We start from the raw sequence: 281,602 nt of genomic DNA, 5'->3' as shown, positions 1-281,602 counted from the left end.
AATGCATTTACAAGATTTCCCTCCCCATCTCAAATGAAGTTGATCTGCCAAAGCATGTCTGGTGTCCGAAGCTTGTTTCTTTAGTTCTGCCCTGGAGCTGCGAGGCTAATGTTGCTAACAAATGACTGAAGCTACCATTTAGCACTGTGGAATTTTATTGTTTGTGAATCCATAAATTGGTCCACAGGGCTGTAAAATAATAGACATAAAAATAACTTTGTGGACTACATGGAATAAAAAAACAGGAAGGAAGATTACATTTTTGGTTGTTGTTCCAAGTAAAATACCGTCCGGGCTTTGGAGTCAAAAGCCTTGTAGCCTGATTTTTGTCTATGTTTTTGTCCATATTAATATCAGCGCTAATTTAGAGGCTTGAAACCACTTGTGCTAGATGCACTTTTATCAGGCATATTCATTACATTTCTTGCAACCTATCAAGTGAATACATGTCCACTTGTTACTTTAGCAATTATGATCCTACAAGTCTAAATGATTGCTTGCTTTAGGCCTGAAGAAAGAATCAGATACTCTGATGACTTGCTGAGAAGCCTTTTTGCTTGTTATCACACTGGAGATCAAGATTTCATCTTGAAAAAAAACGATCCCCTTCGTTTAAAGGCCAACCTTTACTTAACTCTTCACAAATCACCCTCATTTACCTCTTAGCAGGTAATAAAAGAAGTTCCATTCTGGTAGCAGGCTGGCAGCCAGGAACTGCTCAGGAAGCACCTTCTCAGCAATTGGGGGGGTTGTGGAGTGTGTGTGCGTGTGTGTATGTATGTGTGTTTGGAGGGGGATAGTAGAATCATGCTGTAATTGCTGTGCTCCCAGCTGGGGAATTGTCGTTTGCGTAGATACCCGCAGGCTGTTGTGTGCAAAGCCGCTGTTGTTTGAAGGTTGAGAAAAGCAGAGAGTAGACACATGGCAATTCGCAACGCAAACGCACTCTACTCCAGGTTTGGGCCTACGGCAAGCCGAGGAAGCCAAAAAAACAGAGTGTTGGGCAAATAGGGATTAGGAATAACGTGCTGTAACTGCAGTTCATTTGGGGGCCTTTATGTCCCCAGCAAACCTTGTATTTCATAATAGAGTTTTATAAACCAGTTCTGTAGTTTCAGTTCTACAATCTGATTATCTAAGCCACTTTCAAACCCACTGTAAAATACTTACCTCCATCTCACCTGCTGGGAGGGTGAGGGCTAGTGTGTGCTTTCACCAAGTGCCACTGCACCACCACATCTTTTTGAACTACCACTTACTAGCTCAACACGCTTGGAGGAGAATACTAACTGCCAATTTGGTTATGTCCGCAGAAACCTGCATTGACTTGCGTCATGCTGAGTGATTTAGGGAAGAGGGATGATCACCATACTCACCCAGAGAATGATATTCTCTTGGCTGTGCCAGCGCAGAAGATCAATCTCCCAATGATAGGGCCAACATTTGGACAGTTCAGCAGAAGAATTTATTTTTCTGATTATCACTTATAATAAATTATTTGTTATTAATAAAACATTATTTATTGAACCATTTAAAAATGTTTTGTACAATTTGTAAAAATGTAAAATTACAGTATTTTACTGGCATTAATGTCTCCTAGAATTTACTGCTTATTTACAGTACTGTATTATACAATTACAATACTGTATCTCTAAATGCATTTGATTACTTGAAAATACTCCTGTATTTCTGATCTACAGCTCATATGTGCTCTAGTGTGCAAACACAGCTGTCTGAGGACCCTCGGCTTGGCTATATTATGTACTACACCATGTAAAGATACAGGCCAAACACAATAAATATGTAGCTAGCTTCTGGTAGCAATTGCGAGAGCGTTCATGCACACTGTTAAGTAGTTAACAGAGCAATCATGTTATTTTTCATAGCAGTTTAGTACTGTTTTTCTATCACATCATGAACTGAACATCACATTACATCAGTTACACACACTTATGCCACTCATCAAGAGTACAAAGGCAGCAGTAAACAAACATGTTTTTGGTATATATCTGAATGAAATAGTAAACTAAAACACAAAATACCATCATGATTGCAATAGCAAAATGTAAAATCCATTCAAACATGTAATTAGGATAAGAATAACATCATGTTAAAACATAAAACTCCTTTGAAACAAACTAGCAAATGAACAAAAACTTTCTAGCTTTGATATTCTGAGACAAGCTGCTCAAGACTGCACAAAGAACCAATCACTTTGTAAATATGATCATCTTCAGGGTATTACATCCTTTTATAAATTGTCAATTTATTAAAGCACAAAAGCTGTTTATGATCATGCATAACAGTGATTTTACACTACTTTGTGTTGTGCCCAACAAATACCCTTTAATTGTGGTAAAATCAATAATGCATTGTCCCTTGTGGCTTTCTGCTTTATTGGATTGTGCTGTTCCTTTTGCTATGAAGCCACAGTCCCATGTTGTTCTTAGCAAAGGCAGACTGGCTATTCTGAAGGCTGGTAATGGAGTTAGTGACTTAGAGACGTGCACACTCCTCTAAGCCACTTTAGTGCAGCAATCTCTAATAGGCCAAGTGCACTGATCTGCAGAGATTATAGGCCAGCTGGTCAGGTGGAAGGATCCAGAACAGGTAGCACTCGAGCTGAGCACATTCAAAGTCAGTTTAAATAGGTAAAGACAGAAGGCAGTGTGGAACAGGTAAGGAGATAAGCATGTAAAGACTGTTTAAAGAATTTACGGAAAGCCGTCTTGATGAAATTTGGATGAGTCCAAATGTCCCAAATAATCCTGTCATTAAAAAAAAACCTTGAATGCTTTACACATTAAGGGACATATAGAACACATCTTTAGCCTGAGGGCTGGAGTATTTCATGTTTGCGAGAGACCAACCTATTGCTAGTTTTTAGAGGAATGTATTTGTCATGCTTGTCTATGGACTGTCGCAGTCATAATATTTACACAAACCCTACTGTGAACAAACTGGATTGCACATTTAGCCAATTCCACAATTAGTTCCTTTTTTAAGACAACGTGTCAAGTGTAATCCCTTTGTGTTTCCACTGGGATTGGCCCTTTGCTAATCTTAATCCAAGAGGAAGAGTATTTGTTAATCTGAGTGGTGCTAGGGTTCTAGGCTGTGTAAGGGGGGCTGTGAGAGTGACAGATAACCTGAGTGATAGTGTGTGTGCCGGCAGGCCTGGTTAGGCATGTGGGCAGGCTGCTGGACAGGTCAGTCAGGAAGTGTCTGGGAGTCCAACAGCATGGGGAAATCAAAAGTAGGTCTCCATGTCTCATCACTGCATTACACTGCATCTCAGCCATGCATGGAGAAAATAGTTTTATAACCCAAAGGGGTCTGAGGCAACACAAAAGCTTCTGGAGGCAAGACTTGATTCTTCAGAAAGGACTAGCATACAAGGACATGATAAAGTAGAAAGAATTGTTGCATTTTTAATAGCATCTGAATCCTCAAGAGCTTTAAGATTCTGGCTGACCCTAACTAGAGGCTGACAAAATTATGTCCAAACCCAACTGTAGACCTATGAAGTTTTCCCTCAACCCGACTATCACCCAACAAAATGTTGTCTGAACATCTCACATGTGAATTCAACTGAACTTGCCTGACATAAATCTGGCTGAACCCGAACCAAACCTGACTTCCAATACCCAACAACCCAGTAAAACTTTCCTTGTAGTGTCAATGACACATCATCAGATCATTATCAGATATCCAAAACCAAGTTTAAAATTGTATTCAGTTGTACTTTTTTTTAACAATCAATACCTTCTAACAACACCTCAAACAATTTTTAACATATATGTTTGAAATTATGTTATAATGTGAACCATTGGGTCCCACTGGGTTTGAACTAATATTTCAAGCTGTATCACTCTTTTAGGTTTGCAGATCATTTTCTTTGCTTATGCAATACCTATGCTTATTCATCCTGATTAATGTACACTTTGCAGGAGTGTATTAAGTCTTGCTTGAGTAAGAGTGTTTTAAGTGTTGCCCACTGCAGGCACTTCAAACTGACCATCATTCCATGAATAAAAATGCCTTGTCTTCAAGTTGAATTTATGATGGATTCCTTTTCATAACTCTTTTCCCCTTCAAACCTCAATAGGGATCTGATATGAGTGAGGCTTGGACTGGCTCTCTGATATTGTTTCTTAAGATAAATACATTAAATTATTCTTCAAGCAGTGTAGGTTTAGTCAGACTACTTTCTCTAAAATAGATAGTGAATAGGTTAAATATGATAACATTTTAATAAAAAAAAAGAATTTGTAAATGAACTGTCTTAACAAAAATTCTTAATACATGAAAAAGTTTAGTAATTTTGCTCTAAACTTACTAATCATATATTAAGTGCTGAAAAAGTCTTTAGTTCTATCGCTAGTATATATCATTATTTGATACTACAGGCCAAGGGCATGTCTTGTGGATACTCTGTGTAACTCAATTAGGGCTAAGACATTGTCCAGAGAGCAAATCCCTTGTTCTCTACTCGTAAATGCTTAAGTCCCTGTACACAGGGTAAAGCAACAGATTTTCTTAACACTAAGAGGGTAGCCAGCCAAAGACTTTGCTAAATAAGATTAGCGGACTTTACACATGGTAGTCGCCACAGCCCTTAAGCTGAGTTTGAGAAGGGCTGAGATTTCCCTATTTCAGAACATTTGAAGGCCTTGTTGATTGAATAAGCCATTTATACATCCTGTGTTGTTCACACATATAAAACAGATTTTCATGATTCAGCGCTAATCCAGAGCAGAAGAGAGGCTGCTCAGATTAGTGTGTGAAGCATTCTGTCTGAATTGTACCATGATACGAAGAGCTTGGAGAAGTCTATATGTATTGATTCTAGTGACTCCAGAGCCTGTAGGTTTTCTGCAGACACAAAGCACTGAAGGAACTTTACATTTCTTAAACTCTAGACGTGCTTATAATCTCTAATAAACTGCTCAGTGGATGTTAAATTGTGATTTTTTCAATATGTCATTGGCTGTTGTCTTTATTAACACCGCTTCAAGATTGCTTGATAATACATTTGTCTATTCTCTATATGCTAAAGAAACTTCATATGGTTCAATTTAAATCTTAGAGGTCAAGTTATTAATTTTGTTTTGCTATGCTATCCAATCCTGCCTTCCGCCCAATGACAGCTGGAATAGGCTCCAGTACCCCACCGCGACCCAGAAGGATAAACGGTTTAGATGATGTGTGTGTGTGTGAGTGTGTGTGTGTATGTGTGTGTGTATACTATCCAAACATAATGACATAATTACATATTTAATAGATGGTGAGTTATGCAATGCATTTCATGTCCCTCAAACCCCATAATTCAGCACTGTGTTGGCCAACAGGGGAGGCTGTTAGCTGACATAACAAAATTAGCAGTTAGCATTCTCCTCTGAGCGTGTTAAGCTGCCTATTGATGTTGCGTTAGCAGACTCACGTCACACTGAGCGGCCATAGTTGTAATTTAGCTAGAATTAACTTATTTCTTATACTAATTTAAATCTGTTAAAGTTAAATCTGCCTTTGTATATTCTTTTATAAAGCAGTAGAGACAGCCTATCAGAATTAAGGAATGAATGTAATTATCAAACCGATCCATTAAGAGTTTATTTATGTATATATGTCTTAAAGTTACAGTAAAGCCTGGATTTGCTTGATTTAATATGTACTAAAATATTTATTAAACAACATGCATTTATACTGCTGCTACTACTACTACTACTACTACTGCTAATAATAATAATAATAATAATAATAATAATAATAAAAATAATAATAATAGATTAAGATGTACTTAAATGATTGTTTATGCTCTGTAGTTAAATGCATAATTTGAGTTTGAGAGTTGGAGACCGCTGGTCTATGATGAGTTTGAAAACCTCTCTTTCTATCCAGTTTATTAACCTGAAGGGGTCTGAGGCAGCAAAAGAGCTTTTGAAGAAAAGAAGACTTGATACATGAGAAAGGTCTAGTGTATAAGGACTTGTTAGAGCAGAAAGAACTATTGTATTTCATTTTCAGAGGCATCTTAGAGCTGTTTTGACCCAAACCCAAATATAGCCTGAGAACGTTCTCACCCTCCTTACCCTATGACTGAGAGACAGCCCCCCATTCTATGTGGACCAAAATCACCCTCGTAACAGATTAGAAAGACCTGTCTACCGTCTGTCCTTGCATATGTCCTCGTGTCTACACCCTGAGCATAGTGTGACCTTTCATCTTCAGGGAGTCTCTGAGTAAGGAAACCAGACAGGACTCTCCAATCACCTGAGGTGCCGTCCTCAGCCTCTCTTGTCTCTCAGAAGTATAAAATGATCTCCATATGTTCCTCCATTCCTCCGTCCTTCTATCTTTCTCTACAGCCTAACTCTACCTCCTGCTCATCCTTGACCCAAGGGAATCTGCCCTGATATATGAGTACTATACGTTATCATTTATGATTTCCATTTCCTCTCCAGATTTCATTTGTGGCCAAAGCCAAAAATATTTAAGGCCAGTGTGGTTCAAGGAGTTTCATATTAGGGGTTCTCAATAAAGAGAAGCGAGCAGGACTGATAATGTTATAATGTTTATGTCCGCCTTGAGCTGCGGCAACACTTTACACATAGATAATTTTGGGGCTTTGAGGGATTGAATTTGATTTTGCAATTAATTGGATCATTAAATGCACGCTCTTGGGATTAAACGGAAATTAAAGCCTTGCCAGAGCAGCATATTTCCCCAGACAGCTCTTCCACAAGCCTCTGTTTATCCCATATCCATTCTCTCACGCTGTTTCCGCTTCCAGACAGTCCCTGCCTGACGACTCCACTCTTCATTTTCTTTTTGTTGACAGTGTGAGTCCCTAGCCTCAGCTGTGAAGAGGAAGTCAGTGTTTAGAGAGTTCTGATGCTCTTATCGGTTAGCGTTAGGAGTCCATGTGGAAGACTGTACACTGAAATAATGTGTTCAGCCTGCTTGAAATAAAATCAAGGCAACAGTTGGTTCTTTTTTGCACTAGTTTAACTTGCAGTGTTAAAAGTAAAAAAAAATCACCTTTGTAAACCGCTTCAAAATCCAATTAGTGACCCCATTTACAACTGGTCACTTCATGTGTCTTGAGTATCAAGATCAGGACTTCATGGCAACTGTTTGGCGAAGGCCCTCTCCAGCATGACTGTGCCCCTGTGCACAAAGCAAGGTGCAAAAAGACATGGTTTGATGAGTTTGATGTGGAGGAATTCCGATGGCCTGCAGAGTTCTGACCTCAACCCCAATGAACACCTTTGATATGAATTAGAACACTAATTATGAGCCAGGCCATTATGTCAAACATCAGTTCCTGACAAATGCTCTTTTGACTGAACATATTAACGCCCATGTTTTTGGAATACAAGCTTATGATGGTCAGGTGTCACATACTTTTGGCCATATAATGTATATGCTGAAATCAGTGTTGAGAAGATACAGGAGAAGTTAGATAAAGGAGATGAATAATGATTAAATGATTAAAATGGATTACAGCAAACGTTGCAGCAGAGCTAAGTTTTTTTTATCTTATTAGGAATTTCAAATTTTTTTAAATGTCAATGCAAACAAGAAGTGAATTTCATTTGCTAGCAGCCAAACAGATTGCGGAACTGTAACGTGTGTTTCAGCATGTGTCACAACCACAGTCAAGCCACACCTACATTAAGAATGTGAAATCATTAAGTTCTTTTAAAATAATACTACGTTGCTGCATTTTTTACAGTGCAAAGGACTGGTGCTATTTCTGAAGGCAAAGCTGAGTGTGGTCCGAAATGGTGCAAATTAGCTTGGAGTAGTTGCCACCATCTGCCTTTAAAACACCTCAGGACAGCGAGGGTTAAAATACTTCTCTATGTGTGAAGGCGCTGAGACCTCCCCCGTGGAGCGTGTACGATACTGTTCTTCCCATTGAGATCTTCATACTTATTTTGGATATCTTGTCACTAACAACATCCCCTGAGAGTTCTAGGCCAGCGAAGAGTTTCCAAAATTTCTCTACTTCTGGTGACCAAAAGCACATTCCTAATTTCAGTCGTCACTAAAGTTTCTTTTCTTCCTGCCCAAACTCCCATGATCCTCTAATCCATTGCAGTGAAGATGGTGGTCCTGATTCGTCACAGGGCCTGCCCCACCAGATTCTGAGTGTTTCCATGGTTTTCTGCTCCTGCTTGTCAATCACTGTCACCAGGGCAACACACTTCTCCCCTCATGGCTCTGTTTCTCTCACTCTGCTCTTTCATGGGGAACTCTTCTGACAGACTTATGCACTCAAGCCACCAGGAGACTACAAAGTAGCAAAAGCTGTGCTGGCAGCTATCAAAAACTGCAAACGTGAAAAGGTGGTAAGGTGTATTTCAGGTGCTAAGCATCTCCACCTCGTGTTTACCCATTTATCACCTCCTTTTTTATGATAGCAACCAAAATAAATCCTTATGGTGGAGAAAAAATGGCTTTCATACAGCTCTCAGGAAATGGAGAGTGATTTTTCAGTATTGGATCTTTAGGGTGCCAAAAAGGGTGCTTTGTAGTTAGAGCTGGGCAATATCACATTTTTTATCATTATTGTGATAAATTGCATCACAATATGTGACAGTGTGTGTTTCAGAGTATGTCATGTATGTTACCAATACTTAAAAGCACTTTACAACTGCTTATCTGGTCAAAAAGAGAGCATAGTAAGTCATGTTTAGTTGGATGTAGTGTAGCATAGCATGTAAAATATTGAATACAAATAAATGGACTCTTTATTTTAAGTGTTGCACTACTTTGTATGTTCCAACTTATCTGATGTCAGAGAAAATGAATATCGTAACATTGTGTATTGCGAATACTTCTTGAAGTATCGTGATATTACCTTTCTGCTGTACTGCCCAGCTGTATTTGTAGTGGAGTGATAGAAAAACTTTTGCTTCCTTAAAGAACCTTCAGTGGATGGTGCTTCACAGAAATGTTTAGTAAATGAGATGTGTGAGTGTGAGATAATGTAAATATTCTAAACAAATTAAAGGTTTTTTATAGAATCATGAATCCAAGCCAAGCCAAAAGAAGCATGCCTAAGTACAATTTACTACTTAGTAGTAAATTGTGACTAGTAAAAGTATTTTTTTTTTCATCTTGAGTATTTTCTGGAAATATACCTAAAATATACTTTTCTGTATTTTTTCTGTATTCTTTAGAAAGTACATTTTTAAATTTTAGTTTATACTTTAAAACGCAATTTAAGAAATTGACTTCACATATTGAAGCATATTTAAGCAAAAGTGTATTTAATTGTAATTAACTTTATTGTTTATTATTACTTTATTTATTATTATCATTTATTACTTTTTTATTTAGAATTTATTAGGTATTATTTAGAAGTATATAGACCTAGAAAGTATGTTTTTTTTTTAATGTAAAGTTAATGTAATTTAACTGAAAATAACTAGCAATCAAATATGGGTATTGGTACACTCAAGAGTTGACATTTAAGATGTATTTCGAGTGTAGTGGAATTTGTTCCATTTCATTGGAACATGGTTATTCCAAGTTAGAAGAGCAAAGCACTTTTAAGCTTAGAAGATGTATTTCAACATTACTTATATGATTTATACAATATATACTTATATAATATAAAAGTTGTGTTTAGTTATTACTAATACTATATTTAAGTATATACTTATTATGTGCTTACAAATTACATACTTAAATCTGCTTAAGTGCAACTTAAGTTGTCAAAAAAACACTCAAAAGCTTAACTAAATCCATTTCATTTATCTTAAGCATAGCTTAATTACAATTTAAATACACTTAAGTTGTCATAAGTTGTTCCAAAATAATATTTACTATAGATTTAAAGTGTAAACAATGTACTTTTCATTTTAAATACACTTTTGTAAAATACACTTAAATACACTTTTTTTCACACAGGAAGAACCACACGGGAAAGGAGGAGAAACAGGAAATTATTGGTTATTTTTTCCCCTGCCAGTTGGTAACTGGTCACATCATAAGAATAATCATAAGACATTTTAGAGGCAGGCATTTTGATAGTAGCTAACAACGAATTTTGTCTTTTAAATAATACGATATAATGAATTGAGCTTAACACGACCATTGACATAAACTAACATGGTAAAAAAAGTCTATTTAGATTCTACGTTGACTTTCAGAGTCCATAGTTACACTAAAAGTGAAGCACTGAGAGTGCTTTAAAGATGGCATGCACAGCACACTATATTCTAGAGTCTCTCACACAAACACAATGAATCATACTCTTATAGCCAATTTAAATTCCACAGCCTGATTCAAATTCCACTGTCTGTCCTGAAGAAACCCCTCTCAGGCTCAGCGGTGAGCTGTAACGAGAAAGAGTCTGTTTCTGCATCCCACCACCCCAAGCCAAGCCTGCCCAGCATCAGGCCACATCTAAGGCCTTTAGAATGATCCTGTAATTATTTCAGAACTTGCCCCTCCACTATGGTCCCTTTGAAGTCTCATATCCACTTGCACTGTCAGATTGGCCAATGAGCCCTCCAGCACAGTTTCCATTCAGTGGCTAAGCCACCTGGCTTCAACACGCCACACTGTTCTCTGGTCCTGTTATCTGTTATCCGGCCATTGACTGACTGCACATGGACTTTACATGCACACACAATCCAGTCATTCTGTCTGTCATTGTCTTTTCCATTTTCTTTACTTTCTCAACAACAGCGCTGCAGACTAGAAATAAGGATTATATGTCGGCTTTATACATCTCACATATGAGGATTCTGACGCAGACAGGATTTGCTTTTCTAATACTTTTGTCCCCTGATAATCTCCTTACTGGTGGTAGATTTCTGAAATGTGTTTTGGTAGTCCTGACCTGTCAGCAGCTAATAAAATAAAATGGGTTTAATTGACATATCCAGGCTGTGACTACACATGCGTTCATTTCTAGCAACTGATATGAGCTTAGACAAGCTTTTTCCTAGAGTGGCATACCAGTCTAAGCGGAGGCTCTTGTGGTTGGGAGATTGCGAATTAGATCCCTGGCGATGCAAAAGCCAATGCTGGAGTGGGTAACCAGGATAGTCAATGGAATTCCCAATGCATTTGGGGCCGGTTACATTCAAGTGTATATCTGTAGTAATCCATGACCAGGCATGCAAAAGAGCATGGTGCTAGCCAACGTGCCCGTCTGTTAACTGACAAACAGAATTCCCAGTTGTCATTCTCCTCCAAACTCGTTTTGCTAAGCAATGATGTTGCATTAGCAACAGTTCGAAAAGAAGCATCCCATCTCAGAGGAAGCATGAGCTGGCCTTCAGTTTCTGGGTAAAAAAAAAAACTCATTCAACCTAATGACACTACAATTTTTTTGTAGTGTTGCAGCATAGTGTTTACAGTGAGTTTCCAATTTTAAAGCTGCACTTCTGAGCTGGTCTGTGTTGTTGTAGCCAATTGAAATTAGGCAGGTTGGAAATGATATTGACATAGCCATATGTTTACCCATATAAAATATGTTTTTCAACAGTTTTGGAGGTGTACAGCCATATAAGGCTTATAAGATTTTTTCTAGTATGGTTCTGCCCATGCTCTATGGACAACGAATACCCATAATTCTGTCGTGCTTAGGTTTGTTTTTCTATTTTTTCACTGCAATTACTAAGTGATGTGCTGAGACTGTGGGTGGTGGTGTACTGATTTAAGTAAAATGTTGTTGTCACACATAAGCTGCACACAAACAAAACAAAACAGATATTGCCGAAGGTGAAAAACAAGCCATTAACAAGTTATCATCACTCACCAGGATTTAAAAAAAAGTGCTGTGGTGTAATAATCTAATCGTTGTTAAAGAGACCAGCATTGGGTTGCTGTGTACCTCATGCATGAAGACACATTAGCAAAGACACATTTACTCCTCGAGAAACTCCTTGTTCTATCAGCTCATAGCAGAACACAACCTCTCTCTATCATCCTCTCCTTTTATCTCTCTCTCTCTGACTGCCTATAATTATATAAGTATATTTATGTGTGGGAGAGACTGTTTAATCAAAAAAGAGACATTTTATTTGATTCTGTGATAAGTGATCAGTATAATTACTAGAGGAATCTATCACAGTTAAGAAAATCAAAACATGTTGAAACACCGCTGTTAATGATTTCAATGATAGAAATTGACTATGTGCTTATCAATGAATTTATACAATTTACAGGCTGTGGATATAAGGGTTACTGTCTCTAGAGGCTGAAAAATATGCAAAGGAATTGTCACTATGCTAATGTTAGCTACACCTGATCTGTCCTAACAGTGTGACCTTTTATACGCAAAATTATGAATGTGTTTAAAATGTAGGTATTTTCACAAAAACTAAGCTGTCCACTACAACTTCTCATTAGATTCACTAGGATGTGTGTCCAGTGTTTGCCTTTGTTCTATACAGCTTGTCCAATCTGACAGAAATTGCTTCAAAATTATGCAGAGAATTTCATGTCCTACAACAGGTTTGGTCTTACGCCAGGTGATATACATTTTACAAGCTTGCTAGTGAGTGTTTCCGATGACATATCCATCCATCCATCATCTAAACCGCTTATCCTTCTGGGTCGCGGTGGGGTGCTGGAGCCTATCCCAGCTGTCATTGGGCGGAAGGCAGGATACACCCTGGACAGGTCGCCAGTCCATCGCAGGGCAGACAGACAGACATACACAATCACACACACACTCACACCTAGGGGCAATTTTAGCACGTCCAATTAGCCTGACTGCATGTTTTTGGACCGTGGGAGGAAACCGGAGTACCCGGAGGAAACCCACGCAGACACGGGGAGAACAGGCAAACTCCACACAGAAATGACCCTGGTCACCCAGCTGGGAATCGAACCCAGGCCATTCTTGCTGTGAGGCGACAGCGCTACCCACTGCACCGTGCCGCCCCCGATGACATATATTCATGTCAATTACATGAAGGTGATAAAACTATTTTAATCTGAACAGCAGGTCCAGAAAGGAAAAGTGCCCTGGGACCAGTCAGGTTAAGGAGGCAGTAGCCCATATGAAGAATACTCTGGTATGTCATGACTAGTTTAAGACTTACTAAATCATTCAGTGGGCCATTAAAAAGCATCCCTTACTAACAGAGCAACACTCTCAATAGAGCTACAGGTATGAATGATTTCTGTACCAGCACAGGGGGAGGGGAGTAAATCCATCAAGCCCAGTGTTATCTTCTCGCTGACCTTCTACTCCATTCCTGCATGTCTCATTAGCTGATGTCGATGTAATTTTCACTTTGGGAGCCCTGAAAAACAATACAACACTGTTTCAACCATACATTTAAACATGAAAATAAAACATATAAATATAATGAAAATTGAAAGATCTAAGTATAAAAAAAAACATTTAAAGTGGAAATTATTGAATCTGTTGAAAATTGCAGATGACTAAAAACAATTAAAAAAAATGGAAAAATTACATATATAATGAGATTAAATCATGGAAAAAAACTCTGAAATGTCTGTAAAAAGTGTCTTAAAAAGAAACAAAATGGAATTATTTATGTGTGACATGTAGTGACAAGTATTTTTCAAAATCTTTCAACATTTCTGCATATCATTATGATGTAAACAAAGTCACAATAAAAGTTTGATGTGAAATGTTCAATTGTGACGAAACTATAAATAGTCACAAATATTCACTTCAGTGGAGATGGTAACCAGATGTCTGAAGAGTTTCATGCCTCTAAAAGCTCCCTCACAGAACGCTACTACATGAAATAGTCATGAATATTATGCCTGATGTCGGAGACATTGTTTTATGATAGCTTTGGTTTAAAATTTCTGATTGAAAACTCTTTCATGCATGGCAGAGAGGTACATGCAGTGTGCTGTAAGGCAAAAGTATAGTCCCCAAGGACAATTAAAATAACTCCATTTTGCCATTATTCACATTGTACACAGAAACTTAGACACATGTATTTTCATTGGTTGTTTTGGATAGCAAATAAAATCTCTATATATGTGCTGACGTTGCAACCCCTGGACTCCATCACCACCACTGTAAAGAAATCTGTGTCTATAAGTTTCTCCATTTTCAACCATTTCGCATATAACCAATCTGACTTGAATTACTCTTCAACATCAGATTTCTAAATATTGTCGAAGACTGTTATAATTTATATTTTCATCATTTATAATGCATTTAAGCTTTTTAACTCCTTGGCACCACCGGTGGTTCCAAAACGCACTTCGTCATATTCTTCATAACTTTCATATTTCACAAGCTACATTCAAAAGGTTGGTGTCATATGAGTGCTGTAACTGTCTTCTTTACATTAATTTCATGCAGTTACTAAATAATTTGCCTTATGATTTGGGCATGTAAATTCAGATGGAAAAACCAAAATATATCCTGGAAAATAAGAGATTGATTTTACTGATGTAATCCTGATGAAGATATTTATAATAAACCATAGTCCAGTTTGAATGTGCTGCTAAAAATAGAGTTACTGAAACATTCAAAGCTCTTGAAGAAGACAGCAGACTGCTGTTTCAATGGAGCATCTCATATACTCCACCCCTCTCACTCACAGCAGGCCTGGCTTCTATAGAGTCCGCCACAAGCTATTCACAATGCTCCCTCTCAGAGTCAAGCCTGTATTGATGCTGCGTACAATGGCTCGTGGGTGGCTGCTGTAGTCCTACTAACAAATTTCTCTCAGCACACACGCACTGTTTATTTCACACTGCTTTAAAACTGTATACCCCCTGCCCCACATGTGTCATCCTCCTAACCATTTAAAACAGTCTGATCACACTGATGGGCAGTGGGCATGGGCAGTTGGTGCTATGCCTTGCTAGTGACCCACTGATGACCTCTGGCCCGGAAGACTTGAGCTGAACACACTGGGTGCATTAAAGCATACACGGCAGGCTAATTTGAGCATGCTCTGTTTAATGCTGTGCTCATTACTGTACCAGCTACATTAATCTTTGCGCCCATAGCCTGTGGGCAAAGAGACATCCGCCAAGGGACTGGACCTTGAAGAGCCTCAGATCCGCCCAGTTCTTTGGTTTCATGCACACCAGACTTGTGCTGTCTCTGAACTGCTTACTATCAAATATCAAAGGTCCACAGGAACATTCAGTGCATCTTGGAAGGCAGTAGAACAGAGAACATGTGCAAAGACAATGAATTTCTGGGCATGTCTATCCTTTTCTTTGTTAACCAAAGAAGTATGAATGAGCCAATTTTTGGAAACTGTTTTCTCTCACTGTCTGTTAAATAGTATCCTAACAGACATACAGAAAAGTATAGAATACAAAGCAGATATCGTCTTTCTATGAGAACCACTTGTGGCTTTACCAGCAGGGTCTAGCAAGTGAATTAAAATAAATTGTGTTCAGTGTAAAAAAATTCCATAAATCCCTAATCACAAAATTCCCAGTCATTTACAGTAATTTTATTTACAGTAATTATATAATACAGTAGTATTATGTAAATATTACTACTGTAAAAACTTGCATTTACAGTACAATACTGGCAGCAGAGCTTCCAGTTACATATTGTAAATGCCATTCCAAAAATCATGGGCATTAGTATGGATTTGCTCCCCTTTGCAGCTATAACAGCCTTCACTCTTCTGAGAAGACTTTTCACAGGATTTTAGAATGTGTTGTGCCCATTCAGTCAAAAAACATTTGTGAAACACTACTGTTGGACAATGAGGCATGGCTTTACCATCAACATTACAGTACATCCCAGAGGTGTTCAGTGGGGTCGTGGTCAGGGTTCTGTGTAGGCCCTAGAGTTCCTCCACACTAAAGTCATTAAAACCATGTCTTTTTGGACCTTGCTGTTTGCACAGGGGTACAGTCATGCTGGAATAAGTAAGGGCCTTCCCCAAACTGCCACAAAGTTAAAAGCATATAATTGTCTAAAATGTCTTGGTATGCTGAAGCATTAACATTACCCTTCACTGGAACTAAAGGGCTAACCTTGAAAAACAGCCCTGGACCATTATCCCTCCTCTACCAAACATTACAGTTGGCACTATGCATTGCAGTAGGCAGCATTCGTCTGGCACCAGATTAACCATCAGACTGTGTGATAGGGTAGTGTTATTCCTCTGTCTAGAGAACACATTTTCCAGCAGTGGCGTCCACCAGTCCATTAATTTCATACATCTGTTAGCAATGGGACCTGTCCAGTATTATCATGCTAGTGATTACAACATAATTAAACTGTTTATCGATGACACAGGATGTCAAGGATGGAGGAAAGCGTTTTAAGTTGAAGGGGCTGGAATTTTTAGCAGCATATACGTGACATGAACAGCGATGTCATGCAAACTGATTTGCTTTTTTGTTGGCAATTTACATCAGACAGAACATATCATACTGTGCTATAATTAGAAGAGAAATGACAATACATGCATATTCTCCAATAAAAATAGTTAAAAGATTTTCGAAATCTGAGCGGAATGCCATTGTGTCTTGACTTTTACTTCCAAAACAGAGTTCCAGTGAATTACAGCCCATTTCACTCTGGCCAAGAGCAAACTGTGTAACCATACTTCAGCTAAGTTGTAATAAAACCAGTTAGCTGTAACTGCATGCAAACATTAACGTGTTTCAAAAATAAGAATATTTTATATTTTTTTACTATTTTCTTTTTACTCTTATTTTCTTCTATTTTATATGACTTATAGAGTCCAGGTCACATCAGACTGTTTTCTTACAACAATGATAAGCTTTTGACTGATACCATATCATCACACTGTTTGAGGGATGCTTCTGTAATGCTCCTTCTCCCTAAATATGTGTGGTTGGTTAATTGTTCATTTAAGATATATGACACTTTTTGGTGAAAAACAGACATTCACTGTAGTTCCCAACTTTGTTTTTCTCTTCAATTGTCCTCTTCAAGGTTCAGACATGTTCTTTAATCTGATTTCTGTAACAGCCCTACACATTCACACATCTCCTATAGGCACTGGAGAACTTATTTGATGAACTGATGTTCCTGGTACATCACTATAGTAAAATCTCTTTGCTCTTAAAGTTGACTTCCAGTTCAAACACATTTTGCAGCACATTTTCTCTACTATGAATAGGATCTTGTCTGTTGTATTACATCTCAGGAACTCATTAAGCATCTGTTCTTAGAGTGGAGTGGCCCTGAAGCTTGTCTAACTGCTTTATAGAAACCAGCATCTGTGCCTTGAGAAATGTACTGCTTTTGTTTACAGCATCTCCACCAGATGCAACAAATGCCTGATAACCAGAGCCAAAATGTAAGGATTAAAACGTGACTTCGATTTTCATTGTTGACAGACTAATTCAGTGATTCAGCCCAGACAAGACTGAGAGGCACAAAGAGAGAAGCCTGAAATTGGCCTGAGGAGCTGAGGTATGCAGGTTTGTAGGCTGAAATCTGTTTTTTATTCTTTTCCTTTGCAGCTAATGAACACTAGCAGTATGGTGGACAGGCTTAGAGGAGCACTGCAACAAAGTCAACAAAGAACAGTAAAACCAAACTGAGAAAAAGTACTTCAATCAAGTAACATTATCTGCCAATTTGGTGAGAAAATATATTTTAGAATAAGAAAAAAATATCTTGTGCTGTAAATTACTGAGAATAATGTTATAATCAGCAAATATGTCATTGGTTTAAAGCATCATGGCTAGATTTAAGTAATATTGATTTCTTGTGATGTCATAATAGTAATATTAAATAAGGTGAAACTTGCATATTAACTTATTTTAAGCATTTTCTTAAAAACCTCATTTGGTACAAAATGTATTGAAATGATGCTTGAACAGCATCAAGTTCAACACTAGAGAAACTTTGCTTTAAAAAAAAAAAACAGTAATGTTTGAAATAAGATCCATTCCTGAAACTACGTCTCAAAACGAGGCATGGAAGGCATAAAAAAGCCACATATGTGATAATACACTGCTGTATGAACTCCAAAGAGATGGAACACACTTGTTCAAAAAAAAAAAACAAAGAAACAAATAAAACTGCTCATTTGGTGACACTGCAAAAAAGAGACTAAGATTGTATGTGTAAGATTAATCTACTACCTTGAAAACTTTTGCAGCTCTTCACAGAAGCAGATTTTTTCATTACTATTTCCTTACTTGTAAATAAGCAAAGCAAAGTGTTTTTTTGCAGTTAAGGCAAAAATTTGCATGAATGCTGCAGCCAAAACTGCATGTTAACAAGTAACAAATTCCAACAGCTCCAGATCGAAGCCACATTGCACCCAGCTGAAAATTTTTACTAACTTGCCTTGTAATTCACTCATATTTAGCAGGTTGTAGATTCTCCACATGAGGGAGCTATTAGCACTCAAATAACTTGTGTTTTCATCAATGAAAAAGAGGAAGCTGACATTAAGTAAGACACCAGCAGGATCTATATTTAACCGAGATTACAAACGTGAGGTACAGGGCCTAAACCTGATGTAAGTATGCAAACACAGGATACATTCAGTGATGTTGCTATTGCACTTTCACAACCACTGTTTACTGATATCAAAAATGTTCACTCAATCTCTGTAACCATACTTGTGGAGATGACCACAGACAAAAAAGGCAGAAAAAGTGTGTAAAAAGATGTCCTTCTTTTCAAGATGACTATTCCCAGACAGAGATACCAGCTGAAGTGAGTGAGAAGTCATTTGCTTCATTTAATGCACTGTCTCTCAGCTCAGCCCCTACTGTTAATCAACGACCTAAAATAAACCAACGAGCTGACCTACATTATAAGAATCTGGTTGACTGTGATTAGTCTTTCAAAAAGCTTCTTAAGATCCCGAAGCACATGTGCATAAGAGGTTCAGCCATTTTTTTATAAAAGTTATATTATGTATGATGCTCATTGAAAATACCACACAGATCATCTCTTTCTGTATCACTTACATTTAGTCCTGATAATGCTAACTGTTAAAGATACAGTCACAGTGAAAATACAGGTTTAAAGCAATGGTTTGAATATAAAGTAACACAACTTTCCCCTTACGACAAGCTTTTTTTACTTTTTTTTTTCCTATCATATCCAATTCTAGCGCTGTTAGGACTCCCCAGTCACACGACACTACCAGCGCTAGAAGGCCGAAAGCTAACGCATGCGCTGACTAGCATCAACAGGGATCGAACTCGTGCTCTCCTGATGATAGGGCCGTTTGGCGTCCAGTGTTACTTTAGTTTTAGGACTGGAGCTAAGAGGCTAATGTAACATGCAGGGGAGCTTTATAGTCACCACTTAGCATTACTCATTACACCATGTCAAGTCATAAAGTAATCTTGTTTATGCAGTTTCTGTTTTTGCATGGCATCTACAAAATGGACAAAAGCAGATCACATGGCTAAAAATAGTAGTAGCAGTAGTGAGCGAGATATTGTGTACACTGATTTTTCATCAAACTGTTGCTTCAACTCAGGGTTTACTGAGCAACCAGAACCTTCCACAAATTGTAAAATATCTTACGCAACTCAAGTGATTCGAGCTGCAGAACGTCAATATCAAGACTGACGACATGTTTTGGTGCAGCATTTTGAAAGAGTAGGCATTTTGTAAGTGGCTAGTTTATGGAGTCGACCCCGTGACAACCATCCATTTGTCACGCTTAAATAACATACGAGATGCTTAAGGCTTGGAACACGTTCATAACTCTTCTCTGTGAGTTCACATCTCTTGCTGAGCTTGGAACATGTGGGCTCCCTGGGATCTTGACACATACTAGAAATACAAGCATGGCCCTGGAGTGCACTGCAAAGGCTATGTGGGGTCTGAGCTTAGAGCTGGATGAAGGGGACAGGGTCAAGTTTCTCCAGCCACAAAATGAGAACTTGTGAGATTGGAAGCCAAGTGGTACAGAGAGAAGTCTGTAGACTGTGTAGCATCAGTAAGTGATCAGTAAGCCTTTTCCAGGCTGAACAGGATGTGCTAAACCACAGCAGGAGCGTCTGCAATGCAGCAAAAAAATCAGGATAGGAGCTGCCATTCCTCTCTGTACTCAGAGTACTGAAACTCCTTATCTAAGTAAGAGCAGGCTACCACTACTGTATCACTAGGTCACTTTAAGATTTCATCTGAAAAAGAAAAGATAATGAAGGCAATTACCCAGACTGCTCGAAAAACTCCTTGAAAAAGTGGAAACCTACTTGAGTAGTTAACTTGGGATGTGTGTGGGTATTTAAGCACTTAGTTAACCGTCTGAGGTAACAATGTTTGAATACTGAAAACGCTATTCAGGTACTTGTTACATTTAACACAGGAAGACCAAGAAAATTTAACAGCCTAACAATTCTGTGAAGCATGACTGTTTTCCTCATGTTTGTAAGTACTTTGCCACTCTGGAACACGATTTTCTGAACATGAGCGCTATGCCAAGGACGTGACTGAGAAGCCAAAGATAGCATGCCTGTATTGCTAATTAGGCTAGCCACTGTAGCTGATGTTAGCTAGGTACAGAAATAATAAAAATGTCTTTTTTCAGAGAAATACATGTTAGCACATTCTCCCCTAGGAGAAAATACCTTGTGTAGAAGACAGTGAGTACTTACCAGCATTCAATGTGATGCTTGATAGTTCTTTTAGCTTATTAGCTTGTCTGATGATGAAGAGGCAGCCATCTTATCAACTTATGGATACTCAAGTATCAAAATTAGTCTAAATGCACATTCATAGTGGTAACTTTGAGTTACTTTATGTTAATATTCACCTTACAGACAGAAGGTCCATGGCTAAGATGGGTTCACTGGGTATTTTAGCTACCTAAGCTAACACACTACCTTATCATGAATGCTACCTAATGTTATGTTGATTAGCTAGCTAACAGGTACTTGCAGTTGAACATATAACCTACACTTTTAGATTTAATAAAGAGCTGTTGTTCTTGTTATTCAAAAATGACAAAATAAAAAGAAAGTAGAAAAAGAATGCAGGTATTTAGAAGCTAAATTCTAAAAATCAGAATTTTTTTATTACTCTCTAAGGCTTACCAAAATTCAAAATAACTACATAACTGAGTAAAAGTAACATTACTATGATTTAATCATACTGAAAAGAAAAATGTTACTGGGAAACTTTTATTGAAATATTGCAATGACAGTACTTGTAGTATTTTCCATTTCTAGCAACCTCAGACCACAGCACAGGCTGTGGGCAGCAGTTGCTGGGGGTCTGGACCATTAGCACTGTCTTACATGAAGCACATACTAATCATACCAGCCTCTTGCAAAAGTAAGAGCAAGACTTCTTAAGCATTTTAACAGATCTTTTGTCAGTGGTTGAGAGCATGCCTGGGTATGCTTGTTTGTGCTTTCAGCACAAAGCTACAGTTTTATAGGAAGATGTGTGGTGTTACTTCATGATTCTCTTGTATGTGTGTTTGTGAAAAAGGTGCATTTGTGCTGCTTAAGGGGTAAGCTCAGATTTTTATAGGGTCATCAGCTTACATATGTTCTGAGTGTATTGCAGGTGTGTATTTGTGAGAATCAAGGCCGCCATTTTACGATCTGATATGATTTATGGGACCACTCATGCCCAAGGGAAATGAGGGACTGTGGGTAACATTGAGACATGCCCTTGAGTAGCATTCTTTTAGTACTGCTGATACTGAAGAGCTTGTGATGTGATGCCGTTCAGGGCCAAAGAGGTATTCAAATGAGTTCATTAAAAGATTTCACCGCTATTTTGGAACCCCACTGCTGATGCTAATTTCTTCAATTAGCTGCTTCCAAGACAGGAACCTTTCGCAAGTAGTCACTGGAGCTGACAAAGTTGTCAGTCCATCTGCTCACCGGAAAACAGTTAAACTGTCAAAATGGAGCACAAGTGCTTGAAATATTCTCTGGGATCCATAAACTAGCAGCTGAGAAAAGAGTTTCTGTGTGTGAGTGTGAGAGTGAGAGATACATTGTTGACTATGATATTAATGGAATGGTTCAGCAAAAAATCAAATTTGTGCAATTTTCCATTTACACCAGATGTAGTTGACAGGTTTGGTGTCCAAATTTTGCTGTGTTAGTTTAGTGCTGGAGCAACAAGGCTAACATTGCTAACAAACACTAGAAGTCAATAGTCACCAAATTTGTTTGTCCCAATAACACCTGCCTTAAACTTCGCTAACCCCAAATCACTCAAATCACATCCAGGTCTTTATTTATGTTGTGCACACTTGTTGATGTTGTTAAAGGCACAGTGCGACTTACAGTGAACTATAAAAATGAACATAACTTCACCAGGTAGCTGAATATGGACAGCCATCTTAAACTGTTGTGCCAAATTGTGACAGAATCTGACTCCCCTTCACATGTCACACAGACATGTGGATGCTAGACTATACTTGGGATGTACATTTCTGTTGTTTCTATTTATGAACATATATATTTGGTCCAAATATTCAAGATTAACAGTTAACAGTTTAACAAAATTAAGACATGCATGCACACAAAGGGGAATCAGAATTTGGCACAACATGTACAATCTAAAACGCCTGCCTCTAGTGTTGAGCTACACAACGAAGTTTTGTTCCTTTTCATAGTTCACAGTAAGTTAGTGCTCTAAACCACACTAACAAGTCTGCTTGACCTTAATGTAGATGTGGATGGGGTTTGAGCAGGCTGAGAAAAGTTTTGAGGATGTATTTTCATAAAATATTTGGGTGACTATTGACAGCATTAGCCTCATACCCCTAGTGCTAAATTAAGCAAAATTTGTACATCAAACATGTCTTGACTGACTATATTCGGGGTAAAAGAAAAATTGTGTGAATTTGATTTGGTTTAACATTTTCTGCCAAACTATTCCATTGTCTTTGGTGCATTTGGTGTTCACTTGAGATGACATTATGTGCAAAACAAGACTCCTTCCAAGTGCTGTAACAAGAAAACTACTGCAGCAGTGCAGACAAGGAGTTGGTCTGTCACAATTAGTCCCACCAACCCATAAATCAGTAGCTATGATAAATTAATAATACACTTTAATCATTAGAGCACCAACTCCGCTACGACACAGCAACAGTGAGTAAACAAACAAATTAATTTTTTTTAATTATTCATTCACATTTTTGCACTGGAGCCTGTATGATTGTATTTACATCATTGCCTCCTGCCCTGAGTGCATGGAAGAGCACTGTGTATGCAGCAGGAGCAAATTGTTACAGAGAAAGTAATTAGGCAGGACAGATTAGGTAAGACCACCCACAGCTCCACCCACATCATCAAATGCATAGCCATGGTCCATACTCCAAAGAGATGGAGGTGAGCTTTTTCATTCAGTGCAGCCTATACCAAGACTTAGGGGTTTGTTTGTCTGCTTTAAGACTCTTATCTCCAAAAAACAGTCAGCACACATAAACTGTGAACCTGGGATGGGAGGAAACTGACTTTGACCCTGCAGGTGAATCATGCAGGCTGACAGGGAACAGAAAAGTGACGGAGTGTGAACACAGCACCTTGATCTCTCAGGAGGGCAGTCTGATTTATTCCACAAAGCAAACAAATCCAGACTAATGATGCTGGAAGATGACCCCAACACAGTGGTTAGTTTCTGTGGGCTTTTCCTTTAAAGATAACTCCATATTATTGCATGTTTGGTGTTGGATAGTAGGTCTACAGCTGGGGGAAAGGGAGGCAGTAGTGAATCACTGTCTTCATTCTTGCGAGCGAGTAGCGGTTTGGTCAAGCTGAGGATGGCCTGAAGAGGAGGCACTGGAAGCTTCTTTTTGAGCACCCGCCAAAGCAAAGGTCAAGGCTGCTGACATCCATCAGTTATGGCTGCAAACTTGAAGGGGGCCATGACTGTAAATTGTGAGTAAAGCCAAGTTCACAAGGAGGATAAAGCTTGTCTTTGGGGGAGGAGTGATGGTGAAGGATTCCAGTCAGCCATTTTCTCATGGTACCAAAGAGCCACTTCTGCTTCACCTCTTGGTTTTGTCTGGCTGTGTCCAGAAGGTCACTTTCACTAAGACACTTTCCTGTCCTTTCCTATCATATCTTTAAAAAACATAATTGATATATATTTTCATCGTGAATAAATAAAACTCATTCAAACATTTATGTTCATAAGCAAAGACTGCTGCAGTTGCTGTTGTTTTGCACACAAGAAAGTGATAAAGACAAGGTGCACCATGTTGCGCATTTATAGATCTTTAGTGGATGGCAGAGCTCTAGATGTGCGATGACTTACTTCCATCTTACTTGACATCATCTCTTATTAGCTGATGTATGGTTATGTCAGAGCACATTCCATCAAACAGTTTTTGATTGATACCAAAATACATTTGTGAATGCAGGCTGAAGGTAACATCACTGTAATGTTTTCCTGACTGTGGTGGTGATAGGATTTTACTTACTATTCAGAATATCCAGTGAACTTACACGTCTTCTCACGTCTACTTGCATGTTTTCATTTGTATGTTGTTAATAGTAAAATAGTGATAAATTAGAAAAACTAGAAAATTAGAAAAAGAGCTTTTAGAGGCATTAGGCTCTTCAGCTGTCTGGTTCCTATTACCACTGACTTGGAGAATTTCTCTGGAATTGAGCATTCAAACCACTCTGAATGATTATCAACATCTGAGCCATTTAACTATATTACCTTATATATATATATATATATATATATATATATATATATATATATATATATATATATATATGAAATTTTAGTTTACTTTTTTCCTCAATACATAGGTTGCCCTCTTTCCACACTGACACATACCACAGCGAATTCAGTATATGTCAGTACAAGAGAAATACTGTGCGTGACACCACCACATAGTAGCAAGGGTATCCAGGCAAGAAGGTTAAACTGTTGTCAAAAGTGTCAAATATCTCTCTGACATCAGGAGGAATACATTACTCAGTGCTGCTCTGTTTTCAGCCTCATGCTCAGCTATGCCAGCCACTCAGAGGCCACAGGGTGACAGGGTCAAAGGTCAAATGGCTCATTAGCACATAGTCTGATGGTGACACTGATGGCAGCTTCTTCATAGAAGATATGGCCTTTGAACTGCTTCTAGGACTCTTTCTTTCTCAAAAATGGGAAAGAAACAGTTACTGAACAGCATGAACTTAATGCAGCTGGTTGAAGTACTGCAAAAGTCCATATAAAGTAATTATAAAACATTGGCAGTTTTTTAACTGTTATTTGAACTCAACATACTTAATTTTCCATATGAATTTTTCATTTGCAAAAAATGACAAATGCCATCCTTAAAAAAAACTAGCTGACTGTTGTGAGTTATTCTTACCACGTAGCACATTCTGAACCCTAAACATGTTTTGTCACAAAAGCCGTTAGCAGTATTCAGGTCAGGTGACGCAACACTGCCGCAAACTGTTTCAGGCAGAATCTCAAATGGCTCCCTTCTCCCTACAAAGTGCATAGTGTGTCTAACAAAGAAACACTTTGGATTCAGCCATGTGTGCACAATTCCATACTGGACATAAAGTGCAATATTTGGGTGTAGAAGTCAAAATTAGTTTGAAGTGTATATAGGGAGCAGTGATCCATTTGAGATTCAGCCTTAGGATTTTTGGAGGTAAGACCTTGTAGATATTTGTTTTTGTTGCAATTTTTCAGCACTTTACCTAGTTGTTTAATGTTAAAGAATAATAAATAGTGCACTTAAAATGAACCTGTATCCATCACATGACTCTATTTAACTCTGAAACATAAATGACCATTGGAGTTATCTGCTTTTGCCAAAAAACTAAATTCAAATTTTGTTGAGTTATTTTTACTTGATCAACACAGCCCAACTGCAGTTTGATTGATATTACCTGGAATGCATACTAAAAAACATGACTTATGATGTTCATTAAAACAGAGGTTTTGCGAGTGTTTTTGCAAATGAACTCTTCATATGCAGTTGATATTTTAATTTAACTGTACATGCTATTTCACCTTTATTACAGCTCTTATTCTTTTCAGAGGACTTCCTTTCAGTTTTTCAAAAAAATCTGCAGGGATATTTTTCCACACCTCCAAAGTACAGTCTTAGAAGTTTTTTACATTTTCTTCTTCTCATGATCCAACTAATCCCAAACACACTTAATGATTTTGACATCTTGGATGGTCAGTCTGGGATGGCCAGTCAATTGTTCTGAGAACACCTTTCTTTAATTCGCAAATTTTCTTCTTTTCTTAGTAACGGCTTTTTGGCAGCTACACATCCTTTCAGACTCATAACATTGAGTTATCTTCAAAGGAAGGATGGACAGAAATACATGTGGGTTTTCAGATCTGAAGCAGGACAGAGTAAGGGTTGATAGATGAAAGTATGGTGACTGTTTTGGTGGTCTACCAGATCTTACCAGGCACAGTTGTAACTTTACAATTTTTTAACTCCTTTTTTTCACTTAGTTTCCTTTGACCTTCTCCTTCCTTATGCATGTGGATTATCTTATATCTAATCTCCTGAAACTGAATAACTTCTATTTAATGGCTGTTTTGGCTGGAAATCAAACAAATGAAGGATGGTCTCTGACTTTTGCATGGTACTGTATACCTCCTGTTTAACTGTACATTCTATTCACTGTACATCTATTCATTTTTAGATTTAGATTCTGATTGAGAAAGACCTACTTTTACACATAAATCTTCAAATTATCACTTCCGTGGGAACATTAGCACATTGTTTTATGCCATGAACAAAAAACATTTTGCAACAGCGAGAAAGCTCTTGTCTGCGTCTAAACGGCTGACAATGTTTGGATTACGCTGCTGAGAAACCTCGTGAATTGCTGTTGTGCAACACTGTGGGCAAACAAACATAAAAAGTGGAGCTTATCAGAATCTCACTGCTGTCATGATTCCCGGGCTAGCCGTGGGCAACACAAGCAAGTCCTGTGCTGCGTGACAGCGTTGTAGCTTCTTCAGTGAGGGGGCGAGGCTCTTTTTTACCTTTCCTCTTTCTGCGTAGCTAGGCGAGGCCTATTTTGTTGTAAAAATTATGATTAAGTGTCAGAAAGTTTTTTTTTCCTGTGGTAAACCGCAACTCAGGTGGCAACTTTGGCCTGGCAAAACACAATAGCGCAAAAGTCTTGTTCAGACCTGGGGCCATTGCACTGATCTTACGAATGATGAAAGCTAGTTTGAACAAGCTGAAGAAAGTTAGCAGCTCTGGAGTTAAATGAGCATATTAGCGATTGCTTTATCGTGCATGCAGTGTAAGAAGTGATGGGCTCAGTAATGAAAGAGGCTTTGAACTGTTCTTCATTATTCATAGCTGGAGCCCATCCCTGAAAGTAGCACTCAGTGTTCAAGGCTTTCCAAGAAAAATAAGCAGGCTTTTCTCTGTGATTCAAAGACCATCTTCTCCTCCCAAGATACTAAATGCAGAACGTGTTTCATTTACGCCACAGGACGCAAACTCTTTTTAAACCCCTTCGTCTTTCATTTCAAGAAGCAACTCAAAGAAAGCTGCGAAAGGGAGCACAGCCCACAGCCTAATGCAGGGTAAAATGAAACACAGGGTTTTTTATGGCCTAGCCCTGGTCCTGGAGTAGCCCTGTCCTGCACATTTCAGTGTTCTGTGCTCTGAAACAGCCACTTCAGAAGTGTGAAAAAAACAAATACCACCATTCATTTATCTAATTTTGACTCTGTTAAGTACATGTTATTCATTTTTCAGTGTCAGGTGAAAAAGCAGAAAACCACCCTTTGCCTTTATTACAGCTTTCATTTTTTTTTTTTGGATACTTTTCCAAAGAGACCTGCAGAGATATTTTTCCATACCTCAAAAGTCTTAAAGTTGGCTGTATTTTCTGCTTCTCACAATCCAAATAATTCCAAATACATTCACAGGTCTGGACTCTGGTGGCCAATCCATTTTTCTAAAAACACCAGGCAGCTTCTTTGTTTCCTTCATTTTTTTATCATTTACTCCATGACATCTACACATCCTTTCAGACTCATATGGTTGTCTTCTCAAAGTTGGACAGAAATGCCTGTGGATTTTTCCAGATCTAAAGCAAGAGTGGACCTTGATTTACTTTTATCTCTCAGAGATGAAAGCTTTATGCACTGCTTATCTGATCGTGACAGGTTTAGTGGTCTGCCAGGTTTTGCACGGTTGTTAGGAGTCCAATTTTTTTTGATATCTTTTAATTGTTTTTTTCACTTATATACCTTTGACTTCCCTTATGCAAGTCAATTTTTTATATCTAATCTCCTCAGAAATATCTCCTGACAAATGAATAACTTGTGCATTTTGACATTTTGACTGGACATTAGATAACTACAGGGTGGTGTCTGACTTTTGTACAGTACTGTAGTTAATGAGTTGAATTAGGTGGACTGGAGCAAGAAAAACACAAAAAGATGCAGGACAGGGTATTACAGGACCAAGGCTGGGAACAGCTGCTTTTGGTCACTTTTTATATTTCCACAGCAGTGCCATCTGTGAGTTGTGAGAGAAACTCAGACACCTTTTTTAATAATGATATTCACCATGAATATCATCAAAATGGTTGTATTTTTATACTGAAAAAAGAGGGATCTCCACCTCACGCTCTTTTTACATGCTTAACGGTGCGTTTGATCTCCAAAAAATACAACATTTTCAATGAACATGGAGACCTGCACTCAGCAATAAGCAAGAAATTATAGCTGCTTAAATCTTATTATTTACGGCGGATATGTTTCGGCTCATGCCATCCTCAACGCCATTCAAAAACAGTGCACACAACCTAAAATACTCAGGATGTCATATGACTTTCACAAGATCATCAAACCACCATTGTGTAGCTGTTTCTATACGAATACATCTAAAATCTTGAACATTGAGATTTGGCTCTATAAAGTGTCTAGCCACATGCAAATTAAGGTCCTTCCTCCTGATACAGCTGTTGTGTTCTGATAAACTGGTTTCAAGTGATCTTGATATCTATCCAACATATCTCATTGAGCATGGACACAATAAAGTAAATATCATTCTTAGAATTGCATGAAATACAACTATTAAATATCTTTTTGCCAGTTACTGGATGTGTAAAAGAACTGCTTTTCACTAGATTATCACATGCAGCACACTGAAGGCAAGGAAAACAACCTGGAGCAGCTGGAAATTTTGGCTTTTTCTTAAGATGACAGTCAGCATATGCCAATCTGTCTTTTAGATTACATGCTCCCCTAAAAGAAAAAAGAGGAGGCTTAATAAAATCTTGTGAAAGTTTAGGATCAGTTTTTAAAATATGCCAGTGCAGCTGAGTAACTGATTTAATCTGTTTACTTTCAAGACCATGTGTAAAGGAACAAGTAACAAAAAAGTCTTTTTTAGTCTTTATTAAATCTTAATGAATCTAATCTGCATTTAGCACAATCCAACCATGACTGTGGATAATCTCATGACTTAAAACAATCATTTCATGCACATGCTTTTTATACTCTACATCACAATCACAAATTCTGTTAACATGACACAACTCACTAAAAGGAAAGCCTTTTTTAAGATAGTGTAGGAGAGTATGACATTGGGAGAGACTAAGGGGCAGGATGCATGTGCAAGTCCTTTGATTTATTGAAAACACTAAAGGAAATTAATCTACAAAAATGACTAAACAAATAAGGAACACTAATGACATATTATGTCACTAATATTTAGGCGGAAAAAAGGACAAAGGGACATGAAGTAAACTGGTAAACAAACAAGACATAACAAAAAACAGGGCCTGCAAGAACAAACAGCAATAAAACAGAAAGCATACAACCAAGGTTTAAATACACATGGAACAAACCAGAAACACTTGGGACTGATAAAAGGACGAGGCTACAGACTTCAGACAGGTGGGACAAATGACAAGGAGGTGGGACCACGGAGGAAACACAGACCAAAACAACAAGACACACGAGGACAGATAAACGAAGGCGGACACAGAGAGAAACAGGTAAAGACAAGGAGGGGCATGAAAGGATGTACTGACAGAGAGTATTTCTATTTGTTGACTTCCATAAAGAGTAGTAGAGTAGTAGTTTGTATCCATTCTTAAAGAACATAACATACAAAAAATGAATTTGTTCCTTAGTGAAATCACATGAAAATTTGATTGTCTCAATGCGAGTATTCACATAGCCCACAAACTCCTGTAATCAATGTATCATCAATGTATCTTCCCCAAAATTGTATTCATACTGGAAAGGATGATCTTTATAAACATACTTTTCTTCAAGATGCCTCATAAAAAGATTTGCACAGTTAATTGCCATTTCTGAGCCCATGGCTCTACCCTGTATTTGAAGATAATAATCAGATTCAAAAAGAAAATAGTTTTTAGTCAACACCAAATTTACCAGGGACAGGAGCAGACCAGTAGAAGCAGAAGTATCTCTTAATTTTTAAACCCTTATTTCCCCAGATTCATCAAAAACATCACATATATGTCATGTAAATATACAATATTAAATTTTATCAACCTTAACTAACACGACTGTTACAACTTACCCCACTGATGGGTAAATTGTGACATTTCTACTTACACCTCTTTCAGCTGAATTATTATGTAATGGTGGGTGCTTGAAACAAAGTTTACACTTTCATTTGTAGCAGAGTTGTGTAGGTTAAAATGATTTATCATGTTTAAATATTTCCAAAAAAATATTTAGGGAAAAACAAAACATGTTAGGTTGTGCCTGGGTCTCCCCACAAACTGACTGAACACAAGAGTATCTGAAACAATGTCACACTTTAAAGACAAAAGAAATCATTCTAATTTTAAGTCAATTAGAGTTGTTCCCTCGTGGATCCTTTTTTCCAAAGTCTCCTTCATGGATGAACCCCACTTCAGCTGCAGGGCTCTGGTCTAGACGCCCGAGAATTCTCCATAATGAGATTCAGCCTGAGCCAGTTGACAGAGAAGAATGGGAGACATGACTAAATGTGTACATTCGTCTAAATATGTGTCTGTAAATCCATCAAACTATGGCCAGAGCTTACAGAACAGGCCACTCATACAAACATAAAACAGTAGGACAGTGTCATCATTAACAACAGGGGAGTTGCATCATACTGGCTCCTTATATAACGACGCTGAGGGATTTGCACTGCATGTCTGTCTCAGAGTCCACGTGAGGGAATTCAGGTATAGATAGGCAATTAAACTGAGAAATGATGCAAAGCAAAAAACATTTCTGCTACAATGTTTGGGGGGTTATTGTGTTATCTAGTGTGCTTGAACTTTTGTGTTGTTTACATTCTAACCCCTGTTTAATCCCTGTCTCTTCTCTTTCCTCTCCACTTCATCATTTGTTTGCATTTTGCAGGCTTTTAGGAGTTTTACTGAGGTAACTGTGGCTTAATCCAAATGGAAAATACAGCCTAAATCCATCTGTAGTCTTTAACAACATGCCCTTGTTTTTCCATGTTGACCATACTGAAGGCTTTTTAGGTATCTCTGTCTGCATATGAAGAGTTTATTTACAAAAATAGGTATCTCCATTTTCAACTAATATCAATCAAACTGCAGTTGGGTTGTTTTGATTAAGTAAAAATAACTCAACAAAATGCAGTTAACTTACAAATTTAAGCCTTGCATTGAATAAAGTCTTATTTTACGTGCAATATTTAACAATATTTAACAAGCAGTTTAAGTGCTGGTTAAGTGCTGAAAGCTGCAAAAAAAACATTAATATGCAATCATGGCTTTTGTGACTAAATGTATTTTGGGTTCAGAATGTGCTGTGTGTTAAGAATAACTCACCACAGACAGCTTGTTTTTTTAAAGGAGTTTTTCATTTATTGTTTTTACGAATGAACTTCTCAATTCAATAATCCCGTTAAAGGGAATTCCACAGATTTTCCAAAATTCTCGAATGACCCTGTTTTCATCTCAACCACTAAAGTATGCAGACATTTTTGGTGGAATTCCCCTTTAATGTATAGTTGTGGTGGGCAGTATGGTGACATTATCTTCATTATGATTAAACTGCATTATAATACACTTCTCAGGGTATATTGTGGGTCTCATGAGTACCTCTACAATATGGAACAACTGTCTCATCATAGAAAGACTTTAAAATAGAGTTTTAAATAGTAACTGCAGAAACTGCACAGTAACGAGTAGCTGACTGGATGTCAGCTCATTATGTCATTATCTTAATTCTTTGTTAATTTATCATTACCAATTGTTGATTTTTCCTCTTTTGCCCTCTTAAATAGCTTGTTTGCTACCTTTGGATTAAAAAAATTGCCTTTTTAAAATGCAGCACTGCTGTTTTGGTGGTGCAACTTATTTGTTTCAACTTCATCACAAACCTCAAAAAACATATTGCGTATCAGTGTACAAATACATTAAAGGTGTCAAACAACCTCTGTAATCACAGTTAATTACAACTTTAATGTAGTTAATTACTATCAATCACATTTGTCTGATTTGCTCAAGTTTTACTCTAAAGATAAAAAACATTTTTTGTTATAGCTAAATGAGTGCACTAAATAAGCTTCGTTGGAAGACGATAACATTAGTTTAACCTGAACCTGAAAATCATGTGAACAGTTTCTGATTTTCATCAACAACGTGTCCATCCAGTGAAACCAACAATGGTGAGAGAAAAAGAGAGCGAGAGCTTTTCCATTTGATTTCTTTAAATATTGAAGTATTGTGAGTAAACCTGCAGACAGTCTTTTATAGAAAGAAGAGCCAATATTGCTTCACTCAGAACTGATGCTTTAAACAGTTGAAAAACATTGCCAAGCTAGTTTGTGTTTAACATGAGACCAAATATTCTCTGATATGTTTGTGTGTGCGTATGTCATTTTTTTCTAGAAGCCAAACAACCTTCTTTCGATGGAAGGGCACATGGACAAAGGAGCGGGAAAACCAACTGTGGTGCATGCCCTCACCTTCACCACATACAGCTTATATTTAATCTATTTTGAATTGACTTTTAAAACACTATTCTGTTTATGTTACATTCATAAATAGTAGAAGTTGTCTGCCAAAGCTAATGTTAAAGCATGTTGTTGGCTATTTAGTCAATAACAGTGAAAATGTCTTTGCAGCAACATGTCCTTACTGCAATATCTGTGTGGTTTAATATTAGTTTCTAAGCACAAAGAAACAGGACAAAATTACTGTCAGTGATAATCAACTATGTGCTACAGACATGGCAGATGGAGTGTATTCATTTAATGGATAGTGAAACAAACTGTAAAAAATTACATCAAAAGATCCTGCTCAGTTGACAAAAACAGGTTTCAGCTACAGGCCTCCTACTCCCAGCCATGAGTGATTAGAAGCTGACTGCAAGGCAATTAACCTGCAGGCTGGCAGGATGGGGGGATGTCTGTGGGAAATAAAAGCATGGCTAGATCAGATCTAATCAGACTCTGGTGGCTGTGTGCTTTTTCTTGTGTTTATAGCTGAGGAAACAGCTCATCCAAGGGGAAACACACCCAGACGATGGCAAGATAAGACTGATACAGGCTCCCAATCTGTCTAAAAAGAGATGACACTAATAGCCAAGGGGACATAGTGCTGGTGGGGGATGACCCTATTATTTCATGACATTCCACTAACAGAGTATTATTTTTAGTCTGACATAATTTTTTGATTTTACATGTAAAATTAAAGGTAAGATATTATTATTATTGTAACTAACAATAAAGATGCAATTGTTGTGTTCCATTGTGTTCAGTCCTATTACCAAAAACTACTGGTCCTGCTAAAAGAAAATGAAGTACAATAAGTCACATAATAAACAGGAAACTGCATCGTCAAGAGAGTAACAGCATGAGAGAGTGAGACGTAAGTGTATAATTATCATTTAAAACAAGCTAGTAATACAATATAATGTAATAGGTCCAAACAAAAGCAAAGAAAGATTAAATGCAAAGTACATTTCATTTGTTCCATGAGATTCAAACTCCTTTTATGCCTCTTCCTCTTTCTTTCAGAGGTGCCTCTCACACAAAGCAGACACACGGCAATTTAGTGAACGCCAGAATATCTGAAACAATGTCACACTATAAAATAAAAGAAACTGTTCTCATTTCAGGTCATTATGAGTTGTCCCTCATGGATTGTTTTTCCAAAGTCTGCCTTTGGAAATCTCCCTCATGGATGAACCCCACTTCATGAGTAGATCAGGTCTAATGAGACTCTGGTGATTATGTGCTCTCATAAATATTACAGCATAATTATAATCACTTAAAATAAGCAATAACAATGGCAAGTCCTTTTTTCATCATTAAAATTACACTATTAAAAGACATTTATTTACTTTCCAGTCAAAACGAACACTGAGGACAAGTTATTCATTCTTCAAGAGATATTTCTGAGGAGATTAGATAGAAGACGATCCCCTTGTATAAGGAAAATAAGAGGAAAAAATCTCCAAAACAGGAGTTTTGAGAACAAATTAATAAAGGATAAAGAAAATGTAGCTCCTAACAACCTGCAAGACCTGGTAGACCACCAAAATGGTTACCATCATATACACGGTACTTAAAACTTTCACCTTTTGGAAGCTAAAGTCCACAGGTTTTCTGTCCGTCCATCCACACAAATCTAGCAAAGAATCTGCTGGTGTTCTCAGAACAATGGACTGTGCCCCCAGAGCCCAGACCTCAACACCACTAAATGTGTTTGGGACTACTTGGATCATGAAAATCAGAAAGTGCAACCAACTTCTAGGACTGAACTTTGGAGCTGTGCAAAAAACCTTGCATATTTCTTAAAAAAAAAAAGAACTGAAAGTCTCTTGAAAAGAATGAAAGCTGTAATAAAAGACAATTTTTTCTTGATAGTGGAAAATGAATAATTTGTATTTAATTGCTTAACTCAAAATTAAATAAATAAAGGGTGGTCTCTTATTTTGTACAAACTGCATACATCAACCAAATCAAATAAAAGAAAAGAGACGTAATACTGCAACTGAACCAATGATCATGCATTTTTGCTTAAAATTCTGTGCATGTATACTTGAAAATACATGGTGGGGCAAAAAAGGGCTCTCTCCTGATGGAATGTCTCTCATGCTGACACTAGAGCCTAATACCAGAAGACTTCTTCAGAGGAAGTATCCCTCCATTCATATCTATGTGCTTTACCTGAAACCTCTGGTCTGTGAGCTGATATGTCTGAGCTGCTCTCTTCAAAGCACCCATCAGTCTTGGAGCTAAAATGTTTGCCCAGGGTGTAATGCTAGTCTTCATTTGTCTCAGGTTCAGTCAGATCTATCGGACTCCTGATCGTTCATTACTCACTAAAACAGAGGGTCCAGAGGGACTAAACAAACAAACCTACTTAACCACAGCTCTGCACACACACACACACATAAACACACACACACACACACACACACACGCACAAACACACCTAAGCCATCTCCGCACTAACACTGAAAAGTCCAACTGAGGTCAGCAGGGTTAAACTAGCAGAAAGCACTGGCTGAACCTGAGCTGGCCTTTCTTAGCTTGCTTTTATTTAATCAGGCGTCTGTCCGAGTGGGAGTAAATTGAACTGGTTTAACCTTGTGAAGGATGGTCATAATAACATTCTGCTCCACTCCCTGAGCATAAAGCAGAGAAGCCATCACCCTGACCATTACCTTCCTTCCTTCTGACATTCTAATTACTGCACATTCTGCAGCGCTTGTCCAAACAGTACCAGGACACATATAATTATGCATATACGTAACCATGCCTGGGAGTGTGCTAAAGTAAGTATATATCCTGTAAAAGAATGAGGCAGAGAGCAACTTAGGGCTTATACTGCTAAACTCTTTATGGCATCCTCAACTGAATCCTTACTTGTGCATCCAAATATGTGGTAAACAGCATCGCTAATACGTTTCTTCTGCGCCACTGGGGTTGAAATGTGGGCTCATTCTAACAGCAGAGTAAAGGAAAATGAAAGAGGACCAGAGATCTGTAATTAGGCACAATCATGCAGGCTTATGACACAGTACCGAAGTCTCCGCTGGCCACAGCTTGAAGATTAGAGGCATCCATGGAGTTCATCACAGAGCTCACACCTTGGGTGGTGTGTAGGGTTGTAACAATTTTCAATTTTGATTTCAGGGTCATGACTTGGTTTGATTATTTAGTCTGGGTTAATACAATCACTCACACTTACCAAAGAAGAACCTTTATGTCACAAAACATTAAAATGCAGCTCATGCATTTAATCACATGGGCTAGATGTGATCTTGTGTCGAAAAAGTCTGGAAACAACCATAAGAAATTTTGGGCTACATGTGAGTGAGACCGTAGGCTTATTAGGATACGTTCAAACTGACTGTGAGTTTCTAAACCAGTTCAATTCTTTGTGAAGGCAGAGCTCAAACTGGGGGTAGGGGAGTGCGATGGTACGCATTATCCAATGAAGAACAAGCCAGTCATTACCACATAAATGTAACGTTACTTTAAATCAGCATGCACGTGTGTTGTGTGCAGAGAATACACTGCATGTGGTAAAAAGAAACATGGTCTACTGCAAGGCAGAAACTGTTTCATTAGCTTACGATAGTGTTTCGCTTGCTAGCTTGTTTTGCTTGTGTTGTACTCTGGACAGACTAGAGGAATTTTTGTGCAGGTTTTAGAGGGAGCATATCCTTGTTTGTGGCACAGTCCAGCAGGTAAGTTGTCCCCAGATGTTTATGTTGTTTTTGTTTTGTTTTGTTTTTTCCTTGTTAGGAAAACATGTCTGGCCCTGTGATTATGCTATATTGCGAAAAAAAACTGGATAAACTTAATAGCTCCAGACCAGGGGTGCCAAACCGGGCTCCTTTCAGGCCTCAGTCTTATTAAATGTGAATTCCAGCAATTTTTCAAACTTTCTACATATTTTAATTGTTGACATTTTAATAAACTCATTCAGAGAGGTTTGATGTAAAATGCTTCATTTACATAAAACTCAGCTCAGCTTTCTTTACAGAGGCGGTGATAGGCACAATGCAAATATAGCCATTTACTCACTATCCAAATGACCATTTAACCTACACCTCTTCTGACTTTTTGTATGTATTGTAGATAATGGTAAAATAGTGGTGAATCTGAAAGAATAAATTTTTTTTAGTAGTGTTTTGTGTTTCATTGCAATGCACATAGCTCTCCACCATGAATGAACAAAAAAATTGATAAAATTAGTAGCAGGGATCAGGAATCTTATTCATAACTATTTCACATGATAATTTTCTGTGAAATAATTTTTCACATGTAATTTTCTGACTCATTAAGCTTCTCTAGAATGGAGCATTGCAGACCAACCACTCTCAATGACTTTGTTTAAATCTTAACTATTTTATTATGCATCAAGCGTCAGAAGAAGGAAAACACTAATTTCTGCAGAGCTGTGGCCCGTAAGAAACCCTGTTTGACACCCCCGCTCTAAACCAGTTTGCAAAAAACGGAACCTGAGACAAGCTACAATCTGCTACTAACTCCTCAAAGGAACAGATGAAGTGCACACAGAACTCCCGCATTTGACAACAGGCAGACAAAAAAAAAAGTCAAAATCATGGCTCCTCTTTTCATCTGCAAAAGTCTAACTCGAACATTTGTTTCAATCAATTTCTGATTTGCATTAAAAATTTTACACTCCTAGATGTGTCACATAAAATGTCAAAACTTTGTCTGTTTTTCCCCTTTAGGAAGAAGTACAGAAGAATCACCTGACAGAGAGACAGAGAAACAGACAGAGAGAGGTGTGATGGTTTAAGTGTTGACAGGGAAGAAAACATGCGCGAGATTCACACAAACCTGCTTGTAACCCTGTGATGACAACCACAGCGCTAAAAAGTTTAAAATTAGTTTGAGAACAAGTGCATTTCTAGAGATTTAGACTAATCCCCGAAGATGCCAAAACAGTTCTCTTCACTCCGTCAAACAGAATGACTTGTTGCAGCTGATGCTAAACTTCCAGACTGTTCTGGAACACCAGGCTTAGGCCAGCTTTGAAAAAGTCATAAAGTTAAAGCATGCCAGAACATCAACTTCACAATGATCACTCACTTTAGCTGAGTGTAGAGGACGCCTTTGTGCTCCTCCAGCTTGGCTGACTTGAGAGCTGAACCAAGAGGGGAAGAGGTCGTGGAGAAGAAAAGGGAACCGAGCGTGTTAGATGGGTTATTTAGAGGTCTTGAAAAAGCCTCTTCTCCACGCTTCAAAAGTAGCTCATACGCATGCATATCCTAGCAGGGAGCAGTGTGTTACTGGGTCACCATTTGTGCTCGAACATGTGCTTCTGAGGAGGGAAAAACTCCAGGATCAGGACATTCCTGACACGTCTTCTGCTCTCTGTCTGTCGCTAAGGCTACAGTCACACCACAGTTGCTCGATTCCGATTTTTTTGGCCCAGTTCTGATCTTTCTGACTTGATAGTTCAAACTCATTTTTAAGTGACCCAAGTCTGTCTTTAGTGTAAACACACTCATCACTTTAGCCAATGCCAACATGCTACCGGTACAGGATAATGACAATAGACAAATGAGCAGTGAAGTGAACTGTAGCTTATGGCAATGTAGCCTTACTCTTAGAACGTAGCCTACATAAACACAGTCGTATTCATAAAGTACAGCCTACGTGAACAGCGTTAGTTATAGAACGTAGCCAGAGGAACGCAGCCTTAGACGTAGAACACAGCGTACATGAACACAGCCTTCATTTAAGAATGAAGCCTATATAAAAACATCCTCAGTTGTAACCATAGCCTACATGAACACAATCTTAGTCTTAAAATGTGGCCAATGTGAACATAGCTTTAGTGGTAGCATGCAGCCTATGTGAACACAGTCTTAGTCAAACAACGTAATTATGTGAACAGAGTCTTAGTTGGAGAATGTAACACAAACACAGCCTTAGTTATAGGACACAGACTATGTGCACACAGCCTTAGTGGTAGAACATAGCCTACATGAGCATAGCCTTAGTGTTAACATACAGCCTATGTGAACACAGACTTAGTTGTAGGATGTAGACTATGTGCACACAGCCTTAGTTATAGAACATAGCCTACATCAACATAGCCATAGGGTTAACACACAGCCTACGTGAACCCAGCCTGTAAGACACAGCCTTAGTTGTAAAACACAGCCTGCATGAACACAGTTGTAGTTTTAGAATGTAGTCTACATGAACACAGACTTAGCTGTAGACAAGAGCCTATGTGACCACAGCCTAATTATAGATTACAGCCTACGTAAACACAGCCTAGTTGTAGAATACAGTCTATGTGACCACAGCCTAGTTGTAGAATACAACCTATGTGACCACAGCCTAGTTGTAGAACACAGTCTATGTGACCACAGCTTAGTTGTAGAATACAACCTACGTGACCACAGCCTAGTTGTAGAATACAGCATAAGTGAACAAAGCCTTAGTCAAAACGTAGCCTGTGTGAACACAACTTTAGTTTACTTTTCTGCACTAATATATCTGTGTCTAGAAGCTCCCTTAAAGCAGGAGGTTGAGCAGGGGGATTCCTGTGTGCTCAAGAGGTCTACACACTCAAGCTAGCAGTAGTTTAAGCTGCCGGGGTCAAAGGTCAAAAGCGTCTCCGGGTTGTGCATCTGCAGCCTGGGCCAGGTCTCCTTGCTGAAGCAGTCAAAGTGAGCAGCCAGCCGCACCCTAATGCGTATTAGCAACACAAAGAGGCTGGGGAGGGGCCTGGGCAGGGGCTAAGCTTTGATTTCGGGGAGATTTATGGCCGTGATGAAATCGGGCCTGAATATCCCCAGCTTCCCCATTTTCTCCATCATTTACTCCCATCTAAAGGCCCTGCCTTTGTTCCTTGGAAACGAACACCCGGGATGAAAAAGACAGCCCATCTAAAGGGAGAAAGGCGAGGGGAGGGTCCCCTGGCCAGCTGGAGACGTTCGTTTCTGGGGTCTTCATCAGCTGAAGCATGGTACAAGGTGGGCAGGAACAGCAGAGCCACACTTGGTGCTCTGAACCTTAAACATCTTCTCCTTACAAATGCTGCCTAAATAATCACATAGATGAATGGAGCCAAAGTAGCTCATATGGTGGATGTTCCACTAAGTAGAGGTGGAGGGCTGAGTACACAAGAGCAGGACAATATCCTCTGCACCCCTGCCCCGTTCCATCCCCAGACGAGGGGCTCTATGTCCTGTAGTAAATACTGGCTGTCCCCTCATGACCCCAGCAGTGATAAATAACCCTTAAGGTTAACCACGTTTGAAATGGAGCTGTGAGGCCATTATGGGCCCCCTGAGTTTTCTTGACATTTCCAATATGTTAGCAGTACAGGCTTGGAGCTGTAATTATACACATTCTGGGTTAGGAAGTGTTGAAGTGTAGAGAGGAAGTTGGAATTCCTTTAGTTGAGGTAAGTAAGTAAGTAATGCTATTTTTATTTGTTTATTGACTTGTGCCTTTGTGGCAGAGCTGTTAATGGTGGCAAATGTACAATATGTTGGGTATTCTAGTCAAACACCTGCAGGAGCCGGCTTTATTTGTAAATAGGTGTAAAACTTTCTCTTAACTCTGTATGAGTGTGTTGTAAACTAATTTAATCCTTTAATGTCTACAAAAAACAGCTATTTCTGCCTTTTAGTCTACTTCACTTCTTTAACAACTTGGTGTCTCATTGTAATTTTGCATTTGTTTGGATATAAAAAGAATAAGATATAATATCATACAGAAAGCTCCAATTCCACACGCTGATTCATTTTACTACAGCCAGCATCTATGCACTCCTCATAACTGCTGGGGGTAAATTTCATTGAGGTAAAAGTGACAGTACCCACTGCCAAGCATTAGGCAGCTGCACTCTCATGTGTGTTAGGGTGCGGCTTGTTTGGTCAGCTCCTGGACCAGGATTGAGCCTGGTTTTGGTCTATATTTTACTTTAAACAAATATTCTCCATTCACAATACTGTGTAGACCAAAACTAGGCTCAATAGTAGGCTGGGGAACCAACCCCTATGAGAACATTTCATTCTGAATTTCATGCTTCATTGTTTAGGTCAGTGCATCGAACAATAGAAGCAGTGCCAAGCTACTTATATATAGTAATTGAAAACACTGTAGCACACAGAAAGCTCCAATTACACATGCTGATACACTCCTAACTATGGGGGGCCGATTTTATAGAGTTAAAAGGGACAGTGCTGAAGTTCCTAAAAGGATTGCTGGTGAGAGGTTAGGTTTGAAAGAGTTAAACGCTGATAACTTTATTCAGTTGATTACATTTACAGCATGACAGCACTTAAGTACTCACCAAGTGGTTATATCTTTGTCTAATGCCACTTTTCTCAGAGCCTGACTGCCTGTAACAGCCTTACTTGTGAGAAGACAGCACAGAAACTCGATTTACAATGTCAAAGACAATACAACATATGTCTAAAAGTATCCAGACGCCTTCTAATTAGGGAGTTCATACAGCATTTTTATTCTCCTTAGGAAACCCAATAAAAAAATGCTCTGGGGCAGCTGCACATGAGCCTAAGGTCATCATGCCCAAAGCTAAGCGTCTGATAGATTAGCATTTTCAGAGGCATACTCCAAACAGAGTGGATGGCTGCACAAGCGACCAATGAAACCCACAAATGTGAGTATTTTCTCTGTTAAAAATTACAATAACCATGGTTTTATCTTTGTTAAATGTCATTACAATGTATTATGGTCCTTTTCTTCATAACAAGCATAACAAAATCACTAGTAGCATGCTGGTGTTTCAGTAGCTAGCTAGCTAAATTTCTTGTTCCACCTTAAATGGTGCAAAAGTTATATTCTGGCACCTCAGGCATCAGAACTGCTACACTATTTAAGGTGGAACAGGAAAATTCAAACAAGAAGCTGTCGAATATCTGACTTCAGCTTCATATTACTGAAGAATTAGGTGTGGGCGATAATAAATAATTGTCATATCCCCCTCTTTGAAGGCATACAATGCCCTAAATTTAACTAAAGACCAGCAGTGAAGTTGCTAAACTTTACCCTCCACTTCCATCACTGCACACTGCCTGTTACTAAAGTAATGTTCTTCTTTATTTGAGGTTCCCATTTCGTAGGGGAGGATTTCAACCACTACCCCTTGTAACTCAGTTCCAAGGGGCAAGATGACACTCGAAAACAAGGTGTAGGGGTAAAATAAGAAATAGGATTGGGCCTAAACGTGTGATTTCCAAAGCCATGCCCACATGCTTTATCTAAAAAACGAGGTGTTTTCTGTTGTTCTTGCTGAATCACTCTGGACTTCAGCTAAAGGCACCAGTGGAAAACCATGTAGCATTATTTTTTTATATAGTTTTCATAATTTAACTCACCCACCAGGACACTTCAGCTGTACAGAAAATGCTGCAAATGTTTCTTAGACAGTAAATTACATTCTGGGAAACCCACAGCAGAGACAGTGGTGAATTTACTCTACTGTTGCATAACGGCCATGTAATAACCAAATGCTTCAACAGTAAAAATGAATAAATGCCATTTTTTTAACATTGTTCCCTGCAGAAGATTTGTTAACTTATTTTCACAACAAAACAGGTAATTTAACAGTGGATGTTCAAACAACTGTATAGCTGTACTCTATAACAGTACACTTCAAATCTTAATGTAACAATACATGACACCCACTACATATCTTTTGTGTTACTCATAGATTTTTTGGGGTATTGTGTTTTCTCATTTTTTAATATATTTTTCCTATAGTTTGACAACTGTATCAAGAGAAATTTCTTGTACATCTTGTACTTGGTAAATTAAAAAAGATTCTGCTCCTGATTCTGAATATTACAACCTATTCCCATCAGTTTGCTGGTATCTTGAGGGATAGTTCAGCACAGTGGACTGAACACACAACAGTCAGCTGCTTTATTTCAAATATATTAAATAAACATGTGACAACATATGACAATGCAAAAGTTCTTTGTTTTTAGTATCACTGACTTAATGTAAACCTTTGCGAACCACAGGGTTGAATCTTTTGCTTCACAGATCCATATGGCGGATTTCAGAGTTGGCCTTATCCAAACCAAATAGATCAAAGCCGCAGGCTGCAGTCATTCTCCACTAATCCATTCACTTTGTCACATTCACTTGGTACTTTTTGTACACTTTTTATGTAACAATTCAGAGAGAGGCTTACCGTCATCAATATTCACCATATTCAGAAAATCTTCTCTGCAATAAAATGAGGCCTATTTACTGTGTCTTGCAGTGAATAAGCAGAAATGAGCCAATTTGTGTTTTTATTATTTTTACCACCTCTCCTACTACAAATATGCAGAATATGTAATGTCCAGATGAGACAGAATAAGGAGATGGTATTAGCAGGCCTACCCACAACATGCAATGTTAAGAGTCTGCTGCCATCTTGTGGTCATTTATGGAGTGTACACTGAATACGTAACCCTTTCCCTCCATCCCTTATACCATAATTTATCTTCATAATAGTGGTGTAAAATACGTCTGTACATTGTGATGCAATCCGAAAGTGGCAATTCAACATTATAATGTATTATTTAATTATATTCAGTTATAATACTCCCCTTTACTCCCTTGGAGTTACTCCCGTTTAAGGTCAAAATGTGGCTTTTTATGCTGTTTAATCTGCACTTTTTGTTTAGTTTGTCTAATAAATTATACTTCTGAACAATTAAACACTTGAATAGGAATATTTAATACATTTGACACGCTTTACTGCTCTTAAACAATTTGTTTTGCTTTGGCACCTTTTATACTGTGAAAGGAAACAGCACACTGAAAGCTCTGATTTTATGCACTGATATTCTGAAAATCTAATATTTTGAATTATTTGTGAACAATATTTTGTCTGTCTGGGATTTTGATACAGAACAATCTGGCCCTCCTTTTGAAAATCGGAACAATGTCCAGTTACAATTTTGATGACATTTTCTGCACAAATGAGTGTCAAGCCTATATGTTTGAGCTAAGGATGCATCAATACAGATACTGGTATCGGGCTGATCCTGCGCTCATTTACTCGCAGTTGACTCATAAAAATCCACAGATTTTAACACTCTGATATCCTGGAATAATGTATAAACCAAATATACAGTGCCACGCTAATGAATAAACGCAGTGAAGGAGGCTCTGCTCACATAGGGAAGTGTTACCAACTCTGTAACAGTCGGACGCAAAGCTGCTAGTCACTTTAAACTATTTGCCTTGGCAGATTCCCCCAAACCTACATGGTGTGATTTAAACCCATTCTTAAACACTCAAGCACAACCGTGTCCCAATACGGGTGGAGACATGTAAGTTAGATCAACCGAACAGAGGCAAGTAGTCCATATTTGCTACCAAAGTCTATATATGCCAACTTTACTCTTTTGACTGAATAGAATAGTGAGGTATAAACGCTAATACGGTGATTTTTTATAAAACAGGCTGCAGAGAAATTGAACATCACCACCTGGCTTTTAGCTTTAGTGCTCAGATCAACAGTGCTGCTCAGTTTCTCTTTGCTCAGTACTCGGTGCGCAGCGTGTTATTTTGAATAAAAAAGCTTTATTTGAAATTGTTCATGTGAGGGACGTTTTTGTACAGTGCGAGTATATAAATCGTAGGCTTGTCCGTACATGGTCTATTCAAATGTACGGCGTGAGACACCAAACACCAAGATTTCTAAAATCACATAGTGTATGTCTGGATTTAGAGGACATTTAACTACAGTCATTCTGTCAGCAGTTAAACTCTCAAGATTTAAGATGTGATTTAGAACCTAGTGGAATAAATTAAAAAAACTAAACCAGCTAAATCTAAATAGCTTTGAAATTTTGCTTGATTTCAGGAAATAAATCAAAGCTTTTGTTTGACTTTTCTCAGCTCTACATAAGTTGGTGTTAAATAGTAATAAATGTAGTTTTCATTTAATATTGACATTCATTAAATATTCAGTAAATAATGAACATTTTCAACAATTTTGTTTAATTGGATAAATATCTGCATTTATTGATCTACAGTTGTAAGCAGTGTGAACACTAACACATCTTCTACAGGGAACAAACTGAAATATCGCAATTTCTGCTAATTTTAAAGCACAATTTCTATTTAGTTGCTTAATTTAACATATTGGAAAAAATAAAACATAACATTGTAAATGTAACCTTTGTTCATGCTGCATTTTAGAGAAGTGTGTTTTCTGTAGAGGATGTGTTCACTTACCTCCACTTAGAAAATCAGCAGAATAGTTCTGCAGTTTGACCTAGTGTGGCCAAAGTTGTGCATAAAATTGCATAAAGAACATTTATTATTAAGATTACCTACTTCATGTCATATTTAAATATTTCAAGTTAGTGTTAAAGATTTTTTAAATGAAATGTTGTGTTTACAACAATGGTTGAGCAGCGCTACACTTAATAGAGCTCCTGGAATGTGTGAATGTTGCACAAGAGAAAAGTGCAAAGCCTTAATGGAGGATAACTGAAACGAGCCTTTGTTTTGCACAAACGCTGCCTCGCTTGCGTGACTGACTGCACGGTGTGTAACTGGAATCAGTCTGAAGTCTGAATGATGATGTGTGGAATTTCGGTATCAACTCTTCACTAAGCATGCTTAACTCAACTCTGAATATGACTCTTCGTGGTTAAATGGGGTGATTAAAGTGGAATCCAACTTTTTGGTGACATTTTCAATGTCACCATCTGTGAAACAGAAGGAGAAGAAGAAAAAGTACAGGATGTTACTTGATTCGGAACAGCTGCATGCCAACACATATCAAATATACAAAGTTATATTTCGTTTTATAGAAACAGCTCACCTCGTCTCTAGTGTTGACAGTAGAAAAAGACCCTCTTTTTTGCTGACCATGGGAATATTCCTTTGCTTCTGAGGCTGAGAAAAGAGCAATGTAAAGAAAATGAATTCAGAACACACCACAGAAGTGTGCAGCCTTCTTACAACCATATAAACAACAAACATGCAGAGGTGTAGGCAATTACCGCAAATCAAAAAGAAGACATGTTGTTAGGTTGTTACCTCATCACTCAGCGGCTGTTGTCAAGGTTTCCTGTTACCTGGCTCAGCGTGAACAGCAGGATTGAGGCTCCACCACACAAGAAACAAAGGGAAGAAAGAGAAATTGTGGGATCAGATGGGTTGTATGTATCCTTCTATTCTACACCTGCAGTAGTACAAAGTAGCCACACATGAACAGTCTAATTTTCCTGGATTACTTATGGTAGGTTGTGGAGGAGGCCATTCAGTCCACCACGGTCAATGTACTACTGGACTGGCATCTGCTAATAAAATAGTGCCATGTGAACAACATCACTGGAAAGAGTTTTCTAATGCAAAAAACACAACAGTCAACAAACTACATGTACAAACATGTATTGTAACATTAAAGTTCTTGAGGCAGATGGCCATAGGTGTGAGTTATGTTAAAGGGGAATTTCACTGATGTTTCAAAATTTCTACATAATTCGATCACTGTGAATGTCAAGATGTAAAGTCATTCAGAGCGGTTAATGTGAAATGGTGCATTGTACAGAAACTTGCTGAGATTTCTGTACAGTGCTGGTGATAGGAAACAGGAGTCATGATGTGTACTGCTCAAATACATTATTTGCAATAAAAAAAAAAAACCCATGAATCTACATGTATCTCCTGGGTTTTTACATGTAATGTTGACAATACAATGGTAAATACAATAGTGGTAAATCATTGGGTACTATTTTGCCTCTCAACACCCTGCATAGCATTGTCAGAACTTTCAGGAATCATACAGCATGTTTGACATCTGGTTCATTTCACCACCACTGTGAACAATTTTGTCTTGGTAAGCTTCTCTAGAACATTTCACATCAAACCACTATCAATGACTTTATTTGCATCTTGACAATCATATTTTGAAGAAATTCTTCAGAAAGGGCCTATATAAACAGGTGACACAGATAAAAATAAGGACCGAGCAGGGCTACAGATGGCAACAACAAAAAAAGACAGGAGATGGGGCAACTTTTTATCCCCCCACTCTTCAGAATATCATCCTGCCTGACTGTCTGAGGTAGCTGTGTTTGAGTTGAAAAATGTTTGAAGAATGAAACAGAATCTGATGGTTAAAGAAGACCTAACAGTGTTTTCAACAAAGGATTTTTAAACTGTTGTATTGCACTTACAGCATGTCTAACACCATGCAAGGGGACTGGAGATCCAACAGAAACCCTGAAAAGAACAGCAGAAAGAGTGGAGAGACACTGCAAACAGAGATATATTTAAATTACACACAGTATCCACAGCCTGTAATTATTAAATATGACCCAGTCACTTGAAATTAACCTCATCTTTACTTACTTGTATCAGAAATAGGGATACACAATGACATTGGAATCATATTGGTATCGACAACTATTTGCCATAAACAAATTATCAGCTTCAGGCAGATGTTTAGATTTGACTGATATTTGAAACAGATATTTGCTGATGCACTTACTGCACCCTAGAAGAGCGGAATATCTAGGTGATGCTCGACTACTGAGCTAAAATGTCTGTATTTTATTTATTTTACTGCATTTCTAATTCTACAGAAATAAATGTTACATTTCTGCTAATTCAAATGTATTTAGTCCCAATTTCTACACTTGTATGTATTGGCAAATATGTAAATGAAAAACATCGGACATCAGTATCAGCAATTCCCATATCAGTGCAGCCCTAATCACAAATTAAAGCAGATTAAAATATAGAACATGAAAGCAACACTATCTTTAACCCTAACACTTAACTTACCGCTTTACAACTAACTTTACAATACATATAATTAATTATATACACAAAGGATATGAAGGAGTCCTGGCTGGTTAGATGGCCACATACAAAGTGAATGTGTCCTGCAGGAGGAGCATCAGCCCTTTCTAAGAGGAAGAGGAAGAGACTGTTATCACAATAACAAAACAAAAACCCTTTAAAAACAAAACTCCCTCAAAATAAAGGTGCATAATTTCTGCTCTGAATGATCAGATGTTCACTTGTGACGGAAACTGACTGTTGTGGTACCTTGAGAATGAGTAGGTATGCTTCAGCCCTGGGTGATCTCTGCTCAGTGGTAGCAGAGCAAGAGGAAATCTTCCTGGCGTCTGGAACAATGTGAGAAATGAGCAACACTATTTAGCAGCTCTGAGCTCTTATGTATCCATGCTAATCTAGAATCTATTTGACTGTTGGTCGTTTTCATTTGTTAGAATAGCTGGTCCTAAATCACTTTGCAGTGCAAAAACTGAAAGATCTCTTACCTCAGGCCTCACACCTTATCTCAGGCCTCACTCCAGTCAGAACTCCTAGCAGCACCGTCTCACAGACAATGCCTATGAAGTGTTGAATCTAAGATTAAGAAGAAGAGATATCATGACAACACAGTCCATTTTTATAAGTGATTCCAAAGTTTTGATTAAAGCCTACTTAGTGATATTCACCCTGATCTGTGCCAGCTCCTCTAGAATTTCTTCATGAGAAGAAGGATCCACCAGCAGCAGGTCATAGGCATTCTGGAAGACAGTTTGATTCTGCAGGAAGAGGAGACTATTATTAAATCCATTATATTTAATTAGATAATGTTGATTAGATTAGATCATATTGATTAATGAGATGCATGTATTCCAGTTCATAATCATATTGTTACCATGGCAGAGTGACCAGTTTGCCAAAGGTCATCCTGCCAGCCACAGAGAGATGATTGCTCAGATGTTGCTCAAAATGATCTGCAAAAACGTAGAAAGGGGTAATCCTCATGATGATGAGTAGGCACGATGGAAGAGGAGTATATTGCACATGTATACATTTATCAAACAGCCTTTAGAATCAAAATGAACACATCTAGTTTCCACTTGTAATGTAAAGGATTAAGGTTGCCACAGTACTTACCGTAAAGCAGGCACTTCCTGCATGGAGCATGAGCACTCTGTCCCCACTCTGGGCCTAGGCTGGGCTGAGGTGAGGATGGTGAGTTGGAACCAAACTTTGATTCTGACTCAGAGTCAGGGGGAAAGGCATCTGATGCTGAGCATACTGAGGTAATCCACTCATCATCATTGATGACAAGGGCCTGATAGGTCACCTGTAGAACCCATACATTCAGTACATAACATCTTCTGCCTAAATCTTGTGTAGTGAAACAGGTTTTCATGATATGTTCTACAAGAACAAACTCGTTCATATACTGAGGCTACCTGAACACCACAGGTGAAAAAATATGTGCCCACATGACTCAGGTAACCTTCAGTGCTATTAAATAAATAAAATAAAATAGTATAAAGCTCTTTACACTGGCTTTAACAAAGTGAGTCATGACCAGTTTTACAGAATGTATGATTTATATTAAATAATTTTTAGTTTTTGCATTTTTCAAAAACTTATTTATAAGCAAAGTATAAAACTAGACATATTACATTTTTAAATGAAATGTGAAGTCTATCAATTTATTTTTTAATGATTCCATTTCATTTTAACAGACTCTGACAGAAGAAAAATGACAGTAACATAGAAACATTTGAAATGTCAGTTTTGTTGATCAATTAAATTATTTATGTCATTGTGATCATATTTATACAGGCGGTTGTCACTTAGTTTTGGCTTATGATTATGAAAATGCTTTGAAGATCAGATGGAAAGTTATGGAACAAATACAAAACAGCATCCTTTACATTAATCAGGAAGCCTTTCAGACACACATTCTGCCTCTACACCTTTAATAAAAGCAGATTAAATGTTTAAAGTATGCAGAAGTTGCTTCCATCACTTTGTCCAGCTTGTCTGTGCAAGCTGGTCCAGGTGGAGGGGTTATGTTGGTGATGCTGCTCCCACCTAAATCACAGAGTTTACTTAGCTGCCATTACCTGCCTTGGAATCATACAATTCCATTATTCCACAATTCCACATTATTACATAAACCAACAGTTTGGCAAAAAATTTAATTTACGCAATTGTCACCTCAATACAAATGTAGTCAATCAGCCAAGACTTGTTTGCTCTCTGAAGTTTCCTTCTTAGTTTTGCACTGTAGCTTTAAGGCTTATAGCTAACAAGTAATGGAAGCTTAACCACTACTTAGCATCCTGCAAAATGTATGGCTACATTATCACACACTTTCCTCTAACTGCATCAAGTTGTTAAGTAATCTCAAATATATTTGTTAATTTGGGTTTTATCCATTTATACAGCTGGAGCTACGAGGCTAATGTAGCAAACAAATAATGGTAGCTTACCAATTAGCATCATCCAAACTGCCTAAATCTTCACACATTTGTCTCAAACCTCAAATTAAAGATGGCTGTTAGTGCTGTTTTTAGCTAGGTAGTGTAGTTTATCACAAAAAAGCTCAGTAAAACTTTCATTATTTCTTTATTTTAGATGAAGCAGTGTGGATGAAGAACTATCACTAAAAGATTAGCTTGTTCCTGATTGTACACAAATACTGTGAGTGCAAAAATGAGAAATACTTGCTGAGGTCAAAGTATGCCCTCCGTTCATTTACAGTACAGACACATCTGTTTATTGTTCAAAGGTATGGAATAATTGATGAAATTTTTGCGTGCAGGTGCAGCTCAATTGGCATGAATATATGAGCTACTTTAGCAGTGCTTATAGGGAGGATGGAAACATCTGTTTTTCCTCCCATGAAGAAAATACTTTAAAAGTATTTCATTCTCTTTAGTATCCCATGGGAGGGCTTTGCTCCATTTTCCAGTAAATTCTGTACCAAAGCAACTAGCTAGCCAAGATGAGCTATAGCGCATTGTAGCAGGTCAGCGTTGCTTTATTTGAATCCCAATTAGCTCTTGCCTTTGCAGAAGTTTTCTTCCTGAGGTCCACATAAGTGTATTATTAGGAGTTTATTAGTATTATTAACCAGTTATGTACAATTGCAAACTAATTTTATTAGGTTTATTAAGTATTGCTAACACATGAAATTAATTTTAGCTCTCGGCCCAATAACCACTTATTGTCTGCTTTATATTGTCTTAACATGTGCCAATTAGTTAAGTGAATTTTTTATATATCATATCAGTATTTGATATATACATGCAGCAAAGAGCAAGCTGAGCTGTATTATTTTGAACTAGGTTTAGTTAAGTATTCTTCATTCTTCTTAAGTACTTCATAATATCACTAGACAGTGATCCAAATGAGGTAAGACTACATTGCTGAATAGGGTATAAAAACATTTTTATAACCCACAGGCCTCTTTTCATTTCTACAATATTTTCTATGTGCTTCGACTTTGCCTGTCCAGTGTTATTCTTCAGTTCCCTCTGGTGACGAAATCAAGTACTGCAGGTGGAGATGAAGGAAAATTAGATATTATTTATTTTGTCTTATTAAAAAAGGAATACAGAAAGAAAATATTGGCTTTTAAAGGGATATTTGGGCACAGGTACAATACACAATGTAAAATAATTCTGCTCAATTTGACAGACATTGAGCCTATAGTTATGTCTAGCGATTAAATCTAGTGAAGGCAAAAACATAGCACCATTTCATCATTTAAAGAATGAAAAAAAACTATATAGCAAAATTCTTTTTGGTTTATCACATAGAAATAAGTACAATTTCAAGTCATCAACAAACAAATTCCCTTTGAGAGCATACTTCTATTATATACGAGATATTGGATACTGGGTAAAACACAACACAAACATAAAAGATGATGGATACTCATCCTCCATTACTCTCCCTTGTGGTCAGCATCGAAATGTGGGGCCTTCATTGACAACATTTCAACATTCATATTTACAAAAGCTATGTAAAAGTGACATAAATAGAATCACAAGCCACAGATGGCATGGTGTATCGTCCTCTATGAGTCATCATCACGGTGGAGCTTCATGACTTGTTACTTTCCTTGATCACATTTGACATTAATACGCAGGCCGGGAGGAGAAGGCCATTTGAGTCTGTGGACTGAGCATGATTCTCAGTGATGACATGGGAGGAACCTCTGCCCAGCCCTCATTCCTTCTTCCTCAGAATGATGTAGATGAGACCACTAATCAGAGTGAGAGGGAACGCCAGCCAGGCCAGCACAAAGGCGTAGCCGTACGAGTGTTCAGCCTTTTGCTCATCTGGACTCATCACTGTGTAGATTATTGCTCCACTCATTACAAATAGACCTGAGAGAGGGAGAGTAAGACACACACAGACAGAGAAAATGAGAATGAGAAGGGACACACCTACTCACTTTTTTTGCACAATAATAACATATATCTATAAACTGGCTGGAATGAGGGGTTATACTCACTGGAGAGGACCTGGAAGATGGCAGTGAAGAGAAATCGACCACCCTTGGCCAGGGTGAAGAGCTGGCACAGGAAGAAGATGAAGGAGAGCATGCAGAAAAGGGTGGCCAGTACCATCAGAGCCTGCACTGCCTGCAGCCAGTCTAAATTATAAACCGGGAGACAAAACACTAGACCTGAAATTCTGCACATTAAATGTAGGTGGTAAAAAGACTTAATAAATAAGACGTTTGTTTTGATAAGATAGTCTTGTAAATGACCCTGAAGACTCTTTCATATACTTTCCACTACAATACTATGCAAAATCATAGACCTTCCAAAACATACAAACTTTGCAAAGACAGGGCCTACCTGCATCATTGGCACCTTGGCATCTATAGCCTCCATTGTCTGTCTGGCAGTCGAACCACAGATCATAACTTCTGGTCCCAGATGTTGTCCAGGCCTGGATTACATGACAAATTTCCAAGGATACACCAGTTAGTTGAGCAAATATGCAAGTCTTATCCATACATATCACAACTAATATTCAACAAGGTCAGGCTGGGAGGAGCAACACTGAACACCAGGAAAAAGTTCAGACTCACATTTACGGATGTAGAAATTATAAGAATAATAATTTCTGTGAGATGCAAGATGACAATTCCAACCAGAACGACCAGCATGGTTGTGTCGACCTGAGGAAGGCAAAAAAGTGCATAACCAGAGATGAATTGTGAGCCACCTCCCACTATCTGCTCAATTCAAGTTAGTATCCCATAGCACATGCAGTTCACCATCTGAACACCAGGGCGCGCTGACTTCAAATGATTGTGACGGATGACTTTAGTAAACAATCATTTTCTGTGAGAAAAACTGCATTATTTCCATTTTAAACTTAGTACTGTAGGACCTCAGCGAGTCTACATTACACTAAAGACAGCAAAACTTGTGCTATCACCCAAAAAAAAACCCATTTAGCACACGTCCATTTGGAGGAAAAACAGGCGGGTGAATCGTTTCCCCCCAAAAATACAAGAATAAGTTCTGAGTTTGAATTTCGTCTCAGCGTCAAGAAAGAACCAGCAGACGATAGAAATTCGCTTCTCTCTAAAAATAACTCAAAAAGACAGATATCTGGCGTTAACGGTAGCATAAAGTTTGCAAAAAGTTGCTCTGCGTGTGAAAAAGAAGCTCCTCGGCTAGCTGCTTTCATCCTCAGCCGCCACAGCAGAACCGTTACTGAACTGAAGCACGCGCTGTTTTGGGGGGAAAGTTTGGGGCGTAGGCTGCAGACAGCCCATCCGCCTCTAACTTAGGCAGGCAACCGCTGAAACGAGTTCAAATCAAGCGAATAAGTTATTTTGTCGTAAACCACCGTGAACGAGCGAGGAACACGCACAGAAAACTTAGAAACTCTTCCAGGTGGAGGAAAAAAAACTGTGAAAATCCAAACGTAACTCCACAGATGCTGCTTTACGGCTAATCCTTAAAATAGCACCGAATGTGTTTTGGTAGGTGTGAAAAACAAAATATCCATGCAGGTCCAACTTACAGAGCAACAAGTGGTAGAAACGGAATCCTCGAAAAAGAAGAGAAAGCGGGAGGAAAACGCCAAGCAGCTTTTACTATGGGATCCTACTATGGATTCCTCTAACCGCGACTTCTGTATTCCAGATGTAGCGCCACAGCAGTATTTTCTTTTCCTTTTTTTTTTGCAGGAACGTGAGAACACCGCCCTGTAAAGGGGCGCGACGTCACCACGCGCTGCTCTCAGCCTCTCTTCTCACACAGACGTGAGTACTACAATGTTTTGGTACACTGTATGCTGTCTGTAGAGGGGATTATTGAGCCATATGGTTTGCAAGGTTTTCACTATATACACACTTTAAAAATGGTTCTTCAAAGCTTCTTTAGTAAAGACTCCTGTGGTTAAATGGATATTTGCGTGGAGAAGTGGTTCTTCAGATTAATGAAGAATGTGTTGTATGTTGGTTCTATATAACACCAAAAGGGGTTCTGCTGATGTTAAGATGTCAAGCTTGTACCAGTAGAAGAACCCTTTTGGTGTTATATAGAACCATTTTCAAAAAGGTTGTATTTAGAACCATACACAACACATTCTCCATCAATCTGAAGAACCATTTCACCATGCAAAGAACCTTTTAGCATGCAAATGGTTCTATATAGAACCATTGCCTTTACTAAAGAACCCTTCAAGAACCATCGTTTTTGAGTGTGTATGACTCCATCCGGTCCAAAAGGCCATGACAAATACCGTTTCGCATCGTTTTTAAAAAGTAACACAAAGCTGTGCTCAATCCATATTCATTATTCAAGGATAATCATTTCTTTCTTCTGAAATGTCTTTCCTAAGAAAACATTTACCGGATGTGAACTCTACTGAACATCTGTAAGAACATTTGACAAGGGGAAATAGCTACTGGTTCACCTCAGTACACTCTGTGAGATATAATGTGCATTCACTAATTCTGCAGTAATGTCCAGAATCAATGGCAGACATAGTTCAAACTGTGATTGAGGCAACACTGGACTCATTAAATACCAAGATTTCCTTTAACAGAGGCTGAGATAATATAATGAGAAACATTTTACTCATATTGAGCTTTCAGCTGAATGGAAATACAGCGCTTTTTTATCCTCAGCACTCACAGCCTTGGTTGTGTTTCCCTCCATTTTTGCCCACAGTTATTTAGTGGAATAGAAAGCCCGTGCAAGAGTCTGTGTGTTTGTGTGAGAGAGAGTGTGTGTGTGTTTGTGTGAGAGAGTGTGTGTGTGGGTGTGGGTGTGTGTAGTCCTAGCCCCTCCCAGTGGCCCCGTGGAATGCCCAGAATGCCGGCGTGTGTAACAACACCCCTATTTACTCAAGCAGCTGGAGAGGATAGCTGACTTTAAACTCTGCCAGACCCCCTTACACACACAGGGCTGATGAACGAGTGACTCAAACTGACCGTGCTTACCATTCCATGTGGTTTCCCCCACACCCGCGATCAGAGTGAAGCTTAATTAAAGGACAGTTCCACCTATTTTTCAAAATTTCTGCATAGCTCAGTTGTGAAGATGTAAACAGTCATTCAGTGTAGTTTGATGTGAAATGTTCCATTCTAGAGACACTTTCTGAGCTGGAATTGTTCACTGTGGTGGTGATGGGATCCAGACATATGAAGCATTTAATGCCTCTAAAAGCAACAAAAAGTTATTACACTAAATGGTTATGAATAAGCTGCCTGATGCCTGAGACACTGTATTATAATTTTTGGCTTTTTGGCCTTTAAAATTAGGGCATTGTAAGGCAAAACAGTACCCGGGGAAAACACATTTTTCAGGTTTACCACTATTTTACCATGTTTAAAATTAAATTTGAAAACTTAGAAGACACATGTAGGTTCACTGGTCATTTTAAATACTAAATAAAATGGCTATATTTGTATTATACACATTGTGACCCCTGATTTCTATCAAAACCATTATAAAGAAATTTAAATGGATAAGTTTCTTTTCAATTAAACACTTCACATCAAACCACTCTGCATTGCATTTCAAGAATTGAATTATGCAGAAACTTTTTGAAAAACTGATAGATTTTCTCTTTAAGACACAGGCGCGTATGTCCCCTACCACTCATTTCAGAGTCAAAATGCTAATATGCCTATCTCATATTCAAATTCATCAAGCTAAGTGCTGAAGTGCTGCTGTAGATTAGCATTTGAAGTTTCCATATATATCCCCTAAAGTAGCCCTTATGAAAAAGAGCTTTAGTAATACTAGAGAAATTTCTTTAGGTTTCCTATTGGACTCTTATAGTAAATTTGGACAATTACTATAGTTTACAATAAAGTACTACAAAGAGCTATAAACCTTATCATTTCTTGATATTCCTAAGGGTGAATACGCTGCTGTATTGTACAGTACAATGCCAAGTTGCTCCAACAGTACTATTGTAGGCGTTGTTCATGGCCACGCCTTCATTGCCAGAGCAGTGTTTGTAAATACTAGGGTGGAGGCGTGTTCTGAACTTGGGCACTGGAAGGCAGCAGCACTACTCTGTGGGTTGGCTTGCTGGCCTGACTCTGCCTTAAAGTCTGGCTCCACAGCCTAGAAGATTGATGGAGGTCTGTGGGTGAGCAGAGCTGGCCAGCAGCAGCAGCAGCGGGGTGATAAGTTTACTCTGCACTGGCTCAGTGCTGCAGGTGATAGGAAGGGCTATAAATACACCTCCATGGGTGGTGTTTGCTCAGTCTGTGGTACATCATAAGTGCTGCCCATGGAAAATTAAAGCAGTAGTTTGGCAAAAAAAAAATATCTACAATTTTTCCTATACCCCAAATGTAAATGATCAGCCAAAGCATGATTTATGTCTGAAGTTTGCTTATTTCATTTTACACTGGGGCACTGAGGTTAAAGTAGCTAACAAGTAATATGCTTCTGAAGTCATATCATGCTGTATTTGGCATCTTGTCCATATTAGAAACTCAGGATCTAAGAATGTTTTCTCTATGAGAAAAATGAATGGTGTTTTCAAAAATCACCAGGCCCTGTGGCAAACAAAAATGTTTCAAAGCCAATATGTTTTGTCCCGTATACATTTTCCCCTGAACTTCAACACTGTTATATACCAACACCAGCTACTCAAACTGTGGACTACTACCGGCAAAGCAACTTAACAACCACATTTTCCAAAGATTGCTGGTTTGTGTGGGGCATTTGTTGAGGTCTTATTATGTCTATTCAGTGCATACCAGTGTTAGCACACATGTAGCAATAGTTGTATTTTAGCTTCTTAACAACCTTGCAATTCAAAGGATCCAGCGACGTTCAGACAGTAAAAATGTATCGGCTTTGGAATATTTTTGTTTACCAGAGTGTATGATAGCGATGATTTTCAAAAACGCTACTTATTTTTTTCATAAAGGAAACCAGCTCCTAATATGGGCATGCTCCACTTCTTCAGAAATCTATTGAAGTTAATATCTACTACTGAGCATCTTGCAAACCATGTTGAGTTGATAAGTAAACTCAAACTGAATTGCTTATGTGGTTTCTTTCCATTTCTGCAGCAAGTCTTACTTTGCCAGAAACATAAGCAAGTTTATTTGAGATTTCATCAGGTGGTTTCTCAGACTGAATGACATACCATTATTAAAATGCAAAAATATAGCTAAAACAATTATATTAGCACCTCAGCTCTTGATTTTTTTTTTTTACTAATTTTAGTGGATGAGTAGCTGTGATCACGATGCGCTTTAAGGTAAATAGAGGTTAGTTCAGCTACAGAATCTAATCTTCTCAGCTATCACATTGCATTGCTGCCTAATGCCTAAATAAGGCACTGACTGAACTTTACTGAACTTTAATCTGAACCAGATCAATTCAGATCAGATACATTTTTTGTATTTAAATGGCTTAATTAGATAAAATGAAGCAGTACCCATTTCATAAGAACTGGTAACATGTGACAGTGTTTGGATTCCAGAGCATTTTGTGTCCAGCCGAAATCCAAGACGATCCAGCAAAATCCTGGATAGGTGGTATGCTTAGGTACAGTACTAGCCATCTTGAAACTTGAATTTTATTCACACTTCTGTCTTGCTCCAGTGAAAAACTAAAGAAGCAGACTGTGGACATCTGGCTGACTGACTACATTAGGTATAATGGGAGGAAATTGTGTTTGATTTTTCACCTGACTGTTGCATTAGGAGTTTATTGTCACAGCATAGCTACACTGCTACAAAAGTTGGGCCCCACTGAATCAATCTTGTTAACAGCTTATTGAATAGTGTCTGGGGGACTTGGATGCTAGAGTGGGGTTGAAAAGTTCATTAGTTAGGTTGTTTAGTGCTGTTTGTTGGTCTCTTTGGAGACAGACTGCAGCAACTCTTAATGAACTTCCATGAGTCCTTCATGTGAGTTCACTTCAGCACCAGCACACACTAAATAGTCGTTCAGACGTCTTGAAGCTACTGTTTACTGAGTCTGCATGTTTTGTTTAGGGAAACTGAAAACCTGGTGCTGATTTTCTGATCATCTCTAGACCCCAGTAATGCTCTTAAGGGGATCCACAGGGGTGTATAATTTATTATTTATAGGACTCTTAAAATGTGCTTTTCAAGAAGTATTCTCAGTGTAGCAACGAACAACTTCATGAATAAGTCCTTGTTACTACTACTTGTTCTGTTCACTAGTTTTCTTGTCCTAAACCAAGAGTTCATCCAAAATTCACTCATCCTATTTTGTTGTATGAAACAGGGTGTGTTCTCATTCTCTCTGTCAAATCAAAGCATTCTTGGAAGGCTGAGTTTTTTTTTTTCGATGTGTCACTCTGTAACACAAAACAGACAAGAGCTCAGACATAGCAACTTTCTTGCACAAATATAAGGCTGATGCTCTTGCAAAGACTCCAGATTCATCTTAAACAGGTTTCTGTGTGAGCATACTGTACCACAGTACACTTGTAAGCATCTGAAAGGAGGTGCCTTTCTGCTTACAGTGAGGCCTTACTTTTATTATAACTGCATCCATGTGTTCAAACACCACGTGTGAGGCTGACACCGAACAATACGCAACGGCAATTTAATTTGCCTGTTTATTACAGCCAGACCCTGTGGCTCCATCTTAATAAATACTACATCTATTTATTGTCATAAAAATTCAATACGCTGACTTAAACATTTCCTCGTGTTAAAATGTACTGTATTGCCAAAGCATCTCATGATGAGAGCGAGATGGGGATGGTTTAAATCAGCATGAGTAAGCCTGTTTTGGCCTGGCTTTGATTAGGGCCCTGACCACTAAAGCAGTGAAAAGCATGCAGGGATCCTCCCTGTGTCATGACCTGCCCAATAACAATTAACAGACTGGAAACATATCTCAGCAAACTATCTCTGGTTCCCTCCTCCAGATGCTGGAACCAAGCACAAAGTTGATTTACACAGTGAGGAAGAAGTTGTCATTATCTACAACAGCAAATGATGTGTAAAATGGCTGAAACTGCTGTGTTAAAGTTGTGCTAACCAGAAACCGCCCAAACCTAATTGTAGAAAGGTCTGTTTTTAGTTGTTGATCCATTAGGTTGAGATATCATTGGTTCTCGTTTCATGTCTGTATGTGGTATGTGTTTTCGTTTGCTTATGCTATAGCGTAGTTTTTAACACATTGTCGGTGAACTTCATGTGCAGAAGAGTTTCTGTCTATGCCAGATGTTAAAGGGCACATATTGTACTTTTTTCTTGTGTTTTATTTTTAGTTCTCCTCTCTTTCCCTGCACAAACCCAGGTGATCCAACTAAACAGTTCATTACAAGGGCTTCCTGGGTTGAGGCAGGACCAGGGTAAGGTTCAACTACTTTTCCCTGCTACACCCTTAAAGGGCCACAATCCTATATTTTGTTCAATTTTTTTTTTCATCTGAGGTCTACAGTCTTTAAAATAGTCCTGCAAGCGTTCTTTAATAAAGGCAATAGTTCTACATAGAACCATGAACACAAAAAAAAAAAAACATTTCAATGCATGACAATTTTGTGCAAAATAGTTCTCTATGGTGAAAAAACAGTTGTATATGGTTCTTTAAAGAACACTGTTTGCTATGAGTCCACTTTTTGTGTACCAGAAACAAAAGTAATTTATTTTCCAAACTCTCTTAATTCCTTGGACTTAAATAGGCTGTTGTTACTTTGTCTTTTAAGACTTAAATATGTAAATGATCCTAGTTCTGATTTGCTGAACTCTTTGTAAGTGAAACAAAGCACACTATGTTCAAAAGGCAGTCCAAGCTAAATTGTATGAAACATTTAATGCAGACTGAAATCCTCACGTCATACGTTTTTACCTATTAATGTCACATGTACAGGCTCTGAAAGAAAGTTCGGATGGTTAGGTCTCAAATGCAATATCAACATACTATACTGATGAAGATATGATTATTTGCAGTAGTAGATAATTTCCGTACATCCTTGGAAAACATGTCAGTCTCCAAGTTGTGACTGAATTCAATTCAAATACTCATTCAGCACACTCATAATCATCAGATTCATCCACCCAGGGAAGGGGTCTGAAGCATAACCAACAGTACAAAATGTTCTTCATAATACGTCAAACTCTTTTATTAAAAAATGTGTTTTCCAGTGATAAGGTTCCCATTAACAGCATGCTGTGCCAGTAAGTCACCCGGCAGGGAGTGACTGGTCCGGCATGTGAGAGCAGAGAGAGGGGTAGTGCTAGCCCTTGCGTGCCAGTCCAGCAGCGCACAGGGAAAGCATGACGGGTTGGCGGCAGGGTGGGGGTTGGAAAGTGTTTTGTGATTAGTTCTGGATACAGGCACATCTGGCTGGGACAGCTGCAGCGGGAACCTCACTTGTGCCAGGGTAAGGGAGGAGTGGCAACGCCCACTGCAGTGTGATCACCGGGAAATGTGGACCATTAGGAGAAACAAAAAGGAGGGCCTCTTTAGGCATAGGCAGAAAGGGGCATTATGACATGTCACTGTACATCCACGAGCCCCCTGCTTTCTGAGGAAGCAACGGTGTGACACGAGAAGCAGATGAGGATAAAGTCATAAAATCCACAGGGTGGAGAAGATGAAGACCAACTCAAATGTGTCACCCATCCGAAATGGGTTAGATCAACAAATCCTGGCACATTTTTGCTGAGAATCCTGGAAGATGGTGAGAATATGTGTCATGGAAACCATGCCTAGGCATTTTTCTCCCATAGGATGTAAACATTAGTAATGATGACGGTCTCCCTCCACGTTTGCACAGGACGTCCCTCTGGGTTACTTGTAGCTGGGGATAGAAGTTTACAGCAGCTGTTTGGCATGATGAATGATAAGGGCTTTGTCTGCAGTATGAAGGCTGTAATTTTCGCGGCTATTTGCCTCTCTTCATTTGAACCTTACTGTTACTGTTTTCCAGGCTTTTCCTGTAGTGAATTGGAGGTACTCGGCTCTCTGAGATGTTCGAGATCTTTGAGCTTTCTCTCTCTCTTTCTTTTTCTCTCTGTTTGTGTTTCGCCACTTAGTGACTATCAGATAACAGGCCACAGATCTTGAAGGCAGGGCTAGAGAGGCCCCAAGCTAGCCTCAATGAAACAGTGGGCAGTCACAGCACACTTAACATGGAGATGTACAAACTCTCTCCTTGTCAGACACACAGTGCTGTCTGTTTGAGTCTGCATATAGACAGCACTGTGAATTCCTCACTGTTGTTCCTCCGGAAGCTGCATGTTATCTTCAGACTTCACAAGCCTGAGGCAAGTCTGCCACTCAAATGATCACCAGAGTGAAGCTGACTGCATTTTCAGCACTTGTTCTGGCCTTTTAAAGCTAAATTTGAGACCTTTATTCCACTATGACCGAACAAAAGATAGCACCTGTGCAGCTTTAACCTGATAAGTCAGATTTTGGATTTTCAGAGGGAAAAACATGTTCTTCCTTGCCTCACCATCAGACTCTTGACTCACCCCTTCTCCCTCGCCCTCCCTAAACAGCAACAATACCTAAAGAAATCGCAAACGCACACCACGACGAAAGCCAGATCCAGGCACCCCAACTACCTTCACCATCTGCTAGTCATTAGCCTTGGCTTCCTGTTTGAGACTGTGTCATCAGCACACACACACCCCTATCGCAGGTTTAGGCAGACACTCAGCTCAGAGGGATCGACCCAATGCTTTTCTTGGGGGATGGCCACTGCAGATTTGTGAAAGGCTTTGGCAGAATCTGCTTTGCCCAAGGCTGACCTCTAACTGGCCGCTGAAACCGTGTCCTCTGGGATTGTCATCTCTCTGCTGAAGTTCATAAAGATTACTGCGGTTTCTCTCCTAACAAACACCAACGACGCATTCTTGTCTACATTGCAAACACTGATAATCTCACCCTGAACTTTCACCTTAGTGAGTTTGGCTGTTTTACAGTAACAGAAAATCCAAGAACAGGTCACATTTTCTGTACTACAGTGGTCACCATGCCTATTCCTGACAAATTATGGCCCCACAGAGTCTAGCTCTAACCTGATCCAGCTCATGATTGTCTTCAGTAGTCCCTAATTCGTCCTCGATGTAGCACAATTAAAGTTTGAGAGTTAAGCTTAAGCTTTTATCCTCTACACCTGATCCAACTCATGACCCGGATTTACCTCAATTGCTAATCCATCTGATTTAATACACTTCTTTCTAAACCTTGTTTCTTCATTCATAATTCTTAGAACTTCTCATATTACTGCTGTAATTATTTTGCTATTTAGTGTCGGTTCCCCTTTTAAATCTTGGTTCCTCTTAAGGTTTCTTCCACTTGTTTTCCTATTCTTGGCCTGCTTGCTAGGGGCTTGGATCTGGATTTCTGCTCTGTATTTATCCAAATGTGAAATTTGAATTAACTGGATCTGTTGTGTGAGACTTGGCTTGGAGGTGAAACACTCAAGAAATGATACCTTCCAATGTGATTAGCTAAGAGGCATTCTGTGCTCATTTCAGGTTGCTAGGTCACAGCTGATGTGATACTTAAAAAGACATCACCTGCGTTTGAAATTGCTCCAGAATGAGTTACTTCAGTTCACTATATAACAAACACTCTGTGGTGAATGAATGAGTTAAGGAGTAAACCATTCAAATTGCAGCGATTGGCACACCGTTAGCATCGTTTTAAATATGAAATGCAGTGGCTGAACTGGAACTATTAGAGCTAGGCCTTCAATTCGAGCCATATATGTCAAAGCTCAGCCAAAGCATGAGGAAAGCAAATAACTCTATGACAGTGCTAATTTCTGTTAGCACTCCTGTAGGATACTGGTTGTTTGTTGGCACTAAGGTAATGGCAATCCGTAAGAATTTTCTGGCCATTCTTAATTAAATACAGACATTGGAAGCTTCTAAAAACATTCCATGTTTCACTTGAAGCTTGTGACAAACAGCACATATTTTACCTTCTAGCAGTTTCACCGTAATATTTTCTGTAGAGGGTCCTGACACAGACCTGTCACTGCTGTTTTCCATTTATAACGATCTACTGACTGCATTTACAACTGTAATCACAGACAGTGATGTATTTTGGACTCCCAGAAGGCCTAGAGTGATTTTTTTCTCACAAAATTTGTAATAGTACTGGTAGTTAATCTAATGCATTGGTCCTTCTCTTTAGCTCTTACCAACAGGAGAATTTGCTTAGCTTTATGTATCCTGAATGACCAAATTTCCTCTCAGTATTTGAACAACTCAGTTTTTTGTTTCCATCCAGACCTTAACTATAAAACAAGAGTAGTACTGTAATACTTGCAGAGTTTAATTTCCATTATTCTATTGAATATAAAAGAACCAAAAATTACATGTCAGCCAAGCAGGAGCACACCTGATCAATTGTTTGAAAACTGAGACCACTTTATTAAACAAGTAGAGTCAGGTGTGCTCTTGCTTGTTAGAATGAAAACATGCAGCCACGCACGGATAACATTGTTGCACCCTGATGTAGGTCATATTTTTGGAACTATTTTTCTGAATGTAAATAAACCTTTTTGTTAATCCATTTTTGGGTCATCTTTGTCTTAAAAGCTGAAAACAAATATCACTATCAAAACTGTAGTATCATCGCTTAAGTAGACATCGAGAGCTTTACTGCTCATTTACACTTCTTTCGCAGCAGATCCTTTCACCAGCCCTATAGTCGTGGAATATTTACCTCCCTCATAATCACTCGAGTGCTGCTCTGCGTGGGGAGAAAAGCCTGCTTACTACCGGTCATTACTGTCAGGCATGGCACCCATTACGGCTAACAGCCCTTTGGCGCAGCTCTGTGATTGTGTAGGTTGAGGGAGCAGCAGAGGTTATATATGAGAGACCTGAGGGAGTGGTGGGAGGCTTTTCCTCTGCTCCACTGAGATCTTTTTCTGAATGTTGCGTAGTTACCTCATCCCGGGTGTTGACTTGCTATGTTAAAAACTCTGACCTCTGCTGGTTCTTATAGTTGGCCTTGGCTTTCTTTCTCTCTTTTTATCTTTCCCTCCATCTCTGACGCATACAAAGCCCTTGATAATCCATACAGACAAGCAGATGTGAATCTCCTCAGCTGAGAGTTTCCAAATAACGGCAGACACACTTGGACGATGTCGGCGTCTGTGTACACATTGGTCCCACAGCTAGAGCAATCTGTCTGAGTCCCCTCAGCTGTTGAAATAGAGGAAAGAGTTTTTTTTTTTTTTTTAAACCAAAGAACTACAGATTTTTCTCATTGCACAAACACATCTCCCGCCCATTTCAGTCTCTTCCTTAATCCCTCCAAGTGGAATGTGTGAGCAGGGACTGATATTCCACACCATAGTGGATATCCTTTTTTAAAATCATGCAGATATTTTCCATTTTGTTACCGTAAGCGCCCTGCTCAGTTCTTGTGTCGAAAATTGGTTTCAAATGCTCAAAGCACAATAGAATTTAGAAGAAAAGGCCTGGCAGAGCGTCCGGGCCATGTTGCGTGCGTGTGCATGCCTTGCTCATCTGTTGGCTTGCAGACTTGGCAGAAAGTCTGAAACACATTGTTGCTGTTTTCCTGATGTGCGACCAACAAAAGGACAGGAATCAGGACTGAAGAGAGAAATCAGACTGTGGAGAGCTTTTGTTGTTTTCATTCAAAAGCGTTCTCTTTTGGCACTCGTTTGGCCCACACTCCTCTACAGATGCACATATACGCAAAACACACACTCCAGTTAAGCCCCTATTCTTGGTTAGCAGCCAAGTATCATGTTGAAATGGAGAGTGTTATGCATTCCAGATGGGACCCTAGCCTTGCTGCCTGCTCTAAATACTCCAATCTTGTGAAAGTCTTCAAGCAGGCGTTCCTCAAGTTAATGGATATTGACTTCTAGTGAGAAGTTGGGCTGACCTACCACAACCAATTGAGAATGAACATACAGCAGCACGTGGCTAACTTGTAACTCGCCATCTTTCACAATATGCTCTGAATGGATAAAAAACTTCAGAAGGTTAGACTTAAGAGCGAAAAGACTTTAACTCCTTCATAGCTAACATAGTCTAAGCTTCACAAACTATACAGAGCTTTCAGAGCTTTCTTTTCCCCCTCACTCTTCCTCCTCCATAGGATGGGGGCTGGAATCTTTAATTGAAACCAGGGCCTGTTTTTGTTTGAATTTTTCCATTATAAAGTTACCCTCTCACAACAATTACATGGGCTCTCATTACAGTGAGCCAGGCTGATATACTAGCCTTATTACAAGGCCACTGAAAGCAGGGCCAGCCGCCTTTTTGTATGAATCTGCTGAGCTTAATAACCACGTGAGCCCGATTACAATCCAGGTTATGGCCCCTGCGTCCACTGTAAAAACACACATTTTCGTTTTAGTCAAACACTGGAGATAAATAAGGTGAGCAATAGCCAAACACAAAACTTCAGCTTCGTTCCTGCCATCCCTGAAAGGTTTGGAAAAGATGTTAGATACTGGCACACATCATTTTGAAAAGATGAGAGAGAGGATACTATAAGTGAGAAACAGACCCGCCATTTCTTTCTCTGTGCAGGCGGTTCATAGGCTGCATTCAAGGCCAAGTTAGAGTTTCATGCATTGCCCACTCAGTTAAAATCTTATGATAGTGTGATCTAAAAGCAACAAGCCATTAAGCCAAACATAATGGATGAGTTTTATTTTGCACTGTTACTTTTTTTCTTGGTTAGATGAGGTAAAAATTGTTAAAGATGTATGTTTATAACCATAAAATGCTATGTTCAGAACAGCAAGTATGTTTACACCATTACAACCACTACAAACAATCCAAATGTGCTGTTAGATAAATAAACTATAGGCTTTAAAGGTTATCATTTAATGATAAAAAGCCCTTTGCCCACCAGAAGAATAAGACTGAAGTTGTGCCTATTGTTAAAAAAGCATGTGGACTGCTTGTCTAGCCCGCTGGACTACCCACTATTATTGGGATGATTATACAAGTCTAGCTAGCAGGATTACCATCACGAATATACAAAAATTGATATGTATCCACATTTATTCCAGGAATCTAAAGCATGCAAGGTCAGGTACATGTAGTACTTTGTAAATCTGGCCGATATCATGTGTACACACTGTGTATGCAGAGTGTGTGTTGACATTTGTGTAAAGATGTGCCATCAGACAAGCCATCTGCAAAGAAACAGTGGTTATTAGTCTAGTCTTACATACATTTTTTTGGGGCTTGATCTCTTGACTTGTAGGGATAAGAATCCCCAGTACCAAAACTGACTGTCCTATTCTTTTTTAACAGCTGTCTTCAACAAGACTCGGAGCAAATCATGCAATATTGGGGTGTACCATTCTGCTCTGGGCCTCCCATCTGTCCCAGAGGCTACCAAGAGTGTGTGCTCAGTGTGTCTCCACAGTGTCCTCTCCTCACACACACGCTGTTGATCCATGCAGAAGAGCCTCTCCCATTCAGCCACTGCTGCACAGATGGAGGGTTCATAGACTCCCACAAATAAAGGTTCCTCATTGTTCTAGGCAAATTATTTAATTGGTATGGAACATTTACGCTGTGTAGAGGCAGAGATGTTTAGAAGTCGAGTCTCGAGTCTCCGGGGTGTAAGAATGAGTCGGCTCTCAAGTCTTTTTAAATATTTTTAGTTATTGAGCTGTACAGGAGTGAACCACTACTGAAAACCCATCAGGTTTAACACGGCTTCAAATAATGATCCTTAGAAAACTCTTCAGGACAGAACTGAAGCTCTACATGCAGTAAATGTGGTGCATAAAGACAAGAGGCAAATTGACTTGAAACAGTTGGCTGGTCTTTTGTTTATACTGCTCGTAAGTTAGCTAAACTTTAGTACCTATTAAGAGAATGTGATTTGTAACTTACTAAAACTTAAGCAAGATTATCTGGCAACTTCAGCTATAATAATTAGTGCATGATCTAGCATACTTGCTATGCAAACTGCATGCTAACCACCACACTTTGTTATTTGGTTGTAATTTGAAGCCTTATCAAACCTGACATTGCTGTGAGCTTCAGGAGAACAGCATTGCCCTAATGACTGCAGCAAAACTGACAGGGAAAGTCACACAAATACAGTTGGAAATGGAAAGTTTTATTCATTTATCACATTAAGGTTGGCAGTCCTAATTGAATCAGCTTTATTTGTGTTTTTTCCCAGGCTGAAATTTCACGAGTTGAGTCCAAGGCGAACCACAAGTCATTTAAGGACGAGTTCGAGTCAAGACGCGAGTCAGTCAACATGCAGCTTGAGTGCAAAGTCTGACTCGCTGACCCGAGTACCCATCTCTGTTTAGAGATCCTTTAATTTTTTAAAAAGGTTCTTAATCCTCACAGCTTATTTAGAAAAATATATTTATTAAAAATGTTTTTTAAGGAAAGAAAAAGTAGTTCTTCTGTGGCATACAAAGAATTCTTTCTAAAATCTTTGTATTTGTATATGAATGTAGAAAAAGACAACATACTCTTGTGGTTGTTATGATGGTATGCAGATCTTCAATTTAGATACAGATACAGCTTCAAAGAGAGAGAAAGAGATGGATCAGTACAGATTCCTTTTTTCACCGGGACTGTGGCGCGTACAGCAGTGATTGATGTTTTAAGCGGCTTTTCCAGAATATGTTCTGATTACTTTAAACCATATCCGCCTTGCGCCAAGAAAACAAACACAGGTGAGGGGAATGGAGAAAGTTTTATCACCAATGATCTTTGGCCAAAAAGGAGTGAGCTCAGATTCAGCTGTTTAAAGCCTAATCCTACAAATCATCCGCCCTCCGATTCCAGCAGCCGTTTGAAATCATGCTGGCCTTCCCATTCGATTATTATGTTGAATTCGAAAACAGTGTACGTGCATCCCTTCAGGGCGCACTTGGCCGAACTGGGCCGCAAGGGGCTGAAGTGCCAGTTGTTTTGAATCACATGAGAGCTAATGAGGAGTCAGGAGATTACAGCGTGTTATTGTATTTGCAAACTTGCAGGGTCATCTCTGTAACAGTAATGAGGATGAGGATGAAAACTCATACATACACACACGTATGCACTTGGTCTTCTTTTTTCTTTCTGTCCAGCTGGGTGCAGCTTGCCAGCTCATATTTGCTCTGTGCACTTTACAGGTCCCTTGGTCCTAGAGCGAGGGCTGAACTGGGCCTGGCATGGCCAGAGGATTTTTCCCCTCTCTCATCCAGCACTCAGATGGGAGTTGGCCAGCCCCTGCGAGAAGACGAGGCAAGTCAGGAGCTCAGCAACAGCTGGAGCCATCCGTAAGAACCACAAGAGGCCTCAGCCAGTAGGCTGCCCTCTGCACGGATACAGTCTTATGCACGTTTGAACACCTTCTGTCAAGTTACATGTTTTGTTGAGTTTGTAAAAATGAGTAAACTCACCCTCTACAGGGACAATTTTTTCTCCTTCAAAGTTTTGCTGAGTTTAACACATTGGAAAAAATAACATATAAAATGTGCCATAACTTTTGCATAGGCCACATTTTTTTCCAATATGCTAAATTCAGAAAATAAACAGTAATTGTGCATTAAACCATGCAGAAATATGTAGATGAGGATGTGTATAAAACATATAATTTTATCAGGGGCCTTAAACTTTTGCATGAGACTGTACATTTTCATTTAATCCTCTATTGAAAGGGAATGGGGATGGACTGCCTTAAAGCAATGGGTCGGCCAAAAGTCAAGTTTACATAATTTTCATCTGTTCCAAAATGTAGGTGATCCACCAAGTCATGTTTATTGTCCGGAGTTTCATTCTTAGGTTTTGCAGTGGAGCTGCAAGGCTTCTTCTTTAGTAAAAAACATGGTTCTATAGAGAACCATGAACAATCAAAGAGCCATTTGCATGCTTAAATTGTTCTTTGCATCATGAAATAGTTCTTCAGATTGATAGAGAACATATTGTTTTTATGTAAAACTTATATTGTTGCAACCTTGATATTGTAAGAATAGCAGAACCCTTTTCAAGAAGGTTCTGTATTCATCACTAAAAAGCTTGTAACCTGTAGAGTCTAATTAACTAGAACATCAAGGTATATCTATTTCCTTTGTCCTAATGACAACATTCACACAAATGATGCGTTTCTGAGCTCTCATTGGGAGTAATGCAGTTCTGAGATCCCCGTTCTCGAAGTCAGCTGTTTGTTACATACAAAGCCAAAACTCTCAGTGTCTAGATTATCTGCATTCATTAAATTTGTCTTATTCTTTCCTTGCCATATTCTGAAGGACAAAAAAGGAGGATTTCCTGTTTTTTTGCTCAGAGCTGGACATACGCTAGATTAGATACTGGAAAATGACCTGAAAAGCGTCTCGTATAACAGCTCATATTGTTTTTCTTGGTTAAATAGCAAAAGCATGAGGTTCGAGCAATCTGTTCTGTAAAATCGGGTCTGCGGAGTGTATCTTTACCATGCAATAAACATTTTAGTTCTAGCATCATCCAAAGGCTAGATTTGTAGTGTGCAAGTGAATGCATATTTAAGTAGGTAATGTCTCATTTGCATATCTAAATGATGTTTTTTTCTTAGCTTCCAACGCAACAAAATACTTGTAAGAATAGCAGTAATCAACTGGCAAAGAGTCATTGCAATACCTGTTGTTGTTGTTGTTTGTTTTAAAACACCCTATTCACCTCCAAATGTAGTGTCTATCTCAGATAGTCTAATTGAGGTATCAACACAATGTGGTTGGAGTCAAGTGTGTGAATACATTTTGCACAGTGCTAATAGGTGAGCTGTCATTTCTTTACTTAATTAGCCTTGCAGTTCTAGTGCAAAACTAAAGAAGCACATTTTCGACACAAAACTGTCCTAGCTGCTCGGCTACATATGGGTTTAGGGAGAATTTGTGGAAATCAGATTTTTAACCTAACCATCGCTTTGAAGACAAGCCTCCATGCTGTGAGATCGGAGGGAACGTGAGAAAGAGGGAAAGGGAAAACAGGAAGTCAAGAGTAGTAATGGAAAAGTTTGTGTTTCTCTGCGCTGCTCTGCCAGGCCTGGTAATAATGGTACACTGTAAGATCAGCTCAGCTCACTCTGAGTAAGAACACTAGCCGCTGTGGAGCTTTAAAAACCAGGAATGTGCTTGCAGGCCTCGCTTCACTCTCCATTAGGAGGCGTTGCCCATATTAAAACAACTACTTCTGATTTACCCTATGGGAGGGAACCTGGGAAATAAGTAAATAAGAGCGAACTGTTCAGCACACACACAGCCTTCCACAGCTTGGGGAGATGGGTGGAGGGGACTTGAATGCAGAAGATCCACATGCTTTTTTAATGTCTGGAGAAGTTTTGCTGACCAAGCATAACCCCTTAAACTCCAAGGTCCAGAATGTGGGTCCACATTTCAGTTTCTTACTCTCAGAACTATATTATTTACATATCATTTTTATAGTAGTAGTTTAGAGTAGAACTGTCTGCAGCTTCTTTTTTTGTCTGTTTCCAGTAACAGCCCCTTGACAGCTACACATCCTTCCAGATTCATAGTGTTGAGTTTTCTTCTCACAGTAGACAAATAGACAGAAATACCAGTGGATTTTTTTTTCAGATCTGAAGCAAGAGTGGAGCTTGATTTTCCTTTGTCTCTCAAGGATGAAAGCTTTAAGTACTGTTTATGTGATGGTGACAGTTGTGGTGGTCTACCAGGCGTTGCACGGTTGTCAAGTCTTTTAATCATTTTTTTGAACTCCAGTTTTGGAAACTCCTGTTTTTTTCACTTATTTTACTCTCTCCTTCCTTATACAAGTATCTTATACCTAATCTTCTGAGATATATCTCCTTGAAAAAGGAGTAAATTTTACTTAATGGCCATTTTACTGGACATTAGAAGTATGAAGTGTGATCTCTGACTTTTGTCAGATTTATTTTCTGAATTTCAGAGACTGAATGTCCTTTCCAAGTTCTGAGTGTTCTCAAACTGCATGCTGTGAATATTCAGTCAGCTGAAGAATACCTCAGAGCAAGAGCGGGTGATGGAGTGAATCAGTTTAGAAGTACGCCGAGGAAGAGCTGACAGGGTTCCAGGGGTTAAAGTTTAATACATGCCAAAAGCAAGTGACCCCTAGTGATCCCCCAACTTCCTGGCCAGATTTGACCTTGTCACCCCACTGCCTGCTCCCTCTGAGGCAGGCTGCATACCACAGCATGCCTACCACACAAGAACAGCATTATGAGTTTCACAGATAGTGCTTCACTCCTCGCATGTTTCTTCAGAGGAAGCTGTAGGACCAAAATAGAGCTCCGTGCATATCCAGGGTAGGAAATGGCACTGTTATATAAGGCCCATATCCTACCATTTCGTTGAAGTGCCTTTATGACTGGGTTAGTACAGTATTGTGCTTCGTTGGGCTGAAACACTCCTTGTAGCATTAACATGAAGGAGTGGGGTTAAACTGCTGTAGGCAGATTGGGTAGATACAGTGGGATCCAAAATTCTGAGACCACTTTGAAAATCTAGGATTGTTTTCATTTAACCCTGCAAATAAACATAAAATTTTAGAATTTTGAAAAATTGAAAAATTATGAAGCAGAAATATTCAAGATTCTGCAGTATATTTTAGCTCTCTGTTTAAATTTAAGTACATTTGTGACATTGGCCATGTTAAGGTCTTTGTACAAAAAGATCAGATTTTTTAGTCTTTTTCCTTCCATTGAAGCTTGTGTTCAGATGACTTTAGTTAATTTTGTAGTTTTAATGCACTCATCAGAGGTTTTGGTCACTATTGGTGATCTGAGTGTGTGTCACCTTGAGTGCGTGTTGTCATTAAATCAAAAGGGGGTCAAACACTAAAAAATTATGAAATTATGTTAAAATTTCAAAGATTGTATTGTTCACTCAGATTGTTACGCTAGTTATAAAATCTGTAATGGGAAACTTTGAAAATTTTAGAAAATGAATGCAAAATAGAAGCAATTAACTAGTGGTTCCTACTGTACATGTAAATGGACTCGTTTTCATGACATCATGAAAACAATGAATTCAAAACATATTTGTAGCTTTCCACACAAGGACCATATGAACTGGGGCGTGAATATAACATTTTGAAAATTGAACATGGTATTGAATTGAACATAATTCAAGCAAAGTGGGGAAAATTAAACTGTTCATGATGCAGGCTGATATTTTAATCAGAAGTATTTGTATATATGTAGTTTATCATACTACATAAGCTTGTTTGCATATTAGCTACCATAGCAACAAACACAATGCAACAGGCTCCATTTTCTCTCACCAGTTCCCTCACAAATTTTCCTACACAGTTTCAAGAAGGGGGACCTTTCTGGTGATGTCACCTCATTAGGACTGGTCCATTTTTGTGTCCAGTAGGCTACTAAGGAGGAGTCTTCATGGGACCCACCCTACCTCGGCTGCAGCCTAGGCTCTGGAATGTAGCTACCATTTGGACTTGTTAAAGTACCATCCACTGGAAGTTTTTTTAAGAAACCAAAACTGGCTCTTTTGCAGCATCGCTTCTGGCACCTTTTCATTTTAAGAGTGAACTTGTGTTTTAAAAGGCAAATATATGTTAAATATGGGGGGAGTTTTTTGCTTTTGATTATTTCTGACACTGATGCCTTCACACATCAGATTTAGCATAAGCGTGCACAACTTTTCTTCCTTTTTCAAGACATGCAGTAGATCTCATGAAATCCCCTCCACAGAATCTTGATTAGGGTGATGCTAGAGAAGGAGAGCAAAAGGAGCGTGGGGTCTGGCAGCAGTTCAGGTGAAATCGCTCAGGAGGCTCCATGGTGGGGCCAGCATGTGCTTTGACTCCCAGCTCAGTGCAACCCATGTCTGGCCTCTGGCTGGATGAAGAGACTATGTGGGGGTGGGGAGATTGCAGGGGGGTGGGTTAAAAGTCCTATCAGTAAAATCCATAGGGGGGAACATCACACTCCAGAATTTGAAACACACATGCCTAGTTTGATGATTATTTCAAAGCACGTTTTGATTGAGGAGTGATTTGAAAATAGCGTTTATGGGGTGAATGAATTCAGGGATTGAAAGGAATGAGCCCTTAATAAGCCATAATGCTGGTCAGCGGCTAAATAATGATGTTTACTGCCTGCAAGAAAAGGCCGAAGGCTGTTAAAATATATTGGATGTCGTTTCGTTCCGTGCTCACTCTTTAGAGTCCCGCTGAAGTGGCAAATGCAGTGGAGAGTGAGCAGAGGAGGGAGATTTAAGGCTGTGTGTTTGAGCCTCGTCCAGCGGGGCTATGATTTATGCAGGAAACTGCTTATTGCAACAGACACTCTGGAGAACAGAGAGAGAGAGAGAGAATTTGTGCAAACTTTTTTGAAGGCAGGCTTTTCTACACAAATCTGACCACAATCATCTGTTCAAATTTAAAGCAAAGTTACACTGTCAGTAAAGCGATCCAGCCCTTACATCCTGTGTTTCCTTCATTAGTCCTTCTGATCCAGTTCTCCAGTGGAATGCAGTCTTAAAAATAAAGGTTCCTCAATGGTTCTTGGCTTGGATTTACAGTTCTAGGAAAACCTTTAATTTGTGTATATGGGAAGGCTCTGTATACAAAAAAACATCAATTGAAAGATTATTCAGGGAACATAGTAGTTCTTCTGTCATCACTCTGAGGAACCCTTTTTTGGCACCTTTCTGTACATTGTGTATGTTCATAAACGTTAACAGCAGGCAATAGCAGGCATCTTGCTCTACCAACACCAACCCGTGCATGTGGTCCCCTGGGCCTGAGGGCAGAGGTGAGAGCCCAACTGCAGAGTGTTTATGTTTATCGGTCCACTCACATGACTAGTTAGAGGCCGGCCTTCTCTCGCTCTACTGAAAGAATGGCTAGTCACTTTGCTGAAACGCTCTGTGGAAATGGCTGAATGGAAAAAGCAGCGCTACTGTTAAGAAGGTTCCAGGCATAACCAGAGCAGGAGCTGTATGTTTTTTTTTTCAATTTGGGTTTTATTGTCATTTTTTTGTTGTACTTTCCAAAAAACTGTAAAATTCAACCTCCATTTGCTCAAGCAGAGCTTTGCAAATAGAAGTAGAACCAAAACAAATGAAGGTACAGGGTTTGAACAGCAGTGCTTGTCAGCACTGTCCAAACATCCACCCGTAAGTGCTTTACACTCTTAAAAATAAAGTGTTCTTTGGAGGGATGCCTTAGAACAACCACTTCTGGTTCCTTGAAAAACTTTTCCATGGACGTTTTTACAAAGAACCATCTGTAAATGAGATGTATGGATGTGAAAAACCTTTTAAAAATTGATGAATTCCATGTAATTTAAAGGATTACTAGTCAAAGTTTTTTTTCCAAGAACGGCCAAGAACCGTTCAGGAACCTTTATTTTTGTAGTCTTCTATCCAAGTTGTAGTCTTCCATCCAAGTTGAAAGAACTTCCATGTGACGGAAAGGTTATATACAAGCTGAGGTTTTTATTCTTAGTACCGTACTTCCAAGACAAGAACCATTTGGGAGCCTTTATTTTTAAGAGTGTAGTCTTCTTCTTCTCAAGGACTGACCACACATCCCTTTCAAGTTCAAAGAACTTCCATGTAATGTAAAGGTTATATACCAGCTGTGGTTTTATTCCTAGAACCGTACTACCAAGACAAGAACCATTTAGGAACCTTTATTTTTATTGTAGGCCTCTTCAATAGGACTGACCACCCAACTTTTCCCCTCCACTCTCTCTAAATAAAAGTGCTAGAAAGTATTCTTTGCATGATGACATAGAACAACCATTTTGGTTCTTTAAAGAACATTTCAATGGATGGTTCTTTAAATAAGAATTTTTTTGTAAATGAGGTCTGTGAATGTGAAGAACCTTTTTAAAGTTTCAAGAACCTCCACATAATCTAAGGGTTCTTGGAAAAATCCTTATGTTGGTTAAAAAAGAAAAGAATTTACATTAGGTTTTAAACCTTTAGAAGACTTCTCATACTCACATCTCATTTACAAATGGGGTTTTTTTAAGGAAACTAAAATGGTTCTGCTGCATCACTCAAAGAAACCTTGCTGCACCTTTTTTAAAAGTGCACATAATGTGAAAGTTTCCAATTGAAGGTTTTTCTTGAACCATATATCTGAGATAAGAACCATTTAGGAGCGATTCAGGAGGGCACACAAGTGAATGTATTGGATTCTTTGGTGGCAGCAGTGAAGGAATTCCATCTTATCTCTGCAGTATGTTCTATCTGCACATCATAGTATTTTATCTGCTGTCATAACATGCTTTGGTATGGAAGGAGAACAGGAAAAAAGAGTGCAGAGTTCTACCATTTCATTCCTTCTAATTTACGCTGAAGTGTGGTGATGGTAGACTAAACACGCCTTTGAACCTACATCAGCAAACAGGCATTGCTCCACTGCTGATCGGATTCCATTGTTTTTGTAAACCGGTTTGGATGGGGGATGGAAAATAAGTTGCGGCTGTCCACTGCTTCCTCTTCTGACCCTTCTTTCATTCCAGAGGGGCTCCTTTGCTTAGATGGGTCCAGATCTGTGATTGTGTGCGATTCTATGGTTGGGACCCTGCAGAGATACTGGGAAGGGGATGGACTATCTGGTTAATGTCCATCTTTGCTGTGTGTGCTCTTCAAACTGAGTGTGACCATTTATCGGCAGTCTTCGCTCAGACCACAGCTCGAGCTCAGGATAAACAAACTATGGGGAAGACAAAGGGAAAGTTCTGCTGAAAGAAGGGGTGGGGGACAGTATGGGAGGAGGGGTCATACTGAATCCAGAGAGGTTTGGGTCGTGCGTATGTGCGTGTGTGTGCGAGAGAGACACAGAGAGAGAAGGGAGTGGAAAAAAAGCAAAGAGGGAAAAGAGGTTGATGAACAATCATGCATTCTGTCCCAGCTTTAACCCTCCCCCTCTTTTTCTCCAGTTCTCTCTCTCTCTCTCTAAAAGCTCCAGCCTAGCAGGTTGTTAATCTGTTCCAGATTTCTTCATGCTCACTGCCTGCTGAAGGCTCTGCAGCAACTCCCGCCATGGAATTCAGGAGGAAGGGCAGCAGACGATCGGTTCCATATGTTGACAACTGAGGTCCCCTTCTGGACAAACAGCATAATAACAGGGGACATTTGGAGAGGTAATGGATTTATGGAGAGGAATTCCACATTTTTTTCAAAATTTCTGCATAATTACATTTTTGAGATGTAAACAAGGTCGTTCACAGTTCATTGTAGAGAAACTTACTGGCTCAGGGTTCACATCATACTGTTACTGTCACAAAAAAGGAAAGGAAATTTTATTCCAAGCAATTTACACAACGTTAAAGGGAGCTGCTGCGCTCAAATGATGTAGAAAAAAAATTGTATACAAGACAAAGACTTGTGCATTGATTTTGGAATGACCAATTGAAATTATTGTAATGTTAAACACATTCAGGTTTCGTGTAGCTGTACTTCGGATGAGCATCTAACTACTCATTTGAATTGTTTTGATCACATATAATTTTCCTACTTTTATTCAGAATTAAATTATATTTTTGATAAAAATCTGAAGTCACATGTGGCCATGATAATTTAATGGTAAAACCTCACTTTCAGCCAAATGGCTTGATCATATTGAAAAGAAGTCTGCAGACTGGTGCTCAGATAAGGTAAAATAACATATGGACCAAAGGAAATTAAAAATGTTATGTTTTTGACCCTAATAGTTAAAGCATGTGCAAAATAACATCCTCAGGCTATTTTAAACCTAAACAAAAGTTATGTGAAAAGTTCCTCCCATCACATTTGCATATTCAGTGTATGGTTAAAAATAATTCGCACTAAAATATCTTACTCAAATTGTAGTGATCCACTGAATCATTTACCAAAGAATAATAATTAAATTGAGTCATTTGATCTTTGATCTAGACAGGGCTAAACTAAAGCTAAGGACATGCACTTAGGACAAGGTCTGTGCCACAATGACTGTTCATTTCTTTAACCAAAAAGAGAGGGAAAGCAGAGAATGATTAAAGCAGGGAATCAATTAACAAGTGTAAACATTTGGATAGTTGAAGAAAATGTAGAAAATAGCAATAAAGATTGGCTGAATTACTAATTCAGAAGTGTAGTTAATGTAGTTCATGTGCCTGCCACTAGGTGGCAGAAGACAACAGCAATTTGAGATATCATCACACTCGCACTAAAAAATAATGCAAGAATGGAACACTCAGTGCCACAACTCTGCTTATGTCAAAGCCCTGAATCAATACGCATTCGCTTTTCGAATAGAATGGGGAATAAGGGCCTTGAACTCGCTCTTCTGTGTGAGCTAGAGATGGATTAGATATTCACAGCAAAGCAGAATGAGGGGAGCTGAGAGACAGACAGAGAGAAAGACAATGGTGGGCTGTAGGAATGAACAGGTAAGAGGAGGTGCAGCCACATGCATTTTTAATAAGGAGCCCCTGACAGACTCAGCATGCAGCAGACGGGCGAGATTAATATGGAAGGAAATGGGGGATTGGGTGGTCTAACATAAGGAAGAGGTCAACACTCCTAAAAACAAAGGTTCTTAACAGTTCTCGGATTTGTTTGGTTTTAGTAAATAAATTCCAGTTGGTATAGAATCTTTAAATGTGTGAACGTCAGAAAGGTTCTTCATGCTTGCACATCTCATTTACAGTAGTCCACTGAAAGGTTCTTTAGAGAACCAGAAAGTGGTTCTAAGGTGTGCACAAGAACCCTTATGGCACATTATTTTTTAAAGGTAGAGCTGTAGTTCCTAGTCTTGGTCCAAACTAAGGAAAGGCTTTCTAATCCAGATGTTTAGTTGAATCAGATGTGTTAGTGCAGAGAGAACACCAAAATATGCAGAGCAGGGGTATTCCAGAACCACTGTCCTACATGACTCCCCGCTTCAACAACAGCAGAGGTACTTCTGCCCGCTGACAAATGTCCAGCTCCCTCGGGTCCATCACCAGCTGCTCTGCTCCAATCCTGGCCTAATGAGGTAGCATCACATTGGATTTGCACTCTGCAGTTCACCCAAGACAAAGAGCTCCCCATCAGGCCCTGCTTCAGGCCTCTTATCCTCCTCACCCCTCCCAGCCATGCCCCTGCTCCACAGAGGAACTAGGCGCAGCTGTGAAAGGAGGTGAGCCTGCGGTTAGGGCCACCGCCACACACATACTGATATATCACCAGCAGAGAGATAATGCTCACATTAGTGTCACAAAACACTGGGGGGAAACATTCTGAATAAGTGCAACTACAGTCCAAAAAAAAGTGAAGTATTAGTTTAATGTCAGCTAAAAGCTGCCTTTGAACAAATAGTTCAGCCAAAAATCTAATTTATACAATGTGTAGTCAGTCAGCTAAGAGATGATCTTTAGTTTGCAGCTTTAGTTTTGGCACTCAAGCTACAATGCTGAAGTCACTAATTGGTAAAGGTCGCTCATGTACACTGATTAGTAGTGTCCAAACTGCCTGAATCACCTTATACCTGCCTATTACTGTATTCAAGGTAAAGGGGAACTCATGCACAAGTCACTCGTTGAGATGTGAACAAAGTCATGCAGAATGGTTTGATGTGAAACTTACTGACTCCATGTTCTTTACAGTGGTGGTGATAGGAACCAAGAGTCATGAGGTCTGTAATACAAATATAGCCATTTTATTTACTATCCAAACAGACCAATGAACTTAGACGTGTTCTGAGTTTTATAGATAATGTTGGAAGTGGTAAAATAGTGGTAAACCATTTTGCTTCAAAACACTAGCCATGTATTTCTAAACCATGAATAGATTTATAAAAATACACCACGGGCTAAAATTTTCTCTTAAAACTATCCTAAAACAATCTCTCAGACATCCAGCAAAATACTCAGAACCATTCTGTACAATAATTTTCTGTGGAGTTCAGAGGCATTCAATTCTTGGGATATCTGGTTCCTATCACCATCGCTCTGAACAATTCTTACTTAAACTTCTACAGAGCAGAGCATTTCACATCAAACATCTCACTTGGACCTTAGCTTATCTAACTTAGTTAAGCAGAAAAAAAAAAAATAAATAAATAAAATAAATCGGTGAAATTCCCCATTTATGTAAACTTAAATAGGTTTTCTTATGTGGCACAATGGAAATTTGTATACATAAGCTTGCATTTAATTAAAGATAAAGAATTAAAGACTATTAAAGATAGCGGCCTCCTCCAAAGACAAACTGTTCATCTAACCAACTTAACAAATGTACTGTATAATACCATGGACTAACAGTAAGACACATAGGCCTGCTGGGTGATGACAAATTCCTTTTATTGAAAAATATAGCTGTTATATTGCATTTTCAAAATTAGGGTCGCCAAGCAAGAAAAATATACATAAAAAGGGACATAGAAAAGTAAGAAAGACTAGCAAGTTTTGTTATTATACACATGTAAAATAGCAGGCCAGAATCTAATAGACCTCTGATCTTATAAGTCAGCTGCTGACAAGAGTAAATCTGGTACTTCTTTGTTATAGGAATTCAAAATAGACTTCCAGAAAAATCCTACGCAAATATCTTGGAACTGCTGTGTTTCTTTCCCCTCTAAAGTGGTTTAAGCAAATATACTCTAGCTAAGCATTTCAGTTAATTAAGTCTGAGGTTTAGCCTCTTATTTGAATAATCAAGTCAGCAAGGGAGACCCCCTAAAAATCCCATGTTAAATGATGTCCAAATTGCCAGTTTTACTTTGGAGTATGTGGTAGATTAAATTTGGCACTTTTGTCATATCTACTTAAGGCTGAAGGGATTCCTGCTGCTAAATGCTCCATCAGGATTTCTTACAACTCCAGTTCTTCAGAACTATTAGTCTGCTGTAGCCAACAGCGTACAAAAGACCCAAATGAGAAGGCTGTAGCATTAGGCAAGCACAACAGCACAGCTGTGAGGCCTCACTCACATTCATTTATGTTGTCCAATTCATGGCTGTCCATGAGAATAACTGCCTATAACGTATGATTTCTGTGTCACTCAGTTCAAACAGAAGCAGGCTATCTGAGTAGAAGTTAGTGTCGCTGTTGCTTAAAGATGTTCCACACTAAATTTCCATGAAGTCCATTCAGTGGTGCTGACTGACTGCATGGAGACAACCCCAAAAATAACTTAATTAATGCAAATCTTTTTTTTTTGCCGTGACTATGCTAGATGAAACAAATATTCTCAAACTGAACAGCACAGATGCTGTTTCTGGCAGTTTCAGTGACATGGACCACGTGATACTGAGATAACATAACTTCAGCGTGTTAACTAGCCAGCTGCAGAGCTTACTTCCCATCACATGATAAGGAAGGAAGTGGTGAGATAAAGACGCAGCATAGGCCAGTATACAAAACTCTGTACACACTGAAGAAAGAGCCCTGCCACCTGTCATCACTCCTAATACTGAAGTATTGCTTGTCAGCAGGGGAAACACGAAACATGAAACATCTGCTACTGCACCTCCTTTGGTTTCCACCACATTCTGGTTCTTAATCTTTATTTCAGGGATATCTCCTATGCTACTGAGTGCAACAGCCTTAATGACAGCATTCAACAGGATGTGGGAAAAAAAACCTTTATGTGAAGAACAAAGTCGTAACTGCCTACAAACTCCTGTCCTAATCACAGAGAGGAGTGAAAAACAGACTCAGGCATGCTTACATTAGCAGCATGTCCCTTCAAACACGTAACAAAAAAGGGTGCTGATAGTGTAGTGAAAATAACCCAGTTCCCATAAACAACCAGAACTCACCATCCACATGACTTCACAAATGTTACACACCAATGCTCATTTAAGACATAAGATGAGGAGGGAAATGGTGCAAGCAAAGCAATGAAACATCTCTGTTCTTTTTATTTGCGGCTCCCTTCATCACCAACCATGTCTTCTTAGTTTCCTCCTAATGCAAACAGCAGTGGCTGATATGCCCAGGTTGGTTAAGGGCTCAGTGTGGCAGGCTGTAGCAACAGCCACGCAAGGCAGCCACCCTGATTCCCTCTTTGCTCAGACAGAGGAATGGAGCCATCAGCGTGCTTTTGACCTGTTCACAGATTCCTCGCAGGACCCAGCAGCAGTTCTGGACTTTCCGTTTATATACAACATCAATAGGACTGTCAGATTTGTTTTGCATGTCTCTCCAGCCTCACAGAGCTCTTGCAAGACTTCTGGTTTCTCATACACGAATCTCGTCATCCTCGTCCTCTAAGAAGGAAGAAAAGGCTCCTTCCTCTCCTGGGTTGTAGCTGTAGTTGGTGCTGTCCATGTCAGCCTCGTATGGCTGGCTGGTTGGTTTGTCCTCCAGGGCATGGGAACCAGAGCTGGAGACGGAGCAGCTGTCAGGCTGCTGCAGATGTTTGGGCTGAACCTCGGGGGTGCTGGTGGCCTCGCTCTGGATCTCCAGGTCTACTGAGCTGGGTGCCCGGTGAGGAGCTTCATGTTCCTCTTCCAGATCCATTTCCTGCTCCTCCTTTACCACCACTTCTTCCCTCGATTCCTGCTTTGCTTCATGCTCCTCCTCTTCCCCTCCTTGGATGCTGAGAAGTGGAGATGCCCGTCCTTCGCTGCTTTTGCCCTCTTCAAAGCCCTGGTCATCATCTTCCTTCTGCATGACCCCTAGGATTTCTCCCAGCATGGAAGGCCCCAGGTCAACATGGAAGGACATCACTGACTCAGCATGTTTCATCCCTCCTCGTCCATTATAAATCGGAGAGGGGCGCAAGTCAGTCAGCTCCCCGAAGCACCGCTCATGGAGCTCCAGGTCCAGGCCATGGGCAGCTGCCCCATTGGACGGCAGCTGCTTTATGGGGCTGGAGGCTAGGCTCATAGGCACCCTGCTGCCTCCAGTGTCCTTATCCTGATCATTCAGGAAAGGCAAAGACATAGCGTTCTTCACAAACGTAGGTGAGCCACTAGGGGGCAGAAGCGTGTTCTCTCGCTGGTCCACACGGGTGACTGACTGAGAGCGCTTGCTGCTTCTGAAGGTTCTTGACAGCAGGCCTGGCCTGGGTGAGCGGGGATAGGTGCCATCCCGCGGCGGTTCTCCAGAGTGGCTGCTGAGGAAGGATGTGTCCCCGAAAGCATCACCACTCCGGCCCACGTGCATGGTGTGACGGAAGTCACCAAGAGGAGCGCTGATCATCTCTGTAGTGAGGTCCATGCGAGAGCGCCGCTTGGTCTGTGACGAGCTTGCTACTAGCTGCTTCAAAATAGGCATCTTTGCAAATCTGTACCAGTCCACAAAAAAATAAATCCAGTCCACAAAGGCCTAGTCCAGAGGAGTCAATATGTGCCTCTGTTTTTCTAAAGAGGTTAAATGTTGCATACACATCCAATTTCTAATAAAGCATACTCTTCATTTGATGATGACCGTGATCCTCAGTCTTCAGACCGGCTCTAACCAACCTGTGGAAAGAAACAAAAAACACCACCATAAGTCTCGAAACAAAATTGGAGATGGCATCTCGAATCTCAGCAGAGCTGTAGATAGCAAACTAACTCAATTACTGAATTCCAGTACTGCTGTGTCATTCGGCTCCCTCAGCGCAAGATCAATACACTGTGAGTGGAATGTAGAGTCAGTCAATGGTGGAGCAGTTCCAGGATGTTTTATCTGTGAGACAGCCCTGAATACCAACAGAAGCTTTCAAATGCCCTGTCCCAGTCAGACAGGGGAGTCTAGATGCAACCTTCACCCGAGTTCACAGGCTGTCTCTTAGAGTTGAGCAGACTGAAATTTTAGTCAATACTGAGATAAGATAAGACTACTGGACAAAGAGTCCTGGTGGGGAACGCAGCAGGCCTGGTCGTTGTCAGCATGGCACTTGCATACTACTAAATGTCTGTAGAATGTGCAAAAAACATCTGTCAGATGAAAAATGTATGAGGCTGATAATCATCTGACACTACACTGTACACTACATGAACAATAACGACAGGCAGGACTCTTGCATTGAATGTAAATGTGACTGTAACTAGTGAAAGGTATCCTCTGAGAGCCTCTACAATGTGGATGAACAACCAGTGAAATAGTACAGTGTTGGTCTATTCACCTACTTATGGGTTGACGGTTACAGGCAGCTGTCACCACATTTTCATGTTGATATAAGGACAACTTTCTTCCCACTAACCTCTCCAAGAGAGGCAACTGAGGTCTAACTTTGATGGAAAACATCCAAAGAGATAGGCCAGTCAAGTCCAAGGAGAAAGGTCATGTAAATTTTCTTAAATCAGAAAGCCTTCACGATGCATAAATGGGCCAGCACAAATGTAAAACCTCAGCAACACACACACACACACACACACACACAAAACCTCCCCTATGCTGATGAAACTGCTCACCATCACGAAGGACTCTTTTATTCCATGGCATTCATCCCAGCTCATTAAGTTCAGCCTTTCAGAATGAGAGACAGGCAGAGCGCTCAGCAGTCACAACAGGTTTCTCCTGTCCCAACCCTGATGAAATATTCAGCAGTTCCCATTTGCTGGAGGAACAATAGCTGAGTGAAATCATCTGTAGTGGTGCTCTAGCAGACATTGACCTCTTTCTGTTTGTGCCTTTCTCCGCCAGCAATGCATTCACTTCCTGACGATGGGCTTACCTGCACAAGTTGCCGTGGTAACACCCCGCAACATAAAGACAAAAACGTTTCCTGTCAGCAAACTGCTCTGTTTCTTTTTTTTTTCTGGCCAAAGAAACGCTTACTCTCTCAGTGCTTATGTCTAGCCCTATCAATCAATGTACCATGTTATATAGATTGCCAAGCAACTAAATCATGCTTAATTCAGCGATGTACTATAAACATTTACCGTGGCATTACAGATGAATAGCTTTCATTGACCTTGCACCCATCTCAAGCCACACCTAAAAAGGTTATGAAAACAGCAACAGAACACTGTTTTATAACATTAGTCTGTGACTGAATGAATCCATGCAGTCATTAACATCCTCTGTTAAGGCTAGAGTGTTGAAAGGGTGCAGCCAATGAGTGCTAAAGCCCCGGGGTCTACTGAATACTTATAGGCCCACTTGTTTCCATGACAGCACTCAGCGAATGCTCTGAACAGAAATGGAATCTTACAATAACACACAAACAATATACAAAAGAAACAAGGCCTCTGACAGCTCCAAAATGACTGAACTGGTTTGAATATGGTCAGTTGAATAAAGTGAAGCAAAGCACTTTCCATAAAAAAGGAGCAAAACATCTGTGTGATAACAGGAAGAACAAAAACAGAAAGAGGAAAATAAATATACAAAACATTTTTATAAAAAAAAGCAAAATGATGTAATGAAAACCCCAAGCTCTAATTTGAAGCATCACCACAGACAAAGAATTCAGTGTTTGTGCAGGGGTGTCGCTCCTGGGTGGCAGAAGCTGAAAGAAAAACAGGCAGCCCATGAAAGATGCCAAGTCTTAAGCCCCCCACTCCCCAGTGCTTCCCTGACACCTCCAGAGGAGTTAACACGTCTGACTCACTCTCACAACCCAGTGACTTAGGTATATCAACATACTCTCAAATATCACTCTAGCATTCTTTAGCATGTATTTAGGGCAGCACAGGACGTGCAAAATACCATATTGTGATTACACTGCTCCATATTGCCATTAAAAGCTGCACTATGTAAGATTCTTTTGTTAAAATTGAAAGAGTCAGGAGGGGGAAAATGGCATAATGTGGGGGTTATTCAGACCTTTATGTCTGAGTAATGTATTAGCATCACACACAAGTCAAAAGGAAGGTCTGGCTAGATGTTGAGGTCTCAAAAGCAAAATCGAGATGATATTGATGAAGATATGATGACAATAGTGGATAATTCACTTGCTTCCTCAGAAGACACATCCTCAACCTCAATCAGCATATAAAACAATCAAACAATAAAACAAAATGAAAAATTGTATCGAAAAAAAAAAGTCATATTGTTTCACCTCTAACATGTATTACTGTAAAGGCTAATAACCAGAGCTTGTTACAGAGGCCATTCCAGAGCATTCTCTTAAAGCTGCTCTATCAGACGTGACTGGGTCAGTGCGGCTTATTTATAGCTGTATGTGAATATGAAGGGAGTAGGGGAGCATGAGAAGGTGGCGTGGGAAACAAAAGGCCCTGGAGGGGGCCAGTGACTTTCCAAACAGCCTCTTGCAATATCTATGTCAGCAGCAGCCCAGCACAGGGGGAGCAGCTGGTCTTCCTCTGCTTTGGCTCTGTTTAGACTAAACATACCTCCCTCACTATGTCTCTCTCTCCATCCATCCATCCATCCATCCATCCATCCAGCTCACTGTCCTCACAGCCTGAATGGTTCTATACATAATGACCTTTGACCCCTGTGTGGATTTTAGGAGCTTAGTGAGTCACAATCAAACATGCTCATTACAAACATACACTCACAGAAAATACACAACTGGGAATGGTTCCAAACTCAACAAACATTTCTAGAATAATTGCTCGTCTTCCTCTGACCGCATCTGGCTTTTAAAATTGCAGCTGTGGCACAGTGCAACCCCAGAGAGAGATCAGAGCCATTTCTTGCTATAAGCAGCATAAGAGGTCAGTTAGGGCCCCCAAACCACAAGGGGGCCCCAGAAGTATGTCATTTTTCATTTTGTTGTTGTTTAACAATAGCTATGTTTTATCAATGTTTTGCACAAACTGCAAGCAATAAAATGAAAATGTTTTAAAAATGTCCATGAATTCCATCAAACTGACATTTTTGTAATAAAAATGCTTTACAGCAAGTTTTTCCTGCCAAAAAAAAATAAACTAAAAGTTAAAAAAAAAGTGTTTGACAGGTTTCCATATTTACTTTCCTGTCTCAAAAAGCAAAATCGAGATGATATTGATGAAGATATGATGACAATAGTGGATAATTCACTTGCTCACTTCACATCTTGTGTACCTTCGGCTCCTCTAAGTTCGCCATAATATACTGATAATGATTTTTTAATTTTTTTTATTATTATTACCACCTTTCTCCATTGGAACCGTTATGGGCGAGATCACGTTTCTGTGCAATCTGGACACCTCTCTCTGTAAGCACTAAAAAAGGTGTCATTCTTTGTAAAACCAAACTCTAATCTACTCCTCAGTCCAACTATCACTTAATTAAAAAAATCCAATGTATGTTTTCACTCTGTTGTTGTATTACCAATTCCTGATTCCAAGTGAAATATTAATTCTTTTCATTTTATCATACAGAATAACAAGACTGATGTCTCTCATGGTCCCAAAATGTTCAGAATCAGGTTTCACTGTACTGGGTGAGTTGATCTCTGACTGCTGTGACCATGACAGTAGCCTTGGATCGCAACCATACTGTATAAGGCACAAACGTGTGTAGTGTACTATAGTACAAGTCATTTCAATATGCAGGAATGGACCCCGTTGTCTGTCTGTCTGTCTCCTTTTTCTTCTTTTTTTTCCCTCTGACTGTGAGTGAGAGACAGAACAAGCATCTGTCTGTGAACCAGACAAAGGAGTTGAGAGCATCCTAGCACTCAGTCAGACAGTGATCCACTGCTGTTCTGTCCAAATTTCTGTTTTCTTCCTGAAAAGACCTGTTAGAATCATCCAGAGCAGTGCTCTTACTGTAATCTTTAGCCATAACTAATGAACAGTGTGCATTTTGTTTCACAGTGGAGCTCCAAAAACACAAGCAGAAAAAAAGGAATGCTGCCTTTAATTTTATCAGCATATTATTTTATTCAAGAGGTGTGTAACACGTGTAAGATTTCACACTTCCATTCAAATGTACTTGCAGCCACTTAGTCACACTTACAGTCATGAGAACAATTAGACTTACAGCAGGCAGCAGACACCCACACAAACACACTATTCATAAACATGACTGTCTGTATCCATTTCCCCAGCTGATCATTGACCATTTCCTCTTTAAAATCAAATTGAGGTCATTTTGAGCCACTGATCTGGATAGAAGGCTAGCTGACCTGAGGGCAGCTGAATGAAAGCCACATATGGCATAATTCTAAAACATTACTACAGATTACTGTAGTGTCCAGACGAAGATGACTTTCTGGGACACTAAAAGCCTTAATGGATTGGTATCTGAAATCAAAACTAAATATGGATGAGCAGTGCACAATGATGCACTATATGAAAAAAGTATTGGGACACCTACACATTACGTTTATAAGAGCTTTTAGGACATTCTATTCTAAATCCATAGGCATTATTATGGAATTGGTCCCCCCTTTGCAGCTGTAACAGCTTCCACTCTTCTAGGAAGCTTTCTGCAAGATTTTGGAGTGTGTCTGCAGGAATTTTTGCCCATTCCTCCAGAAAAGCATTTGTGAGGTCAGATACTGATGTTGGACGAGAGGGCCTGGCTCACAATCTCTGATCTAGTTCATCCCAAAGGTGTCTGATGGGGTTGAGGTCAGGACTCAACCCCATCGGGCCAGTCAAGTTCTTCCACACCAAAGTCACCCAACCATGTCTTTATGGACCTTGCTTTGTGCACTGGGACACAGTCATGCTGGAACAGAAAAGGGCCTTCCCCAAACTGTTCCCACAAGATTGGAAGCATACAATTGTCCAAAATGTCTTGGTCTGCTGAAGCATTAAGATTTCACTTCACTGGAACTAAGGCTCCTAGGTCAACCCCTGAAAGACAACCCCATAGCATTATCCCTCATCCAACAATCTTTACAGTTCGCACAATGCAATCTGTAGTTGCTGAGTCAGCAGAGCATCGGCAACTTTTATGCACTATGTGCCTTAGCGCTCAGTGACCCCACCCTGGTCTGCCATTTGAGTTGCTGTGGTTCCTAAATGCTTCCACCTCTCAATAATGCCACTCGCAGCTGAATGTGGTAAATCTAGGAGGGAAGAAATTTCGCAAACTGACTTGTTGCAACAGTGGCACCCTAGTACCATTCAGTAAGCTCTTCAAAATGACCCATTCTTTCAAAAATGTTTGTAAAGGCAGACTGCATGACTAGGTACTTGATTTTATACACCTGTGTCAATGTGACTGAACGAAACACATGAATTCGATAGAGGTGTGTCTCAATACTTTTGTCCACATAGTGTGTATATATTATCCAAAAAAGTCAATGTTTTGAACTTTAGATGATGTTTGGATTAGGCCAATATTTCAAACTGGTTTTTGATGACATTTATTGTAATCCAGAAGAACAGAACATTTAAGCAACAACTGGCTACTGCATCTCATAAATTTTACTGCATTTATAGCCATAATTAAACAAATGCTATATTTTTTCTCTTTAAAGCTAACCCAGGTAGATTTAAAGTCAGTTTCTACATTTTGTAAATCTTTATGTATCAGCATCAGCAGTGCATAAAAAATAAGATATCAGCATCAGCCCAGAATTCCCATATCAGTGCATCTGTACTAAATAAGAATCAAAATGTTTTGATGTCAAAAGGTGCCTTATGTTGTTATTTTTGAAAATTGACCAACAACAAAGCAATACATGGTGAATTTCAATTATAAATTAATAGCTATTGTGGCCGAGTCCGTGACCACACCCACGGACACATCCAACCAAACCTTTAAATTGAAAAAAATTCTATGGGATTAACAATACTGACTGCAGTTAATGTTAAATAGGACACTGTTTGCTGAGACCTTGAGCTGTTTATGGAACTTCTAAGGGGCTTGAAAAGATAAAGATCAGCTCATAGGGCTTTGAGGCTATTCATTAGAGATAAGGTATCAGATAGGAACCCCCATGGTGCATTATGGGTTTGTTAACTTGGCTTCTTTACCTTACTCTTAGATTGAAGACAGACATCCCCCATTGTGAGGCCAGCATAATCACCCAAATAACACAGGAAGAACCATGTGATTGGTTTGTCTCACACCTTCTATAAAGACAGCACCATTCACGTACTCAGATTGGCAGCATGACCAAGGAGACAATCACTAGTAAATTAGGCTTTTCTAATGAGAAACCATAAGATGTAAGAAAGTTTAGACAGTGTTGTTTACCAGATATAAAGTTAACATCATGTTCTGGTGAAGGAACAGCTTGACCTACTTAAATTCTATTTACAACCAAAACAAATTAAGTGGCATATGTGGTCTCAAATCTACATGAAATGATAACACGTACATAAAAAGAATTTAATTTAACTATGTAGGAATAGAATTTAAATCACAATAATGGTTATCCACCATCTGGGATAAACACAGGTTATTAACTATAAATCCATTTTAGGCTTATACACATGACTGAATGACCTTCGCTCACGCACACAACCCATTGTTACTAGAACAGTGCAATCATGCGAGTACATCAGACTGTATTCTGCTCCAAACAAAAATATTTTCCGGATATTTCCAGAGCAGCGTGTTTACGGAGAGGTCTTTTGACATCTCTTCAAAAACACTAGTGATGCTGAAAAACAGAAAAGCATACAAACTGTCCATACAACAGCCCAGAGGCTAAACAAAGGCAAAAGTATAATGAGGACAGGGTGGTATGGAGAAGCAGAACATACAACCACCAATCAAGTAAAAAGGTATGGGGGAGGGCAACCTTTTGGGCAGGATGATGAACATTTTCACTACTGGTATGCTCTAGTAGCGGATTATATCATACACTAACTGTGGTTCGGTAGAGTACAACACAAAAGCTATAAACCATCCCTTGCCTAAGACAGCTGGCCAGGGGTTCAAAAAAAATTCCAAATATGTTGAGAAATGCACAAAAGGTATATACTGAATGCAGCAACTGGACAAACCTGTCAGCTTCACCTCATGGCTGAGAACAGATCGGACAAGGCCAAATATGTGGGGAGGAAGCTGCCTAGACCCCATGCACTAAGCAGCTTATGTGAGCTTTAAACGTCTGTAGGTGGCATTTTCAGTCTGAAATATGCTACACTTTGACCACATTGGCCATGCCTAGACATTTGAGACAGTGAGGTGAACCCTGCTGTAACTAAAAAGGGCAGGCCTATGGGCTTAGTTTTTGCAACAGACTTCAAGAGAGCAGGTCAAGGTCGTAAAACCCTGCTGAGGGTGCCACCCCTTAGAATTTCCCCTGGGAACAGAAGGAGGAGCAAAATAGTCAACAAAACCCAGACCCCTGCCCCAGGCCACTGAAGAGATCTATAGAGATAAGAAACAGGAAACATAATCCAATCTAGAGTACGCGTCTTCCTCACTGAGCTCAGACGGGTCAGCATTATTGATGCTGCATAAAATCATGCTTAGAATTTCAAAGAATTGGGCCAGGGAGAGAATGATCTGATATAAGCCCACACAGAGCAAAGCCTAGAGGGAAAGAGAGCAAGTGAGATAAACCAGGGGCAATATAGCATATGAGGGACCATGTTATGGTTTGGAGAGGGGGGCTACAGACAGGAAGGGCAGGGAATATATGTGGCCCCAGCCCTCCCATCCCAGCGGAAATCCATTCTCCCTGCCCTTCCTGAATAAAACACTCCCATAAACATATCACTTACTGTATTACTGGTCATGCGCTAGACAAACAAACAACTCTACGGCCTAAGCAAACATGGACTGTCAGTGGACGTGACCCATGTTCAAAGAAGTCACTGATCTACTCAGCTTCCACTGATGCTTATTACACAGGGATGACACAGCCTCAAATTTATTATTTTATGGTGAAGCTGCACTATTTTCTTTGTTAATCACTATCACAATATTTGTGCATTTATTCCGTCTAAAACCTTCATAAAATAGTGTATCTAAATCTAACTTGTGGACTTTTTTGCATCATTAAACACACTGTTCAATGAAACACCAAAGTTGCAACCTCAAAGCAAAAATAACCCTGACTGTGATGATATTACCAAGCCTGCTGCAATTCATCCAGAATTCAGTGTACGTAGAAAGAGCTCGGATACAAGTTCACACCAGATTGGAACATCGTCACACCGACAACTTTTCCTGCCAGGTGTGAGATCTTTTACTGCAGAACCATAGCCACAAGGTCAGACTGCTCTTGTTTTTTTTTTTTTATAAGAAAAAAAAAAGGCCTCAAACTTTAACACCTGGAATCGTAGAAAATATCAAAGAAAGGTGGCATTCAGAAGTGTTGAGGTGCTGAGTTCACACTTTTTGGGACAGTCTGACAGTTGTAAGCTCCTCCATGCCACAGGTTGAATGTGATGGAACAGCTAAGATGTACCTGCGATAAAGCAACCAGAGAGGACAAGGAAAGAACTGACTCAAGATACAGACTTACAAATCATAGACCTGCACATAGTGTTCAATGGGGCTTCAGTCAGTGTCTTACTGCACAACAGCAATAAGACAAATCTTTTTACTCAAATGTGCTTTGAAATGTACTTTTGAAAAACTGCTTTGTCATTCTGTCCCTCCCCTCATTCAATAGACTCCGGTTTCTCAAGTTTAAAACAATAACTGCAAACAAAAAAGGTGAGAAAACATCACTGCACCAATCAGCAGCTGACATATTATCCACTCATGGAATTCAACAAACCTGGCTGTTCACCCTCTCAGGTTAGCAGGGTTATATAATGTTTGACATTTTTTAGCCAACAGGCTGGATCAAAGGGACTGGCAGTGATTGGACAAGCTTGAATACACACTCAGAACGTTGCTTTGCCCAATCTTAGCGGCAACTACGCACATTTGAAGGCGCCATGCCTGACTCATACAGTTCCTGTTTACGATGAAATCTTAGGTCAAAAAGCTGTATGCTGCATGCAGTACATAGGCCTACTTACTGTCTGCACGTACAGAGAATGATCATAGCAAATTCACTGCACAGAAATCTTTCCTGAAGTTGACGGATGCATTCTCTGCACTGCAAAAGCTGCTTAAGAATTTCCTGTGATGAAAAACGGTCGTCGCCACGCACGCATTTTGCCACACACAACCGCACATAACAGCTGAGGTTGAGGCCGCTAGAATGTTCAAACACAGGGGGACTTGTGTAAGAGTGACCTCATACTACACAGAGCAAGTGAAAAACCACACTGAGCATTACAAAAGATGAAGAAAAGCCTATCTTCATCTGTGTGACAATTTCGTAAACAGAGCTCAACTTAAAAAAAAAAAAGCACTGACTAAAATTTACGTTCTTGAATCAGCAATGATTGTCGCATGATAAGGCATATTTTATAGGTCTTTCTTGCAGAGCCAGAGAGACATACTCATTTTGCCACATATTGGTGAAACCATGACCATTAGAACTAGGCCTTTAGCTTTATACCAAAATCTGTGTCAAAAAGTAAGAAAACCACATCTGTGATATCGCTAGCTTCTGCTAGCGCCCCTATGGGATGCTAGTATGTTAGCAGTAGGATAACAGCTACTCACATGAACATTGTGTCCATTCTTGATCAAACATGGACATGTACAAGCCCTTCCACGTTTTATTGGAAGCTTGTAACAGACATATGAACATAACTTATACCTTGTAGCAGTTTTAGAGTGAGTTCTTTAATAAAGAGTTCAGTAAAGAGTTGCCACCATTTTTTTCCATTTCTAACATCTAACTGAAATGCGTTGGCAAGGCTACCACTCATACTCATAGTCAGTGATGTATCTAGAACTTCCTGAAGGCCCAGAGTCATGCTTTTTCCTACTAAAATTGGTCTCACTCACTGTAAATCAAAATATGACTGGCTGATTCCACAGTCAGTTTCTAATTATGTTAGTGGTTAATCTGGCGCATTAGGCCTTGAACTCCTGAAGTCCTAACCAATGTAAGAGTTTGCTTGGCTATATCTACCACAAAGGAAAAAATTCAGATTGAATTAAAATTTACAATGAGCATTTCAAGAATTTAACTCATTTCCAACCAAATCCCACTTCCAAAAAAACTGGGACTGTGCAAATTATTTAAACCCTATATTTAATTCAAAATAGCGCAAGTGCAAAAACTAAGTAATTTTATTGTTTCTCAAAAAATATATGCCCATTTTGAATTTGATGCCAGCAACACATTTCATAGAAATTGTGACAGGGGCATGTTATCCACTGCATCACCTCTTTTTATTAACAGCACTCTGTAAGCATTTGGGAACCGAAGAGAGCAACTGCTGTAGTTTTCCCATCCTTGCTTGATACAGGATTTCAGGTACTGAACCGTTCGGGGTCTTCTTTGTCGTGTTTTTCATTTCATGATGCAGCAAATGTTTTCAACGGGTGATGGGTCTGGACTGCAGGCAGGCCAGTTTAGCACCCAGACTCTTTTACTACAGAGCCATGCTGTTGTAAAGTGTAGAATGTAGTTCGGCATTGCCTTGCTAAAGTAAGCAAGGCCTTTCCAGAAAGATACTGCCTGGATGGCAGTTTTTTGCTCCAAAATCTGTATACATCATTCAGCTTAAATGGTACCTTCACAGATGTGCATGTCACCCATGCCATGTGCACTAATGCACCCCTATACCATCATGAATACTGGCTTTTGAACTGTGCACTGATAACAAGCTAGAGGGTCCCTCTCGTCTTTAGCCCAGAAAACGCAGCGTCTATTATTTCCAAAAAGAAATAAGTAAGCTCAGGCTCAGAAAGGCAGCAGCATTTCTGGATCCTGTTTATATATGCTTTCTTTTTTGCATGGTAGACTTTTAACTTTCATTTGTGGATGCAGCGACTAACTGTTGCCAATTAACCTAATTAGTTGTGAGATGCTTGTTTAGTTTCTTTGTACTATTATCACTTAAATATAGGGTTTAAATGATTTGCACATCATTGCCTTTCTGTTGTTATTTACATTTTGCACATGTCCCAATTTTTTTTTTGAAACAAGGTTGTATTAGAAATTGATCTGAGGGTCTATTTATACTGTGTGAGTGAGTGTGTGTGTGTGTGTGTGTGTGTGTGTGTGTGTGTTAGTTATAGGAATTCCAAAACAATGGAAAGTACACCATCTTCTAGTAAATTTGCACTCACTCACCGCAGACTAGGCAAATAACTTTAATGCAAGCCATTTTGGTAGAAGGCCAGAAGAGTGTGTGTTAGAGAAACTGAAGACAGTAATGAGGCTGTTGGCACAGCCTCCAGTAGAGCACAGCAAGGAATAATAGCATGCATTAACCTCTAAGGCTGGAATGGAAGGTTTCCAAACTAATACAGGCAAAGACGGCTTGCTGATCAGCTTGCCAGGGGCTTGAAACACATTAAAACAGTGGAGGTGAGACTGCTGATGGGGAGGAAAATATCCTCAATCAAATTTATAACTTCAAGGCAGCTTTGTAGGATATGGACCTTATGTCAAGGTTTCCCTGATCCACTTCACAATGTGAAGTCTATTCTAAAGGAAAAATCAATGCAAGTGTAGTCAACCGAACGCTGACATGTGGCTTGTTTGAAAGCTTGATAAAGCAAAGGACATTCACAATAAAATCACCAGTGTTAAATTCATTGGGACACAAATTAATTGTACAAGCGTTAGAACTGGCACTGATCCAACACCTAGTATCAACGTTGGCCCAAACCAAGCAGTAAATGTTGAATCGCCTATACGAGCAGCAACTTCTCAGATATCAGAGGGTAACAAATCTAGCCTGAAAGATCACAGAATTGCCAGTAGTCCAACATAACATAATGCCATCACGCGATAACCACAGTAGTCACATACACCCCAACATTAACATTTACAATATAAAAATAACTTGTGGATTTGCATAAGACCTTTTTGGTAATGAATTTCTTTAGGGATGCATGAAGTATTGGGAGATACTTGTGATTTATTTTTATCTGCATCAAACAAATGATTTGATTGCATCGATATCTCAAACTGATATTTGATGACATGTTTATTGCATAAGCAGTATGTTTAAGTGATGCTGTTCTACTAGCTAAAATGTCTCTTTTATTCATTTTACTGCTATCCTCTAAATGTTACATTTCTCTATAATATTAGTGTGGATTAAATCCCAGTCTCTCCATTTTCTAATTGCATATATATTAGCACTAATTTATACAGTGAGGTCCAAAAGTCTATGACCACTAGTGAAAATGCTTCTGTTTTGTATTGCCCCTAAACATAATACACATCCCTTTCATTACAAAACACATTATCAGCTATACAATTTGAATGAAAAGTAGAATCTTTAACATACTTACATGAAATTCAGAAATAGTATGTGATCCTTTTGCTTTAAAGACAGTTCTGTCAAGCTGAGCTTCACAAGTTTGTGCAGAAACCCCTGAAGAGTAGATCAAATCCACCCAAGCGTTGTCCAAACATATGCTTCACAGTAAGTGATATGACTAAAAAAAAATGACCTCAACAAGGTCAATGTTACAAATTTGCTTACATTTGAATAGTGATCTAGAAATAGTGCAGAATCTTCAGTATGTCTTTTACATTTCACTTTTTCCAGATGTTCAATATGACCTCACTGTATACTGGCATTGGCCTAGAATTCTCACATTGGTGCATTGTTCCATGTAGGGTATGACAGTGCTTGTTTGAGCAATCAGATAATGTTACTTTTAGATGGGCATCTTAAGGGAAGTGCTTTTACTTTAAAAACTAGTAGGTTTTAAAGAAAAATGTTCATATCACATCAGTATCAGTCAACAGTAAATATTTCAGGATTGATATCATATCAAAACAGAAAAAAGTGGTGCCACCTCTAATAAGAGTTCTGCTTACAGCACACTAAGGCCTGCAAAACAAACTTGGTTGATGTGTTTGCGAAGCAGTCTGTTAAAGCTGGCTAATGAAATAGAAAATTGGTCTTTTTTACAAGCCAAACGATAAAAATTAATAACAGAATATGCATAGCCTTCCAATACTTTAAACTAGAAAGCCTTTAACAGATTTCACTAATATGTAAATAAACACTATGTGGTAAAAAATTCTATCTAAATGGGTGTGTCCATCAGACTCTGTTTCTTAGTATAAGAGAGGCCATTAGGAGAACTTACAATATGCATTATCATCATGCAAATTGCCTAACCATCTTATGGAAAACAACTAATCATTGCTGATTCACTGAGAACATAAACTGCATACCCATAACTTTTTCATATCAAGACTTGAGTTAAATCAAGTAATAACGACAGTCCTCAAAACAACACACAAGTATCATGTCCCTATTCATTAAACGTTGGTAATTAAGTGCTGGTATAAAGTACCAGCTGCTTCAGGGCTGCTCTCTCCCACAGTGGAAGTTTACCCATGACATCGCACCACCCTATCAATGATTAAACTCCACTGTTGGGCAAGCTTTGTGGTCTATAAGACAACTGAATTGACGGAAATTGGCAAAATAAAGGCATACAGTCTTCAAACTCTGCAGCTTTATGCACATTCAGGTTCATTTGACTGCTTCACTTCTAACACCATTGGGCTACTGTTAAGTCATACCGACTAATAAGCCAAGGCTGTGCCGGCCCTGCCTCCAGCACTCATGCTTTTAAGAGGCTGTAGACAAAGAAACGACATGGCTGTGAGACATTTACTAGCCTGACACGTTCAAGTTCTACCTCAACTGCGAGAGAGACAATGGCAATCAGTAGACTGAAGGACAGGAGCCACTCTATAAATCAACGATTAGGGGATCATAGGGAAATAGAGGGATGTATATAAAACAAGCATGCTACAATAGCCAGGCAGTATGTGCGGTGGGTAGTAGTGGGGTGTAGACTGGTGGGGACATAGAATTGAATTAATTCAAAATCAGGGCGAGAGAAGAAGGAAAAACACGTTTTTGATTATTAAAGGCAAACAGAGAACTATGACCATGGCCTAGCTAAGGGGACAAAGAGAGCAAAGGGAGGGATGGAGAACAATAATGAACACTAGAGGCCATCTACCATCTGCAGTGGTGGACAAATAATAAATGAATAGGCCTGGTGAATGAATGAATAAAGTGGAACAGATCCATTGAGCTCTATAGAAGAGCGGACTCGTACAAAATTCAAAAGAGATGGCTAACGGTGCGAGTGCTTACTTTAACGAATTCAAGTTGAAGGACACCAACGTTAACGGTTAGGGAAGCACCACTACTTCATACATGCAGGTAAGCCAACAACATATGACGGTATCTTTGCCATTTTATAAATAAAACGAGGTTGTAACGGTGGCGCCTTTATCAAAAACTGAGCTAAATTTGAACTTACTGTTGTAAACAGTGTCGAGTTCAGCCAACGGTTTGTTTCTCTCCTCCTCAGGTGACTAGCTTAACCAGCAGCTCGGTCCTCCATTGAGTTATCACTACAAAACTTCGAAGACTTTCTCGCGTATTTTCGTGAATTTAGTGCCAATACTGATAAATATGCAGGAGTACAAGAGAGTTATATCTCCCTCAAATTCGACAGTCTACACAGAAATCGACTCCACAAGCTGAGAACCGCATCCTTCCTGTAGTCGAGCGTGTAACGAACGCAGCGCTCGTGCTGCAGCTCATTCAGCTCAGCTCGGCCCTTTCTTCCCCCGGACACGCCCCCAATACGGGTGGGTTTAAAGGGGCAGCACATAAAATGGGCGGACTGAGCCTCAAACCGAATTCCAGTGAAGGGTTGTTCACTTCAGGGCATATATAATGTGGTTTGAACTTTGTTTTATCTTATCTTACAGCTTATTCAGTGGGCGAGGGCTTATTTCAGTTGAAGACGGATTAAGTCAAACTGAGCCAATTTAGTGTATTATGAAAGACCTATGTCATGGAAAATCAATTTGTCATCACTTTTTTTAAATGTAGTATGTGAATTGTTAAAGTTTTAAAACATACCGTTCACCCTTCAGACCATAAATGCAAATTAGTGTGCAAAAATAAATAAATAAATAAATAAAAATGTAATTCTGTTTTTATGACGTCACCAGACCCAACCAGTTTACCTATATCCGCCTTTTTTAGCCTTCAGCAGTTTAGCCCCGCCCATCTACCCTGAAGTTTAAAGAAGTGTTTCAGCCCAGAATGGCAGCCAATATCATGTACATATGTCAGTCTTAATGGCACAGCTAAAAAAATAGCCCAAGAGGTTGGAAAATGGTCCTGTAAAATGAATTACAACTGTTTGCGGTAAACCACACAAGCATAAGATCATGGGCCCTTTCAACATTATTTAACACTTACTTAACCAAGGTTTTGTCTGTAAGCAAAGGTCAAAGAACAAATCAGTTGTAAAATTCAGCTGTAAAATGTTATTATATTCCACTTCTTCCTAGCTTTGATCAACAACATAGTAACATTTTACAATCAGTTTGCTTTATTTAAGCAAGGCTTAACCATTTCATTTTAACCTGATTCTTACTGACAGTTGTAACCTGGGAAATATGTGCGAGACAAAAGAAATGTGTTGTAATGCATTCTTAGTTGATGACCTATCTGACCAGCCTTTGAAAGCATTCTCTTAATTGAAATGCAATACACTGACAGGGCGCTTACAGTTGAACGATTGCTGGCCATCTTGCTGTTTGAAGACTTGGTCAGCACCCTCAGGTTTGAGATCATTTGTGTATTCACATGATGAATGGTTATTTTTCAAAAGCCCACTGTGGGTGTAATTTGCACCTCTGCCGTGGGCCTCTCGGGAGATGTATCCTCTTGCAAGACAAAGCCTTAGGCAGTGGCACTTAAGAGGAATGGAATTTCTAAACAGTTAGATCATTACCCGTGGTTAGGAGTAATGCTGTTATCAAGATCAGGTATCAGTTTTCCAAAGAGAAAGTTTTGTGTACAGATGGTTTAATGGATGACTTAATAGTCCACTAAAAATAAAGACGTACAGTTACCCCATTTATCACTTGATGGCCAGAGATCTGTAGATGTGTAGCTAAAAGAGCAAGATGGGCAAAGTTCCTAAGTTAGACATATGTCATCATTTCATTAAGAATTTCATTCATATACAGAGGATGTGAAAGTATTTTTGTTCATATTTAAAAGTAATTTCCTCTATTTGGCCGTGTTCCCAGCTTTCAGAACCGAATTCAGCACAGTGGTGGAGGCTAATGAGTATCTGTCAGTTCAGAGAGAGTTACTTCATGTGAAAATGATGGCATGATTTGATAATTGCATTAAATTTTGATCAAAAAATACTCGCACAACAGAGTGGACCAAGAGGTAATACAGTGGACAGGCTGTGACATCAGAACCATTTGGCTATGTTCTCTAATGCTGCATTCAAGTGGTGTTGAAAACTGGTAAACACCAATTTTCTGACTTGTAAATTGCACTCAAAGTCACATTTGCAAGTGGGAAATTCAGGATTTTACACGGTTCAAGACATTACAAAATGTGACGTATGATGCAACTTTTTTGATGGTGAATATGGTAAACTTGGTGGTGAATGTGAAAAAAATATACCGGATGCCCTTCTTTGCCTTCTTTTCTATGTGATGGGCATATTTTAACGAACACTTGAATAGAGTCAGGTCATATTTACTAGTTATCTCTCTGGTAGACTATGTACAACCTTCTGATGTACACCCCAACTCAGCATAATAATCTCAGCCAGCACAGCAGTGGAAGTGGAATATCAGTATGAGGAGAGTTATCTCGGATATCGAGAGGTCTTGTGTTTTGCAGAAGACAGATGAGCTTTACCCATAATCCCTTTACCTCACAATTGAGTTTTCATTCCTCTCCCTCCGGACACCTCTTCAGTAGCCCAAATGTCCAGATCAATGCTTTTCGGTCCGGAATAAAGAGATTATCTCCAGACGAGCTCTCCCACCCTCCCACTGCGTCCCGGCACGGTTTCTCTGGATCTTTATGAATTTTACACTCACTTAACATTCTCATTCAGCCCCACTCTACAGGCCATGGCCGGAGGAAGAAAAGGAGGCCAATGCTGCTCATATGGATCAAGTGTCATTTCTCTTCATGGATCTGACATTGATGGTGACAGAGGGAGAGGCTTTCTCATGATAGAAAAATCTGAAAGACAAAAAGTTTGAGGAAGAAAGACAATGTGACCCAATGTGTTGAAACTGCTGCACAGAAACAATTTACAATTATATTTAAAAATACACTGAATATGTATGTACAGATTTAAGAATAGCTTGAGAATGTTATGTTGGCCAAAAGTGTTCAACATTTTATTGAGTTGATTGCAAAGGGCAAAATACAAGGGGTCCTGAGTGACCCAGGACCCCTTAATTAACCTCTTGGACCCTGTGAATGTCTCAAAATAAAAATTGTAGGGGGTCCCTGAAAATGAACTTCTTATAACATTATGCTCTCCATTAGGGAAAAACAGAAGCTCGAATACACATTCAGGAAAAGGTCATTATTTAGCTTCTTTACCCACAATCAACGAGCTTCTGTCTTTGGTATTCTAAACTAACTAGATCTGCAGCACTGGTCTGCCTCAGGGTGGCACTATAACAAATTGGTTCACCCAGTTGGTCCTTCAAAGCCTAGCAACTGTAACTAAGTACTTTACAGAACACCAAAGCATACTTATAAATATGAAAACCTGCCTCCCAAGAGACTGCTGGAAAGAATGAATCTTTACTCTTGTTTCTCAAACCAAAGACCCCCTGAATATCAGCAGGTATTTCACAAACTGGTTGATTGTAATGTTCCAGAATGCGGTTGAATGGCCAGCTTCAGATCAATGCATCACAATGCATTTTTACAGCCCGATTCCTTTTATGACTGTAAACTTTTACAGCCACCAACTGACTGACTTATCAATTTATTTACAAGAAAAAAGAGACCAGCAGAGGCACTGAAAAATAAAATAATTTATTTTGGAAAAGAACCATGAGCTGGCCCATTATAATTCCTTAAAGGATTTGTACAGTGATGGTCACCTCACAGAGAACAAGACAGGAGATAGTGTGGGTCGTGATTTATCGTTAATTTCAGTTCTTCAGTTCTTCCAAAGGAATTCCACGTAGAATCGCCGCCTCGCTTTGTAAGTTCGAATATAAAAGCGAATGATCAAATGATCATAAATAAATTAAGCATATCTGTCATATATGTAGGCATATGTGCACACGGTGTCACACTGTGAACTGTAAAAACACATTCTACAATATATTCAGAGAAATACATACAACGCAAAAAGAAATAACAGACATTATTTTTCAGTATTTCAGTCATTTTCTTGGTGAGATGATATCTTCTGTTCTCTGAATCTGGGCGATGTAATCCGAACACATGCGGACAGATGACTGTATGTTTGTCATTATTAGCGTTATCTGTACAAATCATTTGAATAGAAGGGCAGTGGGTTCCCTCCTGGTCTCCTCCTATACATGCAGCTCCGAGGTTCAGCTCTTCTTGACGAGCAATTGCCATATGCGCTTAATCGCCCACACAATAACAAAAATCAAGTGCTGCTTCGTGGAGTTACTAGTTGTTCGTGTTGTAACCTGGTTTGGTGTCATGTTCTCTTTTCATTTCACAGAAATAATAAAACTCTACTGCTTTTCAATTTTGCTCTGGAGAACTGAACCAGTTCTCACAGTACTATGTAGTCGCCTGCCCATTGTCCGGGGTAAAGTGATATCACAGTCTGACAACGGTCCAAGTCTCACCTGAACAGCCTTTCCTGGGAAATCACCTTTTTAGATCCATGACTATGAACACAACCATACCTTTTGCATGACAGAACACAGCGACACAACAAAAAAACGACTAGCAACGACTTTTGCAGTATCCACAACTTCTAGCGTAGCAATAGCTCAGGTAATAGCTCAAGGTTGATTTATTACTGAAAATAGCATCGTGGCTAAGAATAAAGGGTTTTAAACCATCACTGAAAACTGAAACATATTCAACCCAAGAAGATCATATCCTCTTGTCCAACCAGTACATTTAGCTGCGGTACTATGCTTTGAGCAAAGTGCTGTCATAAATGGAAATGAATAAATGCATTAAAATGAATGTTGCACAAACTCCCCGGATTTATGTATTTATGTACACCTGTGATGATTATCACTTTGGGAAATTTGTAGCATTACATGCAAAGCCTATGTCGCAGTTTTCCTACTCCTGTTTAAATATTTGTTGTTTCTAGTCTCTTTCATTCACATAAGTCCTACCTTTCATTTTAAAAATAGCTTTTTTATCACTCTTTCTGCAGTTTAGAAATATCTCTGCTTAATCTTTGTTTAGAAGTGACTGGATAAATGACTATGTTGATCTCAAACAACAACACATTCCCACTGAATGATTGTCTGTTTTCGAATGTTCTTACACACATGCGCACACACACATACACTCACGGAGGGGTGAAATAAAACAAAAAAGCAGCCAAGGATGTATGTCCAACACTTAGTAACACCTCTATAAATAAAACTGTCAAAAAAAAAGAAAAAAAAACAACCACAACAGCGATGTAGGAGGAGGAGTCCCAGCCAGGCGCATTGTGATTGGGTCATTGGAACGAGAGTCTTGTATCAAACGAAAGAGGAGAAGCCCGTGGCGGGCGTCTGGGTGGAGGCCCCCAGGCTGCTGGGGGGCCGGTAGAGGGCGTGCTGGCTGTGGGCCTCGGAGGACAGCAGAGAAGGGGTGGGAGTCCGGCTGCCTTTGGGCCTGAAGAGAGTGCCCTGGCCTTGGGGCTGCGGGGAAGGCGTGCTGTGGGGCAGCAGAGGGGGCAGCGGTGGCAGAGGAGGGGGGTGGGGGCGGGACTCCTGCTCCGCCACACCGTCGGGCTGCCCATAACCGTACGCCGGGGGGCGGGATACGCCTTTCTGCTGCCGACGCCATGAGTTGTAATAGGTGGGATCGCTGATGTAGTGGTTAACGAAGGAGTGGGTCTTCTGCCGGTTCGGATCCATCTCATATTCGCTGTCGCTGCCCTGCGATTGGATGGAGGGAAGACAAAAAGGAAAAAAGTTACTTTATTAGTAGGCAAAAGCTTCATATACTTGGTAAAGAGGGAAGACAAGAAGAGGAAATGGTACTTTTCATCAGAGGAGGAAATTACTACAAACTACTTTTGTTACAGTTCATAATGTATGAATATATTTAATTAATAGTAATTTTACTATTTTAAGTTTATTTTAAGAAAGCATTCATTCAATTTGTAGCAACTGCTATAAAAATCTCTATAAAATATGTGGTTTTCACAATTCAACTTTCAAACTGAAGAAGCAATTAGCTGCCTGGCTAAAAACCCCAGCATGACCATGTTGTTTGACCTGCTAAACCAACACCAGCTCAGTATAAACCAGCTTAGACCAACATGGAATTCACGCTGGTCTAAGCTGCAGGGTAATCTTTAGCGAAATATCTAAATCTGTGGGTATTTTTCTTCAGTATTTTTACTTTCATTTTGTCATTTCAGAATAACAAGCATGACAACTCTTTATTAAACCTGAAGTTGTTGCCTGCTAGCTAGCTAATTTAGCTAGCATCCATGGCAAGCTGGCGGATTAGCTTAGGTTGCTAATAAATCTAATGAAAGTTTTAGCATTGGACCTTCTTTCTTCAAGGTGAATATGAACCTAAAGTAACTGGTAAATATTTGAGTAGTGTTTCAATACATAAATCATTTACATGTACCTAAATAGATGTACTTGTATTCAGTACTCTTACTAAGGTAGGAATTTTCAGTACTTTTGTCACTGCTGCTTTTAGTGCATAGACTTCATGGGCTTCTTTAATGATAAATCGAAACTTTAGGGCAGGGGACCCAATACTGGGTCTGGATTACCCCCAGCCCTACATATTTTGTGTGTTTTGCCAATGTTAACATCTAATAACAAGCCCTTTTCTTGATGTTGAAGTGAGTGTGCAGGATAAACACAACACTGGGCAGGGCATGGATATACCAGGAACCACTCCAGCTGGGAACCACTGGTTTAGGGCACCATTAGGAGGAAAAATTATACAGAGATATTTGATAAAATTATAAGAAATGTGCTACATGTTTGATAAAAGATATCAGTTTTTAGGGACTGCAAAGAATTACATCAAACACCTACTTAAAATTCACTGTAGCTAACACACTACCCAGTGTCTATTCTCTCTAAAACACTAACTTAATCAATGGATATTAGAGGGAACTGACAGCAGCTACACAGTTCTATTACTATGGTCTCTAGAAATGCTAAGGAGAAGTCACCACTAGACTAGCACACAGATGGGACAGCATGGCCTCACCCAAAACTCTGTGGAGCTGAGATCTTGTATGAAAACACAAGATCCTCCTAAATAGGAAAAAAATCACGTTATGATGTTTGGTGATAGGAGCAAGACTAATCGATAAGAACATGAGATGGAATTTGATATGCTTTTAGCCTCTTAAATGGCCAGAGCCAAGTTTTATTACACACTTCTATAATCTAAGAAGAGTTCAACCAGTTTGCATTGTAGTTATTAAATAATAAGCCTTAGTATGTAATAAGCCTGGGATTAAGGGGTTAATGACCTTTGAAGAATAAAGTATCTAAATTTTTTTGGAGCAATGCTGTGTGAGAGTAGTCCAGTGATAGTCAGAGAGTCTGGTGGGCTTCATCACTCAACATCTGACAGGAAAGTGACATTTAAGTGACATGCAGAAAACACATCTGCATGAAACAAAGCATACTTATTGGTTAACATAAAAAATATCTTTATATATTGCTGAAAAAGACTCTTGGTTGTCACTTGCTACTGGTGACAAGCTAGCATGTAGCATACAGTGACAAAATGTGTACACATCGCAGAGCAGACATCCAAACGGATTATATCTGAGAAAATTCAGATAGCTGTGGCCATCTTAGCGTCCAATATAAATTGGATGGTTTGCGTACCTCTGTGGGTGAGATTAGTGTGAGAGTCATTACAGCCCTGTAACCCAGTACGTGAATTATGCACATCATCGCTACTTGAAGGGCATGCAGAGGCTCAGCAGGGGTCCTGCTGGGAGCATTTATTTGCACAAGTGCAAAGTAAACAATGTAAATGAATGCAACGTGGAGGAAAAAAAAGTGGTGTTGCCTCAGAGAGCAAGTGTTTTTGTGAGCCAAAAGAAACATTGTTTTTACAGTGTTGATGCCTGGCAAACAGAAAAATAAAAAGACTGTGGGAATTTGTTGAGAGGACAGAAAACAGAGAGGGGACAAACAAGAAAAGTGTCCCCCAGCTGCCATTTACAAACAGCTCTCAAGATTCTATACTCCCCAACATTGTATCTGTAGACTTAATTTCCAATGGGACTGTCACGATTACTTGATTACACTTGATGACTTGAATTTTAAAAAGAATAGATAATAATGTATTCCTAGTGATTAACTTGCAATTTTAAAATTTAAACAATAAAAACACTCAAATGTTGATGTGCTTCATCTATGAAAATGCTTTGTAAATCTACATTTTCCATCAAATTATAATCCATCCATGTCATTGAAGAAAAAAACTGCACAGTGCAAAAACCGAGGGACCTACAAAACAGATGGAGATTGCATTTTACAGCTACTTTGAAAAGGGGTTAGACTATCTAGTTTGAAATACCATAAAAGGTTTGTTATTGTTCATTAAAATCATTTTTAAGTGAAAGTGCTTGTTTCAAAGCTGCTTAGTTATGCAGCCAATGTTTGAGCTCACTATATCCCATCTTAGACCAACAGCACATTTCCTGCTGGATTAAATCTAACTCCCACTGAAAGAAGTGAGACAAAATCTTTGGACATCAGAATCAACTTATCCCATTCTTTCCATTTGACTCCCATGAGGGAGGTCGCCACGCACGGATGACTAAAACAGCAAGCACCGTCTGCTCGGATCGATACGGAGCATCATTTGTCAGGCAAAGGTCAGGCTCGCTCATCTTTATCGAACAGAATGCCAACCCTTTATTTTCCTGGGTTAGCAGAAAAGGTTCAGCCTGAAGCCGTTGTGCACATGCAATTTTCTACACTGGGGGAGGGGTGTCCTTTTCCATGGGGAACGCTGCAATGCATAATGGGGAAAAAGGAATTCCTCTTTATCTATAATGTCAGAGGACAGCAAAACAAGCAGGCCTATTCAGAGGAACATCAATAGCTTTGTGAGTTGAGAAGTGGAAATGGAACTTGATATAGATAAAGAGAAAGAATGATACAGATAAAGAACGCTTTGGCCTGCATTGGCTGCCAAGTTCACTTGTTCACTTAGTACAATTGTTAAAAAAAAAACAAAAAAAACTCTGTGGCTTTTTCAGAGCCTGATTAGGCGTCAGTCTGGACTAAAAGGGATTTTTAATGGTGAAACACCACCGACACTACAGTGCATGCATGTGATTAATTCCAATCCCAGCAGTTTGAGGTACCTGTGAGTCAGACACCTCGGAAGGTTTCTCAGTCAGGCTGCTGCTCTCAGCTGGGATCAGGTCATTACATTTAGCACTGACGTCCTCATCAGAATAGTGCAGACTGCCCGGACTGGGCCGTGGTGGAGAACTGGAGTGGGGAGAAAAGGAAAAGAGAGAGATTAGAGTATGGAGCAAAACCATTAGAGTAGAAGCACTGACCTAGAATCATCCCTTCTATACTAATCAAACCATGAAAGGAAAAAACTACTCTACTCTAAGAAGTTTTAAGGGCGCATATCATAAAAAACTGCATTTAAATCTTTTTTTTTTAATAACATTTGATTTTGAACATTTGAAGTATGTTGCAGCATGTAAACATTTCTACAGTTATCATTCACTCCCCAGTCCATACAGTCCACATACTGAAATTAAGCCCTAAAACAGCCTGTGTTGAATTCATTATTTTTGTTATGTCACAAAAACCAATGCATTTACATTCTTTACACTTCATATAAATAATCTTTATTGTATTCATGCTAATTATTAGTACAGTAGCAGGGCTCCAACTAAGGTAGGGATTTTCAGTACATTTACCACCACTGCTGTTCATTCACAGTCTATTTGTTTAACCTACAGTTGTATGAAAATGTTTGGCTGCCCCAGTGAAATGATATTTGTTGTTAATATTGATTTTCTAAGTAAAATTACATTAACACATCCAAACTTAAATATGGAATTTCTCCCGAATGTTAGTGCGCAATTTTCTATTTATTTTCAGAGTTTAACATATTAAGAAAAATACAACATAAATTGTGCCACGGCCCTTTTATTTGTGCATTAAAACGTACAGAAGTGTGTTTTCTATAGAGGATGTGTACTTATTTTCACATAGAAAATCAGCAAAACATGTCTTGACGATGGGTGCCCAAACTTTTGCATACAACTGTACAGCAGTTTAACCCACCTATTCACCTTGAAGTTATAAGGAGTGTTTCAGCCCAAACTGTTTTTGAAATGAGGCAAAATACAGGCGAAGCAATCAGAACAGAGGTCATTTACATATACTAATCTATTGCTTTTTCATTCTAAGGAGTAAAAAGAATCATGAACATGGTCATGAAAAAATGAACCATGACTTTTAATTATAAAATACAAGAAAAATCTGGGATATGAGCCTCTTAACATTGAAGCAAGCGTTAATGTGTTGTTGGTTAAATAGAGGTTGAAAAACAAATCAATCAATATGAACCACTGCTGTATCCCCACTGCTATAAGGAAATTTTTGAACACTGCTTGAACACTGATTCTCTTCCAAGTCTAGCAGATGATTAGACTGAACCTGATCTGAAAAAAGACAAAAGAAACACCTTGCGCTTTTTGAAGCATTTCTTCCCATTCCATTCCAAGTGCCATGATCAGACAGAAGTGTAATGCCATTACGCCCTGAAGGTCTGCAGATGAAAGCATTTGCTAATCGCTGTCAGGGGGATTCACTAGAAGCAGACTGTAAGCCAGACGGACAGACTGAGGGCAGGAAAAGTGCAGGCTAGTTCAGAGGAACACAGGGAAGAAGCAGTGCTACCACAGAACAACCATTCATAATTGGCCCCTAATCTCCTGAGCTGCTCTGATCTTTGAGCAGATAGTGAGGCGTCTGTTCGGCATGTGGAAAGGGCCAGGCCCACCGGTGCTCTTGAAAAGCATCACGCTACACAAATTAGACCCTCAGGCAAGCAAACGCTTCTCACAGAAGAGATCTCTCAGTTGATTGATTATATCTGAATGAGGACCCTCATGCAGGTTGGGGGCTCACCCCATGCCAGAGAGCAACAGATGTTTCAGTGAGCTTTGCTCAAAGCCAAAGGACAGCAAAACATTTGTCCGTCCCAGAAACACAGTGCTCAAACTGCAGCTCTGTGACTATGCTGGCCCAAATCAAAGTAGAGGGCTTTTTGAGCTCCAGTTTACTTGATTTGCTCTAATGAGCACTGATGTGCTCGGAGCCAAGGTCACTGGAGATGTTAGCTTTTGAACTGAGCAGAAGGAGGAGGACTCCAAAGCTGGCCTGCTTCAGTTAGCTTAACATAAGAATCAAAGCACAGAACAAAGGCTCTCAAGCATAAGCATGGACAGAGGGTAATGAGATCAGGAACATCAGGTATGTGGATAGAAGCTTCAACAACGAGGGGAGATTTTCATAAATAGGGCAACCAGAGACTAGAGATGAGTGTGTTGACTTAGCTCCTTTTAATGGTTAGCTTCAGAGAGAATAAAATATAAAAGCGTAGTGATGTTTTTTATTCCTGACGAGTGCTCTGGAGCAGTCCACTCGGCACTTGCATTCTTGGCAAAGTGTATAGACAGTTATTTCTAGTTGTATAAGACCAGGCTCCAATTTATCTGAATGGGTAGGTACCTGCTGGCCTAAGCCAAGCACAATTTTGTATTTTTCCTGCTTAAACACACTTAATTCAACAGTCCCAACTGTGAGGGACTGCAGCTCTCCTGGACCAGAGCTGGACAAACCTCTTCTTGAGTGAAGCAATTGGGTTAGATGCAGAAAGAAAGCTCTGGTTATGGAAGGGTTAACTCAGAGACAGGGCCCCTGAGATGAGCTCATAGAGGCAGGGGGAGGGGAGTGTTATGATAAAGCATCTGCTTAAAATTCAGAAGAGGCTGAGCCTCAAAACAGTCCTGAGGAGGAGCCACATCAAGCAGCCCAACACCCATCACCATCCATGCTGGAGCATCAGTTATTCAACCCTGAATCCCCTGCTCTCCTTTGCTGTCCCTTAGCACTAATCTCTCGCCTGCTCTATTCATCCATCTATCCCAGTGATTCCCAGCTATGGCACTGCAGTACCCCAGTTCTACATATTGTGTTGTTTCCCTGCTCTAACAACACTAAAATGTATGCAAGGTATTCCAGGACCAGGATTGGGATCCATCGGTTTAGATTATCATTACAGGGAAGATGTAATTTTTTAATTTATTTAATCCAGAATGGTGTATGTGAATTGCTGTATTGAATTGTATGTGAAAGGCTGCATTTCTATATAAGGACATCCTTATTACATGCATGCTTTTCCCTGATCATAACTTATTAGTCTGATATGTGCTCCCAATATATATATAAGGAAACTTGGTATGTCACAATTACAACAGGGTAGAGGTCTGCTACCCAACTTGAGCCCATTGTGGCCTGACAAAAAACTGGATGATAACCATGGATAACTGTTCTCCATGGATGAAATAAAAAGAAAGCTAAAGGTAGCTGTTTAAAATTCCAGGAGAATTCTTTATCATGGAAACACTATGAAGTGACTGTTACATCAGATATAAAGCACACTGGTCAAGTACAGTGTAGAACTTGCAATAGTATTTTGAGCTCTGATAGCAGCAGGACTGGCATGTCTTCTCTTCCATGATACATCGACTGTGGCTGCAGCCGCTCCATAAGAGTGCGAGCAGGATCAGGTCAGGTTTCAAATTTAGTCATACCAGTGGGGCCTTGTCAGGTTGAGTCAGGTCTCTAAGTCACAGGTACAGGACAGTTGCAGACCTCTACATCAATGTATAGCACATTAATCCACAGGGGATGATGGCAGGGGAGATGATTCTTTGCCCCTTCAAACTGCCTAAGACTACAGCCAACACACTGTCCAAAGTTATACTAGAACTCTACCGTCTCCAGTGGTTCTTTATCCCTATGAAGCACTGATCTATCCAATCTCAGTTTGTCCCTGTGCCCTGTGCCCTGAGGCCTCTGTCCTTCAAAAAAACCTCTTGCTTTCTCTCTCACTGTCTCCTCCCTCCCTCCCTCCCTCCCTGGAGGGGGCAGCTCCATAGAAGCGCTGTAGCCCAGGCGCAACTCTTCAAAGAAACCAGGGAGCTGCTCTGGCTCTTTGATCCCACGTAGCCCTCCTCAGTTGGGTAGTGGACCAGCACGCCACACACACCCCCACACCCCTACCCACACATTCCGCTCTAATGGGCCCACAGTGTCCTCTTCAGTTACTGCTCACAGGAAGTCGAATACGAACCCGACCCTCCACCCATTCGGGCTACGCGGCTCTCTGACTCGCTCACAAGGGACTTGGCTGCAGATCGCTGACCTCAGCACAGATAGGAGCTCACGCTATCTATGTTTGCACAAACGCTGCGTAAACTCAAAAAGCAAAGTGCCCTTGTGCTAAGAGCGCATGCTGTCTCAGTCCACATGTGACAGAACAGCAGAGAAAGCGACCATGTCCAGAAGGACCACAGTGAATATGCTCCAGGCTCACCAAGAGCCGCTCTTTGTCTGGAGGAAACAAACAAGATCCACAAGCATGGAAAAAGGGGCGCTTTGTTTTGGAGCCCTTACATAAAAAGCAACTTTCTACAGTGTGCACTTTGAATGTCAATAAGAATCAGGAAAGGGGAGGGGGGCTGTTCTGCGTTCTGCACAGTCTGTTCATGTTCTTTTTGGTTGACAGATTGCTGTTGGAGAGTGAAAAGTGGTAACTGCCATTAGAATCTTGGCCAATTCTCTACTCAATACATTTAATGGATGCCAGGGAGTTGAATTTAAATTAGCTGTGGACCCAAGCACTGGGCAAAGAGGACACAATGCGTGGTCTGGCTTTTATTATGCAGTCTGCTTTCGTAAAGTCAGAAAATCAATTCTATTGCGATTTCCCAAATTTTGAGGTGGAAAAATACCACTCGCCCTGCTGAAAAATACAATACTGAAAGAAAGCACATTTGCTGCAAACAGATGCACTCTTATAAGCTGCAGAGCATCTATTATTTGTTCAGTTCTGTTCAAAGTCCTGTATTATACATTAAGTTTACTAGCTACACTGCAGAAAATGATATTTTGACAAAGAAAACATCTTACATCTACTAAATATATCTAAAATGTACCAAGTTAAGATTAAAGATGTGTTCACGTTATCATTTTTTACAGTGTACACTTACCTTGTACCTACATTTATTGGCCACTTTATTAGAAACACCTACCATATAGGCACACTATTTGATTTTATAATCACTGACCATAGTCCATCTGTTGTTTCACACTTTTTAAGACTCCCTCTACTCTGTCCATCAATAGAAGCAATCTGCCACATTTAAACATATGGTGGTCATACTGATTGGGGGGATGCAGACCGGCTGATAAACCGTGCATCAACAGATGAGCCACAGTCAGCAAATGTAAATCTACAAGGTGCACCTGTGCTGTAGGTTTTAGGTGTTTCTAATAAAATGGCCAATTCATTATATATATCACTGCATATCATTGCTGTCCAAGAAACATGTATCTCCACAATGGTAACTTTACAGGAGAACACAAAAATGTTCTTAATTTTTAATGCAAAGTAATGTAAAGTGATTTTTTTCCAAGTAATTCTGAAGCATTATGGGTCCACTGATCATCAAACAATGTTAATGACAACTGCTGTTAAATCAGGTTTCAAACAATACATTTTCAAGGAGATGGCCATTTAAATTCAAGGATAAGAATACACACCGAGTGTAGATGCCATTCTTGCGGCAGAAGGAGTTTTTGACAGAGAGGCGTCTGTTGTTGAGCTCCAGCGCTGGGAAACGGCCCTCGTCCAGCCTCATCATCTCTCCATGGGAGAGTGGCAGAGACGTGCAGTTTGAATGGCCACCTGTATGCATGTACAAGAGACAGCGTGTATAGATGTGAACTCATAAGTGTTCATGAGTGCATTTAAAGTTACAGTGCATTTGCATTTTCCTACAATTGTGCACAGGAACCTTTTCTATTTGGTCAGTATGTCTGGGGCAACTTAAACAAACAGCAAAGATATTTTGAGGAGCTGCAGCAGTGTGTGACCAGTGTGGGATTCCTGCTGTAGACAGGAGCTGGGGTGTCAAATGTTCTTCAATACTTAAAAGAAGGCTGTGTCACAACTGGGTTTTTGTGTTTTGTATAACTATAGCAGTAAACTTTAAAGACTCCCCTAGCACTGTTAAGCTCTTCTCTGACACACTGACACATAGAGGCACAGCGGGGCTGCACAATATATTGAGTGCGTTTTCATGCACTTAATAATATGATAACTGCAGAAAATCAGATTGTGTCAGTAATCTGATCAACACGTTTACATGCTCTTGAGTAATCAGATAATGGGAAACTCGGGGTTTACATGAGTCAGGCAGTAATCAGATTTCTGCTTTGCAACCAGCCAATAAACTCACAGAGGACGATGTGACATAAATGCAACGTAAAACTCGAACGTCATGCCACATTTTTGTTAAAACATCGCACCACTTTACCTGAAAATATGAACATACATCATGTAGAAGATGAAGAATATTTAAATCCTTTATTTTGTGTTTGGTTTCAGGGCCTCTCCAAAAGTGTTTTGCTGCCATCTCGGAGTATGAGTTTACATGCACTGAAAAAATCTGATTACTGAGCTAAAATCCAGCTCTCTTTATCGGATTTCTTAATCAACTTTCTAGATCGGAGTATGGTGTTCACATGACTATTCAAATAATCGGACGACTGCAAAAATCCGATTATGATCGGATTATTGTGTGCATTTATACACACTCAGTGTTGAAACATTAGAAAGCTACCCAGTTACCCTTGAGAGCCTCGACTGTTGGTGAACTTGGCAAACCACCAAAACTGTCATCATCAGATAAACAGCACTTAAAGCGTTCATCTTTGAGCGATAAGAGAAAATCGAGCTCCTTTCTTACTTCAGATCTAAAAAATCTATAGGTGTTTTTGTCCATCCTTCCACTGTGAGAAGACAGCTCAACACTATGAGTCTGAAAGGATGTGTAGCTGTCAAGAAAATGGGGAAAAAGAATGTTTGCAAATCAAACAAAAAAAAAGCTGCTGGTGGTCTAGGTACAACAGTCCAGAGTCCAGACCTTAGCATCACTGAATGTGTTTGAGATTATTTGGTTTGTGAGAAGCAGAACATGCAACCAACTTCTAAGAGTGAACTTATGGAAAAATATCCCTGAAGATTTCTTTCAAAAACTGAAAGCAAGTCACCCTAAAGAGAATGGAAGGTGTAATACAGGAAAAGGGTGGACACACTAAGTACTGAAAAATAATCATGTTCCATTTAGTTATTGAGGTTTCTAGAATATTTTCTGTTAAATATTTTCTGCTTTTGTCATGATACTGAAAAATGAATAACTTGTACTTATTGGCCATTTTGACTGGAAAATTCAATAAACAAAGGTAGTACCTGACTTATGCCGGTATTGTAATTATGACAAAATGCATTGATTTTAAAATGGAAAAAATCTTTAGGGTCAAACTTAAGCAAATAAAATAAATGAGATTAATCGAGACTACCTACATGAAACAGTAACCAAAACAGTAATTAAATACTTTATTATTTATCAGCTCAACTAGCATCACAATGTTGAATTTGGTAACACTCTATAAATAACAATGACATAACAATGCCATAAACATGTCAGAGCAAATGTCACATGCTGTCATAAGCTGCAATGACAGATTTTGTACAGTTATATGCTATCATGCTTGATGTCATTACAGCTTATGTTACAAGCTAATTTATTCTAGTTAGCCATCATGACATCAAACATGACAATTAACAGTAATGATAACATGACACTGTTACATTACATGAAGAGTCAAGACAGCATCTGACATCTTCCATGACATGTTTATAGCATGGTTATGTCAATGTTATACAGCAAGGTTCAAGGTTCAAAGTGTTACCATGAATTTCATACGTGTCATGCTGGTCTAAGACAGATACACTTACTGTCATGACTGAACCTGAAGTGTGACTTGAGAGGTATGCATGTGTGGCTAGTGACCACTCCACACACTTCTGCTTGTCAGTGTGATCTCACCCCCAGCAGGCCTCTAGAGCAGACTAGACTAGGCTAAAACAAACAGGGCAGTTAGAAGCGGATGAACGGCCTAGGGCTGGATGGCCAGAGCGAGGTGAAAGGGGGGGCGTTCGAGGCCTTGAGAGTGGTCTTTTGTGTCTCGCACAAGCACTTCCCTTGTGCTCCTACACCAATCCATAGCCCTGTTTACTGACCTCGGCCCTGGCACCGTACACTGAAACGCTGACCAAGCTCAGAAGCAGCCATGTGCGACCCACGCACTCACACAGACTCCTGACCTCTCCACCATCACTCTCACTCTCCGAGCTGGAGTGCATGTGTACAGTCCCAAAGTGATTTCTCTCAGGAAGTCTATGTGTGCTTAAATCACTCCACGGTCGGTTAAATACTTGTAGTCAGTTTTGTCAGCTGCTGGGTCATTGGTTCACAGGTCGTTGGTATGTGTGCTGTTAACCATGAGAAAATCTCCCTAGTCCGCACATGGACAGACATGAGACTGAACTGCTGTTCAGATGGCCATGAACTGCTGTCACGTCTGATGATGTGATACTACAACAATCAACATGAGTCACTCAGTCCAAGTTCATTCAGCACATTTAATGATAGTGAATGAACTTCTAGTGAGTAATCCCTATCGCTGGTGAGAGCAAAAGCATGGTCTAATTCCGACTTAAAGTACTTCTCACTTGTAGCTCATTGAAACGAATGGAGAAATTCTGTTGAAAGTGTGGATTCTAAACTTTCAATCAATACCATGTTTCTGTTCATAGATAGACGAGGCGATATCTTATTATGATTGAATTTGCTGAAAAGTTTTTGTTTGCATCTTTGCTATGTTTATATCACTGAAACAAATAGAAAGTGCAGACTTGTTAATAAAGAATATAATGAGAATTTACTGAAAGTCTTTTGAAAGTAATAAAGCTATAATAATTTTGCAATTATATTACATTTAGCTTTTGAGGCATCTGTTAAATACACGTTTTCTGTTTTTTTTTTTCTGAAGCTGAAGAATTAAAACAATGGACATTTTGACTGAAAATAAATGAAGTACTTCTGTACAGTACTGAACATAATTACAATTTAATAGTACAACAAATTAAAAGTAAATTTGAATAATAAATTAATCTATTACACTTTATTCCGTTCCTCTCTCTTCATCACCACCTGCCATCATTTAAAGTTCCATCTGTGCAAACAATTTTTTCTTTAATGGTGCAATGAAACAAATCAGCAATACAAATTCAGGACGATAGATTACCCTGAGTAGTTAAGTTCTGTTAAAACTCTAAGACTAGAAGGCTGAGTACTGAATGCAGATCTGGTGTCATGGCATACCTGAATCAGTCTTCTTGGTGTACTTTTTACTCTGCCCACGAATGATCAGGATGAAGATCAGCAGGAGGATGAAGATCAAGCCCACGAGTGCTATCACCACCAGAAACCACCACTCCTCGTAAAAGGGAGAGACTTTCTGGGCTGGAAACACAAAAAATGACAACATTTTGACAATGTCAGCAAACACATACATACACATTTTCTAAACCGCTTATCCTTCTGGGTCACAGTAGGTGTTGGAGCCTATCCCAGCGGCCATTGAGTGGAAGGCATAAAAACACCCTGGACAGGTTGCCAGTCCATCACAGGGCAGACACACAGGCATATACATTCGCACACACTCACAGCTAGGGACAATTTAGCATGTCCAAATCGACTAACTGCATGTTTTTGGACTGTAGGAGGAAACTGGAGCACCCGGAGGAAACCCACTCAGACGGGGGGGGGCATGCAGAACTCCACACAGAAAGGACCCTGATCATCTGGCTGGGGAATCAAACCCAGTCAAAATTTCATGATGAATAGTCAGTTAGACACAAGAACGTCTTTCCTTGTCTTTTTTAATTTAGTTTAATTAAAGTACTTCAGCATTTCTTACCAGATATAGAAGGAGAGGGAGCACTGGGCGAGCCATAGCCGTAATCATTGACCGCAATGACTCGGAAATCATAGGTGACCCCCTCTCGCAGCATGTCCAGATTCAGAGTGTATGATGTCACCTCTTTGGGGATGTCTTTGATAAGGATATCCCACAGTCCTTCATCTGAGGAGTAATTGAAACAGGTATATTTATTGATCATCCTCCAAAAAAATACAGTTCCAGAGGATTCTGAGTTATATCTGAATTAGAAGCCATGTATTTGTGCACGCTGCAACTCACCAGATGGTCTGGCTTCTATGACGTAGCGTGTGATGGGGGCTCGGCCAGGATCACCACTGGTCCAATGGAGGGTGAGAGCTGTACCGTATCGTGAAATAAACGGCTCCCCTGGAGGCCCAGGAGCACCTGCACATAATAACCAATGAATACAAAACATGGGAGAGTGAAATACAAGCCTGAGGATAACACTCATAAAAACGTCTGTTATACTTAACACAAGAAATGATGACATGCTAATACAAGGCTAAACTAGAATTACAGTGTGAAGGTTGAACGGCTGGTTTCTTGGACCTGGTCATGAGCTACATTGTAATTTTAAAGGTTTTTTAGAATTAGAAATTCTTTTCGGTCTACAGTGGGTCCAGGAAACCAGCCATACGTGTAACAGAACAGAACAAAAGCTCAGATAGCCAGACCTTCTCCTGGCCCAGTGGTAATGTTGGCCTCCACCTCTGGCCCGTAGGTCAGGGTTTTGGCACGGATGCGGAAGTTGTAGGTCACCCCGTCCGCCAGGTCTTTGATTTTCATCCAAAGGGGAGCGCTGCCTTTCACATCCACTGTAACAACCTTACTGACACCTGGAGTGTGAGGAGAGGAGTCTGTAAAGGAGACACTACAACTCTAGATACATGCTGAAAGCGAGAGAGAGCTCACAAACATAGACTGCCCTTCTTTTGAAAATTTCAGAGTAATATTATATTTTCACTGTTAATTTATTGTTATTCTATAAATAAGTATGCACTAAGTATTAGTAAATAGCTGTTCACATCAACATTCACATATTTTGCAACACTCAGCTTCATATTCATCAAAGTATCTTCTTTGGTATGAAGTTTAGGTTTTGCCTAAATAATGATTTGATGTTTTTCTTTTCCTTTTAACTATTGTTAAAAAGGCATATTGAATATCTTTTGGTTTGACTGTACTACCTGCAATCCATTCTGAGAATCTGGAGATGCTCTGCTCCTCTGCTGCCAGAGGAGTTACAGCATGTGCATATTCACGTTGGCCACAGTGAAACACGTCCATGTGTATAATCAGAGCTTTCTGTGTGATACCATGTTTTCTATCACTCTATAAAAGATGCACAAGTTTTCCTTTATTGCTGTTTTTATAATGGTGAGCGAACTTATTCAGATCATAATCTGGAATGGTAAGTGCTGATTCTTGATAGGGTTTATCAGAGTAACAATAAAATGTAACTGATGCTTGATTTATATTCTTGTGATTGTGTGTCTGAAATTACAGTTTGTGAGATAAAACGAATATTTGGCTTTGTTAGATCACATTCTTTACATATCAAATAAACGCATCAACAATGGAGAAATGGAGGAGATCAAATTAAATGGGAGGAATAAGAACCTTTTTTTGCATCAGCCTTAAAGGATTAAACATCTGAAAGGTGCTGACATCACAGCAAAAAGGGCAATATGTATGGGGTATGGCTTTATTCCTAAGGCAGTACTTTTGGTTTTGCTTCTACACTGCTTTCTATTTTATACGTTAAGTTACTCGTAAATAAAAAAAGGTCATTTATTAAAAACATTTTGAAAAGCTAGGTGTCCCCAACTTTTGACTTGGCAGTGTACATTCAGTATGCTAAGCTATAAGACTATGACCAATGAACAGAATAAGGCCACAGCATTTGAGCATGTCCTTCGGGTTCAGATCGAGAGAGGCCCGCTATGAACACCAATCTTCACATCTGGCTCCCCTCCAGATGTGACCACTCCAGAGCCATTATTGAGCCAGGGTACCCTCTTTCTCTCTCATTCGTCCTCTGCTCCCAATTACCAAAGAATCCAGCGAATAAGCCACACTTAGACGTGTTTAAACCATGCCTCACTCAATGACAGGGTGTGAAACTCAGCAGAGGTATGCCAACTATTACATGCTCTGCCTTCATAGGAGAGGCCCACAGCTTGAACCAATTTAAAGAGCAAATTTCAGAGATTTGGGAGCTTAAAGGGCGGTGGTGGCGGGTGAGAGTGGGTATAAATTAAACAGTCTTCTAAAGCCTATCTTAGTAATTTGTTGGAAGTTTCTCACCGTCAACAGGCGTGCAGGGTTCGTAGACTAGGCGGTAGCCCTCGATGATGCCATTAGGCTGCTTGGGCTCTCCCCAGGACACGTTGACAGAGGTGGTGGTGAGTTCACTGAAGTGGATGAAGCTGGGAGCGCTGGGAGCTGTGAAGGATCACAAACACACACAGCCATGGATGGAGACCTCTTTACAGTAGTGGAGTACAGGACACAAACTATAGCATAGAAATTTTATGCAGTTACATTTTTTGATTACTGAGTTGAGTGCATAAGTCACAGAATTCACTTCTATATTATTTGAATCACCCTCTTGATGGCTGTAATATGGCACCAGTTTGAAGCATGTAAGTAGCTCACAGTGAGAGGTAGCCTGGCTAAAGCACAATGTCCATATGGCAGGGTTAGTTGTAATGCAGTGTTACAACCAAGCCTCCTGGAGTAAACATTGAGAAACGTCCATTTCCTCCCATATAAATTCACAACAGTTTTTTTGGAAGTTTTTTATTTTTTATGCACAGATTGAAAGTCATGGAAATATATACTTCAGATTTATCATGCTGACTTTTGCTCTTCTACTTTAATAAAACTGCCAAATTAGATTTTTTCTTTATTGATAATATTTACTTTGTTGAATTTGTTTTATGTTTTTAGGTTTAAAAGCTCATCTGGTTCAAACAACATACAGCATACAACTTTTTAATTAGTTACTGTTACATCTGGCCCCCCCATCTGTTATAATTATCTCCACATTTGCTATTAGTTGTAACATTTGCACTCCTGTCACTTTCAGCTCAATTGCTCAGAGACAGAAAGTTTATGTTTTCACTTATTGCAGAGATGTGTAGGTTGCTTGTATACTTTGAAACTTATAAAACAAAACAAAAATGTGCCCCACCCCCCCTGCTGACTTTGGACAAAGAAATATGGACCAGACTTAACAAGCTACACCAGCCAAAATGTACATCACGGTGATGAAGTCATACTCATAAAGTCACAGAGGCAATTAACATGTCTCTCCTTACCCCTGAGGTATTTTTACACATGAACTAGGTAAAAACCAATCAAAACTGACATATTAATAAGCTAATGCATATTAATGACCATCTCTCAGCACCTGTTTGGGTGCCAAAATGGACATGTCACATCAAAGAAAACCAAATATCAGTGCTGTGGATTCTAAGTAATAAAGTAGAGTCACTGTTTGACAAAACTGTACTAATGCTGACTGTATTTATTTCAGATTTTTATTTTTTGCGTTCTGTTCTGTTAAGTTCTGTTACTTTGCACTAATGGAAATAGCTAATGGAAAAGGGCTCTAGTGCCAGACATCATGCAAAAGGCAAAAAGTATGCTAATCCATGTTTATTAATGAAAAAAATGCGTTACTGCAACACTAATTCCTCATAACATTATGGTAAATCTGGCGTGTTTTATGAATCTGGCCCACTGACTTTTGCTGACAGCCTAACGTAATTCCAAGTCATGTACATTCAGGGTCAAATTTATTAGACCTGGTACAGCTCACTCAAAATTCAATTAACATTGTAACACCTGTGAGCTCAAAGTTTCCCATACCTGTCAAGTTGTTAAGTAATCTCATGTAGACTCACTTGTGTGGTTTCTGTCCATTTTTAGATAACAGCAAGCAGCGTAATAAAACACATAAAAAGTCTGTTTGAGATTACTTAACTTTACATGGCTTGTGATGATTTAGGCATGTAGTTTAAATGATGCTGATTGGTATAAGCTTCCATTAGTTATCGGCTACTTCAGTCACTTTGCTCCAGCGCAAAACTAAAGAAGCAAACTTCGAACATGTCTTGGCTGGTATATTTGGGGTAAGCAAAAAATTATGTAAATTTGATTTTTAGCCAAATAAATTTTTTAACGCGTATCTCTATTTGACTTCAATTACTAAACCAATGGTTTGATCATGAGCTCCTTTCATTTAGTGTTTCTTAGTTCATACTTTGCTTGGACTGCATAAGCTAGCACGTTCACTAAGCCAGCCTCAAAGTTATAAAACTACTTTTTAATTTGTTTTATAAATGCATCACGACCATCTGGAATCAGGCTGATCTTGCAGTAATGCTAGCTTCTTTTACAGCAGGAGCAGAGGAGCTTGCATTGGCTGATGTCCGAATATTTCAGCACTCGTGTCTGCCTTTTCTGTTCTCCCCATCACCACCCCACTATACTCTCTGAGGTTTCAAGGGAGAGGAAACAACCAGAGGAATTTATTTTAGAAAAAGCATTTTTTTTCTCTGCCAAGACCACAGTGGAGAGCATGGGACAGCAAGAACACAGCGGCCTTTGTTTAAATCCTGCCAAAACTCACACCACATGCCACCCATACCATCCACTTCCCCCCAGCACACTGACATAGGCTTCCGTCCCTGGGGCCTTCCCATCGAAAAACTGCCAAATGAGTCCCTGAAACTGTCAAAGCCCATTTAAACCACCCAGGACACAAGCTTAAACACAACCCATCTCCTTCATCTCTAATAATCATAGCGGTTATGCATTCAGCAAGTTGTTTGACCTTGTACTAAAATCTCATAACCTATTCAGCGGGGAGCTGTGGGAACAGAGCGGGCACAAAGATCTTGAACATTCTCCCAGGCTTTTTACATCTGAATCATAATTGTGAGATGTTCTACCACTTAGAGCTGCAATGGCCATTTTGTGCATATGAATTTAGGTCAATTCCTGGCTGGTTTGGGGTTTTACAGGTTTCTGATCAAAAAAAGTGACATCGACTAGTCACTGATCATGTGATTTTCACACTAATGTAGATGCCTCAGAGAAGACAACAGGTGAGCGGCTTAGTAATATCAGCCTCCACATGTCCAGATCCCTAAAGGCTAGCAATGCGATCCAGGGCACATTGGAAAGGGCACATCATGCTCTACTGACCTGTGGAGTTTGCTTTTGACATGGATATTTTAAGTTGGATTTTTAAACTGTGGTTTTATTCATGACATCATCAGCAATTAGTCGACGTCAACTCAACACTCATCAAGTAACTATAGACTTTAAAAAATCTGACGTCATGCAACCCCTACTTTGTTGTGAGATCAAAACCTTGTATCTCCATTTCGTCACTATTTATAAATGTATTTGTTTATTTATTTATTTTTCTCTTCAGAATTTAACAAATGCCAGCTGCCCTTTACGCAGTGTTAAAACGTCATAATGAATGGACCAAAAGAAATGGCCCAAAGTTATTTTCCTTTAACTTCCATTCAAACTTAAGAACGCTTTTTCCTTCTCCTGTAAAAGTTACAATTTTGGAAGTACAAAGTTTATGAAGTATTACGAAGTAGTGTGTGGCATAAGCTGTCATTGTGGTAGTTTTAAATGTCTTGTACTTGAGGTACAACATAATATTAATATTAATAATATATTGCCAGTTAGTGTATAGCTATAAATGTCATGATATATTGCATCAGACTATTCCTTGCAATTTATTATGCTCATGTGTCTGCCCTATAAGACGAAGTCTGTTAAACAAACACTTAATGAATAAATATTGATATCACCAGAAATATGGGACTGTCTTCTTTCAGCAAGATCTATAAATCCCAATGTCTAAAGTGACCATAAATGATGGAGCAGGCTGACTAAGTGCTGCAGACATGTACCTGCTTGCTGAGTGCGCCCTCTGGTGGGCGGAGAGCGCGGGCCATCCCCAGCAGCATTGAAGGCAGCCACACTAATCATGTAGGTGGTGTAGCCTGTCAAGTTCTTTAGCTTGACCCCCAGCTCGGGCAGGAAGAGTGTGCGCAGCCTTTCCGTCTCATTCTGCAGCTGGAACTCCCAGTAATATATCTGCAGAGCAAAAGAGGCCAGAAGGGGTCATTAGGATTCACAGCACAGATTAACTTGTTAAAATGGAGAGAAGGTTTCATCTGAAGCTGTACGGTTAATAGGGTCGGGTTGACCTTTAGATGGAGCGCGATTCACACTTAATTTAGCGATTAAAGTCACTTTGTAAGATCTTATCTCAGGATTTTTTGATAATGTAGGGAGTCCTTTGAAACAAGAAGAACTTGTTTAAATATTAATTATGTTATTCATTCCTATTATTTATTAATATTGCCTAACTATTGATGCATAAAGCAACAGAATAGCTATATAATAGAGGAACACTGGGAATAAACAATGCTATAAATTACTTAAATTAGCATAGACACTAAAAGGTGAATAATAAAGTGTGTATATGTCAGTATAGTTTGGTTTTCTCCGGAAATCACACAGATATAAGGTGTCTCGAATGGCTCTAAATTAAAAAGACAGCAGCTCTGACCCATCATAGCACCTGACATGAATGTACACTACTGTTCAAAAGTTTGGAGTCGCTGTTCAAAAGATTGGAATTAATGTTTTCAACAATATAAAAGCAAGTGCATGAAATTATTCTAAAAATGCCAGTCCTGTGCAACTTTCAAATAAATATTAGGACACTAAAAAGCTGTAAAAGATATTTGAGATGTACAGTATCATGGACAAAATTATGAATGAAAATGGTGATGAAATCTGAGGGCAGATAACTTGACAACAGAGTATATTATTTTATTCACCTTATTTTTGAATTCTTACATTCAGAAAATACCTACTGTCAAATTGATTCTAAAATTATTCACACATTTTTGTTGTTTTTTACCTTTTTGCATCATTTGGATGTACCAGCGGCTTTTTACACTGTGTTAAAATTTCATGATGAGCTGACCAATAGAACGGTTCAAAATTACTTGAAAAAAAATCTGGTTATTTCATTTCCACTATAAGTTAATAATGTTTCTTCCTTCTCCTGTAAAGTTAGCAAACTGGTAACCAAATACCCACCATGCACTTCATTAGGAACACTATACTAATATACTTATATACTAACACTGGCTAAAGCCTCGCTTTGCTCTCCAAACAACCTCAATCCTTAGCAGCAGAGATTACACAAGATATTGGAAACATTTCTTTGAGATTCTGGTCACATCCTTAAGGTGTTGTATTAGATTCAGATTCAGTGACTTGGAAGGCCACTGAAGAACAATAAACTCACTGTCATGTTAATGAAACCAGTTTGAGATGACTTTTGCTTTGTGATCATGCTGGAAAAAGCCATTAGAAGATGGGTAAAATTCTGGCAGTGAAGAGATACACGTGGTCAGCAATAATACTTAAATAGGTTGTGGCATGCAAGCGATGACTGATTGATATTAATTGTCCCCAAAGTGTACTAAGAAAACATTCTCCACATCATTACACCACCTCCACCAGCCTGGACTGTTAACACAAGGCAGGTTGGGTCCACGGATTCATGCTGTTGGCATCAAGTTCTGACCCTACCATCTGTTCTTTGTTTCTGTTCTTGGAACCTGACATAGTCTTCTACCCTTGTAGCCCATCTGCCTCAAGGTTTGATGTGTTGTGCATTCTGAGATGCTTTTCTGCTCACCAAAATTGTACAGAGCGGTTATCTGACTTACTGTGGCTTTTCTGTCAACTTGAACCAGTCTGGCCATTCTCCATTGACCTCTCTCATCATCAAGCCGTTTCTGTCCACAGAATTGCCGCTTACTGAATGTTTTTTTCTTTATTTGCCCTATTCTGAGTAAACTCTAGACACTGTTGTGTGTGAAAATCCCAGGAGATCAGCAATTATAGAAATACTCAAACCAGTCCATCTTCACCAAAAATCATGCAACCGTCAAAATGACTGAGATCTCATTTTTCCCTATTCTGATGGTTGATGTGAAAGCCACCTGAAGCTGCCGTCTCGTATCTGCATGATTTTATGCACTGCTGCCACACGATTGGCTGATTAGATAATGGCATGAATGAGTAGGTGTACAGGTGTTCCTAATAAAGTGCTCAGTGAGTATACTTGGCAGGTAATTCCATAACTTTTGCACAGTAACTTTTGTAAAAGCTCTGCGCAGTAAAGTACTAAGAAATCTAATCTGAAAAAAGGTCATGTTTTCAACAGATGGCATTATAAATATGTATCACGTTTAACATTGCATGACTAAATTGTAAGAAAAGAACGGAAAAAAACAACAACCAAACAGAAAAGAGACATAGACTCCCCTATGAAAATTAAAAATATAGTTAGTGTTGTCAGTATATTGCTAGTCTGTCAACATGTTCTAAAGTATAAGCAGAATGTTGCAGTATATTTTCAAAATGTTATTATTCTGTATGGGTAAGTGTGACTGTAAGGTCGAATAACAAAATATGCAGTTAAACGTTAAAGCTACCTTGTAGCCCTGAATGTCTCCATTCTGGGCCTCCAGAGGAGGAGGGTCCCAGGTAACATCGAGCTGGGTTGCGGTCGAAGACTGGACAGCAACGTTCTGAGGTGGCGCAGTGGGCACTAACAAAAACACAGGAGATCAAACTCAATAAAGACTGGAGGATACTGTCAAGTCAAGAACAGTGACTCCCTCAAAATCAGGAGCAATATGGATGAAGTTGCTGTTTGCTTTGGCTGTGTGCTAATAAGAGGTTTCTGATTTTGTACTGAATTGATCCTCACCTGCTTCTCCTACAAACACTTCCTGTGGTGAGCTGATAGGCCCCTCCCCCACAGCGTTGTACACACTGAGTCTGATCTCATAGCGCTTGTGTTTACTCAAGTCTGCAGAAGACAAAACACATACATTATACATCATTTATTATTACACAATACAGAATAATATATTTCACAATATATAGTCTTATAAAGTATTACAATAGATACCCTTGGGTGATGATACAAAGCAATAAGTTGAGATGCAAAACCACAGTTAGCTTAAAGGAATATTTTAGTGGAAATCTTTACACTTTTTCCCTTATCCCGAAGCAATTCATCAGCCAAGATATGTTCCTCTCAACTATACTGGGTTTGGTGGACAAAGTATGTCGCATAGCTAGCAATTGACCCATTTGAATCTATTGTTTTGTGACAAGGGAGTGGGGAGAAGTGAGTGAATCGAACAGCCGGACAACACACAAACAGATGGACTAGCTGGATAGCACAGTTGTGCATGCTAGGTTAGCTTTTATTAGGTTGGTTTCTCCAACTCAAACTGAGGGAAATATGGGGGAACACAGTTTGTTAAAGCTGTGCAGATGGACAGACTACATCAGCCTTGTGATCAGGGAAAGTATTGCTTGCTTAAGTGCGCTTAAGTGCTACGATTAGGAGTGTCCACTTCACATTTAAAGGGTTCTGGTGAAATACATTGGCCCTTTAGTGGGCATTGTAAAGTTATTCACAGGACATACTTTCTATATCATTACTGTCCAAAGATTTTTCCCAGTAATGCATCATGCAACTTTGACCCAATGCCAAGGATAGTTGCTTTGACAAAATATGTATAAAAATTGGAACCTCTTTTTTTGGACAGCAATGATATACTGTGTGCCCACAAGACCAAGACTAACCTATTTATAAAATACATCGATTTTATTGAGGCTTTAAAAAAATTCCTGAGTCAACAGCAACCTTTAATTACCTTTGTTACAACCACACAAACAAACCACTGATAAACAGAAACCAACAAAACCATTAAGAACCCTGGGAAACTTCATAACCACATAAGTAAGTCTGTTTAAGATTACTGAACAAGTGCATTTTGCACGTGGCTAACTGACACAAGCTTGTATTGCTTAGCTAAATTAGCCTCAAAGCTCCAGAGCAAAACTAAAGAGGCAAACCCTAAATACAAAACACTCTTGGCTGACCAACTATAATAGTGATTCTTCTCCAAAATATTGCTTTAATTAAAAGAGACAGCTTGAGGAAGACAGAGAGGAAGAGAGAGAGAGAGAGAGAGAGAGAGAGAGAGTGAGAGCAAGAGAGAGAGCAAGAGAGAGAGCAGGAGAGAGCAAGAAATAGAGAGACAATGTCAGTCATTTTTAAATTCAAACGGCTAGTTGTATGAAGAAACAGAAAAAAAGAAATAGTGAGTCTGTAGACTTACTGTCCAGCTCGTACTGGGTGAGTGAGGATTCACTCAGGTTTCTGACACTGTAGGGAGCTGTGAAAAGCAGCAGCAAAGAATAGGGAGCCAAAGCAGGAGGAGCAGGCCAAGAGAATAGAAGAGGAGAGAAGAGAAGAGAAGCGAAGAGAAGAGAAGATGAAAAAAGAGGAGGGGAGGTGAGAGAAGAGATGAGAATGAAAGAGAAGAGCAGAACAGAAGAAAGCAAAAAAAAAAGAAAAAGAAAAAGAGAGAAATTGGATTAGTGCATTAGTGAAGAGCAGCCTGTTTGCTCAAGCTCGCTGCAGTGGCCACAGTCCAGCCTCTGAAACAAACACAAAAGCTTTCAGCCGTGCTGCAGCTTTGATTACATGCCTATTAATGAGACAAGCCAGAGCCGAGCCTGGGCCTACGCACAAAAACCCTGCAGAGCTGTGCGAGCATCTGGGCAAACAGGTGTGTGTAACAGAAAGTCCATTTATTTATTCATTGCCCCGCTCTGCGTTAGAACTGTTTACGAATTTGTGTCCTTGAGTACGAGAGGCATTTGGGTCTTTAACAATCAGGCTGTAGCAGGCACACCACGGAGCTGCCCTCAGGTGCAGCGGGCGGGTTAAATTTAGACTCACCCGTGAGCTCTGCCCAGTTGGCTGAGGGGTTGTTGACGGTGCGGACGGTGAAGCTGCGCAAGCGGTCATAGTGTAGCTCTCGATATCGAACTCGAAAGCCCAGCAGGATGCCATTGATCTGCTCCTCAGAGGGGGGCTGTAAGTGGTCAGATTAGTCATTCGTGTAATAGCTGTTTGATCTGTGTGTTCTGTAGTGACAGAGTTAGTGTTTAAATGATCCGTTTTGTCCTGGATCTCGATCCAAGTCATTAAATATTGAACATCTGCTGATGATGAATTCTGATCTGATCTTTGTATTTTCATAGAAAATACAGTTAGCAGAACCAAGCCCAGGTAAGACAGAGCTAGGCTGCCGATTACTTTAAAATGGTACAGTAAAATCCCTTCATTTTTCTGATCTTATTTTTTATACTACCTTTTTGTTACAATTTGATGGTGTGTAGAATAGCCTACATTTATATTTCAAGTACTCAAATGTCATATATGCCTACAGCACTGTGCAAAAGTAGAGACCAACCTATTTTTGAGAAGATTAGATATAATCCACTTCTACATAGACAGGGGAGAGTGGGAAAATAATTTTCTAAAACTGGAGCTTGATTAAAATAAAAGGAGAAATGGGACTCCCAACAACTATGCAAAACCAAGTAGACCACCGAAACATTCACCATCAGATAAACAGTACTTTCATCTTTAAAAGATAGGAGAAAATCAACCTCCACTCTTGCTTCAGATGTTAAAACAAGTGTTTCTGTCCATTCGTCCACTGTGAAAAGACAACTCAATGCTATGGGTCTGGAAGGATGTACAACTACAAAAAGAAAACAGCTGATGTTCCCAGAAATATGGATTCACCAGCCCAGAGACTAGACCTCAACACCACTGAATGTGTTTTGGATTACTTGGATCATGAGAAGCAGAAAATGCAACCAACTTCTGACAGCAACTGACAGATTTTTTTAATAACTGAAAGCCAGTTTCCTGAAAAGAATGGAAGCTGTGATAAAGGCAAAGAGTGACACAAACATTTTATAAGACTTGTACTATACTTAGTTGTTGAGGTTTAGTGCCATTTTCTGTTAAATATATGTTTGCTGCTGTTTGACTAATGCTGAAAAATGAAAAATGAAAAAGTTGTATTTAATAGCTGCTTCAGACTCTGAAATTAAGTAAATGAAGGGTGGTCATACTTTTGCACAATACTGTATGTTTACCATATTTTGACAAAGCCAGGCTTAATGCTCACTGATGCAAAAACAGCAACATTTCTCTTTTATTGTTATTCTGATTCAACCAATCAATAATAAGCACTTACCAATCACAATTCTATTTGAAATACATTTGTCAGAAACTATCAGTGCAACCAACAATAAAGGCACCATTGTACTTCTCTTTTATAGTTATAGATAACATAGTAACTCCACATGTTGATCAATTTTGCTAAGACCACTGTGAACATGCGTTGTAATTGGGGGCAGATTTGAACAAGTTAAAGGAGACAATCGGCTAGGATGTTTGATAGCGTTTGTATAGCTATGCTTCATTAAAACATGCCTTGATTAGCTACGGTCCCAACATTTCAGATCATACCTAGTTAATACTAGCAGTGTCATTTCTTTAACAACAGCAAAAGATAGGAGCTTTACCTTCCAGCGGACCAGCACGGAGGTGGTGGTGTGTGGCGTGACAGAGAGGATTGTGGGGGCTTTGTCTGGGGCTGAATGGAAGACAAACAAATGGTCTGTTCAGTCAACAGTTTCTGAACTGTACAAATCCTCATGAAGCATGAAACACTAGCCAAAGATTAAGCTCTCTCACATTGGCTCCAGCAGACACAGCATTATTGCAACAATTATAGCAAGTGCACTGCCATAATTAAGTTTTGTTGTAGATTTAAATGAGGATTTTCAGTGCACAATCTCTATTATCAATGCCGTTTATTTTTTGCATGAAGCCAGGGGTCAGCCAGCCTTACCGTCCTGTAGAGTGGTGATAGCCTCGCTCTCCTCGCTGTACTCACTGTCCCCTATGTCATTAGTAGCTTTGACACGGAACTGGTAGGAGGTGAAAGGTTTGAGCCTGTGTAAGCAATACAGAAATCCTGTCTAAGTTTCCCAATATCGGCATGTCTGTCTATACCACTGACCAAGACCATTAGTCTTCAGCAAAGGAAGCATAATCACTTTTCATATTTATTTTTGCTACTTTATATACAACAATAACTTATACAGTGTAGATTTAAACAAGTTATTTATTGATAGTATACTGTCATTTAACTGTAATTGCTTAGTCAAGTTTTCTGTGTTGAGATTTGTTCACCGCTTTTGAAATATAAGTTATTATGAATGCCAAATTTGTTCTCATAACGTAAGACCATCCACATAAATATATCTCTTTTTCAGTCATTTTAGAATCATCTACAGATCTGTCCATCATTCTGAACACTTCTAACATTTTTACATCTTTCTAGGACTGATATAAAACGTGAAGTAGCACAGGATTAGCATATTACAATCATTTTATTTAAAATTCATTTGATTTATTCAATGATTTTATTGATTCCAAACATTCAAATAGGGATTCCAAGCTGTATACTGATGTTGACTTACTTGTCCACTATATAGGAGCTGGCTTCGTGGTTGACCGATGCAGAGTGGACAGTCCAGTTGTTGCTGGGCAGTTCTTTGTATTGTACGGTATAGTAGCGGACTGGAGACAGGCCGTCGCTGCCCGGTTCCCACGACAGGAGAACACTGCGGGCCTGCACGTCATCCTGGGGCACTACAGGCCGACTGGGGGGCTGTGGGCGAGCTGAGGTGGGAAGGGTTCAAATTATGTTCATTTGATTAATTAACACAGGGTGGATAGAACTGAACATTCAATATGTATGTGTGTGCATCAGACGGCTTTAAAGATTTAACCTTTAGAAGTTGCTGTTATTGATAATGATCAAAGCGTTCTATAGTTTTATATTAATTATTTCTCATAGCTCACTGAAACAGTGGAGAAATTCTGTCCAATGTGCAGATTCTGAACTATTAATCGATATCATGTTTGTGTCTGTAAGCTGAAAAGTAGGTCATTTATTATATTGATCTAAATTAAATGAAAAATAATTGTTGTGGAAAGAATCCCATTCTTTACTTGTTTTTGCAATGTTTTATTCCATGTCATTGCAAAACAAAGCACGTCTGTTGAATGTAAATATAATTTGTGACATGACTATGTAATTGCATATCAATAAAGAACCCAAATAACAATAATAAGGGTTAAATGTTTAAAATATCTGCATCTGCACCTCTCTTCTCTGTAGTGACCACCAAGGCCTCAGCAGCCTCCCCCCAGCCTTTTCTTGTCTGTGCTGTAAGGCGAAACACATAAACACTCTCTGGTTTCAGGCCGGTGGCTGTATACTGACGCGCGCTGGGGCTGAGCACGTCCACTGTGGCCGAGTTGCTGTTGGAGGAGTTTCGCCGATAGGTGATCTGATAAGCTAGAAGAAATAGTGCGCATGATAAGAAAGACAATCATACAATAAATCATACCGTATCATGCAATAAGCCCTGCTGTGTTCTGATTTATGTCACAGATTCAAACTCACCGAGAATAATGCCGTTGGGCTGGGCTGGGGGCTGCCAGATTAGCCGGACTGAATTGGTTCTGACCTCAGGAAAAAGGATTCCTACTGGGGGTCCAGGCACTGAAAGCAGAAATGAATGACTCACTGAGGAAAGTTACTGCACAAAGAACAAAGCAATCAGCCCATGTAAGCAGATATATGGAGGTATATGGTTTGATCCCTTACCATCGTCCAGTGTGCGTTCCAGGATTGGGGGTGAACTGGGCACACCATCTCCTATGCGGGTGAAGGCCATCACCTGGATCTCGTAGAGGACATACTTGTCTAGGCCGGTCAGCTGGACACTGTGGCTGGTGTTCCCCTCCACAGTCCAGAAACGCAAAGCTGAGTCTGAGTCTTTCTCCCTGTATACGACCTGAGAGACAGAGAATAGAGACACTGAAGGCTATTCCAGGTTTTTTCATCATCGTTGACACTGTCCCTGCTATATTCCAGAATGGGAGAGAAAGGCTTTAGAAAAAAAAAACATTGATTGCCTTGTAGCCCAGGATAAGTCCATTACGGTCTGGTTCCGGCACCTCCCCCCACCGCACCAGGATGCTGCTGGAGGTTGTGGCAAAGGCAGAGACATTGGCCGGTCCACTGGAAGGCACTGCAGGAAAGACCCATATTAACAGTTAAGGCACGACTGTCCAGCTCCAGCTGTGAGGGGTCTTACGCTAGCACAATTTGGGGATTCACAAAATGGAAATAATTCAACTATGTTGGTCTCCGGGTCACCTGAGTTAGGGCATATACAGTATCTAAGGCAGTTTTACAGTTACCATGTTTAAATGAGCGAAAAGGGGCCATAAAATCTGACAACATTGGGCAATAACTACAAGTTGATAAATAATATACTGTAACTATCTAGTTACAATCATTTTTTGCATAGTTAATCTGCCTTGACACTCCTTTTGAAATACTAGCCATTCTGGATATTAATTTTATTGTAATTCCTGATGCCATGCAGCTTTCTTACTCATTTTAACAATTGCTGACAACATTTGCTAAACTTATAAGCCAAATAAAACCAAGTCCAGAGCACTCTCACCTGACTCTCTGGTTCTGGCATGCACTGGCTGGCTCCATGGTCCTGACCCAATACCATTGACAGCCTGCACACGGACCTCATATTCCGTCCACTCCTCTAAGTCCTCTATGGTGAACTCTCTCTCCAGCCTGTCTGAGATGATGTGGGACAGAACTCCCCCTTTTGAGTTGGCCCGAGAGTACTGCACCCTGTAACCAACCAGCTCCGGATTCCCATTGTACTCCCACTCTGGCAAGGGCTGCAAAAAACCGTGCATTAAACATCACTTTATAGCATACTATAACTGTGCTAATAACAATGTAATGACAAAATTGTGGCTTGCAAACTCAATTATTACCACATTTGTCTTCGTAAGTGTAAGAAGAGATGTTTTATTATAATTTGAACTTGACCAAAAGCCAGTATACACTCTTGTTTTCTGAATTAAAAAAAACTCTTTTACATTTGTGCCTTTTTTGCTGTTAAAACAAATGGAGAAGTTTGACTGTCAATGCAGAATATAAATCAAATGTGCACATGATTCATTGTGTGTTTCTGCAATTAATTGCAATTAGAAAATGTATTCAAAATGTAAGTACAAAGTCATGTGCACTACAGCAAAAAGATATTAATAACTCTAGATGTCCAAGCATTAAACACTTGCAGCCAAAAAAGTACTTTAGCTTTTGTCAGACTGTTAGTTTTTAAATGCAGTCTGATCTGATTAATTTTTTGGACATCCACCTACCACCCATCGGAGCCAAAGGCTGGTCTCGCTGGCTGTTCGCAGGGTGACATTGGCAGGGGCAATGTCTGGTGGAGCCTGCAGGGTTTGGATCTTCCGAGAGGGCTGGCTGGGAGGACTGGTACCCACTATGTTTACCTGACGCATACGGAACCTACAAATAGGGGTTAAATAGGAAATAAATGGGGGAGCCAATCTTCTTTCCACTGATATAGAAACAATATGGTTCAGTCTGTGTATTATTATATGGGGTTCTCAGCATTTATATAATGTAAAGGTGATTAAAACAGTATACATTACAATTCCACAAATTGACTATGAAAGTTATAAAAATCCAAATAAATAGGCCTGTGTTGTAGACCTAGATAGACCTAGGCTACTTAGGGCCAATTTTCCAAACATGGATTAAGCATAGTCTTGGGCTAAAAATATTTCCTACAGTGATCCATCATTTACACTTCAATTTAGTCCAAGATTAGACCCAATCATTTTCTGGGAATCCAGCTGATAATAACTGAAGTACAATGAATCAATTCATGCACCAAGTTAAAGTAAAAAAGAATGGAAAACAGGCTTGCAAGACTGTTAAAAAGTCAGAATGAGAATGAGAATGTAGCACTGTACCCCAACATATAAGAGTGCTATATGGAATATACCTATAGAAGGTGTATGGGTTAAGGCCCTCTACCACCAGAGAACGTGCATCCGGCTCATTAGACAGCTGATGGACTGCGACCCACTCCTCATTCTCCCCTATCACACCAATCTGGCCCAGACAAAGAGGGAAAGAGGGGGGTATTCTGATTATTCAGAGGTAACATATGAAGATAGTGCAGGGAGACTGGGACTGAGGCTGTTTGCATTACCTGGGCCTCTACTACCCAGCGGGAGATGGAGGTCTTGCCATCATAGCCGGGTTTGAACTGCAGGGCCACTGAGCGCGGGCCAATGTTGGAGATGGCAATATTGGTAGGGGGCCCTGGCATTTCTGCAGGAACATGAACAGGAGAGAAGACAAAACAGCTGTCGAAAGAGTCTTACATGAAAGTCTGAACCTAAAGCAAACATACACCACTGAACCATATAATGAAAATACTGTGTTACACTTCATTTTGATGGTTCCCCATAGCTTACCTAAACGCTTAACAAGCTATCTAGTGAAACAGCTGATTATCAACAGTGTTAGGGGTTGGGCTAGGAGCAGAGTTAGGGTAAGGGTCAGGCTTACAACATCTACAAAGCACCTCCAATGGACAAGAAAAATAGTGTAAGTGGATGTTGCTTAGCAAATAACCAAGACCGGCATCTGTTGAACATGTCACACGTAGGGCTGGGCATTATGATGATACAACATCAACATCATGTTACCTCACATCGAGATAAGCTTTTCTGAACATATTGTGGGTATTCTCAGGGCTTCCACAATACTGACCAACTGCTTTTCATTACAAGGGACATTACACCCAAAATGAAACATTTACCCATTACTATACTATACTATGTAAAAATGCCTACTTGCATCCTACAGTGATGCCGCAATAGTCCCTAGAGTGAGATTTTCCAGTTTGAGACTAGGAAAATTTCTTCTGGTGGTGTGTCTAGAAGGTGAGAGGAACTTTTGAAAAACAACAGCTGCTTTGAGGTGGATACTTGAGGGCAGGTTACTGGCTAAGATGGAAGCCAGAGAGCTAATTTTACTGCTAGTGGAATATCACGCCCATATTGGCTATGTGCACAGTTAGGAATTTGGTATCGCTGTGAGAGGGGTTCTCACTGGTTGTATGACATATTTGTATAAGGCATGCCGGGTACTGTAGTGCGAGAATATTGATGAACAAAACCTCCAAAAAATAACTAAAACTTAATGCTATCAATCCAATGAGGTTGAGGAATGTGCTACTGTACAAATCACATTTAACATTTTAAATGTTAGTGTTAGGCAGGAATGCCCTTTTTAAAATAGGCTTGGTAGAGATCTCCAACTGCTGCAGCTGTCTAAGGTTTGGCTTAGGATTTTGCAAGTTTAAAAATACTGTGTATTGTTAAAAAGTGACAGCACATTTTTGTCACATTGCCCACACCAAGTTACAAACATAAGACCACACATTTGTTTATTGCTATTTGTAGGTGGGGCTGACCTGGGGGCACTCCAGAGGATATGGTGGAGGAGGAGAGCTGGCCCTGACCCTTAGAGGTCATACCAGCCACCTGGATGGTGTAAGTGGTGAGAGCTGTCAGGCCTGTGACCCGGTACTCCTGCGTTATGTTGGGCAGATAGTGTGTGACTCTCGTGTTGGTGCGGTTAAACTCCTCCCAGGAGATGCGGTACCCTACAGTGGGACAAAGTGGTGGGTCGAGCAATTAACCACATTGCAACAAAGCAATAACATAAAACACTTGCTATTTTCCGCAAGGGGGGCAGGAGACGAGGTTACAATAACAGGAGTATGCAATCACCTGTAAGAAGGCCATTCTTTTCATGTGGCTCTTTCCAGCTCACTTTGAGTGATGTGTCCAGGATCTCGGTGAAGCTCAGGTGGCCCACTGGCCCTGGGGCTGGAGAAATACTCAGAGCAGTCAAGCCAACAGAACAGATTCTCTATTTCAGTGGTTCTCAAATCCAGTCTTGGGGACCTGCTACCCTGAGGCTGGATTCTCAAAACACTTAAGACACTCATAACTTAGTAACACCACTGTACCTTCCACAGTTAACAAAGACCCTTAGAGACGATAAGGGTAAGATAAATAGGTAGTAAGATAAACAACAGCAGTATATCTGTACACTCAGCCTTTGAACTGATTTGATTCATATTTATTTTAAGCAAATAGATGAAAGCATCTAGACTTTTAGTCCAAAATATCTCATTATTAATTTGTCCAGTGATCTTAACCTTTAGAATACAAGATTCACAATTCTGTATTCTCACAATATTTTGAACAAAACTCAAATGATGAAAGGAATGACTATGACAATGTTGTTGCACAGCTCACCACAAACACTAGAGATGGGAGATGTGAGGAGTGCTTTAATTTGGTGTTGATTGGTGCTAATCATTTGGTGTTCAAACAATGCAATTGCCTTAGATGGCATAATTAATAGCCCATTCTTCATGACACACTGTCACTTCTCCACGATACACAACATCACAGGTTTGCATTGCAATATCAGAGTGTCATGATGCACGCTGTGATACTGCATAATAAACAATGATATAAGCTATAATATATAACAAACAATTATATACATATAATAGCAAATAATCACGTAAAATATAATAAACAATGACATAAATCTAATACACTACCCACTCTACCCTTTGTCTCTGAACTCTTTGGGCAACAGCCATGTACAGTTGACAGACTGCTGTCAAAACTGCTCTACTAAGCGCTAATAAAAGTTCAAATCCCTTCCTGCATGGCGGGTAAGATTCTTGTCTCACACTGTACAGCGCACACACATAAGGCTATGTTTTAGAATTTGTGGATAATAGTAGCTGATGGACACACTGATTCATTAGTATGCATATGTAAAACAAAAATGTAAAATAAACGCAAGTTCTCACCATTGTTTATACTAGGCTGAAGGCAATGACTTATCACGCATTTTTCCTTACTAATTTCTTGTTGTCTATATGTATATTAGAATGCTGTCTGTCACTGGCAGACAGCAAGAAAGCTGACGTGACATCTTTAAGTTTTAGCCCAAAGTTTTCCTATGGCCACCTTACAATGTTCTGTCCTGCTTTTCTAGGAAGGCCGCCAAAAGTGCTTCCAGGTTGAGAGGGTCATAAGGCCATTTGGTTGTTGGTTGTTATTAGTAACCTCCATGAAGTTTTGAGAATCCCGCCCCAGAACATCCAATGCAGCAAAGTAAGGGCTTCATAAAGTGATCTTGATACTTTTATATTTTTTTACTTAAACTGCTACAGAAATAGAACTGTACAGATGCAAATACAAATTTGGTCTAAAGCTCCGACACTCACTGTCCTCGTGTGTGCGGACGCGCTGGGGAGGGCTCCGGGGGCCGTCCCCTGGTGTGGTGAAACACAGCACTGAGGTGAAGTACTCTGTGAACTTCTTCAGTCCGGTGATATATCCCACATGTACGCTGTCCTGAAAGTTTGGCCTCACAGTCACCATGGCGATGTCGTCCTCGTGGCCTGGTTCCCAGGCTAACAGCTGGAGGAAAAAGTTGGGAAAGCAATCGACAAAAATTAAATTACTTCAAATGTAATTCAAATGTAAGTAATATGTTGTCAAAAAAAAAAATTCACTCAATTTTCTCCGTACTCTCCTTAATCATCACACATTTGCATCAAAACATGTCAGAATTCAGGCTTAAAGGGCCAGTTTCCTACATTTTCGTCTTGTATTTTATTTTTCATCTTGAGTTCCACTTATGACATTTGTGTGTCATAATCCATTTTTAAATGACCATTTTCCAAACTTTCTTTATCTCTTAGTATTAAACACGCTGTTTTTGTTACTGATATATGTAAATGCCCTCTTTACTGATTGACTGTCCTAACATGTCCCTCAAAAGCAGCATGAGCTAAAACACTCCTTATAACTTCAGCATGAATGGGTGGGGCCAAGATGCTGTAGGCTGAATGGGTAGATATGTTTCAATGTGTTGGTTTTTGTGACATCACAGAAACAACAAATACAAAACAGGCTGTTTATGCAGCTGTGAGTAAACAGTGTGCCTTGAAACTTTAGCAGTGATTACACACTATATCAAACTCTTTCTTTTTCAAAAAAAATGAGGAAAATTCCGTTTTCAACAATATGGGCCCTTTAAGATATTGCTGTCTTAGTCAATGTACCACTGTCAATGTTTTATAACAATGTCACACAGTCAGAAAACACATTAACATGTCTATTTGAGATTACCTGGTTTGTTACACATGTGATGACTTTCTACATGATGAAGTTCTACATGATTCTAACCCATTTAGGAGCAAATTCCCTTACTTGTAAGCTATATTAGTCTTGTTGCACCATTGCAAAACTAAAGACGCATCTTGACTAATCAGTTACATATGTGGTATGATTAAAATGATATAAATGTGATTTTTCACTGAACTATTCCATTAATAATCATATATTTCCATACTACAGAACACTAGAGAGCAGAAGGAGGGCGGATACCTTGTAGCCCTGGTTGATTCCGTTGATAAACTGTGGGCTCGGGGCGCTCCACGTGAAGCGAACTGTGGTGGAATTGACAGCTTCAGCCTGCACGTTGCCCGGGGGAACCGTGGGCACTGTGAAGTATATCCCATTTAAAAAGACAGCGATGAATGAGTAAAGGCGCAGGCGTAAGCGAGATTTTAAGGAGGACAAAAAGAGCACACAAGATTTTCAACTCAAAATGCGAAACATGCTTTCTGACAAATGTTTAATTAAGTTGATCAATACTGTAAGTTCACAGTGGAGATGCCAGAATGGCCTAGACTGCAGTTTCAGGTTGATATTCTGAACAAGCAGTATAAAAGCCTCTATCCAGTCCTCACCTCCCTGTAGTGTCCATTCAGTGACCTTCTGGCTGAAGACACCCTGACCTGCGCCATTGTAGGCGGCCACTTCAATCTCGTAATTGGTCCAAATGATGAGATCCTCCAGCAGAAGGTTGGTCTGGTCCGGGTTTGTGATGTTTTTAATCTGACAGTCCACCGGTAAACCTGACAGACAGTATCTGAGCCAACCCAATTACTCACAGTTAGAGACAATGTGGGGAGCAATTTTCAGACAGTACACAGGGACAGTACGAGACTGAGCTGAGGCACTGAGGCACAGTACATATAAGCAACAGATCAAGAGCATGGACAGTGGTGTCGTAGCATCTTCACTAGAATTTTGGGCCCTGTCTCCACCCTTGCTCATTTTGTTATTTTGAATTGCTTCTTAATAGTTACAAAACCCTGTAACTAAATTTTTTAACCACTTTAGGAAAAGCCAGCTTCTCTCTATTTTGTGGGAACATTTTATGATGAATGGACCAACAGAAAAGGTTTGATTGAAACAACGCTGATTTGATGTTGGGGGAAACCCTGAAATCAGCGTTGTAAAATCAACCATGTTGATCCAACGTTGATTCAATGTCATTTGCTGATGGCTGAATAGCTGGTAAAATAATGTCAGTTATGATGTTAATTTAGTGTTGAAAGAATGTTTACTCTATGATCATGCAGTGTTGATTCAAAACTAAAAGCACAGTAAACCCAGATAACAAACATTCATAGAATCCATAATAAATACACATTTAAGTGTCAATTTAATTGAATCAGTATTCTAATCTGATATTGATTATTCATCACTTTTGCTTAACATTCAAACAACATTGAAAGTTCAACAAAAATTCAACATAACATAAATGCTACCTCAGTCATTTTTTCAACCCTTAGAAAATCCTATTCTTGAAGAATAACACTGTCAAAAACATCCTGCTTTATTTATAGCACAGATTAACTCCTAAAAATTGGTAACAGTCCCAAACTTTTGCATACAACTGTGTCTTCAGTGTCACTGTGGTCAATAGTATGGCCTGGTGACTTTCACCTTGCAGTCAACTATAAATGATTTTATAATTAACATCACTGTTGCTACCATTTAGAGCTGGCGACTTTCTTTGACAGATGATCATTGATCTACAGTGTTAACACTAAAACTTCAACCAAAATGATGATTCTGATGGAAAATCAAAAACAGATCAATCTATTTATGCTATCTAGGAAATTCCGTTCAGTATTTACAAAGCTTCCTTACATTTTTAGGCATAGCAGACACTCAAATTCAGAATAAATTCTGGAGGTGACTAACCTAAGGACTTTTATTCCTACATGGGAACGGCATTACGCACTGTGTCGTCCTTTACTTAACTTTCACGTGACTTTTTTTCATCACAAGCTGGTAGAACTTGGGCTTGACAACACCAGGTCTTATAGCCAGAGGTTTTCTCTGTTTGTTTCCTTCTTTCTGTTTTGTAATATTGGTAAGCACGTGCCTGTGATTTATCTGTTTTTACTCATGCTGAGGATTTGCTGCTTTATTCTGTGAATCACTATGACTTCTGGAACAACCTGTAATAAAACTGACTAAGGGCGTAGATCCTCCTACCGCCCCTTTGTTTCAGTTGAGGCACGCTAAGGCAATGAATATGTCTATTATTTCCAATTTATATACATGGTTAAATCACTGGGGGTCGTTAGCTCTAACAGTACTCAGGTCCAATTTACACCATGCAGAGTGTGGCCTCCAATGGACAATGTGAAAGTTAATTCAGCATTGGTGAATTTACAGGAGTGCGTTCCCCGTCCTGTAGGGACGTCTGTCTAGCTGACTGCGCATGTTTCAGTAATTAAAGCTGAATTGAAGTTGAACTGTCTAACCCGCTCCACTAGGAGGAGTATGTGTGCGAAAAAGTGTGTGACTGTGGGCTCTCACCTGATGATGTAGCCCTGCAGCGGGCCATTCTGGTGGCTCTCTGGGGGAGGCTGCCACTGGATCATGATGGACTGATTGGTACGACCACTGGCGATGACTGTCTGGGGAGGGGCACTGGGGGGCTCCTCAGGCAATGTCAACCTGAGAAAAAGAGTGACAGAGATGGGTTTCATTAGGATTTTATTGATACTCCCACTATTACGCTTGTTACTTCAATATTTTAACTATAGATTTATCTTTCATTTACTAGTCTGTATATAGTAGGCAAATTTGTTAATAGCCTAATGAACTAGCAAAGCTTTGCAAACTATAGATGAGTGAACTATACCAGCAAACTAGCAAAGCTTTGCAAACTAGGTGTCCAGCAACGACTTCATTAAAATGTAACCTTACTTTAGATTATTCTGCACTATAAAAGGAAGATCACCATATTACAGGGAGATATGTGTTCTTTAATAATAAGTCTGCACAGTAGCACCACACAGGCCTTAATAACGCTATGTATGCACAGCAACACACTCAACCTGAAAAAAATCTGGAGGAAACACTAATTATTTGTTATCCCAGGGGGGTCATGATCAAAGACCAGAAAAGAAGAGTTTTCTGTGAGTGCCATTGCCATATTATATCCAATCAAATCATTACACTCTCCACGAAATTCCACCTTATTTTCTCAGCCCTGCAATCACTTTTCTCAGCCCTCCAATCACTGCTTACAAACATCCACCATATCATCCTCAAGCCTTTAGTTTGTTTTCGATGATTAGGTTTAGGTTTTAAGTGTGCTGTGTTTCCTCATCTTTGCATGTCTCCTCTGATTTTATCTCAGTCATGTCATCTTCTGAGGGTCTGCCCGCTATGGCAGTATGCTTTAGCCTAGGATGATTAGGTTTGAGTTTTGAAGTTTACCGTGTTGTTTTTCCCCACCCTTCTACAGCTAGGCTGTCTGATTTTAACTTAAAGTTAGTTAGGTCGTGTTCATTGGGCAAACGTGCCTGGAGTGTTTGTTGTGTATGTGAATCCATTATTTTCTTTGTATGCCAGAATATGGTGATATCACCACAGAGCGAAAGCATTGGAATAAGCAGGGTGATGACTGCATGGTTATCAGGAATGTGCTACAGTTGTACAGATGTACTGACATTGCAGAACATTAGCATGTTTGGAAGTTGTATGTACCAGACTGCCCTACTCACTTTTTCACAGGCCTACCCAACATTTTATTTCTGCCTATGCGCCTGTGTTATCCCATGGTAACAAGATATAATCATTAAATAGTTTAAAATTAACCTAGATGTTTCTTCAGAAGTTCAAATCAGTCCATAAATTTAGACATACATTTCTTAAGATGCACATATAAGCACAGCCACACGACTTGCCTTGACAGAAAGAAATAGCAATTTGTGAAGTTTCCATAATTTCCAGTTTCTTCAGCACCGACAACAGAACCATTTACATCAGCTCTTATCAATACACCATTTTCTTCTAAATTATAACCAGCTCCTCTTCAGAATGGGTGAGAGAGGATAAAGAGGGAAAGAAAGAGAGGGCAGGCGAGGTGGGAGAAAAACAGAGATGGGAGAAAACACAGTTTGCAGGCAAGTTATCAAAGAATGTTTTAGTGTTTCATGTGAAAGTCTCTTCGGAACAGCCAAAGTCTTCATCATAGGAAGATAAACACTAGGACCCGCTCTGTGCTGTGTGTGATTTAAACGGCTAGAAAAGGGAGAGAATAACGATTACGGCCCTGTCTTCTTCTGCCGGCTCAGGCCGCCTGAGTCCACAGCAAAGGGCCGAGCTGTGCGCGGGAGACCCGGAGAGACGGGCTGTAGCCGAGCATGATGATGATCAAAGGCGCCAACGGAGAAAAAAAACGGGCTAATGCCGCGGAGCAGGAAAGCAGCCCGACTCTCCTTAAATCAATTTAAGTTGACATCTTGATTTCTCCTGGGTGAGAGTGCAGTTCTGGGGCTGAGATAAAAACGCGGCGCTTAGGATCAAAGGCGCATGCCTCGGAAGTTCTGCGCTCCGCGAGCCGTTATGTCACCCCCCCACGGACTCTGCGCGCGCTCAGAGAGAATAGCTTGTGATCTGAGCATGTGCATGTGGATGTACAGGTATTAGAGGGAAAAAGGCAAAACGTGTTTAAGCAGATTGAGGCATATGCACTGTTTTAGATGGTGTAGTAGTGTATGACAGCACAGGTATATGCACACTATTGTTTAAAGGTGCCATATACTACATTGTTCTCATAGGGCCGTTAATAGGTCATTTGTTCATTTCATATCCATCCATTCTTCCTGTTGAACTGCTATTGCTGTTCGATAAACTGATTTGACTCCAACTGCCCTGTTTACGTTTATATAACTAACCAATTAACTATCAAATTACATGTTTACTCTCAGGTAAAAAAATCACCAAATCAGTCATTATTTATTTTTAAATTACCGTTTTTTTACTGCTTTTTTAAAAATGCTGTTTTTGTTACTGTGTCTTCAATATTGATATATGTACATGACATCGGTACTGATCAGCTGCCCTGTATTCAGCCTCGTTCAGAAATCAGTCCGGGCTGAAACACACCTTATGACTTCAACATGAAAGGGAAGGGCTAAACTGCTTTAGGCTGAACAGGTGGATATGTAGTGCTGTGCAAAAGACTTAAGGAAAATGTTTAAAGCCATTTGTTTTGGAGTGTGTTTCTATATAACATTGGAATAAATTCAATCAAACATTAAAGCAGTTGACCTTCTAATTTTCAACAAAGTAGTTAATATCTTTTGAGCTAATTAAAAGTACAAAGGCTGGGTCCCAGATTTGTCCATGATGCCCCAAGTTGCCACACAGATGTGTTCAAATCCATCACCAGCACAGATTATTTAAGAAATTATCATACATATATAAAACTATAAAACTATAGTGTATTATTTATCATTAATAACTTCTTGTTGTTCCTAAAATACTTGAAATCATCTATAGCTTCAGGTATCTAGCTTCTAATATTATTACAACATTATTATTGTACATAAACAAATATTACTATGGCAAGTGATTCCAAATGTTTGAACAGTAGTACTACATGTGGTTGCGTGAGCGCGTTTATATGTATATGTCTGTGTCAGCACTGCAGTGAATCCTGAGCTCCTTGTCAAACTTTGCCTAAGAGTGCAGTTTGTGTTGCAGTATAAAGAAAGAAAGAATTCTTTATAATGTCATGTAAGGCAGCCTTCTGCCTAACTTTGCCTTTTCAGGCTTTCGTTCTTGACTGAGGGTTGCATCAGCAGCCAGTCTTCCAGCTTTGCTCCCTTTAAATATTTTGCAGCTCCTGTTTGAAGAGCTTTCCCTCGCTCATGACAGCTGGGTCAGAGCTTTTGCTTTTCTGGGCGGCAGGATATTGATTTGCTATAGCAGGATATTGCAGCCTGACGGAGACGTTTACTTTATCTTGCGCATTTTGAAAAAAAAAAAACTGGCCCCAATTTGATCTGATCCCAACTCGATTTTCAGTAAACATCATAATTCCCAGTCGCATCCAATTGGTCTCACATCAAGGTTGCATCTAGCTGATCCAAAGAAGCTCGAAATCTAGCGTTTAAGTGAGGCAAGTGGTGAATTTTTCAAGCCAAACTCGCTACTTTGATAGACAAATACGCTACAGATCAGAACAGAAGTCTATTAATATTAATACACAACACATCAAATCCATGTTAAACTGTTGCTTGAAATGCGTTTTCTGAGGTGACTTGGCATTACTCCCTTGAGGCACTATCTTAAGAGATAGAATGCAAGTGTGTATATGTGTAAGAGCGTGCTAGTGTGGGTGCACAAGCACGCAGAAGCCGGCCTCTAGACGTCAGAGCCATCCTCACGGGACCAGAGTGTGTTTGAGGGGGAAACTGCCTCAGCTTTCTTTCTGAAGCTCCGGCAGACTCAGAGATTCGCAGCTTCCAGACAAAAGCGACTAAACCTCCACACGCCCTCCAACGTCCTGTCTAGCATGCTGCGCTTCCTCCGCTACAGCAGGATAATGCACCTCTCTCCCTCCGCTGGCCCGGGCGGCTAGCCTGCGACATGAAAGCTTTCTGCTTCTTTCATCAGGGCCTTTGTGTGCGTCCTGGTGTGCTTAAGTGCAAGGCTACATGGGGATTGCAGCCCCCGCTCTTTGTTTTCCCACCACGTGCTTAGTCTCGAGCGAAATGCCACAATCGGTCCATGCTGAATCTCCCAATTTGAAGCTACAGGGATTACATGCACTAAATCACAATAGAAAAAGAATGGAGCTTAATTGCCCTGACTGGATCCCAATACATCGATGATTAAGACACTCGAAGCCTGGCTGGTGTCCTGCGGCTCCTATGGTTTCCGTAGAGTACTTTTAGCTTAATGACGTACATTAGGTCTATTTATATATACTGGGTTTACGAGATAAACCAACTTTGTATCTACATTTATAGGCTATTTATCAGAAACATCTACCACAGGTGCACTTTTTAGGTATTACTGACTGTAGCCCATCTGTTCTGCTACTGTGAGTGTCAGGCACAGCAGCGTTGGTCAGGTTTTTAAACATCTCAGTGTCTCTGCATGGCTGAAAACAGTGCTCCAGCCAGCAGTGGTCCTGTGGTCAGAAACTGACTACTGATGAAGGGCTAGACGATAACTAACACAAACCGTAAATGGGAAAAGAGGAGCTATAGTCTTATAGAGGTGTACCAACAAAGTAGATGTTTCCAGACCTCAGAGGTAGAACTCTGGGTCTAAGCTGGTTTTCTCTCTGACAAAAATAAATGGCATTTCTGAAAAACTCAGCTGTTGTTCCCTGAGATAAACAAAAACGGCAACACTTTATTTGAACGCGGCTACTTAACATTGACATAACCACGCAGTAAACATGTCATAGAGGTCTTATGTCATATGCAGTCATGAGCGGTTAAGACAGATTTTTGTTCAGTGATAAGTGTCATGATGGATGTAATGGCTGATGTCATGAAGGCTAGCTAGAGTATGCTTAGCAAAAATTATCACATGACATAAGCTGATTATGGCATCTGTCATAACTACCAGTATTGGTTCCCTGATACTATTATATAGCTAAAGAAAACCTGTCATGGCAACTTATGTGATGCAAGATATGTTTATGGCATAGTTATGTCAATATTATGTATGCAGTGTTCAAGTAAGTGTTTCTAAGTGCTCCAAATACAATATATTTTTCCTCTGAACGTCACTGGATCCGCCAGAATAACAAGTTTGTTAAAGAACCCAAATAAGACCATTGCTACATGCTAGCTAACACTGCTGCACACTGAACTGACATCATAAAACTGGTAACCTCACCAAAATACCCCACATAAATTAGCAAGCTTTGGCAAATGTGGTGGTTAAGCCATAGTAGTCTACAGTTTGAGTAGTTGGTGTTGGTTGGTATACAACAGTGTTAAAGCGGCAGCTTGTATGTAGTATTAGGATCCAGTGACACTCAGGGGGGAAATGTACACAGAGCAAAATGCATCAGTATCACTTATCACGACAAAGACGATTTTCCACAATACCATTCATTTTTCTCATAGAGAAAATCTGCTTAGACCTGGAGTTCCAAATATGAGCATGACACAAACTACAGAATGATGCACGAATTATAAAGTGTATAAAGTGGCCAGTAGGTGCACAAACTGTTTAAATATTTCAGACCATAAAGCCTAATATACTAGCAATATACACAATGAAATATATATCTACACTCCACTATTTCTTATCTATACTCATCATTTTTCATTTAAACAATCCACTTCCTCATCCCCTTTTCTCCTTTCTTTTCTTTCTTTTCAATTCCTGTCTGCCTGTGTCCACCATTCCTATGGTCAGTTTTTGATTTTTCCTTATCTAAAGGCAACTATGTCTCATATTGTGTATTGAGTTTCTGTCAAACTGTCAATTCTAACAAAGTGTTAATCCATAAAAAACAAAAGAAACAAGTACAAGAAGTAAGAGAGTATCATCCACTGACCGCTCTGTTTCTCTGCTGAACTGGCCCTTGCCCACGTCGTTAACAGCACAGAGACGGAACTGGTAGGAGCGAGCGGGGATGAGGCCACCTACCACAACGCTGGTGGCTTCCGGCTCTATATTGGCCAGGAGTATCGTCCATGGAGCATCTGGCCCACAGAAAGCGAGTCAGAGAAAGACACACACAGAGAGGGTACACTGGTCAGTAAGGTAAAAGCAGATGCTGTAATACAGGGGCCATTAATTCTGGGGGTCCGATGCACACAAAATGATGTAACAAAATGTTCTAAACATAATTTTTATAGGGGTTTGCTGGGATCTTCCCTGGCACACTCACTGTTCTCAGACACCTCCAGGATGTATCGGATGAGGGGGCTGTTGCCATCAAAGGCCTGTGCCCATGTCAGGTTGATGGAGCGCTTCTCTGTAGAGCTGTACGTGGCGACAGGGTTCTCTGGAGCATGGGGCAGCTGTCTGCAAGATGGAGAACCACAGTGACAAAGAGTCAGTGGTCCACAAATATATTTACATGAGCTTTGGTACCCAAAACACATGCTTGCATGCACTTGTGCACTTTTATAAAATCACACATTTAGACAAATCAAGAAATATTCAGTCAAATATTTCAAATAAAATATTGATCATTCAACTAAAAAAAATCTTGTGTTCTTGACAGTCTTGAGGCTGAAGCTTTAGCATTAGCTAGAAAATAATTACTAAGTTAGCCTACTTAGTTAAAATATTTACCCAATAACCAACAGTTGACAGTGCTAAGTAAAACCAACTTGTCATTTCACCAACCACAACACAGAAGGTTTATTTTGCCCTATAACTGTTTTTTTCAGTATTAGGTAAAAACTGTTAGCAACGTAGGCTAATGTAGGCTTGTAAGAATGCTATGTTCAATTAGTAATAAGGCCTGTTTCTGATGTTGCTGATCCAGCCCTACGGACATTTAAAATGTGATTTTTGATAAAACAAACAGAAATATTAACTATTAAATACAATATCAATTCCTGACAAAATGCTCTTTGACATTGAAAAAAACAATTGTATGGACCCCAGAAATCAGACACATTCACCACTCTCCTAGCGTCCCATTATCTACAGTTTTGACATCTGCAGGATGGAGAGAGCAACAGTGTTCTCTTAGGAGGAGTGTTAGAGAGATTGAAAAAGCAGGAAATCCATAATGCAAAGAGGCAGAAAGCAGAGCTAGCAAAGTCAGAGCAACTGTGAGCCAGTGTATAATCTGCCATGACAGGTGAAGGGAGAGGAAAGAGGAAGGAGTGGGTTTAGACCTGACTCTCAGGTAAGCGCTGCGTGAGTCGTTGCCACCCACAGAGGTCACTCTGCAGGTGTAGGTGCCGATGTCCCCTGACCATGTCTGGGAAATGTGCAGGGTGCCGTTGGGGTCCACACGCAGCCGTGGACTCGACTTCACATCTATGGCCAGACCACCTTTCTCCCAGATGTGCCTGAAACACAGAGCAAAAAAACCTGCTATGACAACAAACACTGCAAACAAATAGCTGTGACTACAAACACTGTAAACAAACAGCTATGACCACAAACACTGCAAAAAGAAACAGCTATGATTACAAATACTGCAAAAAACAGCTATGACAACAAACTGTGAAAAAAGCAAACAGAAGCTATGACCACAAACATTGCACAGCTATGACTCAGTAATAATCAGACAGAATTGGTAGTTATTAGCTTGATAAGTTAATTACCAGATATTGACTAGATAAGGCTTAATAGGTGCATAATAATGGACACATAACATTTTGTGCACAAGATTATGATGTATAACACAAATAAACGTGCTTTGGAAAATGCTTATTACACCCTGGTTTTTATTTAATTATGTAGTCCTAAGCAGCCTGTTAATTACCAACTACTGGCTTTTTAAGGCCTAATTAGTGGATTACAAGGGCATTGAAATGACCCTTTATACTGAAATGTTACCTTATTTACTTATGATTTATTGGTGACTATTATTGTCTCCCAGCTGTATGTGTTAAATTAACTGGCATTTGAGATGTCAGGCTGTATTCAGCAATTTGGGTGATAACAGGGCGGTCTGGGTCACTTTTGGACAGAATGTTGTTGGGCTCAGGTCAGTTTCAGCCTTAAACCTTGTTGATATGGTTTAAGTCAGGTCAGTTCAAACAAAATTTTGTAGGGCTCGGGTCAGATTTGTACAGAATTTTGTTGGCCTCAGGCTGGGTTCGCTCAGAATATTGTTGGGCTCTGGTCAGTTTCAAGCTCAAAACTTGATTGTGTGGTTCAAGTCAGGTCGAGTTCAAAATCTTGTAGGGCTCGAGTCAATGTCGTACATAGTTTCGATTCTGTTCAAGCCAGATTCAGGCAGAATGTTCTCAGGTTACATTTGGCTTTAGACCAAAATGTCCGGTCTAAATAAAGCTCTGATTCAAGTGACACACAAATCGGCATGCAAGCACATGTACACATGAAATATATAAGACACTCTGGCAAGCAAACACACAAACAATCACCCTTAACTCACATTGGCATGCATACATAAACAAGCACATAATACACCCTGGGACACAAACACTCAAGCACACGCATACATTTTGGTCTGCAATATGTATTACCAAACATGCATACATAAAACAGTCATGCACACACACACAAACACACTTTACACACATGAGCATGCAAACACACATACGCAGTACTGTGCAAACGTCTGAGACCACCTTTCATTTATTTATTTTCTAGTCAAAATGGCCATTAAGTAAAAGTTATTCATTTTTCAGGAGATATATCTGAGAAAAAGAAAATATTTAGAGAAATTGGGACTCCTAACAACCATGCGAGACCTGGCAGACCACTAAAAGTGTCACCATCTGATAAACAGTACTCCAGTCAAACAGTACTCCATCCTTCTAATGTGAGAAGACAACTTAACACTAGGAGTCTGAAAGGATGTGTAGCTGTCAAGAAGCCATTACTGAGAAAAAGAAAGAGGTATTAAAGAAGAAAATTTGCAAACCAAAAAAAAAAAAAGCTGCTAGTGTTCTCAGAATAATGGACTGACCACTCAAAGGCCAAACCTCAACATCACTAAATGTAATTGGGATTTTTTGGATCGTGAAAAGCAGTAAATGCAACCAACTTCTAAGACTGAACTTTAGAGGTGTGGAAAATATCGCTGCTGATATTTTCCACAACTGAAAGCAAGTCTCCCAAAAAGAATGGACGGTGTAATAAAAGCAAAGGGTGGACACTATAAATGCTGCAAAATGTTCTATAATATTTAGTTATGGAGGCCTCTATGTACGTTTCTGTTAAATATATGCTTTCTGTTTTTATTCCTGACTCTGTAAGAGGAATACCTTGTGCTTGATGGCTGTTTTGCCTAGAAATGAAATAAACGAAGGGTGATCTCTGACTGTTGCACAGTGCTCTACATTAAGTATATAATTCAAACATACACACACACATGCTTGAAGCTCCGATACACATAAAACAAGCATATATAATGCATTCTGACATGCAAACATGCACACACACATAAAAAACACACTCCTGTATTGGCATGCAAGAACACAAACACACAAATTACACATTTATAACACCCCCTGACACAAGAACACACACGCACACAACAAGCATATATAATATACTCTGGCACACAAAAACACACACATTTTAATTGCAGCTGCATCGACTCCCCGGTTTAATCTCCTGTGTCTTGTGTTTAATTAAAGTCTGCATCTAAGTTATTGCTCTGTTTACATATTCATCTGTTTCCCTCGATCAAATCAATAAGAGCAGCTCAGCAGGTGACAGCTAAATCAACTCTTATGAGACTGAGTGCAATAAAGAGAGTGCCAAGACTGAGTGAGTGAGTTACTGTTGATCAGAGATGATGAGAGATGAGAGAAAGCGAGACAGGGAGGGAGAGAGAGAGAGAAAGAGAGACATTAGTAGATAGAGAGGGAGTGAAAGGCAGGGGGGAGATGGGGCAGAAAGACAGAGGGGTTACCTGACGGTGACACTGGGGTCATGGGTCACGCCGCAGGACATTGTGGCTTTGGTGCCTTTGATGACGCTCTGGTCCTGCGGAAGGTTGGTGATGCGGGTTCGCGCTGACAGAACACATAGACAATAACTCGCATGTAATAAACATTACTGTTTTATGAGAGCATTAACCCCTTACGGGACTCATATCCTACACTGTTCTTGTTTTTGCTTTGCCTGGGATATACCTATGACACTTGTGTGGATTTATGTTCCAAGTAATTGTACTTTAAAAGGTACAAAGCTGTCCTCAAGGCCCAATTGTGTACCTTAAAGGCCTCATTTTTCTTGTTATTCTATTTTTTCCCCTGAGGTCTGCAATATTTGTAAGTGCCAAAAACAGTTCAGTTTCCATATATGGACTATTGGACTGAGGAGGGAAACAATAATTACAGTAGCCACACTGATATGCAGCCATTAATATCCATGAATAATCCGGCTAATAGCTCAATTGGAATAGAATATGTCCATGTGTACACAGATACATCCGATTAAGGCCATTCCGAATACAATTTCTATCCGATTGAACAAGGTGGGTAATCCTGTAAATCATCCATTAAATACAAGAATAACAGCCATGTAAACACCTGTATCTAATTACATTCCCAATGTGAAAGTTTAAGTAAGTTCTGCGCATGTGCATTTGCATCATTATGCAAGTTTACAATGTCCACCATGGCGGGAGCCAGAAAATGGTCTGCAGAGGAGTCTAAATTTATGCTTCAAACTTTAAAAGACTTAAAAACAGCTAGCAGGTTGGATGGCCGTACAGCTCGCAATAACAAGCTGGTCAGGCAAATACATGAGCAAATGAACCTCAGTGGTTTTACAGAAACTATAGAGCAAATTGAAACTCCAATTGAAAACTCAGGCAATAAACTGCTGCTCAACTCACTCTGACTGGACTCATGTGATGCCTATTGTCACAGTAACGTCTATCCTAAGTGGTACTCTATGTCTGCATGTTATTTTGGATCTGATTACTTGTAGTGTGCATGTAAAAGGAGATTTTCATCAGATTGTTGGGTAGAGTGTGCATATAAACACATCAGTCTTAATCAGATTGACAAAAATCACTGCATGTAAAAAAAAGCCGCTGTTAAAAGGTGAAGGAAATTCTACCGTATGAGCCCTTTAACTGAGTTTTAAAAGTACACTATTTTCACCTTCCCAGGGGAAAGGCACATATTAAAAACTTTTCATAAGTGTTTTTTCTATGGAACCTGTACTCAGGACAGTGTATATGGAGTCAGTGCAAGTTAAAAAACAATTTCAACAGAATATGATACTGTTCCCTAACTGAAACACTGGAAATGTACCCTTGACAGATACCACGCCAATGACAGTTAAGTACTTTTTTTTCTGAGAGTGCAGAATTAAATAGGCTGTTCTTGTCAATGTGTGACATACCATACTATACACTATACAACGGCCATTAAGTATGTTCGTCATTTTTTAGAAGATATTTTGGAGATTGGATCTAAGATAATCTACGTAGAAGAATATAGAGGGAAAGAGTCGAAGGAAATAAGTGAAAAAAAAAACAGTGAAAAAGAGTTTCCAAAACTGGGGAACAAAAACGATTAAAAGATATAGAGAAAATGGGTCTCCTAACAACCATGCAAGACCTGCTAGACCACAAAACTGCCACCATCAGATAAACAGTACTCAAAGCTTTCACTGTATAGAAGAAAATCAAGCTCTACTCTTACTTCAGATCTGGAAAATCAGCAGATGTTTCTATCTGTCCCTCCACTATTAGAAGACAACTCAACTTCCAGACTGAGCCTGAAAAGTTTGCACTAAAGGACATCTTGAGAGTTGTAGAGTATTGTTTTAAGAAATCTGTAACTGGGACTACTTGGATTGTGAGAAACAGAAAATGTAACCAACAGCTGCCAAAAATGTATTTTATGAAACCATAAATCTGAATAGAACAGGATTTTTTTTTTTGCTACCTACCATAAGGAGAAAAACTACACTGTTTTCTGTATTACTATATATTTTTAGAACGTTCTATGTGTATAAATAGAACAATACAAAAAAGAAATGCAACCAGCTTCTTAAACTGATGGTCTAAGATGGTGTGGAAAAATATTTCTGCAGATTCATTACATTTAGTTGTTGTTATTTTTGTTAAAAACAGAAATAGCCGCTTTAAATGAAATAAATTAAATAAACACTCTGACTTTTGCACAGTGCTGTACCAACTACTCTCTGCTCTCACTCACCCCACACCACCAGGCTAGCGGAAGCCTCGTCAATGCCACGAGAGTTGCTGGCCATGCAAGTGTAGGTGCCAGCGTCGGACAAGTGAGAAGGGCTGACCAGCAGACTGCCCGACTCCAGCAGGGTGAAGCGGGGCAGCTGCACCGAGCCACTGGCCAACACTCGCTCGCCTGTAGAGAAAGAGAGAGAGAGTGAGAGAGATAGAGAGAGAGCATGACAAATATATATAGAGAGACAAAATGATAAGAAAGAGAGAGGGAGACAGAGAGAAAGGAGAGCCAGTTAGGAGAGTTGAAGGAAGAGATCAGAAAAATGATGTCTCGTCCGTTTATCAAAAGGCCGGTGCTTTAGCGGCATGATAAATCCCACAATGCCTCGGCCTCTGCAGCTGCACTGATGGATCTGGCTCCAGGAGGTCTTCTGATAACACTCTGTTTTTGTCAGGCCTGAGTCCAGGCAGGTGTGTGAGATGACTGATTAGCGGCTGACCTTTCTGCCACGTGATGGCGGGACGCGGAGCTCCGGACGTTTCGCAGTGCAGGATGACCGACATGCCGTCGATCACGGCGCTGTCCGTCGGCCCCGCAGTGATGTTGGGGGCAATGCCTGGGGCAGACAGGACGAGACCGCTCAGATAACACAGTCTCTGACAGTACAGTGCAAGTCAGCATAGCAGTACGAGAGCAGGTGTATTGTGTGTGTGTGTGGGATAAAGTTATCGCATAGGAATCTTTCTTCATGCATTCTATTACAGAAAAAAGCAAAGACGACAGATAAAATAAAAAAGGAAAGAATCTTATCAAAATCAGGATTGGAAGGTAAGAAAAATGCTTTGTGGGCTCTGTACCTGCTCACTATCTCTCTTCTCCACTCTCCTTATCTCTGACTGTTTTCCTCTTTCTCTCTCTCTCTATCTCACCCTCTCCTCCTCTCCTGACTATCCGCTTCCCTCTTCTTCTGCCTACCTCTCTCTCTTCATCTCTTCTTCACTCTTTCTCTATACCACCCCATCGGCCTCTCTCCCATCCTCTCCTCCTCTTTCCTCTCTTTCAGCCTGTCTCTGCCTTTTCCTCTTTCTGTCTCTCTGACTCTCTGCTTCCTTCTCTTTCTGTCTGTCTCTCCCTCTCTTCCTCTCTCACTGTCTCTTCCCCACTCCCCTTCTTTATCCCTTTATACTGTTCTGACACCCTCTCTCCATTCCTCTATTCCTCTCCCTGTTTGTTTCTTTCTCCCTTTCTCCCCCTTTCTCCCTCTCTTTCTCTACCTCACCCTCTTTCTGTCTCTTGGGCTCTCTGCTTTTCTCTCTTTCTGTCTCTCTCTTCCTCTCTCACTGTCTCTTCTCTACTCTCCTTCTTTATCCCTTGATATCCTGACATTCACTCTCTCCATCCCTCTATTCCTCTCCCTCATTTTCTGTTTGTTTCTCTTTCTCCCGTTTTCCTCTCTCTCCCTCACTCCACCTTTGTCTTTCCCACTCTCTGCTTTCCTCTCCTTCTGTCTGCCTCTTTCTTTCTCTTCCCCACTCTCTCTTCCTCTCCACTGTTTTTCAAAGAGAGTCGCTCTCTTTTTCTCTTTCTCCTGTTTTTTTGTCCATTTTGTTTTCCTCTCCTTCTGTGTGTGTCTCTTTCTCACCCTCTCTTTGTCTCTCCTGACTCTTTGCTTCCACAGCCCTCTGTCTCTTTCTCTCTCTCTGCCTTTATACTACCCCATCAATCACTCTCTCCCTCCCTGTCTTCCTCATTCTCCTTCTCTGTCTATGTCTGTTTCTCTTCCTATCTCTCTTTCTCCCTCACTTCCCCTCTCTATCTTTACAATACTCCTCCACTTTCCCCCTCTCTCCCTTTATAGTATCCCATCACTCCCTCTCTTCCTCACTTTCCTTCTATCTCTCTGTTTCTCTTTCTTTTCCTAAATCTCTCTTACCCTCTCTTCTTTTCCCTCTTTCTCTTCCCCCTGCTCCTGTCTCTCTCTCTCTCTCTTTCTCTCACACACATCTCTTCTACACTCTGCTCTCTCTCTCTGCTTCTATTCTACACAATCTCTCTCTCTCTCTGCATCCCTTTCTTCCTCATTCTCATTCTCTCTGTATGATTCTTTTTCTCTCTCTCTTTTTCCCTTGCACTTTCTCTCCCACAGTCTCTCATTCTCCTTTCTCTATCTGCTTTTCTCTCCTGTCAGCTTCTCTTTCTCCCTCTATACTTTCCTACCACTCTCTCTCAATCCCTCTGCTACCCACTCTCCTACTTTCTCTGCTTCTCTCTTTCTCTCTTACTCTGTTTCTCCCTCTCCCTCCCTCTGCTGCCCTCTCTTTCTGTCTGCCTTTCTCTCTCTACACTACCTTCTGTCATTCTCTCTGTCTCCTTCTCTCCTTTCTTCCTCACTCAATCCTCTCTCTCTTTATGAAAGCGGCTGATAAGTCTGTGTGCTTGTAAGATGACAGATGTGGCAGGGTAAGATAAGGCAGCAGATGAATGAGGCTGAAGTGAAGTGGTAGAAATGGTCTGTGGGTGGAGCTAGTGACAGTGCCACATGATGATGTGTACGCACTGGTGACGGCCAAATACGTGTTGGTTTGGATCTCTCCAGCCAGGTTGCGGGCAAAGCACTGAAACATGCCGGTGTCGTCTGGCAGCAGCCCATTAATCTGCAGACTGCCGCCCACCAGCACCCTGTAGCGTGGGGTCTTCACAGGGCTGATAGGGACAGCGTCCTTATACCACACAATGTCTGGCTGAGGAACACCTGGGTAGAGAGGACAGAGAGGGGTAGACTGACCCGTTACTGGCAGTTCTCTGTTAGATGCTAGCGTATCTCTGTCTGCACATTTACATTGTTTTCCTCCTCTATCACATCCTTACACATTACATACAGAATGCAGCATCACTTCGCAAATGCATTCTTTTGTAACAAGCAAAAATGTAATTCAAGCTAATGAGAAACTGCAGCGTACTGTATAAGTTTTTTTTTTTTCTTCAATTTAGCCATAGCCAATGCCCACCCACTAGGTAGGTCTCCCTCTATCACACGATACTGCCAAGCTGGCAGCATGGAAGGCTAGCACTGAGACAAGTGAAACACAACTGGATATTTCTGAACTGCCTCCAATGCAATGTCATTGGACGGCTTAACATGAATGGAAGAGCTAGATGTTAGCCAACAGACACCTAAAACACACACATGCATGCACACTTGCATACACACACACACACTCACCCCGGGCCTGGCAGGGGATGTCCACAACCTTCTCCATCTCAGCAGTGATGTGCCGCTCTGGCTCCTTCACAAACTGAGGGTGTTCTATAGAGAGCAGTCAAAGATAGCAGCACAGCCTATAAAAACGTTTATAAGACCACAAATGCTGTAAAAGGAAGCTTAGTGTACTCATTCAATTTAGCGCAATGAAGCTGCATCTATGTCTGAAAATGCATTTAAAGCAGAAGCTTTTCTGTTAAAGTGTATTCTGACTGAATTAGTCAATCAAATGGCTGAATGTGTGCTAGAGGTGTGTGGGGGGCTACCGAGCACATGCAGGTAAGCTCCAGCGGTGACAGAAGGCACACTGCTGCTGCGCAGCGATGCCTCACACTCGTAGTAGCCGCTGTCACTGACCAGTGGCCCGCTGATGGTCAGCCGCCGGCCAAAGTCCCTCAGGCCGCGGTTGACCACCACACCGTTTTTACGCCACGTTATACTGAGCTTAATAAGGGGTCTAAAAGAGAGAGAGAGTGAGAGACAGAGGCAGAGACAGAGATAGAAAGACAGGGAGAAAGAAAGAGAAGAAAAAAACAGAAAAACAAAGAGTAGAGAGTACGTGAGAGAAATAGAAGAGGTGAGAGAAACAAGACGAAAAAAAGGCAAAGGATAACAATGACAAAGAATAACAAAGAAAAAATGACCAAGGGAAAGAAGGAGAAAAGGGAGTGAAAAAAATCAAAAGAGAGAAAGATAAAAGAAAGGGCGAAAAAGAGAAAACAGAAAGTAAGAGATTAAGGGAAAAAGAGAACGGCAGAAAGGGAAGACAAAGAGAAAGGCAGGGGGATAGAAAGAAAAAGAGGTAAAGTAAGGGAGATAAAGAGAAAAAGAGAGCAATGGAGAAAGGAAGTGAAAGAGACAGATGGATTGAGAGAGAAAGAGAGAAAGAAAGAGAAAAACGGTATAAGGGGGATAGATAGATAGAGTGAGAGAGATGAGAGAAAGGAGATGAAAAGGTGTGAGAATGCTAAAATGGTCAGGACAGAAAAAAATGAAATTGCTGTTTTTTGATGGAAAAGCAGTTTTCGTGCATGCACACACCACACACACCTGGCATTGGCCACACACTCCAGAGTGACCTCAAACGTCCCCACCATCACACTAGTGTTCTTTGGCGGGATGATGATAGTGGGAGCAATCGGATCAGCAGGCCCACCCACATCTGGGTAGAGAAAGGCACAGAGAAAGAGGGAGAATGAGCGAGAGAGAGAGAGGGAGAGAGAGAGAGAGAGAGAGAGAGAGAGAGAGAGAGAGAGAGAGAGAAAGAGTGGGAGAAAAAGAGAGAGGAAGAGAAAGAGAGAGTGGGAGAAAAAAGAGAGAGAGAGAGAGAGTGAGTTGGGGGGGTAAAAGTGGAGTGCTGTTCTTCACAGAGGCTGTTTGTTCTCAATCTGCCATAATCTCCACACCTCTCCATTATGCCATCACTTTTACTTTCACTCTAGCCCCCTTCTATTCCACCATGCTGTCTGCTTCTGTATACAACCCTCACCATTACACTATTGTATGCGTAATTGGCACTGCTCTCTATTCCTCTTTGTGTTGCACCTGAGAGACAACTCTTTCTGCCTCCTCAGCGCACAGTAATACCATCATTAAGGTGCCATGCTATTGAATGGAGTCTGATTGAGAGGTGCAGACATACTGATTAAACGCACTGCAATCACTCGCTGGCTCCAGAAAGGCTCCGGCCAGGCATCGATTCCCTGCCCTCAATCACTGATCTCTCTCACTCTCTCACTCTTTTTCCCCTGCCTTCTGTCTCTCCTCGTTCGGATCTTCTTATCTGCCTCACCTTCCGTTTCGGTTCTCTGTGGAACAGGTGGGTCCCTCTGAGTCTCCCTCTCTCTCTCCAGCCTCCTGTCTTTCATAAATCCACCGTTGCGGTGGGGGTTTATTAAAGAGAGAGGCTGATTTTATGTGGCTGCTTAATCACGCTGTCACTGAGGCGCGGCGGGACATAACGGACCACCACAGGCCGCCACAGGCTAAAACGGATTGGGCAGGGAATGAGGGACTATTGATCGGGAGTAAAAACATGGTCTGGTGAATATATGGATGGCCACCAGAGGGCACCAAAGCTGCATATGCTGTATTGGTTGGATCACCTGTTGGAAAGCTATTCGCATCCCTTCCAAATCACCATCCCAGTCTCTGGTTCGACTCTGCTGCTGTATTTCAATGTCAGTGTATTTAAGTCAATGTAGACGTAGCTAAACATGGCAATGGGTTTGCATTATTTGTTTAGGTACATGTGGCATGGGCTTTCTCTATACTCACTCTCCACATTGAGAATGACCGGCTGACTGGTCTTGTTCTCCCCATTCTTGTCGTTGACGGCCTGAGCGTAGTAGCGTCCCGCGTCTGGCGCCACCGTGGACAGGATGACCAAGGTGTTGTCCAGTGTGAGAGCTCTAGAAGACAAATGACATTTACATAAGCTCTGGACACTAATGTCAAAGATCAAAAACAAGTATTTTTCAATATTCATGAAACATTTGAGGTATTTTAAACAAAATGATTATGCTCATGCTGTTCTGTTCCTCAGTCCTGCATTACCAGCAAACTGCTAGATGACAATGTACACTTGCACTAGCTATCTAAGCGGTCTAGCCATTCACTCACAACAGCGCAAACTAGCATGACAGGAAACTCAGCTAGCTAGCTAGTTTCAGTGTTAAAATTATGCAGAGGCCATGAGTTTCAGGTAAACGTCAATGTGCGTCTTTACTCACTAGATGGAGAGGTTGAATCTGTCTATCCATTCATTCACAACAGCGCAAAGCAGCACAACAGTTAGGAAACTCCGCTAGCTATCTAGCTATTTTCTTTGTTGAAACTGTGGAGAGTTTGAGGGAAATGTCTCAGAACAAGAGAAGATTGTGGCAAAAAAAGTCGCCACATGTCCTTTGAAGTACTGGTTTGGTTTCCGTAAATAAGATGTAACTTTTTTCTAAAATCATACCTTTTGTTTTCTGTCAAGGTTCAAAATACTATTTAGAAACAAAACACATTAAGATATGCATATAATAATGCTAAATTATCGATATTGAATGATCTGGAAAAAAAAAAAAACATTAGAAGAAGATGTTTGTCCATTTAAGGCCCAGCCTTACTTCAGCCAGCCACACACACCCACACGCACACACCAGCACACAAACATTCATAAACAAACTGATAAAGTCCAATAGGCCGCATTAGTTATACTGTTTGCACAGAGCACCCAGGGAGGAGAAGTGCTTTGGGATTGTGGCCACTCCGGCTGAGTGTGTGCGCTCAAATGAGAGGCGACACTCGGCGCGCTGCGAGATTAGACGCCGCCGAGCTGTCAGCGGGGCCGCCCGATCGCGGGCCAGGTTAAGCCGACTCCCGCACAATTAGAGTGAGGGCTCTCGTGGAGCGAGGCCGCGAGCGCCACAGCGGAATATCAATGCTCCGGAGAGACACGGCCAACGAGCAGTAAACAAATCGTACACTGTCAGGGCCTCTCAGCGTCAGCGACCGGCAACACTGACACACCGAGAGCCAGGAGGAGAGCTCTTCTCTGCTGGAGCTGGCGCTGAGCAATCCGGTGGAGACTTGAGAGTTTTACGTAACCCCTGCCTCTGGACCTGGAGGCTCAGCTGGGATTTCAGGCGCATGCCTGGTCGAGTAACATCTAGCTGAAGCCCCCGCAGATCAAGCCCCAGGCTGGACTGGGCAAAGCTTTAGCTCAGGCAGAAGGAGCCCCAGCTTAGACTGTCGTCAGACAGAAAGCTAAACTGTTGCTGTGGTAGTTAGCATTAATGTTAAGTGATAGTTTGTTAGCAGAACTTAATTGTTTCGGAGAAGGTGTGTTGTTTTTATATAATTATGAATAAAATTACTTGCACACCCCTGGTTCAGCAAATCTTTAGCTTGAGCAGCAAGAACCTGACAGAATTTAGTCAGCTAGATAACCTACTGTGATATGTAATATTAAAGCTAGGTGTACGTTTTGTAGAGGATTGTTTTAGAAATGGTATACTATAATATATAATATAATTTACTATTATATTTACATTTAGCCCCTGGCTGATTAAAGTCTTGAACAGAAGACGCCCTAAATTGAGCAGAAGGTAGTCAGCTAGCTAAACTCTTGTTGTGATACAATGCTAGATGTAAGTTTTCCAGTGGAAAGAAACTGTTTAGGAATGGTATGCTGTACTAACATAATTTTCAATTACATTTACATAAAGCCCCTGGCTGGGCAAAGTCTTAGCTTGAACAGAAGGTGCTAACCTTGAGCAGAAGTTAGCCAGCTAGCTAAATTCACAACAATGCTAGGGGCCTGTTTTACAGTGGAAAGAACTAAAGAAATTCTATACTCTAGTAACATAATTATGATTCAAATCACAAAATGTTACATATGCATATGTTCCCAGTCTCTGCTTGGACAGAAGAAGCTCCATCTTGAGCGGAGGTAAGCCAGCTAGCTAAACTGGCTTACTTCCAGTGGGAAATTCTGGCCTTCTCACCAACTTTAGCCATTATTTACCCCTCCAGTGATTAGAGTGAAATGTGTCCATTTTGGTGACTGCTAGGCAGTTGTGATTATTTTGAGTCTAGGCGTTTGCCAATGAGCTGATTATAAGAAAAAACAGTGTGGGGTCTGTACTGCCGGTTGCACAGGCTGCTGTTATTGCCTTGGGAAACAGGGAGGGGAAAAGTGGATGACGCAAGGCAACACAGCCACTTATGCAGACAAGAACTATAAAACTTTTCATTCCATGTACTTGAATTGGGATGTGCTATCTTGGTTTAGCTTATAAATAATCCTTGCTGAAGTGTTTAAATGCCTGGCAGCTCTTTCGCAACTGACATTGTACAATGTATCTGAATGGTATGTTTTAGGTGGCAGCCTTTTTCTGACAAGCCAGTGCTCCAAATGTGGATGCGTGGAGCGTAGATAGACAAAAATCATGTATTTCTGTTACAAATTTAAGGCAGCAATGTTAGCTGCTCAGCAAAGCTCTCTGTTTTAACAATGCAATTTCATTGGTATGGGAGATTTTATGAATAATGCTATCAATACTTCAAATTATATAACCATCCTGTGATCCCCATGAGACCAAATTTTAAAAGTTGCAGGGGCATGTCCCCTATCCCCTCTATATTTGCACCAGTGGGTAGCACTTTGTTTGAAAGTTTATTAGGGAAAATGAATTGTTTGAGAAAAACAATTTATGCTGTAATTACATAAAGAAAGTTTGATAACATCATTCTTTTGGTAACTTTTTCGCTTGATTGAGAACATAGCTAACCCAAACCTGTACCCTAACTTTTACCTTAACCCTTTTACTTTGTAATTTATGTCTGCCCACACAGGGGCATCTTTCATTCAGCCTAAGGCTTCATACTGTTGGTCATGGGGGTTACTGCTGGCTTGATCTGCCAAAAAAAAGCCCCTTCTTCAGCCTAAGGCACAGAGGAGCATTCTCCTCCTCAGGTGTCAGAAAGCCTCACATCAGCTTCAACACACTGGACGATCGGCATGAATTATAGATCCTCAAACAACCAAGCTGTTTCTCGTCCAACTGCCTGCTGGCAGCCCAGGTAAATTAATCTCAGCTGATTACGAAGATGAGCCTAACACTGACTGCGTGCACACACACGTGTGTAGGCACACATACACACACACACACACACACCACATAGGATGTGTGCGGTCAGGAGAAAGCTCTGTCAATCAGCCAAGGTCGTCAATAAAGGCCTTTTGTCCACTTTGTCTAATTGGTTCCCCCGCCGCCTGCTCTCTCTCTCTCGCCTTCAATCACACCCGCTCCAGAGTCAACAGGGGTTCTTATTTATTATAGCTGACTTTATCAATGCTGCAACGAGATGCTGCAATATCAGCCCCGCCGTCTTCCCAGGGGTCCAGGCTTGCGGCAGGAGAAGAGCTTGTAGGGTAGTTAAACAATAATATGGCAGGCCTCTCTTGATGCACTGATAATAATGCGCAGCGTGTGAAAGTTGATCCACATCAGCCTAGGCTGAGCCTGCCACAGGCTTACATGCGACTGCTGGGGGGGATCTTGCGTCCATCCCGGAACCACGTGATCTGAGGTCGTGGGAAGCTGGGGATCCGCGGGGGAAAGATAAGGGCAGCCTCACCCTGCGACACCACCTGAGAACGCTCACCCTCCGTAAAGCTCTCCATGTCTGAGAGAGAGAGAGAAAGTTAGTTAAGAGAGGGAATTATTTACTTAAGTGAAGTCTGGCAACAAATAAAGTTTACACAATCTTCCTTTTTCTGAAAATGTATTTGATCAGCCAAGACATGTTTGCCGTTCAAAGCTTGTTTCTTTAGTTTGGTACCGGGCAAGAGATGTTTGAGTCGAGTTTCATGTCAGTAGGATCATGTTTTGTCTCTAGGGTCTGAATGTGAAGAAAGTCTTGGGTCTTTAGTTGAGAATTTTATCTTGGTCTTGTGTTTAGCTGCAGCCATTACATTTTACAAAAGGAAATCCTTAATAAAAACCTGCCAGTCTTGACACAGCTTACATTTTTTATAGACAAACTATCAGGCTTAAGGATAGAACTTCAGCATTACATGCAGTAAGTGAGGTGCTTAAAGGAAAGAGGCAAAACAGCATGAAACAGTTTGGTTAGCCTGGTTAGCTAGCTTGAGCGTGTAACAGCATTTCTGCATTAATGTTGGCGATTTATTCAGATTTTTCTCAGGCTGAAAATACAGAAGTCTCAAGTATTAAATCCAGGTCAAGTCATCCGTTATTTAAATGTCAGTCCAAGTAGAGTCGCAAGTCAGGGCAATATTTGACTTAAGTCTGATTCATTGATTCGAGTGCCCATCTTTGGACTGGAGTCTAATGGAGCTAACAAGTAATAGAAATTTATATTTCAAACCACCTTGAATTGTTAAGTAATCCTAAATAAACTTAGCGACTCGAGGTAGAGGGATGAAGGGATAATTGTGTAAATGAGATTTTCCTTCCTTTAAAGCATACCCCACCACCACCACCCGTGATTTCATTCTCACTGCTTTCTCATTTGCACTTACAGGCAACCTGCACTTGAGTGCTCCTCTGCATTAGAGCTCCGACCCGGTTCCTCACTATGCACCTGTAGAAGCCAGCATGGGAGCGGTCCAACGACGGGATGAGGTACCTGGTGGACATGACGTTTATGACAGTCACTTATTTCCATTTCATTTTCCACACGAAAGACCCTGACACACACACACACACACAGATTTGTGCATGCATTCACACAGGCTCTCTACTGATATATCACAAAATGAAATATCTCAGGCTTTCCAAAAGCCTATTCGCTCCTGAGGCTATAAGCAATCATCTGGTGCTAGCATTCTGCTTGAGTGCAGAATTTTTGGCCATTGCACTCAGACCTGATCCACGCCTAACTCTAAGTAAACCCCCCTCCCAATGCCTATAATGGAATGCTTTTTTCAGGGCCCACTTGATGTTGTGATGACAACATGCAGTACGAGAGGCCATTAAGTCCGAAAGCAGGGCAGAACAAGGATCAGAAACAGTGCATGTGTATGTGTGAATGCATGAGCATGTATGTGTGTGGCTCTGGCTGTGTGTTGATCAATGGGAGTCAGATATTCTGTACAACAAGACTGCATTAGGCCAGTTGAGAGTTACGTGAGGTGTCTATATGCGTAAGACCACCCTGGGGAACCTGGTCAAAATCCTGTGTGGTATACAGTTCTAGCATTAGGTCTCTATACATGAGCACTGCCACTTTTGTTCAATGAATCCCTAATTCACTTAGCTGCTCACACTGAGCTCCTTATCGCCCCGCTCAGCTTCCCCTGCAGTGCCATTCACATATTCCTGATACTGTAGTCAAGTGGATTCAGGTTCTCCCTTTGATCAGAAGTGGGGAGGAATAACAAGCAGAAGCGTGATCCTTGCTCTCAAATGCATGCATACACGCACACACTGGTGTATGGTTCACTGACTAAGGAGAAGGATGCAGGTGAGGAGTTGTAGCCACTTGGGATCTCACAGTGAGGCTCCTGGACAGGTCCTGCTGTTCTTGCTACCGCAAGTCACAAAATCTCAAATAAAGGCTAAAAGAAAACATTAAAAAGGGCTGCTTTTTAAAGAAAAGTGTTATCCTCAGGGCCAAGTTAGGGCTTACTAAAATGCATTGCATCATAAAGTATTGGGCAAAAGTCTGAGACACCATTTATTTATTTACTTTCCAGTCAAAACAGCCATACGTACAAGCTATTCATTTTCCAGCAAATATTTCTGAGAAGATATAAGATGTATAAGGTAAACCACTTGCACAAGGAAAGGAAAGTCAAAGCAAAATTAGGGGAAAAAGACAAGATCTAACAACTGCAAAGTGACCTATTTGACCACTAAAACTATCACCATCAGATAAACAGTACTTAAAGCTTTTATCTTTGAGAGAGAGGAGAAAATCAAGCTCCACTCTTGCTTCAGATCTGAAAAACTCCTCAGGTGTTTCTGTCCATACTTCCAATCTCGAGAAGACAATTCACCGCTATGAGATTGAAAGGATGTGTAGCTGTCAAGATACCATTGCTAAGAAAAGGAAATTTGCCAATCAATAAAGAAGCTGCTGGTGTACTCACACCAGAGCCCAGACCACAATATTATTGAATGTGTTAGGGGATTGTTTGGATAGGGAAAATATTCTTTCAGATTCTTTTTTTCAGAAATCTTCAGATTTCTTTGAAAAACTGAAAGCAAGTCTCACAAAAAGAATCCAAGCTGTAATAAAGTCAAAGAGTATACGAGGATATTATATTCAGTTGTTGAGGCTTCTGTGAAATTTTCTGTTAAATATATTTTTTCAGCTTTGATGCTGAAAAATAAGTAACTTCTACCTGATGGCCATTTTGCTGGAAATTAAATAAAGGATTGCAAAGTACTGTATTTAAAATTTTTCTACAATACATTCAAAAAAGAAGCTGATCTATGACTAATTACATTGTGCCACACATTCCATTTCAATCAAGTAGGGTAGAGTCAGCATACAAGTGGTCCTGCAAGCCAGACATCTGCCTATCATCAGAGAGTGCATTCAGTTGCTCAACATGGCAAAGAACCTTCTACTTTAGCTATAAAGATCAAGACATGGGGCTACAACAAAAACACACCTACAGGAAACAACCTCGCTTCTCAATGCATCAAATAAAACTGTTCACTAACTTAAGACACCATGAACTTTATACTGGTTCTTTTTCAATCCAGCAACTATATATTGTGCCAAAAGACTAATCGCAGACTAAAAGTCTAACAGTCCTTTTGATTTATTTTTTGTTCTTAAACAATGACAATTTGGCTTTAGGTCATGCTTGAGAATAACTTTACATTAGCCAGCTAAAAGTGAATCGCTAAATAAAAGTGAAACGCTTTGGTATCATTCCCTTCTCTAACCTAATCGGAATCTACAGAAAAAAAAACACATTCCTTTCCATAAAATGATAGATTTTTATGAAATGCACACAGTCTGTTAAACTGCTCTTATAGGTCTTTTTTATCAAAATTATTTTCTTTTTTATTTGTCAAAAATCAAGACAAGCTGACTCATGTTTTAGTGCACTTGTAAAGTTTTTCTTAGTTCTGCAGGAAAAGACCTTAGAGAAAAGACCAGAAATGCCATCCAAGAACTCAGAGAAGGCCCTCACTTAGAGCAAGCCTGCAGGTGGACCCGCTTGGCTACGTCCATTAGAAGTGCGCTAAATGCTGCATCAACTAAGAAAGCCTCCATCTGCAGGACCTTGGTCAGCACAAACTCTGTTACTGAGTGAAGTGAAGAAAGAAAGGAATGCGTCCATTGTGTGTGTGGGGGGGGAAAACAATTCACTTTGCCTTTACAATTATAAATATTACATGGCTCTTGCGGCTATAGAGAATAATGCACCTTCCGTTCCACTGACTACAATGGCTTGATGGATATAATTCCATATTCCTGACACATGCCGGATGCAGCGTTTATAAAGAATGCATAGAGCAAAAAAAACAAAAGGCGAGGGGCTGGTCATGGGCCGAACCTGGCGCTCGTTCCCTGCAACCAAGTAGGAAATGACATCGACTAATGCAAGCCAGGAATCGATATCAGAGAGTCATTTCGTGCCTGCATGGGGAATGAGGTGCCATATCTCAAGAGGCTTATGATCCTCCACCATTTCTGAATAAATGCATAGGAATGAGCCGGGATTTGAATAAATATCCGCAAATGAGAAATTTGTTAAAAGGTAAACTGTGATTAATGTGTCTATTTGTTGCGGTAATTATGCGACGGGAATGACAAATGGAGAGGAGGCGTGAGGGGGCCGGCAGCTCACCTGTATTCCAGTGAGAAGCGCGTCAGCTCTGTGCCATTGTAAAGCCATTTAAACTCCAGAGGCCAGCTACCCTCTGCCATACAAGTCAGGACTAAACGGTTCCCCTCCAGGTGCACCTGGGTTGCCACCGGCTCCATTTTGAAGTATGGAGGAACATCATCTGCGTAGAGAAAGGTACATTAGAGGTTAGGTACAAATAGACATAAGTTCAATTTATATAATTACACATTTAATTATTTGCTGTTTGGCCTTTTGCATCCGGGATGATAATTCACAAAACAGGATTTGTCAGTAAACAGGATGATTTAAGTCCTACGTGAGGATTGTCCAATAGCAAAGTTACTGATCTCTAGTCATAGGCATCTATGGGTCAGTCCAGGACAAGACTTATGGATAAGTCTAGTTCTGGACTTAACAGCTTTCTAAATGGATATTCTCAATTGAAAGAGAAACTCTCAATAATGCTTTGTGTTACTGTCGCTAATTAACCTTTTATATCATTTTGCCAGATCTTTAAAATATATTCATAGCTAAACAATAAGCTAAACAGTCATTAGTCAATTTGTCATTAGTGTAGAGAACTAGCAAGTTTGGTTTACACTTGGCTTTATGAATACTCTGATTTTTACTCATCTATAACAAAAAAAGATACCAGGGGCACTAATCTTTCCTCCGAGTGGACATACATGACTTTGGGCTTAAGGTATCTGGCTAACTGAGAAATTCTGCACCCAGCATATCGATTAAAGCTTGTCCTGGACTTTTGGTGGAGAATCACTACTAACACTGCAGTTTCGTCCAGGCTTAAAGAGTGTTTGGGAAGCATGTGAATGCTAGAGAGAAGATGGAGCGCGACTCCCGGTGCTTCAATGGCATAACTGAGCGAAGACGCTCGAGAGTGCTCCAAGATGGAGCTGTTCACGCGGTGAACGTGACAGAATGAGCTACGATCTCCTACTGCCTCCATTCATCTTCAGGTTTTCTAATACAGGCGAATTATCTAGACTTGGGTGCTCACTCTACAGGTCTGCATGTGGAGGCCTCGAGCCTGGGAGACAAAGAGCTTTCATTATGCACCTGAGGAGCACATGATCAGACATATCGACCACGCTGACTCATTCTCTGAAGTGTGACACCGGAGTTGATTGTCACAATGTTTGGGGGAAAGCTAATTAAAGCTTGTATTAATAGAGGCAATAAGCTGGCATACCCTGCAGCAACACTGAATTGTGCAGTGACTCATTGCCTGAGCGGTTATTGGCGGAGCTCAGCCGAAGCAGCGAGTGCTGATATGTTTTGCCCTCCGGGAGATTGGGGAGGTGCTCAAGCATCAAGTCCAATGGGAATATGATGAGCTGGTGAAGAGTGAGATGTGTGGTAAACTAGGGTTAGACTATCTAATGAACAAACATACCATGGAACAAAATTTTGAACCCCAATAGTTACACACACACACAACAAATCCACACAGATCAAGCCCACAGTTGAGTACAAGGGACATTCCATGGACATAAAGGTTGTGTCAGACATGACAAATACTTTTAGTTTATCTTTAAATGCATACCTTTGAAAAACATGCATACCTTGCTAGAGGCCTGCATACCTCAGTGTTGCTAGAGCCCAGTGTTCTCATTTAATCCTCCTATCTCATCTTTTTTTTGTGTGTGACAAGCAAAATATCAAAATACACATACACATACACACAAAGGAAACACTCTGGACAGGTCACAGGGCACATTTTATTACCTTATTGTAGTATTTTTTTTATATAATTGTTTTATTATTTCCTATTGTTTCATGAAATTGTCAGTAAATGTTTTGACAGTTTTATACCTTCATGGAATGCTGGATTGCCAGCTGCCCAAGGTAGCAAAACACCCAGCATTTAAGGATTATGGCAGGTGTACAAGCTAAAATCAGTGGTTTTAGAATGCTTAATGTAGTCATATGCAAATGCTTGTGCATCACTGATCAAATATATTTTGCTGATTGTCTAAATGAAAACAAAGTAACACATTTCTTCAGAGAGAGCACACTTCTGCACATTTTAATGTGCAATTATTGTTTATTTGCTGAAGTTAACATACTGGAAAAAATAAAACATAAAAATGTGGCCTGTGCAAAAGTTATGGCCTATTTTATATTTTGTGTTTTTCTAATATGCTACACTCAAATAATAAGCAAATAACTAGAAATTATGCAGTAAAATTAGCAGGTAATGCCATTTTTAAGTTCCCTGTAGAGGATGTATACCTATTTTCACTTAGAAAATCAATTAACAGGTAAGTTGATCACTGATGTTCTGCCTTTTTCATATGACTGTATGTCTTACCAGCTTCCAATTTAGTGTGTTTGCAGCATTAGACAGCCTACAGCAACGTTCTGATAGGGTGCAGATCTGACAGGATCAAAATTTCTACATGCAACAGCTGCTAAGATATACATCTAAAAACGAGATGCGACTTACGCTACCTGTTCCTATTCCAGTAAAGGCACTATGAGACTTCTACTCTGCACATGCCGAACTTCAGGGAATCCCATAAAAGGGCATTTTGATTCTCAAAAGTGTTAAGTAGGGATGCCAAAACTTTGCCAAACCAAAACATTTAGTCTGAAAATGGTCACTTTCAGTTTCTGGCCAAAAGAAAAAAAAAAAAAAAACTTTAAAAACAGAAAAAGACTAAATAGGAGTGGCATGCGCCCGCCCCCCGGGCCCCGACGATGACGGCCGCGAGAGCCAGCAGGAAGGCGGGGCCCGAACACACAGCGGCGACGAACCTGGGCGAGGACAGCACGGAGACAGCCGCGAGTGTGGAGGGGGCGGAGCTCGTGCTTTGCGAACGAACGCGGGTCACGCGAGTGACGTCGTGACGAGGGGAGTCCCGAGCTCCGCCGCCCGGGCCCCGCCCCCTGTGCCGCAGCGAGGCCGCTTCAGGATACCTTACGCTGTTCCCTCTCAGCTCCTTTAAAAGGTGCTCACGCTGCCAGCCAGATCAGCACCCGAGCCGAGAGGGAACGGGAGCTCGCTGCTCCGCCACCCTTCACCGCCCCCAGCTTGCAGCGCGGCCGCCCGGGTCGAACGTAAGGTATCCTAAAGCGGCCTCGCTGCGGTACAGGGGGCGGGGCCCGGGCGGCGGAGCTCGGGACTCGCTCCTCGCCTTGGTGCCTCTCGTAGCCGGCACCATCGTCCTCGTTCTCCTCCTCCTCCTCACAACGTCACTCGCGTGACCCGCGTTCGTCGGCGGAGCTCAAGCTTTGCGCTCCGCCCCCTCCACACTCGCGGCTCTCTCCCGGCTGTCCTCGCCAAGGTTCGTCGCCGCTGTAGGCCTTTGACAAAGTGTCAAAATTGAACACTTTACAAATTATTTTCATGATAATAAAAATGAGAAACAATAGTTGAAAAAGTAATTGTGAAAGTAATAATAGTTGTTTTCTGACCTGATCAGTGCCAACATGTTCAAACAGCTGGAGCAGCAGCAGATCAACAGTAAAAATGTCACCCATCTGAAACTGCTTAACACTTCCCTTTAGGTAAACTTCTTCACAACATGTTTGATGATATTTAAAAAAAAAGAATTTGCACTTAAACTACTGTTAAGGGAAGTTTCTACTGGCAAACCATCAAACCCCTTGATCAGACTTAAGGGAGTTAGTCTACAAAACTTCAGGGAGTGCCATATTCTGAGATGATTTCACATCACAACCCTAGGATGAAGAGCTATTCAATATAGACTCCATGTTTTCAAGTGTTTGAAGGGGTAAGTAACTTCAACAAGTGAGCACTCATGTATGTATGGTGCAGAGTTTGTGAGGGTGGAGAGGGAGTCAATAGGAACAAGAAATGGAATCGTGACTACAAGTACATGGCACTGGTGGATAACCAAGCAGAATGTGGTTATTTCATTGCATTGTAGGCCTTGTCATCAAATCTTTATTGTATACTCCGGCATGAAGCACAAGTAAATATAAATGATATCACACATTCTGTCACAGTATTTGGCCAAGATTTTATTGGCATCATCTTGTAGGCCTACAATGTGACATGCAATAAACTTCTAAGACCGCTGTTATCGCACAGTTTGCAGTGGGCTTTATTCTTGCACACACATAATCACACTTGCCTGCCTACACACCCAGTAAATTATTCCTTTCCAATGCTTAAGAGAAGCGAACTCACACACACACACCAAGCGCTCAATCAGGCAAAGATGATCCTCCTCATCCTCCCTAGTTGATACCAGCAGACCATTATCAGTCCAATCAAAGCCTTTAATGTCCCCTGCCACTCCTCCAAATCATTGCCGTTGGGTAACAGCCCTCAAAAATGATCCCTGTGTGAGCAGTAATAAAATGCCAGCCATCCCCCCCCCCAGGCACGACGCTCTCCAGCCTCCACCACCACCACTCTCATTTCCTCCTCTGGGCAAATTTGCTGCTGTTCACTGCAGCCAGCACGCAGGTCCATCCTCTTAGCTGTCCAGCTTTATAAACACAGCACCATTAGGGACCTGCAAATGCAAAAGTAGACCCCAGCATCGACTGCCTGAAAGCAGAGGATGATGATAAGATGGACACCCGTGTGCCAGTGCCTGTGGACGCGTGTTTCCACCGATAGAGGAGGCCATACCGCCCGCTTTTCTCTAACCAATGTGCCCACATTTGAAAAGAGATGAGCAGGCTCTCCAAAAAGAGCCACGGCTCCCAATAATTGCTCCCTCGGCACGGAGTCGGGTTGGTCCGTGGGCGGAATAGCATGGAGAGAGAGGGAAAGCACAGGTAGATATGCTGCACTGCCAGAGCCAGCTAATAATGCATGTTTTCTCCACAATGTGGAGGAATTCTATCTCCGCAAGCGCTAAGGCAGGAGACACCTGCAAGCGCCTCCGAGCTGAGTCAGATTTCACAGTTATTTCAAAAACAAACCCCTTTTCATTTTGCACTCCAGAAACCTTTTTCATAGACTTGAAGAGAATGTGCTGCAAACAGTTAGGAACTGTTTGACTATAGGAAACTTTTGTGGCAACTTCAGATAACTAGTTCAAACTTCTCAACTGCATCATGGTAGCAATATTAGCTTCGTAAAAGAGCAGCAAGATAATATTTTGAAGTGATGTCACAGAAAAGTGATCAGAGACCCTGGTTCTGGAGATCTACCTTCCTACAGAGTCTAGCTCCAAACATCATCTATCACACTTTCTCTAGCTAGTTCATATCTTCAGGAGATTGGCTGGATCAGGATTAGTTTTAGGTAAGGGAGATAGACAGCATGTTAGATGGAGGTGGGAATTCAACTTTGCAGGAATGTAGATCTATAGGAGGAGGGTTGGAGAGCACTGCCATAGAAGAACCACCATGGTTCCCTGAAGAACTTTTCAATCAATGTCTCTCTAAAGACTCAATGTTGCAAATGAGATACGTGTATGATCAACCTTTTTAAAGTTTAAATAAAATCAATGTAATGTAAAATTCTAAACCAATTAAAGGTTTTTCCTAGAACTGTCCATCCAAGCCAAGAACCATCTAGGAACCTTTATTTTTTAAAGGTAGGAGGGTATATATAAGCCCAGTGCTGAATGCAGTGGGAGAATGCTGGTGGTCTGTTCTGTGTGGCTCAGTGCAAGGCTTTGATCTTCAAGGGCCATGACAGAGACCAGAGCACTTTCCTTGGCTCACTGTTGTCTGCATTCTCTCTCTCACTCTTCTATTTCTATGTCGCTCTCTCAGACAAATGGAATCCCCAGGTCAGAAGGATCCTAAACCGAGTCTTCCAAAACTGTAATGAAGTTGCCATTTCTCATTAGTGTCCATATGCTTTAGAGGTGGCAGGTTCTCTTTTGCCACTGAATCCTCAGAGGGGTCAACAGGGACATGCTTCCTTTTTTCGTGCCAGCCCATGCAGGGCAGCAGCCAAGTGCGGCATGTGGTGGTAATTTCTACGTGCAGCACTGTGTGTGTTTGAGCAGAGGCGGAGGTGGCAGAGAACGCAGCTCCAGATGGAGAGCCTGGGGGAGGTTCCTCAGCAGCAGAGGACCCTGCGGTAGGGAAGCCGAAGCCCAGGCTGCTGCTGGCCTGCCAGGGTCCAGCGGGCCACGCCACCGCCAGGGCCATTATAAAAAGCCCACCTTCTTTTAACCTGACAGCTGAAGGCGAATTGGGTGGCAGCGCTGCACTCTGCCTCACTTTACCTCGCACACGGAATTTTAATAGCTCCCAGACAAAGGCCACAGGCATCAGGCAGGATCCATAAAACATGCCCCATTGTGTTTTGTAGTGCACCACGCTGGCATGCAATCATACAGCAAGGGCCCGCATTCAACACTTGTAATGTATTTCTCTCTTTTATTCCGACACAGCGGTGGCCACTTCCTCCTCTATTTAATCATCCTCTGTCACCTGTGCACGAGTGTGAGTAAGCCAATCGTGGCCTGTGCCTGTCCACTATGGCCTTCGTGGTTAGCAAGGATGGTCTAAACCACTAGTGTAGTCTAGTCTGAGGTGATAGGTATACTTTGGCTGACTGACCATCAGCCCCATGCACCAGCAATATACATAACCACAGGTACATGCATCGACCATAACATATTGGTCATGGATAGCAAGATTAGCATAACTAGCATGTACCAATGTAACACACTACACTAAATACGTATCACCCATCAACATCACATACATGATATTATTTCACTTCACATATAAGCTTGAATGTTTTTCTGTAGTGTGACTAATGTTGAGGGCCCACATCCTACATTTTCCTTTGTATTTTAAGAGGTCCACTTTCAAAGTTTGTGTGTATTTACTTGCCAAGAACAGAACCCTGTCATTTTTACATGACCATTTTCCAACCTCTCTTTATTCCTTAAAATTAAGCAGGCTGTTTTTGTTACTCTGCTTTTAAGACCGATTCATGTAAATGATCTTTGTTCTGTTTGGCTGACCTGTCTTGTGCCTCATTCAAGAAGCAGTTTGGGTTGAAACACTAAGCATGACTGGGATGTGTACATGTACAGGCCAGGGTTATTATAGTTAACTAAAACTATTCCTCGAACAAAAACTAGACATAGTTAACAAATGTACTCATAAATTATGATAAAAATAAATAGAACCATGTTCAAAAACTAAATCAAAACAATACTGTCTACTGCAAAACTAAAATGAAACACATTTACTAAAAACCTTTCATTTTTGTTTTTTCAGTGCGTGAATGAGAGTTTAGAAATGGATGTGTTCTGTGTTTGGCTGTCTTTAAGGAAAGCTGGAGCTGAGCTGAACGCAGTCTACTGTTGTGCTAGTTTTATTCTTCCCTTATCATATACTTGCTAACACAACATTCATCAAAATACGAAAAACTACAACAGAATCTACATCAAAGCTAGACTAAAACTGTTACTTTGCAAAAAAAAAAAACTATTTATGCACCCCTGAAACTGACTAAAACTCAACTGAACTAAAAAATCAAAATGAAAAATTAAATAAAAATAAAAACAATTTACCTTTCAAGACCTCAAAAAAATGAATAAGTTGAAAATGGGCTGTTTTTGCTGCTTTCTATATAGTTACACCTACAGCACCCATCAGATTATAAATACAAACACTACTCAAACTATACACACACTCTAATGCACTTTAATGTTATTCTGAACTGCCAACAGACTTCATATGTACTTGGACTGAACACTTGAACTAACAAGCATACCACTGTTTACTGAACAACCTCTAAAAGTTGCTGCACATACTTTGCACATTTTGCACATACGTATACACACTGTCTATGCACCAGTACACTTCTGTGCCTCTAGTTTATTCTGTATCTATTGTTTATTGTCTATTTATAGCTTTTTAAATTATTGTCATTTTGTAATTATTATGGACTGTCAACCTGTCCAAGGTGTATCCTGCCTCCTGCCCAATGACAGCTGGGATAGGCTCCAGCACCCCTGCCCCTCCGCGACCCTGAAAAATAAGTGGTTTAGATAATGTGGGTGGGGGTGTGTGTGTGTGTGTGTGTGTGTATTTATTTTGTGTATACATATTGTCAGTCATCCAACTGGTACATGTGCACTCTGGGACTCTGTCCCTGTTATAATGTTTATGTACAAGACGTAGCCTGAATGTGTTTCATTATACTGTCCCCCTGTATATGTATAATGGCAATAATGTTGAACTGCATATATGGACTGTATGAACAGAAGAGTGTATGGTACATTCTGAAGCTTTTAACATGGGCACTTTTAATAGTGGCCCTTCAAGTATTTTCTATCAGCATTCATTTACAAGACTGGATAAAATAGCTGGTATTGGTAGCTATCATTAATTTACTAGGATCTGTAAAGGACCAAGCAAGGACACAAACATAAGTGTCTCATTCAGAGAGAGTGTTTTTCTGCTTAATTTTAATGTTATAGAGAACATCAAGATTCTAATGAAATGCTGACAACTCAATCAGGTTGGGTGTGAGTATACAAGCATGGTGTGAAATGCAGGCGGTCCTGTTGGGTCAGGGAACTTAATGCCTAAAAATAAAAATTCTGGAAGGATCATGAAATAAATGTATTATGACATCATATTGTCTGTTCAGGAAAAACAAATGTTCAAATACAAATTCAGAGAAAGGTCATTATTTATCTTGCTTCAACACATTCTGAGAGCTTCTGTCTTTACTGTCTTTTCTGTACTCAACTAACTAGAGATGCAGCACTGGTCTACCTCAAGGTGGCTCTGTAGCAATTTGGTTCACCCACATGGTCCTTCGTGGTCTAGCAACCGTATCTATGCCTGTGATACCTCTGAAAAAAACTTTACAATACGCTGTAGCATATTTGTAAATCTGAAAGCCTGGCCAATTTCCCAAGAGTTTGGTGAAAAAATTAATTGTTACTCTTTTCTCTAACAGAAGACAAATGAGGAGATATGTAACATCTCGATTAAAGTGTGAAAGAGTGCATTATTAAACTAGAAATAAACATTTCCAAAAGAAATTAAACCTAAAACTCAACATTTTGTTGCCATGGAAGCTAGCATCAGTGAGTTAGTAGTGAGTTAGTAGCCAGTCAACGCTGGAGATGCCAGCCAACATAGGACCCCCTCGAATACCAGACAATTTATACAACATATACAGCATATACCTGCACATCACATAGATTACACCTCCGGTGTAAACAGCCATGCAGGGGCTCTAAAATATGTGCTTCTTAGTCAATATTTCATCCTCTTGTGACAACGTTCTGTAGTATAAAAGGCAGAAGAGCAATTTCCCTCAAAAGGAAGAGAGCTCAGTGTAACTCTATATAGTGGTGCCCTTGGCCAAGTAAAGTTAGTTTGTGTGAATTGTGTGCCTAAGTGTGTGTGCATACGGCTGCTCCAGGTGAGTTGTATGAGCCTCTCAGCTTGCAGGCTGTGCCGAAGGTCGGGCTACTCCGTCACTCCGTCACCGTGACAACCAGCACCCTGCCGATTTGCACTTCATCAACTCCCCCAAGCGGAGAGGAGTGCCCTCCACCCTGGCAGCAAGGTGAAGGGGCCCATCAGCGCTCAGGCCAAACACTCCCGAGTCTGAATTAAGACGGAGGGAGAAGAAATACCTACATTACCCATTACAGACACCCCACAATGTCACCACCCCCGGCATTCATTTACAGTAATGGCCCCTGAGCCCGTATCCATGGACATATTTTTGATAGGTGGGGCTAAGCATCAGCGCCGGTGATCGTTTAACAGCACTTCATTTGTTAGCTTCATAGGACTCACAATAGCCTATGTTGCTATCCAAACGACATCTGACATGTGCATTTAATCTGCTCTCAGAATCCTATGATAGTTTGTCACCACCTGCAGAGAATGGTCTCTTTCCCATAAACATCTTAGTATTAAGATTATCTTAATGCAGGGGCATAGCCTAAGGTAGGCCTGGGTCTACCCAGACTGATCACAGGCCTACCTAAAAAAATGGAAAGGAATATTTTTTAAGTTGCATTTTTAAAGATAAAGATATTTGACTTCTGTTCTGTGAGTTCTGTCCTTGTATTATGGCCAATCAAACTATTATGTTCTCCACCAAGCTCCACCTTATTTTCTCAGCTCTCAAATCACTGCTTAATTAACCTTGCTATTTGCCATTGCCTCAAGCCTTCAGTGCTTTTTGAGCATGCCAGTGTTTCAATTTGAAACTTCAGCTGGGATCAAAAGATGTACCTGTGGGACCTGTAACAGTAAGATTCTGTATCTGAAAGAGCAGAGAAGAGAATTATGTTTTCTACCCATCCAAAGCCAGAAACAAAGCAAAACAAAACAAACAAACAAAAAAAACTGACTTCAGTTCTCTGAAAATTTGGTACTCACAGTGCTCTTTTACAACAAAAGCTAAAATGAGCTGTGTCAAAACATCAAAACAAACATAAATGGTCCATTGCCCCTTTCATGCCTGTTGAATGTGGCAGTATGCTTTTGCCTAGGTTTGGCTGTGAAGTTTGCTGTGTTGTGTTTCCTCATGTTTGCACATCTCAGTTGTCTGATTTAAACTTACTTATGTCATACACATCGGGCAAAAGTTGTGCTTGTCAGAAGCAGTTGCATGCTTTATAGTCAAGGGGGTTGCAATGTTGGTTGAGTTTATGTGAATCCAGTATTCTGGTTGATTTCTATTGTTTTGTATCACTGTAAGGCAGAAGTGTTGAAATAGGTATGGTGAAGACTGCACTGCACTCAGAAATAGACTGTAGCCTGATGTCATGACACTGCAGGACATTAGCATGTTTGGAAATTGTATCTAGCTAAGTGACATACTCACTTTTTTAACAGGCCTGCCCAATAATTTATTTCTGCCTACAGCATTGTTTACACAATTTTAGCCCTGATTTTCCTGTCACAGACACATTTTTTGAGATTTTTGACAACCCCCCACCCCCCCAGCTCAGCAGCAAATTTCTGCACACTTCTGTGACAACCACTCACCTAGTGTGAACAGTTCAGGGACAATTTTTTTATGCCCTCATACATTTCAAGCATTCCCAGAGATGAATCTTGTTGCGTGAGCACCTCTGTGACAATGACCAGGAGCAGCGACAAGCAGTAGCCAATGAGAGCACAAGAGAAAAATCTCAGGGAGTGAAGTGCGAGCAAACAAAACTAAAGCAAACATGGCAAAGGGTTACTGGAGAAAAAATCTGCAAATATTGACCGAGGTCGCTGCTCTCAGTCACTCTCTGTTTTCATTAAAATATAATGGGAATGATAATAAATTCATATGAAGACATCTGTGGGACAGATCTGAATTTTATATAATCGTATGCTAGTAAAAGTTTCTAGCCTTTTAATTCTGAATTGAAAATCTTGATGCATTTCCATGTGAAGCATAGTGTTAGGGAGGCTGCCTGAGCCAGCTCATTTTGCCTGATAATGGTGCTGGAAGAAGTGGGAGGTGAATGGAAGAAATGAGAGGTGAAAAAATAAATTATTAATTACTAACATAACTTTTTCACTATCTGCTGATGCATGGTGACATATTCAAAACTCCATACTCAATCAAAGATTACAAGTTTATCAAAGATGTAATCAAAGATTACATCTGTTTCTCTGCATACTTTGTTAGCCCCCTTTTACCCTGTTCTTCAGTGGTCAGGACCCCTATGGACCCTCACAGAGCAGGTATTATTTGGGTGGTGGATCATTCTCAGCACTGCAGTAACAATGATGTGGTGGTGTGTTAGTGTGTGTAGCGCTGGTCTGAGTGGATCAGACAGCAGTGCAGCTGGAGTTTTTAAACACCTCAGTGTCACTGCTGGACTGAGAATAGTCCACCAACAAAAAATATCCAGCCAACAGTGTTCTGTGGGCAGCGTCCTGTGACCACTGATGAAGCACTAGAGGATGACCAACACAAACTGTGCAGCAGCAGATGAGCTATCGTCTCTGACTTTACATCTACAAGGTGGACTGACAAGGTAGGAGTGTCTAATAGAGTGGACAGTCAGTGGACACAGTGTTCAAAAACTCCAGCAGCACTGCTGTGTCTGATCCACTCAGACCAGCACAACACACAGTAACACACTACCACCACGTCAGTGTTACTGCAGTGCTGACAATGATCCACCACTCAAATAGTACCTGCTCTGTGAGGGTCCATGGGGGTCCTGACCATTGAAGAACAGGGTAAAAGGGGGCTAACAAAGTATGCAGAGAAACAGATGGACAACAATCTGTAATTGTAGAACTACAAAGTGCATCTATATAGTAAGTGGAGCTAATAAAATGGACAGTGAGCTTAGAAACAAGGAGGTGGTCATAATGTTATGCCTTATCGGTGTAAAGCTCAATTGCGATTTCAGGTTGACTTTTAAGCTCCAAAGAACCACTTGTGAATCTAGAATTCTGTTTCTCACTCTCAAAACTACATGAGCTCACATTGCATATTAGTCTCATACTGGTTGCTAAATCATTTGTAGTAGCTTCTGGTTATTAAGCCATAGGATTAATAACTAAACATTAAGCCTGCAGTTTAAGGAGTTGAGCAATGGACCTCGGGTTTATGTCCTTATGTACGTAGTGTAGGGTGCATAATAGATGGCGCTCGCTCCCACTGCATGCGTGGCCTGTAAACCAGGGCTGGGGGACCAATAAAGAAGCTTGGTATTACTTTGTTTAACTTTGGTTACAATTCAATCCGCACAGCAATTTGTGCCACTGAATTTCATTACCTTCCCTGGGCTTGGCCGGGTGCGCCTGCATGAGCGCCGACCGCGAACAGGTCACCATGGGTTAATGGACGCGTAATTGACGAGATTAACCGAGGTGTAATGCAGCACGGCGTGGCCACTTTTTGATCCGCCGGAGCGGTGGGCAGCCCGGTGACGTAGCTCGAACGCAATTAGAGACAGCATTGAGCTATCAAAGCAAGATTTAATTAGGAGTGAAGACAGAACGCACTAGGAAGGGGGGGGGGTAGTGGGGTGGCAGTCAATGGCCAGCAGATTGAATTATCAGAGGCTGCAAGCCACATCAACACAATGCCTGCACACATCCCTTTCTCTCTCTGTCTCTGTCCAGCTTATCTGTTTCAACGTCTTACTTTTCTTCCGCACTCCCTCACAAGCCATTCTTTGTATACCTGCCTCCTGCCTGCCCTCTTCCTCTTTTTTCATTCTCCGCCTGCCTCTATCCCTCTATCTTTCATTCTCTATCTCTCCCCATGTGCATTCTCTCTCTCTCTCTCTCTCTCTCTGACTCAGCACCAGGGGACTGTGAGTGTATGTGTGCCTTGGGACGTGTCGACCATATCCTGGAGCTTAATTAGGCACCAGAGTGCTTGGCACAACACACACCCAGGAGCACGCGCGCGCGCCAACCGCCGATTAATGAGACGCCGTGCACCCGCATCTCTCTTCCGTATCTTTTTTTTTCCGCCCTCCAGCCAGCGCCTCCAGAGACAGCCAAGCTGGGTCCGAAATCACATGCTTCTGCTTGAAACGGCATGCCAAAATAGTACTCCAGAAAGATTGGTGTCCAAAGCCATAGTGTTCATTAAATCGTAGACGAAAACTACCCAGATGCCATGCTATATTCAGTTAAAATTAGAAGTGAGTGAATGCTAATTCCGGTGGTATGGAGGGAGCTTCTGAGCCAATTGGATAAAGAATGCTTCTGGGTATTTTAACCTTTCTTGGTACTTGCTTTCTTCAGTATTGAGCTGCATCTGAAATTGCCTACATCTATTCTAAAAAGTATGCCAAAATAGTACTCCTGAAAGATTGTGGTGTCTGAAACCAAACAGTATATGTGCTATACTTAAATTGTATCATTGTGCTAGGAAATAAAATGCCAAACCAAATGGATTGTTATCATTTGAGCAATTTATCTGCAGACTCCTGCAGGTTTGCACCTAAAATGCCTTTATATACTTCTGAGTCCATGATTTCATCAATGAACACAGGCTTACCAACACCATGACAAGAAAAACAGCCCCAGACTATGATGTTTCCAACTCTGTGCTTTACAGAACCCTTAGTACAGTTCCCTCCAAGTTTCCCTAATAGAAGAAAATAACCACCAGATTGAGGATGTGCTAGAAGTGTTTTTCTTTGTAACATATATCACTTTGCTAAACATTTTATGAAGTAACCAAGAGAACATCAAAGATTACCGATGACCTAACTGGTTCATTAAAAACCTGGATCCCATCAAATCAAAATCTAAAGTGTGCAAACACCAGATAATATGCGATTTCATAATTCCAGTGGCATGGAGGGGTTTCCAAAGGGGTTGGTTCTCTTTGAGAAGATGACAGATGCAGTTAAAGTGGTCAAAACTGGCTATTTTGATAATATTGTATAACTCATATAACTCATGTTTCATGTTCAATTAGCTGTGCCTTTGTAGATTTTCTGAATGGTTTGACACTCACTTGAATATCTAAAGATGATGTCAAACAATGAAAGAACAAAATAAAAATGAAAGACCACCGACCACACAATCACAAGTGTACTAAAAACACACAGGGGCACATCCACTCTAAGCATTCTAAGCAACTAAACCCCAAGTGTTGCAACAGCCATTCCTTGCCAAGAGTCCAAGAGAGAATAAATGCCCTCTGTTTGAGTGGATAGGATGACCCTGTCACTCCCCTATCACTTAGCATAATGCTAAGCAATGCAGATGTCTGTTGCATCACGTAACAGAGTTGGGATGTAACAATCTCCTCCAAGTATATTGAACTGTCCAACTGTGTTGGCAGATGTTTAAAAAATGCAGTGGTTCTACATCTCAGAGGAAGCCCTCCCTGCTGGTGGAGAGGTGGAGACCTAACTAGTAGGCGGAAATAGACATGAGAAACTTAAAACACTTCACACAGATGCAAGTGACACAAAATGATCATATGATGTCTGGCCCAGTCCCAGGGGGAGGTCTCAGAACAAAAGACATGTGCTCAGTCTAAACCTCTGGCCTTCCTTGGACTTGCAGACATACTGACCTAATGCCCCTGTTATTGAGAAGGTCCACAGAGTTGGAGAGCTGTCTAATTCTGCCATTTGTTACAGCCTAAATCGGGGTTTTCAACTCTGGTTCTAGAGGGCTGGTGTCCAATACAGCTTGGTAAGTTCCCTTCTCAAACACACTGGATTAAACTCATGTTTTAATTGCTAGGTTCAGTGGGTATGCTTGAGTAGGGAGAAGCGTCAGGCTGTGCTGGACACAGATCCTCCAAGACCAGAGCTGAATACGGCAATTTAGGCTGTTAGCCAGATAATGCAGAAGTTTCTGCAAACTTCTGAAAACTTTAGTAGATGCTTGTGGAAGTGACCCTAAATTCATAGTGATACTGCTGTGACAACATAAATGAAATGACCACAGATAAACAATTATAGATAGACAGACAGATAGATGAGCACTTTGTATAGGCTTGCAACCTATATCACACAACGTTGAGCAATTCCAGAGTCTGGAGATTTGGAGTGGGCAGTGGTGTTTGGAGTTCTGTTTGGCAGGTGGCACACACTAAAAGCACACAAACTCAAACCACTGTCCGGCTCAAAAGACATCTTTCAGTTTGCTTCAAAATGTATTTTCACTGGAAGTATAGTGCCGGCTTAAGTGAGCGGGAGAATAGCATGCCACTGTTGCGAATAAGTGTGTAGTATGTAATATTCCATTTCAGATGCACTGCGAGTCAGAGCTCCTCCCCCCATTTGCTGGACCCTGCCTGTGAAGTCTGATATTTCTGCTGGAATTGTGAAGCAAGACGAGCTTCATTCCTCCACGAGGCTGCTAAAGCTTTTAATGACACCCATCCTGTAATTACACGGTACTCAGCAAGGAAAGCCTGCATCTCTGAAGGCCCGCTTGGTCTACTATCGCCAAAAATAGGTGGAAAGGCGAAGAAGCGAGAGAGAGGAAGCCTCCAATGTAGGCGTTCATTGTGAGAGCTAATTGACGGCAGGTGAGTTGAAGGTGTTCCAAACACATGAGCACTCTGAAGGAGAAGAAAGAAGAGAGAGGAAGAGAGAGAGAGCGAGCACGCTGCGGGGAGAGGAGGCAGAAAGCGCCTTCTCCGGGCATGAGGAGGCAGGAATGAACTGAATTTAGAAAGTAGGGCAAACAGTAATGGAGGGAAATAACAAACAAAGGCGCCGAAATGGGAATTCCACCGGGCCGCGGGTCATTAGAGTTAATTCCGCGCGTTCTGCCATCTGCTGCGATTGTTTACACTTGCCTGGATAATTAGATCCTAATTAGTTGACGGGCTGCTGGGGAAGTGATCCATGCCTGCACCAGGATGCGCATGGCTCAGTTATGACCAGACACCTGCACGCATGACGTGCCATTGGCCATAGGACTTGTACAATTAGAGATGGTTCTGAAGATCATGAATGCAAAGAACGGACTTGCGTTCCTGGGAAGAAACATACCACCAAATAAGCAAAGATTCACACCTGAATTGCAGTTTTAGTTTTTTCTGAAGCATATGTAATTTAAATTGATATTGAGCTGTGTCAAAAACCTCATCCTTCTACTCCAGGGGTGCACAACTCCAGTCCTGGAGGGCCGGTGCTGGACACTAGCCCTCTAGGACCGGAGTTGTGCAACCCTGTTCTGCTCCAAATGGTAAAATAGTATTGCAAGAACTCTAGAACAATGGTCTTTAACTTTGGTCCTGAAGATCGACCTTCATGCAGAGTCTAGTTCCAACCACAATTTTCCATACCTACTTCAGCTAATCAACCTCCTCCCAAGACCCTAAGTGGCTGGATCAGATGTATTAGAGTTAAGTAAGGGGCAGGGCAGCTTACCGGATACAGGTTAGAACTAAACTCTGCAGGAAGCTAGCTCTAGGATTAGGGTTGGAGACCACTGCTCAAGAATTAGGGTGCCTGAAACTGTAGAATTTATAGCATGAACTGGATGATGAGTACCAGAATGGCACATAAAAGTGGTTCTCAATCCTGGAATACTACTTCCATGTACATTTTAGAGTTTCGCCTACTCCCAACACACTTGATGCAACTAACGAACCAATCAATAGGCCTTTACTAAGGTGAATTGGATGTGTTAGGCCTTGTCCACACATATCAGGATATCTTTGAAAAATAGGTTTTCTCGCACAAAACGTCACTAAAAATCACAGCTTTTTGAAAACACTCCAACTTTACAGTGGACAGGCAAGAAAAAGTGTGAACATGCACTTGAATGTTGCTGTTTTTATTTATTGAGCATGCAGAACTGTGTAAAAGGCCACGGCTGACTGGGTTGTTTCTGTGTGCTCTGCAATTTGGCAGTGATTTTGGAGTGATAACAGCTTTTTATTTGAACATGACTTTACTTTTTTCATTAAACTGTTCTGTGGAAGCGTCAGAATATACTGCACACAGTTCGTTTAAAGTGCAAATATTAAACAAGATATGGGACCGGATAATCATTAACCAAAGCCAGATGTGGACAAAAAACTTAACTCCATAATTCAAATAGAATAAAAACTAGAAACACTTCTCTGCCTGATCAGGACAGAGTGAATGCCTCAGAGACACAATGTAAAAAAACCCCACAGTAACACGTGGTAGGCTTTCTACGACTTTTTTAAGCTTTCATTTTCTGTCAGAAATCAGACTTACATCAAATTACGGAGGTCCACCATGGAAGCCTACTGTGTTTATAGCATGCTGCTCTCACTTTATTAGAAAATATGTGCTTCAGCTTTGAGGCACATCATATTTTGTGCAATAAACATGCTCACAGATGTTTTACATTAAATCTTTTGATGTGTTATCACACTCTACTGGGCTTATATGTTCATGTCAGCTTTTTTTCTGGTCTCATATGGACAAAGAGATATGCTGTGGATGTTGACAAGGTTTTTGGAAAAAAGAGAAAAAAACCTATGTTTGTAAAAAATACTCCTGAACCAGGATTGAGAACCAGAAAATGGTCAACCCCAGAGTGCTAAGTAAGCCAGGAGAACAGTATGTTCTACCATTATGAATAAGAGTATAATATGTAGCATTTGATTATGGACTCTTATAAGCTGGAACCGAATTTGACCAGTGGATAATTACAGTAAACTGAGAAACCCTAGGACTCAGTAAGTACCTGTTTCTTTACAGCGGTGTGCACCAAACCTCCCTGTGGACATTAACCTCCTTGCTGAGTTTTGCAAAAACTCAAAATGCACCTCACTCGGCTGCTAAAGGCCTGGCTGATTGGACCTTAGAAGGTAGAGTTAATGACCACTGGAAGTGAACAAAAATGTCCATTTTTTTTCACCAAAGGTAAGAAAACTATATACGCACTGGAGTATGAGAACAAAACCCAGCAATCGCTGCATTAAACTACCCAGAACTGCTTTACCCACCTTTACAGTGCTAGAAGGGTTAATGCATTTAAGTGAAAGGATTTTCTAAAATCTTACATATCAGGGCTGTGGTCACATCCCAGCTGCTGTGGAACATACAGTAAATGACTTAGAACTGAAAGTGCTACTGTGGCCGTCTGTGCTATCTGTCATTTAAACTGTATCTTGGAGTTGATACTATAGCAGTGGGAACAAGCTGCCGGACCCCTTCCACATGAACCCCCTGCACCGGAGAGATAGCGCACGTGTTAATGGTTGGGCGCTGTGCACTGTTTCCGCAGGCTGGCATTGTAATATACGGGTGCGGAAAGGCTGCCGATTGTGATTCTTATCAGTGCGTGGAGAGCGAGGGGAAGGGAGACAGACGGAGAGAGGGAGAGAGCAAGAGAGAGCTGAGTGGCAGGGCTGGATGTAAATGCTAATGGACGTGTGGCTCTGACAGAGAAAAGAATTACTACCCACCTTCATTACATTTACAGCAGCCCGCCTGCCAAAGGAGGGAGGGGTTTTGCCTGGACGCTGCTTTATTTATCTGGTACGAGGCCGAGGAACATGCCTTACATAAAGACCATCATTCACACGCATTTCAGCGCTTTCTTTACTGCCTCTGATCGGCCAAGGGTACAAGAGCCATATTTCAAAAGCGAGTCCATCAGAGGAATTTTTTGTCAAGTGTCAAAATCCATGAAGCACGCACTGTCACTCTTTGCCAGGCTTTTGTGTAGATTCATGATCATTTTTTTTTATTTCCAATTGTTGCACAAGTTCTCAGTGCCGATCTCTCGAACGCTGCACAAAAGCACTAGTAATCTAAGAGACTGTTAAGTATAGAGCTGTGGCTAGGACTGTTAACACTTGCTTAAGGACACACACATACACAAGTTTCTACATTTTCTGAAGTGCCTACCACAATAAGTCTCAAAGCAAAGGATGCAATAGAAGTAGGAGAGACCTTCGTAAGACTGGTGTACGAAGGCTCTTCTTCAGCATTCACTCACACGGTGGTTTGAAATGGCCTGAGCAGGCTGCACTGACACATCACAGCTTACTGATGTAAACAACATTGCATGTTGAAATGTTATGTTTAAACATGTTAAATTCAAATTTTCACTTTATTACATTTCAGTACAAACTCTCGTGGCTGTTTCAGAGACATGGCGGCCAAAAATCCAGCCTTCCTAGGCTGCATTCTTAGCTTTGAGACATGCGAAGTGAGAGCACTTTTATACTCTTGTGTTTTTATTTCTTTTTTGTTTATGGCAAGTAAGTTTGTTAGCTTGCTAACTGCTAGCTCCTTGGCCAACCACAGCTGCACACAAGTCACTCCACTGCTGCTGCCCATGCCAGTTAAAGTGTACACAATATGACCACATGTACATAATTATCTGATATAATCATGCTCACTTTTATACTGTTACTGTTTTTGGTTTGAGAGTTAGCCAGCTTGTTAACTGCTAGCTCCTTGGCAAACTGCAGGTGCACATACTCCACTGGTGCCAACCTTGCCTGTTATCTGTTTTTTTTTTTTTTTATACAACTCAGCATGCAGCACTATATCACTATGACAGGGGTGTCCAATCTTATCCACAAAGGGCCGGTGTGGCTGCAGGTTTTTATTCCAACAAAGCAGGAGCTCACATGATCAGTCATTTGAAGACTGACCAATGGATTAAACAACTAGAATTTGCTTATTTGGAATGAAAACTGCAGCCACACCGGCCCTCTGTGATAAGATTGAACACGCTTGCCTTATGAGTATACAATTATCTGATATAATTATGTTCACTCTCATGTCATTGCTGTTTATGGTTAGCGAGTTAGCTAACTTGCTAACTGCAAAGAGATGGAAGAGTTTTTTCATTGGCAGTCTTACGGACCAGCCTTGGTCATATCCATTTCACAAAAGTCCAGTGTGACTGCAGCTTTAGGGTGAGCCCCAAGGTGACCCAACTCAGATGACAAAAAAAACATGTCTTCCTCATTGCAGCAGTATATTTGAGAATGACCAGCAAACAAGTTTTCGCTAGCTTGAGATACTAGTTCTGGAATGGACAGAAAAAAAATAGAAATCACTTTGATATGAGACACAAAACAATCAGTTGCGTAAATGGAAGCATCCTGTCTGGGCCTGAACCAGCCAGATTGCAGCATGTCACGGCGCTTCATCGCACTTCTAGCAGACCTTTTGACCACCATTTTCTCCCGTCATTCTTCCTAACAGGGCTGCTGGTGCACAGAGAGATGGTGTAATTATCCCCCCTCCACCCAGGCCACTCTCTAGCTCTGGTCCCTGTCCAGCCTCGGGCGGCGCGCCGCTTCCATAAACGCCTCATCAGTGACCCCTGACCCTGGAGCGGCAGGGCAGCCTGCTCTCGCCCCAATCTCACCCTGCTCTCGCCCCGCTCTCGCCTGGGTTTGGACAGCTCTGGCCACTTCTGTTTAAGACTACAGCAGTAAATCACATCCTAACACTCCAGTGTTGCAGCACAACGTTATCTCACAGCTTTCTTAACATGACTTGGCGCCAAATGTCATTCTGGCTCCCAATTACTGGATACTGTTGCAGCCGTAGCTGAAGGGAATGGTTCCAGAAACAAAAGAGTGTAGAATAGATACCTGGGACATGTTAATAATTGTGTGCACAGGTTCAAAATGCAATTATGCTAAAATGCTCTTGTTCCAATCTTAGTCCTAGAACAACTCTAGCAAAACCCAATCCTGGTCTCCCAACAGTACCCCTGCAATGCGTGGCAATCAGGATGACCAGTTCCCGGTGGGCTGCTATATGTGTGGGCCACTGAGAGAGCAACAAAGAGAAACTGCACTGAACTGTATCCGCATAGCACATGTGCCATATTGTCATTTTTAATACAGTCCCATATAAATTAAAGACCACCCAGGACAAACTGCATGTGCCAAACGAATACTGGAGTGCACCTACTTAAACACACTAGTGACCCACTGTATCCTTAGTGCGTGGCCATCAGCCAATCATACAAATGCTGTCACCCCCAGAACAAACTGCAATGACAACAACCAGGAATGGTAAACCATGTAGGCTAGCAAAAAAGAGAGAAAAGGTACAGGAATATACTAGAACAAGACACAGAGAAATGAACAGAACTACACAATCTGTCTGAATATCAGTGCAAAGAATCATAGGGCCAAAGTGCAGAATGATAAAATATAGTTTCCAGTCCAGCCCAGGTTAGAGCACAAAAAAATAAAGCGTGCAGGGCAGGGGTACTCCAGGACCAGGATTAGTAACCACTAAACTAAACTCTGGAGTGAGCTGTAAGCAGAATATGCTCACTGTGGCTAGCCCCACTGAGCGGTTAGCATGGCATTGAGACAGACACACTTCCTGGAATTCTAGAACCAAAGCAAGACTGACCACACCTTTTAAAAATAGACTAAATATGCAGATGGTTTCTTGCAGACATGGGAAAGGGCAGGGCACAAATGAGAAAGCCACAGCAGATCAGCACATTACAGTAAAAACTGCAGACTGGTGCTGCCTTGTTTCGTATGCTCAGACTGAGTTGAGAAAACAAGACTTTGCTTATAGTGAGCGATGTAAAAAGAGTCCAGGTGAACAGCGGTCAACAGCCCACAAAATGATCCCCACAGATAGGGTGTCTGGTCCTTTATCCCCAGTGCTTATGATGTAAGCCGCTAATGGAAGAACATTAGAAAACAAAGGGTGACGCTTTGGTGCTGAGCCGCTGTTAATTATCGCTAACAAGGGTGCCATGGCTGGCTTGGTTCCCTTTAGAAATCAGCCCATTTCGTGCCATCTCCAGCGGTCCTGACGATGAATGCAGAAAGCATGGAGCATCTGATCAACCATGGCCTGCCGGCAAGACCAACCCCAGCAAATCAATAGCCATTCAAACAGCATTACAAAGCCTCGGCTAGCGCTGTGAAAAACACAGCACTCATCTGCCGGGCAACAGTTGGCTCCTCCAATTCTGCTCTTCCATTCTTTCCAAGGCTGATTTGTGTTGAGCTTGGAGGAGGTGTGTTTTTTTCCTTTTTTTTCCTCCTTACAGCTACAGGAGAGGTGAGAATTAGAACCTTGCTGAGTTTGGGGGGGTGGGGGGGGGTGGACTTCCTGTCCCGCCCAGGAGACAAATCTGCAACCTTCCACTAACAAATCCAATTTATATGCAAGAGTATTGGAAGCCGCGGCTGCAAAGGTGCAACGTGGGGTTGAAGTTGTGAAAGTAAAATCAAGGTTAGCTCTATTTTTTGACACCATCTTATAAATATTCACAAGCTCTTAAAAGAGAGGGAGAGAGAGAGGGAGGAAAAAAAAGGAATTACAGGCACAGCACTTTTACTTCTCACACAATGTCAGGTTTATCCCTGAGGTTATGGTTGGAAATTACATAAATTAAGATGAAAAAAAAATCACAACCTCCAGCTTCATCTTGCACAATTCACTTTTTATGCCACCGCTCCCACCCTGTGACTTAAATGCTCTTACCGCAGCACTTGTGTACTTGAAGGGGAGCACAAAAACGTTAGCCATTTTCAGCCATCTCTCCTGTTATGTAATACAAAGCAAGGGAGGTGGGCTGTAACCAGTGGCATTTCAGTTACATGTGTTTAAATACCTTTGTTTTATAGATTTATACTTTTTTGTACATTTCCCATAAAGAATACTGCCTACACAAGTGTATTCATGAGCAAGGAATCATTTTACTCAGTTATTAAATTCACATTTAGCTCCTAATTTCTTTTTTTGTGCTTCATTTCATTCTGTTCTGTCAGCTCAGCACCTAGACTGCTTTGCTGTTTCTCACACCTCTCACTTTTGAGCTTTAGTATTTTATTTTAGACCAACAGGATTACAAAAAAAGAGAAAAACAGCAACTAACAAACTTTAATTCCTTTGCTGATAGATGCTTAATGCCGTTCTATAAGGAAGTGGTTCTCAATCCGGTCCTCAGGGTCCCCCCCCAGATGTTTCCCAACAGTCCACATTTCCTAACCCAGTTCCTAACACATATAATAGCAAAAATATGGACCATCTGGGGGAGATCTGAGAACTGGTTTGAGAACCACTTCTACAGGTAACTCAGTACTTGAGAAGTTCTTTGACCTGATATTTTACTTTCGGCAGACTCCCTTAACTTCTACTGAGTGATTATTTTACTAATGTAACTGTGCTACCCTGCAAAGGCACTAGCTGGTTAGGAATGGCAGTGAAATGGATTCTCCCAATCAAAGCGATGTGGCCTAATGCTCTTGGCACCATTGAGTAGGCTGACTGATTTTGGGGGATTAATGCCGCTCACCACACCATGCAGAGTTACGGCCTGCAATTTGCATCGTAAACGTCTGTTAGCTTTCCACTTTTGGAAATGAATATCAGTAAATGGCCGGCCAACTGAGAGCCAGATGGAGGGAGGCAGGGTCTGCATTTTCACGCTTTTATTTTCCATATGTGAGACCCACTTTCATCCATCTACAGCCCTAAGCTCCGGGTAAATACACATCGTGTGGCTTTTTTATTTTGAACATCATAATCCCCCGGATAATCTCTATCTACAATATCCAGGAAGATGAATTGGCGGAGAAAATCGCAAATGAACATATTTACATGAAACCCATTAAGGGGCATTGAGGCTGGAGTGGTAAGCACCAGCGGCGCTAGCTTGAAACGGCACTAAGCGCTTAAGAATTTTATTAAAATCACTTAAACACAGCTATGAGAGGGTAAGTAATACATTTTTTTATAAACAGATAATGCGCTGGAATACAGTATGGAACATATTCATAGTCCCGTCATGCCCAATTTCTCTGCGAGAATAAATGGCATCTTTAATCTCAGGGAGGCTGAGAAAAATGCTGGAAGTGAGCATAGCTTAATTTGGCTCATAAAAAAATTCCTCATGAAAAAGGAACAGAGTAACAGAGAAAGGGTATCAGGGTTCACTGATTTCTTTGTGAGAGAATCATCATATCCAATGCTATGCTTGGGAAAAGAAAAGCTTTATCAACAAAGGGCCTGCACAATAAATATGTTTTAGTTCTTCGAAGGTAGTTTGCAAGGGACCTCACAGGCCATGACATGGGGTTTTGGTGGTGTGCTAAGTGCTTCTGCACTTTTCTGTGCAGTTGTAGGTCTACATAATTTAGCAGAACTTCTCTGACTATTACTATTAAATGCAGCTCTTCATACTAAACAGTTCGCTTTTTAAATATCACATTACATAATTGAAACTGAAAGGTCAGAACTGGAGCATACCATAAAAACATTTATAAGTGCATTATTCTTTCATGTGTGCATGGCGATGATGGAACAGATGCGGGAACAGGTGTCAGACTCGAATCTTCAGCCTCGTGTTTGTCAGTTGCTGATGTTTGAATAGTGAATGACACCTGTGTGGCTGTCTGTCTTCATGTTCCTTTTTGCTACAGACATATCATTTACAGCCTCTCTAGGGATGACTGAGTCTCTCTCTCTCTCTATCTCTTTCCCAAGCTTGCTCGCTCTCTCTGTCTGCCTCTCTGATGTTGCATTCACTTTTTCAAATCTCTTCCCAGCTTGAATCTCTTCCAAGTTACTGATCGGATTCTCTCTCTCTCTCTCTTACATGGGAATAACTCTTTCTCTTTCCTCTAGTAAAAAAAAAACAAAACTTCAATCTCTGTCATGTTAAACGTAAATCTATCTATCTATCTATCTATCTATATCTATCTATCTATCTATCTATCTATATATATATATATATATATATATATTTATATATATATATATATACACACACACACACACACCCATCCGTGTTACTGCAGTGCTGAGAATGATCCACCACCCAAATAGTACCTGCTCTGTGAGGGTCCATGGGGGTCCTGACCACTGAAGAACGGGGTAAAAGGGGGCTAACAAAGTATGCAGAGAAACAGATGGACTACAGCCTGTAGTTGTAAAACTACAAAGTGCACCTATATAGTAAGTGGAGCTGATAAAATGGACAATGAGCGTACAAACAAGGAGGTGGTCATAATGTTATGCCTGATCTGTGTATATATACACATATATAGGTGCCAGATCTATATATACACACACACACATATATATATATATATATATATATATATATATATATATATACATATATATATATATATATATATGTAGCACATCAATCCTGGTGCACCCTTTCTTCTTGTCCCCTTTTTCATTTGACCCTCTCTCTCTCGCTGTCAGCTGTCACCATACCAACACCAAGGGCCCATTCCCTGACCTTAATACACACCAATCTCACACTCTACCCCTCTTTCTCGCAGCCCTAACTACTCCAACACCTCTTCTCCCTCTTTTTTTGTCACCTTTTTATTCTGACTCATGTCCCTCAGTGTACCCTCTATATCCCTTGCCCATACAGTTCTTGTCTCCAAAACCATCAGCTCCCTCTATTCCAGCACCTCAGTGTCTTTTTTTTGATAGAGGGGTGATGTCAGCTTCTGAGGATTTGATCCATCCATCTGGCACTAGCACTCGGGGTCCGCTCTACGGGCGGCCGGACGGCAGCCCCGCAGCCACAGATTAAAAAGTCATGAGTGCTCTTAAGGCAAGCGTCGAAGGCCTGCGCTCTCACCCCACTGTGGATTGGATGTCTAAAATAGCCTTTGTGTTTCTGAGACAACAGACTACTGGAAGGGGGCGGGGTGTGTGTGTGTGGGGGGTGGCGGCGGTGCAGCGGTGCATAGACTCCCCTGCGCTCTTACCCATGCTCCCCTGCGCAAGCCTTAATTGAAATATCCACGGCTAGTGGACCTTGCTAGTCAGGCGCTGTGGTCTTTAAACATTCAGCACCTCTCTCTCCCACTCTCTCTCTCTCTCTCTCTCTCTCTCTCTCTCTCTCTCTCTCTCTGTCTCACAAACACACACACATAGACCAGGTGCCCATGAGAGAGACAGCAACATCGACGCAGAGAAGAGGTCAACAGGGGTCGCAACCGTGACACCCTAGACACAACGTGCAAAAATCCCACAGATGCAACAAGCTAGCTCGCCACACAAGGAGAGAAGAAGGCTATGGTAAATACAGCACCTCCCCTCTGAGCAAAGAGACGAGATGTGGGTTTGAATGGACTCTGAGCTTTGGGGTAATTAGAGAAGAGACACTGTTGCGGTGTGCAAAGCACACTTAATCACTGGCAAGACGCGGCATGAATGCAGAGAATACAGATCGTCTTAGCCCACTATGTCTCAGTATCAAGCAGCAATCTCATAATGTTTGGGCATCTAAACGCAAGGGTCATATGAAACAGCCAGGTGTCTAACAGGAATCAATAAACCTTGCAAATATTTACAAGAAACTGGAGCCCTCAACATAACCAATTGCAATCAATTGGAAAACGGAAGGTTCCTTCACGCTAACCCTTCAGGTCAAAAGAAAACCAATACAGACAATGCAAAAGGACCGAGAGGCTCTTGCAGGCCTCACTATGTCAAAACATGTCTGTATACACCTCACCTGACCCTTTGTATGGAAACGAGAAAGAATGAAAGTAAACATGTCATGTATCTAGTGGTGTCCTCTGCCTTTGCTTTTCTCTTTACTGTCCTTGTACATTCGCACCATGACAAGGCTCAAGGCAAAGGCGCCTCTTGAGAAGAGGAAGGAGCCTCTTGAGCAAAAAAGAGCGAGAGAGAGAAAGAGAGTAACCAGTGTCAGACGTGTCAGCTGACAGCACTTCTTCAGGATATCTCTCAGTGTTGCCGTCAAGGATGTTTTACAAGGCCAGGCATATCCTCCACATGATGAAGACTGGTTTATGCCAAGAGAAAAAAGAAGAGAGCAGATCTCAAAGCTGTCTTGCCATACCAGATGAGGGCCAGCTGCAAAAAAATCTGCATTTCACTCTGGCACTTGAGAGAATGTTTAAACTAGCACGGAGGCAGCAATGGGAAAATATCGCCACAGATATTTCAGAATATGCAGAATAAAAAGAGCAAGTCTGGAAGTACACGTGCAAAGTGTTCTTTGAACATGAGAGGTGTTGCACAGTCCCCGTGGATCATGCTCGGCTGACGGCCTTCAGAGCCCAGCACTCGCCGTATCTCCTGCCTGCCACTCCTGGAGAGCTCTCGCTCCCGGCTGCGATTTCGCCCCGAGCCTTCGAGGCTTTTGTTCGCCGCTCTGCTTTTCAGCCTCCCTCCCTTCGCTCCCCTGACTCCGGTTTTACACCGGCGCTTAACAAAAGCCTCTTTTATGAAAGCTATTCAAATCTGCGGCATGCCCCCTAAATCAAGCCAGAGAGGGATATCAGAGAGCCCGCGCCCTCCTACAAGCTGTTGTAGTGCAGATCACATGTCACCAGTTATTTCCGCCAACGCCACAAGGAACATAAACCTGCCGTTCCGTTTCATCACCTAGAGTGCCTATCTCGCTGCGTGTGTCGCTCTGCAAATAAATCAGATTGCGTCTAAATCCACAGCTCTACACTCTAATGCACTCTTTCTAGCCAGGATTTCTATGTGACTAATATGGGATATTCCCTTAGTTTGAGGGGGTGGGCAGGGATAAACTTTGTAGACAGGATAAGAGTGGATGCATTTAAAGATGACCACATTGTTTTGAACAATCCTCCCCACCCATGTTTCCTAAATGAGTGTTTTCACTTGCGAACAATTGGAGAGGGCTTGTAGAAAGGAGGGAAGTGTTGTTCAGAGTAGATCTTGCAAGTGCCTGTAGACAACCTCGAAGCCCGGCTGCCCACGAAAAAGCCAAGATCTGGCTGCCAAGTTGCGAAAAATATCAATCACTTTTTTTCAAGCGTGAAAGTTTTATGAAGCTGCTGGGATGTTATCAAAGGCCCTCCCTCATACCCACTGCCTCAAAGATGTTTTCTTTCAACATCTGTGTTAATTATTGAGAAGACACCCTCCACTTTATTACGCCAGTTTTACCGACTTCCTTCAAACTCTGGGCTCAGGAGGTGCCGTGAATATCAAAATGTGATCTTATTGATCTGTACCTACTCTTCCCATCTCACCAAAAAGAGCTACTGTCGTAAACATCACGCTGTTTTTTTTTTTATTTCACCCTGCTTTCTGCCTCTCTTTTGATGTTGTAAGGATCTGACTAATCCATGCAACAGTGAGAGCTGACAATAACAGCATTATTTCAGAGTGTCAGTCAGGAGCACGCAAACAAACATGAAGGCAAGATGCTTGGAAACGTGCTGTGGGATATTAATCAGCAGGATGCTCTGTTTGGGATGCTCTTCAGCAAACGTCCATGCTCAGAATATAGGGCACATCCAGAGGTGTATGCGCAGCATTTGGCATGAAGGAATGGAGAGCTGGCTGCCTATTTTAACAGGTAATTAGTTCTGAAATGAAGCAAAAGTCTCACAGCTGCTTGCCCTCCAGGTTGGGGAGTGATAACTGGAATGCACGCTCTTATAAAATTATAACAGCATCACAGCGTAATACGACCTGGGGCTTGTGGTGGACAGAACTGTAGGCAGGGAGATGTAGATGGAAGACAGAAAGAAACATCCAACACACAATGGATCTTGGATCAGTTTTTTGACTAAAGAATACTGCTCTTGTGTTCCAAACAATTCTGCCCTGGGCTACACCATCTGGATGCCAGTAGAATAAGCAATGGTATAATTAGTGCACTGAAAAGAGATCAAACCAATACCATCAACATCCTGGAGTAAATGCTGAAAAGTTTTTTTGCACTTATTTGATATTTTTGGATGGTGGCATTATAGTTAAAAAAAATAGTTAAAGTCTGAACACAGGCTTTTGAGGATGGGTGAAAGACAGTTGAAAGAGACTAAACAAATGTAGGTGGAATCTGGTTGTTCTTCAGCATTCTTACACTGACGTGCTTGATTAATATAGGCCAAAGAGCCTCTGAGAAAGAGCCAGCATTGAGTAAGGCAGTGAGCCACACCCTGTGAGCCTGCCAGTCTCCCACATTCCGCTCACGTCGGCTGGACGAGCTGTCTAGCGGCCCTAGAATCTTGCTGCCTCCGTACCCAGCCGGCCACACTAATCCTCAGCGGATCAAAGGAGGCAGGCTCCGCCAGGCTCCTCTCCATTAAGCTGCGGGGCGCACACAGCACATCCCTCTTTCCTTTAGCCCCCTGTGCATGTTCTGATCAATACCCACCCAATCAATCTGCTCCGCTTCACCACATGGTTGCCCCGGTCCAGAAGAGAGCTCAGCGTACAGGCAGAGCGGGCGCATTCGTCACTGGATATATGTATTTTTTTGAGGGCCAGGTGATGCGTTCTGTCATACCTAGCCAATGCAGAGTAGCAAGTTTGGCTGGCGGAACTGCAAACTGAGGCGCTGCAGTGGGTCCTAAGGCTCTGGAGCCATTTAAAGCGATGATGCGGCCAAAAATCAAATTTACATAATCTTTCAGCCAAGATATGTTCGGTGTCTGAAGTTTGCTTCTTTAGTTTTGCCCTGGAACTTCGAGGATAATGTGGCTACCTAAAAGAAGTTTATAGCCACTGATTTAGAAGTTTGTCATACAGTGTCAGAAACCACATAAGGCAAGTGTAATGACTTTGGCATGCAGTTTGTGTAGTGCTACAGCTCAAAATTAAAGATGAGCCTTGGCTGATCAATTACATTTGGGGTAAGGGGAAAATCTGCCCAACCACTGCTTTAACCTATTGAACTTCAGGATTATTATTCAGTCATTTAACTTAAGGCTCAACTTACTCAGCAACTAGCATGTATTATTCAGTAATTATCATAAAATTAATATTTAAGATATGTAGGTATGAAAATAAAGACTTGTCAATAGGTCCTTAATGTTTAACTGGAAATGTGCAGACGGTTGGCTTTGGTACAGGGTACAGGAAGGACGAGAAAGGATATAGCTCAAGACCCCTCTACTGCTTGTAAGTGGCAGGGCTAAATCTTCATGCCACCTAGCAGTAGATGTCAATGATGGCTTGGCAATTGCCTCGGTTACTCATATTTGACAGCGCATAAATATTCCAGCTGAAAAGCTCATCATATTCAGCTTAGACTCCTCAAAGACGTCCCTCTTCCAGTTGTCAGTCACCAGGAGCCCTGGAGAACAGAGGGGCCTGGCGTTCTTAAGCATGTTACAGTGTTTGTGTGTGTGTGTGTATGTGTGTGTGTTTGTATGTGTGGGTTTAGGGGTGTGAAGCAAGCTTTGAGCTCATGACAGTCTAAGGGTGTCACCTCTTCTACCTTTCTGGCTTCATCATGAGGGTGAGCTGTCTTCTCCATATAAGGGCCCTCAGCTCACAGTTGATGTCCTGGAAGAACGACAAGCTGCTAGAACTTCAATGGATTTGTCAGGAGGAAATATGGAGTGGCACCCAACAGATTTAATGCCCAGGCCTTATCATCACCCTATCAGCACCCACGTAGCCCACCATAAGACAAGTGTGTAGTGTCACATAAATAAATAACTTGGCCAATCAAAGGAAGTCTCGTTCAAAGGTCTATATGAAATTAATCTGACATAATCAGCAGACTGCAGGCTCAGGCAAGTGAGTGGAGAGAGGGAAAGCTCGAGTGAAGTGCGTCTGACCTACATCAGAGTGCTGACTGGAGAGGAGCAGCTCCCTGGCAGCTCCACTCTTCTCAGAGGAGCACCAGACACGGACAACACACAGACAGCGAAAGACAACTGACTGCAGTGTCTTCCGCTGAGAATCTAAGCAAGTAAAGACAACTAGCTTAGCTAAGACACAATTCACAATAGTCTTATGATGTTAGCCTTATCTCGGTAGACAGCCTGTAGGCTTTGAGGAGGTGTAAGCTGCAGGGAGCGTGCTGATATTCAAGTATGATGTTGAGTTGAGGACTACAAACAGTGAGGCTAACAAACTGCATGTGCATTATGTTGGAGCACTATAGGACCAAGTCAGGTCAAAGTTTATTCATATAGCGCTTTTTACAACAGGCATTGTTGCAAAGCAGCTTTACAGAAAAAATCCAGGTCCAAGCCCCCATGAGCAAGCCAATGGTGACAGAGGCAAGGAAAAAACTCCCTAAAAGCAAGAGGAAGAAACCTTGAGAGGAACCAAGACTCAAAAGGGGAACCCATCCTCCTCTGGTCAACACCGGATAGCAAACAATAACAGAAGAGCAAAATGAAAAGAGGATAAGGTTTAAATATTAGTATAAAATATTAAAACACAGAAAAGGGGGGAAACAGGTGAAGAAATGGCTATGATTAAATAGTTTGAGTCTGTGCTGGAGGGTCAGTTCATGCAGGTGAGGTGATCACATTTCCCACCCTATAGGTATTGATGTTACAATGACTGCTGCCTGGGTTTGCTGTCAAGTGTTGGGAAATCTCTTTGAAAGTATGAGACTAGGTGTGGGGGGGGGGCATGAAAAAATCATACAATGACACACTTGTAATGCAGATAAAACAACCTTGTGTCCAAAACCGTTGGGAGTGCTTGAGTGTTGCCAAGCAGCATCGCAATCTTCTTGCACTTCTGGACGACCTTAACCACACATCAGGAGGCAGCGGCCCCATTCCCCCTCTCATATTTCTCTACACCGGGGTTGCCAATATGTGCGATCACCTTCTTCGCTGAGGCACTTTTCCCAGCCTTTAGTGCTGGCAGTATACATCATCAATGAGCTAAAGTAACATTCTTAAAATGGCCGCAATCGATTGGATCGACTGCGGGTGATGGGACTCGGGCCTTTGTGAGAAGCTAATGAAGCCTGGAGAGAGTGGAAGGTACGGCATGAATGGAGCCGGGTGATGGAAACACAGGCAGTGCTTTGCACAGGAGGGGTAGAGCGCTATTAGAAGTCCCACGGAGTATGAACTCAATCAGCAGCCAAGCGTAGTGGCTATTGTGCCTGGGTATAATTGGAACTGTGAGATTTTATTAAGAGAGAGTAATTGCATGTGCTCCTCATCAGGGTCTCCATTGTGGGATCTCTGGTCAGGATGAAGTCTCTGAGGACAGAATGGGTATTTACTGTCTCCATTTCTAGAGAAGAGGAGACAGCCAGGAAAAATAGAAATCGGGTTCTTGTAATTTCACAGTCTGACCTCTCCTTCTCTCTTCCTCTGTTTCTCTTTGCTCATCTCTCTTGCTCATTCTCTTTCCTTGCACTATAGTAATCTGTCAGCACTGCATTGTCTCAGCAGTCCTTTCACTGAAATATTTCTCTCCAAGTGAAATACAGTGTGATGTTCTTGAGGACTGCCTATTTGTCTGTACGGTCAGCACTGCATAGGGATACAGTATCCCCTTGCCGTAAGGAAGGAGTCCTACACTGAAATTGAGGGGAATCTTCCTAAAGTAATCTTTCCCTGAGGTCCTTCGGCTTTGACAAGGACAGAATAAGCCATTCCCTACCTGCTCTGAAAGTGGAGATACATCTGCAGGCGAGTGGCCTGTGATTTATTAGTCCAGTAAAACTTAAGCAGCACTGTTTCAAATTCTCTCCGCGTTTGGCTTTAATCTAACCTAATATTCCTACAAAGATCTAAATCAGTGTGATAATATAAGAATATTTCATTTTGGCTCCGAACAATAGGGGGTTTCTGTATCCATCTGTGTTGTTCTGGAATGATGTCTTTTTCTGTGAAAACAAGGAGGTCACTGTGTTTTTTTTTTTTTTTTAACCATTGTTACCACCAGTACCACTCAATCTCAGGCCCTCAATCTGATAAAAGGATGAGGGTGGAGATCATGAGCTCCTCACACAAATCCTGAGTGTAATCCCCACATTGTTGTTCTCCCACTTCTTCTCATTTAAGCCTCTGGAAGGCAGTTTCTACAATGGTCGCCCGATTCTTAAATCCTCATTCTTTTCATGTTGGGAAGGGCAATTAAGGTTTCATTTGAACAGACTGTGGACGGCTACTTCTGTGATGAAAGGGAGTTGGCAACTGCAACGCTGCCATCAAGAATGGCCAGTCCAATATCTATTTAACACAAATAAATGTATCAGCGGGATTACATGTCACCTCCCCCCTCCCAGCTCAGCTTAGCACCCAAGTAGGCTCCCCTCTGGCCATATGCACCATGTCTATTATAATCTTATTTGATTAAATTGAGCAAGAAAAATGAAGGGCAGGGTGGTGGGATAGTGCGTTTATCAGCCTGACACTATGCCTCCCTTTGTAACATAAATACTTCACCTAAAGTTCACTGAAGCATCTGTGCCCACAGACTCAGGCAGGTCTCTGTAGTACTCCATCAACAGTGTGGTTAGAGCATGTCATGCTCCAGCTGCCCTGCCTTTGCCAATGGAAAGTGATTGCTGTCGCCTATAATTTCAGTTTTGATCACAATCCTCTACCCTCGGCTCCCCTAGAGCGGGAATTCCTCCTGATGCCGCCGGTCGAAGAGACGTGCAAAGGCACGTGAGCACGCTCACTGCTCACCTTCGTACGCGATCAGCGTCTTCGGTGGCAGATCCTGATGGATCAAGTCATGCATGAAGCAAGTCATGTGGCCGCGCTTCCACACTTGCCGCTACAATGCCCAACGGGGAAAAAAGCAAGGCAAGGACGCAGAACTAGTAGAAGAAATGAACACTGGCTTCTGTGAGTCAGTGTGGCTCTTCAGGTAGAGTGAAGAAAGAAAAGAGTCATGAGGGAAGAGGCATAGAAGTTTAAGAGCTACACAGTTCTACTGGTCCTCATTCAAAGCACATATGGAGTCAAGACTGCCATGCAATTGTAAAAGTTAAACAAAAATGTCTTGCTGTCCCACTCTTGCCACAGACATTTCTGTGGGTTGGAGATACAGCCAACTGAGCCTGACTATGCTTTTTATTAGAGTAACACGGTGCCCTTACATGAAGCCTCGCACTGAAAGAAAAAAGCACATAAGGACACATTCTTGAGAGCACTAAGCAAACAAGTGGTGAACAGGCAAGAGGGGGAAGGGGACTTAACCACACAGTATTATTGTGTAGTTTTCACTGGTTTCTTTCCCGTGTGCTGAGCTTGCAGTCTGGTGTCATGCATTTGTTCTGCCAGCATGAAAAGGACCTCACACGGCCCTCCCAGCTGGCCACTGACCTGGTCAGCTCTCGTGTGAAACTTTTCAGTTTCTGCAATCTGACTCTCAAGAACAACTACTCGCAAATTACAAAAGTCTTTTTCTATTGCTTAACAATGCCTCGATGCACAATTCCAAAGTCAAAGCTAGCTAAGACTGAAGGAGCTTTAAAAAAAAAAACACACCCAAGAGTCCGCCAGTCAGTTACTGTGGTGCAGCGGAGCATGAACACAGATATGAGTAACTGCAGGAGCCAATGTCACACAAGGGATTGCAGTCACACATAACCAAGAAGTGAATTCCCCAGCTGAGTAGGTCCTTTCTTTCAGCTCATTCTTTGAGATTGCAATGTGAAAGTGGTCAAAAATAAGCTTGATGCAAACAACAACAAACACACCAAGACAAATATGGATGCAGGGTATGACTCAAAACAGTCCTGCTTCTGTAGTGGAACAAAATTAAATAAAACTAATTTTTCAGCAATTGTATATTTTTGCATTTTCATAACTGCTGTAATACAGTGAAAATAAATGGTGCTGAACCATGTATAAACTATGTCTGTGACTGAAATGGATCCCTATTTGTGTTTTAGGCCACTACTAAGTACGTCAGCCATTTTTCTCTGTCCAAATAATAAAATGGAATTACTGAGTGATTTTGAGGGCACTACAACCTCCCACAATGCTCTCGTAATTTCTAGTGAACACTGTAGATTACTACTTCAGCTCAATGTGCACCAACGTTCATTGGGAAGCTTATGTTCCTAACCAACGGACAGAGGAACTAACATTAACTGTGGCCACTGAGCCACTGCAAACAAAACTTACCAGACCCTCCCAACTCTCCAATCCCTAACACTTTTACTGCCTGGTAATCATCACATAGCAAAAACACTGAATGGTACATGTAAGTTACTACAATCATGGTTCAGGAGTTGAATGTTTGGTCTAGTTGGGCATTTTCCCCGGTCCTCGTCCCCTTTACTTTTCAAAATGGCTATGAAGTCAACTTCAGCATCGCTTAAGCAGCTATTTAGCAAACTGATGAGGATGCAAGGATCCATTTCAGTTACAGCCTACGTTTACAGTCATATGCAAGTTTAAACACCCCCTTTCAGATGACATATTTTGTAGATTTTCTTAGTGAAAATAAATGAACACATCCTCTACTTGGTAAAAACTTAAATATGGCATTTTTAATATGTTTAATTCAAGAAATAAACAGCAATCATGCATTACATTATAAGATGTCTACCAAACTTCACTTAGAAAATCAACATTGAATGTATGTATTTCAATCAAACAAAAAATCTTCATGGCAGTGAAGCACATTCTGGTTAATAAAATGAGGAGATTTCAGGCCACTAGCACAGCTTTCAAGAGAGATTGGAGTAGCGTAAATGTAGATTTTGTAATGGCTTTCTGCAGTGAATTAGGATTAGAACTCTCAGATGCATGCGGCCCCTCAGTTTACAGGAAAATACAGGAAAATTCCATCCAGGCCTTTTTGATGCCGATAGATAAGCTGAGGACTGCTTTGCCCCAAAGGCCTATATGGAAATATTTACACATTTGTTCAGAAGTTTGCAACCACTTGCTATATTAACATTTTATTGCTATTTTATATATAATATACCTACACAGAGTAGATATTTTATTTACAAAAGGTATTTTTAAGATGTTTTATGCAATGTTTCAAGACTTCTGTGAACAAGTGAATACAGAGAAAATATACTGTAATTATCCATTTACAGTCACTTTCTGTCTTAAGATTTGATTATGAATGCTGGATATACATTCTATTATAACTTCATTCTTAGTGCTATACAGCTTTCTCTGTCATTTTGGATTCCTTTATGGCTACATTCATCACTCAGGACACACTTTCTTAATTTTTATTTGCAGCTTCCACATGTCCTACTAAATATTTGAAACCTGTGAAGTTGCACAGGACTAGCATCCTAGAATCATTTTATACTCTTGTCTGCAAACATATTTTATTAAAAACATTGAGCTTTTTCACAGTAGCACACATACTTCAAATTCGGTGCAGGTTTCCTCAGTGAAATCCTTTGCCAATATCTGATATCTGAATATCACACCTGTCTATCAGCAAAGGGCATACAAGCCATGCTATAAGAGAATCAGCTTTGAACCTGGGGATATAATGTTCAGAATATATGTATGTAATAATACCAGTGATGTGGTGAAGGATTTTTCTTTCAAACCTGGGCCTAGTAAAATAAAGTATGAACTTCAACAGAGAAGGAAAGGCTCAGTAAATTGACTCTGATGTCAACTGAATGTGATGTCCTGTGTCAGCTGAAATTCACTGAACCCACTGACGAAATCGCCTTAAGGAAGAGCAGCAGGAAAGCGTTCTCACACAAGTGAGTCAATATTTTTCCACTACCATGTTTGTTGAGTGCGCCTACTTGTTGCCAGTGCTATTGTGCTGTGAGGATTCATCTGCCACTGTTATGCACTTACACACCATCCAACAGAATTATTATATAGTCACTCAAGTTCAGCGTCTTTAGACTGGTTTCCACAATACACTCTTAAAACTAAAGCTTCCTGATTGGCTCTTGGCATGGACATACAGATAATCCAGAAAAAAAAAAAAACTAATTAATGTCAGACCTTTACATTATGTGGAGATTCTTTTAACTTGTACATCTTATTTACAGAAAAGGTTCTTTAAAGAACTATCCACTGCAAGGTTCTTTAGGGAGCCAAACATTGTTTTTCTGTGGCATTGCTCCAAAGAATTCTTTGCACCACATTTATTTTTGAAGAGCACGCTAAATTTTCGGTAGCCTTCAGCTTTGAAATGAGCAAACCAAGGTCTAGGATTCTAGGAACAAAAGATGTTGTAAATGCTGAGTTCCAGGCACAATCAACAGCTACTAAGAACTTTAACCTTCAAAACTAAAATGATTGTAAGTGCTTACATATTTACAGCACAAAAGAAAAATAAACAGCAACAGCACTAGTAATAAGATTACTCGGACTTGTTTTAGTAGGTGCCGTTCACTGCAGGATTAAATAAAAACATTTTAAAGAGAAGGAGCACAATATATATTTAATTTCCAAGCATGACACATCATCTTAACACAGTACATCATGCACCTTTAGGAAACTGATAAATAACTAAAGGAAAGTAAAAAGAACTCTGAAAATCTGACAGTAAGAGTGATGATTTAAGCTGCTCCAGATGGAAGGCTTTCACCAGAAGGAGTCACAGATAACATTTCATTTTAAACTTCAGTATAAGCAATGTAAAAATTGAAACCAATCAGAATATGTTACTGAGATTTGTAATCCTTTAGATTACATTACTGATTACAGTTTTAGTCACGTAATCAATACTCAGTAGCCAAACCAACCCTCTAAACTGTGCACTGAAGGTTAGCATTTCATCTGTCTATGCAAGGCCACTGTGATGCTGCCCAGCAACGCTGAAGCGCACCCGTAAAAGCGGCGTGACATCTGCAAAATGCTGACCATTGTGCGAATAAACATCATTAACACAAGCTGCCCCATTGTCCTAGCACCACATTTCAATGAGAGCCAAAAAAGGAATTCATTCTATCGCCATGGATGCTACAGCCAAGTACGCCGGCATACGTCGCCGTGGCAATGACAACATGTCTCAGGAGTCAATCGGGGGCTCACTCCAGGGTCTAACAGCGCAATTAATCTGCAGCTAATGGACCAGTCTGCTCCACCATACTGTCAACACTGTGATCCCATTGCCTGATTAACGCTGGGCATGGAGAACGCGGCAACGAAAGGCCATTGGACAGGCGGACTTTAATCTACCGTGACGTGGGCCCTCTGTGTGTCGGCCGAAGTCAGCGGGGGTTTGTGTCCTTTAAGGTCAGTTAAGACCCCCGGCGGGAGCTTTGGACATTCATCCTCGCACACAGGCTGTCTGAATGCTCTTTAAGGAGCCTGGAGCCAGCCCAGGCCTTGCACCTTTTCCGTAAGAGGGTTAAAACAGAGAGGACAGAGATTAAAAGCAAGGGGGAGAGGACTCAGGTGGGATGAAATTAGAGGGGACAAAAACAATTGTGCTCTAAGTGGAGTCATTGGAGGAAGTGCTTTGAGGTTGCCACCCTTCTTCAATCGCCTGACAGCTGATATTTGAGTGGCTTTAAATGCTGACATTTCCGAGACGAGTCTTTAAGATGCTACAGTGGAGGTGCTGATGTTAAAAGGGTAATTCACACCTCTTACAGGTGGAAGAAGAAGGAGTCTATCGATTGGGCAGCCAGGTAAAAGAGTGATTGCCACTGACCTTTGAAATTGGGGTCTCTTACGATGCTAATAGAGAACCAGTAGCAAATTCCGGTCCGCTGTTAATAAAGAATGCAAATAAAATAAGGTGCTTTTGTAAATATGGTGCAATTCAAGTGACATGGACTCATAATGATTCTGAAAGTGAGCATAAATTACAGTTTGAAAATCTATTATGCCTGTTATTAGCACAAAAGGCGGAGATTTTTTCCATCAAGCTACATTTCCATCAAGCTAACGCCAATACGCAAGATTGCGTCCATGTGGTAGAATGAGTCTGTCATGAGTGAAATATGGTCTGGAAATCAGATGGAAATGCATAAACAAGCATGACAGTTTGGTTTGGAATCTGGAACTCTGACTGACAGTGCACTGTCGCTTGGATTAGAGACATTCATTTCGTCCTGAACTCAATTATATTTTACAAAGGCTGACATCCCCAGTTAATTGCCGGCTTTCCACGTGAGGGAATTATTTGCACTTCTCAATTCCCTGCCCATGTGTACTGGGTTCCGCATGCACAGTGGCCCATCTCATATTTAAAAAAAAAAAAAAAGTCAGAATTTACTCCCTCTTAAAAAGCACATTTGGCAGGTGGTGGAGGTGGCGTTCTTGTGAGGAGAGTCACTCCGAGTGCTGAATGCATTATTCAGAGGAGAGTTTGTGGTTGGACTAGATCATACCACTTCTCTCCAGAGCTACGCTGACAGGATGGAGGGAAATGAAGACAAGAGGGAGAGCTGACGAGTGCCATTAGATCAACTTGAAGAGCGAAGACTGCAGTGACGTCACGTAGGCCCAGGGGGCAGTGTGGGGACCGGCCGAAACTTAGATTAGAGAAGAAGAGTGTGGGGGGTAGGGTGGGGTGTGGTGGGGGGTGGGGGGTGTAATGCTAAAGGTTTCAAATGGTAGAGGTACCCCAAGGCCATGCTTGTCACCAGTCCCAGGCAGATTACAGTTTATAATCCGGGGTCCGAGGTGGCAACAGGAAAGCTGTGGGCGGATCAACTGATTTTGTCTTTGGCTGAGGAAGGTGTAATCCTAACAGTGTCCTTTGCCCCAGGACTTCTGTTAAAAAGCCACGGACTGTCGGATGATGTCCCCCCCTCACTGTTGTTGTCATATGTGTGAGGTGCCTAAAACCTGGGATTAGGATTATCTCTGCGGATAACAATAATGTAGCGCACCACCATGTCAGGGTGAGCAGAGCTGGATCTCGCGGCTACATCTGAACAACAGCCCCTTCCTAGAAACCCACTAATCCCCATATCATTGTTTCCATCTTCTACGTCCTGCCGTGGGTATCAGTGACATCACTGTGTTGCTATCTTCTCACTTCGTTACTGTAATATCATTGTTTGGATCTGGAATTGAACAACCGAATGCATGAAAAAAAACACACCCAGATGGCTTAGCTCTCTGCACAGGGCAAACATGGTCTGTGGCTGTTTTTGTCTGCCAAGTTGGAAAAAACATACAAAGCACACACGTCCATAAGGGTCTTTTTTTTGTGTCCCATATGTTGCTTGAAGCGAGTCACTTAACCTAAATAGGTTCAAAGAAGCAGCTCCTCGGATTAGATTCGGGCTGGAGTATTGTATTGATGGCCAATACACCGCGGTCGTGTTCTACATGTGGCTGAATGAATCGGTTGAATTGGAAGTGGTCGCATCTGCTAAGCCCCAGTAAACTCATTGTGTTTTCACTGCGGCACGCTAGCAGAGCTTGTAGATGAGTCTCACGTGCGCTGGCTGCCGTATTGTGCCCTATCAGCAGCAAGAGAGAGGGGACATGCATGCGTTGGCCCCTGTGTGTAATACTAATAGAGAGAGAGTAAATGACAGGTTGGTTGGATCATGTAAGGCAGAGAGGAGGCTACGGGACAGCAGGGGACTCCCTGCTGCTCGCTGTGTCATTCGCCTGATTAAAACACAGCAATCGCTCTTAGTGTCACTTCCCTTGAGTTCAGTCCTGTCCTACAGTGACAGGACCACAGGCTAGAGGTGGCACCTTGCCAGTGTACTCATGCACAGACGCATACACATGCAGTTCAGTCTGTAAGTAATTGGACGGTTACATAAATTTTGTTGTCGGCTTTGTACTCCGGCACACTGACACTACAATGAAGTATGGAATATTAGCTTTACAGGGGTATCCTGGCTCTTTCATTTCGCCACTTTCCCAACAAAACGTGTATCTCTGAAAACGTGTATCTTTTTTCACAAATGAAAATGCCAGCTGTTGTTTACTGTGCCAAAATTTATGACAAACAAAACAACAGAAATGGTCCAAAATGACTTACACTGAAACTGTTACTTTGACTTACACTGAATGTTAAGAATGTTTTTTCCTTCTTTTGTTAAGTCACTTTTCTGGAGACACAAGGTTTTATTCTGACAGCGATGATTTAATGTTATTTGTCATGTTATTGCAGTATTGTGTAGCGAACCATTGCATTCTTCAGGCTAATCAGTGTAACAGAATTTACATTTTTGTGTTTTCATTCATCTGTGTTCTTTCACTACAATACCCAGCATGTATAGTGTAAATATGTTATACAACCACTATAAACTCCTCCACTGTGATAAAGAAATCCTGACTGATAGCTACTGATGTAGCAGCTAATAAATACAGTCGTTATTCCTAGCAGTAACAAAAAAATTAAAACAACCTCAAATATCTGCCCCAGAGCAGTTATGGTTTTGCAAACATCCCTCCCACTTTTGAGATACATCATCACAAGAAGTTTTTTTTTTCAAAATTTTAAACCAGAAAATCTTGCTTTATAGACTATTGCTGCTGCTGTAAGATGCAAGTAAGCATGCTCCCATCAGATGAATCAATAGTTAGATTTTTCATTTTGGCTGGGGTGTCCCGCAATTATACCTACATTGTATGAATCATATAGGAATCATATAGGAATCATTTTAATAATTATCACTATACCAGTATTAGTATCACACAACAATACTGATTTTTAGTTGTAGTGGTATTGGTAGATTGGTACTTTTTTAACTAAACTAAGCTTAGTTAAGTGCAATGTTTTGAAAATGGTATTTTTGTAAATGTGTGAGTGATGATCCTTTTTTAAGTTTACAGACTCTGCACCTAAGGTTCTAAGCCTTTATAAGGTTCCTCACACTTACAAATCTCTTCTTCAAACATGGTTCTTTAGGGAACCTAAGTGGTTCTCTTATGACATCACTCAAAGAACACCTCTGTGGCGCCTTTTTATTCTGTCTCATTTGCTGCGTGTGTCAAATCATTTTTAAAGAACAGTTCAAAATACAGTTCAAAACGTAATAAACAGTGGATGTCCACTTAGAAATGCCATTACTGTCTGGTTAACATTTAGTGTAATTCAAAGACAAGAAAACAGAACAAAAGACTTTCTTTTATCATAGAGTATCAGTCTTCAAGAAACATGGGTCCATTAACTTCTTTAACGCTCTTCTGATACTGTGATATATTAGCAAAATATTGTGATATTGAATATCAATATCTCCTAACGCTACTCTTTAGTTGTTTCTTGGCAAGTTGTGTTCTTGCATCATTAATTCAGCCACAAGAGAGCTAATAAAGAGTTCACTGCAGATGTGGTGTTCGCATCCAAAATCGGTTTCTGTTGTGTTTTAACATGAAGACCAAAGACATGTCGTCACACCTTTGCGAGGCAGGATACCATGAGGCTTACAATCAGTCAATAAATAAATAAATCACTCTGTCAAACCATTAGATGCATCAAAATCAGCTGTTCAGTACATCAGTAAAAAGCAGTAATGCATTGCCCTAGTGAGCAATAGCAAACAACCTGGCAGACCACAGTAGGCTACAGTAATGGATGACCAAAGAATTCTTTCAATCATGATAAAAAACGGTTCAGCAAATCAAGAACACAACCCAAGATGTTGGAATAGATGTGTCAAAGACGAGAAGTATACACAAGCATGACTTCAGAGGATTTACTATATGATGGTCACCATCGGTTGGCCAGGATACAGTTTGCTGCAAAGTATGGAGGAAAAAGGAAGCTCCTCATGAGCTGAAACATACCACCTTATCTATAAAACCTTTTGGCATGGGCATGTATGGCTGCCCGTGGAACTGTTTCACTTGTCTCCACTCACTATGTGCATGAATACCAATTTTACTCTGTTTGATTGAATGGAAATTTGTGGCATAATTAGTACATAGAACATATCTACATAAGTGAGTGTACGAGGTCATCAGGACCAATAACTGGAAAGGCCAAGTTAACCACCTGACCTGAAACCCATGGAGTTTGCATTTGTCTTGATGAAGATAAGACCGAAGCCAAAAAAAAGCCCTCATCAGTGCAATCTTTGTACATCAAGTACATCAAGAAAAGTGCTTCAGAAATCACCTCTGACCTGTCTCACCCAGCACACCTCCTTTTTCATCATACTTCAGCTCCTTCCCTCTGGCAGACAATACAGACTCTTGATCATCAAACGAGCTGCTTTAGGAACACTTTCTTCCCTCCAGCCTTGACTGCACTTTGGTGACTGCATACTCCTGGTTCTTTCAAACTGCACTATGAAAATGTTTGCATATACTTTGCTGTATCTGTGTATGTGCAGTCCTCAACTTGGAATCTTGAAAAAACATAAAGTTTTACTGGGTACGAAAGAATTAAGAACGATTATATATAGCTATTTGTGTTCTTTAAATGTTTTCTGCTATTTCATAATGTGTCCTATGGGGCACGGAATTTCTGGTATGGAATCTACTTGGGCCACCATCCACCTTTTTGGGCCACTATCACTCCAAGTCGTAGTTGTTATATTTTATGGCCCAAGTTCTTAACTATGTAAAATCACTGTAATGCACAGCCTCTCTTGCTATTCTGCTTTAATCACCAACATTACTGTGACAATAAAGAATATTGATTACCGCGTTCTTTCACAGTCCCTTAAGTTCTATTATTCAGGCGAGTGAACTCCGATTATTTTGGGCAATATGATGGTGAATCCTAACACAGTCTAGCTACACTAAAATGCCTGGATGTTCTAGATATTAAGCTGAGAAAGGACATGCCCCATATTTAAATTTGGAGTTACCCCTTAATTACCACATAATACCCCATAGTTATTTGGAGTTACAGGATTGTAAGTACTTGCACTAAATTTCACTGTAATATTACAGCATTAGCAGAAAAGTAAGTGAGATAAAAAGGTGGCATGAAGACACTTAAAGACATAAGAGTCTTATACAGTGTGTACCTGCCTTTCACCCAGAAACAGCACTGAATCTGGGTCCTTACTGGGTCCTTAACATTTAAATAGAACTTTATACAATTTATTTTCCTGATTATATTACAGTGAAATTAAGTGTGCATGCGTTTAAAATGATCTATCTATCTACTGTTTATCTAAATAATTATACAATTATGACATATTTTATAATGTATATCCTTTATCAGTTGAATTGCTAGAACCTGTTTCAGTGTAACATAGTTAGAGTCTCTGTGTAGATGCCCTCATTTCACCCAAAATAATGATACAGTACTTTGGAGTTCGTACCTCACACTTACTTAGCTAATATCTAGAACCTGTTGGGCATTTCATTGCAATTTAGTCGAACTACTTACAACTTACTATTACTCATATTATCCCAAAATTATTATCTTGTAATTACAAGCTTCTACCACACAATTGCCTGATTAATACATGGAACCTAAGGAAGAGTAAAAGGAAAAAAAGGATGGCATTTCAGTCCGGGTAGGGCATCACTAGGGAAGATACCAAGCACATGGTGATGTCAATGGGTTGCAGTTTTTTGGCAGTTAATGACTTTCAAACAAGTACACTTTTAAAACACGAGTAAAATTACAGTTGTATGCAAAAGTTTGAACATCCCCACTCAAATTGCATTTTGTTGATTGATAAGTGAAAATGAGTTAACACATCCTCTACAGAGACACATCCTCTATCACATTTCTCAAATTTTAGAGCACACTTTCTATTTATTTGCTGAGTTTAATATATTGGGAAAAAATAAAACATAAAATATGAAATGTGCCATAACTTTTGCACAGGCCACATACACACACACACACACGTTATCTAAGCATCTTATCCTCCTGGGTCACGGGTGGGGGGTTGGGTGCTGGAGCCTATCCCAGCGGTCATTTGGCGGAAGGCAGAAAACACCCTGGACAGGTCGCCAGTCACAGGTCACATTTTATGTTTTATTTTTTCCTCCAAAGAATTAAATTTAGCAAATAAACTATAACTGTGCATTAAAATGTGCAGAAGGTTGTTCTCTGCAGAGAACATGTTAACTTATTTTCATTTAGAAAATCAACAAAGCATGCCATTTGACCAGGGTGCCCAAACTTTTGCATATGACTATGACCATTTGTTAACTCGGTTATGTGAAAAAGTAAGTACAACCTGTGAAAAGTTTTGACTTTTTCAGCATGTTTGGGGTATCCTCATGTCTGGATCAAAGGAGCTCTCTAGGGCCTTCAGAAAAACGGTTGTAGATGCCTCTGGGGAAGGTTTTGAGCAATGTTTCCAAAATATTAGAAATAAATTCTTCTGGAGGATCATCTTCAAGTAGAAATGATGTAAAATCACTGCCAGCATGTCCAGGCCAGGCCTCCCCAGCAAATGTATCCCAAGAGCAGACTCTGAGATGCTAAAAAAACTCTCTAAAAACCCCAAAATTTCATCACCTGATCTGCAAGTAACTCTTGCCACTGGGGATGTCAAAGAGCATGTATCTCCCATTAAAATGAGACTCCACAAATTTGACCTACACTTAAGGTGTGTCAGGAGAAAGCATTTGCTGTCTAAAGGAACATCAGTGCAAGACTAACGTTTATTAATGAAAATCTAGACAAGGAACAGGACCTCTAGAACAATGTGCTATGGACAGGTGAGTCAAAGATGGAATTGTTTAGCCACAGTACCAGAAGCCATGTTTGATGAAACCAAAGACCACATTTGATCAGAAGAACCTCATACCAACAGTGGTGGAAATGTTATGGTCTGGGGCTGCTTTGCTGCCTCAGAGCCTGGCCAACTTGCAATCATAGAATCGACTATGAATTTTCTTTCAAAGGAGAATCTTAAAAGCGTTGACCTTCCAATCAACAAGTGGACCTTCCAATAGGATAATGATCCCAAACATACAAGTAAATCCACCAAGGAACTGCTTTGAAGGAAGAAATGGAGGGTTATGGAATTGCCTTGTCAAAGCCTATATCTGAATCCCACTGAAATGCTGTGGGGGGATTTGAAACGGGCCGTACATGCAAGAACCTCCTCAAACATTGCACAGCTGAAAGAATTCTGCATGAAGGAGTGGTTAAAAATTGTCTCAGTAGATGTCAGAAGCTGGTAGACAGTTACAGGAAACTACATAAAGTTTTTTTTCTGTCAAAAGGGGCAATACCGGTTACTGAAGCCAGGGGTATATTTACTTTTTTAACAGAAAAAAGGCATCTCAGTTAATTTATTTTTTAATAAATGATTGGAAAGTCAACTTACCTTGTTTCTTGTTCTATTACAACATTTAACATAACATTTATCTATAAATAATATTTAGCAGATTATCAAAACCTGATTTACCCACCTATGTCAAAAAAGAGAAACATTTTATGAGGTGTACTTACTTCAAGACTGTATGTTCCCCTGAAATGGGAAGATTTTGTACAAAAAAGGGTTGTGATTCTCACCTAATACAGATGTTCTAGCCTAAAATTACTGTTGACATTATATACTTTAAACTTTAAACTCAACCTCATTTTTTTCATTTCTAATCCAATTTGCTCGAGTACCAAACTGAAAGATATAAAAAAAAACTTGTGTCCACTTGACCTTGTCCACTTGCAACATGCAAGCATATACAATAACGCATACTTCTAAGCCCTGCTTGCAAAGAGTAAAGGCATTCTGCCACTCATGAAATGCAGTTCAGAAAATGTGTTTTTGTGTGTGGTGTATGTGTTAGAGAGGGAGTGAGAGAGAGAGAGAGAAAGATAAAGATAGAGAGAGGATATAGGCAAGCTTACGTAAATGTTTGAGTAATTACATTCAAAGGGTAATGAGGGCGTTCTTTGCTAGGGTTAACATCACCATCAAACTCTAATTAGAGGAATTACAGGAAATGATAACCCAAATGAAGTCAAACACCAACATTGCTTCAAGATGTGCAGCGATCTCTAATGAAGGCACCCCATAAATCGTGCTGGCTGCAAATCCCAAGGAAATGACTCCAAGCCACTCCCGGACTGGAACTGTGCCACTCTATCTAGCCTGCGTCCTGTCATTAAACAAGGTGCTTATTAAAATACTTCACCAATGTCAAATGCTCTTGAATTAGCCTGTAGCTAACGGTTACTCTGACGAGGCATTTTCTACGGCCTTGGCCTCAGACGGTAAAGAAACTCCATCGATCCAGCTTCCTCTGCCCTTTTTAGTGACCACAACAAGAGTCACACAAACACACACACATTCACTTACACACTTGCCTGCCCGCCAACCACGCAGAGTCGTTAATGACGCACTAAAACTACAGCACGCAGAGAAAATTGCTGCCTTAAATGGGTGCCAGATGACAAAACAGCATAGATTTACAGCAGAGGCAGAAAAAGTCCGCCACTGTTTCATGTGGTCAGGAGTGGCAGTGGCATCTGGCCCATTCTGTGCTCCTCTCCTCCAGTCCTCTAGTCCTCCAGTCCGGCTGCCTGGGAAAAAGCTCGGCCGTGACTCATAATGACCAAGGACACACTTAAAGGGGCCACATGAGCCTCCTGGTGGGACCAGCCAACCTGAAAATTGACCAAATCAAAATCAGAAATGTCAAAAGCCTTGTTATTATCACAGTAAGGCAACAGGACAGAAGATGGAGGCTCTGCGTGTCCCTTCGGAAACCATGGCAACCCCTCATCTGACTACTTCTGTGTACTTGGTAACTGTGGGTCAGGAAAAAAAGGCAGATACACAGTATTGTTAGCATAAAAAGATCTGTCTTTATCAATAGCCCAACAGAAGGCACCAAGACCACTTAGCGCTATTCATAGTACATTCATAATAAACTAAGCTTCTTTTTTCTAAATACATACACAAATAAATAAAGTGGACAGAAAAACTCAACACTTTTGCTGACAATGAATACAGACTCTAAAATCTGCCCACCTCCACAATTTTGCCATCAGCACTTTGCTAACATGAATACTGCTTCTATTATATCAAAACCTTGTAACTCCATGAGCTTCAGGTTGTTTTTATTACCATTTTATTACCATTTCCCAGATGCCCAATGTGCACATTTCAAATGGACCAATAAAAATGGTTCAGAATTACTTGGAATAAAATCTCTTTACCTTTTGTTTTTTTACAGATAGGAATTTCACCTATTTCTCAAAGAAAACAAAGACATTCAAAGTGGCTTGATGTGAAATGTGCCATTCTAGAGAAGTACAGTCAGAACTGTTCACAGCGGTAGTGATAGCAGCCAGATGTCTACATGACCAAGCCTTTAATGCCTCTAAAAGCTACAGCACAGAAAGCTATTACATAAAATGGTGACGAATATGCGTCCTGATGCCTAAGACACTTTTTTCCGATAATTTTGAGATATGATTTTGGCTTAAAACATATTTTTTCTAATACAGTCATGGTAGAAAGGTACATGCAGGATGCAGTAGGCTTTTTCAGATTTACCACTGTTACCCTTAATTTAAAGATATGAGGTTTTGTTGTGGCAGCGATGATATATAGTATTGTGCAAAAGTCAGAGACCACCCTTCATTTATTTCATTTCCAGTCAAAACAGCCATTAAGTATAAGTAATTCATTTTTCAGATGATATCTCTAAGAAGATTCGGTATAAAGTTATCCATTTTAGAATGAAGGGGAAAGATAAAGGAAAATACCTTCCCAAAACTGGGACTCCTAACAACTGTGCAACACCTGGTAGACCACCAAAACTGTCAGCATCAGATATACTGTACTTAAGCTTTCATCTCTGAAAGAAGCTGTTATTGAGAAAAGGAAACAGACAAAAAAGAATTTGCAAATCAAGCAAATAATCTGCTGAACAATGGACTGACCACTCCAGAGTCCAGACCTCAACATCACTGAGGTGTAGAAAAACATCCCAGCAGATTTTTGTTTTTACTGAAAGCGAGTCTCCTGAAATGAGTCTAAACTGTGCTAAAGCATGGACACAATAAATACTGAAACATGTAGTTTTTGTTATTAAGGCTTCTGTGCAATTATCTGTGAAACATATGTTTTCTGCTTTTTCCTCCTGCTGGAAAATGAAAACTAGCACTTAACAGCCACTCTGACTGGAAATGAAATAAATGAAAGTGTGGTCACTGACTTTTACACAGTGCTGCATTCTTATTAGACAATATCGTTAACAGTGTGCAGTATCAAGAGTCAGCCTTCAAAAAAACAGCATCGCTGCACTTCTAATCAATAGTATATGCGTCCAGTCCCTGTCCCACATACCCTGAATGCATGTGAACAATGTGCAAACAGAGTATGTAACAATAGCTCTCTCAATACATCTGCTGCGAGATGGCTGGCAAGATGCCATCTTCCACAAACCAAAATGGCTGTGTTTGTCCTGACCTGGCATATTCCAAAACCCCCAGTCAAAAAATGCCTGGCTGAGCCCTGGTGGTCTGCAGCCGTGTCCCTTTCAGGCCACACAAAACGAGGATCTGTGGGCGGCTCACCGTGCCCATGGGCTCTGAATGGGTTCAGTGAGCCGGCACTGACAGGGGCTGCCCTGCTGTGGCTCTGGTGGTGTGGGGTCCTGCTGTAGCCTTGGGTGGAGGGTGGGGGGTGGTGTCATATCAGCATGCTGAACCTTACCCACATAACCAACCTTACAGTCCTCCATCAACAGGGGACAAGCACTTTCAACAGGTTACTTCCCATACCTGAAAGCATGGTCACCACCAACTATATTTAAATTGAAATGGTTAAACTGTGGTGCCAGTTTGCTACTTATACCTACCTTTACCTATATTTATTGGACATTTTATTAGAAACACCTAATACAGGCCCACTTTGTAGGTATACAATTACTGACTGTAGCCCACTGATATACTGCACAATTTGTCAGCTGCCCTCTACTCCATACAACAAATGAAAAGATTTTGTCCACATTTCTGACCAGGTATTATTTAGGTGGTAAATCATTTTCAGAACAGCAGTCGCCATCATAATAGTGGCATGTTAGTGTGTGTGCCCTGATATGAGTGTATAAGATGCAGTAACATTGTTGGGATGCTCAGTGTCACTGAGAATTGTCTGCCTTCCAAAAATATCAAACCAATAGTGGTTCAGTGTTCAGAAACTGACCATAAATGAAGGGCTAGGTGTACCAACTAAATAGTTGTTTCTAATAAAGTGGCCACAGTGCTTAATTTCCCAAGCAATACTGCTTTACCTGATACACTCATATCAGCACCTCATATTATCCCATGCCACTACCATGTCAGCATCATTGCTGTGCTGAGAATGGTTCACCACCCAAACAATATCTGGTCAGTGGTGGTCCTATAGTGGTCCTTTCCTACTGATGAACAGGCAGAAGGACACTGACAAATTGTGCAGCAACAGACAGGATACAGTCAGTATCTGCATTCCTACAAAGGACACCTATTTAATAGGCGTTTCTGCTAAAATGGCCAGTGAGGTACAAGGTAGGTGCCCCTAATAAAAGAACACAACTCAGTATGTGTGTTAAATGCATATTGTACATTTTGAGCATAATTTATTGTCCATAAGATCTCTTTTCTGACAGTCTTTGATCATCGTCTAACTTTAGTCACTGATTTATCTCATAAATCTCTCTTCTGTCTGATCCAGATACCTTACCACTGTTCATTCTCACAGAGAATGTATTATATTCATCATAATTCTGTTATCCAGTGTCAATAAGAGGAGAGAGTTTTCAGGTGTTTTTTCATGCCACTGTCGCTCTGGGCTTGCTCACTGGAGTCAGGACCTGGATTCATTGCAGTAATGCCCTCAAAAAAACAGCACAAATAACTGGCCAAAATTCAAATACTGAATCCTTCTTTAATAGAACATTTGGCTCATCACAGTGGCAGTTTAGCTCATGGTCACAAATGTAAACTTCAAACGGTCTCGATTAGCCATGCCTGTTATAAGTGTTGCAGAAGAGGTATTACATTCTTAAAATTAAAAACAAAAAGGTTTTTCAGGGTGATGCCATAGAACAGTGGTCACTAACCCTCCTCCTGGAGATCTGCGTTCAAGCAAAGTAAAGCATCTGATCCAGCCAGTCAAGGACCTCTGAAGAATTAATTAGCTGGAGCAGATGTGGCAGACTGTGGTTAGAACAAAGCTCTGCAGGAAAGCAGATCCCCAGGACCAGGATTAGTGACCACTGTCACAAAAGGAACACTTTTGGTTACCTATAAAATCTTTCAATTAATGTCTTTTTAAGAATCATTTTGTAAATGGAAAATGCATGCATGAAGAGACCCCGCATAATCTAAAATTTCACACCAATTAAAGGATTATCAAAAAACCATGTCCAAGCCAAGAACCATTTAGCAAATGCTGAATGGAAGTGTTCATAAGGCTACCTGATACCTACACAGGCCTTTCATGACAACTGAGATAAACCCATACAGACATTTAGTAAGACTTATTCCACGTTTTACAACCCTTTATAAGGTGAAATGACATCAATATTGACAGGCTTTTATGACAACTAAAGCTTGTTTATATAGGTTTATGTCAGCAGTCAGGAGAGGCTTACAGCCTTACAAATGCTGCCCTTTAGTAAAGTGTTCCCATTGTCGTTTCTAAGCAGTGCAGCACTGAATGGAATTGTCTCCAAATCATGACCATTCCTTTAATTCTGGACATGCAGAAGGCCAAGGGCTGCCACTGAGCTCCCTGAAAAAAATATCTGTTGAGAATCTGTCGAGAATGAATGAAACCATCTTTCACTCCTCCCTTTAATAAAGTCCAGAGAGACGCTGAAGTTAGTGGAGAGAAGAACGGTGCGTAAGGCCCACTCAGTAAGCAAGCGGTTCTTTGTTGCCACAGCGGCTCTCCTCTCCTCCATGGGTGGACGGCCAGGCTCACGGAGCCCTGAGGTGTAATGGAGTGTGTATGGAGAGAGAGGGCTATCAGCACCACCTGCTCTCAGCAGATTCTCACTTCACACACTCTTCCACAGCCAGCAAATATACCACAAAACCAATAGGCCTGAGATAGCATCATCTCTTACCCTAACAAGCTTCTCACATGGGGCTCATCTCAACCTCCAAGACCGCTCCCTAAGATCTACCTAATTAGAGCCAGGGTTGGCAGGTATCCTGCAGATATCTCCTCTCACTCGCCCTCGCTCTCTCTCGCTCTCCACTTTCTTTCTTGCTAATACACCAGTGCTCTACAAAAGATAGTGCTGGAGGATCTGTAACGACTGACATCGCCACAAGTGAAGCCTATTGAGGACGCTTTGTTATCTAAGACGCCATAAAGACACGCTGGACTTAAAGGCTGCGCGGATCACTATAAGTGCCAAGGGGATCTTTAGTTTGCGAGAAACTGTGGACAAGACGAGTGCGTGCTAGACAAAAGCGCACACATACACAGTTATAAACTGTCAGGACGAGGGGTCATACACACTCTAAACTAGATACCAGAACAACACCAAGTGGTCATTAAATGATATACTTTTAATTACCTGTTTACAGTTATTCTTTGTTATCTGCCTCGAGATTTGAACACTTTTCAAATATGACACATTCTAGGTGTTAATTTTAGTATAAATGTATGCTCAGTGTCACAGCTTTCTCAACCTGTTCATCATTCTGGACCTAAAATTGAATTATGAATTAGCTGATATTGTAGTAATGGCACTGTATTAAAATACAATGCATCAAATGGTTTTATACTGTAGAAAACAGTGAATCCAAACTTTTTAACAGTAGCGCAGTATGCACTGTTGCTGTCAAAATGAACCCTCTTTAAAATCTTTAAAATAATAACTTTTCACATGAGCAAAAAAACTTCTTAACACTTCTACACATTTTAGTGCGGAATTACTGTTTATTTGCTGAATTTAATGTATTGAGGACAAAAAAAACATAAAATGTGGCCAGTGCAATAGTTATGGGATTGTAAAATTTTATTTTCTCCTATATGTTAAACTAAGCAAATAAATAGAGATTGTACACTAAAATTAGCAAAAAAAAAAAGGCCACATTTCAGTTGTTTCCCTGTAAAGAATGCATTAATTTATTTTCACTTAAAAAAAGTAATTTTGCCATATAGAGTACCTGAAGGGTTTCATTCCAAAGTGCACCACAGACTGCTTTCAATGTTGTTTTTTTTTGTCCTGATATACTTTGTTGGGAGTGGATTTTATACAGGAAATATCAGCGGAATTGGACAAAAAAAAAAAGGCTGGAGGTATTGAGGAGAAATCTGGAACAAAACTCCCACCAGCAATTTTGTCTAGTACTGTATATCATTGCTGTCACATAAAAACCTCTTAATTCCATTTTTTCCAGTTTTTTTTTGCAATGCCAGCGTTCCTTTTCACTGTGTAAACATTTCAGGTTGAGGGGAACAAAACAAATGGCCCAAAATGCTTAAAATAATATAAATATAGTTATTATTATTATGTTAATGTCTAGTTTAAAGATGTTTTTTCCATTTCCTAAGGCTGACATTTTTTTCTGGGTTTATTCCATTTTTCTAACAGCTTTGATATGTATGCATGCACTTCTAACTAATTCTTATTACATATAGGTAGTTAAACCTGAACCTCAGCAATGAGACTTTTATAAAAATAACTTTACAAAGTCAAGACCATTTTCTCTGTCCTTACATTGTAGGTTTTGTGCACTAGCACACAGTGTGTTTTTCTATGGATTTTCCTACAAAATCAAAACACTTTTGTTCTCACAATATAACACACACATACAGAGACCACATTCACGGACCTTTTAGTCTCCCGGCTAAACTGTGTACCTTAATGTCACACTCAGCATCAACTCAAGCCACCTCTGCCGGGCAGAGGATCTTTAATCATGTCCCTGCAAGTCCAGGCAAATTACTGCCTTGTGATCACAATCAATAAGCCAATAGCTGCAGCAGCGCACTGCATTTCACACACAGTGGGAGTTAAATGGAAAGACCGCAGCCAACTGCTACAGCTTTCGTCCTAGCAATATCCTTGAAATACAGTAGAACCCTCAAAACCGCAAAAACATACACTCCAAGGGGCAATTCAGCCGCACAGAGTGAGTGATGTGGAACATGAGGTGGCTTCATTATCCACAGATTATTATGAAATTTATTGATTTCCAATAAGTAGTAATTTTGTGACTATCATTGGGCATCCTGATGAGACTCTGTACAGCAGGGTCATAAGTAATCCACTGTAGCCTGGAGTGAAGAAATTTCATAGAATAAGCTGGCGGTCACTGCTCAGCTTCATCAAGCGGCAGTGCATTATGCATTATTAGCCTGGCTCCTCACCTCTGAATCGTCGAGCAATTTGGACCAGAAACGGATGCTGGATTTCAGAAGATAGCAAATAAATCATTTCACTGCTCCACTAGCAAAGTATCAGTTGATAAACCAAGGAAATGCTATCCTTTTTAGAGGGAAATTCAAGACTGACCTCGGACCAGCAACAATTTATAGTTAAATTCTGAGAACTCACAGTTGTCTGAGATGTCTACTTGTTAGATGGAATCATTAGTTCAGCTACATTAGTTCACCTAGCAACTATATTAAGTCACTTCCATGTACTTAAAGGAATAGTTCTTATAAAAATTTTACCCCATTCTTCACTTACCCCAGATGTGGTTGATCTGCCAAGATATATTTGGTCCAAATTTTGATTTTTGAGTTAGCACTGGCACTACAAGGCTAACGTTGCTAACAAACACCAGAACTCAATAGTCACCCAAACATCCCAAATCATTTCTGTAAAAATCTATCACCAAAACATCTCACAACCCAGTCAACCTGCATTCAGATCTTCATTACGATTGTGCAGGCTTGTCAGGGCTGGTATTTACAAAGCAAGACTGATTGTGGATCAGATTCCTCCATATTTAAGAAAGTCACTGTCACAAATACTGATTCTAGATGAACACTCCTACTCCTGAGGTGGTTCATGAATACAGACCTTGTGCTGCCCTCAGTTCATTTTTATAGTTCACAGTAAGTCCTACTGTGTCCTAATCCACACTGACAAGTCTGCAGGACCTTAATGAAGAGCTTGAAGCGGGTTGAGTGAGTTGAAAGAAGTTTTTCTGCTGTATTTTCAAAATGATTCAGGATAGTCGGGTGACTAATGAGTTCTAGTGTTTGTTAGTAATGTTAGCCTCACTGCTCCAGTTCTAAAGTAAAGAAGCACAATTTAGATTCGAAGCATACCTCAGCCAATCAACTACATCTGGGATAAGTGGAAAATTGTGTAAATTAGATTTTTCAAACCATTCCTTTGAGTACAATTTAAATGATAATAGCCTCCCTACACACCGTCATTGTCAGAACTTTATAGGAGAAGCAAAAGACGTGCATGATTAATGCAGGATAATTTAAAAAGATTTTATCCTGAGTCATTTTGAACCATTTTCATTGTCCCATTTGTCATGAAATGTTCACACAATGTAATGAGAAACTTCAAATTTCAAACAACTAAAACCCTAAAAAATATGTAGGAAGGTTGTATATACCAGATGGTTAACTAATAAATGCAATTTCACTCCGTTCAGGTGCTTGTTGAAAGATGCGCCCATGACACGGAAAGGAAAGCAGGGAGGTCCTCAGAATATATATCCTGTTTTTTTTCTTTGCTATATAAAAACCACATGGGTCACATATATGAGCATCAGCTATCATTTTTCACATTCACCATTTACCATATTTCGCTGGTACATTTAATAGTACATTTTTTGACCTGATCATTTTTACTCCTACACTGTTAGAAATAAAGGTACATTTTTCATTCATCAAGGTACAAACAATGTAAATGTACCCTTAAAGGAAAAAAATGGTTTTAAGGTCAAATTGTGTAAGTTTTTCCCAGGTGAAAAGTACATAGTTTGTACATTTTTATAACCTAATGTTTTAAAACAGAACAATATAATAAAAAGCCTGGAGACGAGACGGGGTGTGTGTACCTTTGAGGGAAGGAGTTTGAGTTTTCGTACCTTTTTTTTTTGAGAGCGTGCTCAAGTTGTTGCTATAGACTACATTTATTCCTTCTTAGCTCATAATTTGTAAATGATGAGGTTCCAGAACACTAAGCCGTGGTTGACTGGGCAGTGGATGGTCCTGAAATGTAAGAAAAAAATCTCTTATTTGCTGCTTTCCTTAAACTAAACAAACAGCTTTTAATGCATGAGTGATTAAAGCTGCACTATGTAAGATCTGGGGATTTGGAGACATCTCTGGTGGAAAGGTGTAATTGCTTGACTTGCCTTACAAATATTTCAGTGAATCATCTACTATGGTCATCACATTTTTATCAGTACAATGTTGATTTTGCATTTGAGATGTAAACCTTGAGCTTCTTCTTGTTTCTCTTATTCTGCACAAACAGAAGCTGAAAGTGAAAGTGCTTGACACAGTATACTACTTTTAGTAACTCCACATTTTGTTATCTACATATATTGAGTTGTTTCTAGAAAATTAGATTTTTCTTGATACACTTACAGATCATTGCATGAATGTATGTGAACTAGATGCTGGATCCACTAAAAAGGTGCCAGATCCAATCTTGTTCCTGCACAAATTAAGCCCTTTTTCTACATACATCATTATGTCACTGAAGTAACAGTACTGATTGGGTTTTATGTTTTTATATGCAATAGACTAGTATTGTTATTAGGATGTCAGCTGTCTCATGCTTGTCAATTCCAATTCCATCCATCCTTGATTCATCTGCTTTCTGCACAGCTACTAAGTTTATTAGCAACTTGCACTCTTTATTGCTTTCTGTAAATTTCATGGTTTAATCCACAACCTCTTTCCATAGCAAAGATAAATCAAAAAAGAGATCTCCATAATATCTCTGTAGTTTCTCCTGAACATCAATGAGATCAGATAGAAAGACAAAGGAAGCTTTTACTTAAGTCTCCTGCTGCTCAGACATTTCTCCTGAGAAAAGACCCCAGTAATTTCATGTGTACTCCTGAGTTTTAGAAGAGATCTCAATGAAGTCATACATGTCAAGTAACAACACTCTTCATTTGCAAATAAATTCTCATCTCTCAGTTATCTGTCCTATATCTCATGTCTCCTTTTGGTCTGATGTTATTTCTCCCAAGGACCATTAAGTCTCCTGAGCCATCAAAGATCAACACAATTTTCCTCTGATTAAAAACAGAGGTTCCTAATTGTTTTTGGCTTGGATGTACAGTTCTAGAAGTATTATGTAGAGTTTCTTGAAATTTTCAAAAGGTTAAAGATACTTCACACTTAAAATCTCTTTTACAAACAGGCTTATTTCAGGAGCCATCCATTAAAAGGTTCTTTAGGGCACCAAAGTGGTTCTTCAGTGACATCACTCTGAAGAACCCCTTTTGGCACATTTATTTTTAAGAGTGCTGATTAAAGTCTGCTGTTTGCTGACAGTATTCATCACCTGAATTCACAATGAATGCTCACACCACAATGAATGCGATAGTCTGTCACACTGTGATGTCTATATCTTGATAAACACAGCGTTTTGGTTTGTTTTCTGTTGGAAACATCTCATTATTCTCATGGTGTCGCTATCTGTCAAGAGCATTTTCATTTCAAAAGTCAGTAGGTTCTTGCTTCACATTATGTTCTGTAACACCTGCAAATCTGAAAGTCTCCGGAATCATTGTGTTAATTTTTTAAACATGAAATGCAAAATTATGCGTAGGCCCGGTAGGCTTGGGATAAGGTACAGTCTAATAGCCTATATTTACATTCATTCTAGCCTAATTTATAATAATTTATGTGCTTTGTGCTGACTGTTTTCCTGAGCTTGATATTCAGAAACAAGTAAATAAGTGTGTGAAATTGGTAGTTATTCCATAGGAGGTGAAAAAAAAGAACATGAGACAAAATGGTGGACTGAAAGTGAAAAACATGATATGATATCAGCCCCTAGACTGGACCCACCTTGGACTGAAGTCTGGAGAAAACAGCTCTCACAAATCCCTCTTCCCAGCACGCAGCTGGGTCTCGCTTTTCCCTGCAAATTCAAATGGGTTTCCTCATGCAGACATGATAACCATTTTCCAATTTCAACTTCATCTTCAACCACCAATTTCAGCCTGTGTGGCTGTGACTGCAATATGAATCCCTGCATATATACAGGACATTACAGGCGTATGCAGAGGCCTCACCCACCAATCAGGGAGACAGAAAGAGAAACAGACAGGCAGCAGTTCTCACCTAGTTGCTTGTTATTTCGTTCCATCCATTATTCAATAAGCTTTAATTGACCCTTGACCCTGGGGACGGAGCACGAACGGCCCCGGCTCCCGAGCCCGACAACACAAACCTTGTGGCAAAGTCAAGTAGGGCTAAATCAGAAAAAGCAGCCATGGTGCGTCACACGGCTTTGGAGAATATACTACAAGGAGAGTTAGGCCTGATTGTGATTGAATGGTGCTTGATGACTCTTGACATTTCAATGGAGTCGTTCAATCACACGGTGCTGTTTTTTACGCCTCTGCCTACTGTGCCTATGCACACACACACATGCACGCACTCGCTCGCTCACGCGCTCGCAGCAGCAGCACACACTGATAAAGGGCACACACTCATACACACACACACACACACACACACACACACTCATACACAAAGTAGGTCTACCAAACAAGCCGAGGAAACGGATGATAAGCACACTTTTTCAAATCTCCTCCCAGCCTCAATCGGTTATGATCAGATCCCACACTCTTGCAACAGCAGACAGTGCACAACATGTCTAGTCAACAACTAGGCTTTCATCTCTTTGCTCGTTGCGTCTATTAGCGCACTTTCATTGAATCGCTGCTAAATGTGTCATGACTTACAAGTCTATACGCCTTGAAATTCACAACACTCGCAGTTCTTAGGCCCGTTTACCATACCTGACGTGTTGAAAGGATTAAATAACGAGCTTGTTTAAGTTTAAAAGAATGCAAAAGACAAAGTTTGTTCCAGTCCCAGTGCTGGATTGATGTTTAGTTCAATTTTTTTCTATGTGTAAATTAACTTATTCAGGGTTGAGCTCAATATTATCATAGTAAAGAACATTTTACTAAAATCTTTTATTTACTCTTAAGTTATGCATAATTCCCCATTCCTTTTCTTTTAACTAGGACATTCCATTTGTGATGTCTGCTGAATTTTATCACATTATGAAGTTCATCATATGTTCAAAAGTATGTGAACACCCCTCCTAATGACTGAGTTGAGGTGTTTCAGCCACACCATTTGCTAACAGGTGTATAAAATCAAGCACATATCCATGCAATCTCCATAGACAAACACTGGTGGTAGAATAGGTCATACTGAAGAGCTCAGTGACTTTACACGTGGCACTTGTTTATAGTGTGCCACTTTTTCTACTATGGGAATGGGCTCAGCCCCTTACTTCCAATGAAGGGTAATGTTAATGCTACAGCATACAAATAGATTTTAGATAATTAAATGCTTCCAACTTTGTGGCTACAGTTTGGGCCTTTCCTGTTTCAGTATGACTGTGCTCCTGTGCAAAAAAACAAAGCAAGCTCCATAAAGACAACAACGATTGACAAATTTGGTGTGGAGGAACTCCAGTGGGCTATACAGAGCCCTGACCTCAACCCCATTGAACACTTTTGGGACGAACTGAAACATTGATTAAACATCAGAACATGACTAAAAAGGCACAAATTCCCACAGACACACTCCAAAATCTTGTGGAAGGCCTTACCAGAAGGGCGGAGGATATTATGGCTGCAAAAGAGGTGCAGCTCCATATGAAATGGCTATTGTTTTTTGGAATGGGATGTCCACACCATCACAGGTGTGATGGTTAAGTGTCCACATACCTTTGGCGATTTGGCAAAAATATAACATCGTGATACTTCAGGACATTTTCACAATACAAGACATGCATCAGGATACTACCCTATCATCAGGAGGTCGCACGATCCCCAGTTATGCTACAGCCATCTGTGGCTGGGAGTCCAAAAGAGCACAAGTGGCCTCGCTCTCTCACCGTGGGTAAGATGGCCCTCCTTCTTCCCCCCATCAGTCAGTGCGATGATAGGCAGCACAGGCATTTGTTGGCTAATGTAACAGAACTGGCGGTTAGCATTCTCCTCCAAGCATGATCAAGCTGTACAATTACGTTGCGTTAGCAGCAGTTCGAAAAGATGCAGTGCCATTTCACAGGACTCAGAGGAAGCTGGTGTTTGCCTTTGTCCTCCTAGCACTGCTGGTACTGTGTGACAGGGGGAGTCCAAACTCGGGGGTAGAATTGGATATGACTAAATTAGGGAGAAAACTGGAAAAATACCCCAAAAATTTGCCTATTAGTCAATTTGGTAATTTGTAATTGGAATCTGGGCATCTCTCCTGTTTAATTTTTCTGAGGTTCGAAAAGTTAGAACAGACAAAAAAGAATGAGTAGCGCCACATTAAAGAAATCAAAAACTAGTAATATGACTTTTATTCAGCATTTTCAATCAACAAGGACTGATTATACTCTCTTCTTGATGAAACATGCAGTTGATCAGTGTTCTTTAAATATGATGATACCCACAATATGCTCAGTTTATTGCAAATGAGGCACATTTTATTAAAATCACAATAAACATTGTCATTGCCCATCCCTAATATGCAGTTGAACTTGGTCAGACTATGAACTAACATACTTTTCAGAAAAAAAAATAACAGATTTTTTTGTCCGAATTTGTAGTCCTGACAAACATCATCGTTTGCGGAGTTCTTCCGCATTCATTTTTCTGTGTACTATTCTGTGTACTACCTGCTCTATTTTGTAGTGCATTCAAAGCAGGAAAAACTAAAAAAAAAAGCTCCTACAGCCATACAGTTTGGGAAAAAAATGTGTGCTGAAATTTCAGTCCTCTAAAAGCTGGATGTCCTCCATGACATCGCTACAATCCTCAGAAGATGACTTCCTCTGAGTTATGCGCTGTTAACACACATTACTACATGGTGTTTGCCATTTTACTGCTCTAGCAGGACCTTCAGATTCTGGCCTCACGGGCTTTGTTAAGCTGGGAAGGTTTGAAAGTTATTGCAGTACATCCGACACAACGCCAGACAAAGCAGCCGAAAAAGAATCACTGAAAAATATATTTATGCATATATGTGCGCTCACAACAATTATGCTCCCATGCAGAACAGCTTGACAAATAACGTCTTGGTTTACTAAACCGCAACCGATCAAATAAACATCTACAATTAATCAATTAAAACTGCTGCCTAGAGAGAGCCAGATGAGCTCATTTGCATACTTGCGTTTTGTGATCTCTTCTTATCTGAGCTCCCAGCAGAACTTACTCAGTGACTCCATGCTCTCTGAGGAGAGGAAAAGCCATTTAATGTTGATTACCAGAGGACTACAAACTGCCGCCTGCAAAGGCTATCTCTAAAATGAAGGGATTGCGCGCGTGCACGTAGATGAGTTCCGTGAAGAATGCAAATTGTTGATAATACTTCTAAAGAACGCACAAGATAAGCAAAGCACGTTCCAGTCGTTTGTTATTATTTTTCTGCCACTTTTTTTCACTGCATATAAAAAATTGATGGGACAGGAAAGAATAATAGCAATTTTTCCATACATTAGAGACATTATGGCTTATGTCTATGAGTTAAAACGATTTACGTCCATTTGTAGACTAATGTCAATAAATGCCCTGTCATTCCGCAACCATTTGAATTAATACACTGTCAAAGGGAGAGCAATATTAGATAATGGTTATGAACATAAATGTCAGACGAGCCATGGAAGAGGAAACTGGTGATGTATTGTTTGAGCTCCAAAATGCTCCACATGGCTGATTGATACAGCTGTAGTTTGGGGAGATGCAAATGAGCCGCCGCAGCTTGTGTCTTATTTTTGCCAGCATCAGTCATTAAAAATGCCAAGATGTTTCAGGTGTAATTCAAATGCAGCATGAAAAATGAAACGTTTCGTCTTCTTAAATTACTGTGTGAACAAAGAGTAAACACAGCAATCTATAACAGCTCAATAGGGAAGCATTAATAGTGAAGTGACAGAAGTTATCCCAGGTCGAAAGGGGAGAAGAAAGTAGGGTCAAAGCCGCACTCCGGAATTGCTGCAACTGACAAGCGAATAAAAAAGAGAGAGAGAGAAAAAAAAAGCCCTGCATCTTTATCTCCGGTGGCACGACCCGCTCTCCCATCAGCCCAGCCTAGTCAATGTGACTGTCACTCCCAATCTCCCAGTCAGAAGAGCTCCATGCCTATTTTTATAAATGTATTCATATTCATTAGTCTTGAGTGTCATTCATAACGGCGCGTCTTAATGCAGCCCCACCGTTTCAGGCTCGTCACGGCAACACTCATCCCACAAATTAATAACACAGGCAATCACTGGAAAGGTAGCGCCTGTCAAGCAACAATAGCTTTTGATTTCCGAGCCACATGCTCCCAGTCCTCACAAAAGGATGCCATGAACGGTGTAACACTACACGGAAAAGTCCGTTTTAGTGCCCCTGAAACGAGAAATCGTTAATTTAAGTGAGCATTAATTAGCCCCTTTTTATCTCTTTGACCCACCGCGTTATTCTGCCTCATAACATTTCTTAATTGCAGAGAACAGTGAGGGTGTGAACGCTAGCTGCTAACGAGTGCAATTAGCCGGTAGGCTCGCACTGCGCCGACAAACGAAGGCCACAATTGGCGCCGCTGTGTCATGTGGGCGAAAAGAACCAATCGCAGGCGCTCATTTGTCTTCCTTCATGCCGCAATTATCTTTCAGAGGCAAGGGTGGTGACCAGGAGCGCCACGAGGTTTGAGGCAACACAAAATCAAAGGGAGGAAATTCAGGCCATCCCCGCAGTTATTCGCCGACAAAACTGGAGTTCAAGCCGCTCAGTGAAATCATGATAAACTTTTTAACTGCTACATCAGAGCATTTGCATCTTAACAAGGATGCCCGCCGCCGCCGTCCTCTAAATTCATTACTAATGAATACAATTGCATTTGGGACACACACATCAAATAAAAGGAGTTTAGAACAGAGAGCTAGAACTGTCTGCACTCCTCCATTAAGAGGGAAGTCTTTTAATGAAGTGTTTTACGATGCCCACCCTGGGACTGCATGGGCGTCCTTTGTTCCTCCTCAGTCCCCCATTCTCTCCTAGCCACATGCTCAGGACTCCATTAATAAAACAGGCTTTCAGAGGAAAGGAAGGCGCATGGCCTGTGCAACCCCTCCATGATTAAAGCTTTTAAAAACCCCCGCCCTCATGTTTGCATACAGAACGTAGCTGGCTGTATAGCTGCATTTGTGCATTTTTCAGTGTTCCTCTACACCCCCCCCACCCCTCCCGGGGCTTACACTGCGGTGAGTGCGCTGATGGGTGCGTTGCTGTGAAAGCCACTGGATGAGGGGCCTTAATGAGGCTGCCGGATCAATAGGCAGGTCAGGGGGAGCCGTCAGCTCACCTCGTAGCCTGCCCACATGCTGATAGCTCACTCTTCACTAATGAAATGCTAACAGGCCCTGCCATCCATTAGCGCTGGTATCATATATCAATGCATCCATGTTTACATGTTTACACTTAGTGTATCTTCTATGGATGTAGCGATACATTGATTCTAATGCATCATTTTTAAAGGCTATAATGCAGTTCTATAAATCCAATGCAGATGCATGCAACATACATATGCAATGTATTTATTGTTGTAACAAAACCTTGTATCACACAAATAGTAACTTTTAACCTTAATGTACAGGACGATGCAAAACCATCTGTTTATTTAATTTCCAGACAAAAAAGCTATTAAGCAGAAGTTACTCATTTTTCATATTCATATATTCATACTGAACAGAAAACACAAAGGCCTCAACAACTAAATATAGTGTAATTTGTTTTTGTATTTCATGTGTCCACTCTTGGCTTTCATTACAATTTCCATTAATTTCAGGAGACTTGCTTATAGTAATCTGCAGGGATCGTTCTCCACACCTCCAAAGTTCAGTCTTAGAAGTTTGTTGTTTTTTCTGTTTCTCATGATTCACACAGAGATTTTCTTAAGCCGCTTATCCTTCTGGGTTGCAGGGGGAGCTGGAGTCTTTCTCGCCGGGCATCAGGCAGAAGGCAGGAAACGCGCTGGACAGGTCACCAGTCCATCACAGGGCAGATACACAGACATATACATTCACACACACACCTAGGGGAAATTTAGCATGTCCAATTGGCCTGGCTGCATGTCAGTTCTCCCTGTGTCACGCAACATGCAAACCCCACACAGAAAGGACTTTGGTCGCCCGGCTGGGAATCAGACCAGCCAGTTTTGATGTTCTAGTGCATTTTTTTCTTTTTTTGTTCATTTTCTTTTCTCAGTAATAGCTTCTTGACAGCTACACATCCTTTCAGACCCATAGTGATGAGTCAAAGTGGGAGGATGGACAGAAACGCCTCTGGATTTTTTTAGATCTGAAGAGTGGAGCTCGATTTTCTCCTCTCTCTCAAAGACGAAAGCTTTAAGCCCTGTTTATCTGATGAGGACACTTTTGGTGGTCTACCAAGTCAGGGACTGCACACTAATCTTATTACTTGTATGTGCTACAGCATGTGCGCTATGGGAGGATGCAGATGAGCCTATATTGTGTTGTCGCCTTAAGCACATTCATGACTCCTACATTAGAAGCGGTGTGGGTTTGTGTGTAATGTGTCCTGTAGGTCTATCAGGCTTGCTCTTGCTGCTGCAGCAGCCTAAAGAGACAGGAAGTGGAGGCTGCAAGAGCGTCCCAGCCCTCAGCCCTGTAGACGAGCGGATCTGCACAGCTCTGGGCTGACACCAAGTCTCGCTCGCATCACAAGGCGCTGCGCTGATTCAGGCTGACGCGAGCGTCCTCTCCCTTCAGCCACCACGTCTTTCTTATGTCTGCAGAACTCGTCTTATTTTTTTTTTTGGTCTTCTGCTTCTTCTCCCCCTCCCTTCATACATCAGTGACCTTTCGTATGGCCCGGCTGTCTTTGTCAAAGTGCATCAGACCGAGAGTTTGTCCTACTAGATCATCCACAAGCAAACAATAAAACTGTACTGAGGAGGTCGGACCTTACCAGAGGGCAAAGGGGAATATAAGATGGGCCTTTGGGCCAAATGAGGGTGAGATGGTGTGGGTGATTATGAGGAGAATGGGAGAAGATGGCCCATTGCACTTCTTTGACAGACTGGATTCAGTGGTAGAAGAGCTTCTCAGTATATGGGTGTCGTTAGCGCTGGATGATTTATCGTCTACACAGGTATACCAGCATAATAATATGTAGGTAATGGGTATATATCCAGCTTTCTTTTCCATAAAATGACAACGACCCCTGTTGCCATAAGTGCAAACACTATGTAAGGTTACCTTTACATAGTCATTTTAAAGAAGAAAGCAAAACAAAACAGCCCAATCAAATTAGGCCAGGTTTCAAGGGCATATCCTTCAGCACACTGAACAAGCACTCAGGATAGACAACTTTATTAATGCAAACTCAAATATCATCTGAAGCTGCAATATCCTGATGCATTTGAAAAATAACATATCAAATTTCATCAACCGTGTCCTGCTTTAGCCTAGGTTAGGTGCGCCTTACAGAAATCCAGTTGAGCTTATAGTAACCAACGGTTGTAAATGTAAGTTCATGAAAATGCACATGATTCCATGAAAACAAACCATATAGCCTACATGCAGTGGTTGAATGAGAGCATGATGACTGCTGCTGTTAACTTTAAAGTAAAATAAATGGACAATGGCCAAAGATTGTTCACAAGATATGCATTCAAACTAAAAAAGTAGGTAACTATTCTAGAAATTCTCTTATAATCAATTACTATTATTATTATTACTCATTAGAATGATTAATTATAAATAACTGCTATTGTTACAGGCTCCTATATAAGCTGGAACTTCGGGGTTTGCATACCCTGCTGCACATCTGCTCATTCTCCTACAAGTTCTATTAATATAATGAAAAAGACTGTTTATGATTTCATTTATAATTAATAATTCATTAAATTCTATTATAAAAAGTTATGTTATATTTTACTAGATTGTCACAGTTCAGAAAAAAACATGCATCTCCAATTTTCTACATCATTTAAACACAGCAGCTGTTCTTTACACTGTGTGAAAATTTCACAATGAGTGGACCAACTGAAATGCTTCAAATGACTTTTAATTAAATCTCTTCAGATTAACTTACATTTGTAGCACAAACTGATTTTGCCATCTCCTGTAAAGTTGTACTTGTTTTTTTTTTTTTTTGAAGGACAGCAATATGCTATGAGTCTTGTTTGTGTAGTTGGTAATGAGTTTAGCAGGGATGACACCACACCTCCAAAACTGGTGGTGAAAAATTCAAAATTTGGTTCTGAAAAACCAACTAATGCAAGCTAGTGGAACAACGGCTGACTGACTGACTTTGCGGGTTAAGTCACAGCAATAAGAAACATTCCAGCTGACATTAGTAAACTTCACACAATGTGTTTACATAAAACAACATGACTAAATGTATTAGAATGAACATAAAGGTTTTACTTCTCAGGAATTGTCCCACCCTTAAGCTGAAATGGAGATTTTAATTGGTTCTGCCACTGTTTTGACTGTCTGTCTGTTCATGCCTATAGGCCAATGGTCTGTGCGGTTAGGGAGAGTGATTTTTATTTTTAAGCAGCGTGAACTCAATAAAAAAGTGGTGGGACATCGCCTGACTACTTTGAGAAGTGCCGTCTCAAATGCCTGCTTGCCCCCCGTTGTTCCAGCAACCATGGGGATTAGGATCCCTTAAAGCTCTTCTACATATGGTGGTTTGGATGCTGGAGAGAAGGTACTCAAACTGGGCTCCCTAACATTTCCTGTCCACTGCTCCTCCAGCTCTGCTTACACAAACATACACACAAACATACTACCCTATACTTTAACTGTCAGCCATTTCCTAGCTAGCAGAGGGATATTTACAGACTTTCGTATGTGTGCTGCTATGTACCACAGCAATCCCCATATCAAGAAATCCAGTATCAGCACCTTGCCCGCCTCTCTCTGCCTCTCTCGTCTAATCGGCATTGCCAGCCTTCACACATCTGGTATGACACTGACTCTTAACTCTGGTCTCACACTCCCTCTCTGACCAAACAAATCCCACTGCAAATATTAATTCATCTAAGCAAAAGCCTGGACAGCGCTGTTTGGCCCACTATGCTCCATGACGGCGGGTTACTAGATTTGCAGAGGGAGTCGTAGGTGGAGACCATTTATGCTTTACTCAATCCATGCAGATATTAATCCATGTTTGACTGCTAATAACCAGTTCAAAGAAAGCTGAATAAATTCTGCTTGACATGAGCTACGCTTCCAGGGTAATTACATGTGAGTCACTTCCAGGTTTGGCACATGTCAAAATTTAGCTCACTCTGTTTGTCCACAGTACTTAGGTCGGAAATTGTGGGGGTCTCACATCATTATTAGGCCATTCTTCTCGTTGTATTGTGCAGCCAACGCAATGTCAATGTGAAATCCATAAAACATGGCTTATAACACAGTCCATTAAACTGCTTACTGATTGTTAGATGCATTCTGCTGGACCAACAATATAGGGGGGTTCCGTTTATTATAGATATAGATCATAAAGATACTGGGACATTAATTTTTGTGACAAAGACATTTACCATTGTTTTGACTTTCATAGCATGTTCTAGAACAATAAAGGCTCAGAACATTTCAGACTAGAATGCTAAATGGCTGGGTGTTGTACTGAGCCTCTATTAGTGAATTACTGAGAGAAATTCACTTTCCTGCATTTGCAATCCATTCACATAGAGTTTGTTTATGAAGAGACCTCTTGAGTTCAATAATTGACAAACTTGACCTCCCAGGCAAAGTGAGCAGTAAAAAGGTCAATATTTAAAAGTCTCAGAGCTGTTATTTGGTGGAAGTCGGCCTCTCAGTCTAATAAGCTGAGACAGTTATGGCAGTATATATTAAGCAGCGTTTTCCTCTGCTCTGAGCTCCCTCCTCCGCTGACCAAAATCGATTCTGATGGTAGGCATGGTGAATGCAGCCTGCCTAATTCTGGAGACGCCAACCAATTCTGGAAGTGTTTCATGTCCCGGCGTTAGAAGCAGCACCTTCAACTCTGGAGCCTGTCAGGCAGTAGTGTGCACCTGTGTGTGCACTCAGACGAGAGCGTTTGTGCTAGTCGAGAATTCCGAGCGCGTGTTTTCACATCTGTTTAAACGCATCAAAGCCATAAAGACTGTTTTATTGGATTCTACTTTCGCACTTTGAAATGAAAATAAATAGCCAAACATATCTGCCGAGGATCTCTTTTATCTCTGTCAGTATTCATTGCCTTGAGAGGTGCAAATTGCCAGGCACTACAGTTTGCACATTTAACCTCCTAGTCTTTCACAGCTCCACGAGCGCTTATTAAATCATTCAGGGCACAAGCCCACGCAGCACAGGAATTAACCTTTAAAGATTCATACCTCACTGTCATAACAATAGACCTAATTAACTGGTACTAATCTATGAGTTCAATGAAACTGTCAATTTTACAAGGCACTTATGGCAGTGGCCTTGAAGGGGATTGGAAAAAAAAATCTATGCGTGACTAAAGTCTCTCCACTCAACTCCCTCACTGCTAGAGCTCATCAATGGCAGCCGGAGAAGACGAGGACCTAATTCATTTCTGACTCGCAGACATTTTTAGGATGTTTGATTTTGCATGAACAAAATACCAGCATCAACCTTCAAGAGCCATTTCCCTAAATGCCAAAATGTGAAGGCACAAGGTGTGCGGCGTCTTCGATTAAAAGTTGAACGTGCAGGACGGCGCAGTAGTGAGTCATTTACATATTTCCGGCATGACTGGAGGAGGCAGAGACGTTCACAGGTGGGGACGCAGAGATACGCGCAAGGGAATGTGGCCCGCCCCCAGTGCCACACTCAGTTTTGTTCTGCTAGACTGTTTTGCACAATGAGGAATTGTAACCGAGCAGCAAGAGGCAGCTTCTCATCAAGAGGGGATACTAGCTACATCTGTACGAGCTACGTCGCTGGCATGTAAAGTGGTCCAAGGCGAGGAAGAAAGAAAGGGAGGAAGAAAGGAAGGGCAGAAAAAAGAAGAAAAACAACGGCGACATCAAACCGCCCTGCGCTCGCTCTCCCTTCGCGGGTCGAGGCGGGCTGGTAGGGAGGGTCCTGCGTTTGTCCTAATCGATAGCGAGCGCCAAGCATTTAGATGCAGCCAGAGGCTCCCAGCCAGGCCAAAGCCTCGGCCGTCTGCCAAGGCTGTGGGTGGGGTGGGGATGGGGGGGTGGCAAGTTTGTGATGTTGGGGGTGCGCAGAGATGCATCCATCTGCATACTCAGAGAGTCAGCAACAGTTCTAGACCTCCAGTTTCACAGCATGATGTGACTTTAGACTTGTACCCACTGATGTAATCTGTAAATCTGTACAATATGTAAAAGGTACAAATAATTGAGATTCATTGCGGTATTTTGTGTAGCAAATTAATTAATTGGATTTGTCTTATTTGCTCAATTTAGACCCTAAAAAGAGATTTTTGTCATTTAAAAAGCAATGCATTCTGTTATAGCTATATGAATGAACAACATGGGTTTTCTCAGAATGTATAACAATAACACTATTATTGTCGTGTGAATGCAGGGTTTACATGAACCTGAACATGAAAATGTGATTTTCAAAGAGTGAAAGAGTTTCCCATTTTCATCACTGGTGTCCAGTGAGAGTAACAGTGGCTGCATGTTCCAACCAACAACTGTATATAACATTTTGCTGTTGTCAGAAGAAAACCTTGTATCTCCAAAATGGTAACTTTACAGGAAAAGGAAAAAACCTACTTTACTTTTAACGTAAGTCAGTAGAACCAGACTTTTTTCCAAGTCATTTTGGGCCGTTTCTTTTGGTCCATTCTTCATTAAATTTACACACATTTGTAAAGGGCAACAGGCATTTTCAAAATATGCCAAAAACTGAAAAATGACAAAAATGGAAGTACAAGGTATTTTTTCCAACAGCAGCGATATATATCATACATACAGTCAGTGGTTCCAGGTCCTCAAGGATTGTAGCTTCTCGCTTTCATTATACCATGTTACAACTCTTTAATTACTTTGCTGTTTGTTGATATACCATAACTCTCCCGCAAGCACTGTTCACCATGGTCTATGCTAACGTTACTGATACTACTGATCTTGCCAGCATCATCACGGTGTTTTGCTTGTAAATAATACTTCAGAATCAATCTACTTTAGTGATAAACAAATTCACAGGATGACAGTAGCTGGGAATAGTTCTGATTTTATCAAGAGAGCGATCAATGAAACTTGTCATTTTAAAAGCTGTATTTGAAGGAGAGGGCTAAAGTCATGGATTATATAATGGTACCATATAGCGTGTGAGCAGGTGGGTATCAGAGTGGAAATATGGATGGTTTGAAGGGTCAAACTAGGAATGGTGTTAAAAAATCTGTGCATTAATCATTTATTAACATGTTAATAATCAGTTATTACCATGTTAAATGTGACACTTTTGGCAATATGTTAACATTGTGACATGTAACATACTGCTTTTTAAATGGCATTATGATAGTCCTTAAGAGCATATGGTCATCTTGTAGGAAAACAATGAAACAAATGATGACGGTGAATCTAATTAGGTGAAGTTATTAGTAATTAATGCTTAAGTTAACTACCTTGGCTTCTAGCTAGATAATTTTACAAACAAACAGACTGTTCAAGTTAGCACAACCTTAACCTAGTGGTTCGCACACACGTGCACAACATCTGGTGAAAATCGTATCAATTTTTTTAAAACAAAGTTACATTTTTATCAAATACAACAAATATTCAAAATGTTAGATAAAACTCACTGATTGTGGCCATCAAAGAAAACAACAACTAATGATAAAAAAATAGATGAGGATCAGGATATGCCCACCAGGGCTGTTTCAGAGGATTTTGGGGCCTAAGCAACATCTTACTGGTGGGCCCCTGTCCAACTCAATCATTATTTTGTATGCAAGAATGAAACATAATTAATGTTAAAACAGATTTTCATTTTTGGGCCATACTTGTGGAGCCCCTTGTGTCTCCGGGGCTCTATTTGACTGCTAGCCCCTGACTTATACCAAGAAACAGCCCTGGTGCTTATTGTGAGGTCCACTGCCCTCACTCGGGGGACATCCCTAGAACCACAGTATGCCCTTAAACTGCAGTTCTAGAACTGCTTTTGGCTCTGCAGATGGAAGATGTTGGGGGGATACAGAGAGAGCACACAGTGGAACAATCAAAGCCCTCTTAGCCACAGACAGAATGCACGTGCAATAGCTCCCCTGTCATGTCCCCCACCCGCCAAATATTCAGAGTGAGGGCAGCTTCTGCATAGCACTCCCTCTTCCTCGAGTTCAGGAACCATGGGTTTGGAGCCAATCAACTGCATACAGGGCCCTCTCATCTTCTACAATGGTAAGTGTGCTTCGAGGGAGCAAGTTCATTTATTTCCCTTGAAAGAAGAAGCTAATAATAAAAGCAATTCTTCGGCATGTAGTGCTTGCAGATGACCAGGTCCAGTCCGTAGCTAGCGGAGAAAGGCGCCCCACTCTCCGGTGCAGAACGCTCTGCATTCTATTGCTGCAAAGAGAGGCGGCGTGTTTTACAATGAGGCGCAGGCCGCGTGGTGGGTAAAATGATCCATACCTTCTGATCGGCTGCATCTGAATTGAGTCTGCCTCTTGTTACATTTGGATGAACAGAATTGCGGCAGTTGAACCCATTCTTTTGTACACAAAAATGGGTTCAGTGCCCTGGTGTTTTTTTTCCTTGCAAAAAAAGAAATTTGGGGGGTGGGGGGGGGTGGAGAATGAGGGACATGCAGCACACAAGCTCTTTCTCCCTCCCTCTTTTTCAATCTTTCCATCAATGCCTCTATCAGTATGTGTTTTTTTTTTCACCATTGCCTTTTTTGCTGTTTTATTCGCAACACAAGAATACGCTTCAAATTTCCCAGGAGGGGGAGGCGGAATAAGAGAGGAGCCATAGCAGCTTTTGTTTCTTGCTGCAGTTTCCTTGAGCTGACGCGCTCTGTTCTTTAAATGTTTACACTGAAGAGCCCAGGGGCTCGAAACGAGACTATATGTACAGAGCATATGACACACTGTCACAATTTCACCATTTTTCCCCCTTCCCCAGTGCAATTGAGCTGTGCTGTGTTAGTTTGAAAAGAATTTGCTAATTTCACATCAAATCAGCATGAGTCAGTGGCCAAGGTCTGGTAGAAAAGACAGTACATGAGGGCCTTTTGTCCAAAAAGCATATGAGGACACACCTGAGCATCTCTCAGTCTTTCTCTCTTCACTGGTTCCCTTCATGGCCACCTCCTCCACCAAGCTTCCCGGCTTTAATCCATTTACATTTTGGCTCCGACGCACAAACCATAGCCTCCTTGGTTCTTTGGTAAATTGGCACGACTTTCCCGCAAGCAAGTTCACATGTAGAACATTTATTAAGCGTATTACACCCCAAGGGTTCTCTCCTTCTCCTGTCAGTAAACAACCCAAAAGGAGAAGGGAAAACTCACTCGAGCCGATTCCCTTTGATTTAAATGAGCCCTGAAATAATGGGTTTTCTCTAAAGGCAAGAATTTCATTATTGACACCTCCCTCATCAAGCATTTAATCTAAGGGGCATGCTCTCTCTCCATCCATCTTCCTTCCTTCTCCTTTTCCTCCCATGTGCTTTTCCCTCTCTCCTCTTCTCTGCTGCCTTATCACGTTCAATCAAATGAATAGTTTTAAAACTCCCATATCTCGCACGGTCTGAATCACATCAAGCAGTAAAGGAATTTCATAAGATATCTGCTTCCGACGTGGGAATTTTATGAACTAAATTTCTAGCATGCTGAACCAACATGAACTGAGTTGTGAAAGAATTGACTAAGCCTGGCTGGCAAACGGACAAAAATCGAGCCGGCAGTTCATCATAAGCAGCGGAATAATGGAACGGGTTCTTTTCACGGTGCGGCTGCATGGAGGCACAGCGAGTCAGATCTCCTCGGGGGTGACGTTTACATGGCAGCGAGTCACGGCCTTGGCGCTAGACATGGCGCTCTCTGGCCTCGCACAAACACTGACAAGTCATACCCCTGCAGCTCATGGCAATTACCGGGCCAGGGCCTCGTGTGCCAAGGCCCAGAGTCCGAACTAATCTGATTACACTTTCATTCTGAACTACAAACACAGTTTTGCCGCTCAAGCAAGTCGGTTAAAAAGAGCGACGGGAGGGCGACATTCTCTCTCCCTATCAGACCACCACTACTCCTCTGGCAAATTAATCTAGAGCCAAAACACGAAAGAGGGAGTTTGACATTCCATCCAAGCAGCAGACTGTTCAGAGCAATCCGGGGGTCACTGGGGTGCCCGATTTCCTGGCAGTGTCTCCAATCTCCTGGCCAAACCCCAACGCCCTTACTGGATGAATAAATAGTGTCAGGCTGCAGCAGCAACCATTACTGAGCAGGAAGCCAAGTGGCGAGTCAAGGCTGAGTTATACTTTTGTGAAGATGCACGGAAATATGCAGAGAAGGGGTTTATGATTAATCCCACCTCCTCTCGCTGAGCAGGGAAGTATATCCAGTAGCGCTGGGTTTGGGACAAGACCCAAAACGAAATGAAATACAGCATGATAAAAATAACACATCCACTATTTGATGGTCTGTTCTCCCTGTACTACAATGCAATGTGAGACTTTTCCAGGGGTTGAAATTGGATAGAGCCCTGAAGTTATGTTGCTCATATAAGGAGCTCTGGGCCTATGCTGGTTTTCTCTATGGGACAAAAACGAAAATGTTGCAAGCATGATATGTTTTGCCGTATGTACATTTTCGCCTGAATGTGAGTGGATCTTCTGAATTACAAAGTCCTTAAGAAGTCAAAATACAAAATATTGCTATATGCAGGCTAACAGATGTTATGCAAGCTAGTAGAAGTTGACTTACTTTCATGGCATGTTATTTCAGTGCACAGGAGTATTGACTTGCTTTTTGTATATGTGTGACATCATTCAATTTCAATGGCGTTAGAACCTCATAATTCAGAGGATCCACTAAAAAAAATTGGGGAATATGTATATAGAACAAAATATATCAATTTTGTTACAATTTTATTAACCATAAGGTGAGGAAAGAGCAATTTACAAAAAACAGCATTTATTTTTTCAATAGAGAAAACAAGCTTAGACCCAGAGTTCCGACTCACGCTCATGATATTTGTGACGCCTCACTACAAAATGAGATCTTTATTTTCTGTATGTCTAATGCACACATTAATGGTACAATTATGATGTGAATGTCTGCGCTTGATGCCCACCAGTGCTTAATTTGTACATAATGAGCATTCAGAACACTGAGCTCCCATGGGTCGATTGTGATAGTGGGGGGTCATGGAACGTATGAAGAACTCTCTATTAAAAGCCATGCGGTTCAATGGTAGACTTCCCATCTTTTCCATCTATCTTGGGTTTAATGTGTGTGTTGATGAGCAACATTTTCATTTCCCAAGAACATTAGATGGACTCTTAAGAGGAACTCAACAGACAAAAGCACGTTCCAGCTAAAGCATGAGTAGTTGATAAATCAAAGTCATGAGCCAGTTGTTTTCCTCAGCGTTACAAAGCTTGACTGAACTGAATAATGACATCAGCAGTGGACGTGATTTCAAGTGATATAAAAAAGAAAGACAGGGCTTGTTCCGGCCCAAATTAAGCAGTGATGCCCATGCGTGTTCGCAGATTTGCATATCTAGAAGTATGTTTCAGCCCTCACAGCCACAGCACAGACGCTGGTCCACGGAGGAAGGAGCCAGGCTGTCACCCGGCTTCACCCAGGCCTTTTACCCAGGGGTAGGTGGGGGGGGGCTGCTTAGACAGCCAGCAGCCTTTGCAGGAAAACGCACGGGTTTTGTCAAAAATTCACGAGACATCTGTTCCCGTTCGGAGACCTAGCCTCCAAGACGTGTAATTAAATAAGTGTCATGCAGCCTGGCGATAAATATGCCGCAAAGAGAGAGAGCAAGTGTGTGCGTGCATAATTACGGCGTGGCAACGAGAGTGCCGAGGCCCTCCCCGCTCATTACAACCCATCTGGGACATCAAAATCTGAAGGTTTCGCTCATCTGGGTGGGGGGCTTTCATGGCTGCACCGGGACGAGGGAACAGCTGGATAGGGGGGTATCTAAACTCTGACTGCACTTTTGATCCTTTCTGACTTTTTAGAGCATCAGGCATCACATGGCTGCACTGCGTCCACATGCATGAATGAATGTACGGTGATGTCTTGACATATGTGCTTCTGTGTGTGTTTGTTTGTGCATGTGTACGCAGCGTGTTTGTGCGTGCAGCATCTTGACTGTGCTGCAGAGCAGACCGTTTTAATCACATAAGGATTTAAGTATTTCAAATGAATTCCTTGTTTTAAGCACGATGGATTATCAAATATAATCACAAGATTTAAAGATTGGAAAATGGCAGACAGCTGTCAAACGACACAATAAATGTACTGCTAGAAAATTCCCCCTCGGACTGGCAGAACATCAATGCCTCTACCGAGATGAGACAAACGGCTGCATGCTCACGCGCACGCTCGCATGCGCCAGGGCATATTAGACCAAGAAGCTCTGAAGATTTTCTTAGAGATCTTTGCAAACACATGAATCATCTTGCTGATTCCTCTCTCAGGAGGCGAACAGCATCACATTGGAGCATTTTTTTTTCTTCTCTGCTTCCAGAGAGCTGTCTAAGTGAATATAAAATAGGTTGGCACGCATGCAATGCTGTTAGAGCGGCTTCCTGTGTGTGGACTGTTGTCAGGTATCCCTGCGTGAATTAAAACGTGGCAAACTGTTAAACACAGCAGGAGAGGCACACTCGTCTCAAGGTAGAAGGGGGGGGTGGAAGAAAGAAAAACATGAACACAAGACACCTCAACTTCTCCAGGGACCTCCACGGCTTTTGCGCGCCCCTAATTTGCGGAACACTCTAGGCTCTGAAGCGCTCTGAATGGATGACTGAGCCCGCTCTACCTACCACGGTGCGGTGGAGGTACGGACGCTCATTAACGAGCAGGCCCAGAAAAAACACTGCAGCCTCATGAGGGGGAGTGTGATAGGTAGCAAGAGAAAGAGAGAGATTGAGTTTTTGAGGCTCTTGAGCCCAAGTTGGCTGTGATGCCACCCACAGTGAAGGATCCAGCCAGGCTCCTGACTCTGCTCCTGCTGCACTCCCTCATCTGAGAGGAGACACAAGTTGCCCCTGCAGTGCAACATCAACCAGTGGCCTCACATGGAGCCCACTAATTGCTTATCAGCGCAAGGCAGCGGTAAAAGTGCTTCCGCCTTCCGCTCGTTGACTTTTTTAAAGTAATTTTCTTCAATAAAAATTCTATTTACAGTTTTACTCTCACCCCAAATGTTAAAAAAGACCTTTGGTTCTTTTGTTCTTCGGTTTTGAGCTACAGCTATGTGGCTAATATAGCTAATAAGAAATAGATGCTTATATCCTCGAATTAGCAGGCCAATATCATAACACATTTGCCTGTGACTGGGTTGAAATGTTAAGTGATCTCAAACAGACTTGCTTATGTGGTTTCTGACACTGTACTGACACTGACATACTGTCATCTTTAATGGGCCCATATCAAGGAAAACTGAATAGTTGAGCAGAGATGATATAATATAGTATGTAAACACTGTTAGCGTCTCAAAATCATCATTGAACGCCCATTTCACATAATCCATATGTGGAAACTAACCTTCAAAAACAGTCTGTTTTGAAACCTTTTAGCAATGTCACAAAAAAACAATATACTTATATATATCTGCCTATTCAGCTTATACAGCAGTTTAGCTAAAGTTACAAATGTTTCAGCCTTGACTGCTTTCTGAATGAGGCACAATACAAGGCAGCCAATCAGAACAGAGCTCCTATACATCTATCCTATATATTCTTATAGGCAGAGTAACAAAAAAACAGCCTATTTAATTCTGAGGGGTAAAGAACAGCTGGAAAATGATCATATAAAAAAGAATGACAATCCTATTTGGTACATAAATGTTATAAGTGGACCTCAGGGAAAGAAATAAGAGACCAGGGTGACCAGCGGTTCAAGAGTTTCAGTAGTAAAGGCAACTGTGATCTGTAAAATCACAACCATTCATGAGCTACGTGAATGGTTCTTTACATTGTTAAATGCTTGTTCCCCATGAGGGAGAAACACATGGTCCTTTAGAGAATCTTTAAAAAATGGTTCTAGACAGCACCAAAAAGGGGTTTTTACAAATCAAACAGCCTATATTTGGTACTATACAGCACTATTTCTACTAAAGACATACCATTGTCTATGTTTATAGATAACAGTATGTCATACAGTGTCAGAAAACACATTAAGTGTAACTGAGACTTGGTTTGATTTGATGTTAATTTATGGGATATAGGCTCTGGTTGCATGTTAATCACATTAGCCTTATAGCTCCAGTGCAAAACTAAAGAAGCAAACTTTGGACACCAAACACATCTTTCTAATTGACTATATTTGGAGTAAGGGAAAAATCTTTCGTAGAATCATAGCTTCACCCAGTAGCTACTTTCTCTTGAAGCCACTTAAGGACTCTGAAAGCAAACTAAAGAGTGGAAATGCAAATCAATAAGGGAAAAGTGAACCATGTGAGGAAGTACTACAGGCCTGTCCAGCCCGCGCTTGTCTTCACTCCGGAGCGAGATGCTAATAAGTGGTCGCACCATTGCGCTGTGCATAATAAGAGATGCCTGAGTGCTTCTTGGATAAGGTTGGGGGCACTTTCGATCCTAGCGTGGCCTGTTCAAAGCCAAACAAGCTGGAGGATTATGCTGCTTTTAGCACCTCACCGCTCAGGGCACCGCGGTTATCAAACGCACAACGCCAGAGCCAAGCCACTTCACGGTAAATGAATCACTGTGGCCAGTACGTTGAGGCCTGTCGGTAGAATGGGACGGTTCGCTGGACTGTATATCAACCATCTGCCTCCGGACAGCTGGGTGATTTTTTTACTGCAACTAATGGATGGGAAAAGCACCCGGTGGACAACGCGCTACACGTTGGCAAAAGGTCAAATGTCCTCTGGACCGAACTGTAAAGAAAGAGCTTTGGCACACTGAAAAAACGACCACGGCTGCAATTTCTGACAAAAAAAAGAAGGCAGCAGATTAACCCTTTAAAGTCAACCAGTGGTTCTCTCTTGGAAATGAACGAAAGCAACAAGGCATAAAGAGACAACTGATGAGAAAGAACTTCATACACATTTGTTTTAGGTACTTCAACACATTTGTGCATTTCATATCAGTCCACACAGCCAGCACACAGCTCCCTGAGAATGTAGCACACATGATTCAGACAGCTTGAGGACCCATCTATTTATTCATTTATTCATTTATTTATTTATTTATTTGAGTCCCATTGCTTTACTCTCGCCAAGAAATTAGCAGAGATCTATTTCGTCAGAAAGAAACTGAGGGCGCTTTAGGCAGCCACATCTCTTTGAACTTGACCCACTGCGTAGGAGTGGAGCAGCAACTACGACTAGAAGGCGGCGACGACGACGATGATGATGATGATGATACATCTTAGTTTTCCTGGGATGTTACTCTACAACTAGACTTTCCACTCCAAGTCGCTACTAAAACAGTCTAATTACAACACGCCACATTCGACAAAGACACAGGCACGAGCCCGGTGCGGTGTGTGTGTGTGTGCCTCGGAGAGAGCGCGAGCCCCCCGGCCAGGCACTCACACACTCGCCTCCAGCTCTCGGGCAGCTTACCTTGAGCGCGCGCGCCGCATATAACGGCGATCAGCAGCGTCCATAAGGCTTCCCACGTCCGTGTGAACGTAACCCCCTGCATGGTCCGCGGCGGCTGGCAATGGACGTGCGCGCGCCGGAGAGCAGTGACCGGTTTCCCGGGGTTCCGAAACGGAGGCGCGTCGCGCTCTCACAGGTCCGTTAGACCCCGAGGAAGGAGCGCGTCCGCGCGCCTAGATGAACCGAGCCAAGTTTACTGACCCAAACTAACCCAAAGTGCGCGTGAGCGGGACGCCCATGGCACGACGTTTCCTCAGCTTTGTCGTTGGATTTCTTCTCTTTTCTGGAGCGTGCGCGTCGTCCGCTAAAGTTGAGCCGTTTGGCGGGGAGCGCTGCGCGCGCTGCACTTTCCTGAAGTCAATTAAAGCGGGCTGCTGCCGGAGCTACGCCTCCCGCGGCGGCGCGCATGCGAGGTAGTACCCGAACGCTGCGCGAGCGAGCCCATCGCCCTGAAGGAGATCCTAAAGAGCCGAAATGACAGTGAAACTGAGAGAAAGTCAGGGCGGATAAACGCTGCCTCCGGCTCCTGCAACGGATTCCCCCACTATTTACCACACACCGGGCAGAGCGCGCGCTGTACAGCTGCGCTGTAGGAGGTCGCCCCCGTGCGGCGAGCGGCAGAAGCTCGCGACGCTCATCTTGAACAGTCGTGACAATTTTCAGCTCTGTTTTGTCTGTGTTTGAAGTCTACAAATGTTCTTTTTTGTCCCATCTGACGAACCTGTTTGAGGGCTATCAGAAGATGTAAGCATCGTCAAAAGTCTTACAGTGAAATCAGCCGACTTGAACTGAGTCGAATTGGACTCCGCTTGGAGTGCTCGACTAGCTTCTAAGCCGTCTCGTGCTACACCCCCTAAAAGAGAGAGAGGCACGACATTAAAACGCGGCTAGGCAGATTTGCCAGTGGAGGGGCGGAGAGATTTGAATTCTTCCCGTGGCAGTATAAGCCGGCTGCCTGTCTGAGACCGCAGGCTTTGATCCTGAGGGCGCAAATGTGGTTTTGAATTCCGAGCAGATCCAGAGACTGGCGCTCATTACCGGGGCACAAGCATGACTCACATACCTGCAACCACGGAGCAGGTCACATTCAGAACGCAGAACACGAGAGAGAGAGAGAGAGAGAGAGAGAGAGAGAGAGAGAGAAAATCCAAGGAGATGAAACAAAACAGCGTGCATCATTATCCTCATGCGTAGTTGTATGGGTTGCACTATTACAGGTTCTTGGCTCTTTATTTGTTGTTGAACCTTTACATTGTGTGGAGGCTCTTCAAACTTTAATACGTTCTTCACACATTTCATTTACAATAATGATTCTTTAAAGAACCATCCATTAGAACAGTGGTTGCCATTCTGGTCCTCCCTCAGATAGTCCACATTTTTGCACCTCCAACTTACAGCACATAGGGGTGAAGCAAAAAATATGGACCGTCTTGTGAAACGACTGTGAAACCACTGTGAGGCTCTTGAAGCTGAAAATTGTTCTTCTATGGTGTCGCTCCAAAGAACCCCTATTGACACCTTTATTTTTAAACATGGGGATCAGAGGTCTTATCATTTTCCTTCTGTGCCGTGATGTTTTTCCATGTGAAACACAGTATTAAGGAGGGTCTCTGAGCTAGCTGAGGGGTCGCTCGATGATAGGTAGGGGTGGTGGAAGAAGCAGGTGAAACATGGCATTATTGACCAATATTATTTTTCTCTACCCACTGGTGCACAGTGTTGTAAACTCAGAAAATGTTTTTGAGGCACTCAAAAATCCCTGCATTTCATAAAAGATGGAAAAAACAAGGAGTGACCCTTTTAAACAGTATGAGATGATGATGCTTAATTGGATCAGGAACATGCTAACAAGGTCAATTTTAATATCAGGTTGACTTTACAAGTGTAGTGTTATTGTGATGATGATGAGGAGAGCTCCTGTTATCATCATCATCATCGCCATCATCACAGGCGTCAATCATGTGCGCAGCATCCTCAGATTATGCATCTGTAATTCTAGCTGAAGAGCTGAAGAGGAGCTCAGTGTAGGCTTTGACATTGAGGACATCCACCAACGTCTTTGTCACGTTGAGTAAGCAGGATCACCGTAAAGCAAACTATTTGTTCCACCCCCCTACACATTCCCCCCTGCTGACACTAACATCTGCTCGCGTGTGGGAGGAAGACAGAACCAATGAAAGCGCTACTGTAGAAAAAAGGGCCCACGGTAGCTCTGACAGGGCCCTTGATCCTCCAGGTAAAACAGTCAGGGCGTGATTTGGAGGTAGATGAGACCTGTTGGAGGCAGACTCACAGGTTCTAACCCACAGTGTCATGTCACTGCCCTGCTTTTTCCCCTCAAGGAAGGAGACTGTCTCTCTCTTAACGAGCTGGTGGTGTGTGAGCGCTGAATGGCCCACCTGTCTGCTCGGGTTGGGCCTAATCACATGCGGGGGCAAACTGTGGGGGCAAACCGCATCTGTCTTTGCGTCACCTGCTTCTGCTGTGCAGAGGCAGTCATATACACTGGAAAAACAACCCTGTAAAAATATGGTGCTCCTGCCAGCAAAGTTGACAGTAGAATACTATTAAAGTGAAGGTTTGGCCAAAAATCAAGTTTAGACAATTTTCCCCTTACCCCAAATGTAGTTGATCAGTCAAGGCATGTCTGGTGCCTCTTTAGTTTTGTACTGAGGCTTTGAGGCTAATGTAGCTCCAAATAAATGTGCCAAAATGGGTAACAGACAACTTGGTTTCATGGGCTGTGCCTCTGCTTGGTAGCAAGAAAAATCTGCAGCCCTTTGTGGTAAGAACGGTGCCCCTGCCATAGACAAACCACTTTGGATAGTTCTTTAAACTATTAGATGTCTGAGTGTGAAGAACTTTTTTAAAGTTTAAAGAACCCACATGATGTAATGATTCTATATCAATTAAAGGGTTTTCCTTGTACCTCGTACATCCAAGCCAAGAAACACTGAGGAAGCTTTGTTTTAAGAGTGTGAGACAGGTGTGATAAGCTTGCACATTGCGCAATGTTAAGTGATTAAAATCAGAATCACTTTATTCTGCCAAGTATGTTACATGTACGAGCAATTTGTCTTGGTCAGTGCACACATGCACAGTATAGTGCAACAGACAACAGGCCTTTTTTATATCAAAGGAAAATAATTGAATAGAGTTTCCAAAATTGGAGTTCCAAAAATCAATCAGAAAAATAGGATTACTAACAACAATTCGCAACCTGGTAGACCATCAAAACTATCCCCATCAGATAAACAGTACTTAAAGCTTTCATCTTTGAGAGAGAGGAGAAAATCAAGCCCTAAGATTGAAAAAATCCCTGCAGATTTCTTTGAAAAACTGAAAGCAAGACTCCTGCAAAGAATGGAAGCTGTAATAAAGACACACTAAGTGCTGATAAATTGGTAATATATACAGTCATTGAGGCTTCTGTGTAATGTTCTGTTAAATGTATGTATTCTGCTTTTCCTGATGCTGAAAAATGAACAAATTCAACAAAATTGAAAGTTACATCAGAGATCAGACAAGTACACAGATTATTAACAAATATCCAGAACAAAATAAGACATAACTATGGTGAAATATAATAAAAAGAGAATAAAAGATACATGGCATAAAAATAGAAAAAAATTGATAATAAAAGAGCCAATGTGAAATTGACATATCTGCTGTTAGTGTTCATTACTTGCTAGCTTCATTAGCCTTGCAGCTCCAGTGCAAAACTACAGAAGTGAACACCAACCATCAAATATCCGCTTCTTTTGGCATAAGCATAAAATTGTGTTTTACTTTAAGTAACATTTCACTCCAAATACAACTGCAGTGACAATCCCTGCATTTACAGTCATATTCATTCTGTCAAGGGAAGTAATTTGCCAGTTTAATAGCCTTAGTTAATCCTTAGTTATTCATTGAGACACGTTGGAAAAACTAACATGTTTTTTATATTTGAGTGTCAGAAGCCTATATTAGCTTCATAACTACAGGAGGCAATTTCCCAGACATGACAGCAGATGAAATTTCTCAGCTAAAACACTGTTAATGAACAAAGAAAATCATGTCGAATTTACAGCACTTTGACCAGTATGGGCAGCGGGGAGCAGTACCTAACGACCATAGACGAAGGTGCACACTGTGTTGAGCCATGGGGGGACATTGCAGAGAAACCTAATGACTGGCTTAAACTCAATGCTCTCTCAATGGGATCGTTGTTTACAGCTGTGGGGATCTTGGGACGTCTCATTATAATGTAGGCTTATACACTGTATAATGTTGAACCGGGTTGTATGTTGGCAGTACTCATTATTTGTTGTTGCGAAAGCCCTGCTTCTGACAGGTTGTTGTTTTTTTTTTCCTATAACGCAACAGATGGGTTGGCCCTAGCAGCGGTTCCTGCTTTTCCTGCTATTGTGTGACATTTTGTGCTGATTCAATTGGGTTCACTTATTACTGGAGCAGACTCGAGTGTCACATTTTATCGGTAGTCTATATAAGGGAGGGTTCCTTGTTTCACATGGTGCTCAGTCCATTGCAGAGATATCACACCCAAAGGGCTTCGCCACGTGACAGCTCTTCATTCCATAACGTGCACCGATTCAGAAATGACAATCATCCCACAGATCCTCTCCACCTTATGTTTTATTAGCTAAAGAACTCAAATGAATACAAATCAACCCCGATAATATGAATGGCTAGACAGAGCACATGCTAGTTTTTTTGTCAACTCCATCTCAATCCTCTCCCTGTCAAGCTGGAACACTATCATTTTGTCCTGAGGAAACCAATTCACATTTTCTGCTTTTCATTAGATTCAAGCGAGCAAAATGGAATGGCTTTGTAGTGTAATGGAATGGCTTGGGAGGTTTGTTTAGGCATTAAAAAAAAGAAGACATGTTCATTTAATGAAGAATATAAAACCGCTCCAGAGAAAAAAGTAAATTATAGGCAAAAAGGAGGGGGTGTAGTGTGCATCCTCCTTCATGTTTGCCTTAAGACTAGCCTGATGCCTTCATTAGCTCGCCTCAAGAATAAAAGCACTCAGTGTCAGAAAAACCCTGCAATAACACTCCACATTAGTTTAAACAAATACTGAAAAGAGAGGTTTTTCCTTCAATTCATTTTCAGCAATCGTAGTGTAAACTGACCAGGCGGCATACAAAGATGGACTAGCTTTAAACTGTTGTGTGTTATAGCCAAAGGGGCTATGAATATGTAACTGCTCTATATTGGTATCTGGGTTACCTCAAATATCCAACCTTACTTAGGATTCAATTTCCCTTATTTGCTAAGTTGTCATTATGTTTTGTGGTCATGGTGTTTGTTTGCGCATGCCTGTGGGGACCTCGAAGATGTAGGGTGTCACATTTCTCATTTTGATGCGGTGTCAGCAGTGGCCTCTAACCCACAATTCCCTGAGATACATTTACGTTTATGGCATTCAGTAGATGCTCTTATCCAGAGCAACTGATAAAATTGTGTTGTTATCCAGTGTATCCTTGCTAGTGCAAATATGTTGGAGCTTAAACTACCTTTGAGCCAAAACACTGCCAGAAACAAGCCAATGCTGATACTAGAATGAAAGATAGACAATACAAAATAAGCTGGTGCGTAAGTGCAATACAAGAAATTTTCAAGTGCTAGATTGGAGTTCATTCAAAGCTTCACAGAGAGATGGGTCTTAAGTCTGTGTTTGAAGATGGCAAGGGATTCCGCTGTTTGGACAGCCAATGGAAGTATGTAGCGCCACTTGGGTACCAGTACAGAGAAGAGTGTTGATGCTTGTCTTTCATGTGTCTCGAAGTATGGCAGTTCAAGCTGAGCCATGAGCTTGAAAGGTGAGCTTGGACCATTGCGTTTGGGTAGGGTAGGGAAGGTCTGGTACACTTTTGGCTTCGTAGGCAAGCATTAGTGTTTTTAATCTGATGCGGGCAGATACAGGAAGGGAACGCAGCGGTGGAGTGACATGAGTGAACTTAGGAAGATTGAAGACCAGCTGTGATGCGGCATTCTGGATCAGGTGATCACCCGATCCTCCAGGTGTTGTAGATAAAGATGGTCACCAGCCAACTGGACATTGCAGATACAGGAGCTCACCAATCTTTGCTCCTGGACATCTGCTGTCCTGCAGAGTTTAGCTCCAATGTGCATCTAACAAGCTGCCCCCCCAACACTACCTCACACGAATGCATCTAATTCAAACAATCAAGGACTACTGAAGAAGTTAATTAGTTGTGGAAGATGTGCCACATTGGTTGGTACTAAACTCCAGTCAAAGATAGATTAGGCCAGGGTCAGTGACCACTGGGCTCAGACCAATTTGACCAGAAATAAAAGGAGAAAAAAAAATTAAGTGTGTGAAGCACAAGCCTGTTCCAAACATTTTTAAACCTAGCACCCTTGCCCTCGTTGTTGACCTCACCAAAGTGTGGACATTTTTAAGAGGTCTGGAGTGCTTACACTGGCAATATACAAGCAAAACAACACTTCAAAGCACTGAACAGAATCACCACATCCTATATTCTGAGAACTCCCCCTGACTACCCCTGACAACACATCCACATGTTGTCACATGGTATACTGCTGGCCTTAGAGCATCTTTTGGGACAGGCCCTCAGCAGCAGCCTATTCCGCTTCTGAACTGAAGATATTCACATGTGAGTTAAAATGCATTCACTTATCAAATTACCTTGTGGATGAGCTACATTATGATTTTAATGTGAACTGAGCCACTGGAGATCAGCAAGAAAATCAATAACATAATTTCACCAGCTGAGGTATATGCATATCCCAGAGACTGTCCCAAATGTGTGCTTTAAAATGCTTTTAAAATAAATTTATTGTGTTTTGTCTTGAGGGCACACACACCAGATTAAATGGCTGAGAGAATGAGTTTTGGCTAGGAGAAAAGCACTTAAAATCCCAGATCTAATTGTTATCACATGATAAATCACAAGCTAAACTGGACCAGGCCTATTCGTGCTTTTATGCATAGCAAAAACAAACTGAGGATGAACAGGTGGTGAGAAATGAGGATGTTACAGAAAGAGCTTGAGAAACAGTTTACTACAAACTGGCAGCTGACTTAAAATTGTAAAGACAGTGGCTTAATGTCTGTGTCCATACATGATAAACATTGTAAAGGCATTATTTGCCTGTCTCTGCAGTGCACTGCGCAGGCAGTGTGCATACATTTCAGTTTACCTTTTCTCCCTCTTACAGCTCTTATTAAGTTACATTGCTGACTGTCAAAAATATAGGATGTGGTGATTAGGAGTTCTGTTCAGTGAGTGGCGCACACCACACTGTATGAACTCAAACCACCTCATCATTTTGCTTTGAAATGTTGTTTTGCCACATCTTCTACAACTAATTAACTTCTTCAGTAGTCCTTGATTGTTTGTATTAGATGCATTCGTGTGAGGTAGTGTTGGGGGGGCAGCTTGTTAGATGCACATTGGAACTAAACTCTGCAGGAAAGCAGATGTCCAGGAGCAAAGTTTGGTGACCACCTGTATCTGCAATGTCCAGTTGGCTGGTGACCATCTTTATCTACAACACCTGGAAGATCGGGTGATCACCTGATCCAGAATGCAGCATCGCAGCTGCTCTTTAATTTTCCTAAGTTAGGTCATGTGACTCCACTGTTGTGTTCCCTTCACTGGCTTCCTGTATCTGCCCGCATCAGATTAAAAACACTAATGCTTGCCTACGAAGCCCAAAACGTACCAGACCCTCCCTACCCCATGGCAATGGTCCGAACTCACCCTTCAAGCTAATGGTTCAGCTTGAACCACCATACTTCAAGACACATGAAAGACAAGCATCAACACTCTTCTCTGTACTGGTACCCAAGTGGCGCTACATACTTCCATTGGCTGTCCAAACAGCGGAATCCCTTGCCATCTTCAAACACAGGTCTTAAGACCCATCTCTCTGTGAAGCTTTGAATGAACTCCAATCTACCACTTATGGAAACGTCTTGTATTGCACTTACGCACCATCTTATTTTTGTATTGTCTATCTTTCATTCTAGTATCAGCATTGGCTTGTTTCTGGCAGTGTTTTGGCTCAAGGATAATTTAAACTCCTACATATTTGCACTAGCAAGGATACACTGGACAACAACACAATTTTATCAGTTGCTCTGGATAAGAGCATCTGCTGAATGCCATAAATGTAAATGTATCTCAGGGAATTGTGGGTAAGAGGCCACTGCTGACACCGCATCAAAATGAGAAATCAAAAAAAAATCAAACTTCTGAAAATATTATAAGACAGCTGAAAACTCCAGAGCTCAAATATTGACTCAGAACTCAAATCTCTGACTCATTTCCCCTTCCACACTAACAGATCATTCACACCGTTAATTGCTTTCGACCAAGCTCCTGGTCTATAAAACTGCTTCAAGTTGTAAAAATCTGTTAGAAAGGGCAAATCGGGGTTAAAATCAGCGTAAAAATCATGTAGTGTAGGCCCATCTTTAGGGTGCCTTTTGGGACTGAACTCTTCCAGTCACCATAAATTGGAAATCATGACATATTTTTAGTGCTTTAGTACTGTGACATATTTACAGAATTTGGCAGACGCTTTTAGTGACTTAAAATTTAACCAATTTTACAGGGGTAGGCAATAGTAGTGTTAGGAGTCTTACCCAAGGACTTAATGGTAAAGCATAGGGTGCTTGGCCAGGTGTGGGATCGAACACCAGTCTGCAATGTTGAGAGCAGAGGTCTTACCCACTACACTATACCAAACAAAAGGTGGACTTTTTTGTATCCTAACACCCAGCAAATCAAATGCTGTGGTTTGAAATGTTAAGCATTTTAAAGTACTTTTCTGCTATGGCTTAAAATTGCTATGTCCACAATTATTTTTGGATTTGAACTGGGAAACACGTCATATCCCAGCGATTTCTATGCAAATTTTGCTGCTGAACTGTGTTCACTCGATCCCTCACCCCTCCAAGGGCTCATCTAACCCCCTTCACTAATCTAATAAAGACATGCATTGGTCCTTAGGATGATGCTGGGGATTCCAAGTGGTCAAGGGCTGGTATTAATGGGCAGACTGTATTAGAGAGGGTCTTTGAGCTAGTTGAGTGTTTACATCGATGACAGGTGGGGTAGTCAGAGTAAGAGGTGAAATATGATATTATTGGTTATTATTATTTTTCCCAGCCTGCTGGTACATTGTTTAATCAAAACTCAGAAGACATTTTTGAGGCAGGCAAAGGTTCATACATTTCTATCAAAGATAACAGAAAACAACCATTTTGTCTTTTAAAATGTTATGGCATGTTAAATCATGCTTAAAGCTGCACTATGTAACACTTGGGGATTTGGGGATGTGTAATTGCACACAACGTGTAGAAGAGCATTTAGTAACGCTGGTTCTGCTCCGGACTGAAGCACAAGTGGATGAGTCTGATGATGTAAACACACTGAGTATTCAAAGAGAACTCAGCCAAGACATTGTGAAGAACTTGTCTTCTGAGGAAGTAAATGAATTTTCTACTATTGTCATCATATCTTAATCAGCCTAATGTTGATTTTGCATTTAAACATCGAACCTGACCCCCCTTTTGAGCCTGTGCATGATGTTCATACATAAAGACGTATGACATATTCTGAAAAACTCCTACAAAACCCAACCTGGCACCACTGACTTTTTAAGTATCTATTTCAGGCTTTACAGAGTGACTTGTTGCAGTGCATGGACACCATATCTTAGCATGTTCTTTTTTCTCCTGACGAACTGACACTACTTCTTTCAGTTTTAACAAAAAATCTTACATAGTGCAACTTTAAGTTGACCAGGCACAAACTAACAAAGTTAAAATGATCAATTTTGATTTTAGGCTGACTTTAATTGTAACTTCCCAGTTCCCTCTCTGATCATTCAAATGATTTAAACCATCATGGCTTTATATGGGCTTATTGAGATCGTCTGATATTGCTTTTGATTTTTTTCCACTGGATGAAGGCCAGCTTGGCTGAAACTTCGGCATTTTCATTTTTTTCATTGACATAGCAAAAAAATAGTGGTGCATTTTGAGACATGGTTCATGCCTAACTTTATTTTAAAGTGATTGCTTTCACTTACAGGGGTATTTTTTAAAGAAATGGTTTAGACTTTCATATTTTTCTGAAACACACTCATAGCCAGAGTGAAAATTCAAAAGATTCTGAATTGTTTGTGGGTAGAAGGACGGTGAGAAGGACAGGGAATATCTCTTGAATATGCTCTCCTGTTTTATGAGGGATAAGGCTGACGATATCCTCTGTTCTCTGGCCCTAAAAGATCAAAAAAGAAGGCAGGGAGAAATGCATTCGACAAGCACTTTGTAAGCACTCACTAACGTTATTTATAAATGGGCAAAGTTTAACAAATGCTGCCAAGAACTAGGCGAAAGGGTAGCGACTTTCATTACTGATGTGCACAGGCTAGCAGAACATTTCAATTTGCTGCACTGCATGACGAAATGATTCGAGATAGTCGTAGTCAGCATTAGAGAGAAAACCCAAGATCCAGCTGTACTGCAATTACACAAGTAAGACAACACAGAGACATCAAGAAACAGCAGCTCGTTATGAATTCAGTGGTATCATCTAGTCAGGCTTCTGTGGATATCGTCATACAACAAGGCTTCAAAAGAGTGCCACTGTGAAAACATTGCAGTGGAAAGATTCAGACAATCCCAACAAACGGCTATGAAATGTGCAGAACATTTTCCAAAACATCTGTGGAACGAGTTGCCCCAGAAAAGCTAATGCGTGTCTGTATGCAAATTTGTAGGTAAAGGTGAAACAATATTGCAGAGTAAAACAGACGGCTTGCATTTTTGGGCTCAATCTAAAATGCATAGACTGGAACATTGCAATCCCAATGCATTTCAAAATTGACACTGGTGCTGAAGTGACCACAATAGACTACTAGAGACAATATACCAGGAGCAGAAAGATGGCATGCACCAGCCTGCCTCGAGAAGGTTCTGCGGCCCAAATAAGCAGTCACTACAGGTGAGAGGCCAATTTGACGCAACACTGAGAATGAAAGATGGAAAAAATTGAAGATAAGATGTTTGTTGTGACAGGCTTACCTGCTATTCAGTCACTGAGTCATATTCTGAGTCATAGTAGATGCAGAGATCCATTCCAGGACCCTCCGTCCAGAACCCCTCACAGGTCTAGGCAAGCTCCAAGAGGAGAATAAAATTAAACTCCAGCCCCTATAACCTCACAGTTCCTGTAGGAGTGCAGTTAAGAGTAACTGCACAGAATGGAGAAGACTACAGAGGGTACTGAGGGTGGTGGGACCGAATGGAAAGATTCAGATTTGTGTGCCTCACCACAGTCAATGTTAGTGTGTGCAGAGAGATTCTGCCAGCAGTTGATAAGCCTTTGGCATAACAAAAGAAACAAAATTCTTCAGAAATTTGTAGGACACTGTGCAATTTAATAAACGGCAAAGTGCAGTTTATCCCACCAATAGACAGTCTTCCGTTTGGAACTTGGTCCATTTTCAGAAGGTGATTTTTCATCTGACTTATAGCATGGAGAGGATTCTGAGTCATGCTCATCTTGGGTTATGGGTCTGACAGGACAGAGCATGACCACACGCTCCATAAAGTTCTACAAAAATAGAGAAATCGGGGTTTTGCTCTCAACAAGTGCCAATTTGCTGTTCCCACAGACAGCTTCTTCTGGCAAGCTGTTGGTGTTCAGGACATCCTTACTGATCTTGAGAAAATTAACAATTGTGAACATGCCAGAGCCTAAGAAAGCTGCAAATGTGTGAACATTGAGGAACTTGGTGAACTCTGTGGGGAAATTTTCAAAACGGCCACCAACATTTTTTTCTCCTGCCCTGTTTCTGGCAGCAGAATGTCAAAATTTTGGCCTTTTGTCTCATAATAACAACTTCTGTTGAAGAAAGTTTGACTTATTATGTAAAAGTAATAACATTTTCTCAAATGTTTGACTTACTCTGGCAGAATTAGGATTTATTTTCTCAAAATTTGGGTTTAATATATTAAAACAATGACTTATTGTCTCAAAAAATCATTTTTTTTTACATTTGTGAATTTCAAGAAAGTAAGTACATTTTTAAATTTTAATAAAGTATGTAAATGTTTTAGTCGTTATTTTGGATGTAATGTTTGGGGGCAGGATGCACATGCGAGTCCTTTGATTTATTGAAAACGTTGAAGGAAATCAATCTACAAAAGTGACTAAACAAATAAGGAACCCATACAACAAAACACTTAGACAGAAAGAAAACAAAAGACAAAGGGACATGACATAAACTGGTTAACAAACAAGAAAAAAACAAAACAGGGCATGAGAGAACAAAACACTAAGCAAACACAAAGCACACAACCAGGGGTATAAACACACATGGAACAAACCAGAAACACCTGTGACTTATAAGAGACCGGGGCTACAGACTACAGACCGGTGAGACAGATGACAAGAAGGCAGGACCGGGAGGAGACAAAGACCAGAAAACAACAAAAGCACATGGCCTATATTAACAAAAGCACAGTGAAACAAGAAGACACAGGCTGAAAGACAAGGACAGGGTAAGACAGCATGTTACATTTGTGACATATTATGTCAAACTATTGAGAAATAAAAAATCTTATCTTCAGGATACTAAGTCAATATTTAGAGTAACAGAGAAAGAGAGAAAAAAAAACAAATTTTCTCCTCCACCTGGCAGGAATCACTTACGTGATGGGCTACTATATAATTGAAAAGTGGCATCTGTTGGACAGATATGCAGCAGAGTGAAGTGTTCGAAAAGACACAGAAGGAAATAATCTTATTTGCAGTGCCTGTCCAGTACAGTCCAAAGCAACAGACTCTAGTGTCTGTGAATGGAGTCCTTACAGAGTTGTAACCAGATGGAGGCCAAAAGTCCTCATTTTCTTGAGCCTCTTAGCCATCACGTCCATTGATATCCTGTTTCTGTCGCTTAAAAAAAAAAATTAATAAGTCATAATAGTGCGAAGGTTTCTCACAATCGAGTTACTATCTCATAATCGTGACTTAAAGCTCCCTAGCTAAGTCATAATTATGAGATACTAATGTATTATTATGAGAAATGAAGTCATAATTATAAGGAACTTCATATTAAGGCATACTAAATGGCTTAATTTTTCTTCAGTTGGTGAAAACTTAATAGTGTCCAGGTTTGTTAACCCAGAAAAAGTAGCTTTTATAGTCACTTGAGATTGCAAGTGTCTGAGTAGTTATCTGAATGGCCTTCACTATCAGGACAGATTACAACCCCCTGCTGAAAGATCTTCCCCTGATTCAGTCTCTTCTCAGGTTCATTTCAATGTTCTTCTTGTCCCTGGGGAAGAGCCTTTCATGGCTGATGCTCTGTCTGAGACAGTACTCCCTGTGGTTTGCACAGAGACTGAGCAGGAATTGGAAGCAGAGTGTAGAGCATACGTTGAGAGTGTGCAACAACATATTCCTGCCACACAGACTAAACTGGAACAGATGTTCCTGAGTCACTCCTCCTGTAACTGGCCTTAGAGAGCTGATCTACACACTGCAGACAGATTGCTCATGAAAGGTGTGAGACTTATCCTTCCAGAATACACAAATGAGAGCACTCTGGAAACAGCCTGCGATGTGGCCTGGCATTATAAGACAAGTCAAAGAATTGTTGAGAGTTCTTTGTTAAAGAAGGTCAAGACAGGAGGGAAGCACTTATTACCACTGACTGACCTACTAAGCCATGGCAGAAAGTGGCAGTTGGAAATAGACTGCATTTGCTGGTCATGGACTACTTTTACATTTATCTCAAAAACTTGCCAGCCTCTACCTCAGCGGCCCAAACAATTCAGAGGCTAAAAGCAATTTGCTTTAGGGTGGCTGAAGTTATGTGTCTACCGTATTGTGGACCAGTTTTGTGGAGTTCACTGAGAATACAAAAGACCGGACCAGATGTACCAAGTCTTTTACAACAGATTTCATACACAAATTAGACACATTCTGCTCAATGAAGCATGCATTTCTCTCTCTCATACATATGCATTTGAGGAGGATTGTGCAAAGTGTGGAATCACATAAAAACTGGGTGGAGATGTGGTCACACTTTTTTGATAGTCCCCAGTAGGTGACCTACAGATGCTCATCATTAACAGTATATCTACATTTGCATTTATGTATTTGGCAGACACTCTGATCCTGAGGGAATTCAATCACATCACAGAAGTGGGCATATGTAGCATTAGGAGCCTTGCCCAAGGACTGTTAGTGGTATAGTGTGGTCTGCTTGCCTGAGGGGACAGCTGAACCCTAGAAGAGGGGTGCGTTGAGGGCAGCAGTATTACCCACAACGCTTTATTTATCAATACACTGTATGGCCAAAAGTATTTCGACCCCCCTTCTAGAGTTCAGGTGTTTCAGCCACACCCATTGCTAACAGGTGTAGGAAGTCAAGTACATAGGCATCCATTCTCCATAGCCAAACATTGGCAATAGAATGTGTCGTGCTGAAGAAATTTTTTTCTGCCCTGCTAGATCTGCCCTTGTCAACTGTAAGTGCTATTATTGTGAAATGGAGCCATCTACAAGCAGTTCCTTTGGAAGCAACATCAGCACAGGAACTGTGCATCAGGAGCTTCATGAAATGGGTCTACATGACCAAGCAGCTGCACACAAGCCCAAGATCACTGTGCACAATGCTAAGCGTCAGCTGATTTGGTGTAAAGCATGCCACCACTGGACTCTGGTGCAGTGGAAATGTGCTGAAGTGATGAATCACACTATACTATATGGCAGTCTGACAGATGAATCTGGGTTTGGCAGATGCCAGGAGAATGCTATCTACTGTAAAGTTTGGTGGAGGAGGGATAATGGATATTGGTTGTATTTCAGGGTTTGGGCTTGGCTCCTTAGATCCAATGAAGGATGCTGTTAATACTACAGCATACAAATAGATTTTAGACAATTATATGCTTCCAACTTTGTGGCAACAGGACTGTATTCCAGCATGACTGTGCCCCAGTATACAGCCATAAAGACATGGCTTGACATTGATTGCCAGGCCATCTCCTACACCAGTGCCTGACCTCACAAATGCTCTATTGCCTCAGTGGGAACAAATTCCCACTGACACACTCCAAAATCTTGTGCAAAGCCTTTCCTGAGGAGTGGAGTGAATGGTAGCACCTGTGCGTTTTATGTTTTAGATACACAGCTATACTCCTGTATAATTAAAGATCTAAAGTTGGTCTCTCAAGCAAAACATGTCTTCTTTTAGTTTTAGGTGGGTTTATGGTCGGTCACTGTTTTTTCGAGGTGGGCATACGCTATTTACCTACACATATGCACCACTACATGTACGCACCATGTCATGTACATACATCTAACCCTACGACTTTGTCCACTTGATAAGCAGTCTGTGCTACCTACAGAGAGATGGGAAAGCTGAAAGAGCAGTCAGAAAGTGAAAGCTTTACTATCAAAGGAGGACCTTACCAGCATACAGGGCAATGCCCCAAGCTCATGAAAAGTCGCCTGTGCAGCTCACGATTGGAAAGAGAACAAGGACACCTGTCCCTATCTCTGCCCAGCAGCTAGAGCCAAACCCCCACATTTCAAAGAAGGGCCAGCATGACCTTCTAATTTTAACAGACAAAGCAAGTGCTGGTCAGAAAAGAGAATATGAACTGAGCTTGCAGTTGAAACCAACAATTCATTGTAACAAAGCCAGGGAGAGCTGCATCACCTCCTTAGAGATCTAACCTGAAAAACTAAGATAATTAGATCCTGAATTGGAAAAAGAAAATTAAGGATGAAAAACAGATTAAACAGAAAAAGACATTTCTCTTCATTTTGTCTGAGTTACTAAGTAACCAACTTACCTGATACAGATCTTCTAACATTCCTAAGTGGAAATCTACTTTTAGAACGCTTAGAAATGAGAAAAAGAATGTTTAATGAAGGATATAAAGCTGCGCCTGTGAAAGAGTTATATCATAGCAGAAAAGAGGGGGTGTAATGCCACAGTTCTACTGGGATTCATATGAGACCTGAGCAGAAATGTAGAAAGAGTAGCAATAAAGAAAGTGAAGATTAGCCTGATGCCTATATAAGCCCAACTTGAGAGAAAGAGAATCCTGATAAAAAACAGCATAGACCTGCTGTAGATGGCTGATCACCAGCAAATCCAGCATATCACTGTGGTCCAACACCCCCCCCCCACCCCCCCAAAAAAAAGTTTTTCTACATTATTTGAGTGCCTTTTACAATGCGTGAATACTTCATGATGAATGGACTAGTAGAAAATTGCTTGGAATAAAATTTTTCTGTACATTTTTCCATTTCGGAGATTTTATGTTCCATTTAGGATGCTGGCCTGATGGTCAACCAGTATGGCTACTGTCAGCAGGGAACTGTCTGCTTCTCATGCAGTTTGAGCCCTCCACGTGCCACACTCTGGTATAAAAGGCTCAGACAGAGGCCCCGTTCTAGGAGCGTGATTAGCAGTTTTGGCTTTTTTGATAGGAGTGTGTTTTGCAGTGCTCCGCGCAGGCAGCTCATTAGTGTGGGAGCTCTTTGGTTTATCTCCCACTGCGGCTGCTGTTCTAATGTGACGCAGATGTTTCTTCTGATAATCTCGCCTCTCTTGAGCCTAGAGTGTTCCCTACTTCACATATGTTTGTGTACAAACACGGTCATGGACACGGCCACGCGCGCACGCACGTCCGCCCGCGCTCGCCAACAGACGCAGCGACACAATTACACGATATCACAGCATCAGTCTTCCTGAGCTGCCGCTAAACAGTGCGCCTTGCTGGAAAGATCTGATTTCCCCTTGGAGAGAAATCATCCTTCACAGACACAGCACTGTCCCTGAGATGCTTGTAAAGCCGAGCTTCAGATTGAAACGTGAAAAATACCACCTCACCGGGATAAAACACCCACGGTGCCATCCGAGTCCATGAATCACCAGCCAAGATACATATTTCTCCTCCTCACTGGAGCGCACGACAGTGGCCAGATCCCTCTCCGAAAGCTCTATGAAAACCAAACAGTTTGAAACATCTTCACACCCCCCACTTACTGAAAGAAGCCCTGTGACTCAACACAATGTATATGTAGCGCACTGTTGCTCTCTTTTCTAAAAGAAAACATGATATTTTCCTAAACCTGTGGAGCGTCAGTGTTAGTTCGCAAGATTTTAGACTTTTAGAAGGTTAAAGACAGCATGGAGTGCCTGTATCATGGAAAACCACATTTCCCTCGCTTCTTTGAAATGAAAAGTTTGAAGTGTTAAAGTTTTAAAATGTACTATTCACTTACCGGTTTATACAGTCCATATATAGAAACTAAGCTGAAACCACCCATTTTGAATGAATGGTTTCTGTGATGTCAGAACTAATTTACATATTTCCATCTGCTCAGCCTATGACAGTTTATCTCCACCCATTCATATTGAAGTTCCAAGGAGCGTTGCAGCTTTTCCAGTGAGTGCTTTTTTAATTGAGCCACAATACAAGGCAGCCAATCAATCAGAGTTCTTTTATTTATGTTAGTCTTGAAGGACTTCAACTAAGCGCAGCAACAAAAACAGCCTGTTTAATTCTAAGGGAAAAAGAGAGGTTGGAAAATAGTTGTGTAAAAATGAATTATGATCGTTTTTGTCATAAGTGGTCCTCAAGGGCAAAAATAAAGCACAAAAAAGTAAAATATGGGCCCTTTAAAGTATTTAATTTCTTTTTTTTTAAATAAACACTGCATACAGTGTTGCTAAACTAACATAAAAGTATGACAATGGAATACTAAATTAAAAAAAAAGCCTATGGTGGTAAGGGGTCCTCTCCTGTATTGGGCTAAAGCACTAAAAGACACCTACATTGTACAGAGCTATTGTAACAGGCAGCCACCTTGCAGGATGCTGGACGTTCATTGCGATTAACAATTTAAAACTGGGGGTTTTAATTCAACCAAGAGCATCAAATGTTCTAACACCCACTATATATCGTTGCTGTCCATGTATCTCCACTTTTGTTGATTTTTAGTTTTCTGCATCATTTGAACACAGTGGTTGTCCTTCATGTCCTGTATTTTATGGTGAATGGACCAATAGCAATGCTCTAAAATTACTTGGAATAAAATATTTTCACACTGACTTACATTAAAAGTAAAGAACGTTTTTGCCCTCTCCTGTAAAGTTACCATTTTGAACATATTTGTTTTTCTTATCGACAGTGACGATATGTAAACAAATATGTAAATTTAAATCTGATGGGTATATTGCTTTACTCTCCAGACACTGTGACTGGTGACCCAACATTATCTATATTATATTAGTTTAGACTGATGCTTCCTATGGTAAACACAAATATTGATTGCTGCATGCAAAGGAAACATTCAAATGAAAACCTGATGCAGCACGAATGCTGCACACTGAGATGGCACAGATGTAATTAGACTATAACTAACTTAGCAATTATTGTGATTTAGACCAATAGTAAGTTAAATCTGCCTTTATGAGATCATTTATGTCATAGCAGTAGATATATCATAGAATTAAGATCAGAACATCAGAATTAAGAAATTAAAGAAATTATAAAATGAATCCACCGAGAATGCAGATTTAACCACTGTCCAACAACTTGCTATAACTTCACTCACATGCCATTTAAAACTGTTAAATATATGTTTACTTGATTTAAAAAATATTAAACTAAAAATAAAAAATAAAACATATTAAACAAAAGTATTTAGACTACTACTACTACTACCACTAATATTATAAATAAAAATAATAATATTAGCAGTAGTATTAGTTGTAGTTGTACTTTGTGGTGATAGAAGAATTGCTAATAAACACTGACTAAACTTTGATGAGTGAATGTTTTTGTATGTTATTTACTTTGCAATGTTAGTTAAAAAGTTAGATGGAAGACTAAAGTAGTAGTTAAAATTCACCTTTGAAAAAAACATGACACTTTTTCCCCTGTATTTATTCAACCAGCCCCCCTTGGAGAAGACTACCCAGCTAGTGACCCTCCGGTAATTTGAGTTTGAGACCCCTGGCCTAGAACAATCTAAAACCATCTCGTCGGCTGAGTGAGAGCTCGGCTGCTCAGGGCTCAGGTACTGCTTTGAGTCTGAGAGATGATGAATGGACATCCGGCAGGCTGCAGTGGACGCATGTTACCAATGACATGAAGGGCTCTTGTGCATCTGGACTCAGAGGAAGGACACGCAGAGAAATGTGGTACACCAAAAAGGCACACACTGAGCCCTTGAATAAATTACTACTTGAGGCCTGGAGTGATACAAATGACACACAGCAGCCATTTCCAGTCATCCTGTTCCTCTCTGCTGACATACATTGTCACGGCACAGTAGAGGAAAGCAGCTTATTCAAATGATGGACGGGGATAGGATGCAGAGGGGACAGATTTGAATGTGTAGTGGCTAAGCCGTTCTTATATTTTCACTACTCTGTACGTTTAATTTCACAGAAACTCACAAGCTCTTCAGAAAAGCTTGTGTTTAGAAATGCAAAACCGCCATAACTGCCATTTCAAGACTGTCTTAGATGTGTGGCCTTTTAAAATCCATAATAATTGCTCCCTAAGGCGTGTAATTTTCAATTTCACATAATAAGACCTATTTTGTTCAATAATGCCATTGAACTGTTAGTAAATGTACTGAAAAAAGGTAGATGTCCAGGTATGGCATAGAATTCTAATGCGATAATGACTGCATTTTCATGTGCCTTCATTAAGAGTAGGAGAACAAAAATCTATGTCTAGTTTCCCCAAAGCAGCCAATCTCCAGTGCATGTGGTAACAGATAAATCTAAAGCAGAAGTTCAGTCACAGTTCTAGGTCTATTAGTGTGCTGTGGCTCTTTAACCGCTTATACTGCAAGGGTCTATTTGTGGGCCCATGCTTCAATTCTTCACTGGGTAAGCAACATAACTCACTGAGCACTTTACCAGAAACACCAGTGTTGTTGGTACATCTTGCACGTGTGTAGTTAGAGACTATACTATTTCCATACACACTTCATGCTAGTCATCCACTGACCCTTCATCAGTGGTCACTTTCTGACGACAGGACCACGGCTGGATATTTTTTGTTGGTGGGCTATTCTTAACCCAGCAGTGACATTGACATTGACAGCACTGCTGCGCCTCATACACTTAAACCAGCACCACACAAACTATCAGGTTGATGATACTGCTGCACTGAGAATGGTCCACCGCCCAAATAATATGCAGTCAGGGGTGGTCCTACAGAGGGACTTGATCAGAAGGGGGCTGACAAATTGTAGCAACAGAAAAGAAAAAAGATAGTTTGCAAAAGTCTGACAAAACTCCTCAGAATAAACCTGCAGTGAGAATGTTGATGGCAGTAAATCAGTCAGAATTATGAAGAGATGGTGGAAAGGTAGTTGCAATTCAGACACTCATCGTCTGGAGGGTGACGTTGACTGCAATTCATTCCTGAAGCTGAAAAAGACCACACAGATAGCTCAATATCAAAACTATTAACGAGTGTTTTGTGTTGGGGTAGCGCTGGGATGGGCGTTTCGCCACCTTTCTTGAAGTGCCTGTTAAGAAAAAAGAGCATTTGCCCATGTGTTCTTGTTCTTCTTCTGCGCTGATGCTACAATATCTAGATGCGCTTCTCATGTCCTTTTAAAGGCTTGTTCACCGTCTGCCTGCCTGGTCATTATAATCAGATCATTTACAAGTGGATCGTCAAGCAAAGAATGCCTGATCAGCCAAAGATACTGCAATTGTGCAGACTTCTGTGTAATAGCAAATGCACTTGTTCTCAGGGGGGTCATTGCATTACCTTTAGCTATTTCCAGTAAGGAGAGGAGGTTCTTTGTGCTAGTTGCTTCTGTAAATGTGGTGCACTATTGCAAAGGGAGGAGTACCGCCTGCACCCCCCCCCACCCCAATCAGCTGAAAAGGTGTTTTTTGTTTGAAGTTGCTCTCCATCTTGTTGTTGCTGGTGAGAGAGGGCATCTGGGGAAGAGTCCTGGAGCGAGAACCATGCGCAGCGCCCTTTTTGTGCTGCTGCTTGTTTTCTCTTATATATCTCTTGCAAAGGCAAACAGTGGGAAATTAGAGGAAGGCAGACGCATTGTGTATTGCCTCAGCCTGGCGTGTTGCGCTCTTTCAGGGGGAAACTTGTGAAAGAACATTTCACACCATTTATCGCATCCTCGGAATCACCTGGTCCGCTGCTTTTCTGTGACGAGACAAAAGCTGTCAGCTTTCTACACAAATGTATAAAAGTTTCATTACTCCAGGTGATAAACAGTTTATCACTATGTTACAAAGTATTGATTTTGGGTCTTCAGCAAAAGTGGTTTGCTGCTATCTCTACTGTGTTTTTTTCCTCCTCCTTTTATGTGTGAATATTGCAACGCATCAACAGCCCCCACCACACACACACAGACACGAGACAGCCTCAGAAGGATAACTAAGCCCTAATTGGAACGATGCTGACAAGAGAGATGAGGTCTTGGAAAAAGCTCCAGCAGAAACTTTAGCTGTGGCAGTAATGATCAGATAACTGGGCTTTAACAGACCTGAGCACTCAGAGGCAAAATTAAGCTCTTAGGCGTCCTCCATACTCCAAATCCAAAGTATCCTTGAATTGTTGACATTTTGACAAGAAACAATATGATGTTGAAAATAACTGCCTTCCAGACTGATACTGCACTGTTTGTATTACAGGTCTACATGATTTCTGAAGTCTGCACAGGGATCTTTGCCAGTTCAGTCATGCTAACCACAAAAACACATATGCTTTTTCTCTCGCACACATTTTTCTCACAACGGCACTACTATTTCAAATGATTGCATAAACTTTTATAGTGAGCTTATTTTGTAAGTATGAAAGAAATTTCCAGAATAAAAACATGTGCAGCCTTGCTACCCACACAATATTAAGTAATAAAGCACCAGTTTATTAAAAAGGAAGGAACAGCATGGATACACAAAAGGAATTCTACAGTGGAAATCATATTCCTCAAAAAAAATAACATCATTTTTGTGAAGATTTGTTGCAATGTCCTGTATTTTCAATGCATTTGTCTATCTCACTTTAGAAGCATGTATTTCTAAACAAACAAACAAATAAATGAATACAATATTGGACTATTTCTTTAAAAGGAAATTCTACTGCTTTTTCTGCATAATTAAATGTGAACAAGAGTGGTTTGATGTTAAATGCTCCATTCTAGAGAAATTTATTGAGGCAGAGTTGTTCACTGTAGCGGTGATAGGAACCAAATATTTAAAGTGTTTAATGCTTCTTAAAGCTTCCTCACAGGAAGTCATTACATGAAATACAGCAAAATACTTTACCTGATACCTGAGACATTGTGTTACGATAGTTCTGAAATATGGAAAAAAGGTGGTTCTTCAAAGGTTCTTGTAGTAGTAAAGACAACAGAACCATAACACCTAAAGAGCCATTTGCATGGTTAAATGGTTCTTTGTATGGTGAAATAGTTCTTCAGACTGATGGAGAATGTTTTGTAAATGTATATGGTTCTAAATAGAACCTTTTGAAAATAGTTCCAAAATAGTTCCAACACCAAAAACTGGTTCTTCTATTGTTACAATGTCAAACTATTGTACATTCCCTATTAATTTATTTAACAAAAAAGAGTATTTTAACTTATGTCCCACACTTTATGCATAACCCTGATACCAAAATGTGTTTCACCCATAAAAAAACTGAACACTCCATTTATTATATGTAGGAATATGCATCATTTTGTGTTCTGCAGAATGATCTTAAGAGAAATAACTATTCTGATTCTATATTTTTAATTTACCATTTATCTATACTTAAGATTGATTTGGATTTAAGGGTAAAGCTTAACTATTCAACTATGTTACCAAAATTATTGTTAGATAAAAATATATATATTTACATTTTCAAATTTGTGTAAACTACATGTTTATTAGTAGTTTGCATGCCACATGTACACCCTGTCACCCATTCCTGAACGCTCGCTTTTTTAGGCTTATTTTATTAAAGTTTGCAACTCTGTTACCCATATTGATTAAAACCCTATTTCAACTATGTTTTTTACTGCATTAATATCAACTTAATCGGGAGTATGATCTCTGTGTTTACCCTGTTACTCGCTTCAGCCCTGTTAGCTAGGTCTCAAATTTGTTATACAGTCATTTAGGTGAAAAGTCTTTAAACATTAATTTAGTAGGTTCTGTTATCAGTAGTGTCAATTTGGTCATTTTAACTAATGAGAGTCATTAGTTACAATTAAAAATACAAGAAAAATTGCACAATTATTTGTTTAAAGTGAAAAACTCTGAAGGCTAATTGCACTATTTTTGTTTAGAGTGAACAAACTCTGAAGGCTTTGAATTAATAAATAGAAAACACAAGAATTGGATTTTTATTATTTATTTTAAAAGTTTTAAAACCATTTCATAAATATGTGCATTTCTTACTAGAAAATAATGAATTCAACTGACACAGGCTTCATACATCCCCCTAAAAAGTTATAACAAATTTGCACAAAATGCTGTACATTTTGGAAAAAAAAAACATATTGTATCTGATTTGATAGCCTGAGCTGGGAAAATAACATTTTCTTTGATAAATACTTCAAAAAATGCCAAAGAAAAAGTACATTTTTAAAGAGTTTCAAGGCTTAAAATGAACTCTATTTACAGAAAGTGCCAAAAGGCCAAAGCCACTCTGGGTGACGTTAGCGTAGCATCTCATACAGAGATAAACACAGTGTGTAATTGAGCTACATCAAAGCTGCTCTGAGGTCAGCGGAGAACCGGTCACTGCTGATTGGGTAGTCTCGTCACTGATTCTACATCAAATATCATAAAACCCAGAGACTCTAGAGAGAGACGGCAATCCGAGGTCTGAAAAACATAATGGGGTGCAAGCAGGGAGAGCCATGGCACAACTGTGTGAATGGGAGTAAATGAAGGAAATGCCTGAGGTTCCTGAATAAACTGCTGTTTTGTGGACAGAGAGTAACATAACAAAATGACCATCCTGTCGTTTATCCTCAACATGTTTTCTACCACATGTCAATTTTTTAACAAGCCACGATGTGTCTAATACACAAATAGGTTTTCTGGAACAAACAACAGCAAAAGATGTTACACAGTAAGTGCAATACCCCCTGGTATTCAGGGGTGCCATGTTGGCTGGTTACTACAGGATTGGCTGGCTGATAACTCACTCGCCATAGCAGCACTGATGCTAGCTTCAGTATTTGGTTTTACAATTCTTTCGGAAATGCTCTTTTCTAGTTTGTCAATGCGCTCTTCCACACATTAACTGACATCTTCTTGTGTCTTCAGTTTCAGAAATTAGTAACAATTCATTCTTTCCACCTGTCTCTTGGGACACTGGGCAAGTTTTCAGGTTTACAAATATGCTACAGAGCACTGTAAAGTTTTTCAGAGGTATCCTGGGCAGAGTTACAATTGCTAGATAATGAAGACCAACTTTGTGAACCAGTTTGCTACAGTGCCACCCTGAGGCAGACCAGTACTGCAGCTCTAACTAGTTTTGAATATCAAAGACAGAAGCTCACTGATTGTGGGTGAAGCAGCTAAGCAACAACCTTTCCCTAAAGTTATATCTGAGCATCTATTTTTCCCAAACAAAGCATAATATCATGATAGGTTTATTTTCAGGGACTCCCCTGAATTTTGACATTCAGGGGGTTTAAAGAGGGGCTCCCGGAGCGGTTCATCTACAGCACTGTGCCAGTGTCTTGGAGAACTTTTTTTCTTACATCACCCAACAGAGACGCTATGACCAACAAAAAAGTAAATACTGTGGAAAAGTATGTAATGATTGACTGGTACATACCTGTAAACTGCTCTTTGAAATAGCAAAATGACTGAAAATGGTATGCTGTGTGTCCTTTCTCAGACATTAATACATCATAAATACCTTAATGACAATCTAATTAACTCATGAATCTGCCAGATTTAACGTAGCTACCCGAAGTGGACTTACTCATGTCCAGAATTACTGATGGCAATTTCCATTGTTTCCAGAAAAATGAGCTGTAGCAGGACAAGGTAGCACACATTTAACAAACTGGCAAGCTAGCAGCTATCCAAACTGTGCTCTTTTCCTGCTAAATTAATTTTCTTTCGTTATCTTTGACTGATAAAAATTTGTTCACATTACCCAACAGCTTCTAGCAGACAGTAGTAGACAGTAACCCAGAAACCTGCTAACAGCTGCTCTAAATGCGATTAAGGCAGCAGTAATCTTTGTTGAGCAAGTACATAGTAAATGGCTGTAGTCTGTAACCATCAGTGTTTCAGTGAATAATAACAGCAGTGATAAGTGATAACCTTTGTAAAGAAGCTGGCGGATAGCTGACTTCAGCTTCACATCACCAAAGAATTAGTGGTGGGCGATAATAAACAATAATCACATTCCCCGTCCATATTTTAGTAGAGCTTTTTTTACAGATTTGACATCACGCTTATCCACATAAACATTTCCATTATCTCAATTTTGCATAATTTTGGAAGACAACTAATTGCTTAATTTTAATTTAATATTTTGAAGGAAACATATGGCTGCTGGGTCAGGGCGGGCACCAGGGGTGCTGTGTAAGAGTGGTTCTTGCGTCTATGACAGTGTGTCCTTGTTTCTTTCCCGAAGAAAACAGATCAAAGCGGAGCCCCTTACAGTTCCTCGTCCCTGACTCTACTTCACAGCACATCAAACCAAACTTAAACTACAGCTACAAGAAAGTTAAGGCAATCAATAGCAGATTTAATATAAAGTTAGCCCCTGTGGAGAAGCTGATGCTGGCCATCTCCGCGTTCATTAAAAGCTCCATGCTGGAGCTCCTGTGTCACACCGTCTGTGGCCTGAGGGGAACAAACAGCTGAGACAACAGCAGGAGAGGACAGATAAGAGAGAAGATTAATAACTTCCACAATCACCGTGGCTACTGGCTTACACACACCAAACATCTAACCCAAAGCTGTGCTTGACTCATTGCTTCACTCGCCCTCCTGGGGGTACGCTTGGCTAGTTCAGAGAAACGACAAACCATCAAAAGATCCTTCGCACGCTACACAAGGCTCCTAACAAGATATGTATTTGGCACAATGAAAAATATGGCGTAGCAGCTCCTTGTTTTTTACTCATTAATTCCACAGACGCTGTAACATCTGCCTTCAGGAGGGGCGGTGGTCAGAGAGGACATCAACTAGGGTTCCAGTGTCAGGGGCGTGAACATGCTTTTGTTGGACCTTCTCGAATCACCATATTTCTGCATTACAGCAGGCGGCAGTAAACATTAAACCAACAAAGACATTTTTCAAAACAACCTTTCAACTACTTCAATTGGTTATTCCTCAGGCACATGCTTTATGTGGAGAGGTGTTGAGCAAGATAACGTATGGCTTTTTAATAGACCAGGCACTCGCGCACTCACTTTGGGCCTATACATCTGCAAACCACGCCTGAGGCTCCTCCTCTTTCCTATCCAACATCTTATAAATTACCTCTACTTTTTGTTTTTCCTGTGACAAAGTGTTCTATGTCCATACATCACGGGAGGTCTGGCCTTCCACCTTAACTTCTTTTCGCTGTAGCCATAAAATGCAATTTACACTTGTTTTGGAGGTTCCCTAGTTGAACTGTGCAATTTTTCTTCAATAAAGTTGATGGAAATATTTCAGTGGGAATGTGTATGATTTACAAAAATGTAGGTGAGCTAGCAAGTCAACAAGTGTTTTCATTGCAAAAAATGGTATCTTGTCAAGTAAAAATATCTTAAATATAGTCAATCAACCTAATATTTCTCACTATGTTGGCAGATAATTTTGCTTGTTTTAAGAAATGTGCTTGAAACCAGCAAAATTATCTGCCCGTATAATGAGATAATTGTACTCGATAAAATCACCTAAAACAAGTACATAATGTCTAGAAATATGCAAGATAATCTTATAATCAGTGCACAATCATCTCAAAATGGGAAATATTAGATATATTGACTTGATCTAAGATCACTTAGCTTGACAAGATATTATTTTTGCAGTGTTTATCATATTTAAATGTTTTTCTGTAGCAGTTGTACATGAAATTTTGATATCAAGACAGCCGTAGTTGTGCCGTCTGTTTTATCTCATCACAGCCGGCTTTGTGGAGAGGTGAGAATTGGTTTCACAGTAGGGGGGTTTATCCCTCCCATTTCACTCCTTATTGCTCCTTAGCAGCTCAACATAAAGTTAACATTTCACACAAAGAGAGCCAACAGTGTCCTGTTAACCATCATGGAATAGCAACACTTTGCTTTCTTTCTCCTTCTTTCTCTTTCCATCTCTCTTTTTTTGTTTTTCTTTATACTATCCAAATGGGTAACTATTGGAGCATAGCATGTGGCTTTATATTGTTTACTTTAGTCATGCAGAACATGCACATTCCCTAATGCATTTTTTCCCAGTCATGCTGGGATGTAAGTGTATATTCACTTATATCTCACAAAAGGTACAAGTATAATATTTTAGTCTTACTTTGGGTGGACGCGGAAGGCTTCTGCATCTTTTGTTGTCTGTTTTTTCCCCCTCTAGTAGAGAGCAGTGTGCTGCCTTTATATAAGCTTTGGTTCAGATCTGAGGGAGGTGGGGCGGAACTGAGGAGTAATTCTGGGGGCTTCTTCCGGAATAAAAACAGCATAACCTTGTAATTGTCTGTGTGTGTGTTTTTTAATTATTATTTTGTTCTCTTTTTTTTCTTTTTCTATTGTTTCTTTGGTAAATATTATTATGACCATCATTAATTATTACTGGTGTATTTTTTTTCTCTTTTGTTATTGCAATTGCTGTGTGACAATTGACAATGGAGTAAATATAAACCTGGAGACTGGTTGATGTAGATGATTGACCTTTATTGATCCGTCCGTTTGAATTTCTGAAGCGGGGCCTTGGGAATAAAAGGAGGGAAGGTCCTAACATTGGGGGGAGGTAAGACTGTTTGGCTGTTTGATTCACTGGAAATTTGAGTAAAGTTAAATAAATACCTCTTTTTGAGCATATTTTTGGAATCCAGACAGTGTGATTTTTCTGTTGTAGACTAAACAATGGAATAAATAATGCTATTCCACTACACTTTAACAATCTGACAACAGAGTGGCCGGGGAAAAATATTTTATCCAATTACATTAATTTTAAAAATCCAAATCAATTTCCAGTTAGAATGGCCAGTAGGGGGCTTGCAGAAAAAGGCTACAGCAGAAGCCACTCACAACTCCAGTCCAACTCCTCAGAGTTCTCTCCCCTCTGAGATTCATGCATTCTCTTCTCATACTACACCAATATGTTGAGGTGTCCAGTGTCCAAACTAGCAAACTTTTGTTGTCTAAAGTTTTGTTTTTGGAAGCATGTCCACCTTAGGCTGTTGTGAAGTAGCTACAGATCTGTATTTTATAGCTAAGACATTGAGCTCACTCTAGTAATGAAGTGGAGGTTCATATGGGTGCTGGTGGAAGGTGCAGTATCTGGATAGTCGGGTTGTTTATTGCAAATGCTAATGATAGTGGTGCATTGGTGGATAATTAGCAGACAGGACTATTATTCAAGCCTATTGTATATACTGTTCAGAAAAATCAGTACCCTTGAAATATTGGGATATTGGCCAGTTCATTTTGCCTTCCTCTACAGCCAAGAACATGTGGCCATATGCTGAAATAAAAGAGAAATTAGAACTTCTCCAGCATCATTTTTGATGTGCTTTTGATCGCACTTGAAATGGAAGAGTTTCTCTCCAAACCTTGAGCAGCTCAGCCTTCAGGGAGATCTTAGGATAAAATTAGAATACAAAACAACCTGTCTAACAGCTGATTGACTGGACAATGAATAGTTCGCATTAACTGTTATGAACTGATCTTTTCCTGCTCTGCTTTACTTTCTTTCATAGCAACTTTTCTAGGTTGGGCAAGCTTTAGAGAACCAGGGTAAAAACGCATTCCACCTAAAGAGAAGTTGTAGTGTACTTTGTTTACAGTTCCACCGTAAAATTGAGTTTCTAACTTAGAAATCTATGCCACCAAGTTATGTTTTTGTAGCTAATTGAAATTAGTTGGGCTTGGAAATGACGACAGTGATGCTAATGTTCAATGATCATGCTAATGCATGATGTAATGTAATGCAATGTTGATATGTTTCCTAACAGTGACCTGCCACGTGCATACAAATATTATTTGGAATTAAAAGCAAACTTTAAAGCCCTATTTGCGCTGGATTTTACCAGAGGAGGCCTGATGATGTAATTTGTACAGAAATTGACTGGCTGGTTTATACGGGATAAAGAATCTGTGTAATTTCTACAAATTACCTCAGGTAGCCTGGATCAAAACGTCATAACCCAGACGTTCACTTCGGTGTTAAGATTAGAATTAAATGGATCCAAACAAACAAACAACAAAAATACACTTTAATACCAGATTGAATAGCATTAGACGAGTACAGTGGGCTCAATTAACTTACCAATGTGGCCCAACAGGACAGAAATTGCTCTGCCTTGTGAGGAATACCTTCAGATATTTCAGTTCATTCTCCTAAATAATTAGCCCACTATCACAAATGTTTTAGTGCTATTTTGAACCTGAAGATAAAAAACTGTGCCAGGAGCTCCATTTTAGCGGTTAGTCCTCCAGCCTCCGAAAAACAGAGGTGTTGATGTCTATTGCCAGGATTTGTTATTATGTTACTATGAGGTCGATTCGAACAGAGGACTACTTTTATTGGAGGACCTCTGAGTTTGACAAATTATAGAAGATCTCAGTTCTTTTGTAGAGCTTGGAGAATTCAATCCAGTATGTCTTCCCAAATAAATGTACTTTTCTGGAGGACTTCTTCCACATGGGTAGGCTTTGTAGTCTTTCCTGAGCTACTCATATCAGTAAGCCCACCAGCTCCTACCTTGAAGGAATCAATTTTTGGGATAAGGCAACAACTTTGGCCAGTAGAGAGAAAGAGGGGGTGCATTGTAAGGGGCTGTGAGTTAATGAACCTCACACGCAAGGAGCAGAGGGGAAGTAATCGGAGCTGAGGCACAATGTGTTCCTTAATGAAGTAGAGAGCCTCTGCTCTTTTAGGTCACTGATGAGCGGAACACACAATTAGCAGTTCGGCTAATGAAATTGCATGGCTTTAAAACAAGTCGTATAAACGCGACCTTTTTGATCCTTTACCGCCATTGGAAAAAGCTGAACACTGAAAAGGCTGCAGCGTCATTTGTGGGAAAGAGCAGGTCAGGATAGAAGTGACGGAGCTTGGTGCACTAAGAGGCATTAGCCATAACGCCTAGCTCGTTTTACATGGGCCATTTATCTTCTGAGCTGTACAGTGCTGTGCTCTGCAGCTTGAGCACAATGATTTTGAAGAGAAAAGTTGCATTTGGGCCTATTTATGGATTTGCCTTGAGTTTTTATGAGACACTAAGGGCTTTTCATTGAGCTTGTCTTCCGCTTAGGACATATCCCCATGTTTTCCTCTGATGGATTAAAGAGCAGAACGGAACATGGCGAAAGAGAGATGTGAGTCACAAAGATCCTTTTGAACATGAGCTGCTTGTTTGTATATTGAAGCCTCCTTTGTGTGGGCACATGGAGTGGGCAAAAGGCACAGTTCTGACAAGACGACATCTAATTGACTTTGCGGCTCCGAAACCAGACATCAGGTGCGCTGAAACATGTAAAAGAAAACTTCTAATCTGCCCACAAAGTTTGGTTTAGGGATGGTACATAGTTCGAAGGAAAATAAAAGACCAGCGGAACCCTGTGTTGCACATTAAGTGCGCAATGACGATCTTGCTAATGATGCTAAAAATGTTTGTTTCTCCCATTTGCAATTAATCGCCCATGAATTATTGGAGGGCTATTTCTATGCAGCTGTCTGACACATTGTTTTGATATATGGCTCGAGAAATAGCTCATGACTGGGGCAACAGCGAACACAAAGGCAGAGCAGTTTTGATAATATAGCGTGGATTATCAACAGTATTGTATACAGCAGTCAGAAACTGTTCATGAACACCCCAGTGCATCAGTGAAAAGTGTTTGCACTTTCTCTCCACTTCTCAGAGTTGTGAGAATAAAAAATTAACAATGCTTTTATTCTTTTCTCCTGACAAATCTGTTCTCACACAATAGAAACCCTTTCATTTATAGATACCCTGCAACCTCTTCATTTTTTTTGGGAAGCTACCCAGCAGCAATCACTTTCTTCTTATGTGCCCCTGGAGAATGTTCAAGCGCATATTCATGACTACTGGAGTTGATTATATTGTGGACAAAATTAGCTTGCATGTGAAAAAAAAAAAAACACACGCAGGGCTTTGATGGACTCGGAACAAGTAATAAGATGCCGGATTTGTACGCGGCGTAACTGATGTGGCCATATGTATTCCACATTTCTTCATTAAACCATTAAATTTGCATGGTTTGCGTTCGTGCCGCTACGTGTTCAGCTCTGTAAGCTTGAGGTATTACTGTAGCGCTTTGAATGAGTGAGTCAGCCATACGAGACATCAATAATTCAGCTCCTTCTCCTGTGCCAGTTTGTCTGCGAAAGGCCCTGCTGAGTTCCCGTGTAAAGATGGATTACATACCCAAATACCAAACTACCGTTCTCCTCAGGCATTTAAAGAGGCCAGCTCAGGGCCCTGTGGCTCCGTCCTGCTGCTTTATTAGTCTGCTAGTCCCTCAGCATCCATGTGCACAAGCACAGTCTGCCGTGAGCTTCGCCCCTGGGCATCAACATTGCCAATAAATCTCCCATCAGGCCTTTGCCTGCTCCCTGACTTTCCTCATCTTCACTGCTTGGCCTGGGGTTTGCGAGACCATCGGCATCAATGGTAGACAGGCTGGCTTAAAGCTGTGGCCTACTGTGGCCACACTGAGGTGCCAGTTTATAAGAAAAACCTACCTTGTGTGTGCCACCACTGGCCATATAGCTACCTACCATATAGATGCACTTTGAAAGTTTATAATTACTGACTGTAGCTCATCATTTGCTGCACAGTTTATCAGCCACCATCTCCCAAATCTATCAATGGTAAGGGATCTTGATAGGACCACCATAAACCTGATATTTTGGTATTGGATCATTCTCAGCACTACAGTGGCACCAACATGGTGGAGGCATGTTAGTGTTTTAGGCATTGCTGAGTTTTTCATTATACTATATTAGAAACACCTATCTTGTTGGTTCTTCTTATAAAGTTAGACTACTGGTCATCTGTTGATGCGCACTTTGTGTTAGTCATCCTCTAGTCAAAGCAACAGATGCTCCATCTACATGTCTATATGTTCCAAGCAAAAACATCTGATTAGTTGACTGCACGTCCATGTGCATACATGTTTAAACAAGATAGGAAACACACAATTTCAAGGGGTTGTTTGCCATGAATGAGCCTATGGAAGTGAAATAGTAGCTGGATTGAAAGCAATGTTTATTATTTTTGCAGCATTAGATCTTTAAAGGTTATCTTCTGAAGGATTTAGTAGCTTTTACAAAAGATATTCTTGCAAATTTGCCGCCATGTTTGTTTCCCGCAGGTTTGTTCTGGTTGCAGTGCTGTTTTCAAAAATCACCCCTACAATCATGATAAAACAGTGGTTTGTGATTGACAAGGTCAGGCGAAATAACCAATATCAAAAGGCCTTTCCTGTCACAGTAGGCTGTTCTTGGCCACAGAAAGTGGCAAGACGCACCAGACCCGTGACCATAAGCAGAAGTCTGGCTTGCGAGACTAGTCATCCTCTAGTACTTAATCACTGGTCATTTTCTAACCACAGGATGCTGTTGGTTGTATATTTCTGGTTGGTGGACTATTCTGAGCAGAGCGGTTATGCTGAGGAGTTCAAAATCCCCAGCAAACCCCAGCAATGCGGTGGCTGGATTCGCTCTCTCTGGGTGGCTTGGGTGGCCCTCCTTCTCCTCCAATCACTTAACACGATATTAGCCAATGTAGGCTAGTGGCTGGAAAGGGGGGGGTGGTGAAAAAAAATAATAAAAACAACAAAGCTACAGCAAAGCTATCAAAGAGGAGGAAGGTCTACCACCCAAATAGTCTTTAGTGTTTAGTCCTATGGTTCCATTCCATTCACATATGGGGTAGGTGAGAGCTGATAAATTGTGCAGCAACAGAAGTAACTGTAAGCCTATAAAGTGGTAGTTGTTTCTGATGAAATGGCTACAGAACATAGTCACTTTTTTTATATTTATCTAATTTTCTCTCCTATTTACCCTTCCTCTAGCAGGGCTCCTCATATCACATGATGTTACCAGGCTGGGAGGGTGAAGGCTAGCTCTGTGATGTGAAGCACCAGTAAATCTTACACAATGTCATTGGACAGCTCAGAGAGCATGGAAGAGAATGCTAACTGCCCATTCCATTATACCAGCTAACAGACAACCACATTGGCTAGTATCATGTTGAGTGATTGGGACGGGCAAGGAGGACAATTAAGCTCTTGGCCACAGATGGTTGTGACATCACCATGGCTCAAACTTTCACTGTCCCAACGATAGAACCAGTTGAGTCACTCCGGAACCCCAGAGCGCAGGTTCAAGGTAGATGTTTCCAGTATAGTGGCCACCTAGTGTACTATTATGAAAGATATGTATGGTTTTACTTTTTGCAGCTACATTTTCATAATAGCCTCATTTTTGGGGGATTTCTTTACCAAATAAAAGAGCAAAAGATGAGTTTGCAGGCTTGTGTTAATTGCTTTTAAGGCTGTGTTTTAGGTTCATTATGTGTGTGCGCTTTACTGGCCCAGTCTTTCTAGATGTTTTAAAGGCAGTGCTTTCCATCATCCATCATCTCTCTCTCTCTCTCTCACCCACACACTCTCTTCTCTTTTCTCTCTCTCCACCTCACTTCTTTTTTCTCTCTCTCACCATATCTCTCCCGGAGCTCAGGTGTTGGAGAGAGTGCTTGCTGGTTGCCTTGGCTTGCCACTCTCGGTCTCGGCCCATAAATCAGCAGTCATTCAGCGCTTCCCTCGGCGTGCTGTGTAAATTCCCTCACTAACAGCACATTCTCCCCTTTGATAGATGAGACGAGGGGCCTGTTGACTGCTGACATCTCTGCAACTCTGGCTCCACAGCCAAGCTGTGCTGCTAAGAGAATGGATTTATTTTAGCCTTCCTCCAAGGTCCTATTTGCACCCATATTTAAAGGGGGGCATATCCCACATCTTTCTTGTATTTGATTTTTATCACTTATGACTTATGTGACTTTATGTACCCCAAGCAGTCAAAATGTTGTACGTGACCATTTTCCAACCTATCATTATTTCTTAGTATTAAGTAGGTTGTTTTGGCGACTTTGCCTTTAGGGTGAATATATGTAAATGACCTCTGTTCTGATTGACTGCCTTGTATTGCCTCATTCACAAAACAGTCTGGGCTGACACACTGCTTAGACTTTCAGAATGAATGGGCAGGTCTTAAACTGCTGTAGCTGAATAGGTGGATATACAGATGGGTGACAAATTAGAGAGAAAAATCTCGCTGGATTCTTCCAGACAGGTCTACTGCATGCTACAATTAAGCACTTTACATCCTACCATGTCTTGCGGCACAGCCCAGTTGACCTCAAATTTGGATCAAGATGGCAAGAGGGTTCATTATTGGGGCATGGATGGCAGAAGCTGTAGTCACAAAGACACCTCAACTGGATAGGATTTTAATAGGAACAATGACAAAAGTGACAACTGCATTTATACTTTTTGGAGAGACATCAGCAACAACGTTGGAAATGATGGTCAAAAGCATGCATTATGTGACCATCATGCTTGTGCATTAGTACAGAAGAGCCACTGTTCCTCAGAAGGCTGAGAATGTCAATGCAGGATGTGATCAGACCATGTCAGCAAGAACAGTCTGTACACACCTACATAGACAGGGATATTATCAGAAAGCTACTGCGCATAAACCCCTCAAAACAAAGATGAATGCACATTTGAGAGCTCAGTGGCGAGAAAACCATCAGCACTGGTCTACAGAGATGTGGGAAAAGGTGCTATGGTCAGATGAGTCATCCTTTACCATGTTCTCCACAAGTGAATAGAACACTACTGAACCGCCTGAACCCTGGATGCCTACAGTGAGTGTGTTTAATAATAATCCAATGACTATGGAAAATCAGATTTTCTTAGTAATCATATCAATGCATTTACATACTCTTGAATGATCAGATAATGGGTCTACATGAGTCAGGCAGTAATCGGATTTCTGCTTTGCAACCAGCCAATAAAGTCACAGAAGAAGACGTGGTGTAAACGTAATGTAAAACTCAAACGTCATGCCGCAGCTTTTTAAATCATTGCACCACTTTACCTGAAAATATAAACATACATCATTTAGAAGATGACGAATTATTTCAATCCTTCATTTTGTCAAGCATGTAGTTGATTTCAGCGTCACTCCAAAAGTGTTTTGCTGCCATCTCGCAGCAGCGCTTCTTGCTTATTTATGGAACAGCTGTCTGTTTTCGCACATGCGCAGACTGAGAAAGGCAAAAGAAATCAGAGTAAGTGTATATATGAACTGAGAAATCTGATTACTGAGCTAAAATCCAGCTCTCTTTATCAGATTTCTTAATCAAATTTCTAGAGGGGGACTTGTGGCTTTGTTATACTGCGCAGGGACGCTTTAACCAGCTTGTGGGCCCTTGGGTTACAGGAGGTTATGGGTCCTATGGGTCCACTTAAAATCCACTGAATCAGTTTAACTCAACATGACACAACTGAGTTCTTGCCTGACTGATGTGGCAAATTACACTAGATTTAGTAAGCATAGAAAGAGGTTAACATGGCTAACAATCAGCAGAACCAATGCCTAATGCTACCGCACACTGAATGACACATCACATCCAAAAAACTTGAAACCTTTGTTTCTAAGGAAGGTGCACACAACTTCCAGCACTGTTGTTCATTGTCTCTCCATTAGCGCATTAACCTAAACCCAGGACCAGACCACTGAAAGCCATAGAAGGTCAAGGTTTGACATGTACACTTAGAAGACAAAGCTGAAGTTAGCTTATTATATTTAAATGTTCATTTCACGTTATATGTACTTTACTGGTGAATAGTTAGCCAGTTTAAGTCTCATACTTTACCTTTTCATTAAAAATCAGTGCATTGGTGATGTAAGTTGGCTGACAGCAAACATGATAAAACCATTAAATTTATCTATAGTGATGTCCAAAAAAGTTTTCTTCCATGACAACCATATGACTACAGTAAGTTCCAAAATAAAATGTAAACTCATCATGAAGCTCAGATGATCTTTAACTTGAACGCTGTGTCCAATCTGCCAACGGTGTGTGGTAGAGTTTACTTCATAAAACCATTAACATCACCAAAACAACTGAAGTAAGCAACAAACTATAGTCTATCTTTTCATCATTTTAAACACAAGAAGCAAATAATCCCATTTTCCAGATTAAAACTCCAGAACTGTTCAATGCCAGTGGCATTCTGGCTATGGCAGTTAGCGAGTGGGCCAGCTGATGTTGATGCCACAGCGATCTAAACTTTGTTTTGTAAATTACTGAAATAAAAGGTACTTGTAAGGTACTTGTTTTACTTCCTAAGCTTTTTGTTTGAGCTTTGAGCTTTGCTCTCATACATTTTGATATATGTTCACACTTCAAAAGGATGGTTCTTCAAGCGTTTTTCAGTAAAGGCAATGGTTCCACTGAGTTCTATATAGTCCAATTTGCATGCTTAAATGGTCATTTAAATGGTGAAATTGTTCTTCGGATTGATGGAGAAGTACATGATGTGTTGTATATGGCTCTACACAGAACATTTTTAAAAATAGTTCTATATAGCACGAAAAAGGTTTCTGCTATTTGTACAATGTCAAGTTTATAATGATAGAAGAACCCTTTTTGGTGCTATATGGAGCTATATGGTTCCGTGTAGAGCCATATACAACACATTCAATCTGAAGAATGATTTCACCATGCAAAGAACCATTTAAGCATTAAATATTTCTATATAGAACTCATAGTTATTTAGTAAAGGCAATCTTTGAAGAATCATCTTTATTCAGAGTGAACATTGCATTTTTATTTAAACAAAGTGTGGGAAATTCAGTTTTCCATGATATGGCCCCTCTAAGCAGAGCTGCATCT

General features: G+C 40.7%; 3 protein-coding genes across 3 annotated transcripts; all 3 read right to left on the bottom strand.

Moving 5' to 3' along the window:
- Positions 1-51,209: 51,209 nt before the first annotated feature.
- On the bottom strand, positions 51,210-53,862 carry pmp22a (peripheral myelin protein 22a). The gene is made up of 5 exons (XM_036590369.1): positions 53,691-53,862; positions 52,744-52,833; positions 52,508-52,601; positions 52,159-52,299; positions 51,210-52,030 (listed from the first exon to the last, which is right to left on the bottom strand). The coding sequence occupies exons 2-5, from the start codon at positions 52,819-52,821 to the stop codon at positions 51,870-51,872; spliced, it is 474 nt and encodes a 157-aa protein (XP_036446262.1). The 5' UTR covers positions 52,822-52,833; positions 53,691-53,862; the 3' UTR covers positions 51,210-51,869.
- Positions 53,863-79,351: 25,489 nt separating this feature from the next.
- cdc42ep4a (CDC42 effector protein (Rho GTPase binding) 4a) lies at positions 79,352-97,406 on the bottom strand. The gene is made up of 2 exons (XM_036589553.1): positions 97,148-97,406; positions 79,352-82,482 (listed from the first exon to the last, which is right to left on the bottom strand). The coding sequence occupies exon 2, from the start codon at positions 82,292-82,294 to the stop codon at positions 81,254-81,256; it is 1,041 nt and encodes a 346-aa protein (XP_036445446.1). The 5' UTR covers positions 82,295-82,482; positions 97,148-97,406; the 3' UTR covers positions 79,352-81,253.
- Positions 97,407-100,703: 3,297 nt separating this feature from the next.
- sdk2a (sidekick cell adhesion molecule 2a) lies at positions 100,704-244,791 on the bottom strand. Its single transcript, XM_036590606.1, has 45 exons — positions 244,366-244,791; positions 165,629-165,788; positions 162,338-162,444; positions 161,331-161,478; positions 157,579-157,712; positions 156,352-156,463; positions 155,568-155,758; positions 155,263-155,346; positions 154,597-154,791; positions 152,539-152,655; positions 152,052-152,219; positions 149,786-149,888; positions 147,066-147,242; positions 146,102-146,238; positions 145,766-145,913; positions 139,759-139,899; positions 137,829-138,010; positions 137,464-137,579; positions 136,296-136,491; positions 134,770-134,868; positions 134,451-134,642; positions 133,179-133,300; positions 132,969-133,078; positions 132,316-132,466; positions 131,589-131,826; positions 131,032-131,147; positions 130,721-130,910; positions 130,517-130,615; positions 130,214-130,408; positions 129,525-129,726; positions 128,891-128,994; positions 128,562-128,632; positions 126,916-127,051; positions 126,290-126,346; positions 124,861-124,962; positions 124,583-124,698; positions 121,970-122,156; positions 118,332-118,469; positions 116,699-116,860; positions 116,283-116,408; positions 116,001-116,165; positions 115,403-115,543; positions 111,714-111,858; positions 106,217-106,346; positions 100,704-102,782 (listed from the first exon to the last, which is right to left on the bottom strand). The coding sequence occupies exons 1-45, from the start codon at positions 244,445-244,447 to the stop codon at positions 102,381-102,383; spliced, it is 6,594 nt and encodes a 2,197-aa protein (XP_036446499.1). The 5' UTR covers positions 244,448-244,791; the 3' UTR covers positions 100,704-102,380.
- Between the last annotated feature and the right edge of the window lie 36,811 nt (positions 244,792-281,602).

This window comes from Colossoma macropomum, unplaced genomic scaffold (genome assembly GCF_904425465.1).
Source record: "Colossoma macropomum unplaced genomic scaffold, Colossoma_macropomum, whole genome shotgun sequence".
Taxonomy (NCBI): Eukaryota; Metazoa; Chordata; class Actinopteri; order Characiformes; family Serrasalmidae; genus Colossoma; species Colossoma macropomum.
Note: the sequence above shows the minus strand (reverse complement) of the source record. Positions and strands in the feature narration are given on the sequence as shown.

What these genes read in the sequence shown, in the direction of transcription:
- pmp22a (XM_036590369.1), bottom strand. Translation starts at nt 52,821, where the DNA reads ATGCTGGTCGTTCTGGTTGGAATTGTCATCTTGCATCTCACAGAAATT. An exon ending in CCAAGGTGCCAATGATGCAG is followed by an intron (nt 52,300 to 52,507) that starts GTAGGCCCTGTC and finishes TTTATAATTTAG; the next exon opens with ACTGGCTGCAGGCAGTGCAG. An exon ending in CATCTTCCAGGTCCTCTCCA is followed by an intron (nt 52,031 to 52,158) that starts GTGAGTATAACC and finishes TCCCTCTCTCAG; the next exon opens with GTCTATTTGTAATGAGTGGA.
- cdc42ep4a (XM_036589553.1), bottom strand. Translation starts at nt 82,294, where the DNA reads ATGCCTATTTTGAAGCAGCTAGTAGCAAGCTCGTCACAGACCAAGCGG.
- sdk2a (XM_036590606.1), bottom strand. Translation starts at nt 244,447, where the DNA reads ATGCAGGGGGTTACGTTCACACGGACGTGGGAAGCCTTATGGACGCTG. An exon ending in CCTGGAGGTGTCTGAGAACA is followed by an intron (nt 145,914 to 146,101) that starts GTGAGTGTGCCA and finishes TCTGTGGGCCAG; the next exon opens with ATGCTCCATGGACGATACTC. An exon ending in ATCCTCTGGAGTGCCCCCAG is followed by an intron (nt 133,301 to 134,450) that starts GTCAGCCCCACC and finishes ATGTTCCTGCAG; the next exon opens with AAATGCCAGGGCCCCCTACC.